The sequence below is a fragment of the Drosophila virilis genome, chromosome 4 (genome assembly GCF_030788295.1).
Source record: "Drosophila virilis strain 15010-1051.87 chromosome 4, Dvir_AGI_RSII-ME, whole genome shotgun sequence".
Taxonomy (NCBI): Eukaryota; Metazoa; Arthropoda; class Insecta; order Diptera; family Drosophilidae; genus Drosophila; species Drosophila virilis.
This window is the reverse complement of record NC_091546.1, coordinates 7,645,835-7,902,229: the sequence shown is the minus strand read 5'-3', so window position 1 is coordinate 7,902,229 and position 256,395 is coordinate 7,645,835. Positions and strand designations below refer to the sequence as shown.

The 256,395-nt window shown below is 40.5% G+C and overlaps 25 protein-coding genes and 3 long non-coding RNA genes across 52 annotated transcripts; 15 read left to right on the top strand and 13 right to left on the bottom strand.

Annotated features, from left to right (window-relative positions):
• Positions 1–24,281: 24,281 nt before the first annotated feature.
• On the bottom strand, positions 24,282–25,033 carry LOC6627957 (uncharacterized). Its single transcript, XM_002052497.4, has 2 exons — positions 24,928–25,033; positions 24,282–24,847 (listed from the first exon to the last, which is right to left on the bottom strand). The coding sequence occupies exon 2, from the start codon at positions 24,823–24,825 to the stop codon at positions 24,310–24,312; it is 516 nt and encodes a 171-aa protein (XP_002052533.1). The 5' UTR covers positions 24,826–24,847; positions 24,928–25,033; the 3' UTR covers positions 24,282–24,309.
• A 480-nt stretch (positions 25,034–25,513) lies between these two features.
• On the top strand, positions 25,514–25,977 carry LOC116651567 (uncharacterized). The gene is made up of 2 exons (XR_004304577.2): positions 25,514–25,591; positions 25,661–25,977. It is a non-coding gene; the product is annotated as an uncharacterized lncRNA (long non-coding RNA).
• A 3,462-nt stretch (positions 25,978–29,439) lies between these two features.
• sob (sister of odd and bowl) lies at positions 29,440–33,010 on the top strand. The gene is made up of 2 exons (XM_002052498.4): positions 29,440–31,797; positions 32,286–33,010. Exons 1-2 carry the CDS (start codon positions 30,263–30,265, stop codon positions 32,713–32,715), a joined length of 1,965 nt encoding a protein of 654 aa, XP_002052534.3. The 5' UTR covers positions 29,440–30,262; the 3' UTR covers positions 32,716–33,010.
• A 32,918-nt stretch (positions 33,011–65,928) lies between these two features.
• drm (odd-skipped family member drumstick) lies at positions 65,929–75,375 on the bottom strand. Of its 3 annotated transcripts, none has more exons than XM_015173161.3 (3): positions 75,107–75,375; positions 68,588–69,516; positions 65,929–66,953 (listed from the first exon to the last, which is right to left on the bottom strand). In XM_015173161.3, exons 2-3 carry the CDS (start codon positions 68,806–68,808, stop codon positions 66,911–66,913), a joined length of 264 nt encoding a protein of 87 aa, XP_015028647.1. In that variant the 5' UTR covers positions 68,809–69,516; positions 75,107–75,375; the 3' UTR covers positions 65,929–66,910. The 3 variants fall into 3 exon arrangements, with proteins under 3 accessions (XP_015028647.1, XP_015028646.1, XP_002052536.1); XM_015173160.3 differs by lacking the exon at positions 75,107–75,375 and adding an exon at positions 74,196–74,480; XM_002052500.4 differs by lacking the exon at positions 75,107–75,375 and adding an exon at positions 74,196–74,477 and having other exon boundaries at positions 66,468–67,657.
• On the top strand, positions 71,810–73,648 carry LOC116651588 (uncharacterized). The gene is made up of 3 exons (XR_011416614.1): positions 71,810–71,942; positions 72,050–73,243; positions 73,299–73,648. It is a non-coding gene; the product is annotated as an uncharacterized lncRNA (long non-coding RNA).
• A 7,629-nt stretch (positions 75,376–83,004) lies between the features above and the next one.
• IFT57 (intraflagellar transport 57) lies at positions 83,005–85,957 on the bottom strand. Its single transcript, XM_002052501.4, has 4 exons — positions 85,762–85,957; positions 85,317–85,633; positions 84,496–85,264; positions 83,005–84,189 (listed from the first exon to the last, which is right to left on the bottom strand). Exons 2-4 carry the CDS (start codon positions 85,608–85,610, stop codon positions 84,044–84,046), a joined length of 1,209 nt encoding a protein of 402 aa, XP_002052537.1. The 5' UTR covers positions 85,611–85,633; positions 85,762–85,957; the 3' UTR covers positions 83,005–84,043.
• A 196-nt stretch (positions 85,958–86,153) lies between these two features.
• On the top strand, positions 86,154–88,935 carry Spindly (spindle apparatus coiled-coil protein 1 spindly). The gene is made up of 6 exons (XM_002052502.4): positions 86,154–86,787; positions 86,840–87,005; positions 87,070–87,285; positions 87,344–87,485; positions 87,635–87,733; positions 87,790–88,935. The coding sequence occupies exons 1-6, from the start codon at positions 86,239–86,241 to the stop codon at positions 88,847–88,849; spliced, it is 2,232 nt and encodes a 743-aa protein (XP_002052538.1). The 5' UTR covers positions 86,154–86,238; the 3' UTR covers positions 88,850–88,935.
• On the bottom strand, positions 88,897–92,203 carry LOC6628259 (nyctalopin). Its single transcript, XM_002052503.4, has 2 exons — positions 90,159–92,203; positions 88,897–89,032 (listed from the first exon to the last, which is right to left on the bottom strand). Exon 1 carries the CDS (start codon positions 92,155–92,157, stop codon positions 90,172–90,174), a length of 1,986 nt encoding a protein of 661 aa, XP_002052539.1. The 5' UTR covers positions 92,158–92,203; the 3' UTR covers positions 88,897–89,032; positions 90,159–90,171.
• Positions 92,204–93,353: 1,150 nt separating this feature from the next.
• Positions 93,354–97,641, bottom strand: LOC138911251 (uncharacterized). 2 transcript variants are annotated; one of them, XR_011416699.1, is made up of 3 exons: positions 97,627–97,641; positions 93,691–93,826; positions 93,354–93,637 (listed from the first exon to the last, which is right to left on the bottom strand). It is a non-coding gene; the product is annotated as an uncharacterized lncRNA (long non-coding RNA). The 2 variants fall into 2 exon arrangements; XR_011416700.1 differs by lacking the exon at positions 97,627–97,641 and adding an exon at positions 94,379–94,393.
• On the bottom strand, positions 94,840–97,287 carry LOC6628260 (cingulin). Its single transcript, XM_002052504.4, has one exon. The coding sequence runs from the start codon at positions 97,073–97,075 to the stop codon at positions 95,108–95,110; it is 1,968 nt and encodes a 655-aa protein (XP_002052540.1). The 5' UTR covers positions 97,076–97,287; the 3' UTR covers positions 94,840–95,107.
• An 824-nt stretch (positions 97,642–98,465) lies between the features above and the next one.
• LOC6628261 (kinesin-1 heavy chain) lies at positions 98,466–101,057 on the top strand. Its single transcript, XM_002052505.4, has 2 exons — positions 98,466–99,847; positions 99,914–101,057. Exons 1-2 carry the CDS (start codon positions 98,676–98,678, stop codon positions 100,773–100,775), a joined length of 2,034 nt encoding a protein of 677 aa, XP_002052541.1. The 5' UTR covers positions 98,466–98,675; the 3' UTR covers positions 100,776–101,057.
• A 440-nt stretch (positions 101,058–101,497) lies between these two features.
• On the bottom strand, positions 101,498–103,294 carry LOC6628262 (PAT complex subunit CCDC47). The gene is made up of 3 exons (XM_002052506.4): positions 102,348–103,294; positions 101,938–102,285; positions 101,498–101,866 (listed from the first exon to the last, which is right to left on the bottom strand). The coding sequence occupies exons 1-3, from the start codon at positions 103,191–103,193 to the stop codon at positions 101,627–101,629; spliced, it is 1,434 nt and encodes a 477-aa protein (XP_002052542.1). The 5' UTR covers positions 103,194–103,294; the 3' UTR covers positions 101,498–101,626.
• Positions 103,295–103,581: 287 nt separating this feature from the next.
• Positions 103,582–108,075, top strand: LeuRS (Leucyl-tRNA synthetase). The gene is made up of 6 exons (XM_002052507.4): positions 103,582–103,741; positions 103,905–104,740; positions 104,796–105,367; positions 105,682–106,140; positions 106,207–107,453; positions 107,514–108,075. The coding sequence occupies exons 1-6, from the start codon at positions 103,739–103,741 to the stop codon at positions 107,949–107,951; spliced, it is 3,555 nt and encodes a 1,184-aa protein (XP_002052543.1). The 5' UTR covers positions 103,582–103,738; the 3' UTR covers positions 107,952–108,075.
• Positions 108,076–108,784: 709 nt separating this feature from the next.
• On the top strand, positions 108,785–109,763 carry LOC6628264 (trypsin-1). Its single transcript, XM_002052508.4, has 2 exons — positions 108,785–109,076; positions 109,143–109,763. The coding sequence occupies exons 1-2, from the start codon at positions 108,802–108,804 to the stop codon at positions 109,696–109,698; spliced, it is 831 nt and encodes a 276-aa protein (XP_002052544.1). The 5' UTR covers positions 108,785–108,801; the 3' UTR covers positions 109,699–109,763.
• Positions 109,764–113,679: 3,916 nt separating this feature from the next.
• Positions 113,680–130,110, top strand: tim (timeless). Of its 3 annotated transcripts, none has more exons than XM_032438069.2 (15): positions 113,680–114,544; positions 114,988–115,082; positions 118,316–118,563; positions 118,624–120,121; positions 120,193–120,334; positions 120,397–120,902; positions 120,968–121,166; positions 121,231–121,358; positions 121,601–121,754; positions 121,810–121,962; positions 122,030–122,390; positions 122,681–122,921; positions 122,981–123,082; positions 128,306–128,659; positions 129,166–130,110. In XM_032438069.2, the coding sequence occupies exons 3-15, from the start codon at positions 118,467–118,469 to the stop codon at positions 129,257–129,259; spliced, it is 4,029 nt and encodes a 1,342-aa protein (XP_032293960.1). In that variant the 5' UTR covers positions 113,680–114,544; positions 114,988–115,082; positions 118,316–118,466; the 3' UTR covers positions 129,260–130,110. The 3 variants fall into 3 exon arrangements, with proteins under 3 accessions (XP_032293960.1, XP_002052545.2, XP_015028466.1); XM_002052509.4 differs by having other exon boundaries at positions 113,681–114,404; positions 120,394–120,902; XM_015172980.3 differs by having other exon boundaries at positions 113,681–114,544; positions 120,394–120,902.
• Positions 130,111–133,390: 3,280 nt separating this feature from the next.
• LOC6628266 (uncharacterized) lies at positions 133,391–169,302 on the top strand. The gene is made up of 3 exons (XM_002052510.4): positions 133,391–134,010; positions 134,245–134,317; positions 168,185–169,302. The coding sequence occupies exon 3, from the start codon at positions 168,185–168,187 to the stop codon at positions 169,142–169,144; it is 960 nt and encodes a 319-aa protein (XP_002052546.1). The 5' UTR covers positions 133,391–134,010; positions 134,245–134,317; the 3' UTR covers positions 169,145–169,302.
• Positions 169,303–169,703: 401 nt separating this feature from the next.
• Ziz (dedicator of cytokinesis protein Ziz) lies at positions 169,704–199,765 on the top strand. 17 transcript variants are annotated; one of them, XR_004304758.2, is made up of 15 exons: positions 169,705–170,524; positions 175,477–175,518; positions 185,956–186,072; positions 187,162–187,682; positions 187,735–188,038; positions 188,101–189,555; positions 189,661–189,996; positions 190,220–191,695; positions 192,059–193,660; positions 193,726–193,872; positions 197,526–197,736; positions 197,802–198,090; positions 198,147–198,379; positions 198,641–198,724; positions 198,875–199,765. XR_004304758.2 is itself a non-coding variant. In XM_032438714.2 (14 exons), the coding sequence occupies exons 1-14, from the start codon at positions 170,429–170,431 to the stop codon at positions 198,895–198,897; spliced, it is 6,843 nt and encodes a 2,280-aa protein (XP_032294605.1). In that variant the 5' UTR covers positions 169,704–170,428; the 3' UTR covers positions 198,898–199,765. The 17 variants fall into 17 exon arrangements, 14 of the variants coding, with proteins under 14 accessions (XP_032294605.1, XP_015028469.1, XP_015028474.1 ...); XM_032438714.2 differs by lacking the exon at positions 198,641–198,724 and having other exon boundaries at positions 169,704–170,524; positions 192,068–193,660; XR_011416802.1 differs by lacking the exon at positions 198,641–198,724 and having other exon boundaries at positions 198,147–198,640.
• On the bottom strand, positions 194,410–196,901 carry LOC6628359 (uncharacterized). Its single transcript, XM_032438718.2, has 3 exons — positions 195,127–196,901; positions 194,914–195,064; positions 194,410–194,847 (listed from the first exon to the last, which is right to left on the bottom strand). Exons 1-3 carry the CDS (start codon positions 196,662–196,664, stop codon positions 194,782–194,784), a joined length of 1,755 nt encoding a protein of 584 aa, XP_032294609.1. The 5' UTR covers positions 196,665–196,901; the 3' UTR covers positions 194,410–194,781.
• Positions 199,752–201,678, bottom strand: LOC6628361 (uncharacterized). 2 transcript variants are annotated; one of them, XM_032438719.2, is made up of 3 exons: positions 200,547–201,678; positions 200,089–200,236; positions 199,752–200,027 (listed from the first exon to the last, which is right to left on the bottom strand). In XM_032438719.2, the coding sequence occupies exons 1-3, from the start codon at positions 201,476–201,478 to the stop codon at positions 199,995–199,997; spliced, it is 1,113 nt and encodes a 370-aa protein (XP_032294610.1). In that variant the 5' UTR covers positions 201,479–201,678; the 3' UTR covers positions 199,752–199,994. The 2 variants fall into 2 exon arrangements, with proteins under 2 accessions (XP_032294610.1, XP_002052550.2); XM_002052514.4 differs by having other exon boundaries at positions 200,098–200,236; positions 200,547–201,670.
• A 439-nt stretch (positions 201,679–202,117) lies between these two features.
• LOC6628362 (uncharacterized) lies at positions 202,118–209,836 on the bottom strand. The gene is made up of 2 exons (XM_002052515.4): positions 209,692–209,836; positions 202,118–203,108 (listed from the first exon to the last, which is right to left on the bottom strand). The coding sequence occupies exon 2, from the start codon at positions 203,068–203,070 to the stop codon at positions 202,411–202,413; it is 660 nt and encodes a 219-aa protein (XP_002052551.1). The 5' UTR covers positions 203,071–203,108; positions 209,692–209,836; the 3' UTR covers positions 202,118–202,410.
• A 4,194-nt stretch (positions 209,837–214,030) lies between these two features.
• On the bottom strand, positions 214,031–216,911 carry Sardh (Sarcosine dehydrogenase). The gene is made up of 3 exons (XM_002052517.4): positions 215,266–216,911; positions 215,062–215,204; positions 214,031–215,006 (listed from the first exon to the last, which is right to left on the bottom strand). Exons 1-3 carry the CDS (start codon positions 216,841–216,843, stop codon positions 214,046–214,048), a joined length of 2,682 nt encoding a protein of 893 aa, XP_002052553.1. The 5' UTR covers positions 216,844–216,911; the 3' UTR covers positions 214,031–214,045.
• A 2,248-nt stretch (positions 216,912–219,159) lies between these two features.
• LOC116651663 (putative gustatory receptor 28b) lies at positions 219,160–220,188 on the top strand. The gene is made up of 2 exons (XM_032438488.1): positions 219,160–219,831; positions 220,144–220,188. The coding sequence occupies exons 1-2, from the start codon at positions 219,160–219,162 to the stop codon at positions 220,186–220,188; spliced, it is 717 nt and encodes a 238-aa protein (XP_032294379.1).
• A 1,995-nt stretch (positions 220,189–222,183) lies between these two features.
• On the top strand, positions 222,184–229,726 carry LOC6628365 (Gustatory receptor 28b). 2 transcript variants are annotated; one of them, XM_032438590.2, is made up of 3 exons: positions 222,184–222,877; positions 228,596–229,153; positions 229,316–229,726. In XM_032438590.2, exons 1-3 carry the CDS (start codon positions 222,233–222,235, stop codon positions 229,442–229,444), a joined length of 1,332 nt encoding a protein of 443 aa, XP_032294481.1. In that variant the 5' UTR covers positions 222,184–222,232; the 3' UTR covers positions 229,445–229,726. The 2 variants fall into 2 exon arrangements, with proteins under 2 accessions (XP_032294481.1, XP_032294482.1); XM_032438591.2 differs by lacking the exon at positions 222,184–222,877 and adding an exon at positions 225,080–225,900.
• On the top strand, positions 226,883–227,575 carry LOC138911292 (putative gustatory receptor 28a). The gene has a single exon (XM_070209395.1). It carries the CDS (start codon positions 226,883–226,885, stop codon positions 227,573–227,575), a length of 693 nt encoding a protein of 230 aa, XP_070065496.1.
• A 1,338-nt stretch (positions 229,727–231,064) lies between the features above and the next one.
• Positions 231,065–234,985, top strand: Gr28a (Gustatory receptor 28a). The gene is made up of 3 exons (XM_032438428.2): positions 231,065–231,709; positions 234,146–234,748; positions 234,810–234,985. Exons 1-3 carry the CDS (start codon positions 231,080–231,082, stop codon positions 234,909–234,911), a joined length of 1,335 nt encoding a protein of 444 aa, XP_032294319.1. The 5' UTR covers positions 231,065–231,079; the 3' UTR covers positions 234,912–234,985.
• Positions 232,360–232,825, bottom strand: LOC26530768 (hemolymph trypsin inhibitor B). The gene is made up of 2 exons (XM_015173370.3): positions 232,711–232,825; positions 232,360–232,651 (listed from the first exon to the last, which is right to left on the bottom strand). The coding sequence occupies exons 1-2, from the start codon at positions 232,778–232,780 to the stop codon at positions 232,482–232,484; spliced, it is 240 nt and encodes a 79-aa protein (XP_015028856.1). The 5' UTR covers positions 232,781–232,825; the 3' UTR covers positions 232,360–232,481.
• A 1,428-nt stretch (positions 234,986–236,413) lies between the features above and the next one.
• On the top strand, positions 236,414–243,342 carry santa-maria (scavenger receptor acting in neural tissue and majority of rhodopsin is absent). Its single transcript, XM_002052520.4, has 5 exons — positions 236,414–236,630; positions 240,795–240,956; positions 241,111–241,416; positions 241,473–241,992; positions 242,196–243,342. Exons 2-5 carry the CDS (start codon positions 240,816–240,818, stop codon positions 242,933–242,935), a joined length of 1,707 nt encoding a protein of 568 aa, XP_002052556.1. The 5' UTR covers positions 236,414–236,630; positions 240,795–240,815; the 3' UTR covers positions 242,936–243,342.
• Positions 243,343–244,806: 1,464 nt separating this feature from the next.
• Positions 244,807–255,099, bottom strand: LOC6628474 (alpha-tocopherol transfer protein-like). 2 transcript variants are annotated; one of them, XM_002052521.4, is made up of 8 exons: positions 254,722–255,099; positions 246,325–246,526; positions 246,164–246,255; positions 245,933–246,086; positions 245,743–245,868; positions 245,454–245,632; positions 245,241–245,391; positions 244,807–245,179 (listed from the first exon to the last, which is right to left on the bottom strand). In XM_002052521.4, exons 2-8 carry the CDS (start codon positions 246,509–246,511, stop codon positions 245,130–245,132), a joined length of 939 nt encoding a protein of 312 aa, XP_002052557.2. In that variant the 5' UTR covers positions 246,512–246,526; positions 254,722–255,099; the 3' UTR covers positions 244,807–245,129. The 2 variants fall into 2 exon arrangements, with proteins under 2 accessions (XP_002052557.2, XP_032294115.1); XM_032438224.2 differs by lacking the exon at positions 254,722–255,099 and adding an exon at positions 249,406–249,476.
• Positions 255,100–256,395: the final 1,296 nt, after the last annotated feature.

The window sequence follows — 256,395 nt, the reverse complement described above, 5'->3', positions numbered from 1 at the left end:
TTTGCAAGATAAAATAAAATCAACTATAATATTACAACTTTGCTTAATTTAAAATCATTTTTTTTTCTCTTTTTAAACTAATTGAAAATGAGTAAAATGGCTGTTATATATTTTCTTATACATTTTGTTATACTAATAATTTCTAAATATAGCCAGCATTTTATTTACAATTCCTGGTAAGCATATTATCGCAACTTTCTATATATAGTTGTGTTATCGTACAATAAAATTCCCCAAGCCAAAACGTATTTCTACACAGTCAAAAAATGTTACATTATTAGTATTATTATTATTATTATTTCTTAGTTTTTGTATCTGGTCTCACCCACCTGAAATAAGCTGGCATTTTTGACGTTGTCAAAAATGCTGTCAAGTTGAGTTTTTAGGCAAATGCATAACTCAAATCGTTTCATATTTTAAGCATCTATTAATTAACAAGCTTCCAATTAAGCCACAGACTAGCTCCATAAGGCAACTGGTTTAGTTTAAAAGTGTCACAGATCTTAATTTATGATAGCTCTTGAATTTGATGTTCGCATTTTGTTGATCTTTATTCGGGTATATTTGTTTATATATTTCGGGGTGTGGTCGCTCGCTCGTTGTTCCCAGTTCTATAGAAGTCTATTGAAATTGGCACAGTGGTTAGGAACGTGCCAAATGCCAAGATCTCGACAATTGCCCATTGTGCTGGCGAGCGTGGGTTGCATTTCTGGATCTGGAACTGTTCGCATCGCATTGCCATTAGCACGCGCAGTACCAGGAACTGTTCTGTAGCTAAGCTATAGATAGTTATCTGGCATTGGTCTTTAATTGAGATTAAGGTTCGATCTTTCTTCGAGGGGTTGCTAATGGCACCCGTTGCGTGTGTTGCCCCGCATGCCACAAGATTCAGACATGGGTTTCCATGACAATGTTCCCTCTGCTCGATTGGTCCAGCTGCTGCTGGGCTCATTTGCTGCCTCAATTTTCATTACTGTTTTTCCTTTTGATGACACTGCCATTATGGCCATGTACAATTGATTTTGGGCCAACTAACCGACTCTCTACCTTGCCAATTGTCAGATGTGGCATGCAAAATGGAATGGTATAGACTGCAGAAGGCACTATTGATGTCTACATTGCGTCTCTCAGCTGTGGCGTCCTAGGTGGCAACGGGCAGCGGACAGCGGGCAACCGGACAAGTATATGGGATGTGCCCTCCTGCCACGCCTAGCAGACTCTGAGATATTTCAATATATTGGCCCTGTGGACAGCCTGCGGCTCTGTTGGCCAGTGGGTTGGCCAGCAAACGCAGCGAGGCGCTGTTGATTTTTATTTATTTTTTGGGTCTAGTGTCTAGTCTTATCTTCTGGTCAACCGTAGAACTTGTTGCTATGCTGTAGGCTCTATGGTTCTGGCTGTGTTTTGGCAATAGCGCGCCGCAGGATACGTGGTGGCCAGGATACGAGCCTGTGGCCCGGTTCATGTCGCAGCATTCGACACACATTGTCCACAAACAGGCCCATAATTGCACGAATCCGCACTGCGTACAACCAAAATATTTTGTGAAAGTCACAGCGGGCGGCCAGGCCAGAGAGAGGACAACCGCTACGGCCAGACAAGGATAGCAAGCCTGTTATCCTGTGAGCCCAGATTGATGGATATATTGTCGCCTTCACTCAGTCAGCCAACGGGGTTTTGTGTGCGTATTTGTGCATTTGTGCATGTTTGTGTCTCTGTGTCATTTTTAGGCCACAATTAAACGTATCGGTTCCGCAACTAGGGTGGCATCTTCGTATGGCCCTGCCCCTGCCCCTGCCCCTGACAAGGGCTGATTAAGCAGCAGGCAGTGGACAGCGTCTGCCAAAAGTGAGCCATTTGCTGCCCAGCAGCCAGCAGCTAGCAGCACCCCTCCGGGCAGCTAGTGCTACCCCTGCCCAACGGGGGTTGCTGTTTAATGACATGACCATAGACTGGACTGGCCCAGCTACATACAAGGCTGGCACAATTGGCCGGAGATTGGCCGGGCACGTTCGCACTCCAAGTGGCCTTGTGACCACCCAGAATAGCACGGAGCACGCATACGGGCCGTGGCCGTGGACAAATGAAGTTGCCTCTTGGCTCAATTTGAGCGGCAATTAAAACGTTGCAAATCGATTTGCCGCCATTCAATAATGCCACAGCCAGCGGCCACATTAGAAATGGACGCCATTTTTCTCGCCGTTGACAGCCACCGCACAAAGGCGGCGGCAAGCGGCCATCGTCGAGTGGTGCTTCGCGTCAAGTTGTTGCCCATGATCACAATCACGATGGGCCCAGCGATAGATGATTGCAGATGATGATGACAGCATCATAGACAGCCACGCTGGTTCAAGCTGTTGCTCAAGTGGGCCAAGCCCAAAACTTGTCTCCGGTAATTGTACATTGTCTACGCTGTCAGCTCGTACCATTTGATATGCCGACGCACGCCTTTTGCAATGACAAACGCCGCCGATGCCACTTGGCTTCATAATAAAAAAATAAAACACAAGGGTATAAAATTAATTTAAAAAAAAAATCCGTGACTCCATCACATAATGTGATTTAATTCAATATTAATAACTCCACAGCTGGTTTTGTGAGCTTGGAACTTGCCACCTTCTTAGATACTTAGCGGATTTTTAAGCAGGTCTGCAATCAAATATATGCATGGGTTTTTTTTTGAGTTGCGATTTTAATTTTGCTCATTTTTTAGCTCGTGCTTTGCTGTAATTGTTGGTTTGTTATATATTTTTTAAATTGGAATACATTTAAATTGAAATTTACAATTGCATTTAGTAGTAAAAATATTGTAAGCCGTTTGTGCACAACTTAAGGGGCTTATTTGATTTACACCCAACGAAGGTACTTTGTCGTCCTGGGTTCCCCTGGTCTCTCTGAAACTATTTTTTGTTGGTTGGTTCTTTGTAAGGATAATTGAACTTATGGGCTCGAACCAGTTGGATTTCACACCTTCTTGCAGACTTTCTTTAGTTAGTCAATTCTTAGAAAAAGTGTATTTTTATTTGTAGTTTTATTTGAGTAGAATATAATCATCAAAGTTTCACTTACGTGTTTATAAAAATAAAATAAAGTAAATGCAGCAATATTGTTATTAAAGATTTAAGCCAACTCTTTGAGATACTTTGAGATACCTTAGTTAATCGTACCTATTTTGCTATGTAGGGTATCTTTATAAGGGTTTTCAATTATCTGTTATAAAATGATTTCTGTATTTGTTGTTTTTGAACTCGTCTGAGGGCCAATATTTGTGCAATCGTCAAATTGTTCGTGTAGTGTAAGATTTCTCAATGTTGTTGGCCCCACCTCTGTTGATGCACTTAACACTTTTCCGCACAGTAGTTGCACATGTCACAACTTGACATTGTTGTCGTTCCCTAATTGCATTACAAGCGTTGTTACTTAGCAGACAAGCCCCACAGCACGCACACACGTGCACACGAGAGAGGAGATACGTACTTTGAGATACTTGAAGTATCTGTAACTCACTTGACTACGAAGCATGTCACAGTTACTGTTACTGTTTAGGTTTCCAACTCTGTAAACGACTCGCTGGGTGTTCTCCTGACTGTGATTTTATTGCCTCGGTCTTGGCCTGGGTCCCTATCCCGATCGCCCGGTCAGCTGCGCTATCTATCTGCTTATTTGACACTTTTGTTTTGCCTAAAAAGGTGTCTTAACTATACTATCACTTACTTAGAGAGGAAGGGGGGGGAGAGAGACTTTACCCCGAATAATACGAATTGCTCTAACAATTTAATCGGTATGCGTGCTGGCTTATCGGCAGGGCTCAATCGGGACGCTGGGCATTAATTGACACCTTAGCATGGAGCTAGGCCTGAAACCGAACCCTGTGACAGGGGACTGTCAATTAGTTGCTGAATTTATCGCCAGGCACAAATCAGTTTTGGAAAATTTGTAACCCGAAAACGCCGCAGCTAAAAGAGCGATCAATTTTATTGTAAACTAACTAGGGAGGTCTGCTCAGCCCGCTTCCCCCGCTCCACCTCTAATACAGTGTGGTCGTATCGTGTGTGTAAGCCAAGCACTTATTGAGAACTTAATTGAATTACCCAGCGAGAACGAGGGACCCGCACCTTGTCCCCAAGGCGTTCTATTCCGCTGTCCAACTGCCTGTCTCTCTGTCCGTCTGTCTTCTGGTCTGTTGATTGTCTGCCCGTCTGTTGTTGTGGCCAGCAAGAGACAAAAACAACAAGCGGCGATAAAGATGAAACGTCCAATAGTCGCAGTCTCGAGCCCAGTCCCAGACTTAGTCCATGGTGCGCGAGAGCCTGGGAGTCGGTATGAATCGCGTCTTGAGGCAACAACTCTTTTGTTTGTATCGCTTTTCACTAGCGTGTTTGTAGTCTGTTGTTTCTTTTTATACATATACCCATTCCCATTCCCAATCCCATTCCCATTCTCTGGCTCTCTGTTCTTTGACATTTTAATGCGCCCGTTGGCGTTGACGCCTGACGCTGATGGTGGTCACTTTTGAGCTGGGCACACTTGAAAATGGTGTGATAGCAATAATCCGATATAAATAAGACATTATAAGCGACTTGTCTGACTGCAGCAACAGCAACAGCAACAATAACAACAGAGACAATAAACACAAAATTTATTTGTTTGGATTACAAGGAACTGAATCCATGGCGACGACATGTGGCGCTTGCCCAAAAGCTTGGCAAAGCTGAATACAAAAAAGGAATCAGAAAGCCTGAACACGAATGATTCATATGGACCCACCGCAGACGCATCCTCTCATCAGTCAAATGGTTAAGAAAAAAAGTGAAAACTATGGAAATGGCAATGGCAATGGATCTACGTCTCAAGTTAAGCCATTTGATCGATTGATTTCATCGATTATCGTATAACACAGTCCAGCGGAGAGTTGCAGACGTCTTCTGAGTCTTCAAGTCTGCGTGTTTGTTTGTTTGTTTGCCGTCTCCTACACACACAAACAAGAACAACAGGAACAGACACGGCAACAGCAACAACACATGATCAATTACAAGCTGTGCCGCTTTCCCAAGCTCCCCCCGGCGGTTCGGCCCCCACGCTTCTTGTCTGCGGCACAGCTTCTTTCACTTATTATTAAAAGTAACAAATTATTTTCAATTGATTTACACGCTGGCAGCTCAACAGTTCAAAAGCCCAACACCCGCGCACCGAAACTGACCCTGAAAACAGTCATCCCCCCTTGCGAGCCACCTCCGCTCGCACAGTGCCTCGCTTGGCTCAGTCGGCTGTTGATTAACCACTCACTGGGAACATTTAATGTGTAATAACGATTTGTATCTGAGCACAAAGTAGTTATGTTGAAATTCCTTGGGCAGCCAGCGATGCCAGCACTGGTGATCATTAATCATAAGAATGTGAATCTTTCTTTTCAGCTCTCGCACACCTACAACAACGCATACCCCGGCGTGTTCACATGCTCCGAGCGGGAGATGCACTACTCTCGGCTCGGCTTGGCTTGGCTCGGGCTTGACTCGGGCATCGTGAGGCTTGCCGAACAATGATCATGCGCTATGCCAAACGATATTTCATGCCCATAAACGGTTAGCTGTGTGTTGGGTGTAGTACGTCAGGTTCCCGAACCACTCGCATACACTGCGAACAATATTTGGTTTATTTTAAAATGTATTTATTTCATTCCCATTATCATTTTCTTATTATTATTAACAATACTTGAAAATTAATTGTAACAGGGAGGACTAACTTCACATATATTTACATTGTTCAATAACACTTCTACTCTATGAGGTCAAATCAAAAATATCTTGTAATAATGAAATTTATTTTATAGCTAACTTTTCATTTATCCTAGCGAAATATTAAAATCCTATTTTGTTTATGTCGCAAAAACAACATATTCTTCACCCTCTTTACAATACAGTTTTTCGATTTGATATTCTCTAGTTTTCTGAGCTCTGAAAATATTAGGATTGCATAGATTTTAAAATTTTTTAATTCTTAAGTGTAGATTTTTATTGTGTTTTCTTTCTGCTTAATTTAAAGTCGGAAATTCTACAATCATTTCGCACAGTGTAGTTATGGCACAGCATCATCTTCTATGCACCGATTTAACGCCCCGACATTTACATATGTCTGTGGTGTGTGCCCCAGCCCCCAACTCCGCCTCCGACCTACGATCCCCGTCACCGTCCCCGTCCCCGATTTCGAACTGCATCCCGCCTCCCACTCCGTGCCAATGCTCATTGGCGTTGGCGTTTGGTGCAGTACGTGCCTACAAATTATGTTTATTCACGTTTACAAGCCTCTGACATGCACTCTAAGACGAACCTGGAACCGGGAACTGAGCTCTAAGAACTGAGAACTGGGCATGGGGTCTGGTCTTGGTCTCTGTCTTGGTCTGGGTCTTGGCCAAGTGGTTCTGGGTACGGGGTTCTGGTTCTGCGCACCAGGGTGTCCCCCGGCATCAACGTCAGCGTCATCATCGCATCGACAGAGTTTGGCATTTTGGCTTTTTGGGTGGGTGACGGTGCCGACGTCATTCCCGCTGCGTCTTTAGGTTCGGTTTCGGGTTGGTGGTTCAAACAGGGGGTTGAGGTTCGGAGCTTGGGTTCGATGCGCTCTCTACGTTAATTTGTTAACAACCAATTTTTGGCATTTGTCCGTGCACTTCTGTGTGTCGCCATCGGTTCCAGATTGATCATGCACCCGCGACCACTGATCACTGATCAACGATCAACGATCATTATCATATGCTAATTATCGTTGATCACTTTATGGGGATTTGTAAAAGCGTTGAAAATTTGGCAAATTAAGTGTAAAATTGAGTTTTAGATTGAATTCGGTAATGAATTAGCAGAAAAAATGAGCAGTAAGGACAAAATTTATGATGTATACAATTTCCAATGAAACGAACACTTTTGTTTTTCTCCGACTCAAATGCATATGAATTCGATCACACAATCGTGATGTGAAATGATTATATTATTGAGGAATTTCGGTTTATCAATTTGGTTAGGCTTATGCCAAAACTGTGTTTTATTGATTTATGATCGAATTTCTTAGCGCACAAAAGGCATATCTGATTCCTTAGAGGATGTGATGTGTACTCTTTGCAGGAGTTTATGTTTAAAGAATGTTTTCGATTTTCCAAAAGCTGAAAAAATGTGTGCATATCACATTTTCAGCAACTTATTATCAAGGCCTGCTCTTTTGTTAAATTTCTATACGAAATGCAAATATATGTCAGCATTGCGATAATTGTTCTTTCTATGGGTCTATCGAAATCCTTAAAAAATGTATTTATTAAAAATCTGCATAAATTCAAGATATCTAGCCCTAAACTTGGCTTAACTTCACAATTTATCTAAACTGAGATTCTGCTTAAAAACAGATTTAAGGTTGATATCTCTTAAAAGTCTAGTTTTTACAGTTAATATATTTTGTATAGTTATTTTTTAAAAAAGTTTATAAGAAATTTAAGTAAAATATAGCTTTTTATTTATGTTTAATCAACAGTAAACTCCAATACAAGTTATTATGTATTTCAATACTATCATGGAAAGTATAAATACATTTTGCTGTATGTCCTATATGTTGATCTAAGTATATTTCTTACAATTACTTTCACCACGATCTTGTAAGAGTTTCACTTAAGAAACGTAGAAAAAATTTTAGCAAATCTCTGGGTAGTTCCCTATGGCCCGAGGCCTTACACACCATGCGATTTAAATCATAAATTAGTTAGAGACCGCATCAAAACTAGGGGGGAGGCTTTAAAGTTATCCCCAGCAGATCCCCCAGCTGCATCTACATATGAGCTGCATACAGCCGAGAATCGTTGTTGTTCATTTTCACATGATTTGGGGAACAGCAACAACAACAACAGAGCGGGGCAATAAAAACTTGGAACTCAAACATGAAGCTCTTCCAACGTCTAGTTGCATATGCACAGCGCGTAGCAGGAACTACAACCGGCCCCCGGTTCCCCGCCCCCGTCGCTAGTTGGCTCCATCGAGTGGCATCTACTGAAGCGGGCAACTAATTTCAAGAAAACAGCGAATCCATATTGCATGATGCAGTGCAGCATGAGGCGATTTTTATGTTAAGCACAAGGAATTCGGGCTATTAGCGCCAAAGGATTTTCTCATGGTTTAAAAATACTCAACGTGCGACAAATTTGGCCGCCGGCCATGTGCAGCACGAAAGCTGCACGCGGAGCTCGCCCGCCACTCCGAACGCGTGGAGGGCGGGGTTCAGGCATGGCGGAACGGCTGGACAGGCAACCACAGCAACAACAGCAACTGGCAACAACACATCTGATTGCCGGCAATTGCGGGCGGTGCGGTTGGCAGCCAGCTGAGCCTTGTCCGAATGGGGGAGGGTGGCGGGGGACAGCTCCGACCGGTCAGAGAGCTGCGCCTGCCTGGCATACAATTTAATATTAAAGTTGATAAACATTTTGACCACGGCAGTTAGTAAGCAAACGTACGATCCACCTACTCGCCTTCTTTAACAGCAGCAGCAACAGCAACTGTGGCAGCAACTGTGGCAGCAACCGCCATCATCATCATCAGCAGCCGCAGCAGCAGCAGCCGCAGCCCCGGCAGACAGTGGACGTGACCCGACCAGTCGGTCGGTCAGTTGCTCTGACGTGCAGTCCGAGAGGCTGGTGAAATAAATTCAGAAACTATGCCAGTCGCCGTCGCCATCGTCGTCGGCGTCGTCGTCGCTGTCGAAACTTGCCAACTGATTGCGCCACAGATTCGCACTTAGTCAGTGGCTGTGGGTTAAAGGGTGGACGCGGCGGGGGCAGCGGAGTATGGTGCAGTGGCAAGCGGGAGACAGGGGGCGTACTGTTTCGGGACATAAACGGGGGCGTGTTGAGCGCGGCCTCGCAATAAGCTTTAGCATTTTGGTAGTCGAGTCAAGTGGGGCAAAAGCTCTGGGCCACGTTTCAGAAGCAGGGACCATGATGAAATTAAAAATTAACCTTAAAAACCAAATATAAATTAATAAAATTGTAAAACTGTATAAAAAAAAAAACAACTGAAAAAAGGTAAAAACTATACACTTTAAAAAATAATACATTTCACACAATCCATTTAGACAGAAAAAACTCAAATTATTAAAAAAAATCTACATAATAATGGAAAATAATTTATTATAAGACTTCATAAATTGACAATAGATTAAAAATAATTTCCAACGTTGACTACATATGTAAACAATCTAAAAAAAATGTTTAAATTTTTGGTAGAAATATTAAAAAAATAAATTAGCCGAATGCTCTAATTATGTATTATACTTAGTATCCTCCAATGTAATATAAAGCAAAGCTTTGAATAACTAGGGAAAAAATTATCATATTTTTAAAATTAATTAATACAGCAATTTTAGTTTTATCATATTTGAATTATTTAATACGTTCTTTAATACGGAATCGTAGGTAAGCACCCGGAACTTTGAGATTGTTACTCATTCTCTCTCAGTCAATTGCTGGGTAAAGGGAAAATGCAGCATTTGCCCACGCCCCAAGAAGCTGACTCCACCTTCGATCCGTGCTTGCTGCTGATGCAGCCCTGGCTCGATAAAATGAGCAGCCACTTCATACACACACACACACACACACACACACACTCGAACGCATACAGGTACAAATTCATGTCCAGAGCGAGTCTTACATGGAGTTGGAGTTGGACTCGCTTTGGCTGGCTTTGGCTGGAGCCGAACGCTTTTCGAGAAATCAACGTCCAACGCGATTGTTCCCATGCAAGTTTCTACAAATATTTTTTTGTGAATTATTACCTTCGTATTTTTCCAGTTCGCGAGGAGTCAAATTGGTCGGCACACGCTCGAGGGCACACGCCATTTCCCACGGAGCGAGCATTTATGGCGGGCACTGAGGCCGAGAGACTTGGAGTCTTGGACAATGAGGCAGCGGCTGCTGCTGCGGCTGGTGCCTGGCATGCTGTCTGCCCTGCCCTGCCCTGCCCTGCCCTGCCACGACGACCCATCGCTGATCGAGGACGCGCCATGAACCGTAGCAGCCGACTCGGCTGCTGCTGGGGCTATGACATGGCCAGGCAGGTGGTAGGTAGTTCAATTAGGCCCATAGGTTGATATCAATGGCCAAGACGCAGTCACAAAACTGTCAACCGGGCACGTAATGCAGCATAATTGCCAACTGCAGCAAGTGTCCAACTGTCCAGCAATTCAAATAGCGAACGCATCCTGCTGGGAATTTGATGCCCAGCACACACACACACACACACACACACACACACACACACACACGGGGACACAACAACCTACACCTTTTGGCTAATGGGCCAGGCTTCCATTGGGAAACCGAAACCGAACCCGATCACGATCCAAGTTCAAACCCACGCATTTCGATGCGGTTTCTTCTTGGTGCTGTTTTTTTTCTCTCTTTCTTATGCCTTTTAATTGGCTTGTCGCACACCGAGAATTCGTGGTTGTGCGAGAGAGAAAGAGAGAGAGAATGAGAGAGGGAGGAATGAGGCGAGGGTTAGCTGTTAAGGAGCGTCATGTAACCGTGTCTGGACTTGGGCTGGGTTGTCACTGGCATTGCCATCGGCATCTTCCTTGGCCTGGGCTAATAGAAGTGATGTCGATAGCACTTAAACACGATATCCGTTTCAATTTGTTTGGATTCTTCAATTTAAAAGGTGATAATTTTCTACTTTATGGCCCTCGACATGTGGGCCACCCATAAAACTGATATCGGAGTACTCTCCTCTCACTCTGTGCTGGTGTGTGTTCCCTGTGTGCTGTGCTCTGCTGTGCTGTGGTTCCTGTCCATATACATTCAATACATTCGCCAGCTGAACTTCGAGTCGTAGTCGGAGTTGGAGTTGGAGCTGAAGTTCTTGACGGTCGTATCACTCGCTTAATTTGTTATTCGCTGGTTTTCACACTTGATAATTGTGGCTGTGGTCTGTGGCGGGTCCCAGGCAGTTGGCATCATCCTCATCATCATCATCATCATCAGCAGCAGCATCAGCATCATCATCATCATCATTGCCACTTTGTGTCGTCTGTGTGGGCAGTTTCATTGCTAGCGAACGACTCCGACTCCGGTTTATCGGCTCTGACCGGAGCGACAGAATGTCTAAATTTTTTTTGATTACTGAATCTCAGCGATTTTTATGCGTTTGTATCACATAAAATACGAAGCGCAGAGCTTAGCCCGGAGGCGTTTTCAATGATCAACTAAATCAACACAACAATTAATTAAAACACTGAGCGAAATTTTGTGTCACCCCAGTTGGAATTTGAATTCAAATCATGTCGTTCCATTGTCTGGTGCCAGTTGATCTTTAATGATCGACAATGCAAATGCAAATTGCTTTTAGCTCTTATTTCAATTTCGGGTGGTCTCCAATTTAATGCCTGATTTGCATAGTTGATCCCAACTTTTGTTTTAGCCCCCGATAAACGTGGCCCTATTTAAAGCTTTATATTTTGTATTTATTTTATGGCTAAATGGCTTTCACAATGATGTGTCGACGATTAGTTGACAAATTAAACACGTTTTAAGATCCAACTGATTAGGGGAACAACTGCACAAGATTTTGTGTGAGAGCGTGTATTGCCAATCAGAAATTAAATACACTCTCATATGGTTCCCAGCTTTCAATTATTGACCAGGTTTGGAATTCTTTTTTATTTTTATTGCAAAAGTGAAAATATCTGTCTAAGTAATTAATGGCAGAACACATTTTTATTTGTATTTGATTAACAAGTTGTCATTAAAATTAAATGTAATTTGAGTAAATTGTCTTAAATATTTGTTTATAATAAAGTGAATTGAAGCAATAAAATCATCGCAGCATTTGAGCGGATTACTGTCAATATTGTTACCTTTTTGCCATTAAACAGTTCTTGTTCTTAAATTTGTTATTTTTGGTAGTTATTTAATATAGGTGCTTATGTCAGAATATTTAAGGCCATTTCTATCTATACCTGGCGCAAAGTCTTTAATGATAAAGTAATATCTTTTATTTGTATAATTTAATTTAAATTTATATTTAATACATAATTGGGGAAAATGACAATCTTAAATTGTTGTGCCGCTGAGAAATTGATTTAAGTTTGCAAAAGTTGGCATAAAAAAACATTTGCATGAACCCAATTATATTTTGATACAAATCAAAGCTGAAAAACATTTATAATTCCTTCATATATTTATTCCTTTATTTCCCTCTTTAAGTAACATTACTTTTTAAGACGATTTCAATTATTTTCCCATTGCCTGTGAGCTGCGACCCCGCGGACCTAAAGCCCAGAGCGAGACCCAGGTCTGCACTTGGGCGACTTCTACATTGATTCCGCATCGCAATGCAGGGCTCGGGCAACTGGCAACTGGCAACGTTGGCGGCGGCGTCGTCGTCGTCGGCGTCGGCGGCCTCCTCTGAAAGTCTGAAAAAGCTGCAAAGCACAATATGAAATCATATCACTAGACATGGCTTACAATAACAATCGGGGCCCAGACACAGGCACAGACACAGAGTCAGAGTCCAAGTATGACTGAGTGTTGTATGTTGATGTTGATGTTGTATGAGTTTTACAGTGAATGCTCTCAACGGCAACAGAAACAGCAACAGCAACAGCAAAAGCAACAGCAACGGTAACAACAGCAACAGCAACAGCTACAACAGCAATGTGCCAACAATGATATTAAAAATAACAATTGTCTTCAGTGGTCTTTAACACCCGCACCGCTGATAGACAACAACAACAACAACAACAACAACAACAGCAGCAACAACAACGCTTGAGTGGCATATAAAAGTCACATCGACAACTTCGATTGACTAAAGAAAATATTGTGTAGATGGTGCGGATCGAGCGCGTTCGAGCGGAGTTCATAAAGCACCGAGAGCATTTTGAATACCTGAACAATCATAAAAATAATGACGCTGCACATTCCAAGCAGCAGCCGCAGTAACAGCAGCAACTCCCAGCCAAAAAAAAAAAAAAAAATCTCAAACCGTTCCCGACTCGAGCACACAGATGGACTCAGAGTCAGAGTCGGAGTCGGAGTAGGAGTCGCAGTTGCTGCTGCTCTGATGAGCTTTTGCAGCCGCAGCAACACACAGCATGGCATGGAATCAGTCCCAGCTACATAAATTAGTGATATGGCACATTATGTGGCCGCCGTAGAGGACTCTACGCGAGGTCAATGCGGCGTATGCGCAATTTGATCATGTAAATTGTGGCGCTGGTGCTGATGCTGCTGCGGCTGCTTCTTCCAAAGAAATTTGCATCATGTTGTGATTAATGAAGCGACTGCCAGCGCACGGATCACGGATCACTGACCAGCCAATGGCTTGCCACTGACAGCTTATCAGTGAAGCAAGCCCCCCTCGTCGGACCTAAGCGGCCCCACGACCAGAGCCAATTGTTGCCTTGCGTGTTCCGCTGACTAAAGACTTCAATTCAGCTTCAATCATTTCATTTAACTGATGATGACGATGCGGCTGCTGCTGCTCTTGCTCCTGCTGCAGATGGTCGTCATTTTGCGCCGAGTCCAAGTCCCAATTTCAGGCGCTCAACACGCAACTTCCATTTCGAGCGTTTTGGCTACCAGAGCCAAGGCACTTAACTACTTTATTGGTTGCACTGTAGCTGCGACTCCTTCGCACACACCTGTGAAATGACAACAACAACTATCAGATATCAATGCAGAAGTTTTTCAGCTTCTTTTATAGTTTAATGAGCCACAACACACATTAGAATCGAAAGGTTTATATGTCTCGTAAAAGAACGGTATTTTATTGAGTACAGAAAAGTAAAAAAAAAAAAAAACAAAACAAAAAGAGATTTCTAAACGCCATAGTTATATATTGACATATATCGCACCTCACCCAACCCATAATAACCCATTTTAATTGACCATCAAAACCATCAAACGAATAAAAAGAGGAGTATAAAGAATATACAAAACTTAAATGTAGATGAGATTGTCGATGAGAGGGGGGCAGAGGCAGCGACAACCTTCGTATCATTTCAATGGGTCCATGTCCGCGCGCTGTCGTTGTCTATGGCCGGGTGGGCTATAAATTTTGTATCGGCATTTGCCATTGTGTGGCCGACGATATTATCGGGCGTGGAATTTATCGTGCCATGTGGGGGAGCCATCAAAAGAGCGACAGAGACAGCGACAAATGTGTGGAAAGACAGAGGAAGAACGCTAGGAGCCGCAATATTTCATGGCTGATGGATACGGATGTGATATATCGTAGTACAAACGGGCCGTGATATATAGGCTCATGTGGAGGTGCGCATAAATCAAACAATGGTTGAAAAACCACTAATACAACAACAACAAAACATCCCAAAAAATCGTATGATGTCGTTGTTTTCCGGGCGGGCCGCCCATGTTAAGGAAACAAGTGCACGGGGAATAATATGGTGCGAGAATAGAATCAAATCTAGACAAAACAGTGTGGAAAGCCGAGAAGAATAGTTAACGCAGATACTAATCTAAACAAGATCAAAGCGGCGGCTTCTTAGTTAAGGGAATTGAGTCTTTACAAAGAAAATCAAAATGAACCAAGGTAAAGAAATCCTTAACCAGCAAGCTAATATATAAGGTGATAGATAAAACTGAAACGGACAAAGACGGGTAATACCCGACAAACATTTTAAAAGATATTAGACAACAAAATTTATTGGAATATTCGAAAGAAGATACTTGAAAAAAATTCGGTCATTTGTACTGCGATATTAAGAAATATAGTGCTCAATCCAATGCGAATTAATTATATTTTCATATTATCAACAACAATCATTTCAATTATGAAGCAAAGAAAAACTTTGAACTGAGAAAGTTGCCAATGGCTTCTGTCAATCCTTAATCAAAAGCCAAACTAAAACTTCTCACATTGCGACCGCTGCACGCGCGTGAACTGTGACCTTTTAATGGCTCTTCGTTCGGACCATAAATACAAAAGAAAAGAGAAAAAAAAGTGGAAAATTAAGTATTCAAATTCACAGGCCGATGTGAACAGACGAAAGAACAACAAACGATGAGGGCTGATAATGCCGGCAATAAAACGAATGGCAACTGAAATCGCACAGAACTTCGAACTGGTAGTTGGCTGCGCTTTTAAGCCTTTTAAACTTCAATCAAATTTCTCAGGATTTGGCAGGCAGCAAGCGGGACAATAACAACAACAACAACAACAACAACAACAACAACAACAGAAACTGGTGCCATAGCCACGCTTTGGATCGAATACAACAACGAGAACAGAAAAGATTCCTCTAGTCGGAAGTGCGCGAATATGAGCTACCCTGTAGCCAGCGGCAAGCAGTTGCATTAAATCAAATTTTCCTCTTTTATATGAAAAATTATTGGTGAAACATAGACACACATAATCACATACACTTTCCAGTTAGCACTTTATTTAGCGAAGCATTAAGCCGCTCAGATAGGAAAATGCGATCTTTAATTACTTCGGTGTTTATTATCCGATCTTCATGATATTTTTAAGGCTCTAAAATGGCATCTAAAAGTGGGTCCAAGAATGGGTTAGATAGACAAACAAATCGACTAAAATATTATTTTTATTATTATATTATATACCTTAAGGGGCCAGAGATACCAACTTCTTTCTCTTACATACTTTTGCAGTACGCCAGAATAACCTTTCCTTGGTCATTTTAAATGGTTCCAGGGTATATGAACAACAACAATAATAATAATGTTGTAATTTGAAGGAAAAGAATGCGTATAGCGAGAGTTGCGGGCACCTTTCTTTGAGCCGAGACGGCAACTTTGGGGTTTTTGAATGGGATGAGGGGACTGTGATCGTTGGGGATTTGCAATGTCGATGATCCTGTGCGCGTGTGTGTGTGTGTGTGCAATGAACAGACAGCTGGGTAGATGCCAGCACGTAAACGTTTCACATGCAGAGAATAACCAGCATTTGGATTTGGATGCCTGATGCTACCAAAATTACCAGACAGCCGACAAACCGTTGAACAACAATATGTTTATGGCTATGCGAAGCACCGAAAATACTTTGATAAAAGTTCACCGTAGCGGTAGAAGACCGTATACAAATTGGCTCCAGCCATTAGTCTCGAGAGTCAAGTTAAACGTTTTAGTGGCTGCGCTTAAGAGCGCTAAAGGTAATTTTTCACTTTGCTGCAGATTCAGTTCTTCTGTTTTTGTTTTTGTTTTTTTTTTTTCTTATACGGCATCATAAAGCAGATCTCTCTAGCAGTCTCATTCGTGCACGGATTCCCACAATTTATGGCCAACTATTGAATGCGTTTCCATGGAATAAGTTTCCTTCCATCTATTTAGAAAACAATTCGATTAGAATTGACTTCTGTCGAGTGTTTCTTGTCTTTTCCTCCCCTTAGCTCAGCTCAATAAAAATACTTTCACATCATATCTACGCAGAGTTGGTTGGAAAATTGAGAGCACTTCGATAACAACAATAAGCAGCATTAATTGTTTGGCATTGTGATCATCCAGCTGTCTAACAATGGGCAAGGGACAATGGTCTTGAGTTTCCATGCGATTTCGACTCCTCCACAAGTGCCTGCGCTTTGTCAGTATTTTCACGCACTTTGTAGAGTGGTTAGATAATCCATTGTTTATGGCATCGAGAAGAAAAATAACTAAAATAAAATAAAACGAAACCCCGAAAATGGGAAAAATGTTTCGTCATTTTGCCAGCCAGTTTGAAATCGAGTAAAGGGGCATTCGGTTCGGTTCGCTTTGGTTCGACACACAATTTGTTGTTACTTGGCAGACAGTCGGGCAACAGCAGACCATCTCAAGGTGCCCAAAAGTATGAGTTTTGTGTATGGAACATGATTTGCTTATGTATTGTTCCAGTTTGGAACAAATTAATTGCACAGTTATTGAAGAAACCGAACTAATGCAGCTACTGCGGCTGAAAAAGATTGTGTAGAAAATTGAAGTTTATTGAACCAATTGTAGAAATAGTTTTATTTCTTATTACTGCTTAAGTCTTTTTAAATATTTTTTTTTTTATGAAAGTCACAGAGAAATTTCTTATTGAAACATTTTTAAAAATATGTACTGTGTGTCTTTCAATACGAAGAGCCTATATTTCTGCATATTTATTAATTAAAGGTCAGATTAAGTAATTGCAAATATATATTTATAGAATAGAATGTAATAGAATTACTAAGATAAATCAAACATCTGAATGTATTAGGTCTAGTCGCTTTAACAGAATTCGGTGAATCTGGGTTCAGCTGCTTGGTGTATTAATTAAATTTCATAAAAATTCTATTTATAAATTGATATGTTTCAATCATTTGCAACACTTCAGGCTATAAATAATATCCTAAGTGAGAGCTGTGATGATATATGAACATATCGTTATTCAACTTCTCTAATTGATTGAATTTAATTTGATCGATCTCATTTCATGCCCATAGCCCGGCAACCCTCTCTTCCTTACCACCCCAACCTCATCAATTTAGTTTGACAATCGCTTCGAATGCTTGTAAACCGAACCCATTAAGGCCCATCCACAAGACTGAACACAATTCAAACTGAATGGATGCGCAACAATTGCACTTTGAGGCGTTTTAAAGAATAACAACAATAACTAAGCGAAACCCAACAGCAACAGCAACAGCAACAGCAACGACAACGGCAGCAGTCGAGAAATGAAATGAAATCAAATGATGTGTATAAAAATGAAAATAATACAAAGATAAATAACAACAGCAACGACAACAACAAAACTGGAAACAAAACCATATAATAATAAAAATCAAGAAAAATAACTACAAAAGCGCAAAGTATACGCTGTATTTGTATCTGTATCTGTCGATGAGGCTGCCCGCTCGAGGGCGGGGGTGAGGGCGAGCTCGTATATGGCCCGGCTCTGTTGCTGGCGGCGCTGCTGTTGCTGCTGCTGCTGTTGCTGTTGCTGAGGTGCTGCTGCAGACAAGCGGGAACGATGGCGACAGCCATGGACAACAACATGCGAGACTCTTAACCTTTGACGCCCGAACAATGAAGTGGTTAAAAGCAAGACATTAACACACAGACTTACAGGCAGCAAACATTGCCAGCAACAACAGCAACAACAACAACAATAGAAAGACTCAGACTCGGGCCGCTGACGAGGTCTGGGCCTGGACCTGGGCTTGGGCCTGTGGCTGTGTCTGTGGCTGTGCCTGTGCCTCATAGAGCAGCTCGAGCTGTGCTGTTGGCTTGTAGCACTTGAGTGGAATGACAGAAATTAGTGAAATTTATTATTGATATCCACTTGAATTTATAGAGCAGCGAACAAAAGGCGTTGTTCGTAGTCGTCTGAGTCGGAGACGGAGTCAGTTTTGGACTCCCCGCTCTACCTTTTTTCTCGTGACTTATATAAAGGTGCATCTTTGTGGCGTCTCCGTCTGAGTAGCAGCAGCAGCTGCTGCAGCTGAAAAAAAAAAAGAATTGATGGCATTGCGTTGCGATCTAATGCGTGTGATAAACAGGTTCAGGTTCTGTTGCACCTAAGCGAGCAGAAGGTGTCGCTGCGTATAAATTATGAGTGGAGGAACAATAAAATGCACAACAGGCAGCAGCGCTAATAGTCGATAGATAGAAGAAGTTACCGCTGCGCTTTCTACTGCAGAGACGGAGACGAAGAGAAAGAGAGAGAGGGGGAATAGAGATCAGGCAGAAGAGCTGTCTCAGCTTTATTGTGAAGCCACCCAGAATGGTGGCGGCGGTTGCTGTGGACAGCGACGACGACACCCGCAGCATCGATCCGATCGATCCAATCGATCGAATCGATCGATCGATCGATCGCATTTTTATAAAGTGTATTTTCCAGCAGTTCCGAGAAAACTTGAGCGCCGCACAATAGAGTTATTTAGAGGCCCAAAGTTATGGTTATTGATTTGAAATATCACACGATATGAGTAAGGAGTGCGTGTATGCGTTAAAATAACAGAGCCAGAATCATCTACTTCATGGCAGAGAGAGGGACCCCCGAACAGACTGGCAGGTTCTTGAGCGCACAAAAGCCGCCGTTGCACACACACAATACACACACGCTCGCACACACACACACACACTTCAGACTGGAGGCTTCAGCTCCATTTGTTGCAGCCGCAGCGTCTTGAGTCTTCAACCTTCGAGAGCTGAAGTGTTATGGGCGAGTCGCGAGCTCTTGACAGACCCTCGTGCTCGTGCCCTGTTTCAAATGTTCAGAAATTGTGGAACCTTTAATTAAACGGTGGCCTAAAATATGCAAACGAGTCGAGGCCGACGCTCGGCCGTATGCCAAGTCCAAGTCATAACTCATTTTCATTTTAAACAGCGGGTAGTGAAGGGGTGGGGGGGGACTCTGGCAAGCGGGGGCAACGCAGGAGGCACCGTCGGGTACCGTCGGGGTACAGCCCATGGGCCACTTTGCATACTAAACGGCGCACGCCCCACTTTCAACGCATGCCGAAGACGCGTCTCAGCTCGGCTACAGCAGCGTCTCCGTCGTCGTCCTTCGGGCGCTTTTTCGGCAGTCAGGTGGGAGTGACCATGGAGTTTTTTTTTTTTTATTTTCTTTGTGGTGCGCTACCGAAAACAGAAACCGGCAGAGTTCTCCAGTTTTTTTCGCTTCAGCAGATTTGCATGCGCCAGTAGAATTTTGATTATGGCTTCGAACCGCAAGAAACTCATTTAAAATCGATTTATGCAAGGATTAAGATTCAGTTACTACGCCAAGAATGGAGGAGAGAAAAGACTGAACTCTACCGCCTCTCGCCCCTTGCCCCTTGCCGCTTGCCTCTTGCCGCTGTGGCATGTCCATCATGCAGCAGTTGGCTGCAAGTTAAGAAATTAGTAAAACTCATTTTTGCATTTTTAGCCTCCGGGCTTAAACTTAATTCGGAAGCACAGCAGGAGGTTCTAAGTAAATAAATGTGCCTACCCGGCCTCCATTCGTTTAATTTGCATTTTATTGCACCGGGCCCTGGCCTGGACTCTTGGAGTTGGGAAGTCCCGGGACACAGCCAATTAAGCGTATATTTGCCACGCTTTACAGCTTTGGACTGGACTCTTCCTGCCGTGCGCTGCTCTACTTTGGCCAAGGCGCAGCTTAAAATGATTAAAGGCCTTCCCGGTCCAGACAGCCTCCTATATTAATTTGTGTATTCGCTTTGTGCTCCAAGTGCCATCGTATCTCGTATCTCACAACAGCCCTGAGAAATTGAAAGTGAATGCCAGGCAGCAGGAAATGAGTTGCCAATAGAATAATCATAATGCACCATAGGGGGTGGATGATCCCACGACATTCGGTCTTAAAGCTAATCGCAGAGTTTATCGATAGTGTAGACCATATAGTACATATTTTACATTCCATATCCGGCTAGTAATGGCATGGATATGGATCCTGCGAGAGTGCGAGCAAATTCTGGGAAAGCCAGAGTAACATAGGATCTGTCTCACTAAATAGAGGATAGACTCAAGATTAAAACAGATGCAATTCGGGTAAGTTGTCAAAAATCAGTTGTTGTCTAAGTGAATTTTTTATTCAGACAAATAAACAAGGAGCTTTTAGATTTCAAACAATGGGTGTAGTATTGTCTTAGACGACGACCTATTTGCTAAACAAAAAAGGTGGGTTGCTGGTTTAAGAATATTTATAAGAATATAAGTACTTTAGTATATAAGATCACTAATCAAGTGATAGCTAATCAAAAATCATATCTAAAAATCTTCTGGGAGATTAAAGAATGGAGAGAAGCTCCTCCAAATTTGTTTTGCTACTAATTCTGCTTTAATTCCAAAGCAATTTTTTAATTAATGCCTAAATTAGCAACTGCTGCTACAACCGGCAGCCGATGGCCTTTCTCTTTCTTGCTCTCTATCTTACTTGAAGCCTATGTATGTCATTTAGGGCAGTCCGATTACGATACGATATCTTATCCGAGTTGTGTGTAAATGCAATTTGAGGTGTTGTTGGTGTCGTTGTTGACCCAATGCGAATGCGAAATTGAAATTTATTTCTTTCTCACGTAGTCGCCTCTGTCATTAGCTCAATCAGAGAGACGTTAAATCGCGTGCATCAATTTGGCCATTTAGGGGCTTGGCCAACAAACGACTCAAGCATTTGCCCAGTGAGCACGAATGGCGCCCCATTCGGCAAGCCAATACCAATACCAATATCAATACCGAGTCCGATTCCGATTCCGCTGCCGATGCCGATGCCAATTCCGAGCACATGTCCACAGCGGCTGATGCCCATTCCAAACGGTCAGCGATGCACAACGAAATGCTGCGGCTGTCACTCAGTTTCGAGTAGGGGGCTGAGTACACTCACATCAGTCAGTCCGTCAGTCAGTCCGTCAGACAGTCCATCAGTCAGTCCGTCAGTCAGTGACTGCAGCCACTCAATAATTCGGCAGTCGTCATTCACTTCCTTCTACCTTCTGAGCAGCGAGAAAATTGCAAACAATTTTCCATTGATGTTGTTTTTTTTTTTTTTGTTTTTTTTTTTGTATTCTTAAAGTTGTTTCATTACAATTTTTTACCCGGTTTGTTTGCAATTAATTGAGATTCGCAATCCCCAGAATCGCAATCGACTCCGAACCACTCTCTCAGCTCTTATTTGCCCATGCAAATTATATTGAACTGATTCCCACGACGCTCTTGGCCAGATGGCTTCGATTTGAATTCGGGCCGTCCTTAGTTGATTGTTGTTGTTATTTTAGTTGCTGTTGTTGTTGCTGTTATTTCTGGTTGAAGGCATCCAAATCATTCAGGGAATGTTTGAGCAGGGGCGGCAGAAATGTTTCACATTCACACTGTTCGACTTCGGTTAGTTGATTGTTCGGTTTTCCTTGGCAGATAATCACTTTCGACCGGGGCAAAAACATTTCAAAATTGGCAACTGAAATGAGTTAAACATTTTAATTTGATTGGCATTTAGAGAATTTCTTTTAATTGGCCAGGCATTAGAAATCTAGAGAAAGCAGTTAAAGAGAAAATGGAATGGGAACATGCAATGAATAATAAAATAAAGAAGATGCAACTTATATAAACTACCTAAAATAATAATAATCTAATAAGCTAAACCAGCATAATTTAGATAAGCACATTACAAAAATGTTGATCTTTATATTAGTAAATTCGACTAACAGTTAGTTTAATGGAAGTAAAGCTTAATAGCTTATAAAAAAAAATTAATTAATAGCTATACAAAAAATCTGCTCTCTCTTAGAGCTTATACCTTGTTGTAGTTAGATCACCAAACAAATTAACGAAACAAGATTTGTAACTATTTCTCTTAACGAGATTTATAACTCTATTTTTTGGAGCTTTTCATACATAAACGAGCTCGAAAAAACCTAGTAGATATTTACATAAAGGAAGAATAGTATCAGTCTTTTCACTCTTTCTAATAGCAATTCCCCACTTCAAAATCTTTCAATTCGTCAACACTTTTATTTGCTTAAGATCTTTGTCCATGCGCCAACTCATTTGTTGTTTGCTCACTCGCCTCGAGAACCATGTCAATACACAACAACAATAATATCAGAAACAACAACGGGAGATCTCAAGTATCCGAGCCCAAAAGTTGAGGAACGGCGCAGATCAAAGAGCAAAATATTAATATTTCTTAATCCATTGTAATTATGATTTCTCCCCCATTGTTTGTCACACAGAAATGTAACCTTCAAAACAGCCGGCACAAGGTCCGAGCTCTTTTTCAATAGATCATATTACCAAGTGAATATGTCAATTCCTCACGAAAAACGATAAGAGATCTGCGTCACAGCTCCGAGAGAAACACAAAAATTGTAAGGCAAAATGCCCGAGAACTAATTGTAACCACAAAATCGACTACCAGGCCGTCGATTTCAACAGAAAACTGAACTGACAAAAAATAAAAATAAAAATTAAACATAAGAATAATAATGATAATAACGCGAAGAAGTAGACAAAGAAGTGAGGCAGCGCCTAATCTTGACGGCAGCGTCTGGGACAGGCAGAGGGATTAGTTGGTCCAATCAGCGGCAACGCCTGCGGCTAATGAACAGCGGCTGCTGCCACTGCCACTGCCCGGCCGGCTGTTACCGGGAATTGGGAATTGGGAACCGGGAACTCAGGGGCGTTCGCCCCTGGTAATTACTCGTACCAATAAAAAGTCACGCCAAACAATGGCAACGGGTCGGCCGGGACCAGGGCCAAGATCGTCGATAGTCGATCTTATCGCTGCCGTACATGTGTGTTATGACTTTTACTTTTCTTTGGCTGCCCCGCGCCGTGCCAAATCAAAGTAGATTAAAGCCTCGATCGGAAAGATGACAAGCGGTCCAAACAATCAAAATCAAATTACGAGACAGCAATCAATAATTTGACGCGACAAATCACATGCACAAAGGTAAGGGGCATTTACAGGGATCCCACACTGAAAACAAAGCAAATCAGAATTCTCAGAGTCGCATGTTAAATAGACAGCCATTAAAATGAAAGTTTAGTTTTATTGGACCAGATACGCGAATTAACGAGTACTCGCCCACTTAGCTTTCCACTTTTTAGTAAGGCACTCCAGATTTTCGACTGGAAACTTGGGACATCCACCCCCATGGAACCTCATGCACTCGTCGTATTTGTAAGTCCACCTGTACTCTGGAACCATGCAAAGCTGTTACCTTTCACTTGGGCGATCACAACGTTCTAGGAGGCATATATCCTATCTATTAATACAAGCCATGCCTTCCTTCGTTCAGCTTTGTTCTGATTTGTGGCCTCATTTGGATAGAATACGCGACTTTAATGTCTTTTCTCCATCGATATTATTGTGAAAGTGCAGAGAGACTTGGAATGTCTGCAATTTGGAATATATATTCAAAGCAATCGAAGCAAATTGCACGTTAGTTCCAGATTTCATGCAAATATATAACCGATCGGTCACAAGTACCTCAGTAGTTCCCGATAAAACCTTATTGTCAAATAACGTAAGACGTGCAACTCCCAACTTCTGAGCTAGCCTCATTTGAAATATAAATATACTTTAAATGAAGACAACAGAAGACGAAAATCTTGCATCGACAACTCATTATTCTCAGCATATCATATAGGAAAATGTAGTTGACCGACCCACAGATGGAAATGACTAGATTGAATCAGCTTTTTGTTCTGATCAAGTACATGTCCTATTCTAAAATTAATTAATAATATTTTTGGTAATTAACATTTATATCAAGGCTATTTGTCTACTGGCGCTTAAGTACTATTTTTCAACTAATCAATTTATGTAGGTCGTTTGATCGTCTTATTACGTTTGGCTAAGCTGTCCCAGTTTTCTTGGCGGCTTCCTCCTGCTCGAATTCCTCGATGCGACGCTCTAGGACATCCACATCCAGCCACATAATCGAGGCCTTGTGCCAACTGGGCGGCGGATCGCTGTTAATCTCATCTAAAAGCTTCTTGAGGCGAGCTCTATCCACGTCAATGGCCATTTTTCGCCTTTTGAGCATTGTGGCCTTTTGGGGATCTATCGATGTATCTGGCTTGGCGCGCTTTAGCGAAGCTTTTTGGGTCTGACATGCCTTATTCTTGGTGAGTCGCTTTTCTGCATCGCCGGCAGGCGAGTCCTCCTTGACCGCCGGCCCCTTCTCCTGCTGAGCCAACTTGGCCTTGGGTCGAAATGCATCTTCTGAACCATTTGCTTTTATCGCCTCTGTTTGTGTGTAGATAGATCTCGTTTTCGGCACTTTTACGGGGATTACCTTTGCAGGGTTAGCACGTAAAAGATTTGTTATAACCGCGTTCTTATGAGCCTTACGCTTCGGAGGCTCCATCGTAAGGACTGTGCAATTATTTCTATAAAAAATTCGTGTACAAAGTCCGTATCCTTTTACTTAAACGAATATATTTTCATATGTATCACATGGAATATTTACCAGAATCCTTCTTGATTTTTATAAACTTTAAACTTTTCAATGTACTTCTCACAATCGAGTCACAGCAATGATTGCGAATGGCTTTCCATTGTCGCCCTGCATGAAATTCACAACAGGAATATCAAGGCTACCCTGATGCAGTAATTTCTATTTAATTTTAGGAGTACGCACTGTACGACCCGGCTGTGTCCGGGCCAAGTTTTCGTTTCTTAAAATTTTAGACATCGCTTGTCTATCCATCACAACTATCCTCTATGTTCCACCCAGGTGCAATGAGTTTGAAGCTGATTGGATGTAATTTCGGGCAGTTTCCTTGGATCAAGAGCCTGGCTTTATTACTTGACGCTAACTTTGTGAGGGCTGCAATCAAAATTAGGCCAAGATATATATTCATGACTGCCGATCTCAAACAAGATGATTGAGATATGTGTCATTTTAGTACTAGTTGTTTACGGATAGTGAATGTAGCTTATTTAGTGGTCTAAATACATTAGTTCCACCATCGAGCGAACAAATTACAACTTAGTTCTAGTTAAATGTTGGTAAATATAAGTGGCAGAAATATGCGATCAATTTTAAGTATCTTATTTATCGTCGAATATCATGAATCTTGTTGCACTAATTTTCATTTTCATTTACTTTGTTGGCATTGTGCAGGCTGTTGGTAAAACTACATAAAATAGCTCTTCAATCGCGTGAAACTATGAAACTATATTATTAACAATTATACCAGATCGATGTCTTCAGAAACCTGGAGTAGCAGGGAGTTGCTATGCCTACCATATGAGGTATTCCTACTATCCAAATAGAGGAAAGTGTAAAATGTTCATCTATGGTGGATGCCCAGGAGAGAGCGATAATCGTTTTCGATCACGTAGCCAATGCGAAAGTCGCTGCCACGGAATGTGAATTTAATTTGTGAACCGGCCATTTAAGAAGAGATCTATTGAAAAATATTACGCACTTCTAACTTTACACACAGCAAACTCTATAAAAAAGAAAAAACAGCAGGCGTAAACAATCGATTAAAAATATTTATTTTATTTGATATTTGTAAAAATTGTTATTTACATGATTGTTAATAAGTTTTGCTCCAAAAAGCACATCATGGAGAAATAATATTTATCATTATGAGTCTTTAGCTGTTATTGGCCTTATATTTCTGCAAGTTGTTAAGTAATTTGTTTAATCTAAAGCTCTGATTGAAAACTTCAAATTTCAGCTTATTTTAAATGTGTGAGAAATGATTTTGTTGTTATTTAATCTTTAAAATGAAATGCAGATATATCTCAATTTTTATCTTAAGTCGTAGAAATTTGCGATCGATTGAGTGCGTGTCCCGTTACTTTCGACCTGATCCTCAACCTGCGTTTCGGAGCTGGGTATTTGTAGGGCTTTGCGACATTTTGTTTGGTTCATGATCTTGAGTGAAGTTTCTGTCTGCTCTGCTGTCCTTGCCCCTTGTGGCAGGTAATGTCCCTGTCCCTGTCCCTGTATATGTTCATGTCCCTGTGCCCGCTGCCGCGCATGTTGCTTGCTATGTACAACATCAAGTTTTATCGCTGATCGTGATCATGTAATTCCAGCCCACGCATGCGCGCACAGCGTTAAGGAATCAAGTTTAGCGCATTCTTATTGCCGATCCGAATGCGCGCCTTTCCCTGTGACAGATGGTGTAAGGCTGCAAGGCATTCCCGTGCCCAGACCCAGACCCAGACCCTGGCCCAAGCCCAGACTCAGCATCAGCATCAGACTCAGACTCAGACGTAGTCCGAAGAGTTTTGCGGATTGACTGGTTTTCGCTAGAGCCGAGCGTTCTATATGTAAACTGGTACTTGATATTTGAAATCATGTACCATTTGCCTTGAGACGCAGCGCCCGAGTCGCAGCCTCAACCTCAGCCTGGATGTGGATCTGATCGTCGATCGTGTCCCTGACAAAGCGGCACAGGAAACGCGCATTTAAAAGCGCGACTATCGAAATATAACGACATTAAGCTGCCCCAGAGCGAGACTGAGCAAGAGAGAGAGAGGGCGAGAGAAAGGGAAAGAGGAAACAGTAGAGCCATTTAAAGGAAGCTTGTGTCAATACGAAAACCCCATGGAGTTTACCTTGGAATGCAGTCGCTGCGATCGCTAATCTTTTGAAGGCGCCGACGCCGCAATGATCATCATAAGCGAACGTTTGGGCGCACTAAGCGACATAATTGCTACCGTGGGACGAGCCCGGACTCTGTGGACGCTAATCCACAATCCGCAAAGCTCCTTGCTGGAGTGGAGGCCCCAGCCGTTTGGTGCTTGGTGATCCCTGCTGCTCTGTGGCCGATCATTACGAGACGCGCTCCTAATGCGCTCCAATCAAACACACACGAAACGAGCATATGACATGTTTGTGCATTATTAATCATGATAATATCTGTATAAATGGTAGAAAACTGTGCATTGCTTCTCTGCTTCACCCGCTGCCGCAAATCTGCGGCCAAATTGCAATTTAATGCAAAAATAAATTGCAGCGCCGACTGCAAACGTGAAGCTGGAGCTGGAGCCGCAGTCAGAGCTGATGCTGGAGTTGTAGCTGACCAACCGGCAGCCGGAGCAGGCAGCTCCCATGATTATTGGTCATTTACTTGCGCCGTTTAGCGCATTAAAATTCAAGCGGCCTCTGCGCACATCTGTGCATCCGTGCAGCTCCGAGTCAGCTGAGTCCCACAGTCAAGCTTTATGCATACAGATATAATTGACAGTTGAAAACCTGGACGTAAAGTGTAGCTCCAATCCGAAGTTCGCGTCTCGGTCGTGCTCAATTCTGGGCGTAGGACTTGCAGCTGTGACTGTGTCTCTCTCTCTCTCTCTCTCTCTCTCTGTCCTTGTCCCTGTCCCTTATCCAGCAACGGCAACTGCAACTGCAACAGCATCTGCATCTGCATCTGTGGGGCGTGTGTTTTGCTATGGCGTGCGAGCAAAATTATTCCAATGAGTTCTTGCTGCAGCTGCCAAGGGGGGGGGCCAGCTGCTGGTGTGCAACACACATTCGTTGGGGGTAGCGCCTGGGGACCAAGAAATCAACGCGTTCGCTAATGGGCACTAGCTAGCAGGTAAATACACTGTTCGAAATATTTGCTTAGTACATTTCTATACCCTTCAAATAATTGATCCTTGCGGGACTGACTCCTGAGTAAAGGAACATAGTTTTTTTGGGGGATGCAATACTATATTTACTGTGAAAAAGGAAAACATATCAAAGCTGCTAAACAATTCAGTATCATCTTTCGTTAGCTTGCAAACCAGATTTGTGGAGCTCTTGGTTTTTTGAAGAAAAACAATTTTTTGCAATGTAATTATTTTGCTATACCCTATACCCATCGAAAATGGTCCGTAGTTTCGGATGATCGATAACATCTCATCGATAACTTCGAAATCCCGTTTATTGGGCTTAAAGGTCACGTTTTTACATATATCATTGCTAATAAGATTACAAATATTTCTATTTAGTATTTAAATAAACTTACCAATCCAAGTTAATAACTATATGAGTTATTAAATGAATGTAGCAATTACATAAATAAATTCGAAATGATTTTTATTCGGATTCACCAGCAAACCCCAATTCAACTCCCTGACTACGAACGTCAAGTGCAAGCAACGACTTTAACTATCGCTCAAGGCTATCAACGATTTGTCTGAGTTCTCAAGCAAGTTCTCGAAAGGTGCAGTCGAACAGGCTGTATGTCTGAATATGGGCAAACAAATAAAGTAATACTACATAATTGCTAGCAAAAAAATAAAATAAAATAATATGTAGAGAAAGATGACAATCAGAAAGAAATGAGAAAAGTGAAACTCATAAACAAATGCAACAACAAAACTGCAAAGCTAAGTTAATAATCAAATAAGAAATGGCAAATAATGTGCGCCGCAACAACAACAGCAACAGCAGCAACAACAACAACAACAACAATCGCAGCGATTACTTCTAAAGCAATTGCGAAAGAACACCCACTCAAAAATAAGCGTTTGCCATATTAACAATAACTGCGAGCGCCAATAACCGGTTAACATGTTCTCTCTCTCTCTCTCTCTGTGTGTGTGCGTGAGTGATCGCGCTCTCTGCAGCTATGTGCGTGTGTGTGTGTATGTGTGTGTGTGTGGGTGATCGCCCAAGAGATGGGCACACTAAGCACACAAGCACAAAACGTGTTTCGTTTGCACCTACTAACCACCTTGCTGCGCTCACGCGTGCTCTCACTCTCTGCGCTCTCGTGTTCACTCTCTCTCGCTCTCTCCATCTCTGTCGCTCACTTGTGATCATGTGTCTGTTGCGCTCTTGCACTCGCGCCTGCTCTCACTCAGCTGGCTTGAGTGCGAGTGCACTGTGAAAGTGTGCGTGGCAATGTGTGTGTGTGTGTGTGTGTGTTGGTGAGAGCCGCTTTGGTCAGGCGAAACGGCAACAAGTGAGCGCAGGTCCAGGTCCGCGCGCCGCTCGCAGAGCAATGGACTTTTAGTTATTCCGTGATCTTTTACCAATATTGTGCAGCGCACACGGCACGACGGCTGATCGCAGAGCAGCAGCAGCAGCAGCAGCAGCAGCAACAGCAGCTACAGCAGCAACAAATCCGCCCCTGGTTTTAAGAAACACAAATTATACGCATATTTATTTACGGAAGTGTCAAAACGGAAACGCCGAACTTAACCTCAATAGCACGCCCCCTTCCAAGCCGCGTACCGTTCGCTGATCGAGCATATATTGCAATAATTCTAACAGTGCTTTGTCAACTTTCCAATTGAAACGGTTTGTGACAATAACGCCCACAAAAACATTTCTGTTTTCTTTTGTTGGGCCAAGCTCTTCAAAGCTGTGCGCGTGTGCGACGTCATTTGATCTACCCGCTGGAAGTGTGCCCCCCTCCCCCAAACCCCCGTCCACTAACAGCGCCAGTGCTGCCAATTGGTTTTGTTGTTGTTGTTTGTGTTTTTTGTTTTCATTTTGCCCGTGTTGCTGTTTGCCGTTTGCCGTTTGGAACGTCAAATTCGATTTTTATGACTTTTGAAAGCGTGACTAAGGCGTGATTTATGATGGCGTGTGGTTTTTAATATTCATGTGCAAAGTCAAAAGCCAAAAAGCAGCCACGAACCAAACGCAGCAGCCACTGGCCACAAGAGGCGCGCGCACTCAACCTGCGTAGGTGCGCCAAACAATAAAAAAAATCAAAGCCAGCCCCAATAGCCGGACAACAACAGCAACAACAGGCGTTGCATCTTTGTGCCCACGGGCCAAGTGCTGGCTCGATATCCTGCTGTGTGTGCGTGGATCAGTGGATCAGTGTTTTGGGCTTTTTATGGACGCAGTGAAGCAATTGACTGCCGCTGCTGCAGCTGGCAAGCACGACAACAACAGCACAAGCAGTAACAACAACAACGACAACAACAACACTATGCAAACGGTGCAACAACAAAGCAATATAACAGCAACAGCAACAACAACAACAGCAACAGCAACAGCAGTAACAGCGACTGCAGCCGAGAGCTGCAGTAAGTCACATTCGCTAGAAGCGACAGCAACAATTGCAGCCAGCAACAAGAACAGCAGCAGCAGCAGCAACAACAACAACAAGCAACAAACAGATATGACTACAACAACTACAACAAATATCGAGCAGCAGCTCAAAAAAACAGAAGTGCAACCGCAATCAGCGGCAACAGGCAAAGCAGCAACAAGCTCAACAGCAGCAGCAACAAGCGCATCAGCAACTGTTGCTGCTGCAGCCACTAAATCAAGCGCAGCAGCAATGGCCGCTGCCACAGCAACAGCAGCAGCTGCCACCAATGATCTGGCAGCAGCAGCTGCTGTGGTGCTCTCGCTGCAGGGCACCATGGTCAGCAGCCTGCAGCAGGCGGCATTGCTGCCGGCCAATTCGGCAGCAGCAGCAGCGCTCAACTTGCAGGCACTCGAATCCTATTTGGCGCTGCAGCGTCTCACCGGCAAATCGGATGTTTTTCGCTTTAGCAGCAGCAGCAACAACAACAACAACACTAGCAATGGCAACAGCAACGGCAACGGCGGCAGCAGCAACAACAACAGCAGCAGCACCAGCAACAACAACAACAGCGATGCTGAGCAGAATGCAACATTGCCAACGCTAATAGATATAGCCAGCATTGAGCTAAAGTCGAGCTGCTCCTCGAGCGCCTCAAGTATCTCCACAGCTGTGGCCACTTCGCCAAACGGCAGCAGCAGCAACAACATCCACAACACTAGCAGCAACAGCAGCTGCAGCAACAACAACAACAGCAGCAACACTAACAACCACAACAACAACAACAACAACAGCTCCTCAAGCACAGCCAAGTGCATTCCACCGCTGCCCTCAATTAGCACCGTGAGCGCCGCCGTGGCCGCTGCTGCTGCCGCTGCCGCCGCTGCGGCCAATCAGCAGGCGGCACTGGACTGTGCCACAGCCGCCGAATTGGCAGCCGAATGCGATTTGCCGCTGCTCGACGGCGAGGATGCCCTGTCCTTTGAGGCTGGCGACCTGGACAGCAGCTACGGCAGCTTCATCTTCAATCCGAGCAGCTTCGGCGCCACGGACACGGACACCACGCTGCACTCGCTGCAGGCGACCATGTACCAGGACAAGCTGAGCGTCATGGCGGCCGCTGGCAGCAGCAGCAGTGCGGAGGATGCGACAAATGGCTCCACGGCAGCGGCAGCCCAGCGCTCCAAGAAGCAGTTCATTTGCAAGTTCTGCAATCGCCAGTTCACCAAGTCCTACAATCTGCTCATCCACGAACGCACCCACACGGACGAACGTCCCTATTCCTGTGACATATGCGGCAAGGCCTTCAGGCGTCAGGATCATCTGAGGGATCACAGGTAAGAAAGGCACAAGCAAAGGCCAAGGCCAAAGCAAGTAGCCAGACGATTGTAGAAATAAATCTGACGAAACCTTTTCAAAACTTAGCGAAACGTTGCAATACCAATCGAATCTACTCGAAAAAAAAGGGAAGGATTCATAAATTAAAAATGATTAAAATAACAAACAATTTGTAGAACTTAAACCTTTTATCATAAACTCAGCCCTGTTACCTTATAGATTATCTATATGGCATATTCGGGCATTATCTCTACTAACTTTCGGCTTTTTTTCAATCAAAAGTCGCTTAGCTTTTTGACTTATGAATTGTCAGAAAAAACGAATTGCGGAACTTGGCTTAAATATGTAAATTAAGATTATATTTGACTGATCGTTGAATTGTTTTTATATTATTTGTGCTCCAGTTTCCTACAGTTTCCGAAAATTTTAAGAAGCCAAATAACTAATCTTTATATTTTATTAATACTTTTATTCTCTTCCGCCACAGATACATTCACTCCAAGGAGAAGCCCTTCAAGTGCGCCGAATGTGGCAAGGGCTTCTGCCAGTCGCGCACTCTAGCCGTGCACAAGATTCTGCATATGGAGGAGTCGCCGCACAAGTGTCCCGTTTGCAATCGCTCCTTTAATCAGCGCTCGAACCTGAAGACGCACCTACTCACACATACGGACATCAAGCCCTACAATTGTGCCTCATGTGGCAAAGTGTTTCGGCGCAACTGTGATCTGAGGCGCCACAGTCTGACGCACAATCTATCGGCCACGGGTGGCATGGGCGGTGGCTTGGGTGATATATTTGGCAGCAGCAGCAACGGTTCCAGCTCCGATCTGGGTCTATCGATGGTGCTGCCCAGCCCAACAGGCTCCGGAGCAACTGCCTCAGCCACCTCCAGAGATCTGGTTGCCGTCAGCGATTGAGCTCCTTTCAAGAAAGGAAGCGCTCTCAAAATCTCATTTGCAGCTCTCAACAATTCGAATCCCTCCACAATGTGTCTGATCTGTGTTGCTCGTACTCGTGGCCTTTAAGTTGCTTACAGCTTACAGCATTTAATTTAGTTTTAGCTTGTGACTAATTATGGTTAAGCTACTGATATTTCTAGCTGGTAATCTATTGGATATTTGAAACATAGAAATATATCGAAAGTTTGACTTTATTTGGATATACTTATTATATATAGAGTATTAAGTAAATTGTGGACTTTTATCGTAAAATCGAATAAATGATATAGTTTAATAGAAATACTTATACTTATTTATTCTTAAGACTTGGATCACAATGGACTCGTCAGCAAGTCTATAAATCTACTCAAAAGGATAGGGAGAGTAAAACTCCAAAAGTTTCATCCCTATTTAAGGACTGCGACAACAAATCATTACCCAATGATCATTAATAACAAGGCTGACCTCTAACAAGCACCATCTCTGATGAGAAAGAGGAAGAATAATCCTCAAATTAACCCTCTTGACATAAAATGGACAAATGGACATGGAAGATGTCTCCAGAAAGAGTTGATCGTACACAAAAATGGAAGACGGAAAATGACGACGAAAGTTTTTCCAGAAAAACTCTATAGCTTCAAAAAAGGAATCGAGTTACAAAATTTAATTTCCGAATTCCTTTAATTAAATTAGTTCTTCGGGTCGATTTCCAGTGTATTCTCGAGTGTTCCCAGTGCTTCCTGTTGCGCACCTTTTGTACTCCGTTCTGACCCCGTTTACATGCCTCCCACCCAGCCTGGTCTGGTTTCTCACATGTTGTTACACTGTTTGCCCACTTGTAGCAAACGAGAAATCAAATATTTGTAGCGATGTTTATCGCTCGAGTGCCAACAAGGGCAATTAATGTACCATTAAGGTGTGCACACTCATTCCACCAGGCCAAACAAGCCTTTGACAACTGGAAGAACACGCGGGCCTGAGACAAAGCGACTACTCACACTTTCCCACCAGCCTTTCTGCAGAGGCATTGATCGCTCGCCCGCCTTATCGCCTAGCCAAACAATGTAGAACAAGCCAACGACACGAATTGTGGAGCAGGCGCTATCACCTGGACGCCCACCCAGGTGACGACTAGAGCCCTTGGAGCCTTTGGGCTCTAACTCTGCCAAATGGCTGACAGCTGGCTGGCTGGTTGGCCTCAAAGTTAACACAATATTTTTATGATCGACTACAAAACAGAGATGCGACCAACTTGGCCAAGTTCAAAAGCGCATGCCGACCTCAGCCCCTAACGACCAGGTCGGCAGCGCTCCATCTCTGTTTCGCGGGCCAGGTTGCCGTCTCTTTCGGCATTTGGTTAAACGGATCAATGTGAAGCCGCCTGTGACGACGTAGTTGCATTTCCTGCGCCAGCTTCAACAAACCAATTACAACGATCAAACAACAATTATGGGTGCCACAGCTCTTGACCAGCCCGGCTCCAAGCCCCGCACCAGCCCTTCCATTCCCAATACAGACTGTGGCAACAGTTAAACACGAACTGCGCGCGCTGCTCTCTGCAAATATTTGCGCGGATATTGTTCTATTCAATGGAACAAGCACCGAACGAGACATGTCCCAGCAACAGCAACGACAACGACAGCGACAACGTTTGGGCCATTAGCCAAAGAGCTCTGCAGACTCCAGCTGGAGCTGGAGCTCGAGCTGGAGTTGGTCTTCCCTCTGCCTGGTTACAGTTTGAAGCAGCGTCTCTGCGAATTGCCGGCAATTTCACACTTTATGCGCGACGGCTTCATTTCCACTCCAGCTACAGCTACAGCTCCAACTCCAGCTTCTCATGCGGGCGGGCGGGGGAGCTAGCGGGCGGATGTTTAAACATTTAACGCTGGGCCCCCTGGGCCTGGGCCTGGGCCTGGGCATCGGGCCTGTGCCGCGGGCCGGCCTGTTGCCGTATATTGATGGGAAAATTATGAAATTCATTGTTTGTGTTTGACTAATAATTATGACAGCAAACGCATTGTCGTCATAAAGCCACCAAGTGCTGCGGCAAGGAACATGCCAGTGACTGGACGGGGTGGGGGGTAGACTAGGAGTGAGCGCACTAAATTTCGCTTTGAGGTTTCCGCAACGCCCCATTGACAAAGTCAGTCTCTGCTCGGACGCCAAACGCTCGCACACCGGCTAAACTCTAATAAGACCATCACCAAGAAGCAACAACAACAACAACAACAACAACAACAACAACAACAACAACCGGCGGCAGCAACAGCAGTTCGATCTGCAACGGAAACAACAACAACAGCAACAACTATAACTACAACAACAATGTTGTCTAGTGTTGAGGCGTGGCAAGTTTTTTGGCTTGGTTTGGTTTAGTTTGGTTTCTTTGAAGTTGCTCGCAAGAGTTGAAAATATTTTCGTTGTGCTTGTGAAATTTTGTTGCGTTTCCCGGAACCAACGCAAAAAGCGGAACGTTCTTGTTGTTGCTATTGTTGTTGCTGTTGTATTTGGGTTTTGGGTGAATGGGAATGTAAATGTCATGAGGCTGGCTATATGCCCGTCTGGCCAGTTAGTTGTCGGCACCATTTGCTTTATGATTTGATGTATGTGTGTCTCTGGCCAGAGGAGGAGGCCCCACCAAACCCGTCAACAACTGACGGCACCTCAATAGGGAACGAATCCATGTTTGCACAGCGCTGATGTACACCTTGGCCTCCCTCTCTCTCTCTCCCCCTCTCTCTCTCTCTTCCTCTCTCTCTCTCCCACTCAGTCTGTCTCGCTTTCGGTTGACGCTCGGACCTCGAGTCCAGCCGCAGTCCGTTTTCCCCGACTTTGAGTTTGACGCGTTACTGCGCCAACGTTTGACGAAACGTAAATTATGCGGCGTTCTTGTGCCTAATTAGGTGTCGTATCGTAAACGTTTTTTATATATTGGAGGCACACACACCAAGCTGGGGGCCAGACCGAGGCAGACGCGCCCCAGTGACAACACGTTAGCGTCTTGTTCTGGCCACGAAGAAGATGTGAAAAGTGGCTGGGCCAAAGACTTAGACATGACTGTAGCATGCCGCATAATTCTCAACAAGGAGTCTATTTGGGGTGTTTTCAACTGTAGCCGAAGGTTTTGCGAGGCTTATCATAAGTTTAAAAATGGGTTTTAAAACTGAGCTCTGAATTAACCAAATGCAATACAAAGTTTTTCATGATCGTTTATTCTATAACGAAGGAATAAAGGACAAATGTATTGCTAGAACTATTGTTATTTTGATCGAAAACTAATCTGATTTATGGACTTTTTTTCGAACATTTCACTAGACCCCAGGAATAGACCAGTATCAGCAAATATGAATGCTGGGTTTTCTTGGAATTATAATAAGTTTACACAAATTTATTTAGTACAATGGGCGTTAAAAAGTCCCCTCTAAGTTATTAGGTGCCTACTCTTTAACTTAGCATATCTCTAAGATAAAGATTCGACAAAAACACATTGCGAAATTCATTATAACAACATCATCTCCTAGGAATATTATTAAGGCTACTCTCTTTAAGAATGATTATTATTATATATTGAATTTTTATAGTTTCCTATTTATAAAGGTAAATAGATATCAGGCAAATCTCGAGGAAACACAAGATAGCATTAGCCTTCAACACAATCTGTTGTCTTCCCCTTCTTATACTCTATTTACACCGTTGAGGAGGACCTCACTTCGAACAAACTCTTTTTCATTTCCCTAACTACAACTTTGCATACATTTCTTCAAATTGCCGCCGCCAAACGACCATAAAGAATGGGAAGCACAATTTCTGGAACTGGCAACCTATGGCTTGGAGTCCCTGGAAACCAATGGGTACGGCGCGGTACGGGCCAGAGAAGAAAAGCTGCCGAAACTCGTGCAAGTGAATAGATACCCAGTGCTTATAGCATTGCCTCGAAGAGGTAATTAGATTTTATTGGATGGTGTGCGTTATGCCGACGCTTCAACTGGGCTGGGGGGGTAACTGGAAGGCCAGGCGGGTGTGTCACAGTCTCGTCAGAATGGTAATACCAAGGCATGCATACTCATGCTCGACAAATATATATAAATATATATATATAAGTGTATAACTCTTAAATATGTATATACCCTATAACTGTTGCGCCTTGATGCAGCCGACTCGGTCGTTGAGTCGCGCTTTTTATGGCGCAAATGCAAACAAATGCGACAAATTTTAAAGCGAGCTGAGAGTAGTACAATATAATTGACAGGCAATGAGCTCTGCACTTTTTGGATACTCTGCCCGGGTAGAGTCTCTCCCTCTCCCTCTCTCTTTCTCTGTCTCTCTCTTGCTTGCTTGTCAGTATTTGCCCGGGGCTTGTTTGACAAGTTCGCGGCACGTAGCACGGATCAGTCGCCGCAACGAGTTGTGTACTACACATAATCATCAAACATGCCAGAACACAGAACACAGACCCTGGCAGAATAGAGCTCAACGGAGAAACCACACGGCAGATAGTGCAGGGGCTTATCTCACACACACGCACACTCTGACAGAGAGAGTCAACTATATCTACATATATATATATATATATATATATACATATATATATATATATATATATATAGATATATATATATATATATGCTGGGTTATATGACTTTTGGGTGCTGATAAGAGGCGTTCAGCTCAGTGCCAGAGCCCAGCGGCTAATTGACAGCCCCACGGGCCATGCGGTTAAATTAAAACGAAAAATCATTTGCCAGCAGCAACAGCAGCAGCAGCAGCGGCAGCAGCAGCACCTCCCAGCAGTGACAACCACCCAACCACCCACCCAAGCCCCCTTGTAGGCACCGCATGGTGCTCTGCCCTGAACTACCGCGGCGGCAGTCGGCATGATTAGAGCCAAAAACAATCAAACAACACACACATCAAAGGCATTTCGCCGTCAATTTGTCATTAACGTCATAATATAGTGACAAGATTGCTTTGCACGGATATCGTTGGGTCGAGCCCGTTCAGCCCGCCCTGCCCGCTCTCTGCCCGTGCTGTGGGTGCCCCCCTTTACCCACTCTTGGAGTATTTGTCAACAAATATAGTGTTAAGCGTCCGTCTCTCTGGCCAAGGTGTTGTAATAGCCGCCAGTTGTTTTTTGTTCTTGTTGTTGTCGCTGTTGTAAATTTCCGTTTAGGTCTCTCTCCCTCTCTCTCTCTCTCTCTCTCGCTCTCTCGCTCTCTCGCTCTCTCTGCAATGCAATCTTCAAGTGAAAATGTGACATTTAAGAAATATTTTTGTTTTTGGCTTAGCACTGGTCTACAAACTGAACTGTGTGCTTAAGGATTAACAATGTGTGGGATTTTTCTCTTATTTTGTTCGTGCGTTTTCCATGTGAATAGTCGGCCAGGTTCTTTGGTGCTAGGCGCATATTTAGACAAGTGATTAATGGGCCATTAGTGAAATCTTTTTGGCTATTTACATACCAACTTCGCTGTCTAAAGAGCGGGCATTTTTCTTTACATGTAAAGTACCCAAGTTAACTGGGACATTTGTGGAATAGTTATAGAAAGGATTTGTTGACATCAGTTAAAAGAGTATACAATTTTTGTTGCCCCAAAAAATAAGATTCGTTCTTAAGGTTCAAGCCGGCTGCCTCTGAAAAACGTTCGTGAAACCGATTTGAACTTTTCAAGCCATTGTTAAAACAAATTTGGTTCGCTTTAAGTTTCAGCTTAGCTGCTCCGTAGGAAAGTGTTTTGACTTAAGACTTAGTTGATTAATTGTATTTGAATTTACACTTGATAATTGCCATTAAATACTTTATTTTTGTTTTACATATAAGATCTTCAATTAAATTGACAGTTTGCCGTCGGAGTTGCTTTTTGCAGTTACCCTCGTCTATTTCAAATTTATCTCAGATTCTCTGGCGATTTGAAAAAAAGGAGCTCTAGTTCAAAGCAGAAGTCAGATTTCCATTTAAGATATGCAAAAATGTGTTGTTTATTTTTGAGAGCTGTCAACGCCCACCAGAGTGAGATAAGAGCGAAAGCACCAGCCCTCAGCATAGGAGATCATAAGACAGTTAGAAACAATTCGCCATAAGCGATACACGAAACAATGAACGCTGCACGATAAACGATGAATGGCAATCAAAACGAACTTCAAACATTTAACGCGCTTTGCCCGCCCCAATGTTGATTTAATTATCACAGCATGGTTGCCACTGCCCCGGGCTGGGAAACAACCCCCGGACGAACTGGACTTACCCCTGTGCTCGCGCTCAGCAGGCCCATTAGCAGCAACTGTTTCTGCATGTAATCTACACCATGCCACGCCTACCGATTGTACAACCACCAGCGCTCTTTGAGTGGTAGATACCCTCCAAAGTGGGCACAAATTATTAAGCTAATAAACAACAAAAACAAGGCGAGGATAAACGACGGCGTCAGGCAGCAATTTGTGATCCGGAGAAGAGGGTGCCGTTTCCCGTTTGCCGGTTGTTCGTGTACCGGGTGCTGATAAGCGTGAAATACATATATCTATGTTGGCATTGTCCTGGGCCACTCGAAATGGGCCCGTTAACTGTCAACGGCAGCGGCCACAAGGCTGCTTAGGCACCGGATATATTGGTCGGGTTATATGCATCGCTGATTTTTCGCACACTCAACGGGGCTTACACAACAGTAATTGAGTCGAGAGAAATGGGCCCCGTCGTCCAGTTGTTCCGTTTCGTTGAGTGCATCTGTTTGGGTTTTAGGCAACTGGCAACTGGCCTCGGCCTAAAAAAAAATGCCATTACTTAGCTCGGATCGGTATTGGTCGGCTTATCGCTCGTCTACATCGGCTTAGCTGCGTTTGATTTCGATGTGTCTCTGCTATCCGAGTGTATCTGTATCTGTGTATCTGTATCTGCATCTGAATGTGCTTTGTTATTAGGTGTCGTAATCGTTGACATAGCTCAACCTAATTAGGCATAAATTGAGCGCCATAATGTCACAACTGTCGGCTTAGCTGTGCCCAGAGCCGGAGCTGGTTGAGGAGAAGCAGCAGCAGGCGGCAGCCATCAGATGAAGCTGGAGAATGGGATCGAATCAACTGACAAACGAGCATGTGATGTGTCACAGCGAATATAAAAGAAGAGTTAGCTAAGTGATTGTGATGGAAGCATAAAAAATAATGTATAGAGACTGTAAGAGGAGAATGCTGTGAGAGCTGTCCGATGAAAATAGAATTCAGAGTAACGGACAGTTGAGTAAAATGGAAATTACAAGTTCTTGGGAAAGCATGAAAGCCTCTATTTTTTGTACAAAAATGTTACTTGAGAAAACATACGTTGGCAAATAAGTAAAGGGTAAGGAAAAAAAAAATATTATAACAATTAAAAAATTTACCAAGTTGAATACCATGTTAAATATCTTAAGGAACAAAAACTCCTTTGGTCTCTTCATTTACTGCTTGCATCAGAAATTTACAATTTTCTTTTGTAATTCAATAATTTAAGCTACACAAATTTATCAGAGTCTGACTGACAGCTACAAGAGGAACTGACAAGTAAATGATATGCCAAGATAAGTCTTAAAGACGGTTTTTAATTTGCGATAAGAATATTTTAAGCAAATATTTATTTATCATCTTTCGCTGCTTTTGCGTTTAATTTTACTTTTTGCAATATATTTTGATTGTAGCAAATTGAATTCCATAGATCCACGGCAAGACTAAGCGACTATCCTTAGCCCGATTATGTCATCAGCTACCTACAAATAAAAGCCAAGGCTCGACAAAATTAATTTGTTAGGCGCGCGAAGCGTAAAAGATGTTGTTGAGTGGTGTGAAAGGGTTGGTCGGAAGCGTGGTGTGTGTGGGGAGGGTGGCTACCTCTATAAGTCGAGGGCATCGACTAAGCACTACGGCAACAGTTTTTGTTCCAACTGATTGATGATGCCAACACGCGCCTTCTTTGTACCAATAAATTCTGAGCAAATTCAGACAAATTCAAGAGGCGAACAAAATGAAAGAAATTCCTGAACAGGCGATAAGAGCACAGACCAAAAAAAAAAGAATAAAAGAAGTTCAGAAAAGATGTGTGGAAAAGAATAATTATCAATGTATTAGTGTTTGTGTGCGTGGAGGGGGGGAGGGAGGACTCTTCCGGTTGGTCAGTTAGTAAAGAGGGTAGAATCAGTTGAGAATTGCAGCCATAAATAAGCAAGTAGTATAATCATTTTGTTGCTTCTACTTCGTGATGAGCGTAAACAAATTAGAATTCAAAAATTGACCACAGCGAGTGACAGCATTTTGACTGTGTTTACTTAAGGTTGATAACAATGTTGAAACAATAAACATTTTTCTCGCACCACCGAACACACAAATCCACTTAGCCACGCGCTTCACCGAAAGAAAGGCCGGCCGGCCGACCACCCGATACGTTCGAGATGGAAATGGAGATGGTTGCTGCGACTTGGTAGATCGCGGGGACATATCATCAAGTGCGTTGGTGGTGTCTCTCACTCTCTCCCTCGCTGCCTCGCTGCCTCGCTGCCTCGCTCCTCCGTCTTGTGGCGTCATATAACCAATGCGAGAACCGCAACAGAGGGCAATTTATTGATGAGTTTATTGCAACAACTCGGCGGCAGCCGCTGGCCCTGAGCTCCAGCTTCAGCCGCCGTCTGATGATGTCGATGATGTCTATGTCGTCGCAAGTCGCGGGCACCATATGAGCTGAATCTTTGTGAGCTTTGGGCTCTTTTTTTTTTTTTTTTTGTTTTTTTGGTGGGTTGGGGGGACAATTTGTAAATTTGGTTTTATGACACCGCGCGCGCGCGCTCCACCACCACGTAAAATAAAACCGATCGTCTGTTGGCAGCGCTCAGATCTTGAAAAAGTAAGAGAATGAAAAAAAAAATGCTAATTTAAAAAATTACGAGTTTCGTTCGCTTTTGGTCACACCTTAAAAATGCGCGCAACGTGGTTCAGTTTTTTCTTTCTCGTTTCGATCGCACTCTCCGCTCCGATCTTCTGGGGATCGGAGGGATCCGCTGGCTGCTTGGCATCTGTCGCCGGCGTATACGGTAGGTACAGCTCTAACTGTAATTTATCGTTAGACAAGACAAGCGGCAAGCTGCTCAAGCTGAGGAGGTAGCTCCTCCATGCTGCTGCTGCTCATCCGATATGATACTATTTATAACGACGATTATTTACGACATGCCAAAAACTTTGAATGCTTTGTTTTCGTGTATTTGTGTTTTTATTTTTTTTTTTCTTTGGTTATAAAAGCAGCAGGAACAATAACAAAGACAGAAATTATGATTATATCTTAGACTTGTAGGTGCTATGAGCAGTGCTGAGCGACTCGGCAGATGAGACTCGTTTGACTTATGAAGTTGTTGCCGTTAGTTGGCATTAAATATTTGGCTATATTTATAGCTTGTCTCGGCTAGCTGAATTTAATGTTTCGAAAATTGGTTTGAATTGGCAATGAATGTTAATCATTGAACACGAAAACACCATGCTCAAAATTCGAATATCGTATACCGAAATTCAGAGCACGAGCGACCTCTAAAACTCACTTAATTTATCGCTTAAGTGATGTTCTACACGATATTCTACTGGATGTTCATTTAGAACAGGTTGAGAACAGTTTTAAGCTAAATATCAAGTGTTTTCCGCCGGCTCATTATTAAAAATAATATGATCGCGGATAGAAGAGTGTAAGACTTCGATTATATTCAACTCGAGTTAGTTCAGTTCCTTACGAAATTCCTTACGGAATTTACTTAGCTTTAGTTTCAACTGTAAGCAAAAGAAAGAATTATAAGCGCAATAGAACATCTGAAGTTGATTAAAATGTTATGTATACCCCAACTTAATGCCAGACTGATGACTTAGCTTATAAATAAGTAGATTGAATTTCTATTCTGTACAAAAACTCAAGTAACTTTCTATGAAATATTTTGGACTTAAATCGCATCCCTTGATGTTGATATATACTTCAAATTGATACGGGCTTGAGAAATTTAAATGTTAAATAATAATATATTACTAAATTATACCTAGTTTTATTCTGAACATTTCAAACTGTTCCCCTTTCCATCTATTAATTGACACAACATTCCCTAATGTGTTTTTAAACCCGTTCTTTAAAAAATGTTGATTATTTTCTGCTTGGAAAATATCGCGCGATAAACACATCAACTTTGCTCAATAAATTGTAGCCAATGGGTTGGACGTGTCATTGTTGCTTTTATTTAAATTCTAAATTAAAGCTCTTTTAAACATAAAATGTAAACATTAATATAAATGCTAATGTATATAATAATATAGTCTTAAACATAATGATCAGCTTAAATAAATGTTATTGCTGACAATCGCTTCTTAAGCTAAAGCTTCATAATATATTATAATAGCCTTCAAGTAGCTAGAAATACATTCAATCATATGAAAGTAAAAAATTTCATAAGAAAAAAAATTAGCACGGCAGTCAAAAAAAAAATGCTAATAGGTACATTTAGGTTCTATACTTCCCCGAAATGTAAGAAATTATATGTCCTATATATTTTTCTTGATCCTCGGTTCTTAACTTTATTACTTTTGAATCCATCCATTTTACAAAAACTTCAAACTAACATTAATAGAGCTTCTCCCAGTTGTGGCTTGTACCAGAAGTTTTAACAGACTCTTTAATTCTGGTGCTCCATCAGTCGGTCATCAAAAATGAAGCCATTATGCATAGAAGTCTTGTACTAAACGTCAAACGTCATAAACTGTTCTCAAATATGATTTGATGTCGTTCTCAGCATAGTTCCAAGTATGTAGGTATATGTGTGTGGTTGTGCTGGGCTTAACAATGTTGCGCCATTCATGGAGTTGAAGCTGGAGGCCCCCATCCGAGTCCGAGTCAAGACCCCGTCGGATAGGCGGCGCTGAGTAGGTGAGTGAGTGTTAAAGGCAAATAATTTTAACTGCACTGCAAAGCGGACGCTTGTCGTCTCTACTGATGTTGTTGTTGTTGTTGTTGTTGTTTTGTCTTTTGCCGAAAATATGATTTAACTAAATTATTACCTGGAGCACACCTTAAAGTAATACAAAGGCAACGAACGGCAACAACAACAATAAAGGAAACGCTTAATTTTGCATTGTCTTTTGGGCCCGAAAAACCAGAAAGAAAAAAAATGAAGCGAAGCAACTCTTAAAATGAATGCATGGGGCGCTTGCTCGAGAGTTAACTTCATGGATGCACCTTAAGCAACATTAACTTGAGGCTAAGGCTGAGGGACAGAGCAGGGCAGAGCCCAGCATGGCACACACACACACACACACACATGAACACACACAAACACACACTCAGTGAGCCGCAGTCATCATCATAGTTGGAGCTTTGGCTTTGGCTACAGCTGTGGATATGCTCGTGGGTGGGTATCATACATTTGAGTAGAACGCCTCTATTCGACGTGCTCATGAGTAAAGTGCGACGGCGGGGGAGCGGGACAGGGGGAGGGAGCGGGTGCTGGCAGCGCTCGCTGGGTCGTCGTCGGGTCTTGAAGTTGTGGAGCGAACGCATCACCATCACAATGTGCCATCAATAAGTGGTAACAGCGTGTGTTGTTGTTGCTGTTGTTGTTGTTGTTGTTGTTGTAGCCAAGTTCGTTCGTGAGCGAACGTCCATCAATGTGGGCACTGTGGTTGTTGTTGTTGTTGTTGTTGTTGTCGTTGCGACGACGATCATAACTTGAAGTTCAATCGCAATGCCGCGGGCCATTTGCCGAGCCTTAGTGGCAAAGCCAAAGCCCAAAAGCAGCCACAGCCACAGCCGCAGCCGCAGCTGAAGTTGAAGCTGAAGCCACAGCCCCGGCAATGAGGATGAGGCCATGAGGTACGAGAATCAATCGCCCACGTTTATGAATTGCTGCGGCGCCGCTTCAGTCCAAGTCCAACTTGAAGCCAAAGTCGTAGCGGCCGCCGACGCCGCCACCAGCAACGTGCAACATTTTAGCCAACGTCTGCCTCGCAACCACAAAACGTCGCCACTTGCGCCTCATAAAATCAAAAGAAACGAAACCAAAGCCAAAATAAGGGCTAGGCACACGCGCCGCCTGAAACTGTAGTAAAAAGACTTGCGCCAAGTTTTCCCTTCGACTGCGCCTGCAGCCCATGCAGCTGCAGCCTTATGCACCCAGCCCCAGACCCAGTCCCATTCCCAGTCCCAGTCCCAGTCCCAGTAACTGCCGCAGCCCAATGCACATTTGCCCTGCGCCACCTACGCCGTTTGGCTGCGCCAGTGCAGCGAGCGAGCGTCCGTTTGGCGGCATCTTCTTCGTGTGCTCCGTCGCCATTGCATGCGACAAATATTTCAACACAGTCTTCGACGATTCTAATAGACCGATTTGTCAGGGATCAGATTACATGCCTGCTAACGCCCACATCCGGTGGAAAACTTGCCCGTTCCAAGATCGAGGCCGAGGCCAACACTTTACGCTTCAGCGCGAGTCCAATGAATGAATCTCAAGAACGTTGAATGAGCATATTTTAAAAAATATTTTATGAAAATCAAGATGGAACAGGTGTACAAATATTCGATTGCATATTTATAGTTACGAGCTGGAGGTTAATGGAATATACAAAAAATCTCTTTAAAATGTAGGTGTATATTAATTATGTGTGCTTAGTATAATATCTGAGAGAAAAATATGATTTTATTAGTATTATTGCTATGTTGGCCTTATGATTATTATGGTCTTATTGTATTTATTAAATATAGGTCATGCGACAAAGACATCAAGTAAAATGGGACTTGAGCTCGGAACTTTGTTATGCTTTGAAGAAACACTTATATTTTTTACAGACTTTCTTTTCAAATTTAAACGTGTTCTATTTTCAGCTTTGGAGGTATATGCTTATAAGATATATTCTTACCGTCTTCCTTTAAGACTTAAACGATTTTATCTTCCGTATTGGAAATATATACTCAAGGGCCTTCTTTCATCTTATCATTAAGTATAATTTCCTCTTTCATTTTCTATAAGACAACCACTTGCCGCAGATCGGAGCTCGGAGCTCGGAGCTGGAAGCTTGTCGCTCTGTTGCATGCCTCATTGTTTATGGTTAATCTTTATCAATTTAAAGAAATATCTTTGTTTCGACATTTGCACATAAACAGCGTTAAGCTTTGATTTCAGATTTCCACCGAGTCGTTTGGGTGGGGCGGGCCGGATCGGGTCGGGACGGGACGCACTGAACACGCCACAGTGGCGTCTCCAACGGAAGCAAAACCACGGGGGGTGGGCGTGGTGGCTGGCCGATAGTCTCGAATTCGGCGCCCGAGCAGGGACACCTTGAGTGCCCCCGACGACAAGAAGCACCAAAAAGCACAATTTTAATGAGAATATATTTTGTGAGGCAGGCAAATGACAGGCCAAGGGCCAAGGCCCCAACATGGACACATTGTTCGGCAGCTGAAATAATATTCCGTGAATTATGAAATGTAGGAGGAGAAATCCTTAACGAAGAGCCCCCATACCAATATACGAACTTTACGAATATACGAAAATGTCGTTCACACAGCGTGAAATGCTCCGCTGCCATAGCTTGTATAGCTGTAGCTTTGTAGCTGGGAACTCTGAGAGAGACTCCCCCCCGCTGGTGTGCGATGACTACTACCAGGCAACTACTACTGTGCCCGGGCCGGGCCGCGTCCCAGAGCCCCAATCGTGGCCAGCTTTTATATGCTCATCAATAAAAATAAATCAAAGCGCATTTTTAGAAACGAAAACCTAAGGTCATAACATTTTTGTCTTGTGTGGGTTCCACGCACACACTGAAATCTATAGAGGAGAAAGAAATTGCTTTGGTATGTGTTTGTATATGGAAATTAAAAGATGACTGGCCAGGCAGGCGCTACACACAGTCACACTTGGCACTTGGATGAGGCTTGTTATCCTTGGCGCATTGGCAAAAACAAACATTCATTCACATATGCCAAACATCGCTACCGGATTAAGGTATATATAATGCCAACTGTGACAGTGACTGAGTCCCAGTTGCAGACTTCGAGTCAATGCTGATGATCATCGTCATGCAGCCGGATTGCTGGCAGGCGGGGTCGGGGCACAGAGCTTAGCTCACACACCACTTGGCACTCTCGGGTGTCTTGTTAACATATCAACATCATGTCGCACTCGCACAACAACTGCCCACAGTTGTGCGTTTGGGTTTGGGTTTGGGTTTGGGATTGGATTTTCGGTTCGGTTCGGTTAGGTTCGGTTTCCATCTTGAGTTTTGGGCATCTCGGCTCTCTCGCCATGGCACGTCGCCTTTTTACGATTATTATTATCTTTTTTTTACCGCTGTGGCATTTTAACGCCACAATCCACAAGGCGCCTGCCTGCCTGCCTGCCTCTTTACTTTTCGGGGCCTTATGGGGCCTACAGCTAATTGGGAATTATTTTTATGCATGAATTGTGTGAAGAAATTGGTAATCATTTGTTCAAGTCCACTCCACACACTCTACAGCGTCGGGCACTTTTTTTCTCGTTTGCGTTCTGCTGCCGGATTAATTACCTTTGGAATGATCGCTTCCATTGAAAAGTGGCGAAAGTGCCAACAGCAGATGTTACGTAGCTTGGCATAGATAATCCGGAGATTCATTTATTTTTTAGTTTTTAATTATAATTTAAATGATGACATTATATTGCATATAGGTGCTTTAATATATATAACTATCTATCTATATAAAGAAGTTGACATTTTAACAGATTTTTTAGCTTTGGCCTGAAAGTGGGCAAGTTAGTCCGAATTTTTTTAAGTCCGATGTGCAAAAGGGCGCTGGTTCAAATCTAGAAAGCTATAAGCAATATTTTATCAAAGACTGTAGCAATTTCTGAGAGTCTTGTATTCTCACCGAAAATCTGTGCTAAGACATCTTTATATATATTCTATATTCTCAAAATAGTACACATTTGCATAGTTATTTGAATAGTTTGTATGTACTTTAAGTGCGCATGGATAAACAATGAATTGTCAGCTCCTCAAAAGTTCACATATCGATCAGTAAGATCATTAGTCATAGCTGGCGGCCCTCATCATTAGCCAATATCCGCTTCCGCGATCTCGACCGCAATTCTCACACATGCCAAACCACAAGTGGAAAAAGAATAAGAGTAGAAAAAATCACCGGAACTACGATCTATTCGAAATTCAATAAGCTCACGGCAGACATTGTTGTAAAGTACAAATTGATATTTCGCATTAGCGGCGCAGCCAGTGAGCCAGAGTGAAACCCAAACAACAATGACAATGAATAAAGGTGACAAAGTCCGAGCCAGTCAGGGCCAATGTATAGCGACGAGTTGCGTGGGATTGCAGCAGCCAGTTGCAGCCAGAAAAAGGCTGGGAAGCTGACTGGCCGAGTGGCTGAGAAGCTGAGCTGGGAAACTGGGAAACCCGGCGACTGCATTGAGCCATTAAGACAAATGGCCAAGCATTCAAAGCAAAGCAAAGCAAAGCAAATGGCTAAAGGCAAACAAAGCAAAGCTTCGGCAGCTGACAAATGAGCCAGCCGGCTGGCAGGGCAGAGGCGCGCAGACAATGTGTTGACACGCTTTTGGCCAGATCAGGCACAGTCGCGTATCTTACGGATACAGATACCAATTTGTCAGCAGAACAAATAGTGCGCGTACGTGAGCGAGCTGAGCGCGTACGTGAACTGGGGTGACACCAGCCACAAAGCTGATAATGTTAATGCTAATGATAATGATAATGATAATGATGATGATGAAGATAATGCGGTTGCTGCTGCCGCTGCTGCTGCAGTTGCTGGTATCTATTGATCTCGCATTTGTCTAGCTGAAATCTTTGGCAAGCTGATGCGACACATCGCTTCGATTTCAATCTTGATCTTGATATACAGTTCGGCGCCTCTTTGATGGCACTGCCAACAAACGAATTCCTGGCTGGCCAAGAGCTACACGAAGACACCACAGGCACACCAGCAAACACACACGACCCCAATGTGCGCTGAATTGTGTAAACAAGCTGACTCCAAACATACCCAGCATCATCAATTTCACAAGCCGTGCAGCCGACTCTCGCACTGTCTCGCTCTTATTGGAAATTATCATAGCAGAGCATCTGAGTTATGCCCTATGCCAACGACGTGGTCTGCTGTGATTGTTGTTGTTAGTGTTGTTGTTGCTGTTGTTGTTGTTGTTGTTTTTGTCCTGCCGATAATCAGACGCGCTTGGTGGCTCCTGGCCAAGTTGAGCAGTGACCAGGCTGCCAGTTGGAAGTTCCATTCCCCCCGCGGCGGCAACGCAGTTGGAATATTTCAAGCGAAAATCGCCCGGATTCGAATCGCGCGGTATCGATTGACTCTCCTCCGCTCACAGCCGAATGGGTGCAAAATCTCCTTGCCTTGTGGCGGCTGAATATGCTGCGGCCTTTCAACAAATTGACTCGACGATAATTGAAACTGACATGTGACTAATCTGCACAGAGACCCAGCTTCAACTGCCCAACTGGCCAACTGAGCACTGAGCATTATTCAAACTGGTTGGCCACCAATTCCCTCTCTCTACCTTCCCACACCCCTCTCCCCCTGGTTAATGCCACACCGTGGCACGGGTGACAATCGGGCACTGTACTTTGCGCCATAAATTTCGACTGTTTCTCAAGTGGCCGGCCGGCTACTTTGTTGTACATATAAATATATATATATATACATATATACACGCACATTGATATAGTTATGCATGGTCTTGGTCTTGCCTAACATGCGGGCCTGCGTCTGTGGCACTCAGTCGTGTGTGGGTGGCTGGCTCAGCGGCGGCGTTATAGAAAATGTTACTTTTGATTATTATTTATGCGACATGATGAAGCCCGGCGGATCGATGGCAATGCGTGCGTGTGCCCACAAATATTGCCACAACAACAGCAACAACAAATCGAATAATAACAAAAAACTATGCCAAATTATAGAGCTATGATTGTGTATTACCACAGCAGATGTGGGTGGCAGCACGGCGAGAAAGTGTTGCTCAGTGAGCGGAAAGAGACAGAGAGTGACAACTTTATAGAGAAATGCGAGAGAGTTTTGTCTTCGACAAAATGGTTACTAAATTTATTTACTAAATTTTCTTTAAATTTCTTACTAACTTTATTTGAATTATTATTATTACTGTTAGATTTACAACATTAATAATTATTATTATTATCAGAGAAATATGAATCCGGATTGATGTTGTCTAAATGAGTGGAATTACTTATTCACTTATGTTAAACATTTACTTAATCCAAGAATTAGACCAAGACTATCTCATTTATTTGTTAAGTATGTCTATAATCTTAATACTTTAATATGTTAGACAAGAGATTAATGAGTAGAGTCTGGCCTTTTCATATCAATAAGACAGTTAAGACAGTTAATATTTCTTTCATTCATTTCATATCTAGTTTGCAATTATTCTGTTTACCTAACCCAGACCTAGTTCCACACGTGTGTCGCAATAAAATTTAAAGTACGCGTCGCTGGCCAGCCCCAACACTTTCCACAGTATCGGGTTATCGGTCAACATAAAATGCGTTTAATGCTCTTATTATAATTTGAATGGGTTCTATAAAGCGTTAGCGATAGGCAAACAGTAAAACAAAGGCAGAAGAACAGAAAATAAAAGTAAGTTGCTCGACTTGACGGTACCCTGTACGTCATGATCGTGGTCCTCTTCTTCATCTGAACTCTATTGGATTGAAAAAAGGATAGCTCTTTTGATATATACCGAAAAGGATTGCGTACTCCCCCGCCAAATTATTTTAATGAATAATTTCAGTTGTTAGTAAACTTTATCTGGATTTGCAGGTATACTTCCCATTATTTTATCTCTAACAAAAAAGATATATATTTCCTTTTACGAATAAGATTTTATTGATGCGTTTTACTTTCTCTGAAATTTCGTTAAATATGTGTATTTCGTAGAATTGGTCAAATTTTCGTATGCCAGCTAATTTATACCCCGTTTAATTGTTCAGCTTTGAATATACAAAGTATATATATGAGTATCGTGAAAGTTCCAATTCCAGTAGTTTACACTTGTGCCGATAAACCGATAATAAAGTGGGAAAATTTAGATTTGATAAAGGCCCAAAGCTACGGCGCCGCCCACAAGCTGCACAGGTGATAAGGCAGCTTCGAATCTAAACGATATCGACAGCCGCTCGATAGCACGTCACACATTTGGCACACTTATCGAATGGCAACGGTGACTTTGACATTCTCTGCCCGATAATGGGCAGTTAATTAGCGACGCCTAATTGCAGGCCGAATAGGAGAGACAGTCGAGACAAGCTTGGGAACGTGGCGACAATTTCATTTTTATTTTATTTCACAATGTTTATTAATTTTGTGTGTGTGTTTTTTTTTTCTTTTCGTTTATTTTTTGATAGCATCGAGCGCCATAAATTCAAAACGTACTGCATGGAGACAAATTTTCAAAATATTTGACTTGTTGTTGTTGTTGTTTTGTTAATTTTTATTTTATTTTATTTTTATTTTTTTTTTTGCAAAGGAACGCCACCATAAAGATAAACTCTAACATGCTTTATACATCATTAAACATTCCTGCACAGCCGCCAGGCAGTTGGCCAATTTCAGTTTTTATTGGTGCCCCAGACGCAGGTCTCTCCCCCCGGGAACGGGCCGAAAAGGAATGAGACGGCCTGATGATGTTCGGCTAGGGGACGCGAGCTTTCGGTGATTTATATTTGACAGAGCTGCGGTATTTGATTCTGATTCGAGTTTGAGTTCGTGTTCGTGCCATGGTGGGGTTCGTGGTGCTTGGGCTTTTTAATATGCACCCACTTTTATCGTTAAAGTGGCGTGCCAAAGCTACACGAGACTCGATAAATGTCACTGATATTTAATTAAGTCTGGTCCGCACATGTGGAAGGCGCTCAAACAAATGATATAGCCGGCGGGCTAATACCCGCACCTGACAAAACAAAAGGGTATATTAAGTTTATATACTGCAGGTCAGGTTTATATACTACAGATTCAGTTTCACAAATTACTTTGATTTTCAGATACTTCTAAAATCAAACCCTAATTTTTTACTTATTTAAATAAAAGAAAGGAGCATATACCACCTATGATATCATAGTTTGTCAAATTTACTTCACGTCCCCCAAGTACAGCTGTTATTTAGCAGACCTTACAAATTTTCAACTGACAGACAAATGAAGTGGAAACGTGGAAGTTAAGTACATTACGTAGATGAGTTGGTTCGGAACGCCAGAGGGCGCCACACATTTGTATTGTTGTTAAGGCCATCAATTGGCTGCCATTTGGCGAATATAAAAAGGTGGCTGCCCGCATTCCAGGCGCTGACTCAGCGCCCATAAAGCCCGTAATTTACAACATTTGGAGCAGCTCGCGAAATGTGGTGCAGGGCATATGCCAAATGAAGAGTATCTGAAAAATCTGAGCTACCGCTGCACGCGCCATAAATATGTGTTAAGTAGGGGCAACCGCATAACTTATATCGAAAACTTGTGTTCATAACAATTTAATTTTGCTTTTGTTTCAACTGGTCTGGAAAACGAGGCAAGAACGAATCGTCGCTTATCCCCCAAAGATTGTCGCGTGTCCGAGACAAGTCGAACTGAGGATCGAACAACGCGCTCGACCAAGACGACAACGACAACAACGACAACAACTGCAACAACAACGACAACATGGTGGACAGACAAGGCGTCGCAAAACTCAGACAAGAGCACTGCTAATGGGAATACTATGTAAACGGATGTTTTAATGTCCAAAAAGTAAACTGCGAAAATGCGCAACGGCAACTTTTAAAATCGCTCCGCACTCAACGCCGCTCGGTTCGACGGGGCTCGACTTGGTGCGATGCGATGCGATTCGATCGATCGCCAACAACAAGAAAGTGTACATTATAAACACCTACGAGTATGTTGTTGCTGTTGTTGTTGTTGTTTGTGGCCAAGATACACAAGTTTCGATATGCCGCCACCATTGAAAATGCGTACAAATTGCCCAGGAAAGTGGTGACAAGCTCGCAAAGCTGTAAAACGATCAAAAACAAAAAACCAAACACAACAAAAATGAAACACAGTAAATGGATGAATGAAGTTCCACACTGAAACTGTGCGGGAGAATGGTGATCAGAGTGATCGATATATGAGCTACAGAACGAAATGTCATCAATTTATCGATACATTGTGGCAAAGTTCTTGAAATAGAACAACTGAAATGGCACTCGAATATATTACAATATGGTAATTATATATTATCATGATAGTCATGTAAGATTAGATTACTAAATTTCTATGCTACAAACTTTTAACTATTTCTGCTTCAGATCGGAAGTTAATTAAATCTTCTTTTATTTTATTGAATTAATTTGCAGCTCGCACATTGCTCACATTCTTCGAGTTTGCTGTTTCCACCAGCAAAATCCCAAGCAGCCATCTAATCTAATATGATCCCATTTTGATCTTTCGCCTCTACATGCCGGTTTTGTGTAGCGCAGAGCTTAGCCAAGAAACTAAAACTGATCACCCTCATCAGCATTAAGGACAACAGGGGCAGCCAAAATGTCGTCCTACAAATTAACAAAAATTCCAAAAATTTCTGCCTGTTCCATTCGACATGCCTCCTTTGGCCTTTTGTGTGTGTGTTCATGAAAGTTTTCTGCCACATTGATTCAATCATTTTGGTCTGCTATCAACAATACTCTGTCTCGCTCTTTCTCGAACGCATTGTTCGTCTTCCCTCACGCACTTTGTTTCACATTTGACAATCGAAAAGGTTTCGGCTAGAGAAACAGTTGCAATGCGCTACATTATAATATATTTACTTAACAATCAAAGTTCTGAAAACTTGATATAACAAAAACACAATTGAAATCTTTACAATAATTCCAATTATTAAATTAGCGCATGGTTAAATAAAAATAAAATATCTATCAATACCTTAAAAGTCGTTCTTAAGTTTTTATTTGATTTCTAACCTACATTTAAAATATGCTCAAAAAGAAATGTAAACCAATTTAGATTGCCTAGATCATAAATAATACGAAATATTTTTGTAATGCCAACTTTTTGTTGAGTTCATTGAATATTATCGAATCCAATCGTTATTAGATAAATAAAATATTCTCTTATCATAGAGCGCACACGCACTTTAACCTACTCAGAGATCCCTAAAGCCCATCTTCACTTTTGCAACAACTAAATCAATTTAAGATATCAATAGTTATTTCACAATATTTGTAAATGCCAAGGGACTAGAGAACCAAACGACCAACGAACCGAACAGCCGAGTGATATGGGAGAGCGAGCCAACAGGGAAGCAAAATGGAGCTGCATGTCTGGATTGTGTGGACTGTTGTCTGGGCCCGCGCCCATTCATGTCATCAAGCGTGGTAAAACATGCAACGTGCCATTAGCCCGACGGGCGGATGGACTGAGGAACAGATGGACGGTGGGGACGGTGAGACGGACACAACTGACCGACAGAGTGACCAGCCAGAGCGCAACTGGAACGCCTGGCAAAATCGAATTCCTTGTTAGATGCATTCCGACAAGTTGTTTCCTGACACCTCTGGAAAATACACTCATAAGCAGCGAGCTGCTTGCTTTCTAGGTGTTGCCAGCGACTTTACGACAACGAACTGAACGTGGATGTGGCCGGGGATGTGGTTGCTGCCTCGTGGACGAGCAGCTGGCGATAGCTTGACAAGAGTTTATGAAACGAGCCACAACCGCTGCCTTTTTATATATAAGTATTTTATATGGGCGACAAGAGTTGACAAGCAGGCGAAACTTTAGGGAAGCGGGGCAGCGGTGCAGCGGGAGCAATCTGGGGGCCGGTTAGTGAATCACAGTGCAGACTGGGCGCTGCTCTCCAGGTTAATGTTGTTGTTGTTGTCGGCCGTTGTCGTCGGGACTGCTGAATTAATTATGAAACTTAAGCGCAGCGCAGGGTTTTATTTATTTTAATCGCACTTTGCTAGGCACATTTATAATCGATTAGTTGGCCCAGCCTTATTGTACTAGCACCCCCCTCTCTCTCTCTCACGAACTCCCTCTATGTGGTCGCTATGAAATGTGTGTCAATTGGCATCGTAAATTGTCAAGCTGTTTACCATTTTGTTAGGCCTTATGTTAATTTCGTTTAAGTTAGTCAATTGGCCGGTTAGTCAGTCAGCTGCCGACTTAGTCAGCATTGGGGGGAAAGATCGCTTTGAGTCGCGGTTTGTTGTCGCCTGCTGATCACATTTTAATTGCAGCCTTTGGAGAATTATCAGATCAGCTGCCTGACAACGGCTACCGTCTGCCTGGGAACTGGTACGCAGCCCGGGGGCTTGGCCCGACTGCCAGACCGACTGCCCGCCTAATTAGCCATTGATTTGTTCATTTAAATATGGAAATTTCATAAAGCGGCATGACTAATCGAATTCTATTATAAATGGGTCAAATATAGCTGCTGCTTTGAGGTTCGAATTAACTAACATTGGAGTGGAGAGACCAATCGAATAGATAAACAATAGCCGAGCAAATGGTTTAGTTGCTGTATCCAATGAAATGAATTATATTTAGTTTTCTTCAATACAAATTAATATTGATATTGAAATCTAGAGTGGATAAGCAATGTTTGATCTAGATAAAAATGGGGGGGTTATAAAAAACTCATTAGACATAATGCCACACATAAAATTGATTAATAAGTGATAAATAATTGAACTGATAGCACATTGTTCTGATAAACGACGACTTACATTGATTAAAATTGCAAAAATTATATATAATTAATAATAAATAAATAAATAACTTATTTGCTAGCCAAAATACTCTTCTTATAGTTTATAAATGTAATATACGAATATAATCTTCAAAATATTATCAATGCATAATTTAATCAACCACAGATACTCCCATGTTAATTATTTGCTATTTATTATATGCAATAACTATTGGTTTGGAATATGTGTGCATACAAACGCAGCCACGTTAGCTTGGGTCAAGTTTTCAGCTCTAGCCAAGTGCATCGTATTTTACAATTTCAAAGCTATCTAGTTCCCAGCCATTACTCACAACAGCCTTTGGGATTGCTAGAACCGAGCCAAAGCAATTTCCCAATTGCTGCTAATTAATAATAGAGCTGACCAAAATAATGATAACACTTGCCACCGCGCATAGCTCAGCAACAATATTGCTGCCTTTGTTCTTGTTGTTGTTGTTGTTGCGGTTGACCCACCCAACACACATTTAATCATAACTTTGTTGTGAACGAACTCTGAATATTTTGCTGTGTGGCACTGTGCGGAGATCTGTGTCCAATTCCCAGAAATCAATCAGACAGCAGGCGACGGCGGCAGAGTCCGCGCTTTCGGTAGCTTACCGAACGGTTGGTTCGCTCCCCTAGTCAGCCCTACCCCCAGCCCCTGCCCGACCCTGCCGCGGCGACCGTTGGCCAGTCATAAGCTGTCTGGCATTTCGGGGCGCTGCCTGAATAAACGCATAAATCCGAAAGCCACAAATTGTAACATTGGCTGTAATAAATGCCGCGATACGCCCACCATTTGCTCAGCGGCGGCAACGGCAGCAGAAGCGGCGGCAGACGACGCTAATCGAGAGCGCGAGAGACCGTCCACCGCAACCCGTACCCTCAACTGAGCCGAGGCGCAGACCTCTTTTGGAATTTCGACAGTTGTTTTTTTTTTGTTTTTCATTTTAGCCCTGAGCCTTTGAAAATTCACACGGCCTAAACACAAAATAAACAAAATGTTCTTGCGGGCAGGATCGTCGTACCCGGGCTCCAGACCATATTGTCTTAATGTGCAGCAACCATCGCCCCTGTCCCCGATCCCGTCCCCGACCCCGAGCACCTATCGCTGCCTGGGCAGCACGTAAATGTTGCCCCGTTGCCCCAATTAGCTCGATTTGCTTCTGATACGCGCGTCGCGTCGTAGACGAACCGTGGAGGTGGAGTTGCATTTTGGGAGATGGCAGACGATGCCAGGGCCTGACCCTGGCAAGGGTTCACAAATCGGTAGGCTACACACACACACACACACACACACACACACACACACAGCCATACTACATATATATCTCGACCTTTTGACAATTTAATAATAGGCTGCACTCGAGCTGACCAAATGACGGACTCTGGACTCGCACAATGCGCCCACCACATTTCGTAGAAATGAAGAGTTTCGAGCCGGGAGTTGGAGTTGAGGTTGGAGTCTGTCCGAATGTTTGGCCGACTCCTTTGGTAGCATCGTCAGTTTTGGATGGGCGTTAAAATTGGGCCGATCACGTTCCAGCATGCCGTTCACTTAGGTAGCCGTTTATCTGCGTGCTGGTGGTAATCCAAGTTTTCAATCCCACAAACGATGCTTCAGTTTCAGATTCGGTTTCGGTATTCTGACTCGTCATCGTCATCGTCGTCATCGTTGTTAGACGCTCGCATATCTCCCCCACAGACAGTCCTTTCTTGACTTTCTATGGCTCTTGATTTTGATAAACGCTGCTAAATTGTGGCAAATTAAATTATTAAACAACATTATGCGTTCGCCTTTTGTGCTCTACTCTGCTTTTCGGGCGACGTTGCAAATTGTTGCAAATTATCTTTGGCCTTGTCCAGATTTGGTAATGTTCCGCCGACATGATCTCTGTCGATCTGTTAAATCTGTTGTGGGCGCATTTCAGTTCGATCTAAGGCTATAGTTAGTTTAATATGCTCTCGCAAGGGTGGCTGTAAACCAATCATTAGCAACTAGTTCCATTCAGCTGACTGCCAAGATGATGGAAGTAATAAAATAAAATAATCCCTTTTAAAAATAAATCTTTTTAAATTAATTTATCTATTAACAACTAGTTCAATTGAAAAATTCCTAACTATATCAACTGCATTAGATGCTATTAGCACATAAATTAATATATTCAATTTATTTATGGCTGTATTAATGCAGAGAGCTAGAAGTTTGTTTTGTTAGCTAGGTGATTTCTTTAAATGTGTATATATATATATATATATATATATATATATATATATATATGTATATATACCTATTGCTATTCGCTTGTTAAATCTGCTCCCTAAATCAGTTAATGACTAATGTCCAAAGGTTCGTTGTTGATTACAATATATGTACATTGTTTCCAATAAAATTATAACGAATTCTCTTCTCTTGAACTTAGGAAGTATTTTTTTTTTCAACATGAACTAGTTCACTCAGTTTTTCTGAGTATTTTGTATAGAAATATTTGTTTAGCCTTAAGTTTATGCTAGCTGAACTAGTTCCAATTTATTGAAATCTAAGCTATAGTATAATTATATAAGCCTATATGTAAGAGCCTATGATTGCTCTCATGAACTAGTTTTGCTGTGCTTTTACTGCAGTGAACTAGTTAAAGCTGAAGTATGACACATATTTTAAATAGGGCTTTATTTTTATTTAAAAAAAATTCCATTTAAATTGGATTTCATACACCAACTAGTTACAAGAACTTTTTCAGCATGAATCATTTCCTCGCGCAGTTCTAATGGCCGAATTTCCCAGCGAGTTAGGAAAACTTTCCACTTGATTTACAAGTCGTCAACTCACTTTCGCCGCATTCCTCGAAAATGCTTTGGCCAGTGATTCAGTTAGCCTTTAAAAATAAAAAATACCCAAGTTGATGCGGGTTCCCAAAAGTAAAAAAGAAAACCAGTTAGCGCTGTGTCAAAATTTTGCGTGGCGTCCCCCCGTGGCTGACAAATTTGCTGACAAATTCAAGGCAGCAAGATCAACAAAACTGCCAGCCATCAATCAAACCATTAAAAAGAATGCACCGCAAAAATGACTCAAGAAAAGAATGCCACCTACAAGCGGGCCAGAGGGAGAAGGAGCTCTCGGAGCTGGCACAGGAGGGACTGTCGACTGTCGTCTGGGCGAAATTATCAGCAAACATGTTGATTGTTATTGATCAGCGCTGTTGATTAAAGCGACAGAGAATCAGGGACCAGGACAGGGCTCCAGTTCGGGTTCGGGATTGAACTCAGAATCGGAATCGGGAACGGGAACGGGAACGCTGACATCGGATATGCATGGCCTGGGTGGCCATCAAAGCGACACTATGTCGCCTGTCAAAATTCTTAATCAAATACGCGGCGGAATGTCATCATTATGCAAAGAGGCCTCCTGGCTCAGCCTCTGGTCCTCGTTCTCCGAGCAGCAAGCGCGCACAACATGCAAGGCTTGCCGCCCAGACATTTACAATTTACACTGCTGCGAGGGGTTTGTGAAGCCGTTGGGGCGGGAGGAGTGCGGGGGGGCAGTGGCATAACATGCCTAGAGTCTGTTGCCTTCAAGGCCCCGTTGACAGACGGCCAACAACATTTGCGCCACATTTGCTTCACACGCAGCCGTCGCCAAAGTCTCTCTGACATTTTAATCGCATTTGCTAAAACTCACTGAACAATTCCCCACAAGACGGCAACAGCGGAAAACAAGCAAGAAAATTCCAATTTTCTCACTACGAAACATCTATACACTTTTCAGGCGCGATTAATAGAAGAGCGAGAAGGACATAATACAATTTTGATATCTCGCTCACAAAGGAATAAATCAGAATGCATTTGTTATACATTTTCATAAGCTTTATTGAAGATTAACTAAATATAAGTATGAACAATTAAAGTCAACGTTCTTAGGGTCCAAATTAATTATCGACTTTAATTGCATCAGTCAAGTCCTAACATAATGCCGAATAATATAGTTCTGTTGCACTTTCCCTGAACTTCTGTGCTGCTACAAACATGATAATATAGTTGCATGGACCGCAGCTAGGGCAAAGTTAAAGAAACTGCTGAGTTGACCGCAACTTCAAACTGTCATTAAAAGGCGCGCGCGGCGCGCACACGCATTTTACGAGGCATCAGCAGTGGCAGCAGCAGCAGCAGCCGAGAGAAGATCTGTTGGCTGGCCAGGTCCAAGAGCAGGCTGACACTGCTGGCCCACTGTGACAGAGAGTCGCCAGGTCGGGAACGGACGTAGAACGCGCAGAGCCTGATGATAGCTTACTTAGCGATTGCGACGGCGGCGTGTAATGTATGAAGCGGATTTCAGGCCGCATCGCCTTATTTAGGAGATCGTGATAAAAGTTGGAAGTCGCTTGATTTATGTCAACGCACACGGCGCAAAGACCAGCAGACCACAGTTGACCAAAAGACACAAAACAACCAAAAACACAAGCAAAAAGGAGAAAAAAAAAAAAAATAAATAAGATACTCATTCGGCATATCCCATTGCAGATGCGATGCACCCGCCTTCTCCCGGCCCGCCCCTCCACGGCATCGACGCACTTAAGTGCCAAATTAGGAATAATATTGAAGCAATTGCCCAGAGACGACTCTGGCCCTAAGTAGAAAGCCCCCAAAACTGTCACCTGGGTGAAGTGAGCTGTCACGTTTGCGGTCCGCTTATGTCAGCTTCGGCTGCAACCGACGGCGACAACAACAACAACAACAACGAAGAGGATGACGACGACGCCTCGTCGACCGCCGCCTCTTAAGCCCTTTAAAATGTGTTGTTATGATCGGGCAGCAGCGATAAGTTCTCGCTGAGGATCTGTGCAGCTGGGTAGCTGAAACTGCAGCTGGAACAGACCGGGCACAATCCCCGTTCCGGTCCATGTCTCAGCGTCAGCCTTGCGACAGGCTCTAAGGTTACGCGGCATTGGGCCCGCGGTTTGCGACTTGGACCTCACTTCGATGCAAATCATTTTACGTGTTGGCGACATTAAGCGCGAAATGACCCCGTTATCCCACTTGTCATCATCACTTCATAAATTAATGCAAACTCGGAAGGCAGATCAGCACGGACAGTCGAACAGCCGGACAGCCGGACAGCCGGACAGCCGGACACTGCCGGGCGGCTTAGCTTACTGGGCTAGCACAGAGCTGGGTCAGGGACAGGCCCTGGAGGACACTGGCCAACAGCGAAAATCAAATTTCAGCATAAAAGAAAACTTTAAGAAACATATGAGATCGTTTATTGATGAGCAATGCTCAAGTTAATTTTACTGGACTCACAGTTTTTTCTAATACTATATTAATTAAACGTGAAAATTGAATAACAAAATTCTTCAAATATATGTTATAATAATTTTATAAATAGATAATACATATGCAGATTAGTAATATGCGAATTGAAAAATTAGCATTAACTTGTTTTCTCAATGAGGCTCAAAAACCGTTGGCAGTTCAATAAAACGTTCACGTATGCGACACAAAGGGGAAAAAAACCTTGTCAAAATAAATATTACGAATTATGTAAGCCGAAATTCGTATTATTACCTGGCTTTTAAGACCAGCTACTTAAATTAAGCAAAAATCATTTAAATACACGTTTTTGTAAATACATACTTCAAATATTTAATTTGACTTACTTTAATTCAAATATCAAATAAGCCGGTTTCGAAATTTTGCTCTCATTTTGAATAAAGTTATAGGAATAATAATTTTAAATAAATTCATTTTAATTAAATTCTCTTTTAGCAAGATTAAGGTTTACCATTTTTGTTTTTATAATTCACTCTGGCCAATTCATAAAGAATGGAAATACACTTTAATTAATTTTATGATATATACATATTATTATGATTATTTATATATTTCGTTATATTTTGTTTATTTAACTATTAACATTGATTATATACTGATATTTCGTGGACCATGGTTGGTTGAACCAGCCTTGAGGGAAAATTCGTTTGCATCTTCCAGTTTAGCCACAATATGTAAGTTTGTGAAATTCCATTGATAGGTTCTTTAAAAATCGATAAAAATGCCATTGAAATTCCTTGGAAAATGCTCCTCAATTTCCATGTAGCTGCCTAGTGTCATGTGCATTCCACGGTGCAGCGCGATGCAGTCGCGATCATGTTGAAATTTGTGATAGCCGCCGTCGAGGACAAATTGGTCCCTTAACTGTTGGCCAAACACACACAGGCAGACTCGCCAGAGTCAAGAATCAGAATTGGAGCTGGAGCTGAGTCTGTGGCTGTGGCTGAGACTGAGAGATTCAGAGCTGGCACCGACAGTTGGTCTGGGGTCCTGGGCTTGCTCCGCTTTGCGATTACGATCACTTTTAGATCCAATATATCAGAGGCGCGTTGACGTCGTACATTGGACGACAATTGATATAAGTTGTGGTGAAAAGTTTAGTGGCATTCAACGATTGCTTTGCTAGATTAAAAGCGACAGGCAGCGGGCATGCAGCACCGTTCCCCAAACCCAATCCCAACCCCAGCCGAACCGTTCGTTGCCTGGTGTTTTATTTTGTTTTTGGCTTTGGCCCACAAATCTTTGGCCAGTCACAATGCCAGCAACAACAAACACGAGTAACAACAAAGCAGACAAATAGCCGCACGTTGTACGTGCCGCACTCTCGGCTCTCGACTCTGGAGCTGGTGCCAGTTGCCAGTTGCCAGTTGCCAGTTGCCAGTTGCCGGTTGCCGGTTGCCCACTGCCTGGTGTCTCTCGCATCTGTTTGGAGTTGGCTTTGTACATTTTGTGGTAGTTGAGCTTTTTTAATTGCAGCCCACAGCGGCACAGGAGCGGCTCCCAGTCCAACAATGACGGCCGACAGGCAGACAGGCAGACAGGCAGACAGACGGAGAGACAGACGAACGCGTCGTCTCTTAACAGTAAAAGTAAAATTATGCGATGCTACGTGTTGACAACAAGGTGGAGCATTCCAATACGTCGCCCAGATGCTATCTCATCATCCACTATGGGCCATGGCCCAGGCTATGACTGCCAGCCGCCAGTCCGGACGTGTCTCAGCCTCCGAGTTTGCCTCTGTCAGATATTACGTATAAATTAAATGGAATTAATGAGCGTCGAGCCAACAACGAATGCTCAATGCTCTACAAATGAGACAGCAATAGGGATGTTACCTTAAATTGTTTAGAGTGGAAGCTCGGTGTGTTTTATTGAGTTTCAAAAAATATATTACTTAAGAAACTAGTAGAATATTTATCATAATTACTAGTTAATTAGTTAGCTTATTTAATTTAATAATTATGTAAGCTAAAATCTGCTTTCAATTGGACAACTCTGCATATTTATTTGGAGGCTTTGATCTACTATTCACACTCCCAAGTATTATAGATAAATGAAGAAATCTCTTATCTCAGATGTCTTTTGCTTTATCAAACGGTCCCACACAGTTGAGAGACTCGACTGGGTTAGGGTATTTAGCAGTATTTATCAGCAAATGACATCTAATGAGTTAGACTTGGTTGCTTCAGGTGTGAGTCGCAGTCGCAATCGAGCTCTGCGACTGCGACGCACCTTTAAGCGGGGCAATTGAAACCTGTTAAACTGTTGCCAAATTTTGTCGTCGCGCCGCCAAGAGATGAGATTTATGCGAAGGCCGCTGCTTAGAAAGTCGCTGGGATGAGTCAAAGCGGAGGAGACTGAGCGGGAGAAATAACTTATAACAAAACTCTTGAGCCGGAGTGACGACTATTTAACGCGTTTATGATGTGGCTGCAGCACTTGGCCAAAGTGGCGCATGAATCACATGGCCAATGGAAATGCCATTAACAAAATGTGCAGCTGAGCCAAAGGCGGAAATGAAGATTGCGCTACCGAAGTGTTGAATCAGCAGCAGCAGCAGCAACAATTCCAGCTCAGATGGCCGCAATTGATAAGTCGGAGGCCGGAGGCCGGAGGATGGGCACAGATCACACGGCGAGTGGGTGGGCAGGGCAGAGCAGGGCGAGTCAGAGTTGCAGAGATTGAGAGCTGCGTCTAAGCCAACAAAAGCCGCGGGTGGTGGCCAAAAACGCAGCACGCAGCGCGTCCCAGTGCAGCCAGGCAAAAGATTTGGCCAGTTGTTGTGCGTGTGTGCGAGTGAGTATGTGTGTGTGTGTGACTGCAGAAGTCAAACTGCGCCAGTTGTCGTCCTTTTTGCGGGTAGGTGGAAACAGTTTAGTTTTAATACCAAAAGCAGCAGCAGGAGGAAACGGGCCAAGGGGCTCAGTGGCTCAGCAGCTCAGCGGCTCAGCGGCTAGCGGAACGCGGTTAGCTGGAAAACCACACGTGCCTCCAGAGTGGACCACATGCGGCTGCATCCTGGACACACCATGGACACACACTCGCCACAGTAGCCAAGCTGGCATTCGTTTCGCATTTGGAAACGCTTTCATTATCGGCTGCCAGTTGGCATTGACTTGAGCGCAAGTGGCGCATCCTGCCGTGCTCTCTGGCAAACGGGCAACAGTGCAACTGGGAAGTGTGCAACATTTAAATTTGGTCGGCTCATTGGAAAATTGGATGCGGCAATGTTACGGCTTATCAAAACATAGTCAATATTTAATTAACACGAAGCGCAGCGTGTGGCACACTCATGATTTATGGCCCGCCGCCCGCTTGCAATGTGAAATTTCTTCTTCGTTCTTACTAATTTGTTAAAGGGTCGCTGCACGCGCGAGGGTCAATTGACGCCGACAAAGGTAACCATTTTCCATTTCACACGAGCGGCAAGGGGGGCGCTGCATTTGATGGGGCCAGCCGGATGGGGATGGGGGTGTGTGCACGGGCCCTTAATGGTGCATTTAATGATGTGTGTCTAGGGGCAAATGCTTGCAAGTTAACTATGATAATGATAGCAAATACGGCACTCCACAAGATATAACACACACACACACACACACACACACACACGCTCACAGCTGTTTGCATGCGAACAGTGTCCCGGTTAAATGCTTTCGACATCTGGCAACATTTTATGTTGCAGAACAAAAATTTATATTAAAGAAAATGAAATGACATTTTGTTTTGAGAAAATATAATATATAATATTAATTAAATTTTTGTGACAATTGTTTTAGTGCGTTCGTTATGATACAGTAGAAAGAAAGAAAGAAAAAAATATTTTTCTTTCAGTTTAAGCCCATGCAAGTTTTTACTATTTACAGATTTTTTAAACGAGCCAACAAAGTTTTTTAAGTAGAATTTTGTTGTTAACAACAAACAGCACATGTTGATAAATTCTTTATATATAGTTTATATATTATATATATAAGTATATTAACTAAGCTCAGAAACTGACAGACCAACCAGACTATATATATTTTATGAAGTTGGAGATGCCTTGTAAAATTTCATCAAATATGCAATATATATAGACAAAGCTATTTATTCGGACATTGCTTTACACCTCACGTCACATCGTCTTAATCAATATTATAAGAATAAAATTATTAAATAGTTTAATTTGCACTTGCAGCTTGTGGCAAAGGCAATTTGCATTTGCTGGCGAGCAGGCCTCAGCTCCCACCCACGCTGCTCGCTGATCGTTTTTATTTAAATATCGTATATATGTTCGATCTAAGCGTTAATTATATAAAAATACAACTAAAGCTTTGCTAACGATGACCTTAGATGGACTTGTGCATTGCAGTTAGTTCACAGAAGCTCAAGCACGTCATGTACATCGATGAATGCATTAAGTAATCAGTCAATCGTTTAGGAAATATTAATTAAATATAATCCTACGGCACGTTCGGTCGTTTAACAAATCGTTTAGCTAAATAGCTGTTTTACCCAACAGCTGGCACACAAATATCATGTGGGTATACGCAAGGCTGTGTCTACAATAGCCTAACCTTAGGAAAGTCAAGTAGGCATGCATTGAGTCAAGATTAAAGTACAAACTGCTTACAACTGTTTACCAACACTTCCCAGTAAAAGTGTTAAAAAGTTGTTTGAAAATGAACAAAAATAGATCAAAGCAAGTTTAAAGTATATACTTCTCCCAATGGCCACTTTTTCGTTGCTTTCCAACGCAGGACCTCTAGCCAGCTAACTAAATCAATTGAATCAATTGAATTCTTAGAAACAAATCAAATACCGAGTTGATCCACGTCTGCTAATGCGAACTTCAGCTCATATATCAGGCAACGATTATAACTGATATATCTCTGCTGACATACATTTTTAAATAGTATACATCTTATTTATTGCATCTTTTTAAATACTTACATAGCAACAACCCAATTTCAATGGGTTCGGATAGAATTAAGTATATCAATATAAGAATGTTGCCTCAACAATATTTCTCTTTGATGTTGCGCAAAATGTTTATCGCATGGCCAGATATTGCTATGCAAACAAAAATAATAATAATAAGAAGAAGAAGAAGACACTTGAAGGGATTACATTGTATAAATATGTTTATTTATTTACTTATTGTTTTGTCTTTACCACAAAAATGCCAAAATAAAAACAAAAAAGTCATCATACATATTAAAAACATTAAAATAAAATATTATTATTTTTATTATTATTATTATTATTATTATTATTATTATTATTATTATTATTATTATTATTATTATTATTCATCTCTATTCAGATGTGCATGCAGGCGATGCCCACTAGCCCGCCCCCTCAAACCGTTTGTGGGCATGGCAAGCTGCACGTAATACATATTGCGTATGATATATCATTTTCCATTCTCATATTTTCTCGTTTTTCTTCTTTTTTTTTATAAATAGCAAAACATTTACAATCTTATTGCAGCGCTCTAAAGGAAAACTTTTTATTATTATTATTTTAAGGCTTTTAGGTGAAAATTATTTTTTTTGTTTTCTTTTGTTTTTCAATTTTTTCCAAAAAGGTTTTTTGCGTTCACATTTTTAATTGGTAAACTTAAACAAAACAATGCATATATAGTTATTTATATAGTTTAATAGTTTTTGTTTTTATTATTATAAATTTTAGGTAATACATTTTCAACGTGTTTGCTTTTTGTTTTTGTTTTTGTTGTTGTTGTTGTGATTTTAATATAAAAATACTTAAGATTTATTTTTGTTTTATTATTAAATTGTAATTAATTGTATTATTAATAAGATAGCGAGAGAATCGCACAAGTTCCGAGTTATAAGGCAAGAGAATTGCAGCTGTCTATTGAATATTGATTGATTGATGATTGATTGATTGATTGATTGATTGATTGAATGGTGTTGCCAAGCTCGTAATGTTGCAAAAGTTGTTGCTTTGTTGTTGGCCGAGGAAAGCACAAGAAGCTTGAGCTTAATTGTGCTTTACATAAACAAAGCTAACTTTTCAATGTTGCTGAGGCATGTGGCATGTTGCATGCTGCATGTTGCATGTGCCATGCTGCTGGTTGCTGGCTTATTTGTTGTAGGCACGCCCACAGGTGTTCATGTGTAAATTTCTGCAAAGATTATTTTGAATTCTGATTGTTGTTGTTGTTGTTGTTGTTGTTGCTGATGCTGCTGCTGCGCCTGCGCAACATGTGGTGGGCGTGGCAAGTGCACGTTTTCGAAAAACCATTAATTAATATTTTGAGAGAGAAAAAAAAAAACAAAAAGAACAACCAAACCGTGTAATAAACATAAGCGAATTATCGAATACCAACACCCGATTGCATTCCGATGTTTATCGTTGCAGTTGCACTTGTTGCAGCTGTTGTTGCAGCAGCTGCTGCTGCTGATGCTGCTGTCGCTGACGATTGCATCAAAAGGAAGAAGCTTGTGTGTGTGTGGTGCATGAGGGTGGGCGGTGGGCGTGGTGGTGCTGGTGCTGGTGGTATAATGCTGTGCTGTGCTGTGCTGTACTCGCTGCTGCGATCGATTACCGATAACCAACAAATATCGATAACTCTATCTATATGACATTTGCCCATTTTCCATTGCTTTAATATAAAATATTTGTGATATTGCGTGCGGTTGTTGTTTTTGCTGTTGGTGCTGCGGTGCTTAGATATCTGATGGTGTTCTTTTTTTCTTGTTTTTTTTTTTTTTTTTTTTTATATTTTATATTGCTGTGTGTTGCTATTTTGTTTTTTTATTTTTATTTTTTTTGCGTATATATTGTATTTATGATAATTTAGCTTATCGCCAAACACACTGACTACATCTACAAATAGAAGAGAAAATAGAGAAACAAAAAAGTGATGTAGTAGAACCGTGTTGTGATAAAAAGTCTTCAATAGTAAACATATGTAAAAAATCAAGCATTACATATTCTTCTCCATATGACAATTGATGTGCTTAAATGTATTGGTGCTTGTGCTTATATAATGTGTGTGTGTGTGAGTGTGAGTGTGAGACAGATATGTGCAGAAACTAATCGTTTATTTCAGAGCTTTGATAATACTTAGATATTTCAGATCTGAAGCTAGCTGTAGGGAATTTGTCTTTCTTCTAAGTAGTTCTTGAGACTTACATGTGTACAACTTTTTATATATAAGTTTACAGTTAACTCTTGCTTGATTTCTTAATCGGGAAGTATATAGAGTTTTCCAATTCCTATATCCTGATTCTTTGATGCACCACCTTTAAATTTTTTTTATTATTTCCATTCTATTCAAACGATAATTTCCTTGCGGCTTGTTCAAACATTTTCACAGAAGCTTCTATCCAGCAACTACATTCAATTAATCTGCGGCTTCTCTTTTATTTCTCACAAATAAATTAACTTACGCTAAATAAATCAACACTCGAATTGTGCCTTATCAAATTCCATAATAAATAATTGCGTTCTAATTTTAATTTCGTGCAATGACTACAAATTCGAAAGACTGGAAGACTTATCAAATTGCTTTCGGCTTAAACGATTTACTAACAAGTCATAATTTATACAAAACAATCTTTGAATTTACACAGATATATTGACAAAATGTTGCATATATCTCACCAAAACCAACACCAAAAATATATTTTATAGCTTTTCATGCACATTTTATAAAAAACAAAAAAAAAATAAAAAAAAGTTATACAAAATGTAGATCTTGACAATTTGTGGCAAATTTAATAGGATCGATGTGCTTGTTGTTGCGGAACTCACCTGTGCTGACGCAGATTATCACGTTGCTTGAAATATTTGCCGCAGACCTCACAGGAATATGTTATCTCTGGGGATTTGTGCGTGCGCTCGTGTATCATCAGATTGTATGGCTTGGTGAAACGCCGCTGGCAATACTTGCAAATGAACTCACACTTCGGACGCATCTTGCGACGGAAATCCGACCGGCAGTCATCGTTGTCGATTCGCATTACAGCAAACATTTTGACAGACGATAATATTTTCCCTCTTTTTTTTTACTTGACTTCTTTTATTTGTTGTTGTTGTTGTTGTTTTTTTTTTTTTTGTTTTGCCTACGTGCGACAGACGCGCGCGCGCTCAGTACTCGCACAATCAGTGGGTGAAGTTTTTCGTTGAGTTGGCGTCGGTTTCGCTGCTGCTGCTGCTGCTCCCGACGACACACACTCTCTTCGCTCAGACACACACACGCTCTCTCTCTCTCTCTCTCTCTCTCTCAGTGTGTGGCTGTCAATGTGGTGTGCTCGATCTGTTGCACTCAGTTGCCGAGTGGGGTTGCTGTTGTTGAGCTTTGCTCTGTGCAATGAGCGCAATGCCTGACGTTGTTAACGGTACTCAAAGCGTAATCGCTATCTCTATTGCTATTGCTGGCTGGCAGATAACAAATACACACGCCGCTTTTTTCTCTATGGCTGCTGCTGCTGAAATGTGGCAACGTTGCGGGCCTTTTCTTTTTTTACTCTTTTTATTATTATTTTTTTGTCAACTGTCACACGCTCGCTGCCCGTTGGCTGTTGGCTGTTGGCGTTGTGATTTCTCCGTTTGCTAGTATTTTTATTTTTTTTTTTTTTTTTTGGTTGTTATTGTTGTTGTAGGCGTTTTGGGTGGGCCGTCTCTCCAGCTGCTGCTGCTGCCGCTGCCTTTTAGTTTATGGCGCACTTTAAGGCAAACACCTAAAAATACAGAAAGAGAGACAAGAAACAAAGTTAAATAAAGTTAGCAACGCCTGCGACATCTTTTATGTGCCAATAAATTTGAGCGAAAATACCACGACAACAACATCTCGACAACAACAAGTTGTCAACTTAAATCACGCAACATGAAATTGAAAATGACTCATTAAAGCCCGAAGCGAACTGCTGGCCCATACGCAACACGAACTTGGTGTTGACATTTACAAATCACCAGCCGCCCAGTTTCAGTTGCTAACCTTCGCTTATAATTTGTCTTAAACGACATCTTTTAACTGTGTTTTTTCTGCGACTTTTTTTTTTCTTTTTTTTTTTTGCTGTAGCGGTAATTCCAAACCTGGCTCATTGTTGCCAGATTTCAACCGTCACCAGCTGCCGTATTTTGTTGTCAACTGTACTTCCGCAACACAATTGTTCCATTAACGCGAGGCTGGCAAAAAAACTGGCATGCCCCAGAGCTTTAAAGCTCAAGGATGCAATTTTTGGGTTAAGCTGTAAAGTATCAGCTATCTAAATCTATTAGATATACTTTTACTCCATATTTGTAGGAATTTTAAGAGGTGAACGCTTTGGATATAAGTTAGGAACTAAGCTGGAGAACTCATACGATATAATATTCGAATTGTAAAGATTCATCTTCGTCTTTACCATGAATATGTTAAGTACATGTTTACCACATGGTTAACCTTCAATAATCATATATTAGTTATTAACAAATTAGTTCTGATATAACCTTAAATATCTGACTCTTTTCTCAGGCTAAAAAAGGAAGTACTTCAGTTGCGAGTAGCACGTGATTTAGTGTTGCGATTGTTGAGATTTCTGTATTATAACGCATCTACTGCTATAATCAGATCATATACCAAGTTTAATGATCGTAGCTGCACTAACAGCCGAGTTCCCATAGGCCAGACAACTATAAAGAGACTGAAAAAGGCGTCACAAATTCACTCGGAGAGTGTTTATGCATTTACGACAGCCCCCGGGCGCATACAGTTGCCATATTTTAGTCGCTTCATTAAAGTGGCGCTGTAACAAGTTTATTTTTAATTGGCGCCTGGGTTGAGGCTGGACTTTTAAATTTATGCCAGATGATTTTTGGGTTATCGAGGTGCCGTTGCCGTTGCCGCTGGGTCCTGTGCGGTAGTTAACAACTGTTATTTTTTATGTAATTTTATTTTTGTCATTTCGGCGCCGCTGGATTGCGTTTTTTTTTTTTTTTGTTAGCATATATATGCATATGAATATGTATATAAATACGCGTCAGTCGCTTAATGTTATGCCATATATTCTTGGGGCTTGGAGAGCATTCGTATACGGATTCGGATTCGGAGATTTCTGCGCAAACAAAAGCCTGCGCCGACTGGTAGCGACAACGTCTCTCGGCAAGCCCCGATTTCGATATTTATTTATATGTTTTTGGTTGATTTTTTTTTTTGGTATGAACGCTCGCAGCTGGAGTTGGACTGGGTCTCGGTTTTTGACTGGGGGCAAACGTTGACAACAAAAGGCAAACGTCACAGCGGGTGCTGCACCAGCCGCAGACGCTACGTAGTTATTGTCATTATAACATTAATGCCCACTAAACATATTCAAATTATAACACTGACTTTGCGTCCAGGTCGCCGATCGCCAACTGTAGACGGAGCTGGAGACGGAGCCAAAGTCGTAGTCTTAGTCCAACTCCAGCTCTCCAGCTCGATGTTAATTTGTGTACACAATGTGGCGTCACATTGGCATTTTAACGCCGTTAATCATGCGACACAGGGCGCCTGCATAAGGCCATGGATTCGATATGGTTTCGGAGATGCATCAGCATCAGCATCAGCATCTCCAGGCCAAGGCATGGCCTTTGGCTATGCTTTGGCTTTGCTTTTGGCCATGCTTTTCCGTCATTTGGCTTGGGCCTAAGTGGAGCAGCATTTGCCATGGCTTACGACTGCGTCTAAGCACTTTATTTAGCCTGCCAGCGGAGAGTTGAATGCGTTTTACACAAAAAGTGCTTTATGCATTAAGTGAGGTCTAATAGCTCGATGGCATCTACTTAAGCAAACGTTTGAACTTGAGTTCAACTTTGTCAACTGCTCAATTTTCTAGTTCAAATTTTAATTATATAGAGAACTTTCTTTGATATGATAATATATATTAGATAATAAAAGCTTGATTTAAGGCGTGTTCGCTAATGATAGAAAATATTATAAATACTTCTCTGATATGGTAGAAAAGGATCTATACTCAGCAATTTACGAATTTCATGTCATTGTCATATATGATAAACATTTTCCATTTGACTTTTGCAAACGTTATTCATAATCCGTTTGCCAACTGTTGCTGACATTTGGCCAAAATCCGCTTAGCGTTAGCCCAAGTCAACAGCAACACCCACAGAGTTGGCTGGCAGACCACACGTATGTACTTACGAGAGCTGGCCAAATATTGTATAATAAACTGTTGTACAACATGCAGCTAATCCCATTAATCCGCAGTGAAAATAATTAGTGTTTTGTACACACAGCGCAACGAGAGGTCTGCTCCAAGGGACTGAGAACCGCAGCGAGAAAGATGCTGCATATAAAGGCTGATACATATATATGTCCATAGTGAAAGATCAAGACACAGCGTGAAACTCAGACTTTAGACGGTGAAGTGAAGTGAAGTGAAGATGCAGCAGCTTGTGAAGGGCATGCGAAAGGCGTTAATGCTGCGTGAAATTAGATTTGCACCAAAAATGGCAACACACACACACACGCTGAAGAGAGACAGATACGCATCGTATCTGAATCTGTATCTAAGTCGGGTGGCAAGTGTGTCTGTGTGTGTGTGTGCAAGTGTTAGTGCGCCAGCGCCTTCCACGAAGCCAAAAACCGAAAAGTTACATTTTAACACCCCGGCCCAGCGATAATGTGTAGCGGTACACAGCGATAAGGCAGCAAGGACCTAAAAAACCAGAACAAAACAAAAAGGGAAGACGGACGGACAGTCGGACAGAAGAGTGACACACACGTCGCGTTGTTAAGGGCCCATTGCGGAGAAGACATGGTCAAAAGCGATTACCACACTTGCCAATGGCCTTTTTCTTTTGGAGGCGGACAGTGAGTTGGCAAGGTGTCATTAAAAATTACAGCCGAAATGTGGAAAAAATGACAATAAGCCGACCCAGTCGGTCCACGGCCATATAAAATGAAAAGGACAAAGGCACCGAAACGATTTGATACGAATCTAATTGTGCTAATGGCGCAGAATTCTCAAGAAATGCCCAACAACAATTAGGCACTGTGCCACAGCGCTTCAAGTAGTCAAAGAATGGGAACAATGCGGCCAAGGAGCCGGGCGCGCCAAACTGGACACAGTCGAGCCAAGGAGCCAAACACCTAACCACAAAAGGTCCTCGCTCAAATGCCCATCTTTTTACAGCTTGTGGGAAAACACGCACTTTGTTCGCCGCGGCAAATGTTAACTCGATGCGATCAAATGTTGCGTGATCGGTTATGACAGACAGTTCGGGAACGGGATCCTGCAGGAATCCTACATGTATGCAACCAAAAGGTGCCAAATGTCTGCTAGACTGTTCGCTTAACTAATATGTGCCTAATTGATGGCACGCAGCGTGTGGTCTTAGGTGCACAAATAGGACAAGGACGAGGCCAGAGTGTCCTGCCGAGGGCAATTCTTGCACAGTATTTAAAATCTCGCCATGCTCGGAACAATGGTAAAAGTGTAAATATATATTTTTAGCTGCTTGTTAAATTTGGCGACTCATTCAGCTAAACTTTATAAATTAAAGTCACAGGCGTGAGTCAGAGCTTAGTCTAAGCCGCATTCATTTTGACGATCTGTGGCAGCTGATTTGCGGTTGTGAGTGTTATTGTCTATGCGATACGTTTTGTGCGTTTGGCAAGTTTTATTAACCTCGCACAGGCCTTGATCGTTCACAAGAAGTTGGCCAAGTAGTGCTTACTCATGGGCTTACAACTGAAAGAGCTAAGCCCGTAAGCTCATGTTGAAAAAATGCCGTCGGCAAAAGATGAATATGATGATAACTTTTACAAGTGCCAAAATTAAATTAAGTATATACTTTTTAATTAATTTCCATATTTAAATCAAGCTGAAATAAATATAAATTTTAGCTCGCTTTTCTTACTACGGAATGTTGGATATTAAGCTTAAGTTCAAGTAAAAATATGCCTTGGCTGTAATTAGAGCGCAGATCTGGCAACTCTGTTGCCTATTCGATGTGTCGGCCTCAAGGCAGCGTGTCCAATAGGCTAGATAGATATTCCGTTATGGTCGCCATTTTGCGACACTTTTACAAGCAGGCAAAAAAAAGCTCAACGAACGCCATTGACAAATCATTTCTTTAAACTCTCACGCTCTTGCATACGCGCACACACTCACACACACACACACACACACACACACACACGCAACGAGAGGCGCTCACGCACATTTGGCTTGGGCCAATGAAAGCGCGTAAAACTGGTAGCCAAACAAACACAAAGAAGAGAACGGAAAAAGAACAAGAACATAAGCGCCAAGCGCTGCCTACTGGCTACTGTGCGACGCCGCCGCCTAGCTGCAGCCGACCGACGCTGACTGCGCAGTCAGGTCCCACAGCAATGGCGACGTTTGCGTAACTGCGCAGTCGCATAGGCAAAACTTACCCAATGGGAAAAGTGCGACAAAATGTTGGTAGCTGCTGCTGCTGCTTCTGTTGCTTCTGTTGCTAATCACTGGAATTAACGCGACGACAACAACGACTGGCGACGAATGAATTAAAGTCACGTAGCGCAATATCTTGGTATGTGTGTAGCGTAATTATTATTATGATAATTATTTTATTTTTATACTCTATTTTTTTATTCTTCTTTCTATTTTGCTTGGGTAGGTACACGCGAAGGAACTGAGGAACTACGCACGCTTGCGCGGCACAAAGTTGAATGAATGAATGCTACTAATAACTGAAAGAAATAGTAGTCAACTCTGCTGCTGCCGAGAGCTGCTGCTGCTGCTCGCGTCGCTGCTGCCAACTTGAGGAAGCGGCGACGACGCAGTCAAGACCAAAAGACCGAGGCGTTTCGGTGTGTGTATGTGTGCCTTGAGTGCGGCTCAATACAGTAGTGGAAGTGTGTGTCTGTGTGTGTGTGTGTGTGTGTATGTAAATGTGTGTGTGTGAGTCATCGGACTACTGTAGTGCCACAGCAACAGCAGCAGCAGCAGCAGCAGCAGCGGCAGCAGCAGCTCTGCTCTGCCTAGCTCTTCTTTCTAACTGGTCAAGCACGAGCGCTAAAGCCGAACCCGAAGACGCATTCGTGACACGAAGTGGAAGCTCAAGACCAGAAGCCGAAGCAAGTTCTTATAAGCTTCGGCTACTGCGCATGCGCAAGACGAGTAGCACCCAAGCTGCGCACTTGCTCGCTCACTCTCTCTCTCTCTCTCTCTTTCTCTCTCTCCTTCACTCAGCCCCAAACTCTATGCAAGCTGTTGTTGTTGTTGTTGCTGCTGCTGCGTAACTGCGGCAGCTTTCAACAGTAGCCACAAAATGGCAACGTCTAACAAAATGGCGTCTGCTTACCTTTTTTCTTGTGTGCCGCAAATCGCAAATGTATATTTGCATCCGCAGTAACGAAAATTAATTACAGTTAGTTTGGTTTTGGCCTTTTCATAAATTCGTTCACTTTTGTTAATTTTTGCGTGCTGCTGGTGCTGCTAACAGACGGCGACGGCGCTTGCACGAGTCAAAGTTTATAAGCACAAAAATGCTGGCACAGCTCGACTGCTAATATTATTAATAAAATATATTTCACTTCCGAACGCTTCTGTGCGCGAGAGTCAACTGCAAAGTTACGATCGAAACTTCAGCTTGATGGGTTTAACAGCTGCCTGTGTTGAAACAGTTGAGCGGCGCAACAACAACAACAAGAGCATAAAACAGCTTCTGCTGCTGCTGCTGTTGCTGTTCGCTGTTCGCTGTTCGCCGCTCGCTGCTTGCATTCAATTGTCTCTGCACTGTCTCGCTCTAGCACAATTGAGCGCAAAACGAGTTTGAGTGAGCGCAACGTGCGCTGATTGGATGAGTGCGGCGAGTGTGTTTATGTGTGTGCGAGAGCGAAGCAGGTGAGTCAAGTTCCTCTTTACTTTTTTCTGTTTCTTGAGCGCTGCTGCGCTGGGGCGTTACGTGCGTGCGTGCGCTGGCCTGTTAATTAAGCCTAAATGCGCCTACGCCCGCCAAAAAGGTTTACATTTTAATTAAGAGCGTGCGCAACACACACAAATTATATGCCAAAGAGCAGTAGCTGCCCGCAAAAGCTCTCTGTCTGGCACACAAGCTTATGTATTGCTATCCCTCTCTGGCTCTCGACTAGCTGCTGTGCAACGCAGCCAACTTTCTTTTACACACACACACACACACACATACATAGGTACACGCAAACATATACTCAGTTGTTAAGTGGGCGTTGCCTTGTGGCGCTTTTGGGCGGCCAATGGCAGCAACGTTTGCGTCGCTGCTGGCGCTCAACTGTCAGTTGCCTGCCCTTAACCCGTTTCTCGTGTGTCTCTCACTCGCTTGCGTCAGTGTGCGTGCTTGTGTGTGTGTGCGACTCTTTCTGTCTGTGTGTGTGTGTGTGTGAGTGCTGAAAACCAGTGGCAGCGCGCCAGGCAGCCGTATTACGCATACGCCGCATTGACTGCGCTGCCAACTTTGTTAACTGTCGCGGCTCCATTTTGTGTATGCGTGTGTGAATGCTTGTGTTCATGTGTGTGCGTGTGTGCGTGTGTGCCGCCATGGGAAACTCTGAAATGCCTTTTTCTTTAGCCGCTGCGGCATTTGTTGTCGCTGTGTGGCCTCTTTGTGCACAGCAAACAACAAATAACATGTAGAAATATACGAAGAAGAAAAAAATACAAAAATAAACGAGAAAAATACCGAAATACATTTTGTAATGCGCCGCAAAAGGGCCGACCTCATATTTATTGTCTGTTTATCTCTTGCGTTCGGCCTGCTCTAACTGATTGCCTTTCATTTTCTTCGTCTCATCTTCTGCTGAATGAAACAAACGCTTCATTCACAAAGATTCACAAAAACATAAAATAAAAGCAAAATGATCAAAATTTCGTTAATTTTACACAACTCTGCGCCTTTTGTTATTTTAATTAAGTGGCCCCAAAAAGGATTGCCTCTTGTTATTGTTTTGTTTTTGGTGCCTGCTGTTGGATTTTTTAATTAAGTTTTCGCTTTGCGGAGCTGGCGAATTGACATGAAGCATCAATAAAGTTTAACAAAAAAAATGCTCAAATTGTTTCTCCTTGTGGGGCTGAGCGCAGTTTCTTTCCATAAAAAAAAGGCAACTTCTTTATTTTTGTAAATAATAACAACTGTTTCAATTCGTTTTTGATGGCTTTATTCCGTATTTTGTGCCCAACATTTGCATATATCCAATCAGCAGATCCGCAAATTGATTTTTTACAGACAGACATGCGGCAATGCCTTATTCAGCATGCACAACTACATATAGTGACATCTGCTGAAATTTTAAGAGCATTTATAAACAATTAAATCGAATCAACATATAAATAAATATACTTTATAAGCACTTGCCAAAAGCTGCATCAAAACAAAATATTAAACATGTATTTTACTTATCGAAAATGTTCAACATGTGAATTAACAATGCCAAAATTTAAATTTATCCACAAATAATATTTTATATGCATATACATCATACTTAATTATAGACAATTTCATCCTTTCTTTGCCTTGGGATTGTTTTAAGTGAGACTCTTTGACTCAACACAGTAAATTTTTAAGATCATAAATAATTTTCACAAATGCTTGAATAGAACATTTTCCGGAGAGCATACAATCCAAATTCAAGCTATCTTAATTGAAGTACAAAATATTTGTGGTACTCAGTTTTATATTTTAAGTGCATATTTGCTTAATTTAAGCATATTGTGGCTTAGCTTAAGAGCACTATGTGCATATGTTCACAACTTTAGAATTAACATACATTTTAGAACAAACTAGTTTGAAAAAAAGTTCGTTTGATTACTAAACTTTTTCTTAAATCAAGTTTGATTAATGTTAAGTATGAGTAATAATTGTATGCAGACAAATTAATGGAAGTGCATTAAGAATGATAACATATCAATTATTATTAGCTAATATAGCTAACTTATTTGATCCACTGAAAACTGGTTTCAAGTTAACAACATAAATATTCTTAGATCATTTAGTATAACGCCAGTCGGCAACATTCTTCAAATGTTACCTGTCCCGAAAAGAAACCTAAACAAACGCAAACAAACCAAAGTAACTCAGCTCTGTTCGCAGCGAAACAAACTGTGATTCACCTTAAAATAGGCCTCTAAATAACTATGTGAGTGTGCGTGTGCTTGCATGTGTCTGTATGTGTGTCAAATGTTTCGCTTTCTCGCCGTGTATGTGCCACCGATTGCCACTTAACTTTGCCACACACTTTGCCCACCAGCTTTATGGCAAATTAATAAGCCACGAAAATTCCAAATAAACCATAAATTTTATTAATTTTCTATCCGTCTGACTAAAAGAGCTGCCACACACACACGCATGTAAATATTCAGAAAAGTATCTTTTTTATATTTTTATTGAATGGCCGCTACAATGACAGCGATTCAGATGTTATTCTGAAGAAATCAAAAAATGAAAAAAAGTAGATATATGCTTATATAGAGAGACAGCAAAATACTACCGCACCGCACCCAATTATAATAAAAAACAAATGAAATCGATTTCGAATTTGGTAATTTTGTTGTTGTTGTATTTTTTTTATTGTTTCGATTCAGAACAATGGAAAAACCTTTTGCGCTCCTACAGAAGTGACAACAAATTTAAAATTTACGAAATAAAAATTAAAATTAAATAAAACACAATGGAAACTGGAAACCATAGAAACCGCGCAGAAGTAGAAAAAATAATATTAATAAAAAATAAATAAAATTAACATACTAACTAAATTGCATACGAAATGAGCAGAGAAGCGGGCAGAGAGGCTGCTCAATGTTCGATCGATAGCGCTTCTTTTTGATTTTGAATTTTTGGTTTTTTTATGGTCATAGTACGAGTTCATTGAGTTCCGAATTCATTGATGGATCGTGTCGCTATAACGGCAGCTAACTGTTCAACATGAACAACAGACAACGCAGCCATATTGGAAGTCTGGTCTGGTCTGGTCAAAAGCTAACACGCTCGTACATAATTCAAATTTATGCAGATGGATGTCGCAGCTTAGCCATGTGAAATAAATCACGCTTTTTAGGAGCCAGCGCATCACAAATTTGGCCGACACCTTGAATGAAACCTGGCAGCGCTGTCGCTGTCGCTGCCGCCGTCGCTGCCGCCGTCGCTGCCGCTGTCGCTGTCGCCGTCGCTGCTGTGAGGCAATCAGCACCCCCGAAAAGTTTGTCATCAGCTGTTGACAATGCCGCCTCGCACCTCGCTGCGGTCCAGTTTCGTCTTATTTATATAGCGACAATGCGCAGCTCAGATCTCGCCCACGTCTGCGCCTGTCTCCTCCTGAACCCAACCCTTGGCCCAGCTCCCGCTTCAGCTGCTTCTCTTCGTGAAATTTATGCGACCGCATCGCTGCCGTATGAATTTTTAATTTTTCACAAAATACCTTTTATTTTATGGTATTCTTTCATTTGTTGTTGCGGCTCTTGCTTGTTTCTTTTTTGTTTGTTTAATTTTGGCAATTAATGAAACTTAATACTTTTTGTGCACAGTGCACAATAAACAAAAAGCAAACAGTTGCGAGCAGCTTTTGTCAAGTCATCGTGAGTTAATGTTCAGGCGGAGCAGTCGATTATACAAATTAATCAAAAATTTCAAATGGAAATGGAAATTCGTAATTAAGTTAGCTATCCATTAATTATGTAGAGCAGTTTATTGTAGAATTTTAACAAAAACATAAATTGAACATATAAAGAAAACGTTTATTATAGAAACTAAACAAACGTATAGTAATAAGAAATTTTAATCAATATAAACTTAGCTATACAACTTTTACTTAAAGGAAGAGATGAGAAACTCAAGATGTTATAAGTGTCCAGACTTAATTCACATAGAATCTTAAAGTATAATTTATAGATTAAGCTAAAAACAAAATAAAACAAGAGTTTATATAATTTAACAACTTTACTACACATACAGGTTCATTGCATAATGACAATAATAGAATAATAATAATAATAATGACAATACTAATAAATTATTAATAATAATAGATAATAGACCAAGGATTATAAAGGAAAGCATTCAACAACATTTCCGAAAGAAAAGGCCAGCAAAGCCTTGTTAAAGTCAGGTCATCCGATGACACACACACACACACACGCACACACACGTACTCGCACACACCCAGAAGACCAAGACTTGAATGGCAATACATAAAATACCTTTTGTGGGTTATACGAATAATAGGGTTTGTTGGCCACAAAAGTCAATGGTCAGGCGTTTTATTATTGGCTGAACCAAAATGCAATCCCCCGCATTACTCACGTCTCCGTTTGTTTAGAAAGCTGCCAAGCTGTGAAATAAGATTTACGATCGATTTTCATGTGCTAAGCGCCACATGAACTTCCGTTGATTTAGAGCCAACAAAAATCAAAGTTCCCAAAAACTGGCAGCTGAGCTGAGGTGTTGCCCGACTCGCTGGCTGACTGCCAGGCGTAGGTGTCACCAGCTGCAGTCCCAAACCCAGTCCCAGTTCCAGTTCCAGCTCCAGCTTCATTTCGTTGCCGCTTAAACAAATTGAATTTAAAATTAATCGTGGATGGTATCGCTAACAAAAGAAAACAAAACAAACAGACAGAGAGAAAATATGTTTTATTACATTGATTTGCATTTAAATCGATGTTCCGACTGAGACGACTATATATAGTATATATATACATATTTATGGACGGGGTCTGGAAATGCGCGAGCGGGCAGAGGACAAAAATGTTGACAAGCTGACAACGAGAACCCGAAACCGAATCCGAAACCAAAAACCAAACTCAAACAAACAAAAAGAATCTTGAATGAATTTTCAAAAAAAAAAAAAAGAAAACAAAATATGAATGAATCTTTCGATTCGGATATTGTATTAGATCATAAATAAGTCAATAATGTGTTGGGCTTTGATGCAATGAAATATTAACGAATGCAACTTGTGGCTTTGTAGGTGGCGTCTGAGCATAAGGCGCGGGGCGTAGAGGGGCGGGGGGGCGCTGTACTTTATTTTTTGGTTTTTTCTTGCCACTATCTTTGGCTCTCTCCGGCCAACTGTGGGCAAATCACGATTTATGCTCAGCAAATGCTTTTTAGCCAGCGGCCAAAAAGCTGAACACAAATTTGTTCATTCAACGTAAAGTTGAAACTGGGCAACAGGTTTCTCGTCTTCCCTCTTGTTGTTGTTGTTGTTGTATTTTGGGGCAGCTTGCAAGTTGGTCGTGCCAAACAATGAGAAAATGAAACTCATCTGCGTACTCGCTCTTATCCAGCTGCTCCCAGCTCCAAACTTCAAGCTCCAAGCCCCAGCTGCCGCCTCCCACCGCACTCGGCAGCAGCAACAATGAGAGACGCGGCCGAGCGAGACTCGGAGACTCTCAAGTCTGAGCAACTGCGGCCAAAAACCAGCCCCAGAGCGAGTTGGCGAGTTGGCGAGTCGCAAGTCGCGAGTCGCGAGTCGCGAGTTGCCTGCCACTCACTCAGTGGAATGGCATCCGAATCCTACCGTGGGAAATGAACAGTAGTTGCTTTTGGCTTTTGGAGCAACAACAAGTTTAATGCTACAGTCAGTTGTTGTTGTTGTTGTTGTTGTTGCTGTTGTTGCTGCTGCTGTTGTTGTTGTTGTGGGCTTTGCAATTTCACTGCAGCTTTTCGGTCGTCGGCGCATATCAAATAAGCCTAATAATAATGCAATTTATGCCAAGCAAGCAAGAAAAGAGCCACAAAATGACTTTTGACTTGCTCTATTTTGCATGCCACAGACAGAGATGAGGCAAAACAGGCAAGGGCTAGCAGGGTAAGAGAGAAAGAGAGAGAGATAGAGATAGAGAGAGAGAGAGAGAGAGAGAGATAGAGAGAGATTTATGTATATGAAATTAATTGCTTATTTTTATTGTTTAATTTTCGACCTAAATTAAACGCAAAAATATTTCTTATTCAAATTTTATTTTTATTATAAACATTTCATCATCATCTTTCTCGGCCAAGAAAATGGAATTCAAGCCCATATTCTTTCAAAAATAGATCTTATTTTATTATTTACTTATTTATATATTATATATTTATATAAATTTATTTATATTTTGGGCCATCTCAATTAAACCTAATTGAATTTGCAGCAAATATAAGAAAGATGACATTAAAAATAAACAAATTGGATATTTGCGCAAATAAAATATATAAAAATATATATTTTAATCAAATAAATAAGTGCACCAATCCATCAGAAGCTATAATTAATCGACTCAAGCGAAGGGATATAAGTATTATATATGAGTGTGTGCGTTTGTGTGTGTGTGTGTATGTGTGTGTGTGTGTGTGTGTGTGTGTGTATGCATGTATGTATGTATGCATTCATGTATGTATGTATGTATGCATGCATGTTTGTTTTCTAATTATTTGTCGCTTTGCTGAAAATTTAAAAAAACGAATTTCTACCAAGTGCCCTCCTCCTCGATTCTCAAAAAGTCAAGTAGGCTCTGCAGTTTTTCATGCTTAGCTAGTAGTGCAGTGTTTTTTTTTTTTTGGTATTTTGTTGTTGTTTTTTTTGTGCATTTTTATGTATGAATATGCATGTATGTATAATGTATGTATGATGTATGTATGTATGATGTATGATGTATGTATGTATGTTGATGTATGTATGTATGATGTATGTATGTATGATGTATGTATGTATGATGTATGTATGTATGATGTATGTATGTATGATGTATGTATGTATATTGATGTATGTATGTATGATGTATGAATGTGTATTGATGTATGTATGTATGATGTATGTAGGTATGATGTATGTATGTATGATTTATGTATGTATGTATGTGTGTATGTATGTATGTATGTATGTGTGTATGTATGTATGTATGTATGTATGTATGTATGTATGTATGTATGTATGTATGTAAGTATGTATGTATGTATGTATGTATGTATGTATGTATGTATGTATGTAAGAACATACGTATGTACCTAAAACGTTGCCCACAAAATCATTGATTCGCTTTTCCATCGAGGAAGCTTGGATTCTGCGAAGTGTGAAACACGTCTCAAATGATTTTTTCAAAATATCATCGAAGCCTGTCCTTTTTAGTTTTAGTACCAACGCCGAAATGGACTATATCCCTTTTGAAAAGTTCAACCAATGAAAATCTAAATTGAATATTTTTCCTTGAAAACCCTCTTGAATAAAACGCATTGAGCTTGAGTTTCTATACCATAATTCATTATTTTAATTGATTATATTATATATTTAATTCTTTTAACAAACTTATAAATGATTTACATAAGCTGTATACTATACTCCGATTCATATATATATATGTATATTTATATATAAGTGTGTGCAGTATTTAACATTGGGTTTATTTGACGGTCTATTGGCTCACATACGGTTATTTCAAGGATGGAAAAACCTGCACGCGTGCAAAGAATATTCGTTGGCTGTTTCCACGCTGTTTTGTTTTGCTTCCTTTTGGTTTTTGGGAAAACCTTTTAGCACCTTTGGCCAGCCGCAGCGAAAATCACAACAAGTTGCGCATCGGGATCACAGCCTGGACCTGGCAATTGGGCATTGGGCATTGGGCTGATAAGCCGGGCCAAGTGGGCAAACAAAGCGTTTGCGCGTGCGCGGCAGGCAGCGTAGAGGGAGAAGCAGCGGGTAGCGTGTCGCAGTTAGAGGGAGAGGGAGCGACAGGGTCAGGGGTAGCAACACCTACAAGCCAGTCCGGGGTTTCGCGGTTGCGTCTTAGGTTTGCTTTGGTTTTGGTTTCGGATCGGTTTGGTTAGGTTCAGTTAGGTTGGGTTGGATTGGATTGGGTTGGGTTGGGTTCGGTTCGGTTATGTGGTAGTCGCGGCCGAGGCGGCTTCTTCTCATCTACGCGGACGATAGTGCGACGTGGCTGCTTATCTGATCAGCGCGCAGGACACGCGTGTCCATGTGCCTGTGTGCGTGTGTGTGTGTGCGTGTGAAGTGGAGATAACAAAGAGGTGATAATTGACCGCCCTATTGGCTTAGCAACCAATTACGAAGCTTATCAGCAGCGCGGCAATCAAATCAAACGCTCGTCGACGGGGCGGAGCAACGCCGGTGGTCCTTCCCCCTCCGCTCCGCTCACCTGAACTGATTGTGATACGCATCGATCGGTGTAAACAAGGCCAACAACAACAACAACTCGCACCCATGGCCAAGTGTGAAATATGACCGGGCACAGATCGCATTCATATGCTAAGTATACATTTTTATAGACTCCTGCCGTCCTATCAGTTGTTTGCCTGATCAGCAGCGCCGAGCGTTTGACGCACTGTGTCCTGGTCGTGGGCATGCACCAGCAGTGCCACCTCCAGATTCAGTTGCGCAATGTCGTCCTTGAGCTTGACAATCGCCTTCTTTATCTGCTGAACGGAGCCTGCAAAGGTAACAGTTTTAAGAGGATGACTCCAATATCAGGGATCAGGCAGAGCTTGGTCTAAACTTTCGTTTTAAGAGGGTAAAGGGTATCGTCTAGTCGGCCACAGTCGACTAGATCTTTCTTCTCTATGGGAAAAACAATTCCCAGAAGTTAAAATTATTATTATGGACTCTCAGATAAAAGTCAAAAATGTTTGATTAAATTTTAAGTAGAATGAACTTGCCTTTCTACATAGGAATTCATATCCTTCTATATAGCTGATTATCAGAAATGTATTACAATTATATTGCATTGCATACTTACTTCCATCTGACATAACCTGACCGCGTCGCTCCATTTCCTGTTTCTTGAGCTCCTGCTCGGCCATCACCTCGCTGAGCTGGGCCATTTGCTGCTCGGAGTCCGTTTGGAGCTGCGTCTGCGCGTACTGCACGGTGGATAGCTCAATGGAGAGCTCCTTGTATTGCTGGATGAGCTGCTGGAGCTCGTTGTTCAAATGTTTTTCACGGCTCTCGATCTTCTCCAGGCTGAAGGTGAACTCGCTGTGCAGTTTCTTGAGCTGCGTCTGCGTGGTCTCGGCCACATTGGCGATGCCCGTGTTGAGTGTCTCCATTTGGGTGATGTGTGTGCGCCAGTCGCGGGCATCCGCCTTGACAAACACCTTGAGCTGTGGCAGCACGCGCTCCAGCTCCAGACGCCACTCCTGATGATCGCTGAGACGGGCGTTCAGCTCGCGGCTTTGCTCGTCCGTGCCGCTGGCTGGCATATCGCCCATGGCACGCTTCTGGCGATTGAGCCAATTGAGCTGCTTGAAATTGTGCGCCTCCAGCTCGAGATCGCTGTCATCGCTGAGAGCGGCGGCGTTTTGCTCATCCTCCAGCTTCTCCAGTATGATTTCGGCATTGTCTTCCAAATAGTCGCCCACGAACTCCTCCTCCTGAACAATGTGCAGGCGCTGATAGTTCACCTTGGTCACCTTCAGGGCCTGGGTGGCCAGAACGTCGAGCACCATGAGGCAAATGGGTCCGGCGCCACGTATGAGCTTGTTGGGCGCAAATTCCACGGGCACGTCCTGCCATGATGAGGATGAGCTGGCTGTGCGCCGAAGAGAATCACATACTCACAATTTCCTCTAGTATTTGTATGATCTTGGCTATAACCGTATTGGGATCATCGTGCTCCTGTGGCCGTTCCATGTCCTTGCCCAGTTTCTTGCACAGCCACCAGCAAATCAGCGTAAACATGAAGAACTGCTCGCCCGGATTTGTGGCCTTGACAAAATAGAAACGCGACAAGGGCTTTAATTTGTACTCCCTCAGCAGATGCTTTTCATAGTTTAGCAATTTTAGTTTTTCCAGCAAATCATCCGATTGAAAATTTTGCAATTGTTGCGTTTTGGCCTCAACGTCTTCCTGCATTTTGTCGGCGCTGAGTTAAATGTCTGAAAAAATTAAAAATGTTTGTTAGTTCACTTTTTTTATCTCCATGACAACCGCAAAGGGCAAACGCAATGCAACGCGTGCGCTTAAAATGCATTTACTAATTGTTTCACTTAGAAGTAAAACTTACTATATAAGTTGTTTTGTTTTTTCATTTATGCATATTGAAGAATTTACAATTTACATTTTTACTTCATTCAAATAATGAACTATTTAGCGCGCAATAATTACTCAACAGATGGCGGTATACAAACTTGCCGTTCGCATGCATTAAATAACATGTTACAAGTATCGATAAGTATCGGAACGACACAGAAAGGCTGCTGAGTACTTGTTAGATCTACGATAACGCTGCAGTACTTAGCGTCTGCACAGTTAAAAATATCTGCAATTTTTGGCATATTATAAATAAAATAAAAAATAGTATTATGAAATAATTTAATTTCAGATCTGTACAGTCTAAACGCAGCTCTATCGATATCGATATGCTAGCAAATACTATCGATATAAATTGGCTTGCATCTGTGCGTAAGCGTCACTTTTGCACAATTAATTCAAAAATTCGACGCCCTATGAAAGAAAAAACGCTTTGAGAACTGCATCAAAAATGTACAACAACTTAGATTTAAGCGCTTTGAGCATCGAAGACATTGTCGAAGAGTACAAAATACTGCATGGACGCCATGAGCAGCTAAAGGAGCTCCACCAACAGTTGAAGGAGCACAGCGAGGAGGATGCCCAGCGTCTACACGAGCTGAAGCGCAGCCTAGATACCTCCTTGGCAGCTGAGCGTTATCTAACGCAGGAGCTGGAGCATCTCAGCGCACAGGCGCAAGCTGCCTGCCCAAGCGACGAGCCACGCATACAGCAGGAATTGGAGGAACTGCGCCGGAAATACAGGAATCTACAACTGGAGCACGAAACCTTGCAGCAGAATTACGATGCCAAGGTCGAGGAAACTGGCAACCTTCAGGCAAAGCTGGAGAGTGCAGCACGCGACTTGGAAGCGAATGCCTTGCTGCAAGCCAACAGCGCAGACGAAGAATTTGTCGCTCGTTTAAATGCGTTGGAGCTGGAAAATGCTGAGCTAATGCAAAAGTTGGCCGAATACGACGATGCCAAAGTGAAAAATACCTTTGCCGTAGCAGAGCAGGAGGTATGTCTGAAAACTATATCAAGCTGTTGCTATAAGTTTATTCCACACACAGAAAACCATTGAGATATTCAAGGATAAAATTGACTGCCTGGAGCAGAATCTGCGCGGCAAGCGTGATGAGCTGGAGGAGAAGGTCCAGCTGCTGGAGAGCGCACAGGAGCAGCTGGTGGAAGCCAATGCTAAAATCGCTCTGCTCACGAGCGCACCAGAACACAATGGTTGATATACAACTTCCACATTGATTTTTAAACCTTGACCCAATCAATTTATCGACACTTGCAGATCGCAAAGGTAATTCTCTGTTTGCCGAGGTGGACGATCAGCGGCAGGCCATGAAGCAATTGCTGGCTAGCCAAAAGAAGAGCTACTTGGACATGAAAAAGATATTCAATGAAAGCAAATATGAAATACACCGACTCAAGCGGGAGAACATTGCCATGCACACCGAGCTGCAAGCGTGCAGCACGATCTTCTGCAGCGCCGACAAGACTTATCAGAGTGAGCAACATTTCATGATCGCTTTTAAACTCAAACTTATGCTTGATTCGCTTTGCAGATAAACTCAATGAACGCATTCGACAGTTGATGCAGCAGAACGCCAAACTGGAGCGCAATCTAAATGTATCGCAGGAGCGACTGCGCGAGTTGGCCAGCGAGAAGTCGGTCACTTGGCTTGATTCCATATTGGACTTTTGCAAGTATGAGTTAGCCGAACGCTTGGGCCATGTAGTAGCAAAACTTGGCAATCAATTGCTCAGCTTTACAAGCTACAGATTGTTTTTGCTGTGATTGCCCTTTAGGTTAGGATGCGTTTAGATTTAGTTCACTTCATTCCCATCCCATTTAGACGCGAAACGGACGAGCTGAAGGCCCAACTGCATACCATGCACATCCAAAAGGCCACACTTGAGGAGCAGATGCGCAATGTGCAGCAGGAAATGGCACGGTAAGTGCAAACAGTTTCAATTTCGAGCTGATTTTATATTTGATTTTGTTTAACAGCTGGCGCTTTGAGTCCCTGAAGTCGCGCTGCGTGCTCATTGATCGCGAGAGCCTGCTGACGGAGCACAAGATTACCTTCAAGCCCATGCAGGCCATGGAGTTTGATATTAAGGAGGCCCAGCTACAAGCAGCCTTGCCGCGCATTGTCAGCGTCACCACCGCACCAACAGCTGTTGACAGTCCAGCTAATGTGACCACTCAATCCGAAATCATAGTCCTGGATACGCCGCTAAAACCGACCGCGGTGTGCACCAATCTGCAAACTGAAGTCATCGTTTTGGACACTCCACTTAAGATTGATCAGCAAGGGGAATCTCAGGCCGTCGTTAAAATTGAGCCGAAATCCGAGAAGCAACCAGCTTACAGCCCGGATGCACAGCAGTGGGATGAGCAGTTGCTAGTCAAAACTGAAACAGATGAGGCTGATATAAACGAGCCGCTAATTGCTGCTGCCAACCCCATTAGGAAGGGCACGCCAGTCAAGCCACATTTTGGACATATTAAAGTTAAAAGTGAACAGCAGCTGATGTCGCCTAAAGTAGAGCCTGAGGAACTAGACCAAGCAGCTGACCAACTGGTGCCTGCAAAGCCCCAGCGCAAGGGCACTCCCGTCAAATTAAGCCAAATTAAAGCCGAGCGCGAGCAGCAAGATGTGCCCACGCCTGTCAAACCACAGCGCAAGGGCACGCCAGTAAAGCCCAAAGAAGAACACACTGAAATGGACGAAATTTGTGAGGCCAAACCTCTGCGCAAGGGCACGCCAGTTAGAGTTAAGACTAGTGCAGTGGACGTTGTGCTCCAACAGCAAGCACCTGCCCTCTGTCCTGTCCGCTCCATACTAACTAAAAGACGTGAATTGTTTGCCGAGGAAACACACAAGTATGTGCAATTTAGCAGCAACGAGCCCATCGTACACAACCTGAGCCAGGACGAATACAGTCCGACCCAGCGCAACAAGGAGAACGCACAGCCTGTTGTCCAGGACATAAAGCCACCCAAAAAGTCGCAAAACATTATACGCCGTATTGTTGTTGCATCCAAAAAGCCAGCTAGCTCCTAAAGTATAAAACTGATGCATGTATAGATAAAGAGACTTTAATTAAATTTAAGACTTTGCGATAAATTACACACCAAACAACAACGAGACATACAAACTTAATAATTCTTGCCAGTGTCAAGCAAGCGAAGAGATTTTCATGTGGACACTTTTTTCATCAGCTGTCACGATAGATAATTTGTATACCTGAAACGATAATTTTTTATATAGTAATTGAGTGACCGCGAAAATAATATTAAACTCAAATTTAATTCACATAAAAGACAAGTCCGAAGAAGATTAAATAGCCTTTAAGATTTCAGCTCATATATTTTGTTTATTGCTGATCAATCTTTGATACTGAAGATAGATATTAGTCAACTGTAAAACAGTCTTGCAGACAGGCTAATTGTTCAGTTTGAAAAATGTATCTCACAAAACAAAGAAGCGCATTCTTCCAAGAGAAGTACCATACTGATAAAATGTTCCCCATATGCTAGCAGTATTAGCACATTAAATATTTTTGATATTCTTGGTTCTATAAGAAATATATTTTAATATATGCTTCAATAGCTGAGACCAAGAATCAATACTTAACAGAGGTTACCAAAAAAAGGCTCATCCTTCATATTCTAAATTCTTTTAATTATATTTAAATCATAGCTTTTATAGTATCTGAGATTGACCTGTTTAAAGCCCTGGTCAAGAGTTTATATGCCTTACAGAGAAGATGCCTTCCACTATCTGTTACATACATTTATGACAAACTCATGAAACTCCTTTAACATTTTCTATATTCATAGAAGGTTACTGAACCTTGGCAATTAAAACGCACAAGAGATATAAAGCAGCAATTTTGTAAATGTGAATCACATGCGATTAGATCATCTAGCTGTTTGAACAGACGCCAATATTGTACTGATAGCAATCATACAAGTTCTTTGTATAAATCTCTTCATACCCTGTGTACATTGGAAGTTGTTCAAAAATGGGTATTATGGTCTTGTGCAAATGCGCGTAACAGGCAGTAGAAGGCATCCATAAGGTAAACATGTTTATATTTTTAAAATATCTTTGGACTTATTCAACCTAGTTTTTGGTATGCAGATGCTGCTACTGTTAATACATACTCAGTTTCTTTCACTTTTTGGTAACACTTTCCCTCTTTCTATCAAAAACCCAAATAAGGTAATTCTTTAAGGACTTTGGTAGTTATCTAAGAATGCATTTCCTCTGTGTGGTTTTAAGAAAAGTAGCAGAGTATGTACAGGTTAAGGTAGCTTAGAGCTAGGTACAGGGTATCTGCTAGTCTTCATTTATATTTTTTGCTTACCTGATGACAACTGCTAGACCTCCAGTGGCTTCTCGTCCAAGGGTTCATAGATGGGCGCCGTGGCGGCGGGAATTTCTTCGAGCGTTTTATCCATTTCTTCGCCTTCGGCCAGCTCCTTGATCTCTGTGTACAGCTGGTAGGGCAGCTCGGTGGGCATTACCTCATAGGTGACGTGATGGGTGCGGGAGCATGCGAACTGCCTGTGCCCGGCGCAGTTGCAAATGGAGGCGGCGCCACTTAGCGGCGTCTCATAGCCATCGGCCTGCGGTTCCAGCTCCAGAGCCATGCTGGCAGAGCTATTGCCATTGGCAATGGGATAGCGCACTATGTCTATGTGATCCACAAAGCGATGGCTGCGCGCAGACTTGCTGCCACCAAAGCAGGGCAGTCCGCTTGCGTAGTAGGACCAGTGGAACAGGCGCTCGCAGTGCAGGTAGAGGTACAGCAGCAGGAAGAGCAGCGCAATGCCCAGAGGCAGCATGAAGACTATGATGAGCGCCTCCGCGCGTTGACTGCGCGACTGCTGGATGGGATTGCCATAGAGCACCGTATGGCTGGACACATTCAGATAGGCATTACGCGTGGACCAATTGTTCTGGGCCAATTGTGGACTGCTGTCAAGCGAGCTGGTGGTAACTGGTGGCTCCATCGCTGGATGCTCCTGCTTTGGCCTGCAGCTCAGGCCATTCACATTTATCTGGGATATATATTTGGCGTAGCGGAACAGGCGAAACAACTGCGGCTGGGCATGTGAAAAGTTGAGCAGCCACTGACAGCTCCAGGGATTGTCATCGATTTGTATGCGCAGCTGTTGCGCCTGGTCCCAGGCAGCATGCTCCGTGTCCTCGAGGCGCAGCAGCTGATTGGAACTCAAGTCCAGCTGAACCACCTGGAGCGTGGCCAGCTGCAGCAGCTGCTGCCAGGAGACCCTGTGCAATTGATTGGCCTGCAGATGCAGCGCTTGCAGCTGGCTTAGCTGGGCGAACCAGCTGCTGTTCAAGCTACTCAAATGATTCCCGCTCAGATCCAAGCTGACCAGCGAGCTGTTCGACAGTTGCAACTGCCGCAAGGCATTGCCGCTTAAATTGAGATGCAGCAGCCGGATCGCCATCGACGACTCCAGGGAAAAGCCACTCAGCTCGCACTGCACCAGGCTGAGTTTGACCAGCTGATCGGTGCCATTGAGCAGCCGCAGCTGGCGCGGCTCTATGGGCGTTTCTTGCACCAGCAGCTCGGTGAGCAGCCCGGGCAGCGCCGCCAGGAAGGCGCCCGAGACGAGCTTCAGCCGTGTCAGCTCCAGCCGCTGCAACTGCCCCAGCTGGCCCAGAACGTGCGCCTGCCGCAGCGCCAGCTGCCGCTCCCGCCGTATTACCAACTGCTGCAGCTCGCCGCAGCCCCGGAGCGTTTCCAGCAGCCGCAGCGCATTGTCCTCCAGCAACAGCTGCTGCAGGTGCGGCACCAGCTCAAAACTGTGGCCACTGAGCGTGCCCAGCTCGTTGTGGCGCAGCGCAACCGAACGCACATGCTTCAGCGGAACGCCGGCGCGGCAGCACAGAACCAGGCTGGCGTCGGTAACAAAACGCTCGATCTGAATGCTCTGCAGCTGCGCACAGTTGTCCAGATACTCGAGACCGTAGCTGGCTACGCCCAGCGGCGGCGTTTGGCTGCCATTGAGCCGCACGTGCAACTTGCCCGCCACGCGCTGCGGGAGCAGGTCGAAGGCTGCAGTCGAGCTACTGCCATTGTCGGCGCAATCGATGTCCAGCGGCAGACCAAAGTCCTGCTCGCTGCGCTGCTCCGGCGCTGTGATATAGAGTGTGGCGCGTACCAGGCACAGACCGTCGGCATCCGCATCGCCAACGGCAGCTGGATGAACGTGCGTCAGCAGCAGAAGCGGCAGCAGCAGCAGCAACACGTAGCTGCCTCTAAAGCTGTTGCTGCTGGTGCAGTGCGTCATCGGGCTGGTGGCATGCCAGCGGATCAGTGAAGCGTGGCGCATCTTTGTTGTTTGGCAGCCGCTCGCGACGCGTGCGAAAACTCAACTGTGCTGGTAAAAACGGGAAAAGCGGAAAAGCTTCGGCGTCGCACCTTTGGCTCTGCTCAGTAAGAGCGCGCCAGGTCAGCGGCAATGCCCCCCCCCCCCCTCCGCGACGTCGCCGTTGCCCCCGGCTGTGCTCATGTTAATATTGAAAACATGCTGATTTCTCAGTTGTTCAGTTTCGGGTATATATTTAGCCATTCCGTTGACGCTCTCCGACAGCGCTTCCTATATAAGTTCCACACACACACACACACACACACACTGCGCACTTCTTACACAGCTGTCAACATTGTGCCTCGCCCCGCCCCCCAACCACTCTCCCACCGTACAGCCCATCGCACTTTTCGCACAGAGCCCACTCAGAATCATGCGTCCAAAGTGGCTGTGGAAATTGTTTATATATACATATATATATACCTTCTCTATATATATACGGATCTGTGGGAGCGTGTGTATCTGAAGAATCGTATGCGATTTCTGTCCAGCAACAATCAGCTGAGTGGCGAGAGTTTTTGAGAATCTGTGAATTGTTTACACACAGCATTTGAGTTTATATATTTACAAATTTAATTTTGATTACGAATCATCGGTCGGGCACTTGGCATCTGGCATGAGATCAGAGTTGGAACCCTTGAAAATGTTGTGAGAAGGACAAGGATTTCTACACAAATCGTTTGAAGGGATTTTTTTATTACTTGAAACTCTTAAACTGATTCAAGAGTTTTCCAGTTTAGTATGGCGTAGCTGTTTAGTTCCTTTCTTATATAAATAACAAATGAAACGAAAATATATTTTAATCGCTTTATTTGTGAGACAATTCGAATTCACAGTTCCGCTTGGTTATAATTTAATATTTATAGTTATACTTTCAGTTCTCCGCGCTAAATAGTTTTCAGACATAAATATTTGTTATTATTCCCTTTCATGAACCGATTTATATAAATGTATAAATAAGTGTTTTTACAAATTCGCGGAAATCGGCCTTTATCATTTCAGCCAAAATCATTTCGAAATATCTCAGTGATACTTAATTTGAGAATTTTGTGAAGAACTTAGAACATTTTTTGGATATCATCATTGTGTATATTTATTTGATACGCTTTTCGCAAAGTCCAGCACAAAACTAAAAACTAAACTAAAACTAAAGACATTGATTCAAACTTTTTGTTCTTTATTCTATGAATTCAATATACTTTTGAACTTTATTATACATCTTTTACCGCATTCAAATCAAAAACTCAACTCTTCCATTTTGTATTTTTAATCCACGTACGGCACAAACTACACTCTTCCGGCGAATCGAAGCGATTTTCGATCTTAGCTGACCTACAACCGCCCCAAACAAACGGATGGCAGGCATTTAATTTAGAATGGAAGCTGTATTTAATGCGATACTTGTTGCACTTGCCCTTCACCGCATTCGGAAAATAACAACGTTCTTGAAGTAAGGGAGAAAGTTACGAAATTGATTAGCTAGCTAATATCACTTACCATCTAAATGTAGTATCTCGGCAAGGCAAATATTGCAGCAGGCTAGAAAAATAAATGCAGCGAATTTCATGTTATTCCTTTATAATATTGCTTCAATAACTGCCCAGATCTCGCAATTGATCGTGTGTATCGAATACTGAAATAGACATGACTTAATCAATTTTTTTTTATAATGAGCTAAACGTCAAAACATTAGTTTTGCACGCTTCCAGACTTAATAGCCCTGAAATCGTATTACCCTAAAGATATAGTATACTATGCCGTATGTATATATATAAATACGATTTGCTAATAAGAAAACTCGTTTAGACCCGACCTTAACCTTCTTTTATTAAAGGACTCTCGAGTGAAACTAATGTAGAAATTTACCAAAAAAAAAAAAATGATTTCTTATCCGATATGGCTTTCCAGAGTATATAATGTCAGATATATTGGGCTGGAAAATTGTGCTTTACATTCACTTTTCAAGATTTGTATTATAAAAGTGCGCTCGAATTGAAAATAATTTCTACCGATACTCTGCACTCTGTGGAATACAATACTATGGATTTTTAATTTTTATGGACTTTAAATTTGAATTCTACAAATCATTAATGTTGAATATCTTCGCCTCTTGTCCGATCTATGTGAAATTTGAAGGACATAAATATGGCAGTTCATGCGTGGATACGAGGTCGCACGGCTCTACCTTTTCTATCCTTCCAAATCGAGTGTGTCTAGTTCTTAATATTTTTAAGTTATGATTAAATAACTAGTCTTAAAATAAATTGTTATAGATATTTTTTTAATGTGTTGCGATATTGACAAAAACTATTACAAACTCGATTTCCATAGGAGAATATGTAATTTAAATTTGAAGTTTCTTCAACACTTAGAAACAGACGGACCAGGCTAAGTCGATTCAGCTCGTCGTACCGATCAAAAATATATATAGACTGAGTTCGGAAGTGCCTCCATTTGTCGTAAAATGAGTTGAAGTAGCAAACTATTGAAAACCATTTAAATCGCACTGTTTGCCATGAGCCCCATATATCACTCTGGCTAGAAACTACGCTGAGATTTGGAACAGAATCCAATCTTTTCCCACATAGCCAACATTAATTAACAAGAGCTGCAACTAGCTAACAATTGAAGTGAATAATAAAAATATTAGATTTGTAAAAATAAAATCATGATTAATTTGCAACACAATTTATAAACGAAAATTTGATTAAAATCAATAGAAACAACACAGATGAAAATCAATGGGATGGACAAACAGATGCCGCGACAGTCTGCAAATGTAGCGTGCAAGCAACTTGATGATATGGCCCAGAAATCAGTGAACTATACAGATCACGTTTAGCTGACCCTGGCCATATCCTCAAGTTGCTTGAACCGCTTAATAGAGACGGTGCCTGACGGTGACTGATCCTTCTTAGGCTCTGCTCTTAAGCGTGCGTGGAGTACTCAGCCGTGTCACGCAAGGGCTGGACGGCTGGCTCTGTTGGCTGGCCCGCATTACGTTCTGTTCGCTGCTGGGACAGGAGCGCTGAGGGCTAGAGCTGCTGCTGCCCGGTGCACAGCCAGAGCCGAGTGCGGTGCCGCCAGAGCTTCCCGAGGTCATGGTGTAAATGTGGCGGCGCAGCACACGTATGTGCTTCTGGGAGACCTCGAAGTTGTGGACCAGCGTGTGCAGCTGGGTCTGCAGCTCGGCAATGAGGCTGTCGCGCTCTTGGATGAGGCTCGATGTGGAGTTTTGGCTGCGGCTTAGCTTCAGCTCCAGATCAAAGATGCGCTTCTGCAGCTCCCGGCGCTGTTTCTCCGTTTGCTCGCGATGCCGCGACAGCTGCCGCTTGCCGACTGCCTGCAGCGAGTCCAGCTGCAGTTTCGAGGTGGACAACTCCTCGGCAAGGCGGCGCTTTTCCGTTTTAAGCGCCGCATTATAGTTTTTAAATATCTTTAGATCCCGCTCCGCCGCCTTGAGGCGATTGACCGTGATCAGTTTGCGTTTGCCCAGCTCATCGATCTTGCACTTCAGCTGGGCGGCCTCCTTCTGGAGGGCGTGCAGCTTCTCGGCCATGAGACAGTTCTCGCGCAGCACCTTCTCATATTTGGTGTGCTCCTCGCGCATCAGATGCGGCAGCTGGGCGACGCTCTTCAGCTTGCTGTCGATCTTGGAGCGTAAAGTATCGATGTCGTGATAGATGCTCGACTCCAGCTGCTTGTTGTTCACCTGCAGCTTATCGATCTCGTGCTTTTGCGTCTTCATGATCTCCTGCGCCTTTACGCAGCGCGTGTGATAGTCGGTGATGCGATCCTGCTGATGGCGTATGATGTTACGGAACTGCACCTGCTCGGTCTTCAGATCCTTTATGGTCGTGTACAGCTGATTGAACTCGCCGCTGTCGCGCTCGTAGCCGTACTTTGGCTTGTGATCCTGTTGCTGCAGCTGCTGCAGCTGCTGCTGTTGCTGTTGCGTGTTCATCACATCCTTGAGCACATGGTACATTTGCTTGAACGAGTTCGGCTCATTCTCCTGCTCCTCCAGATGGTCGGAGGGTGCCCGCAGAGCACGTCGCGCATGCCGACTGGACACGATATGCTGGCCATATCCACCAACCTCCACCTGGGCGGTCAGATTATGCCTGATCTTGGGCTGCCTCAGCTCCTGGCGCTTCTGCCGCGTCGTCAGCTCCTCGCAGGAACTTGGTGCAGCCAGCACCGTCATGAAGCTCGTATTGCTGCGAAATACCTTGGTGCTCTTTCGCTTGACCGTCAGCTCCGATCCGATGCTGCTGTCCGAGGGGCAATAGCTATCGAGTACGTTACCATCGGCATCCGCATCCGCTTCGCTGGGCAGCTCCGAATCGGGACTCTGGCTGCGTCGGCCCACAAAATGATCGTGCTTCTGTTGCATTTCGCTCAGCTCATAGTTGATCTTCATGTACTTTTTCTCCAGATCCTTGGTGGTCTCGTTGTACTCCTTGAGCTCCTGCTTGTACTTGGAGAGCTCATGCTTCAGCTTGGCACCCATCTCATCGCCCTGCGAGGTGATCCGTCTTTTCGGCGTACACGCCTGCTGCTCCTCCTCCTCGTCGTCAACGGAGCCGAACTGTTCGCCATCGCTGAGTGTCAGCTCGTCATCCTCTTCGGTACAGTTGTTGCTGATGCTGTTGCTGTTGGCGTCGCTTGAAGGTGGACCTTTGGAGATAACGGCCAGCGGCAAGGATGACCGCTGGTGAATGCTTATATAGCTGTTCTGCGCCAAAGTCTTGACACTGTTTCCGCTCGCGTTATCCCCCTCCGATTGCTTCCCCATTGACGCGGCCCGCTCTTGGCCGTCTGGGGACACTTCTCTGGACGTGGGTTCGGTATTCGATTTGTAGGCGGCCGGAATTAACATTTACAAAAATTTTGCGTATAGTTCTAATGCACTTCCGTAATTTTTGTCCTGTTTTTTTTACCAACAGATAATTTTAAAAGGAAAGTTTCACATTCGTTTACCAAAAGTAATAATTAGTTCGACATGGAACAATTCGAAATTATCATCAACAAAATTTCGTTTAATGCCTACTAAACTATAGAATTCGGAAGATATTCCAAAAATTTTACCAAGAAAATCGTACATAATTGCGCTTAACATTACAGCTGAAATGTTATGCCATGTTATGTTATGCCATGTTATGTTATGCCATTATGTTAAGTCTTACCTACTGACCTTGTCTTTCCACAACTTAGCATTCGCCCAGCACACTGCTATATCTAGTCACAAAAATTATATTTCATATTCTTCTATTATATAGTTTTGCTCTATATATTATTTATATCATATCATCGGCTCGGTTCTTAAACCTTTCTACGGACCATTATGTAATGCATCGAAGAAAAGATCTTTTAAACACTTATTATATATAATATTATATCTGAATTTTTTTAGCCTTTCTGAGCACTTACCCTAAGATCTTAACTGTCGACACTTTTCTAGAATAGCTATACATACATACATATTCTGCAGGTGGCACATAATTCGGAGACAGTCGCATCAAACAACATATCTCAAATAATTTGAAAATGAAGTACTTGTTAAGCCAACGAATGATTTTTTTGCTGGTTCTGTTCACTGTTTGAACCATCGTCTTTTCGTCAAGCCTTGGTTCGCTGAAAATTCGTTTTTAAATCAATTTTTGCTAAATTTCGTTCAAGGCCTGCTCGGTTCAAACTTCTTGCATGAAAAACTCTTTTGGATTTAAAAGTATTCGAATAAACAAAGCAAACACGAGCTTGACCATCATAAAATCTTTTCAATATCGGGTTAATAAATACTTAAGCTCCCATAAGGACAAATAGTCAAATAGTCTTCCTCGATTCACTTAGACCACAACGGGTCCATTGATGGACGACTGATTCACGTCTGGCTTCACCAGCGATCAGAGACCAAAAATAAATAAACGATATGGCGAGATCTAACAGATCTAAAAGAAAATAGCTACCAAAACAGGGGCAGAGCTGGGTTTTTGTATAGCATTTTTTTGCATTTAAGATTTAACAAGAAATGGGAGATATGGGCGAATTATTTCTAAAATTTCATGCTTCATTGGCAACGAACAATTTTGATTGATGTGAACAGGCTCTTTTATCAGAGGATTATTGCTGTGATGGTGTCAGTCAGAGATTTCCAAAGTGGGAAACGTCAAAATGCCTTCTATGTTGTCTTCGGGCAGAAGGCGTATCGAAGCAGGCCATGGCCCATAGATTTGGAAGAGCAGAAAACTTGACGGAAATGTTTCAGTTCATTTTAGTTGTTAAAAACAACACAACAACCTTAAAATTTTATAGTAATCACTTCCAGAATATATTGACAAAATTTTGAGATTATGCTTTAAAATTACAAGTGATTGGAGTTAATATAAAAAAGAAACCGTCCAAAAACCATTAAACGTTGCCACACAAGAGAGGGGGAACATCTTTCTCCTTATTTTTAGACTTGTAAATTAATAATCAATATGGCTGAAAACGAGGGAGGTGCGGAGGAGCAGGATTATGAGGAGGAGGATGCTGCGATGGCCGCCATGGATGAGGGCGGCATGGAGGAGGGCATTGAGGATGATTTATTCTCGCGCCTGGGGGAATCCTCCGATGATCCGGAACAGAAGCGTATGTATATGGAGTATTTAGCATTGATCAAGGAGATCGACTGCCAAAACAGGATAATACAGGACATTAAGACACAGGTAATGGACATGTGCGGCAAGCCGTGCAAGACACGTAACGAGCTGCGCGAAATCAAGCGCCTGCGCATCTGCATGGAGCAGGAGAACATCAAGCTGCACACCATGATGAACCGGGCGGTGCAGCTGCAGAACTTTGGATCGCATCGCCATTATCGCGAATTGAATTTGACCACCACCGTCGACGAGGATAACATATCGCCATATTGTGTGGGACCCTGTGGCACTACTCTAGGCAGTGGCGCCACCGCCACAGATTGCAGCGAGGAGGCTCCCTCCAGCTGCTGCCAAGTGGAGGGCCAGGAGGATCGCCTCATTAAGGCGCTAAACAAGGCCATGCAGAAAATGAAGGGCGCCTGCCCGGAGGACATGAAAATGATGCAGGAAATCGCCTGCGCCATTATGGCCTCCAAGTCCAAGCCAAAGCAAATCTGCAATCCGGGACCGTGCGCGAAAACGCCTTCGCCGTGCGCCGAGAGCAGCAGCAGCATTGCTGGACCTTGTCCGCCGTGTCCGCCGCCCTCGTGTCGGCCATCGAAACGATCGCGTCCACATCCGGAGCCATGCTGCCCACCGCCATGCCCGCCGCCCTGCTCGCCGCCTTGTCCGCCGCCATGCAGTAAAAGCGAATCGCTGGACAAGCTGAAGCGTCGCATTGTGGGCATGCAGTGCTCCGTGAAGAAGCTGCTCAACGAGGTTAGTCGGCGCGAGACGCAGGAGCCCGCTTCGTGCCCCTATGACGATGATGATGATGATGACGACGATGATGATCAATGCGGTTCACCCTGCCCCTCGCGGCCATGTCCCGAGGATCCCGATCCGCTGGTCATTTGCGGCGGCAAACGCAACACCAAAGCAGATATGTACGAGAAAATGAAGGAAAACTACGCCCGACTACTCACCCAGTTCCAGCGCAAGGATTGCCAGATGAAGGAGCTGGAGAAAAGGTATTGGAGTCTGATCCTTAACTCAAAAACTCTTCAATTAACTTTCCTCTCCTTTCCTTAACTTAGAATGAAGGGCTTCATTGGCGGCTGTGGCCCGTCCAAAGGGACTTCGGATGCAGATGCTGCGGAACTGAATCTGCTGCGCGCACGCGTCAACGAACTGAAGGAGGAGCAGCTGGAGTTCAAGTGCATTATGAAGGAGCAGTCGCAGCAGTTGGAGGATTATCGCAACAAGTACATGCTGGCGCAGCAGAAGGTCGAGGAGCAGTGCGTGTCCCTGGACAAGTTGAACATGAACAACAAGCGCATCGAGCAGCAGATCAACACGGAGGTGAAGGAGATACGCTCCAAGTTCCAGGAGAAGCTCAACGAGCTGCTCCACTTTCCCAAGCTGCTTGAGAACGAGCAGCTGAAGCTGGCGCAGGTGTGCAAGGAGAAGGATGATCTGCAGAGCAAGCTGGTGGTCGTCTGCAAAGAGCTCAAGTCCTGCAAGGTACAGCTGGAGAATCCCACACCAGATCTAAGTCCACAGCTGGCCCAGTGCCAGCTTGATCTAACACAAGCGCGCAATGAGATCGAAGAGCTGCTGCGCCAGCGAGATCTCTTCTGCGAACAGCTGAAGACCACACAGGACGATCTGGACACGCTGCGCACCGAGTCTGCCAAGATTATAGCTGGTACCAAGGAGCGCGCCGAAATGATCAAAGCCCAGCAGCAGGAACAAATTAATCGCCTTGAAAAGGAGCTCGCCCAATGCCGTGCCACAGCCTCTCTGTCGGTCAACGATCGCGAGGCTGTCATTCGCGAGATGCAGGGCCAGCTCAACACGCTCTCCTACAGCTTCGATGCGGCCCAGAAACAAATCAAAACGCTCCGCAATCACATTGCCTACGTCTCCAATGAGAACTGCTTCCCTGTCAAGTGTTAGCCGGCCCCAAGCCAAACAGTGTCCAAAATCCAAGCCAACAGTTGCCCCATCGTGGTTCAAGTTTTGTGTGTGTCAATGATCGCTGCCAGATGTCCAAATGGAATCCAATGTTTGTCTCTGAAATGTACAAAACGCAAGGATGTTGCTTCGGTTGCTTATTTTATCAAAATTTCTTACACCCACTTTCGGTTCACTATGAATCTTTTGTGGTTGTACAGGATTTAGTCGATTTCCTAAATTTTTCATACTTTTCTCAATAATAAAAAATCGGTGCAAACACAATTTCTTTTCACATTTCCCAATTGACGCGGTCGTCTTAATAGACCTACAGTATGAAAAGTATCTAAATATTTAAATCCTTGCACAATTAACGAGAAACAAGAATATTATTGGCACACCTGATTACCGTTGAACATTCACCTTACTATTTTTCAAATATTTTAGAATAGTTAGGGTCAAGCTCTAAAATGCTAAGTACGATAAAAATATCTTGGACAACAAATGAATCTCATTTTCCACCGATTGATCCTATAAGCTTTATGATATAGTTCTCTGATCCAGTTCATATGCTGATATAGATACTTTTTCGACTGCAATCTGAGCTCAGCTTTTGTAAAATTTGATTTGCTGCCGGCAGTACAAAGTTCAAACACAACCAGATCAGTAAACCATATCATATGACAAAGCTACACATAAACCGGTTAAAAAGGTTAAAAGCAAACTTTCTTTTTTTGGCGCTCAATAGGAAACACAAATACTTTATTGCTTTGATGTGGCATTTGAGGAATAACCGCTAATAGTTGTGAGGACGAGCGAGCACAAGTAGATGGCACAACAGGGCGCAATAATTTTTACAGCGATTTGACTGCCAGGCGCTTCATTTTGGGCGCATTCTTTTTGGCCTGACGCTTCTGTTCCTTGAGTTCCCAGCGGCGTTGCTTCTCGGGATCTTCCTCGGCGAGCACGCGCTCCTTCTCCTGTTTGCGCTTATCCTCGCGACGCTGAGCGGCTGCCTCGGCACGTGCGGCATGAGTGCTCTTCAGGAACTCCTCCTCGACGCGCAGACGATTCTTGTCCGCCTTAGCTTTGGCCTGCAAAAAAAGATAAAATGGTTAACAGGTTTCTTTCGACAAGATGGGGGTTAGATTATGGGATAGTTTACCTCCTTGGACATGCGATAGGTCTTCAAGCGTTCCATTAGATAAAAGATCAACAATAACAAGGGTTTAATGGTCTCCATTTCGGCATGTTTTGGCAGATTAAAACCGGCCAGCAACACGGGCCTTGTCTCCGGCTGCTTCAGCGTGCTGCCCTCCTCCTGCTGGACCTGGCCGCTGAATTGATCCGAGATGTGCAGGTAATCGATATAGCTTTGGTATTTGTTAAGTGCGGTAATAACACGTGACTCGAGTATGGCGGATGTGGCTTCCGGTATTTCCGAAAGGACGCCAAAGCCGCTGGGCACATTGTAGCGATCCTCCGGCTTGGCAACTAAACTACAAAACTTGGTCTGCAAAAGAAGTCAAAACTTAAAACTTCTAGCGCTCTTTGTAAGGCGAGCTAATCCCTTACCAAATCTGTGTACTCCTTGAACACCTTGGATATGGTCTTTTTGCTACCGACTGCAAATACGAATGAATCCATTAGGCCACGTGTCAATTCGATTTTGATGTGCGCCTGATCCAACTGGGGTCGCATCAGGCCAGCGACAAGCGACACCAAATCCTGTCGCTTTATCATTTTCAGCTCCACCAACATGCCCTCGCAGCAGGTGCGACCGGAGCACCAGAGGGTGTACAGGCTCTCGCTCTCCTTGATCAGACCCGGATTCTCGTTCTCAACCTTGCCATCGTCGCCGACCAGGGCAAAGTTCTCGTCGAGCAGTGCTTTGTGTGTGCTAAACCATAGCTGCGCCAAACGAGCGTTCTTTGTCTTGCCTGCGAAGAAGTTGGCAAAGTAGGCCAAGAGGCCGGCCACCATAAGCATTTCCATCCAATAGGAGTCCCAGTGAGTGCGGAAATGTAATGGTATATTCGGTATCTTCAGCTTGGGCTCGGTCTTCTGATCAATGGGCGGTTCCATGGTGTCGCCAGCGTCGTAGCCCTCAAACTCCTCTTCGTCCTGGAAATGCTCAAACTCGTCATCATTCTCAACGAGCCCGTCCTCCTCCTCGTCGCTGTTGACTGCGTATTTCTTGGGCACTTCTAAGCGTTCCCTGCTAAAGCTGTCTCCGCCCGCACCCCTGGATGAGTCGGCATTCTCAGCGGTCTCTGTGTCGTAACTAGCTTCCACAAAGTCATCGTCGAACTCCGCAAAATCATTGTCAGTTTCATCTTCGGCGTCGGGGCTAACGTTCGCGTTGTTCAGTTGACAGGCGCATAGAAGCGACAGCAACAGAAATGCAAACACTGGTCGCATTTTATGATATAAATATTCCAAAAAAAATAACGTAATTCAGCTAATATTAACCTAAATCTAAAACTTTTCACCTAATAAAAAAAGTAGGTTAAGTGGACAGAAAATATCGATATGACAATTTAATCGCGACTCGATAGTTAAAAAAACTATCAATTTAGAAATTACGGAATCGTTGAAGAACTGTTGGCAAACAGTTGAGTGTGTTGAACATAGAGTGAGAGCGCGTTATTTTAATTTTGAATAATGGCACAAATATATTTGTAAAATTGTTCAAATTAAATACGACGTGGCATATCGAATAGAACAAGGTACATAAAATTTTCCGTTCTGGCATTTTTGTAATGTGCTTTCCGTTTTTGTTTTCGTATTCACCTCTAAATATCGATAACAGTTGCCCGTAAATTCCGATAGCCCGAACGATAACCAACCTTTTAGCCGCCGCTACGAGGTAAACACGTTGCAAATTGCAATTTGTTGACTGTTAAAATTTATTTAGCTGAATATTAAGTTAACTTAAAGTCAGTTGGACAGGCGAACAGTGCAAAATGGTGAGTGACAAAATTTGAAATAATAACCGGCATAGCAAGTTTGCGGTATGTTGATTAAACAAACTCTGCAATTGCTAAAACCGCAAAACTGATGCAATATTTACTTAGAATGAGAATCAGAAACGAAATAATGCAAATTTTTATTCATGCATGACGCAAACAGGCGAATGTGGAGCGTAAAGGCACCTTCAAGGTGGAATACCTGCAGAAAATCGAGCTCGAAGTGCAACAGCGCTGGGAGGCGGAGCGCGTGCACGAAACGGATGCCCCGACGGCGCCCAAAAAGCGGCAGGCGGAAAAGTTCTTTGTCACATTTCCGTATCCGTATATGAATGGACGTTTGCACTTGGGCCACACATTCTCATTGTCGAAGGCAGAGTTTGCGGTACGATACCAGCGTCTTAAGGGCCGCCGTGTGCTGTGGCCCTTCGGATTCCATTGCACGGGTATGCCAATTAAGGCGTGCGCAGATAAGCTGGCCCGCGAGCTGGAAATGTTTGGTTATCCGCCCAATTTTCCGGACACGCAGGAAGCAGCGCCAGTCGTTGAGGAGACCCAGTCTGAGGTGCCCAAGGACAAGTCCAAGGGTAAGAAGAGCAAAGCCGTGGCTAAAACGGGTACTGCCAAATACCAATGGCAGATCATGCAAAGCCTGGGCCTGCAGGATGAGGAAATCAAGCAGTTTGCCAATGCTGAGCACTGGCTCAACTACTTTCCACCGCTGGCGGTGCAGGATCTGAAGCGCATCGGTGCCCATATCGACTGGCGTCGCACGTTCCTAACCACAGATGCCAATCCCTACTACGACTCATTTGTACGCTGGCAATTCAACCACTTGAAGCAGCGCGGCAAGATTATGTATGGCAAGCGCTATACAATCTATTCGCCCAAGGACGGTCAACCCTGCATGGATCATGATCGTTCCACCGGCGAAGGCGTCGGTCCGCAAGAATACACGCTTATCAAGATGAAGGTGCTGCAGACGCCCAAGGCTTTAAGGTATGAATCTATCTTCGACCATGAAAGCACGCAAGACAATAACTTTCATCCACAGTGCCATCAAGCAGCCCATTTACTTAGTGGCAGCGACTCTGCGTCCGGAGACCATGTACGGCCAAACCAATTGCTGGCTACATCCAGACATTAAGTATATTGCATGGCAGACAACGCGCAATAACGAGGTGTGGATAAGCACACATCGTGCCGCACGCAACATGGCCTATCAGGGATTTACCGCCGAAGAGGGCAATATCGTTGTGCTGGCCGAAGTGTCGGGCCTGGAGCTGTTGGGTGTGCCGCTGTCGGCACCGCTGACCAAGCACAAGACCATTTACACACTGCCCATGCTGAGCATCAAGGCCGACAAGGGAACGGGGGTGGTTACCTCCGTGCCATCGGATTCGCCCGATGACTATGCCGCGTTGGTGGACTTGCAGAAAAAAGAGGCGTTCCGTCAAAAGTACGGACTGAAGGATGAGATGGTGTTGCCCTATGAGCCCATACCCATCATCGAAGTGCCCACGCTGGGCAAGCTCGCTGCTGTGCATGCCTACGACACGCTGAAGATTCAGTCGCAGAATGACAAGGAAAAACTAGCCGAGGCCAAGGAGCTTTGCTATCTGAAGAGTAAGTATTCTTATTAAATGTTGATCAAAATCAATTGAAATAACAAAGATATAATATATAATAATAGATATAACCAATCTGTCATATATAGTTGCAAAAAAAATAGTCCACTTTATTTTTAATTTTTTACATATGTTTCAAAATATATAAAAATCGATCAATAATTAAAAACAAAAGGTATCAAGCTCTCGTATCCTACATATAACTAACATTGATACCCATATATTTCCCAAATAGTATTATATTAAAAATATATATTGTAATTATAATTATAATACAATATAAATCTCATCTATTGCATCTTATCTCAACAGGTTTCTATGATGGCGTTATGCTGGTAGGCGAGTTTGCGGGTCGTAAAATCCAGGATATAAAGAAAGATTTGCAAAAACGCATGATTGATGCCAAAGAGGCGGATATTTACTACGAACCTGAGAAGACCATCATGTCGCGCTCAGCGGATGAGTGCGTGGTGGCCCTATGCAACCAATGGTACCTCAACTATGGCGAACCCGTATGGCAGGCGCAGGCAACAAAGATACTGCAGGACATGGAAACGTTTCACGAGGAGGCACGCAACAACTTTGAGGGCTGCCTGAACTGGCTGCACGAGTACGCCTGCTCGCGCACCTACGGTCTGGGTACCAAGTTGCCCTGGGATGAGCAGTGGCTCATTGAATCCCTGTCGGACTCAACCATTTACATGGCCTTCTATACGGTCTGTCACTTGCTTCAAGGCGGCACATTCCGTGGGGAGAAACCAGGCCCATTCGGTAAGTGCGATTCTTAGAAACTTTAAGCCAATTTGATTACATTATTTGTGCGCTTTCCCTCCATAGGCATCACACCTGCCGACATGACTGCCGAGATCTGGGACTATATATTCTTCAAGGAGACGCCACTGCCTAAGAAAACAACCATCAAAAAGGAACACTTGGCTGTGCTGCGACGTGAGTTCGAGTACTGGTATCCAATGGATTTACGTGTGTCTGGCAAGGATTTGATACAGAACCATTTGACCTTCTGCCTGTACAATCATGCAGCCATATGGCCCAACGACGAGACCAAGTGGCCCAAGGGTATGCGCGTCAACGGTCACTTGCTGCTCAACTCGGCAAAAATGTCCAAGTCAGATGGCAATTTCCTGACGCTGCACGAGGCGATTGACAAGTTCTCGGCGGACGGCATGCGCCTGTGCCTTGCCGACGCTGGCGACAGCGTGGAGGATGCCAACTTTGTAGAGAGCACCGCGGATGCGGGCATTCTGCGTCTGTACACCTTCATTGAATGGGTCAAGGAGATGTTGGCCACGCGCACTAGCCTGCGTCACGATGCGACCAAAACCTTTAATGATCAGGTCTTCTTGAGCGAGCTCAACTTGAAGACACAGCAGACGGATGAGAACTATCGCCGTATGCTGTTCAAGGAGGCGCTGCGCAGTGGCTTCTATGAGCTGCAGCTTGCGCGTGACAAGTACCGCGAGCTGTGCGGCGCCCAGGGTATGCATGAGGATCTGGTCATGGAGTTTATACGACGACAGGCGCTGCTTGTGGCGCCAATTTGCCCGCATATGGCTGAGCATGTGTGGGGCCTGATGGGCAACAAGGAGTCCATTGTGCACGCCCGTTGGCCCGAGGTGGGCGCAATTAATGAGCTGGATATCATGTGCTCAGAGTATTTAATGGAGTCGGCGCACTCCTTCCGCCTTAACCTGAAAAATCTGCTGCAGGTCAGGGGCAAGGGCGGCAAAGAGAAGGCTCTGGATGCACAAACTGCAAAACCCAATCGCGGTCTGGTTTGGGTAGCGAAAACTTATCCACCTTGGCAATGTTGCGTGCTGGACACCATGCGTGAGCTATACAACAAGGAGACTAAAACGCTGCCCGATAACAAGATCATTGCGGCCACACTGCAGCAGAAGCCCGAGTTGAAAAAGTTCATGAAGCGCGTGATGCCCTTTGCACAAATGATACGCGAGAAGGTAGAAACGGGCGGTAAGGGCGTAGCTGCACTAGCTGTCACCCTGGAGTTCGATGAGCGACAGGTGCTGCTCAGCAATCTGGATTACCTTAAGAATACCTTGGATGTGAGTAGCTAAGCAGTTTCACTAGATTATTCTATTTATCTATCAATGCTTCTTATTCAGCTGGACAGCCTGGAAATAAAGTACACTGATGATCCCTCAGCACCGGAGAAGACGCGCGAGGAAGTGCGTCCCGGCTCGCCTTTCATTTTGTTCAGCGCTGCGCCGCATATCAGTGTTGAACTGGTCAATCCCACGGAACGCTCATCTCTGTTTCAGGTGAACACCATCATATCCGAGGGTGACACGGTGCAGTCACTGCGTGAGAAACTTGCCAAAATTATTGGCCTGAAAACAGACATTTCCGCGCTCCAAATTTGGCGCTATGAGGATCCTCTGTTGGGTCCGCGCAAGCTGCCCAGTTTCCAGGACTACAAGACTGGCAAGACACAGCTGAGCGAGGGCAACTTTGTGCTGGATGTGGCAGCAAAACGAGTGAGCGTTGATCAAGCTGGCAAACTGGCCGAGGTCGGACGCAATCTAATCTACGTGGTCGAGTAGAGAACATCTACGTTCTGGTCACGCGTCTTAATTTATAAATGATTTTGGAATTGGAACATTGTAAAACAGTTGTTGGCTATAAATGAATACCTTACTATACTATGTGCTTTAGTATACACCAAAATGCATTATGCGTAAATACTCTTGACCTAGTTAAATATATTTTAGGTCTATTGGGCATTAAATGTACTGCTGAATTAGAGTACATTGCCTGGCTTATAAGCCTTGAAAGAAATAGTAGATACTGATAAATATACTGCTTCACAGGATATTAAAATATAATCAATATATATACTTCTCCTGTTAGGCAGAGCTAGCCTTACGCTTAGTTAAAGCACGTCCCATAATAATTTTTTAGGCGCCATTTGTTTCTCAAAAAAACTTTAGTTTATTCCAAATCAATTTGACAACTGAAAAGAAATTAACCTAAAGTTTATTTAACTAAAGTTTATAAAGCATTTAATTATTGACAAAAATATACTTGAGTAAAAAAAGGTTAGACATAATGAAAAAGAGTGGAATAAAAATATTGTGTGCAGTGTGTAAGAATTCAAGAAAATAATTGCTTTGTTGACTAGACGTGAATTAAATTTCTATTAATATTTATTTACTTATTTATAAACTAATTTAAAATTTGTTTTGATATATCTGTGCGTGTGAGTGTATCTACACTTCGTTAGGTTAAGGCGCGCCTTCTTCCCCAACTATTAGTATGCTGTTTGTGGGGCGTGTGAGATAGCGTCTCAGTGGGTTGTTTGGGCTCAGTGGGTGGGTATCGGCTAATGCAGCCCATTCAGGGTCTGGGCCGGGCCTATAAAAGCCGAGGGTTTTTTTCAAAGCCACACTTACAATGTTGTTGGCAAAATTTGTGATTCTTCTAGTGCTGCAGGCTGCCGTGGTAGTTGTGGTCGGCGTCTGCCTAATACCCGAGCCTGTGAAGCGGCAACGGTCGCTGGTGGATGAGCTCTGGAGCAGGCGACCGCGGCTTGATGGCCGCATTGTGGGCGGCCGACGCATAAACATAACGGATGCACCCCATCAAATTTCGTTGCAAACATCGGCTCACATCTGCGGCGGCTCGTTGATCTCCGAACAGTGGATACTAACGGCGGCGCATTGCACCGAGTGAGTAGCACAGACAGCTTTTCGCCGGTGGGAGCTCTTGATTAAGTCTCATTCTGACATTTACAGGGGCAAAACTGCGGATCGGCTGCGCGTGCGATTGGGCAGCTCGGAATTCTCGCGGCATGGGCAGCTGTTGCACGTGCAGAAGATTGTGCAACACGAAAAGTTCAATTTCACGAATGTGGACTACGATTTCTCGCTGCTGCAGCTGCGGGAACCGATCGAATTTGATGATACCAAAAAGGCCATCAAGCTGCCGGAACCGGAGCAAATGTTTGCGGACGGTGATCCGTGCTTTGTCAGCGGCTGGGGCAACACACAGAATCTGCTGGAGCCACGTGAGTGGCTGCGCCAGGTGCAGGTGCCGCTGGTCAATCAGCAGCTCTGCAGCGACAAGTACAAGCAATACGGCGGCATTACGGAGCGCATGATCTGTGCGGGCTACATGGCGGGCGGCAAGGATGCTTGCCAGGGCGACTCCGGTGGTCCCATGGTCAACGAGGCGGGCGTTCTTGTGGGCGTCGTATCCTGGGGCTATGGCTGCGCCAAGCCCGACTATCCCGGCGTCTACTCCAGAGTGGCCCAGGCGCGTAACTGGATCAAGGAGCACACTGGCATCTAGCTAGCGCATTATCTTAATAAATAAGCAACAACAACAGCAACCATACCAAATCCTCCTCACTCATGTTTTCGTTTCAGCATCGGCACGCGCTCTCGAATTGCCAAACACGCGACCTTATTGCGTTGCTCACATTATGGCCACGCATGTCAACAGCTTGACATGAGTTTTCTTTATTTTTTTCTTTTTTATATGCCACATAAATACCACCCACTCTTCGCGACCCACGTGTAGCACTCATGTGCAGAGGTCTTTAGAATCTGTTGAGAAGTTTTCGAGTCTGGGGGATGTCTGGTAGGTCCCTCAATATAAGAGGCCGCCTAGTCTCCCGCTGTTTTGGTAAGCCCTTTCCCCACCACATGGACGTTTAGACAATCAATATTACGCATACGACAGCGCGAACAGCTTTAAGTTGTCTGTTGTTCGTTGTTGTGTTCGACTCTTGCAGCAATTTTTTTATGGAAATATAAAAATTTGATTGCTGTTTATTGCTTTATTTTTCGTTTGCTTCCTGTCAACCATAATCATATTTTGTGTTTTATGCATTTATATAAGAAATTTCATTTAAAAATATCCCATCAAGTTTCCTTTCTGTATTTCCATAACCAACCTTAACATTATAAGCAAAATTCTAGCAATCAAATTAAAGTTTATATAAATACTTTATGTATTGATGGCTCTGGCGACCTTTCCATATTTCAATATTTATTTGTTGGCTGGCTCGAGGTCCGTGTTTGTTAAAACAAACAATGAAAAACAATTTTATTCAATTCTCTTCCGATATATTTCGGTTGCACATCGGCAAACCGTCTTCAGAGCCATCAATAAATATCAACGGAAGGCACGCCGTATGCACAGCAACCAACATGAGCTACGCAAAAATAAAAACTAAATACAAGGATTCGAAAAGAACAATTAATAAATTCCAACTAACACTGGTAAAATTAACTAAACTTAAATCTAGTTTAAAATTTTTGTTAAAATGTAGAAAATCAAATTTAATACCTAACTTCATCAAAAACTTGACACAGCATTTGACCATACTGACCACTGACAATAAAACCCACCCTGACATAACAAGAACATTGACTAGACACACACATTTTTACCATACCAAAATATTAAACTTACTTATAAAACACAAACACAACCTATTACAAGAACAAACAAAACATATGGAAAAAGCAAAAACAAACATAGAACAACTGATGACCACAGATGACGCAAAAGCGTTTTTTGAGAGCGAGAGAAATATAGAAAACAAAATAACAACAACACTCAAGAAAAGACAAGAAACGAAACACGATAAGTTACGAGATCAACGGAACCTAGCCTTAGCGGATAACAACACGCAAAGAGAGTGGTTTGTAAACAAAACAAAAATAGAATTCCCGCCAAACGTCGTAGCGTTACTCGCAAAAGGGCCGAAGTTCGCTCTCCCAATCAGCAAGAGAGATTTTCCTCTCTTGAAATACATCGCAGACGGTGAGGAGCTAGTGCAAACAATAAAAGAAAAGGAAACACAAGAGTCGGCGCGCACAAAATTCTCTTTGTTAGTCAAAGAGCATAAAACCAAGAACAACCAAAACAGTAGGGATCGAGCAATACTGGACACAGTGGAACAGACACGAAAATTACTGAAAGAAAATATAAATATTAAAATTCTATCGTCGGATAAGGGCAACAAAACCGTAGCAATGGATGAGGATGAATATAAAAATAAAATGACAAATATTTTAGACGACTTATGCGCGTATAGAACATTGAGACTGGATCCGACATCAAGACTACAGACAAAGAATAACACCTTCGTAGCACAATTATTCAAGATGGGTCTTATTTCAAAGGACGAAAGAAATAAGATGACTACAACAACAGCGGTACCTCCGAGGATATATGGACTACCAAAAATACACAAGGAAGGAACTCCACTGAGACCAATATGTTCTTCCATAGGATCTCCATCTTACGGGCTGTGCAAATATATAATACAAATATTAAAAAATCTGACAATGGACTCTAGGTACAACATCAAGAACGCGGTAGATTTTAAAGACAGAGTCAACAACTCCCAGATTAGAGAAGAGGAAACATTAGTATCTTTTGACGTAGTATCCTTATTTCCCAGCATACCAATAGAATTAGCACTTGACACAATAAGACAAAAATGGACCAAATTAGAAGAGCACACGAATATACCGAAACAACTATTTATGGACATAGTTAGATTTTGCATACAGGAAAACAGATATTTCAAATACGAAGACAAAATATACACACAACTTAAGGGAATGCCAATGGGATCACCGGCTTCCCCAGTAATCGCAGATATATTAATGGAGGAACTGTTGGACAAGATTACAGATAAATTAAAAATAAAACCAAGACTCTTGACCAAATATGTAGATGACCTTTTTGCCATAACGAACAAAATAGACGTGGAAAATATTCTAAAAGAATTGAATTCCTTCCACAAACAGATAAAATTTACAATGGAATTAGAAAAGGACGGGAAATTACCATTTTTAGACTCTATTGTAAGCAGAATGGACAACACACTCAAAATAAAGTGGTATAGGAAACCCATAGCCTCCGGACGAATACTCAACTTCAATTCAAACCACCCAAAGAGTATGATAATCAATACAGCACTAGGCTGTATGAATAGAATGATGAAAATATCGGACACAATATACCACAAAGAAATTGAACATGAAATCAAAGAACTTTTGACCAAAAATGACTTCCCCCCAAATATAATCAAAACATTATTAAAAAGACGACAAATCGAAAGAAAAAAGCCAACAGAACCTGCTAAAATATACAAATCACTAATATATGTACCACGACTATCAGAACGCCTCACAAACTCAGACTGTTATAACAAACAAGATATAAAAGTAGCACACAAACCGACGAATACATTACAAAAATTCTTCAACAAGATAAAGTCGAAAATCCCGATGATCGAAAAAAGCAACGTCGTTTACCAAATACCATGTGGCGGGGATAACAACAACAAGTGCAATAGTGTCTACATAGGTACAACAAAATCGAAGCTAAAAACAAGGATTAGTCAACATAAATCGGACTTCAAACTAAGACATCAAAATAATATACAGAAAACAGCACTTATGACCCATTGTATAAGAAGCAACCACACACCAAATTTTGATGAAACAACAATCTTACAACAAGAACAACACTATAACAAGCGACACACATTGGAAATGCTACACATAATTAACACACCAACCTACAAACGACTAAACTACAAGACAGACACAGAAAATTGCGCTCACTTGTACAGACACCTCTTAAACAGTCAAACAACCTCAGTAACAATCTCCACGTCAAAAAGCGCAGACGTGTAAAATAATGTATGTAAAATGTTCGAAATAATGTTTAATTTATTGTATTATAATTGTTAATTGTTTTTTGTATCTTGGTGTTAGTGCCCTGAAGACGGTTTGCCGATGTGCAACCGAAATATATCGGAAGAGAATTGAATAAAATTGTTTTTCATTGTTTGTTTTAACAAACACGGACCTCGAGCCAGCCAACAAATAAATATTTAAATACTTTATGGATAATTGTATAAATTATTATTATAAATGCTTCATAATAAGTCCTGTCACACGTTGATCTATTCGCGAATAACACTTTTAGCTGCTATTTGAATGATATTGAAAGCTTTACGTGTTTACGATATCTCGCGCCCTGAACTTGATAATGATCACACAAACACACGCACACACACACACACCGACACACACTCCTGCACGTATAGAGATATATACATGTAAGCTAAAGTCGTTAGGTAACGATTCTATGCAAACAAATCGCATTGTAAGTATTTTTTGCATGCAACCGGAGATGCACATACATATGTACATATATGTTACATATACAAACGTCGATCGTTTGTCTGTGCTGTTTGCGATTGCGATTATGTGTCCGATCTGGGCTTGTCATTAGTTCTATTGCAGTCGCGTAGAGCTGACGTGCTCGGAGCTCGCGATAGCTCGCTGATCAGCCGGACGACGTGATCTAAGTTTTCTACATTTGCACATTGCGCATACGCCGCGTTAATTGACCAACTGTTGACTGGATGTTGTGTAAAAGTAGCCCAAAGGCAATAGTGTTAGGCAACAAGTGACAATAGGCAATGTTGTTGTGTGCGTGGGTGCAACCACGAACAGCCTCACCAACACCAAGAATCAATAGAGAGAGCATAGCAGACAGCAAATACAGCGTAGGCACTTTAATTGTTTAACGGTTTGCTATTTTATTGATTGCGGTTGCTGTGCACTCACACACATACACACAAGCAGAGAGACACAAGCAGACACACACATATACACACACGCGCAGACAGTGCCACACAGACACACAAACGTGCCGCACGTTGCTGCTACACGTGAGCGGCTCGAGCCCCCAAGCAGAGCGTGAGCGCGAGTGAGAAGCAAACATTTAGAACAGCAAAGCTTTGGCGCACACAGACACACGAACACACGCACACAGCCAGCGGCCGGCACAACGGCAACTTGTGGCCGCAGCTTTTACGTCTCATGCGAGTGCAATGTGAATGCGAACGGGCGCGTGGCCGTGTGTGTGTGTGGAAGCTTCGGTTCGCTGCATTTGGAGACGACAACTGGAGCCCAATGCAAATACTTTGAGCATTCAACATTGTTCGCTTCAGGCAAACGGTTCGTGTTCTCGCGTCTTGCTAAAATTTCTAGAATAAATACAAACACTTGAGACTTAACAAAAAACAAAATATATATGAAATATATTAAACATAATTTGATATATTATTGTTTAATATATTCAACCAATTGAGCTTGTGGTATGTGTAACTCTTGAATAATCATTAAAATTAAATATTTGCGGCAACTAAATACAGTTGTTGTTGTAAATATTTTTGTGCTTGTTTTGATGCCAGTGAAAAATTAGTTTTTTTTTTTTTTTTATTTCACTTAACAATCAATGTGCAATTGTTTTGTAGTTTATTGTTGTTGTTCTTTTTGCATTTTACGTAAGTTCAACTTGAAATACGTAGATTACATAAATCATGCGAAATAGCTTACAAGAATACTATAATTAAAATACAAAGATTGAAAAAAACTAACAACAAATACGTTGAGCTTAAGTAGATTTACTATTTAAATTGTTTTTGGCAGTGTTTGAAGTGATATGAAACAAAGTGAAATTCGTTGATGAAACATTTAATATTAGCACAAAACTAAAAACTAAAACTATTAACAGTCTCATTCTTTTTTCTTAACGCAGCTCAACAAAAAACCGAAAAACCGCTTTCAAAACAAATCACAGTTGAACCACTGTGAAATAAATTGCAGCTGCAAAAAAACACAAAAGGAAATCGGGTAAGTTAATCTATTAGTTAGTTAATATATGCATCCGGCAAGTACACGACCTATCACAGTGTGCTACGGCGTAGCCCACTACGCAGAGCTTTTGACGAAAGCTGACAGCACTTAAAGCTTTTGGGTTTAAACGCGCCAAATTTAAATATTTAGCGAAGCGACTGCTCTTTTGCAGTCAGCGAAACTTCGAGTTCTGACGCGGAAATATGTTAATCATTATATAACCCGCATACTCACACAGAAATTCAAATAGACTTTTTCTAAAAATTCAAACAGCTCAGCGAAATAAGGCCTCTGAGCTGCAGTCGTTGAACCAGCTTGACAGAGTGGCATATGATACTTTTCGAGGGATACTTCTTCATATATTTTATTATTCATTATTAAGATTAATTTAATACCTTTTTCTTGAGTAATTTTATTTGTTATTAATCCTTTGTTCCAAAAACATTCACTAAGTTAATCTTGTTCTTGGTTTTCCTTTTTTTTTCAAGCAAATCTCAAGAGTAAAGCCAAGACACCCTCATTTTGCAACTGTATTATAGGGTATACAATCGTCTGCCATCGAGGCTAGCAAGTCTTGTGGGAATAAATCTGCCTTCGACAGCCATCTAGATAAATATCTATTTTTATTTTGACAGCTAGAAAATATTTTTTCTTTCCCTGCCATCAAATTGTGTCCATTTGCATTGTACCAATATGAGTTTAAAAGGGTAGCTTGAGCAACGTATCAAATGTAAAATAAGCGTTAGGTTTTTTGAATGAATTTTCCCTTGCGAAAGAATGAAAACGCATTTTGATTAGCTGTGCCAATACAAATACAATGCGCATATCATTTGTTATCTTTATTTTATTTGTTATCTTTTGCTGTTTGTGAAACAAATTTTATGTAAGCCTTCTTTGAAAGTGTTTTTGGTTTCATAACTGCTAGCGGATATGGTATCGGGGTTGTACTTCCACAGCATTAGAGAATGGGTACAGATGTATTGGGATACATTAATGAATATGAGTCACGTATTTAAGGTATTTAATAATTCGAGTTCTGCAAGAGACTCGAAAATAATTAAATAATATAATATCTTCAATTCTCTGTTCCGGCTAGACCAACCAGAAATTATCGCCCCTTATTACTATCTACGTGCACAACAGATTACGCTATGCACAACGTTTGAAACGACATATCTTCTTGAATCCCGGAGATCATGGAGATATGTCGTTTTGAAACGACATATCTTCTTGAATCCCGGAAATCATGGAGATATGTATGAGATATGTCCATGATCTCCGGGATTCAAGAAGATATGTCGTTTCAAAACGACATATCTCCATGATCTCCGGGATTCAAGAAGATATGTCGTTTCAAAACAACAACAACTTATAAATTATATAATAGAATTAAAACAAATTTTAAATATCGAAATAGAAGAAGATATCCATCATCATCTTCGCCGTCAAATTAATTTTTTTACAATTCACGAAGTCTTTGACAATATGCAAACTTACAATAATTTCCATTTGCTGTTTTCAGTGCTGCTACATTTGAACCAGCGACATCTCGCGTGCTAGCGTGACGCTCAGATATCGCTGTGTTGTTTTTAATGTGTTTCATGCGCACTTAGACCACAGCTCTCCATCACATGATTACTTTCTTGCTTAATTACCTACCAATACCAAGTCTTAATGCTCCCTAGCGAGCCAAAAGGAAGCTTCAGCAAAAATTTAGCTTCCTAGCTCTTTCTGTTCAGTCAATCAATCATTCAGTCGGGTGAACTTTCCTTTATATATTAATATACAGAGCTACTAATATAAAATTTTTTCATTTTGGTTAAGTTCAAAATGCACTTAATAGATTTGACAATTTTATATTTGTTGCATTTTAAGCGACAGTTCAAAAGTATGCAACACTTTTTATTGCTTCATTAGCATTGATATAGACCCAAACACTCTCAATTAGCCACATTATATTGGATTCGAGAGTAGAGTAATAATTAACAATCGATGGCATTTAATTCTTAAGTTCATGCTCCGTCCACTCTGCATGGTCATAAAAGCTGTCCCATTTCTCGCAGTGTCTTTCAAGGGTATGTAAAGACAGCATTGGGACTTGAGGGTGTCCATGGCATAGGGTAAAAAAAATCAATTTTGTAGATTTCTATGCTCCCGCTGCGAAGCTTACACAATCATGGGTTATTGTACGTGTGAGTGTGTGTGTAAGTCACATGCGGCCTGCGGATGCCTGCAAATGCTTATGCGTCGAATAGTTACGTGTGCTACTGAGAAGGGTTAGGGTTAACGTTGAACTCGATTCAGTTCGTTTCGATTGAGCTTACTTTGTTGTTTTTTTTTTCTCTCTTTCTTCTTTTTATTGGTAATCCATTGTAAAACGCTGCTGCTTACAATTTGTTGAGTTGGTCGATTGTAAGGGGAAGGCGGCTGAGTGTCGTTATGTGACATAGTCACAACAATTAAAAATTGTATTGTTTGCGCAGTTTCCGTTGTAATAAAACACGCTGCCTGGGCACGTGTTGCCTTGGCGCCTGTGTCGCATTATCCTGCAGGCCGCGATTGCACATTGCACCGTTTGACAGTGAGTGGGCCGAAGAGGAATGGGGTGGGGCACAGCGCTGTTGCCAGCGCAGCACTTGACGTATTGGTCACATGCAGCGCACTGTGGCCAGCTCTGGTTTCTATTTATGGCCAGTTTTTGTGCTGCGAACTGAAAAAGCTTCGACAATTGTTGATTGTGCAATGGAACGGCAAATGCAGTGCTTGTTGGCTTTTCAGTGATAATAATATATATATAGGTATTAAATCATTAAATACTTTTAATTAATACTAAAATACCATTTAGTTGTTTTTAACTGAGCCATCTAAGAACGTCTTTTATATTATCTTCATTAATTATTTTAATTAAGAAATTATAAAAAAATTTTGAAAAGTTTATTAAGAAGTGTAAAGAAACTTGTTATAGAATAGAAAGAAATGGGAATGCAAAAAATTATTATATTTATTATTATATTATTTATTATTTTTAAAATCTGTCAAAATTTAAACATATACATCTTTTCACTAACATTTCAACCAACCTACAGAAGGATAACAAGAATTGTATATATTAATTAAATAAATTAAAATGTAGAAAATAAATATTGAACTATACCTAAGAGATAAATTAATACATTCAAGTGTGAAGTTTATTTTTTTAAGGACTCTTTCATTTTCCTGACTATTTGCAGCACATTGGCCCAAAGAATTGCTGATTGAAATCCATTGTTAAAATATATTAATATATGTCAGAATTGAGCAATGTGCCAATCTTGGCAGTTTAAGAACAACCAGGTTAAGTATAGCATCCACATACCAGACTATATATAAAGAGGACCTGTTATGGACTGGTTACTCGCAACACCTCAGCTTCAGAGCGTCTTCTCCTCGTTGGGCTCCCTTGTTGGCGGCACCTACGTGGTCAGTCCCAATGCATTGGGTAAGTGAAGAGCCTAAAATACTTAACCTGCATAAGCTAACTGATTCTTGTCCATCCTAGCAATTTTGGAGGAGATTAACCATAAACTTACCTATGAGGATCAAACGCTGCGCACTTTCCGTCGCGCCATCGGCTTTGGCCAGAATGTGCGAGTCGATCTAATACCATTGCTCGAGAATGCCAAGGATGATGCGGTGCTCGAGTCAGTCATACGGATATTGGTTAATCTTACCGTGCCGGTGGAGTGCCTGTTCTCGGTGGATCTCATGTACCGCACCGAGGTAGGGCGTCACACAATTTTCGAGCTGAACAAGCTGCTCTACAACAGCAAGGAGGCCTTCACCGATCCGAAGAGCACCAAGAGCGTCGTCGAGTATATGAAACACATTCTGGAATCGGATCCAAAGCTATCGCCGCACAAATGCGATCAGATCAACAATTGTCTCCTGTTGTTGCGCAACATTTTGCACATACCGGAGACGCATGCACATTTCCTGATGCCCAGGCTGCAGCCGGGCAGCGGCCATCAGGTGTCCATGCAGAACACCATATTATGGAACCTATTCATACAGAGCATTGATAAGTTGCTCCTATATCTGATGACCTGTCCGCAGCGTTCGCTCTGGGGCGTGACCATGGTGCAGCTGATTGCACTGATCTACAAGGATCAGCATGTGAGCACCTTGCAGAAGCTGCTGAACTTGTGGTTTGAGGCCTCACTGTCGGAGAGTTCGGATGACAATGAGAGTAACACAACGCCACCCAAACAGGCCAGCGGCGACTCCAGTCCCATGCTCACCTCAGATCCCACATCGGACTCTTCGGACAATGGCAGCGGCGGCAAGAAGGAAAGCTGCGAGGAGCGACGTCAGGCTCTGCGCGAGGGCACCGATGCCACGCTACATGAGGTCAGTCGCAAAGGGCATGAATATCAGAATGCCATGGCCAGCTCGAATGCGGCCAACTATATACTCGAGGGACCCTGCTCGGCCCAACAGCCGTGGTCCGACTGTGAAATGCAGGAGTACAAACAGATGACTGCCGTCATCAGCGAACCATTAAATCTTTCACAACCAGCTGACAATGTCAACTACACTACCAATGCGAATTACGCTCGCACCACAAGCGCAGATATCTTGACCAAAACGACTAGCCTAAAACATGAGGGCTTTAAGCCGCCCGCACCACGTCGAAACACGCTCTCGGCCATATTGTCGGACAATTACGCACCACTCTCTTTTATTTCGGCCGTCAAGCTGGGCCAGAAGTCACCGCACGCGGGTCAACTGCAGCTAATCAAGGGCAAATGCTGTCCGCAGAAGCGTGAGTGCCCATCCTCACAGTCGGAGCACTCCGACTGCGGCTATGGCACCCAGATGGAGAATCCAGAGTCCATATCCACATCCAGCAATGATGATGATGGTCCCCAGGGCAAGCCGCAACATCAGAAGCCGCCGTGCAGTAGTAAGCATCGCAGCAAACAACGCATCTTTGCAGTGCCGCAGGATACAAAGGATCTGAGACGCAAGAAGCTGGTCAAGCGTAGCAAGAGCAGCCTGTGAGTACTAAATGGGAATTCACCTAACTAGAAATATCCGCTAAATTGCAATCTCTTAACCCATTGAATAGCATCAACATGAAGGGCCTGGTGCTGCACACGCCCAACGACGATGACATATCCAATTTGCTTAAAGAATTCACAGTCGACTTTTTACTCAAAGGCTACAACTATTTGGTAGAGGAGCTGCACTCCCAGCTGTTGTCCAATGCGGTAGGTTGCCCTTGGAGTCTTGGTCTAGAGATATTTGCTTAAAGTTTCCTTTTTCACAGAAGATGCCCATTGATACATCGCATTTCTTCTGGCTTGTCACGTTCTTTCTCAAGTTTGCCGCCCAGCTGGAGCTGGACATGGAACACATCGATACAATACTCACCTTCGATGTGCTGAGCTTTCTAACCTACGAGGGTGTCAGCCTGTGCGAGCAGCTAGAGCTCAATGCACGACAGGAGGGTGCTGATCTGAGACCCTATTTGCGTCGCATGCATCTGGTGGTCACGGCCATACGTGAGTTCCTGCAGGCCATCGAAGCCTACAACAAGGTCACCCATCTCAGCGAGGATGATCGCTATCGTCTACGCCAGCTCCAGCTACAGATAAGCGCTACCACAGATCTGCGCTGCTTGTTTGTTCTGTTGCTGCGACGATTTAATCCCAGCATCCATTCCAAGCAGTATTTACAAGATCTGGTCGTGACTAATCACATTCTTTTGCTGATTTTGGACAATGCTGCCAAATTGGAAGGCGGCCAGACCATTGGACTCTCGGAGCACATCTCACAGTAGGTTACCCAATGAATATCTAATGTTTTCTTTGACTTACCCTTCCTTTTGTTAACCCTAACAGATTTGCCACCTTGGAGGTGATGCACTACTATGGCATTCTCTTGGAGGACTTCAGCAACAATGGCGAATATGTCAACGACTGCATCTTTACCATGATGCATCACATTGGCGGCGATCTGGACCAGGTTGGCGTTCTCTATCAGCCTATTATATTGAAGGCCTACTCTCGCATTTGGGAGGCCGACTATGATATATGCGATGTAAGCTTCCATTAATATACTTCGTAGAGCTATTCTCTAACAATTTTCTTCCTCTAATCTACAGGACTGGAGCGATCTAATTGAGTATGTTATTCACAAGTTTCTGAACACGCCACCCAAATCACCGATGGCTATACCAACCGCTTCGTTGACCGAGCTGACTAAGGAGCATAATCAGGAACACACTGCTTGGTGAGTTGAAATTTTAAGAGATCTTTACTGTGAAGATGGGGTCTCGATCAGATCGATATTGTTTAATCGAACTGTCTGCTTAAATGAACTCTAGTTTCAAAATTTTCAAGACTTTGACAAAATATCTTGTATACTAATAGCTCTCATTTTGGCATCCACACAATCTTAATATAATATCACATAGGTGCCATGTATATATATATATATATATATTTATCTTAAAATTTTCATTTTATTTGCAGTCCCTGGTCACAGGAGGACATGGACTCGCTCTGTTGGTATTTTGTACAGAGCAAGAGGCAAAACGATGTGATTGGCAATATTGCGAAGCTGTTTAGCAACAATGGCAACAAGATAAAGACACGTATTTCTATCATTCAACAGCTGCTGCAACAGGTGAGTCCGCAGAACATATTGCTTGAGCTTTTCTAATCTATTGATTCCCAATCAGGATATCATTACGTTGCTGGAGTACGATGATCTGATGAAGTTCGAGGATGCCGAATATCAGAGAACTCTCCTGGCCACGCCGACATCGCTGACCACCGATTCGGGCATTGAGTTGAAAGAAAGCGCCTATGGCAAACCCTCGGATGATGTGCAGGTGTGTTGGGAAGGGATTTAGGCTTAGCTTTTACTTCATACTAAATGGCAATTCATTTGTTTTCTAGGTTCTGCTGGATCTAATTAGAAAGGAGAATAAGTCGCAGCATTTGGTGTGGCTACAGAAATTGTTGCTCGAGTGCTGCTACGTCAAGATGATGATCAAGTGCGGCAGCTGCCAGACGGATGTGGAACCCATCATGGAGCCGGTGGTCTATCATTGCATGTTCAAGCAAAAGCCCATACCGGTGGTCCAGTGGAACAATGAACAGTCGTCGACGATGCTCTATCAGCCCTTCATGCTGCTGCTGCACAAGCTTGGCATACAGCTGCCCGCGGATGCGGGCTTAATATTTGCGAGAATACCAGATTTTTGGACTCCGGAAACGATGTATGGGCTGGCAAAGAAGCTGGGACCGTTGGATAAACGTGAGTTGAACTCATACCAATCTAAGATTAAAGGTGATGTATATACCGTTATCAATAATTTTGGCTCTCTATGTTGATGACACAAATTTTGATTATGGGAATCTCGCCCGTCCCTCGCTCCTCGCATCGTCAATACGCACAAAATATCAAACAATTCCATTTGCATGAACCCCATTTCATACCCACCCCGCCCCCTAAAAATTTCTCTGACTGTGGCTGAATGTGTGTGTCAATCGGTGTATTTCGATATGCTCTGTGCCTCTCTTTCTCCTCATTTTCGGCTCTTATAGTGACGCTCAAGTTTGATCCTCGCGATCTGGAGGATGCTCCCCCGTCGCGCCATCACACCGGCGCCCGCAACTCGCTCAGCTCGATTAGCAGCCTGGAGGCTGATTTCGGCGATTCTGAGGGCCTGGCACTCATACCCGAAGTGGATCCAGCTGTGGAGAAGGCAGCAGCAGCGGCTTCTGCTATACCAAACAATGAAATATTTGCCTTGCCCAGGGTAAAGCACTGCAACTCCATCATCAGGTGTGTATTAGGTTTCACCTCTGTGTTTAACTGATTTAATTGGTTTGCTTTTTTGGCAGATACACGCCGGATCCGACACCGCCCGTGCCCAGTTGGCTGCAGTTGGTCATGCGCAGCAAATGCAGCAAGCGACGCAGTCCAGCCACAGACGCCAGCGATTGGTAAGTGCCACAAGAGTGCCCCAAAAGCCATCAGATTTATGGCATGCGGCCGCCGTTAAGACGCTCGTACTGCAGCATATTGTTTACATGGCGCCCTCAATGCAATTTATGAACTTTAAGACCCGGCTCCACATACTCCGCACAACTCAACATTTACTTTCGTGTGTTGACAGTTGTTTGCAACGCGCCACTCGCAGATTGCAGCTTGCCGCTTGCAACGTGCAACCTGCGATTGGCGACTCTCACAGCTCGCACTAAATGTCAGGCTCCGTTGGCCATTGTCTTGTGTCTTGAGCCGCTGCTCTAGCCTAGAACGGGCCTCCCTGCCGTTCGCGCCATATGTATTCATCCGTTTTCGGTATGTTCCATATGTGTGTGTGTACCTGTGTGTGTGTGTGTGTGGTTGTCTATCTAACTGCTTGCATCTCTGGGGCTTTTGGACCTCACACGATCGCCCGCTGCTCATGTTGAACTGCATTTTGCGTACTGTTTATGATAGCCTTTTTTTTTTGGTGTTGTCTGTCTTATGATATTTGTTGTTGTACACAACTCTAAGATCAACGATAAATGCACCCTGAACTCTGGCTATAGTATAACTTGGCCTAAGCCTGGCTCGACCAGGCTAAAGTTTGCCCAGCAACCTTTTGATGTCCTACAAGATGTCTTCTAGATTTCAATTAGGGGTTTAGTTTGCTTGTTTAAAGATGAGATCCACTTTTAACCAAGGCTTTCATATTTCATATTATTCTTCACTATCAGGGGAACCCTAAATCAAACCGATTGTTCAAAAAAGAACTAAACAAAGCATAGACGGTTTGGTTGAAGATAGACTTTTCAGTAGAACGGGCGATTATAAATAATAAATTGAGATCTTTAGTCGATATTTTGGTCTGTGCTCATGGTTGCGGTAAATCAGGCTTGCGCATCGAACCTAAAAGCAGGAAGTGAAATAAAATACCTTTTTTGATATGTTATTATTTATTTTCCAAACATAGTTTCCGTATACTAATCACAATACAAGAAATATTGCAGTTGGCGCAGCAAATAAATAGCTCTATAGCTTTCAGATATTATATTTCGCATATCATTTCCATTAATGTTAAAGAACTCAGAGACTCGCAGATACAACCTATCCATATCTAACAAAATTAAACTTAATTTACATATTTCAAAGATTCGCTTAAGTAATAGAAATAGTATATTTAAAATTCGCTACATTTTGTATGAATTTTGAAATCCCCAACGTTTTATTTTTTATTTATCAGACTATAATTTGGATTTATGAGACTTAAGCCAGAGCATGATGACGCAAGCTGACCAAAATTCATTTTTGTTTCACAGTTCATTTGGTTCCCAATTTCAGATGAAAGATTTTTTTGGGTTATATCATAATTTACGCAAAATTTTTTTTAAACTGAATATTGTTAAGATATATTTGTGTTTTATTAGAAGATATTTTAAGGAACATACATTTCCGAGCATTGTTCGATCTACTTTCTTCCACAAGCAATTTGATTCAAAGTTTGATTTAGTTGTCTATTATAAAACCCAAATCGCTGGCAGCGCATTTTCAAGTCGCCTTTTCTCAGTATGCCCTAGTTTTGTATTTTGGTGAATTATTTTGTCGCTTGACACCTTTTAAGTTTTTGCATCAGTTTTGCGAATCTAAAACCGAATTTAAATCAACGCTGTCCATGAGATACATTGCCTGACCTCTGTCTGCAGCGCACCCGGCGAAACATGAATTAAAATCATCGCGATTAGCACGCGCAGCAGCTGTATCTTGTATCTGATGGATATGGTTAAGTGCAGCGATGTGGACGGTAGCAGAAATATCAATATTAATATTAATTCATTAAGCTCGTGTTGTGCAACATATTTGCAACCTCGTTATTAACTTGAGCATTTTAATCAAATAAATCACTTTTGCACTGTGCAAAATAATTCCAAACACTGCTCAAGTTGGAAAGTAAATTAATTTTGTTGAACTGAAATTTTAAACAAAAATCCAAATATTCATCACAAGCTTTAACAATATATACAAAATATTTAAATTAGTTAATATATTATTAGAAGTTAGAAGCTCAAAAATTAACAGTGACAGCCAAATAATTGGAAAGACCTTAACAAGATTGATTTATATTATCAATATATTTAGGTGAATTAAATGTTGTTCAAGCTGAGATTTGTTTTCAGACCGGCGATTTCTTTTCTCTCAGCGTAAATTATTCTAATCTCGGATGTTAACTGCCAATTGCCAATTAACAATTACCCATTATTGTTAAAAAGCAATTAAAATTGGGCTGTGAATAGACAATAAATTAGCTAAAATAAAAAATAACCGAAGCTCAAAGCCAACGACTTTGGGGAAACAATGCCAAATGACATTTAGCAGATGTTACAACTGCATTCTCATCTCAATGGCACGCAGCCGGTTCAATATCTCCAGGCTCCCGTGAGAAATACTTGTAGACAGAGAGAGAGAGAGAGAGAGAAAGAGAGAGAGAGAGAGAGAGAGAGAGAGAGAGAGAGAGAGAGAGAGATATCTGAACCAGTTTATTTTGTTGTGTGTTCCCCGAAAATTTCAATAGACTTTTGCGTTCTACACTTTGACGGCATGTGAAATATTTTTGTGCGGATTTTTATTTATTGTTCAGATACTCTGCTGCATTTTGGGCAAATGTGAAACGAGTTTAGCTCTTGTGGGGTTTCAGCACGCGGAAAGTAAAAGTCAAAAGTTGTCCGACGACGGTCAAAGGCCCGCCAATCGCCAGCAACTGGAGATCGCACCCAAAGATATATCGCATGCGTGCACGGATCGCCTCTCGATACGCGAAATGGCAAACAAGTTCTTTAATGCTCGATTAGACCAAAGTCTAAAGGCAAGTCGTTTTATAACAGAAGGTTTTCAGCTAATCAATTGCGTCAGTTCTTGGCTAGACTCTAGGTGTGGAGCTATTAAGACTGCAGACTGAGGACAGACAGGTTTCAATTAAAATCAATGAACAATTTGACAAGCAGACTGTTTAAAAAAAATGAAAAAAGAAATGAATACAAAAACCACCTCGACACTTTTGCCTAACAACTAACTTATGCGCTGGAACTTGATAGAACAAGACAGCTAACCAGTCTTATATTATGACAATGTGTTAAAAGTTACTCGAAATCAAATCACATATGCAGTTTATAAACAAAAGTCTTAATTTGAAAAACAAACAATGTGATTAGTAATCATTTTGGCATAACAATTTAATATATAAAAAATGTCCACAAATGTCAGCTGCGTTCAAATCTATTAACATATAAAATTCATAGATGAGTGCTGCCATATCTGCTGTGCATTGCAAGCTGGCAACGCTGCAATTTGTTCATCTTATCTAGACTTAATCGAACAGAGAAATTAATAGCCTGATTGATGTCGATTGACAGTTCTGTCAAAAAGAACATGAAAATGCGAAATGTTTGACAATGTATTTATTACGATAGTTAACTTTAACAGAAACATGAGAAATACTCTGCAGAACCATAGATTGACGACTAACGAAAAGATTTAAGTTTAAAAGGAATGAACAGCTGTTTGTCAGTTTTAGTGAGAAAGTCAGATTGAGCCATACATTTTTCTATTTGACAACTTCTGGTATTTAACTGCATGCTGGCTCAGTAAGCAAATTTGCATATAATTCCCAACTTGTGCAGGCATGCTCTACTTCAAGACACTGCGCTTTGAGTTTTTTGCTTTTATTTAATAACTTTTAAACAAATTAACACAATGGCGTTACCAAGTGGGCACGAGACACAGTCATTTTTTGTTGATTTTACGCTTGCGGCGCGTGGGCGTTGACAAAAGGCAATTTTCCAAAGTAATTTAATTTGACGCCTGGCGAAAATGGAAATTGACATTTGTGTTGTGTGCGGCCCACAAGGAAGCCAAACCGAACCGAAAGCCGAACTGCCTTCACTTACGAGCAGTGTTATTCGAGTGGACCGTGTGGGCCGTCTCTCTGTCCAAATTGTCTGTCTGAAATGTCCCGTCGAGTGTCTGTCAGTTGGCAAACAAATAAGAGCATGAATTGCATTCTATTGTGCTCGGTTCTTGGCCCAACGGCAGCAGGCAGAAGACTTGGTCAAATGGGAGCCAAAGCCAAAGCCAAAGCCTAAGCTAAATCTGAAACCAATTCGCGGGGACTGTGGGTTCAACTGTCGACCTTCTATGGGGCGCGTTGTTTTTGGGTTTGGCCCAATGTTGTTAACATTTTGCTTTATGGCTGTTGCAATTTATGCGCCAACAACAGACGAGGCATTAAGCGCAACATGCAGACAAACATGGACACCAATTGCTCTCCATGGTGTGGATTGCAGTGCAGTGCACCTCAGCAGCAGCAGCAGCAGCAGCAGCAGCAGCAACAGCGCCACATCAATCAGTCGCATAAATCATTTTAATTATTAAATAAACAAGTTTTGAGCCGCTGACTCATTGTGCTTCGCTGACGGCCTGCAAAATGCAATTGCCACTGGGCCAGGCTCTGGGTGTGAGCCAAACTATCAAAGGGTTAATTGAGCAACGATTTATGTTGCATTCGGTTCTGTTCTGCAAAAGATGGGCGAGAATAGCTGTGTGTCTGTGTGTCTGTGTATTTTTGGGGCTACCGTGACTGAGATACACAAAATAATTGAGTGTCTAATATTTATATGGATAGTTAAAGTTGAATATATAGAATTCAATATGCTGATTGGTTAACGGGCATGTGATAGTAGATTTCGTTTTCCATTTTTATTTAAAGAGCTTAAAATGATTAAAAGAAACATTTATTATAAAAATATATGTGCTCTGTCAACATTTCAATACAGAAGTTTTTCATCGATTCCAAGAAATACAAAATATTATTACTAAAGAAAGAATAATTGGGCCAGTAATTACAATTTTTTAAAATTTATTTTGAACTCAATGGTCAATTTAATTGCTAGTGATTTAATCCACAAACATCATCTAATGAAATAACTTTTACCATTAAAAGAGCATTAATATGATGAGACTTATTTTGGAATTGCAAGTCATTAATATATTATATCAATTAAAATTGCATTAATTAATGAGAACATAAATCAACAAACTATCTTCATAGATACATTTTCTATGGTAGCTCTATCTAGAATTGAAGCATCCTTTCCTATTGTTTCTCTCGATTTTAAAAGTCTATAATAGAAACTCTCTCTTATTTGCAGCACCAGTACCAGCACAATGATTGCCGATGACGAGATCAAGTCATATGCCTCCATGGCTCAGGCTTCACATACAAAGCTGAACGCCGGCTATCCGACTAGTACGTTGGTCTGTATGAACAAGTTGAGCAACTGCAGCTTCGCGGCGCCACCGAATGAGAACAGCAGCAGCTCCGGCTGTGGCGGCACTGCATCTTCGATGTCAATGCCAAATATGCCGGATGGAAATTCGGATGCGTTGATGAAGACGTCGTTTGAGCGGCTGGCGGTGACGGGCGCACGCTACTTGCGGCCCAGCAATACGGATCAGGATTACAGCGCCTTGGTGGCATCGGTCTACGAAAACGAGTTTGCCAAGTGAGTGAGTTAGTGATTGGCTCTGAGATTGAGACTGAGCCATGCCAAGAGCAGGCCAGCTAATTGACAATTAGACACATTGCGCAAATGCCAAAACCGAATGAAACGAATCTCGAGCCACACAACTGACAGAATGTCAACCTGTCAATATCCAATAGTCAATGGTCACCCGATCGCCCGATCGCCCTGAAGCACGGCGGAAGCATGCCAAGCATTTTTATACAGTGTCTCACATAAATTTATGGCGGGCAATTATTCAATTTAAGGCGAATTCGAATCCAACCAAAATTGGAGGCGGTTGCATGTCCAACTCTAATATTATTTATTTCCATTAGGCTACCTTTAAAGGCGCGACTATTTGAAATGCAAAATACTTATCGGGCGGTATTTTGCTTGTTTTTCTTTTTCATTTTGAACAAATCGATTTTCATTCAATTTCGTCGGGTTTCTACCAAGTTAATGCTTATGTTTGCCGATGACTTTAACATCTTCAATTTTAATCGCAGCAGCGACAATGTGTCAGTGGCCTCGGACTTGACCCGCATGTATGTCAGCGATGAGGATGAGAAACATGAGCTCCAATTACAACAGGTGGAGTGACAGACAGAAAGGCAGAGTGAAAGAGAGGGAGAGAGACACTAAGGTGCGATTGAAGTGGTTCGAATTAGTTGAATGATTCGAGCCATTCGAGTCATGCAACTGATTCGAGTCATTCGAATGAGGCAGACAAAGGCAGACAATGAACCGACCCAAGCCAGCTTTATGGCAGTTAATTTTAGTACCTTAACATTGAAAATCTATTACCTTAACCTATAATACCTATAACGTATATACATATATCAAATATCATATTAAATGTTGCATTTTCTTAAGCAACAAAGATTTACATTGTTGTCGGTGCATATGCAAATGCAAGGAAAATATATATTTAAGAAATTGAGATATGAATGAAAATTAATTACCAAAAAATTATTTAAAAAAAAAAATATGAAGACAAAGAAAAAATTGCAAATTGCATTTCAAATTAGTTTTTATTAAATTCATAAATATTTATTCGCAGGGCTATAAGAAGTGCATTATACAGTTTATTAAACAAATATATCAAAAATGTACACTTTTGGTACATACACTTATATAAATATACATATATATATACACATATTGGAACTTTATAGAGACATATGTAGACTAGTTAAGCGAGCCTTATAATCATGTACTTGGTTTAAATGGATAAATGGGCAGTTCCTGGATGAAATAGTGCAAATATACACATACCATGAAAATATTTTTACAATATCCATGAAATATTCGTATGTTAGATTAAATTTTATTTTAAGAAACAATTTTTGTGCATATATGCATTACAAACATATTACAAACAACAAATCTCTTTGTTAAGCTATTAAAAATATCCTTAGATATTGTAACTAATAAAGCTTTCCGTGTAGTAATCAATGTTTTACGATTTACTCTGTATTGCATTGGCCTCGCTGAGAAACCCAGATCCGCCATGGGCCCACACGCTGTGCGACTAAACAAATGACAAAATCAAACAACATTTGAACCCTGTTGGTTGCCCGAATGATCTAAGCCGAATGTGAAATATGTGCTGCAAATTGGCGGAGCCAGAAGAAAAACGAGCTACGTATGACCATTGCGAATTAAGGTCATTGGCGTAACCGATGGCTAAAGCGGAATCTGTTGCTAAAATCTGTGACTGTGCGCTCCACGCATGTGCACCCAAACGGTAGCCGAGCAAAAAGTATATCTTATAGGTAGACATATGCTTAATATGGCCCAAGTGCACATGAATAGATAAATGTGCGGGCCAAAGCCCAGCCAACCAAAATGGTAAACATGCCAAAAACAATTACCAAATGCTGCAAACAACAACAGCCAACAGCAGCGGCAACAACAACTGCAAAAGTCGAGAGCAAACACAAAAAACATTGCAAAAATAGCCGTACCAAAATAATAATAATAATAATAATTGTGGCCAATTGCTGTTTAGTTGGCAGTTAATTGCAACATGGCCAAGACAGCAAAGCTGCACGAGTTGGTCCGCCAAAAAGTTCTCCGGTTGGTTGTTCTTTTCCGCAAATGCAAAGCCACTCGAATTTTTGGCAAAGGCCAATGAACCAGTTCGAAACGTCAATTCGTTAATTTTTTACAGAAGAACAAAAAATCATGTATTTATGTTTAATGCATGATTTTTTGATCGAGCATGAATTTACGGCTAAGTAGTTCACGAAATAGTTTCAAACGCCAATTTTCAATGACAATTTCGTATATTTTTATATTGGAAAATTAAATAATCTTAGCGAGTTCCAAGAATAATATGAAATTGGCATATTTTGAAAACACATGCAATATGTTCTGCTTTCATAAATAATGTTTCAATAATGAACTCGTTCAGTTTTCTCATTAAGCCTTAGCCAAAGCATTGCAAAATATAAAAAAATATAAAATATATATAAGAAGTTTTAAAAATATTTTTAATAAAGGATGTTCTCTTAAATTCTCCATATATAATGCAACTGCTTATTATTATGTAATTATGTAAAGAATATTTAAAGAATTGAGATTTCTATTATTATGGAATTGGAAATAAACCTGTTTTATTTTTATTATTCTATAATTTACAATCGAAGATTATAAAAATAGATATATTTGAATTTTATGTATTGTTGGTTTTGGTGACCTTGCCATTTTGTAATTATTTTACTGGCTGCAGATTAAAACTTTGAATTTTATATATATAACCTATATCACAATGCTGAGTTCGCGCTTACTTCTGAATTAAAAATAAAGTTGTCTAAAATAATTAAAAAAACAAATACATAATAAAATTTATAAGTTTATTTTGATTGCTTATTAAGTCTGTTGCTGTAGCAAATTCTTATTAAGTTGTTGTTTCTTTTTAAAATGTTATATAATTTTTGATATAGAATTAATTTGAAGACGACAAAGTGCCTCAACTTGTTTAAATTTCCTGACATAGAGATATCTCAGCCAAAGATTTGATGTATTTTGTTTTTGGCTTAAAGTTGAGCCAAAAATCAAGTTGTTTAGTCATAGGGTTTTGTCAATTCTGTATGTAGTCTCATATTTTCTACTTATATTTAAATGCAGAACTATGACACTTTGGCGAAATAATGAAAATCTTGTTTTCCAACCCTCGTTCTTCTTGCCAAATGCAGAATGCAGTCTCTGGGCTCACGTCCACATCGTCATCGTCGTGGCTGGTGACTGGAACTTGGTTGGCTTTTGGCTTTGGCCGTGCCGCAATTACCAAGACAGGCAGCTAATTTTATTTGCTGTAAACGTGCGCCTCAGTCTGTTGCTGCTGTTATTAGAGCTGATTTTTTCGGTGGGAATTAGTTGACGATGACTTTTCAGGCGTTGCGTGTCTGGAGCGCATTAGCCACCAGCAGCCAGTCGGGGCAAACAAAAAGCGTCAGCGTCAATTGAGTTGTCAGCCAAGTGACAAGCCATTACTCAGGGTGGTCTTTGGGTATAGAAGTAGTATGATATCTAAGCCGGACTCGTAGTCTGTTATTTTCGGGGTGTTAATGGAAGGCGTTGAAATGTTCAAAATTTAATTTATTTTTGTCTTTTTTTTTGCGGCCATAATATGCAAATTGAACAGGAAATCGCCGCAACAGCCGATTGTCAACATTTGATTTAAAAGTGATACAAAGGCTTTAATAGACACAAAAGAATCCGTCAAATATTGCCAAAAACTGGTTCGCTTGAAAGTAAAACTAAAGTTCCGTAAAAGCAACAACAAGTTTCATTGATTACAAAGCACATTATTATTAAACTGAAGATTTGCTGACAATAAGAAACAGTATTAATGAAAGCAGCGTTGCGTTTAGATATACGAAGCCTTAATACTCTTCTCAGATAACTCAACGTATTTAAAGCTGACCAGATGTTCCAAATATACATATTAGAAGTCAATAAGGTCAATATTCTTAATATTGTAGCTAAATTCTTTATTTTATGGTGAATCTTTATGGCATACTTTGAGAAGACGGCTAATTACATTTTACTTATTTAATCTCTTGCCTCACGTTATTTGGCAAGAATTTTGAGGTTTTCGCTAAAAGCTAATTTTATTCTTAGATATATTTAATGATCCACAAGCCGCATAACATATTTAAGAAGCTCAGCTTTTAATTAGTGATTGCCATCTTTTTGGGCAGTTCGCGGTCGACTGAGTTGCATAACCTTTTTGCAGAGGCTTGTCAGAGTTTATGTAAGAGTGAAATGAATGCCATTTAGATAGCATTTAGCTTGGCGTGGCTTACAATTTGCCTGACCATATTCCGGCTGTACATACTTAGACGTGTACTAGTTCCATATTTGGTGCATATTTTGTCAATGGCTCTGGCCGCGGTCTTGTGGCCGGCCCAGTGAAGTGAAGTCGTGTTGAGACAAAGTGCAATAATTCACACTCACTTTGGTGCGACCCATTGGGCTTGTATATGGGCTGGCACAACACAACGCGAATCGACATGCCGCATGCCGCATGCCGCATGGTGCACGGTGCATGCAATCCATGCAGATGCCGAGCAAAAATTATGCTTGAACTGAGGTGATTATGAAATTTTACATGCACACGCTGCCACTTTGTATAGTTTATGAGTTGATAAAGCAGGCGAGGCGTGTCTATCGGGCAGCATCGAGAATTCCGTCTGAATTGTTCGAATAAAGTTATTAAATTGAATTTATGATTTCTATAATCAAAACACGAGCGTGCAGTTGAAAAATGAATTGTTTGCCAATTTCAAAGTGCCACCGGCGATACGTGTATTTTCAGTTAACAATTTATGACTAATTTGGGCATGATTTATCCAAATGTACATAAAACAATATGCAAAATTGCGGCCATCTAGCCGGCAACTTATTGTGAGGCCACAAGAGCTGAGCGCTAGCCAAAAATAAAATATGTTTGCGAATTTAATTAAGTTAAACAAAGGCCATGGACAGCAGCTCGCATCAAAACGATAATCAAATGTATTCGATTCTATATTTTTTTGAATATATTGCGGGCACGCCTTACCCAAGACACAAACCGTATACGTATATTCGCCTGGATCTGAACAGCTTCGGCAGCTTCGCTTGCAATTCGGCTGCAACTGCGGATTTCGCTTCGGCTGTGCCTAAAGCCTCGGCTTTCCGGCTGAGACAGATCGAAGCTGTTCGAGTCGCTAGCTACTTCAACTTGGCGTTGCATAAAAAGTGGTTCAGTGGAGCAAACGGCTTCAGACTGAAAGCATCGCGTGCGCGGCTAAAAGTATCTCAAAGATATTTAAACTTAAAGTTAAGCGGCGCGGAAGTGAGGTGTAGGTGTTTAGTAAATGAATAAACTTTATAATATAAATATAAATCTATTGTGATCATCCAGATTCTTTTTGAATTTATAAAGAAATTAAACGAGCTTCTTAATTTATCTGTGTGTTATGCAAATTAAAACAATTGTTGCAAATTCAAATAAATAAGATTAATATGAATTTCTAGAGAATTTTGTTCTTCCTATATGTTAATTAACATTTATAAATATAAATTTGCATTTGCAGCTACGACGTATACGTAATATTTGGATACATATATATTTATAGGCAGTTGCACACGGTTATAAATTAATCCAAGGTGAGTTTTATGTGCGTTTTGGAGGCTATTTTGTTCAAGAATACGACTAAAAAAATGGTTGCAAATAAAATGGTGCATTTATATATTTTTAAATTAATACATAGTACTAATTGTACAACAAAAATATTATTTTTTTAAGAACTAAGTCAAATTAAATTTCTATATTACTTTAAATTTCATAAAATAAATATTTTAATTATTTGTTCGGAACAAACACTAATTTCCCAGTAACGTATTTTAATACAATATAACTTCAAGTATTTAAAAAATCTGTTCAATTAAACTGTTTCGCAATTTATTTTTGTGACATAAAATATTTAAACATTTGAAATTTTTGTTGCTGAACAAAACGTTTATATACATATGCAAATAATATGCAAACAATGAATAATGCTCCTCTTTAAATATTAAAAAAAAAACGTTGATTAGATAAAAAAGTCAGTTCAGCTGGGAAACATATAGAATACTAGAATATTATATAACTTGGTGCTGCCTGAGTTAAACAGCTTGACAATAGAATAAAAAACAAGACAGTCGCGAAATGTCGCCAATATAAATACACAATTAGATGTGTTAAAATATAAAATTTATTGCAACTCATTGTACGATATTCTAGATCAGGTTTCTCCTTTGTCAAGACAGCAGCAACGACAAGTCGGTCGCACGAACAGCAAATTCCAGATTTCACCATAAAATATATAAGTAAAAGTTAGCAATTACAATAACAATATTCGATCTGAATACTTTGAATTAGCTTTAATCAATCGGACAGATGTCAGTCGCTGCAAGAGAGCCAAGATAACTGGACAAATTTGCATATTAATTTTAATTGAGCGCACAACATTCAAGACACTAAAAATTACGAGAGTATGAGACGACGATGAAGTGCAGTCAGTTAATTGAAATTGAAAATGTCAAATTCGAGTACCAATTCCAGATTCAAATGAAATCGAGCTGAATAAGCCATTGGAGACATTAGAGCAGCTGCGGTAGGTCTAACAACCGTTTGCTTGTAATGAACACAAATTAACATACAATACGAGCTGCCAGCGACAGATTGTCAAACACCAAGGCGAACAAATGCTCAGAAAGTGTGGACTCCAATGTGGACTCCAGTGTCCCAAATATCTGCAGAGTCTGTGCTCTGCTCTGGATCTGAACTCCTGTCTAATGAATAATTCATGTACTGCAGTCGATAGACATTTGTTGGCTCTTACGTGCAGCGTGTTAACTGCTTAACGCATTTCATTTTCATTTGGCATTTCAAATATGTGCGAAAATCTATTGAGTTGAGCCAGTTTGTTGCCTAAGTCTTTTGATTGCCAATTGATGGTCATCGAATTTGTATGGCCACGCATATGGTTGGTTATATATTCTGTATAAGCTATTCAGACTCCTTCACTTCCGGCTTGAAAGTAAATGTTTGTCCCATGTTTGATTACATGATGGCATTGGCCAAGCTTAGTTAAATAAAACTTGACTAAAATTCGCCAAAAAAAAAAAAGACGAATATCTGATTTGCATATGCAAATTTGATTCCCACGACTTTAAATTGTGTGCGAAAAACACAAAATCAAACAAAAGGCCATTGAGCTTGGACTTGAGGATCTGCGATACAATTCTGATTACTTGATTGACATTTAATGCTCTAGTCAGGGGCTACAAAAACAGAAGTCAACACGTATTATATATAATCAGATATATCAGACACTATACAAAAACTTTGTTTAATCTTTGTGTGCATCTTTTTCTTACTTGGCTTAAATATATATTTTGACAACTTAAATTAACACCCGGGCTAAGGCCATTAATGCGTTAAGGTTGCAAATTAACGAACCGCATTGAATTCACATTTTGTATACTCTAGCACACAGCACAACCAAATGGTCTATTTGACTATATAAGGTAGAGAATTATTCAAATATGCATATATTGATGTAATATATACATATATGGAAAAGCGTAGTATTCATATGCGTTTCCTTATAGCAAATTTATATTGTTTACAACATGTTGTGATAGGAAAGTCTCAAAAATATATATAAATAAATATAATGTATTTTGTTTTGCTTATGAAAGTATTTTCAGATTGGATAATATTTTGAATACTTTTGAATATTTAGAAATTATTTTAAAATATTTTATATTTTTTAGGTTTAAAGTATCTAGAAATACTTAATCTTTAGTTGGATTGCTATGCCAATGTACGGTAAAAAACCTAGCTAGATATTTAAAATAAAATATTTTTAGTCATGTAAGAGTATAAAAGTTTCTGTGAAATTTGAATAATTTTGATCGTACACCGTTTTGTAGTTTGGATAACGCAGGTAATAAATAAGCAGAGCTATGACAGCCGCTTGACTAATAGAACAGGGAACACAGATATTTATCTTAATGAAGTCGACGCATTGCCAGTCAAATTGGACTTGGTTCTAACCACGACAGGCAGCCGCTTGCGGCAGGGCGAGCCACATGCCAGACTGCGCCCAGAAATGCGTACGGCCTGATTGACATTTGCTAGGCTCACAAAAAATAAAACAAAAAATAAATAAAGTGCATTACCAGACGGACTCAAGTGAAACTAACGACATTAATTGAGTTTCCACCAGAGCGGCTCAAGTGATTGCCCAGTCGATCTCACCTACCAGACTTGCATTTGGAGCGGCCCGATGTGGAGCAGGCATCTCTGTCATAACTTAAGTGCATTCAAGGCCTCTTTGCTGGTTGGGTGTACCCTGTTCTGCTTTTGGTTGTATAACAAATGAATTCAATTTAGTAAGGCTAGCAAATTAACCAAAATATTTGGTTCAAAGTTCAATTAGATGAGTTAAGCGTTAACAGCAACAATAACTGCAACGTCAGCACCCAAGAGAGAAGCATTACGTAATGAATTGTAATCAAAACAAACACAAGCTACAACTATAACAAGGGCAAGCACACGAATCTATTGAATGCATTCGTCTAAAAATCAACAGGCATTCGATACGCGAATCACAATCGTAAATCAAAAAGAAGCCCATGCCTGCAGAGGCCCAACTGATTGAGCCCAGGGGACAATCTGCAGGTAAAGACTGCAAATAGAAATCAAAACGAACTTTAAGACTATCAAAAGATCATGAGTCTATTGACATCTTAAATTACATAAGAATGTTGGTTAATTAATTGTAGTAGCCGGATTGAACTAAGGTGACCTTCAGCTCGAGACAAGAGTCAGTTGCTTTGATATTTGCTAATGACGTTGCAATGAGTTGCGAATGAAGGAAGTATTGGGAATGGTCTTTATAATTAGGTCAGTTGTGAAATGTTCCCTAAACTTCAATTAAAATATCATTGTCACGTTCTTTTAGCCATGTTGAGGGTATTATAATCTTGTCATGAAGTAGTAGAATACTTCGCCGAACCCATAAAGTATATATATTCTAGACCAACAGCCGATTTGATACGCCAACATCCGTCCGTCCATCTATCCGCCTATCTGTCTGCCTGTTTCTTTGTAGGCTCTAATATGAAATACTTTTTTGAAGAAATAATTTGACTGTAGAGCACGCCTCAAACAAAAACTACAAGTTTATATAACAATAAGAGTTTTTTATTTATCTATATTTTTCCTTGATACAATTCAAATATTTAAAATATAACTGAAATAATGAAAAGAAACATAATTAAGGCGAAAAATAATGAAGTCTCGTAGGTTATACAAAAGAAGCGCCTCAATATCTCCACGGGCTATCCTGTTGTGACTCGTATTACACTCACAATTTTGTTAATAATGATTTGTGTTGAATGACACAGAAGTCGTCTATCGAAATTTGATTTGGAAACATTAATGCAGAAATCAAAGCATATCTATTTATCGCGCATTATTACAAAAAGGTTTTTGTTTACAATGCCCTGCGGCGTCGGTCAGTCAAAAGTTCAAGCGTTTTGTTATTATGAGTTTCTTATTTTTGGCCAGGGTTCAAAGACGGGTTCAATTGGGCAGTAAGTCAATCAGTTTTTAGGAGTGTGGGTGAATCGAGAGGGGGGTGGTGGATTTGGGCTTTGGGGTTTGTCAGTTATTTGGCCAGTCACGCATGCCTTTCGATTTCTACGAATCTCTGCGGTGATTACTCAATTCAAATGCGAGCGCAATGCAAATTTATCTTTTGCCTGAATTTGCATTTCTCAAAACAAAGTTCGTGATATGTCACAGGCGTTAGAATGTGCCCCACCAAAAAATAAAGGAGGACAACCTCGGCACCACCAACAACAAAAGCAGCAGCAGCAACAACAACAACAACAACAACTGTGACAGCATTAACAGCAGTTAGTTGACACTTTGTGGCAATTAGCAGAGACTCAAATTTGACATTCGAATTGGCAGCGCGTCGTATGCCAATTGTCTTCTCCAAAAATTTGTCGGCTAGTTTAATTGCAAGTACGTTTATATATATTTGTTTATTCATGTTTTTATTTTAATATGATAAATTTATTGCGGCTTTCTTAAATGAACTTCGTTAAAACAAATGACTTAGGCAGCGAACTTCAATTTCTTAGAAATTTTATAGCATGTGCTTAAAAGCTTGTCAAAATTTGTGTAACGAATGTGCGTGGGGACCAGACACGACCTTTTAAAAAATATATATAATATATACGATGCATATGTAGTGATTCATGATTAATAGAATGAATAAAAAACGCTTGATTAAGTTTTAATGCAAAATAAATAATGCTTTATTGAACACAAAGAACTGATCTAATTGTATATTATATTATTATAATTTTTAATTATTTATATATATTTAATTATATTATATAATTTTTCAATATATTATATAATTATGTAAATAGATGATTTAAATAACTAAGCATATTGAACATAATATATGTATTATATTCTATTATATTAAGTAGGTCAATTAGTTGGAGAATATGTTTGTCTTGTCTCTAATGGGTCTGTTATTCTCTATGCTATCTATCACATGTCAGAGTCTCTCCAAAGTATATAATCTACTTTATCATTATTATTATATCATAATCTTATCCGAAATCTATTTTAAAATTCACATTTTATAATTAGTTAATGAAACTAATGCTAACTTAAAACACATGAATAACAAACAAAAATTGATTTATTATATTGTTGTATGAATTCCAATGTAATGGATGTATACAGCATATCTCCTAGTCGAGCATGGCCAGCTAAATTATTTTCGCTTGATTAATTATCAAGTTGTCGAAAGATTACAGTTTTTTTTCTTATCTGAATTTTTTGGTTTTTCGAGTCGGCAATTTCGTCGATTAAAGCATTTTAATTACTTTATTGGCTCTTCGTTTTTTTTTTTGAGAAGTATTGGCCAATTGGCATCGATTGGTGGCAATAGTTAACACCTGTTGTGGGCATTGGCTACATGTTTATTATCAGGTATCCAGGTCAAGTCGGCATGTCTATGGCTGTCATTTAATGCAAATTATTGCGCAATGTTTTAGCTTGTTCCATTACAAATTGGGGCTTGTGCAAGTGGCTAACGCATGTGGGCGTGGCCGCGCTGTAGGCTATTGAGCACAAGGCGTTACTTTAATTTCAAATTCTTACAAAAGAGCACAGAAAAATGTTTTAAGCAAATGCTTCGGGCTGTTTGCCATGAACTGCAAGGAAGTCGGCGTAGCCATCGAAATCGAGGTTCTGTTTCCTTAGCGCAATTTAAAATTACATTTTGACTTAGCTAAATGAACGAAAAACAAATGTAAGGCGCAGAAATGAGTTAGAGCTCAGTACATTAAATATTTACAAATATTTTTAACAATGTTTAATCTTCTGAATTTATATATTATAATAAGGTACTTGGTATGATAAAGTCCGTTCAGTGCCGGCAAATTATGGGCACTGAATATATTTTTTATGTAGCGTTCTTAATTGTTTATATACTTTTTGGGGTTGTTGAACGCGCAAATTCTCTAATTCAGTTCTCTCGGCAAGTACAAATACCAGATTTCAATACACTTTCCTAGAGTATTACAAATGTACAGCAAGAAGTAATGGCAATGCCAAAGGTTTTTTGCATTAAGTCTTAAGTACAGCTTCTATTTGATTAGGCCCAGTTTAGTGAAAAAAAATCCGCCTATGCCAAATTTATTAATTTAAGTCCCTTTTATAATATTATATTAATTTTTAAATAATTATAATTATCTCGTCCTACATTCAATAAATTTAATCTTATAAATATTTTTTGTGTTAGGGTATTTCCATATTATGTTAGCAAACATTTGTGTTTTTCTTGTTCAGTCATTTTGTTAGCATGAGCCGTAAACCGCTTTTTAATTACATTCCCAAAAACAAAGTCATTTTGTATAATCTGGCAATTTGGAACACACAAAAACATCATACAAGCATTTTTTGGCTTATATATAACAGTTGTATTAATAAAAACAATTGTTTATTATTTGTTTATAGCACTTGGTAAGGCTAAGGTAATTTTTAAAATGTTCCAAAAATGAAATATAGGAAATTATACATTTTGAACAACAACAAGGGAATTTCTCAATGATTTTGTATTCTTTATAACAAGAATGCGTGACCAACAGGTTGCCTTAAACTTATTTTGTTGAACGACAGTAAAATAAATTTTTATATTTTTCAAATTAACTGGAAACTGGCAAAGAGCTAAAATCAATTCTGAAAGCCAATAAACTGATGAATGAAATTAAAATAACAAGCTAATAGTTATTATAGTTAATTGGATATACAAAAATGTATAGGTATACTCAATATAACTAATATTTATTTTATTTTTACCCTAAACAAAAAATAAATATAAATAAAATCTAATATATTATTATCGCTCATAAGTGCCTAAAAATATTTTTAGAAAAATAAGAATTGACTTACAAACATTTGAAAATATATAATTTGTAAAAAAGTTCTACGATTTTCAAAAATTGTGATTTTATTTTATAAATTACAAAATGCTTGCTGTTGTTGTGCGAGAAGCGTTCCTAATTGGAATTTAAATGCCGGCACCCCTCGGGCAATTAACATTGCCCAAATGCTGTGTCTCGAATGGGGACCACGGTGACAAATGATCAGCTGTTGCAACGAGCAGCATGCAACTTGTTGCAACGTGCAACCGGCGAGGCTTGTGAACGACATCAATTAGCAAAGTTTTTAATGCGGTCGCATTTGGCGTGAAACTGCAAAAGAGCCAAGCCAGCCAGGCAGAAATGCCAAGTAAAATGCGTAGAAAAACGCCTCGAGTCAATCAATATTGTTGTGTGTGTCGAGCGACGCGTATTACAAGCCACTCGCAACGTGTCCAAGAGCCGGGACCACGATCAGTTTAACTAGCCTCAAAGTGTTGGCCATGCAGCCTTGGACGCAATGGGTCTGGCAGATTGCGATGCCGATGCCGAAGTCAACGTCGATGCCGATGTCGATGCCGATGTTAGATTGGAAGCCATTTGGAAAGGCGGCACTCGAATTACGCGGCAACTTACGCAAATTTTTTGTAAACGCCGCCAGGCTCAAAGCAGATGGAGACCAGGCAGCAACAACTACAACTCCAACGCCGGCACACCCTAATGCTATCTGCTTTCTCGGTCTCCGATAGCGCTCGGGAGTTTAATTGAAATCTGCGTTGCCCGTCCAACTAGTTTACGCATTCGAAAGGCCTGCGTTGTGCGGGTAATTAAAAACATGTCGTTCGTTTTTGATACTCTTGAGATTGAGAAAGGTTCAGTAACTCAGTCACGAACATTGCATAATCCATGCTGATTGCATATAAGACAGAAAAGATTTCATATTATGATGGCGATCAAAACTCATTTAAGGAGGATAGCAATTAGGTTTGTGAGGATATAAAATTGACTGTCTGTGAAGATATGAAATAAAGTAAGATACAACAAGACTTAACAGGATTTAGTTCCTATGAGTTCAAACAATATATATTATATTAGAAGTAGTTTGTTTATTTTGGCTTAAGAAGAAGATCGTTGCGGAGTATAACCAGCAAGTATAATCTTTTTAAGCGTTGTGTGTCTCTACTAGGATACTCTTGTATCTACTTTTCTTGTCTTTTTTTTAAATCTTAAAATCTTAAAATATAAAATTAAGTTTCTAATAATATAATATATATATATACTTGTAGTTGTTTACCTTTTGCAACTCAGCTCATCTGGAGTAGAGTATTTAGACTTCTTTATGCTAAATTGAATGTTACATTGAATTTATTTTTTCTATGCTGCTTGCGGGCGCACATTGCGTATACGCAACAGTTGTCAAAAGGCAGTTTTTTTTTTTTCGAACCATTTATTATTTATTTGCGTGTTGTTGGTTTGGCCGGCTGCATTGGCATTTTGGAGGATGTGCAGCCGACTGATTAATGGTGAATGATTAGGCATTTTGGAGGATGTGCAGCCGACTGATTAATGGCGAATGATTAATGGCAGGCGGTCAGATGAGTGGGAATTCGGGGTACTTTACGACACCCTCCTGACCGACTGGGCAGCTAAACTTGCCAAATTATACCAGTTTATTAAACTGGTTTCATTAGGAGTAATGCCCCGCGGCAGTGCACAAAAACGAAAAAAAACATGTAGAGGCATTTAATTTAAAATAAATGTGACGCACTTTCAAGTCCCGCCCCGACAGCATCTAACGAGATCTATGAACATTGCCCAATTGCAGGGTATGACGTGACATCCTGGTAATCGGCCACTGCCCGTAATGGTGGGGTCTATTGGCTACTGGGTAACTTAATATGCGCACATTGATTGCATTTTATGGCCCAATCTTGGCCAGATTTGTGCCCCTAGCCTCGCCAGCAAAGTGAGCGGCAATCGCATTGGACACGCAGACCCAAAAGCAACAAAATCCAAGGATTTTAATTATTTGCACAAAAATCTAATTTCCGTCCTGAACATAACTGGGACTCTGCTGCTGCACGCCTGATGCAATCGCACCTAAAAAATTGATATATATATTGAGTGCCACGCAAAAGTTTACAACAAATCAAACGCCGACGTCGCGTTTGACACAGTTTTTTTTTTGGAGCTCAGGAGCAGCCTGTAGAAAATCAAACCACAAACGAAATTTATAGAGCGCGTTGAGAGACGCAAAGCATTTAAATGGATGTGGACGTACTTGTTATTGTTGTTGTTGTTGTTGTTGCTTTTGTGGACCAGTTCCAGGTTCGCAGCGTGGTGCGTGCGATGTCGCTCAATCAATGCAATTCATTCATTGAGTTTGAAATGGACAACGGCACGCGGGACAACGAATTGAGACCTGAGAGTCGGAGACTGAGACTGGAACTGGAACTGGAATGGGAACTGGGACTGCGCTGCCTTTGGCCAAGTGACTTTCAAGTCTCTGCCACACAGTGGCATTCAGTTATAGACAGCAAGTGGTGGGAGAGGGCAGCAGCTTCTGATGCAACAGCAGTTGATAGCACAAGCTTTAAGTATTCACTTAGCACACACATAAATGTCATAAATGTTGACTCACGCGCATGAATTTTATTAATTCACGGATCCCTTTTTTCAAATAAAACACTTATACCTAAGATTGCAAAAATTTATTTAATTTTAATTGAAAAGCAAATGTATCGAATTTTTAAATATATTTATATTTATGCGTTACTTGTGGGTAAACAGAAACGTGGGCTTAACGTTTCGTAATTTGCCTTGTTGGCGATTTGTACGATTTTGTATTTAAAAAATGAAGACCTTTGCTTTTGTTAATAAATTTAAAAAATATTTTAAATGTTTAATAATTAAAATTACAAATAATTTGAATAAAATGTATAAATTTGATTTAGAAAGAATCTTTGGTAAGATCCCCAACTTGTAAAGTATTTATAATATCAGGAAGTTTCAGTTAAATCGATTTTTATTGAAATTTAAAATTTGATAATAAGAATATCGAGTATATTCTGAATTCTGAACTCTACGTTCAATTTATCTGTTACCCGATATCACATCTTGTGGCATGGGTATTTTTCGGCGACAGCCGCACTGCAAGCGCTTTGCCAGCCTCTCTGGCCAGGCTCTAGTTAGTTGTTCTTTCGGTTGTTTCCACATGAATGCACTTACATTTTTTGTTCAAGTTTGGCACACGCTGCTGCACAAAAAATGCGTTGGGTGCGTATGCAAAAAAAAAAAAAACGCAGAGCCTAAAAAAAGCCACAGAAAATGGGTCGCACAAAAAGTTGCGTATGGCCGCATTTATTGATTTATTGTGGAGTATGGAGCGCATAATTTATTACAAATCTATTTGTGTTGGACTTGCAGTTGGATTATACCCACGGCTGTACGAATCTTGGGGACATGTGTGCGTTTTTGTGCGTGCCAGCTGATTTATAGACCAGGCCAAACAAAAGACTTGGGCAACAAACTTGGTATAAAAAACCATTTCAACAAAATGGGCACTTAAGTTGAACAACGAAAAACGTACCAAGAAGTCTGGCTTGAAAACATTTTGAGACTTAAGTCAAATATACAAGGATACTGTTTTAAAGGAGCCCTGCCTAAACTGGGTTGACAAATGCTTTGCCAAGAGGCTTTCTTCCAGTCCAACTGTGTGTATGTATCCAATGGGTGTAAATACATAGAGAATGTGCCTTGTTGTTCCTCTTTCTGCATATCGTATTTACACCGGCATTCCAAAGTTGTATAACCTGTCTACAAAGCCCGAGCCCACTTCTTTCATCATATCAGCAATCACTTTGAAGAGTAGCTGTCACCTCTAAGTGGTGTTGAGAACATGGTTATAAATTACAGCTGTCACCCCTCGACTGGGGGCCCTTTTGTTTTCCTCATAAATATACTTGCATTACATATTCATGTAGTAGTAGGACTTGAAGATCTGAAGTTATGTAAAATATGTGTGTATTTAAAAGAACCAAACCGATACATTTATTACACACTTTAAAAATTCTGTGTGTGTGTATTTTCAGACTGGTCTTAAGTTAACATTGCATGAACCAAGGCAACTTTATTTGTATCCGGGTTTCCAATTATTTTCTTAGTCAGAACCGAACCTCGCTTCCAAGTATCGATATCAAACGCCTGTTATTTGAGCAACTCTCGTCAGTTATAAGAGCTATAATACTTAGTATACATATCGGGATCGGTACGAAAATCAAAACTTTTTTGATGATTTTTTTGAATAACTCGGCTAAATAATGTCCGATATAGCTGTGGGCCCATAAACGATTCATTTGTGAAGTCAACCTTTCTTGATGTTATTATGAATATCTCGGCGCGGAGATATGACGTTCCAAAACGACATAACTCCGCGCGAGGCTATGACCTTCCAAATCATAAGGTTTTTTTTATCAAAATCGGGATCGGTTTGAAAATCAAAACTTTTTTGATGATTTTTTTTGAGTAACTCGGCTATATAATGTCCGATTTTTAAATATTATACCTTCTTGAATTCGTGCGGATCCCTATTATCAATAGACATTCAAACAAATTTAAAATCAATGGGTTGCATATAGTTGTGGGCCCATAATCGATTCATTTGTAAAGTCACCCTTTCTTGATGATTTTTTTGAATATCAGGGCGCGGAGATATGACGTTCCAAAACGACATAACTCCGCGCGAAGCTATGACCTTCTAAATCATCACTTTTTTTTATCAAAATCAAAACTTTTTTGATGATTTTTTTTGAATAACTCGGCTATATAAAGTCCTATTTTTAAATATTATAACTTTTTGAATTCGTACGAATCCCTATTATCAATTGGCATTCAACCAAATTAAAAATCGATGGGTTGAATATAGTTGTTTGCCCATAAACCTTTCATTTGTAAAGTCAACCTTTCTTGATGATTTTTTTGAATATCTGGGCGCGGAGATATGACGTTCCAAAACGACATATCTCCGCGCGAAGCTATGACCTTCTAAATCATCACGTTTTTTATCAAAATCGGGATCGGTTCGAAAATCAAAACTTTTTTGATGATTTTTTTTGAATAACTCGGCTATATAAAGTCCGATTTTTAAATATTATACCTTTTTGAATTCGTACGGATCCCTATTATTAATTGGCGTTCAAACAAATTAAAAATAAATGGGTTGAATATAGTTGTTGGCCCATAAACCTTTCATTTGTAAAGTCAACCTTTCTTGATGATTTTTTTGAATATCTCGACGGGGAGATATGACGTTCCAAAACGACATAACTCCGCGCGAAGCCAAACTCAAAATCACCACGTTTTTTTATCAAAATCAAAACTTTTTGATGATTTTTTTTGAATAACTCGGCTATATAAAGTCAGATTTTTAAATATTATACCTTTTTGAATTCGTACGGATCCCTATTATCAATTGGCATTCAAACAAATTAAAAAAAAATGGGTTGAATATAGTTGTTGGCCCATAATCCTTTCATTTGTAAAGTCAACCTTTCTTGATGATTTTTTTGAATATCTGGGCGCGGAGATATGACGTTTCAAAACGACATAACTCCGCGCGAAGCTATGACCTTCCAAATCATCACGTTTTTTTATCAAAACCAAAACTTTATTGATGATTTTTTTTTAATAACTCGGCTATATAAAGTCCGATTTTTAAATATTATACCTTTTTGAATTCGTACGGATCCCTATTATCAATTGGTATTCAAATAAATTAAAAATCAATGGGTTGAATATAGTTGTTGGCCTATACACCTTAAATTTGTAAAGTCAGCCTTTCTTGATGATTTTTTTGAATATCTGGGCGCGGAGATATGACGTTCCAAAACGACATAACTCCGCGCGAAGCTATGAACCTCTCATTTGTAAAGTCAACCTTTCTTGATGATTTTTTTGAATATCTGGGCGCGGAGATATGACGTTCCAAAACGACATAACTCCGCGCGAAGCCAAACTCCAACTCACCACGTTTTTTTATCAAAATCAAAACTTTTTGATGATTTTTTTTGAATAACTCGGCTATATAAAGTCAGATTTTTAAATATTATACCTTTTTGAATTCGTACGGATGCCTATTACTAATTGGCATTCAAACAAATTTAAAAAAAATGGGTTGAATATAGTTGTTGGCCTATAAACCTTAAATTTGTAAAGTCAGCCTTTCTTGATGATTTTTTTGAATATCTGGGCGCGGAGATATGACGTTCCAAAACGACATAACTCCGCGCGAAGCTATGAACCTCTCATTTGTAAAGTCAACCTTTCTTGATGATTTTTTTTAATATCTCGGCGGGGAGATATGACGTTCCAAAACGACATAACTCCACGCGAAGCTATGACCTTCCAAATCATCACGTTTTTTTTTTATCAAAATCAAAACTTTTTTGATGATTTTTTTTGAATAACTCGGCTAAATAAAGTCCGATTTTTAAATATTATACCTTTTTGAATTCGTACGGATCCCTATTATTGATTGGCATTCAAACAAATTAAAAATCTATGGGTTGAATATAGTTGTTTGCCCATAAACCTTTCATTTGTAAAGTCAACCTTTCTTGATGATTTTTTTGAATACCTGGGCGCGGAGATATGACGTTCCAAAACGACATAACTCCGCGCGAAGCTATGACCTTCCAAATCATCACGTTTTTTTTTTATCAAAATCAAAACTTTTTTGATGATTTTTTTTGAATAACTCGGCTAAATAATGTCCGACTTTTAAATATTATACCTTTTTTAATTCGTACGGATCCCTATTATCAATTGGCATTCAAACAAATTAAAAATCAATGGGTTGAATATAGTTGTTGGCCCATAAACCTTTCATTTATAAAGTCAACCTTTCTTGATGATTTTTTTGAATACCTGGGCGCGGAGATATGACGTTCCAAAACGACATAACTCCGCGCGAAGCCAAACTCCAAATCATCACGTTTTTTTATCAAAATCAAAACTTTTGATGATTTTTTTGAATAACTCGGCTATATAAAGTCCGATTTTTAAATATTATACCTTTTTGAATTCGTACGGATCCCTATCAATTGGCATTCAAACAAATTAAAATTCAATGGGTTGAATATAGTTGTTTGCCCATAATCCTTTCATTTGTAAAGTCAACTTGATGATTTTTTTGAATATCTGGCCGCGGAGATATGACGTTCCAAAACGACATAACTCCGCGCGAAGCTTTGGCCTTCCAAATCATCACGTTTTTTTTTATCAAAATCGGGATCAGTTCGAAAATCAAAACTTTTTTGATGATTTTCTTTAAATAACTCGGCTAAATAATGTCCGACTTTTAAATATTATACCTTTTTTAATTCGTACGGATCCCTATTATCAATTGGCATTCAAACAAATTAAAAATCAATGGGTTGAATTTAGTTGTGGGCCCATAATCCTTTCATTTGTAAAGTCAACTTGATGATTTTTTTGAATATCTGGGCGGGGAGATATGACGTTCTAAAACGACATAACTCCGCACGAAGCTATGGCCTTCTAAATCATCACGTTTTTTTTATCAAAATCAAAACTTTATTGATGATTTTTTTTGAATAACTCGGCTATATAAAGTCCGATTTTTAAATATTATACCTTTTTGAATTCGTACGGATCCCTATTATTAATTGGCATTCAAACAAATGAAAAAAATGGGTTGAATTTAGTTTTGGGCCCATAATCCTTTCATTTGTAAAGTCAACCTTTCTTGATGATTTTTTTGAATACCTGGGCGCGGAGATATGACGTTCCAAAACGACATAACTCCGCGCGAAGCTATGACCTTCTAAATCATCACGTTTTTTTTTATCAAAATCGGTATCGGTTCGAAAATCAAAACTTTTTTGATGATTTTCTTTGAATAACTCGGCTAAATAATGTCCGACTTTTAAATATTATACCTTTTTTAATTCGTACGGATCCTTATTATCAATTAGCATTCAAACAAATTAAAAATCAATGGGTTGAATATAGTTGTTTGCCCATAAACCTTTCATTTGTAAAGTCAACCTTTCTTGATGATTTTTTTGAATATCTCGGCGGGGAGATATGACGTTCTAAAACGACATAACTCCGCGCGAAGCTATGACCTTCTAAATCATCACGTTTTTTATTATCAAAATCGGGATCGGTTCGAAAATCAAAACTTTTTTGATGATTTTCTTTGAATAACTCGGCTAAATAATGTCCGACTTTTAAATATTATACCTTTTTTAATTCGTACGGATCCCTATTATCAATTGGCATTCAAACAAATTAAAAATCAATGGGTTGAATTTAGTTGTGGGCCCATAATCCTTTCATTTGTAAAGTCAACTTGATGATTTTTTTGAATATCTGGGCGGGGAGATATGACGTTCTGAAACGACGTAACTCCGCGCGAAGCTATGACCTTCCAAATCATCACGTTTTTTTATCAAAATCAAAACTTTATTGATGATTTTTTTTGAATAACTCGGCTATATAAAGTCCGATTTTTAAATATTATACCTTTTTGAATTCGTACGGATCCCTATTATCAATTGGCATTCAAACAAATTAAAAATCAATGGGTTGAATATAGTTGTTTGCCCTTAAACCTTTCATTTGTAAAGTCAACCTTTCTTGATGATTTTTTTGAATATCTCGGCGGGGAGATATGACGTTCCAAAACGACATAACTCCACGCGAAGCTATGACCTTCCAAATCATCACATTTTTTTTTTATCAAAATCAAAACTTTTTTGATGATCTTTTTTGAATAACTCGGCAATATAAAGTCCGATTTTTAAATATTATACCCTTTTGAATTCGTACGGATCCCTATTATCAATTGGCATTCAAACAAATTAAAAATCAATGGGTTGAATATATTTGTTTGCCCATAAACCTTTCATTTGTAAAGTCAACTTTCTTGATGATTTTTTTGAATATCTGGGCGCGGAGATATGACGTTCCAAAACGACATAACTCCGCGCGAAGCCAAACTCCAAATCACCACGCTTTTTTTATCAAAATCAAACCTTTTTGATGATTTTTTTTGAATAACTCGGCTCTATAAAGTCCGATTTTTAAATATTATACCTTTTTGAATTCGTACGGATCCCTATTATCAATTGGCATTCAAACAAAATAAAAATCAATGGGTTGAATATAGTTGTTGGCCCATAAACCTTTCATTTGTAAAGTCAACTTTTCTTGATGATTTTTTTGAATACCTGGGCGCGGAGATATGACGTTCTAAAACGACATAACTCCGCGCGAAGCTATGTCCTTCGAAATCCTCACGTTTTTTTTATCAAAATCTTGATGATTTTTTTGAATATCTCGGCGGGAGATATGACGTTCTAAAACGACAACTCCACGCGAAGCTATGACCTTCCAAATCATCACGTTTTTTTTTATCAAAATCAAAACTTTATTGATGATTTTTTTTGAATAACTCGGCTAAATAATGTCCGACTTTTAAATATTATACCTTTTTGAATTCGTACGGATCCCTATTATCAATTGGCATTCAAACAAATTAAAAATCAATGGGTTGAATATAGTTGTGGGCCCATAATCCTTTCATTTGTTAAGGCAACTTGAAGATTTATTTGAATATCTTGGCGCGGAGATATGACGTTCCAAAACGACATAACTCCGCGCGACGGTATGACCTTCGAAATCCTCACGTTTTTTTTTTATCAAAATCGGGATCAGTTCGAAAATCAAAACTTTTTTGATGATTTTTTTTTAATAACTCGGCTATATAAAGTCCGATTTTTAAATATTATACCTTTTTGAATTCGTACGGATCCCTATTATCAATTGGCATTCAAACAAATAAAATATCAATGGGTTGAATGTAGTTGTGGGGACATAAACCTTTCATTTGTAAAGTCAACCTTTCTTGATGATTTTTTTGAATATCTGGGCGCGGAGATATGACGTTCCAAAACGACATAACTCCGCGAGAAGCTATGACCTTCCAAATCATCACGTTTTTTTTATCAAAATCGGGATCGGTTTGAAAATCAAAACTTTTTTGATGATTTTTTTTGAATAACTCGGCTATATAAAGTCCGATTTTTAAATATTATACCTTTTTGAATTCGTACGGATCCCTATTATCAATTGGCATTCAAACAGATTAAAAATCAATGGGTTGAATATAGTTGTTTGCCCATAAACCTTTCATTTGTAAAGTCAACCTTTCTTGATGATTTTTTTGAATATCTGGGCGCGGAGATATGACGTTCCAAAACGACATAACTCCGCGCGACGCTATGACCTTCGAAATCCTCACGTTTTTTTTTATCAAAATCGGGATCAGTTCGAAAATCAAAACTTTTTTGATGATTTTTTTTAATAACTCGGCTATATAATGTCCGACTTTTAAATATTATACCTTTTTTAATTCGTACTGATCCCTATTATCAATTGGCATTCAAACAAATTAAAAATCAATGGGTTGAATATAGTTGTTGGCCCATAAACCTTTCATTTATAAAGTCAACCTTTCTTGATGATTTTTTTGAATATCTGGGCGCGGAGATATGACGTTCCAAAACGACATAACTCCGCGCGAAGCCAAACTCCAAATCACCACGCTTTTTTTTATCAAAATCAAACCTTTTTGATGATTTTTTTTGAATAACTCAGCTATATAAAGTCCGATTTTTAAATATTATACCTTTTTGAATTCGTACGGATCCCTATTATCAATTGGCATTCAAACAAATTAAAAGTCAATGGGTTGAATTTAGTTGTGGACCCATAATCCTTTCATTTGTAAAGTCAACTTGATGATTTTTTTGAATATCTCGGCGGGAGATATGACGTTCTAAAACGACATAGCTCCACGCGAAGCTATGACCTTCCAAATCATCACGTTTTTTTTTTTTCAAAATCAAAACTTTTTTGATGATTTTTTTTGAATAACTCGGCTAAATAATGTCCGACTTTTAAATATTATACCTTTTTGAATTCGTACGGATCCCTATTATCAATTGGCATTCAAACAAATTAAAAATCAATGGGTTGAATATAGTTGTTTGCCCATAAACCTTTCATTTGTAAAGTCAACCTTTCTTGATGATTTTTTTGAATACCTGGGCGCGGAGATATGACGTTCCAAAACGACATAACTCCGCGCGAAGCCAAACTCCAAATCACCACGTTTTTTTTTATCAAAATCAAAACTTTTTGATGATTTTTTTTGAATAACTCGGCTATATAAAGTCCGATTTTTCGTACGGATCCCTATTATCAATTGGCATTCAAACAAATTAAAAGTCAATGGGTTGAATTTAGTTGTGGGCCCATAATCCTTTCATTTGTAAAGTCAACCTTTCTCGATGATTTTTTTGAATACCTGGGCGCGGAGATATGACGTTCCAAAACGACATAACTCCGCGCGAAGCTATGACCTTCTAAATCATCACGTTTTTTTTATCAAAATCGGTATCGGTTCGAAAATCAAAACTTTTTTGATGATTTTCTTTGAATAACTCGGCTATATAAAGTCCGACTTTTAAATATTATACCTTTTTGAATTCGTACGGATCCCTATTATCAATTGGCATTCAAACAAATTAAAAATCAATGGGTTGAATATAGTTGTTTGCCCATAAACCTTTCATTTGTAAAGTCAACCTTTCTTGATGATTTTTTTGAATACCTGGGCGCGGAGATATGACGTTCCAAAACGACATAACTCCGCGCGAAGCCAAACTCCAAATCACCAGGTTTTTTTTATCAAAATCAAAACTTTTTGATGATTTTTTTTGAATAACTCGGCTATATAAAGTCCGATTTTTCGTACGGATCCCTATTATCAATTGGCATTCAAACAAATTAAAAGTCAATGGGTTGAATTTAGTTGTGGGCCCATAATCCTTTCATTTGTAAAGTCAACCTTTCTCGATGATTTTTTTGAATACCTGGGCGCGGAGATATGACGTTCCAAAACGACATAACTCCGCGCGAAGCTATGACCTTCTAAATCATCACGTTTTTTTTATCAAAATCGGTATCGGTTCGAAAATCAAAACTTTTTTGATGATTTTCTTTGAATAACTCGGCTATATAAAGTCCGACTTTTAAATATTATACCTTTTTGAATTCGTACGGATCCCTATTATCAATTGGCATTCAAACAAATTAAAAGTCAATGGGTTGAATTTAGTTGTGGGCCCATAATCCTTTCATTTGTAAAGTCAACCTTTCTTGATGATTTTTTTGAATATCTGGGCGCGGAGATATGACGTTTCAAAACGACATAACTCCGCGCGAAGCTATGACCTTCCAAATCATCACGTTTTTTTATCAAAACCAAAACTTTATTGATGATTTTTTTTTAATAACTCGGCTATATAAAGTCCGATTTTTAAATATTATACCTTTTTGAATTCGTACGGATCCCTATTATCAATTGGTATTCAAATAAATTAAAAATCAATGGGTTGAATACAGTTGTTGGCCCATAATCCTTTCGTTTGTAAAGTCAACCTTTCTTGATGATTTTTTGAATACCTGGGCGCGGAGATATGACGTTCTAAAACGACATAACTATGACCTTCCAAATCATCACGTTTTTTTTATCAAAATCAAAACTTTATTGATGATTTTTTTTGAATAACTCGGCTATATAAAGTCCGATTTTTAAATATTATACCTTTTTGAATTCGTACTGATCCCTATTATCAATTGGCATTCAAACAAATTAAAAATCAATGGGTTGAATATAGTTGTGGGCCCATAATCCTTTCATTTGTTAAGGCAACTTGAAGATTTATTTGAATATCTGGGCGCGGAGATATGACGTTCCAAAACGACATAACTCCGCGCGACGCTATGACCTTCGAAATCCTCACGTTTTTTTTTATCAAAATTGGGATCAGTTCGAAAATCAAAACTTTTTTGATGATTTTTTTTTAATAACTCGGCTATATAAAGTCCGATTTTTAAATATTATACCTTTTTGAATTCGTACGGATCCCTATTATCAATTGGCATTCAAACAAATAAAATATCAATGGGTTGAATGTAGTTGTGGGGACATAAACCTTTCATTTGTAAAGTCAACCTTTCTTGATGATTTTTTTGAATATCTGGGCGCGGAGATATGACGTTCCAAAACGACATAACTCCGCGAGAAGCTATGACCTTCCAAATCATCACGTTTTTTTTATCAAAATCGGGATCGGTTTGAAAATCAAAACTTTTTTGATGATTTTTTTTGAATAACTCGGCTATATAAAGTCCGATTTTTAAATATTATACCTTTTTGAATTCGTACTGATCCCTATTATCAATTGGCATTCAAACAAATAAAATATCAATGGGTTGAATGTAGTTGTGGGGACATAAACCTTTCATTTGTAAAGTCAACCTTTCTTGATGATTTTTTTGAATATCTGGGCGCGGAGATATGACGTTCCAAAACGACATAACTCCGCGAGAAGCTATGACCTTCCAAATCATCACGTTTTTTTTATCAAAATCGGGATCGGTTTGAAAATCAAAACTTTTTTGATGATTTTTTTTGAATAACTCGGCTATATAAAGTCCGATTTTTAAATATTATACCTTTTTGAATTCGTACGGATCCCTATTATCAATTGGCATTCAAACAGATTAAAAATCAATGGGTTGAATATAGTTGTTGGCCCATAAACCTTTCATTTATAAAGTCAACCTTTCTTGATGATTTTTTTGAATATCTGGGCGCGGAGATATGACGTTCCAAAACGACATAACTCCGCGCGAAGCCAAACTCCAAATCACCACGTTTTTTTTATCAAAATCAAAACTTTTTGATGAAATTTTTTGAATAACTCGGCTATATAAAGTCCGATTTATAAATATTATACCTTTTTGAATTCGTACGGATCCCTATTATCAATTGGCATTCAAACAAATTAAAAATCAATGGGTTGAATATAGTTGTTTGCCCATAAGCCTTTCATTTGTAAAGTCAACCTTTTTTTGATGATTTTTTTGAATACCTGGGCGCGGAGATATGACGTTCCAAAACGACATAACTCCGCGCGAAGCTAAACTCCAAATCACCACGTTTTTTTATCAAAATCAAAACTTTTTGATGATTTTTTTTGAATAACTCGGCTATATAAAGTCCGATTTTTAAATATTATACCTTTTTGAATTCGTACGGATCCTTATTATCAATTAGCATTCAAACAAATTAAAAATCAATGGGTTGAATATAGTTGTTTGCCCCCTTCGAAATCCTCAAGTTTTTTTTTATCAAAATCTTGATGATTTTTTTGAATATCTCGGCGGGAGATATGACGTTCCAAAACGACATAGCTCCACGCGAAGCTATGACCTTCCAAATCATCACGTTTTTTTATCAAAATCAAAACTTTATTGCTGATTTTTTTTGAATAACTCGGCTATATACAGTCCGATTTTTAAATATTATACCTTTTTGAATTCGTACTGATCCGTATTATCAATTGGCATTCAAACAAATTAAAAATCAATGGGTTGAATATAGTTGTGGGCCCATAATCCTTTCATTTGTTAAGGCAACTTGAAGATTTATTTGAATATCTGGGCGCGGAGATATGAGGTTCCAAAACGACATAACTCCGCGCGAAGCTATGACCTTCGAAATCCTCACGTTTTTTTTATCAAAATCGGGATCAGTTCGAAAATCAAAACTTTTTTGATGATTTTTTTTTAATAACTCGGCTATATAAAGTCCGATTTTTAAATATTATACCTTTTTTAATTCGTACGGATCCCTATTATCAATTGGCATTCAAACAAATTAAAAATCAATTGGTTGAATATAGTTGTTGGCCCATAAACCTTTCATTTATAAAGTCAACCTTTCTTGATGATTTTTTTGAATATCTGGGCGCGGAAATATGACGTTCCAAAACGACATAACTCCGCGCGAAGCCAAACTCCAAATCCCCACGTTTTTTTATCAAAATCAAAACTTTTTGATGATTTTTTTTGAATAACTCGGCTATATAAAGTCCGATTTTTAAATATTATACCTTTTTGAATTCGTACGGATCCCTATTATCAATTGGCATTCAAACAAATTAAAAGTCAATGGGTTGAATATAGTTGTTTGCCCATAAACCATTCATTTGTAAAGTCAACCTTTCTTGATGATTTTTTTGAATATCTCGGCGGGGAGATATGACGTTCTAAAACGACATAACTCCGCGCGAAGCTATGACCTTCTAAATCATCACGTTTTTTATTATCAAAATCGGGATCGGTTCGAAAATCAAAACTTTTTTGATGATTTTCTTTGAATAACTCGGCTAACTAATGTCCGACTTTTAAATATTATACCTTTTTTAATTCGTACGGATCCCTATTATCAATTGGCATTCAAACAAATTAAAAATCAATGGGTTGAATTTAGTTGTGGGCCCATAAACCTTTCATTTGTAAAGTCAACCTTTCTTGATGATTTTTTTGAATATCTGGGCGCGGAGATATGACTTTCCAAAACGACATAACTCCGCGCGAAGCTATGACCTTCTAAATCATCACGTTTTTTTTTATCAAAATCTGTATCGGTTCGAAAATCAAAACTTTTTTGATGATTTTCTTTGAATAACTCGGCTAAATAATGTCCGACTTTTAAATATTATACCTTTTTTAATTCGTACGGATCCTTATTATCAATTGGCATTCAAACAAATTAAAAATCAATGGGTTGAATATAGTTGTTTGCCCATAAACCTTTCATTTGTAAAGTCAACCTTTCTTGATGATTTTTTTGAATATCTCGGCGGGGAGATATGACGTTCTAAAACGACATAACTCCGCGCGAAGCTATGACCTTCTAAATCATCACGTTTTTTATTATCAAAATCGGGATCGGTTCGAAAATCAAAACTTTTTTGATGATTTTCTTTGAATAACTCGGCTAAATAATGTCCGACTTTTAAATATTATACATTTTTTAATTCGTACGGATCCCTATTATCAATTGGCATTCAAACAAATTAAAAATCAATGGGTTGAATTTAGTTGTGGGCCCATAATCCTTTCATTTGTAAAGTCAACTTGATGATTTTTTTGAATATCTGGGCGGGGAGATATGACGTTCTGAAACGACGTAACTCCGCGCGAAGCTATGACCTTCCAAATCATCACGTTTTTTTTTTTTTCAAAATCAAAACTTTTTTGATGATTTTTTTTGAATAACTCGGCTAAATAATGTCCGACTTTTAAATATTATACCTTTTTTAATTCGTACGGATCCCTATTATCAATTGGCATTCAAACAAATTAAAAATCAATGGGTTGAATATAGTTGTTGGCCCATAAACCTTTCATTTATAAAGTCAACCTTTCTTGATGATTTTTTTGAATATCTGGGCGCGGAGATATGACGTTCTAAAACGACATAACTCCGCACGAAGCTATGGCCTTCTAAATCATCACGTTTTTTTATCAGAATCAAAACTTTATTGATGATTTTTTTTGAATAACTCGGCTAAATAATGTCCGACTTTTAAATATTATACCTTTTTGAATTCGTACGGATCCCTATTATCAATTGGCATTAAAACAAATTAAAAATCAATGGGTTGAATAAAGTTGTTGGCCCATAAACCTTTCATTTATAAAGTCAACCTTTCTTGATGTTTTTTTTTGAATATCTGGGCGCGGAGATATGACGTTCCAAAACGACATAACTCCGCGCGAAGCCAAACTCCAAATCACCACGTTTTTTTTATCAAAATCAAAACTTTTTGATGATTTTTTTTGAATAACTCGGCTAAATAATGTCCGACTTTTAAATATTATACCTTTTTGAATTCGTAGGGATCCCTATTATCAATTGGCATTCAAACAAATTAAAAATCAATGGGTTGAATATAGTTGTTTGCCCATAAACCTTTCATTTGTAAAGTCAACCTTTCTTGATGATTTTTTTGAATACCTGGGCGCGGAGATATGACGTTCCAAAACGACATAACTCCGCGCGAAGCCAAACTCCAAATCACCACGTTTTTTTTATCAAAATCAAAACTTTTTGATGATTTTTTTTGAATAACTCGGCTATATAAAGTCCGATTTTTCGTACGGATCCCTATTATCAATTGGCATTCAAACAAATTAAAAGTCAATGGGTTGAATATAGTTGTTTGCCCATAAACCATTCATTTGTAAAGTCAACCTTTCTTGATGATTTTTTTGAATATCTCGGCGGGGAGATATGACGTTCTAAAACGACATAACTCCGCGCGAAGCTATGACCTTCTAAATCATCACGTTTTTTATTATCAAAATCGGGATCGGTTCGAAAATCAAAACTTTTTTGATGATTTTCTTTGAATAACTCGGCTAAATAATGTCCGACTTTTAAATATTATACCTTTTTTAATTCGTACGGATCCTTATTATCAATTGGCATTCAAACAAATTAAAAATCAATGGGTTGAATATAGTTGTTTGCCCATAAACCTTTCATTTGTAAAGTCAACCTTTCTTGATGATTTTTTTGAATATCTCGGCGGGGAGATATGACGTTCTAAAACGACATAACTCCGCGCGAAGCTATGACCTTCTAAATCATCACGTTTTTTATTATCAAAATCGGGATCGGTTCGAAAATCAAAACTTTTTTGATGATTTTCTTTGAATAACTCGGCTAAATAATGTCCGACTTTTAAATATTATACCTTTTTTAATTCGTACGGATCCCTATTATCAATTGGCATTCAAACAAATTAAAAATCAATGGGTTGAATTTAGTTGTGGGCCCATAATCCTTTCATTTGTAAAGTCAACTTGATGATTTTTTTGAATATCTGGGCGGGGAGATATGACGTTCTGAAACGACGTAACTCCGCGCGAAGCTATGACCTTCCAAATCATCACATTTTTTTTTATCAAAATCGGGATCAGTTCGAAAATCAAAACTTTTTTGATGATTTTCTTTGAATAACTCGGCTAAATAATGTCCGACTTTTAAATATTATACATTTTTGAATTCGTACTGATCCCTATTATCAATTGGCATTCAAACAAATTAAAAATCAATGGGTTGAATATAGTTGTGGGCCCATAATCCTTTCATTTGTTAAGGCAACTTGAAGATTTATTTGAATATCTGGGCGCGGAGATATGACGTTCCAAAACGACATAACTCCGCGCGACGCTATGACCTTCGAAATCCTCACGTTTTTTTTTATCAAAATCGGGATCAGTTCGAAAATCAAAACTTTTTTGATGATTTTTTTTTAATAACTCGGCTATATAAAGTCCGATTTTTAAATATTATACCTTTTTGAATTCGTACGGATCCCTATTATCAATTGGCATTCAAACAAATAAAATATCAATGGGTTGAATGTAGTTGTGGGGACATAATCCTTTCATTTGTAAAGTCTCTTGATGATTTTTTTGAATATCTGGGCGCGGAGATATGACGTTCCAAAACGACATAACTCCGCGAGAAGCTATGACCTTCCAAATCATCACGTTTTTTTTATCAAAATCGGGATCGGTTTGAAAATCAAAACTTTTTTGATGATTTTTTTTGAATAACTCGGCTATATAAAGTCCGATTTTTAAATATTATACCTTTTTGAATTCGTACTGATCCCTATTATCAATTGGCATTCAAACAAATAAAATATCAATGGGTTGAATGTAGTTGTGGGGACATAAACCTTTCATTTATAAAGTCAACCTTTCTTGATGATTTTTTTGAATATCTGGGCGCGGAGATATGACGTTCCAAAACGACATAACTCCGCGCGAAGCCAAACTCCAAATCACCACGTTTTTTTATCAAAATCAAAACTTTTTGATGATTTTTTTTGAATAACTCGGCTATATAAAGTCCGATTTTTAAATATTATACCTTTTTGAATTCGTACGGATCCTTATTATCAATTAGCATTCAAACAAATTAAAAATCAATGGGTTGAATATAGTTGTTTGCCCAAAAACCTTTCATTAGTAAAGTCAACCTTTCTTGATGATTTTTTTGAATATCTCGGCGGGGAGATATGACGTTCTAAAACGACATAACTCCGCGCGAAGCTATGACCTTCTTAATCATCACGTTTTTTTTTATCAAAATCGGGATCGGTTCGAAAATCAAAACTTTTTTGATGATTTTCTTTGAATAACTCGGCTAAATAATGTCTGACTTTTAAATATTATACCTTTTTTAATTCGTACGGATCCCTATTATCAATTGGCATTCAAACAAATTAAAATTCAATTGGTTGAATATAGTTGTTGGCCCATAAACCTTTCATTTATAAAGTCAACCTTTCTTGATGATTTTTTTGAATATCTGGGCGCGGAGATATGACGTTCCAAAACGACATAACTCCGCGCGAAGCCAAACTCCAAATCACCACGTTTTTTTATCAAAATCAAAACTTTTTGATGATTTTTTTTTAATAACTCGGCTATATAAAGTCCGATTTTTAAATATTATACCTTTTTGAATTCGTACGGATCCCTATTATCAATTGGCATTCAAACAAATTAAAAGTCAATGGGTTGAATTTAGTTGTGGGCCCATAATCCTTTCATTTGTAAAGTCAACTTGATGATTTTTTTGAATATCTCGGCGGGAGATATGACGTTCTAAAACGACATAGCTCCACGCGAAGCTATGACCTTCCAAATCATCACGTTTTTTTATCAAAATCAAAACTTTATTGATGATTTTTTTTGAATAACTCGGCTATATAAAGTCCGATTTTTAAATATTATACCTTTTTGAATTCGTACGGATCCCTATTATCAATTGGCATTCAAACAAATTAAAAATCAATGGGTTGAATTTAGTTGTGGACCCATAATCCTTTCATTTGTAAAGTCAACCTTTCTTGATGATTTTTTTGAATACCTGGGCGCGGAGATATGACGTTCCAAAACGACATAACTCCGCGCGAAGCTATGACCTTCTAAATCATCACGTTTTTTTTTATCAAAATCGGGATCGGTTCGAAAATCAAAGCTTTTTTGATGATTTTCTTTGAATAACTCGGCTAAATAATGTCCGACTTTTAAATATTATACCTTATTTAATTCGTACGGATCCTTATTATCAATTAGCATTCAAACAAATTAAAAATCAATGGGTTGAATATAGTTGTTTGCCCATAATCCTTTCATTTGTAAAGTCAACCTTTCTTGATGATTTTTTTGAATATCTCGGCGGGGAGATATGACGTTCTAAAACGACATAACTCCGCGCGAAGCTATGACCTTCTTAATCATCACGTTTTTTTTTATCAAAATCGGGATCGGTTCGAAAATCAAAACTTTTTTGATGATTTTCTTTGAATAACTCGGCTAAATAATGTCCGACTTTTAAATATTATACCTTTTTTAATTCGTACGGATCCCTATTATCAATTGGCATTCAAACAAATTAAAAATCAATGGGATGAATTTAGTTGTGGGCCCATAATCCTTTCATTTGTAAAGTCAACTTGATGATTTTCTTGAATATCTGGGCGGGGAGATATGACGTTCTAAAACGACATAACTCCGCGCGAAGCTATGACCTTCCAAATCATCACGTTTTTTTATCAAAATCAAAACTTTATTGATGATTTTTTTTGAATAACTCGGCTATATAAAGTCCGATTTTTAAATATTATACCTTTTTGAATTCGTACGGATCCCTATTATCAATTGGCATTCAAACAAATTAAAAATCAATGGGTTGAATATAGTTGTTTGCCCATAAACCTTTCATTTGTAAAGTCAACCTTTCTTGATGATTTTTTTGAATACCTGGGCGCGGAGATATGACGTTCCAAAACGACATAACTCCGCGCGAAGCTATGACCTTCTAAATCATCACGTTTTTTTTTTATCAAAATCTTGATGATTATTTTGAATATCTCGGCGGGAGATATGACGTTCTAAAACGACATAACTCCACGCGAAGCTATGACCTTCGAAATCCTCACGTTTTTTTTATCAAAATCGGGATCAGTTCGAAAATCAAAACTTTTTTGATGATTTTTTTTGAATAACTCGGGTATTTAAAGTCCGATTTTTAAATATTATACCTTTTTGAATTCGTACTGATCCCTATTATCAATTGGCATTCAAACAAATTAAAAATCAATGGGTTCAATATAGTTGTGGGCCCATAATCCTTTCATTTGTTAAGGCAACTTGAAGATTTTTTAGAATATCTAGGCGCGGAGATATGACGTTCCAAAACGACATAACTCCGCGAGAAGCTATGACCTTCCAAATCATCACGTTTTTTTTATCAAAATCGGGATCGGTTTCAAAATCAAAACTTTTTTGATGATTTTTTATGAATAACTCGGCTATATAAAGTCCGATTTTTAAATACTATACCTTTTTGAATTCGTACGGGTCCCTATTATCAATTGGCATTCAAACAGATTAAAAATCAATGGGTTGTATATAGTTGTTTGCCCATAAACCTTTCATTTGTAAAGTCAACCTTTCTTGATGATTTTTTTGAATATCTCGGCGGGGAGATATGACGTTCTAAAACGACATAACTCCGCGCGAAGCTATGACCTTCTAAATCATCACGTTTTTTTTATCAAAATCTTGATGATTTTTTTGAATATCTCGGCGGGAGATATGACGTTCTAAAACGACATAACTCCACGCGAAGCTATGACTTTCCAAATCATCACGTTTTTTTTTTTTCAAAATCAAAACTTTTTTGATGATTTTTTTTGAATAACTCGGCTAAATAATGTCCGACTTTTAAATATTATACCTTTTTTAATTCGTACGGATCCCTATTATCAATTGGCATTAAAACAAATTAAAAATCAATGGGTTGAATATAGTTGTTGGCCCATAAACCTTTCATTTATAAAGTCAACCTTTCTTGATGATTTTTTTGAATACCTGGGCGCGGAGATATGACGTTCCAAAACGACATAACTCCGCGCGAAGCCAAACTCCAAATCATCACGTTTTTTTATCAAAATCAAAACTTTTGATGATTTTTTTGAATAACTCGGCTATATAAAGTCCGATTTTTAAATATTATACCTTTTTGAATTCGTACGGATCCCTATCAATTGGCATTCAAACAAATTAAAATTCAATGGGTTGAATATAGTTGTTTGCCCATAATCCTTTCATTTGTAAAGTCAACTTGATGATTTTTTTGAATATCTGGGCGCGGAGATATGACGTTCCAAAACGACATAACTCCGCGCGAAGCCAAACTCCAAATCACCACGTTTTTTTATCAAAATCAAAACTTTTTGATGATTTTCTTTGAATAACTCGGCTATATAAAGTCCGATTTTTAAATATTATACCTTTTTTAATTCGTACGGATCCCTATTATCAAATGGGATTCAAACAAATTAAAAATCAATGGGTCGAAAATAGTTGTTTGCCCATAAACCTTTCATTTATAAAGTCAACCTTTCTTGATGATTTTTTTGAATATCTGGGCGCGGAGATATGACGTTCCAAAACGACATAACTCCGCGCGAAGCCAAACTCCAAATCACCACGTTTTTTTTATCAAAATCAAAAATTTTTTGATGATTTTCTTTGAATAACTCGGCTATATAAAGTCCGATTTTGAAATATTATACCTTTTTGAATTCGTACGGATCCCTATTATTAATTGGCATGCAAACAAATTAAAAAAAAATGGGTTGAATATAGTTGTTTGCCCACAAACCTTTCATTTGTAAAGTCAACCTTTCTTGATGATTTTTTGAATATCTCGGCGGGGAGAAATGACGTTCTAAAATGACATACCTCCGCACGAAGCTATGGCCTTCTAAATCATCACGTTTTTTTTATCAAAATCTTGATGATTTTTTTGAATATCTCGGCGGGAGATATGTCGTTCCAAAACGACATAACTCCACGCGAAGCTATGGCCTTCCAAATCATCACGTTTTTTTTATCAAAATCGGGATCAGTTCGAAAATCAAAACTTTTTTGATGATTTTTTTTTAATAACTCGGCTATATAAAGTCCGATTCTTAAATATTATACATTTTTTTAATTCGTACGGATCCCTATTATCAATTGGCATTCAAACAAATTAAATATCAATGGGTTGAATGTAGTTGTGGGGACATAAACCTTTCATTTGTAAAGTGGTCCTTTCTTGATGATTTTTTTGAATATCTGGGCGCGGAGATATGACGTTCCAAAACGACATAACTCCGCGCGAAGCTATGACCTCCCAAATCATCACGTTTTTTAATCAAAATCGGGATCGGTTCGAAAATCAAAACTTTTTTGATGACTTTTTTTGAATAACTCGGCTAAATAAAGTCCGATTTTTAAATTTTATACCTTTTTGAATTCGTACGGATCCCTATTATCAATTGGCATTCAAACAAATTAAAAATCTATGGGTTGAATATAGTTGTTTGCCCATAAACCTTTCATTTGTAAAGTCAACCTTTCTTGATGATTATTTTGAATATCTCGGCGGGGAGATATGACGTTCTAAAACGACATAACTCCGCGCGAAGCTATGACCTTCCAAATCATCACGTTTTTTTTATCATAATCTGGATCGGTTAGAAAATCAAAACTTTTTTGATGATTTTCTTTGAATATCTCGGCTATGACCTTCCAAATCATCACGTTTTTTTTTATCAAAATCGGGATCGGTTCGAAAATCAAAACTTTTTTGATGATTTTCTTTGAATAACTCGGCTAAATAATGTCCGATTTTTAAATATTATACCTTTTTGAATTCGTACGGATCTCTATTATTAATTGGCATTCAAACAAATAAAAAATAAATGGGTTGAATATAGTTGTTTGCCCATAAACCTTTCATTTGTAAAGTCAACCTTTCTTGATGATTATTTTGAATATCTCGGCGGGGAGATATGACGTTCTAAAACGACATAACTCCGCGCGAAGCTATGACCTTCCAAATCATCACGTTTTTTTTATCATAATCTGGATCGGTTCGAAAATCAAAACTTTTTTGATGATTTTCTTTGAATAACTCGGCTAAATAATGTCCGACTTTTAAATATTATACCTTTTTTAATTCGTACGGATCCCTATTATCAATTGGCATTCAAACAAATTAAAAATCAATGGGTTGAATATAGTTGTTTGCCCATAAACCTTTCATTTGTAAAGTCAACCTTTCTTGATGATTTTTTTGAATATCTCGGCGGGGAGATATGACGTTCCAAAACGACATAACTCCGCGCGAAGCTATGACCTTCCAAATCATCACGTTTTTTTATCAAAATCAAAACTTTATTGATGATTTTTTTTTAATAACTCGGCTATATAAAGTCAGATTTTTAAATATAATACCTTTTTGAATTCGTACGGATCCCTATTATTAATTGGCATTCAAACAAATTAAAAATCAATGGCTTGAATATAGTTGTTTGCCCATAAACCTTTCATTTGAAAAGTCAAACTCTCTTGATGATTTTTTTGAATATCTCGGCGCGGAGATATGACGTTCTAAAACGACATAACTCCGCGCGAAGCTATGACCTTCCAATCAAATCAAAACTTTTTTGATGATTTTTTTTGAATAACTCGGGTATATAAAGTCTGATTTTTAAATATTATACCTTTTTGAATTTGTACGGATCCCTATTATCAATTGGCATTCAAACAAATTAAAAATCAATGGGTTGAATATAGTTGTGGGCCCATAAACGATTCATTTGTAAAGTCAACCTTTCTTGATGATTTTTTTGAATATCTCGGCGGGGAGATATGACGTTCCAAAACGACATAACTCCACGCGAAGTTATGACCTTCCAAATCAGCGCCTTTTTTATCAAAATCGGGATTGGTTCGAAAATCAACACTTTTTCGATGTTTTTTTTTTAATAACTCGTCTAAATAATTTCCGATTTTTAAATATTATACCTTTTTGAATTCGTACGGATCCCTATTATTAATTAGCATTCAAACAAATTAAAAATCAATGGCTTGAATATAGTTGTGGGCCCATAAACGATTCATTTGTAAAGTCAACCTTACTTGATGTTTTTTTTGAATATCTCGACCAAATAATGTCACATTTTGGAATTGTATACCATTTTCGACTCGTAAGGATCAGTACTATCGATTGGCATCAAAATAATAACATCGTAAATTTTGACCCAAATCTGCCAAAATAGCAAGGAGTTACATAACGTTTATTATCAAAATCGGGATCGGTTCAAAAATCAAAACTTTTTGATGATTTTTTTTAAATAACTCGGCTAAATAAAGTCAGATATTATTATACCTTTTTAAATTCGATAAATATTATACCTTTTTAAATCCGTACGGATCCCTACTATTTAATGGCTTTTAATTTAATTAAAAATTCCCAATTTTTAGGTATTATTTCTCGAATAATATACAGAGATCCACTATTTCTTATTTGATAGCAATCTCAATGTTAAATTAAATAACATTAAATTAAATTTAACAGATAGTTTATTTTGACAAGCACTTAAGTTTGTTATCAAGGGATGTGACACGTTCGCAGAATTAGTTAAAACTAAAAATTAAACTTGGGCTCACAATTGTGACCCTTAACCAGAAATATCACGTCTCGTTCGATTTACTACTTTGTTATTGTTGTTGTTGCTTAATTAAGCGGCGTTTATGTAAACATGGCGCCTAGCTTGAATTATGTTCCCATGAACTGCGCTGACTTGACGCCCACGCGCAACCTTAGACTAAAACAACAACAACAACGAGAACAACAAAAACAACAACAGCAGAGGCAATTGCTGCCACACGCCACAAGTCTTGAGTTTTGGCTGCTGTTGCAACTAGTCCAGCCAGTGGCAGCACATTTGAACCTGCCGCCAGTTGTGGCAGCTCCAAGTTGATTAATATCATCAGTCGCCGGCTTTGGCTGCGGGTGGAGCTGTTAATGCTGCCACAGTCCGCCCCGCCCGCTCAGTCCAAGGAGAGTTATTGTTAATGTTCATGACAGCTCGTGAATATGCTATTTAACGCCCGATTAACGACCGCCCAGCGTTTACTTTTGCATGCGGCGATGCTCCTCTCGCCTTTGTTTGTTTACTTAACTCTGCCGGCTAATTAGTTGCACTCCATTATGTCGATTGGCTCTGGCTCTGACTGTGGCTGTGGCTGTGGCTGCGGTGCCTTGGGCAACATGCGAGACTCAATCCATGCATGAAATATCACGCCAATTACGGGCCACAGCTCGAGTTAAGCTGAGAGCTTGGTCGGAGTCCGGTCCACAGACTCGACAGCTCGCACAGTGGCTGCTGTAAGCGTGCGCCGCAAATTGAATCAATTAAATAACAAAAAGCAATACACCCAAATTGATTAACTCGCTCCGCCACAAACTATAAATACTCTAACAAAACAAATAGTTTATAACGAACCGACAAACGATTAATAATTGCAATTTTATTTTGAGCAAACTTGAGATACATTCAATCGCAGATATGGATATATGAGATATTCAAAAAGTAAACATTAAGTGTAGTATACTAAGGTATAAAAAGAAAGATGTAGAAACAAGCTAAGAAAAACTCAGAAAAATAAAAATGGAAAGTAAATAAAATCCCATTTAAAACAAATAGTTTTGAAATTATATATTATGATATGAAATGATATATTATGATATATGAAATGATATATTATTTCTTCAGTTTAATTTCCACTCTTATTACTTAATAGCTCTATTATAAGAAAAACTCTATAAGCATAAAGAGGCAGACTGCATTATCTAAGTAGATAAACATAGTTTAGCTACTAAACAAAAAGTTGTCCAACTGAACGACTCAGTCGATATGCTGTAAAGCTCAGGTAGGGTATTAACAACCCAGAGAGCAAAAACTGTAAACCGTCAACGTTAAGTGATTTTCGTCAATTATGTTTTACGTCTGTGCGTCTCATTAAACATTTATAAAATTGATTGGGTCGAAGGAGGGGGGGACTATTATTATTATTATGATGTCATAAACGTGTGTGTGATGTTATGTGCAATGCTAATCTCTCTCTCTCTCTCCGTCTCTCTCCTTATAGATGTCCCATTATCGCTTGCTGACACAGCTGGCCAGGCTCCTGTTCCTGCTGGTCGCACTGCAGCCAATCCAAGCTGAGCCGGCGGGCTACCTCTACGATCGCCCGGGCACGGCTCCATCGGCGCCCGACTCGTCCATCTATACGGGCCATCATTTTGCGCCGCTGCCCACGGTGCAGCCGCTGCCACCGGTGCCGGCGCTGCCGCCGCTGCCCACAGCGCATGTGCCTATTCCCAGGAGTCGTCCGCAGCCCACGGGCAGTATCTTGAGCCGTTATCTGCCGGCACAGCCAGCTACTCCGGCTGTGAGCAGCTACTCGTCACCGTCCTTTAGCTCGCCGCAATCCTCCATCAGCTACCATGGCCAGGCGGGACATTTTGCACAGCAGTCGGCGCCGCAATTGCTGCAGCAGCCCATCCATGTGCCGAGTGCTCCGGCTGCTGCACAGCCGCTGCGCATTCCGTATGGCAAGCAGGCGCTGTTCGCGCCGGGCGAGTCGTATGTGGCCAATGGACGCCAGCTGAAGCAGTACGCGGTCATCGAGATCATTGACAACGACATCAACGAGAATCCGGCGCCGTTTCTCAGCTCCGGCTTTTTCGATAGGTATCGGGCGCATTTGGGTGCCACCGGTACTGGCGCCACGGGCAGCGGCCTCCAGCTGGACTCGCGTGCCAACGCCTTGTTACTGGAGCAGCAGGCGCTGAGCCTGCAGCCGCGTTTGCAGAGCCAGAATCAGGGTCAGAGCGATGCCATTGCCTTGGGCTCCGGTGGCCTGGGCTACATCCGTCTACCCAATGGCAATGTGTACCTGGGCTCCGGCTCTCTGGGCTATATCAGTGGCCAGCAGCGTGTCGCCTCCGTTCTGGATGCACGCACACGTTCCGAGTCCACCTCGGATGCGTTGCACTTCGGTCACGGACCGTTGGGTGGTGCGGATAACTTTTTGAGATTTAAATAAGCATTTTAAAATTGTTTATTGTAAATATTTAAATAAAACAAAACAGTTTTATTGTGTAGTTTTTAAGCATCTTTTAATATCATTTTACACATAATTGCAAGAATTTTGTATGATTTCCTATGCGCACCGCTGAATATTCACAAAATAAATGCATTGAAAATGGATAAAAATATGTGTTTTTTTTTTTTTAATTTACTGCTTGGGATTATTTTTATTTTGCAGCTGCTACTAAATCAATTAATCTTCAAATAACAAACAACAAATTGCTTTGAACAGATTCAAATATTCATCTTGCGCGCCTTAAAGCTTTACAGTATTAATCACTGGCTAATCGATAAATCTGCACAGTTAAGCAACAGTACCATTTTGAGTCGCACATCACATTTAATTCAGTGGTAACAGCTGTTATTTGAGCCCGCGTTCGAAACAGCTGATGTACAGACCTGCCAACCTATTATTTACACAGCATGCTGCTAGAGTGCCTGTAATACACATGTTGCTTGGCAACATTTTCAGTCGATATACTCGATACCCACATACTATCGACTTTGGCTAGCTGGAAGTATTCTTCTTTGAAATTCGTGCGGTGCGGTTGTGCGCGTCGGACAAAAATGAGCCAAATGAGCGTTTTCCCAATAGTTTAAAACACCAAACACGCGCAAAACACTGCAGACTTCGCGAAACACGCTAAAAGCAAAAGTTAACAGCAAAACACGGTTAATCAAATTTCGACAAGACGCCCAAGGCTGCTCACCAGTTTTTTGTAAAACAGCTGCAAATAAGTTCAACTGAGTGAAACAAATTGTTTCGAAAAAAAAAACACAGTTGGATGCTGTGCAAAAAGCAACAACTCGACGACAAAAATATCGTATATGCGTCTTATGCTGTGCCTGTGTGCGCCCTAAAAGTGTGCGATTGTATGTGTGTGCGTGTGTGGTCCAGTTTTGTGTATAACAAAAAGATTTTTGCGCTGAGTATCCTTTGAAGGTGCTACTAAGGTTGTATGTGTATTGTGCAAAAGCTGAGCTGCAGCGCAGGATAACGCATTAGTCATCAGCGAAAACAGCAGCAGAGCAGCGGGCAGCGCAGCCAGCGCATCCTGTCTGTTGGTGCCGGTTCACACACAAATAAAAAAAGCAATAAAAACAACAAAAAAAGCTACAGCACTAACAGCAACAACAACAACAACGACAACAACTTGTTCTCCATGCATCGTTTAACCCCTGCGTGCGTGTAACAACAATAACAACAACCAAAAGAACGCAGGCAAAAAGGAAATTGAGAATGGAGCGTAAATTCACGCGCGGCTTGAATAAGCCGGGCATGGCCGCACAGCTGAGAGAGAGCGTCTCTCAGGTGGTGCGTGAGAGCGCAGTTTTGGTAAGTTGACTTTTTTCAGTTGTTTTTGTTTTTGCCGTTTGTTGTTATTGCATTTGCATTTGTTTCTCTTCGTGTTTTGTTCCCTATTTTCTAGCCTTGCTGCGTCTATGCTGTGGGTGTGTCCCGTTGCATGTCAGCCTATTGCCGTTGTAGTTGTTGTGTGCAGTAAAAAAAATAGCTGTAAATTTATATGATTATTTTGTATACAGTTTTCGAGCAGTCTTCAATGTTTTATTTGTTCCTTCACATTCCATGTTCGCTTTCCGCTCGTGTTGCAATGCATCGCATTTTTGTCAGTTTTGGCCAGTGTTGCCAACTTTTCAGCTGCAAAAAAGCTAATTTCAAGTTGAAATGGTTTACAGCAAAAAACTAAATCGTATATTAAATTATTTAAAAATATGTTTAAATTTTTTACTTTTGTTACAATCTCATATAATTTTGTAAATAGTTAAGGTTCATAATTATTGATAGATTTACTTTGAAAGCACTGGCAACACTGGTTTTGGCAAACATCCAAAATGTTTGACTTCTGCGTTGTCTAATCATATTTCTCATTCTCTCGCTCTGTGTGTCTCGCAGCTAAACAAATCTTTTGGCACATTTTTAATTTTATTCGATGACGTTTGTGAAATGCTTTGCAAGGCAAATTAAGCTGAAACTTAATGTTGCATAAGCAACAACAACTGAAAAAGCAACAAATGACAAGGGAGGGGGCCCTACAGACACGTTGACTTCTCAACTTGTTCTTGTCATCGCAAGTTTACTCAGTTGTTGTTATTGTTCTCTCTCTCTCTGTCCCTCTCTCTCTCTCTCTTTAATAATAATCTTAGGGGGCTAGCAGCTGCCAAGGCCGTGAGATTTGAAATACCGCAACTTCCAGTTTTGTTTACATACATGATTAAAAAAAAAAAAAAATGATAATGAAGTGTTTGCCTTAAACAGCACAGTCAAGCATGCCTACAGAGAGAGAACACTCAGCAAGAACTAAAAAAAAAAAATTTTTATAATAAATTATATTAAAAGCAACTCTATGATTATGGCTATAATATGTTATACCATAATGCATATTGAGCTCAACTCTGATTAGCTTACTTTTATGACTGGGAATTATGTTCTTATTGCCAGTTGGAATCGGTTTTAAAGAAATCAACTTGAACAAATCACATTTTCTTTCATTTCTGTACTTTAATTAGTTTTACAAAAGGGTTTGCTTGGACTATTGTAAATTTAATTAATCACCTTCCAATTCTTTAGTTAAATTTTGTTAATTAAATGACTGATTAGCTCGTTGACACATACAAATCATATATATTTGCCTATTCAGTCTTGCCCCTCGCAGCGAGGGTTTTAAGAAATGACGCTTTAAATTATAACAAGACAAACCCTAATACAAATAGGTTCATTTGTTATCTACAAGACGCGCCTTTAACAAGTTTCAATGTTTAAACAAAGCGAAACATTGGGTACTTCACAGGCCGAACTTCGTGTCATCCCCATTTTATTAATAGACAAAAGAAATGCCGTAGCTGAAAATATGTCAGAGTTTAAGCCAATGAACTGTTGTCTAACTACACTGACCCCAAAAATTAATAAAAGGTTAAATACGCTGCGAGTGTCAACATATTTAATTAATACGATTATGAGCATGGACCTGGATGGGGTTGGAGAATGGGCCTTGGGCAGCAGATAAGGTAATGATAACTAAGGCAAATGCTCGTTTTTGTTTTGCCAAATTCAAATTTGGGCCAACAGCAAGCCGAACGAGTGGCTACAGTGAAATTTGCAAAAAAAAAAAGCGGATACTATTTGTGCAAGACCCGTAACAAGCAGCTATTATTAAATTTATATATTTAATATGCCCTGTTTTCAAACAGATAATGAGTATATTAGCCAAGTGTCAGGTTCGACCTTAGCTTAGCCAATTCCAAAATGTAAAAACCTTTTTTTTAAGTTTTGGAGCCAGTTTCAATAGTATCTGACTATCCATATAACTGATTTCGAGAAACTTCCCTGGTTGAGCTGCCTTATGCCACGCTCATTTTCGAAGCATCTAAGTATCCTTTAATTTTCCACTTGCATTTTGAAGCACAGTTCCGTCAAGTCACATAAACGCAGTCAAACGATTCCCACTTCAACGATTTTCAATTATTTTCCTATTTTTTTTTATTTAATTTTTACTGTGGCCTGATTGACTGGAAATTGATTTATAAGTACGTACGATATTTGTGCTGTGGTATCTCTAGGCACTCTCACTTGCCGCATTATTACACACTAATTCAATTAGTTAGAGGAAAGAGAGAGAGAGAGAGAGAGTGGTAAAGGAAGAGGGGGCAGAGGTGTGTGCCCGCCCACAACATGGATCGCTTGGAGCACACTCTAATTGGCATTGAAGCACGCCCAATGTTGCCTCCCATAATAATAATATGATTTTGTGTGCTGCGGGCCAAGTAATGTAATTAGTGGAACAGTTAGCAGCCGTCACACGTGGAGCATGATGCAGCAGCATTCAAATCCGAAATGAAGTCACGCCCCAAACCCGCAGATACGCCACATATTTGCTTTTATTATTCACACCCACTGACACAGCTTCACAACTAATGATATCGGTGCACATTGGCATCAAGCGAACATTGCACATTACTCATAACTAAAAATATTTATGCATTGCCCAATTTACATCATATTGCCTTAAGAATATGTATTTTTAATAAACTCAATCCTTAAAAATAAAACGTCGAGTAATGCTTAAAAGTAAAGCACTCGAAATCGATATTTAGTGCTATAATAGTAGGTATTAAAGAAAGCCGATAATTCGTTCTGCGTGATATACGAGGATATATATTTTGATTTTCAAATCTATAGCTTCTTTAGGTTTTGAGAGCTAGGAGCTCATACAGACCGACATGTCTTAGCTCGAAACTTGAATTCCATTCCAACAATTTGTATGCAGAAACTCTTAACAGCATGAACATATATATCATAGAGTACTAAGTGCATTGTACAGAGTCCCATTGCACTTACGAGCCATGAGTTCCTACTTCAGATGCCTGTTTTTCATTAAAATACTTGCGCTTTGCTGCTTATTGTTCACATGTGTGCACACACACACACACACACACACATTGAGAGATTAACTTAAGTGAAAAGCAAAATCTTGTAAGCCGCCAGTTCGTCTAAGCTTTTAAATAAGTCACGACTCGGGATCTAGAATTTGCTTAGCAAGCATGCGATAATGCTGAGAACTTGTAATTTTGTAGATTAAAATAAGCAAACATTTGTGATAACGCGACAGCTGTAGAGTTTTGTTTAAACTGTTTAGTTGAACAGAGAATTTAGCAATTTGAAAACTACTCAGATATTGCTCTAATGTGCGCCAATCATTATTTCAGTATTTACACAATCAATTTTTAAAACTAATCAAGTACATATATCATTTTCGGATACTTCATTGCCTTTATAAATCACATATATATCTTAAAACCTTGCAACATTGATTTATGATAAGCTGTGCTTCGTGTTCCTTGTTTGTTTTGCCCACCTTTGGGCATGACTTCATTCATCTCTTATGTTGAGCACAAACAACATGCATTATAAGCAGGGTTCCATAAAAGCACAATAACAAAATGAGAAGAAAAAAAAAACATCACCTGGCCCCAAAATATCGCGTCAGATACTTGAGTGTGAAACGAGTATTCGTTAAGTTCTGCACATACATATGAATATGTATATGTATGTATACATTTGTACTTAAGTACGCAAATCGAATTAACATCTAGACCATATACACATAATTTTGTATGTAGAACTTTTATTGGCGGCATTTGTTATGAGTTAATTTTGATTTATATTATATTTCTCTGTTAATTCGCATGCTACAGTTTCTATTTTTGCTCTGCTCAAATACATATTTGCTTATGTACATGTATTTGCCTAAGTGCTTCCTCTATTTAATTGTTTCATACTTGCGCTCGCACTCGCATTACCCATTCTGTCTGATTATTTTCGAAAGTGACGCTTCACGTGTTGAGCGCTTTTGTCACGGCTCAACTGCCAGGGGTCTGTTTGCCTATACCCTGTGTTTAGTTACTGCAAAGGGTGGATTCTATTTGGCAACTATTATTGTACTAATTTAAATTAAGTTTTTTATATTTGTATCTGTTCATTTGAAATGTATCTATATGTTTCTTGCAGCATAGTAAAAAAAAATTATCATATTTTTAGTTTTTGCCATTCAATTGGCACTAATAAATATGAATTTATATATCTTGTGATTCTATATGGATATATTAAATACATTTTACTATACTTTTATTTTTTAGAACTCTTGCTAAAATAATTTAGACTAAACTCTAGGCAAATATGTATGGCACTTTACAAGCATTATTTCTTAGCTTAGTAAAATGTTTTCCCTTTGCCAAGTATCGAAAGCATTAAATTTATAAAATTTAAACTATTTTTAATAGAGCAACAAAGCGTCGATGCCTTATGAAAAATTATGCTTATTTGTTTTCCTCTCCATATTTGATTGCCTTAAAGGTATACACGTCTACCTCTTTGTTATTTGTTTGTTGTATTTATCATGCTTTTCAGTTGTTCGGCTTAGTTTACCCGAGCGGAAGCATCGCCTCTGAACTTTTCACGTTTACCTGTATGCATGTGTGTGTGTGTGTGTGTGCTTGTGCTTTAATAAGCGCTACATATACCTGATTTTGTTTACCTGCCTGATATATGCAAACTAAGTATTAACATCAGCCAATTGTGTATATTTTTTAGATTTATATCTCATATTTCATGCAATCCTTTGTACATTTTCATGTGTATATCCCAGGCTCATCTCGTTTGTATGAATACATATTGTTACTGAAACTATTTAATCATTGTTCAAGCAGTTGCTGCCATACTAACAGCTTGTACTGATCCAAGCCTATCGTTACTTTTCTCTATCATTTTAGATATACTGCCCTGGAAGCTATCAGCGCAGTCTCTCCATTTTGGTAAACCACATTAATATAACAATTGCCCATCCTTTAGCCCACATAAAACTCAACATAATAGATGCACTGAATTTGTATAGAAACTAACCACACGAAAGGTTGACCTGAATTTGTTGCACATGATGTCAAAGGTTTTATCGATTCTCTTGAGTACGACCTTCACTTGTCTAACTGAGAAGCACAACTCATCCAAGAGCTGAGTGCCTGAATGATTAATTCAGGCATGTCATGCATAATTTAAGTGTAATTTAATGTGCTTGTGATAATCTCAGCTCATAACTTTCAGGCACTTTCCATGCACACATAAGTCATGCGATTAATATTTACCTAACTTTCCATACTCGAAACCGTTTAAAGCCATATTCATGATGTTTTTGTATCTATGTAAATGCACAAGATGCAGCTTTATCTGAATTCATTTTGCCGCCCGCCTTTTAAGGCGAACCGACTGACAGTCGTGCTAATATTGACATTGAAAATGGTGTCTAGTGGAAAAACTCGAAACCCAAGACCGAACCCGAAGCCGAGACCCGTTCCTACGCTGAGAATGAGTCAAGGTTTTAGCTTTTCTATTTCTGTTTCTATTTTGATGGAAGAGGAAAAGTGAAAAAAGCTAATAACTGCAGGTGCAATCAGTTTTATGGTTTGTGAGTTTTCTTTTTGTTGACTCATGGCCATCGAATGCTCCATTTGGGCCGCAAATTGCCGTGGCGAGAGACCTTCACACAATTGATGCTAATCAAATAAATTGTTTATAATACACACTCTTACTATAGTTGCGAAATTTGCCGGAATTGACACAATTGTCGGCACCGGCAACCAAAAGTAAAAGGCAAACAAACAAAAATAAATAAATTAAATGTATTCCACATTTTATGTTTCTATAGCAAAAAAGTTGTGCGCGAAAAGCCAAGAAAAATGAACTTCTCACACATTGTTTTTTTTTTTTGCAGTTGTCTTGTTTAGATTTTGGGAATTTTTGTTCGCGCTTCCACACAAAGGAAAAAATATTCTACAAAAATAAAACAATATTTTTGCGGCTTTGTGTTGGCCGCCTCACTTGACCCACAATAAAAACTTTTCTGCGAATTCGACGCGCTGCGAATTTTTAAAAATTAATGGCATCTTAATTTATGATCTTGCCACGGATTTTCTGCACTGATAAATAATGCGAGGAACGATAAACAAACAATTCTCTAGATCTTATTTAAATTGTGTGCACCCACAAGTGAAAGAACAACAGCAGGCAGCGCGAAAGGTGTTAAAACCGAATGTTTAACTCGTGTCTGCAAAATGTAACTTTGTAAATATGTAAGAGAAACGCCAGATACGATCGAATGTACGATCAGGTGAAAGGTGTGACTATTGCAGCTGTTATATGCCTAATAATCGAAGAGTTGTTTGGGGCTTTTTAAAAGGCCCGTTTGCCGTGCTCTATTACAAATTAAAAATTTACAATGATGATTCTTTCTGCACAAGACTTGGACAGACAGAAATAGAGCAGCGCTTTTGGCGATACTTTTTCATAATATTTATAAAATAATAATCAATTTACAGACTTTATTTAGGTTTGAAAAAAATTGAACGAGTAAATAAATATAGTTTTCACTCAAAATATAAAGCACAAGTAATATACACAAACTCTTTTCTACATCTATGTTATTATTAAAGAATAATATCTTCTATAATTATCCACAATATTTTAGACGTCTTAAACTACCAGAATGTTAACCCTTATTTGTATAGATAATATATATGCATATATTGTTGAACTTAAAAATAATTAAAAATTTTGTTGTTGCTTACAAACTATTTGAAGGTTTTCCCAATAAGTCAAGTAATTTAATGGCACAATAATATATCTTAAGCAAAGATCTTGCTCTGATGAGTTTATTAAAAGTGCTTAAATTTTGTTTTAAGTAGGCTGCGTAATTCGTGTAATTGGGGCAGTAGGGCCTTCAACTTTCTATAAGAGCCCTAAAAACGCACACAGACAGAGATGATTCTGTGATAAATCAGACGAGTAAAGGTCGCTGACATGTCGCATTGTGAGTCGTGTGTCCACATACCCTTTGAAAGCATATGAGACAATAACAAAAATACAAAAAAACAGAATGCGAATGAAATCCACGACAAATCCAAACTCTGACTTCGGCACAGAGAGACAAAGCTTGAATTGTATGAAGCTCCATACGGAAGCGAGTTAACTATTTTTTGTTTTTTATTTTTCAGTTTTTTAGTTTAGCTTAGTAAGTGTGTCAACTCGAGACTCGAGACACACAACAAACGATGTCGATTCTAATGTGCCATACCGAATACTGAATATTTGCCAAACAACTTTGCAGATATATGCATATGTATATATAGATATTTGTGTACACAGGCTGGTGTACAAATTTCTATAGAAAATGCAAATAGTTTGTCTGACACACGCACCGACTAGTCGCACACCCTGCCCCTGGCCTATCCACCGCCTGTAAATGTGAATGACATTTGCACAAATATTGGCAATTGGGGAAAATGTTGACGGTAGTCGTAAAAATGATTGTTGCGCATCTGAGAAAATGCATTTCAATTTTACGATGCGACATTATTTCTCTGCACATGTTTTTTAATGATAGATGCGCAAATAGAGGGCTGTCCCAGGCAGTTGGTTGTGGGAGGGGGTTGTTAGTTTGCTTAGAGAGCCAGTAAACAAGTTAAATGAGAAAAAGTTAAATTGATGTTGGAGTTGCTGCTGTTGAGGGATGGTAGGGGAAGGTGGGTGGGAGGCTGCTGGTTGGAAGCTGGGCGACTGCAGCTTGTTTGCGTATTATGCAATAGAGTAAAGTGCAAGAGTAACAACAACAATTACGCTGAGAGACAGTTGTCAACAAGAAAATACAACTACAACTTCTGTCAACATAGTAAAACAAAAAAAAAGTCGCAGACGTTTGCAAATAACAAAAGTGCGAGATGCGCAAAGCGAAAGGGTAGTTGCCGTGGAGGAGGATGAGGGAGAGCTCTGTGTACAGAGGGCGATGGCACCTAAACAGTTTATAGATTGGTTTATGGGGCGTGGCTCTGTGTGTGTACGTGTGTAGATACAATTTACACATTGTTCATATGAAAGTTTAATAGAGGCAGTTCTTTAAGTTAGGCCAAGAAAAAACATTGTATTTGTGAATATGTGAATTCTGTAGTTATAGTGTCAGGATCTTTCCTTGCAATGTAAAATAAGAGAAGTTTCCCTTCCCTCTCTCTCTCTTTTTCTTAACTTGATTACAACGATCGCTCAGAGATTAGAACTTTCCTTGGAAATCTTCTCATAATATGTAATGTAAATGAACGAGCACAAACTAAGAGTTTCGACTTTGTTAACGCTCCGATCTTCAAGAATTTAAAATCATTCAATTATAATATTTGTGTCTACAAATGCTATATACTAAATCAGAACATTTTGCTGTTTGAGTTTCAACATACAACTCCGCCGATTAAATACTGAAACTTAACATTGTAGCAGATATTGCGAATTGAAATATAATTTGCAAACCGAAACCTGTAAAACCTGTTTAATTTATTAACAGTGAATGTGCTTATTCAGCCGTAAGTACAAGTACATCCATACTTAGATTGCAAGAAAATACTTACACGATTCGTCGTGTTCAATTGTGAGCATCAGAGAAAGCTATTCAAATATTTGTTACTCTTTACCTGCAATCGTACTATATCAAAAGAATTTAAACAAACGTGTAAAGTTGTATTGGATATAAAAACAATTACAAATGTTCCCATTTTCTGCACAAAGTGAACATTTAAACAGCTGCCTTTAAGGCCTTAAGTATCTAGTACTTCACAAATATTAACAGTTGAATACCTTCTAAGTAGCCTAATGAGAAAAGTCACCTGTCAGTCTCACCTTTCAAGGTCAAATGCTATACTTTACTCATTAACTTTGTACTTCCCGCCTGCCCAGCTTGGCAACTTTTGCTACTTATTTTTTATGCCCTGCGGCAGTTGCCCAACCGCTTTTGCTGACCAGCTAAAAGACAACAACTGATAGCAACAACAGCAATCCATTTAAGAGCTGCACTCAGAGACGGGGGGTCAGCCTTGAGGACAACTTCAAAGCGGGCAAAAATAAACAACGCATGGCAGAGCAAGTGCAGTGCAGAGGAAAACGCGCACAAAATGTGGAAAAAAGTTCCCACGCGACAAAAGTGCAAAAGCTAAGCGTATAAAAAAAAAGCAACTAAGACAACAATAATAGCACGTAAAGTTTTTCAATTCTTGGTCATGTGCAACAACAAAAATTAACTTTAAGAAACCAGTAGGAAAGCTCTAGTTAAGAAAACACGACTCGAAAATACCCTGTGTCCAAATCTGAAGTAGGTCAAAGCAAAAATAAGCTGCACACGACTGGAATCATTGTTTAGCACGGAAGTTACAAGTGCGGTACTTCTGGCCAATTGCCGGCAATATCGCTTTATTATCGCTTTCTTAACACCTAGGTGGAAAAGTGCCTCTTGCCAGTTGGCAAGATGCACACATTTTCGCACATTCTAGAGGGTATAGAAAAATAATAAAGCACATTTCAAAGCACTTGAAACCGTTTCAAAGAAAGTAAAAGAAAAGCAAACACAACGATATAAGAAAAAAAAAAAAAACATTTTTGGAGTAAAAAGCGTATATGACAAACATTGTTAAAAGAATATTGCAACGTCTTCAGTCCTCACTCGTAATTGCCCCCATCTACAATTTAATGAACGTTGTGCTTGGCGTCTGCTTGGGAAAGTTGACAGTTTCAGTGCAGGAAAATTGGGTGTGGATGTATGTGTGTGCGTGTGTGTTTAGACACACACAGGCACGTGTATAAATACAGAGATGTGGCTACTTTCTAAAAAGTACTTAGCACTTTCAATTGTATAAGCTCAGCCATAAATAGTTGTAAGACAACAGGCAAGAACCTGTCAGCGCCTGTCGACTATACTAATTATGGTCAAGACAGCAAAAGCCGCTTTTCCTTTGCAGAGTGTGAAATAAGCGTTAATTAAGCAGATGGCCAAAATTAAATGTCTCCCATTAATTGCTCAATTGTCGACAGTCGTTCGAGAGTTGAATAAACCTCTTAAGCTCCTGCAGCTTGAACTTTTCCGACTGCCGCAGACATAGACGTCGATGTCGACGTCGACACACCCACCCATAATCTGCTGAAGTTGCCATTTTGGTGGCCCCAAAAACAAGTTTTAAGAACCCAAATGCCGCTCAAGACTCTCAAGCTGATCTTTAAGTCTACACCAGGCTACAAAATATAGTTAAGTGCATGATCTTATAGATACTGTTTATAGAAATTGAACTTTTTATACAAATAGAGTTTTTATAAAACATTCGATTCTTAACCTTGTAAATCTGTTTGATATGATAGATTACCTATAAAATCACGTACAACATAAATGTGATTTTCCATCAATTTAGACTATTTGTATGCAAAAATATAATTATTTCGAAGATTCTTTGATTTATTAATATCAGAATTATTATTAAAAGCATTAATAGCTTAGGGTCAAATACGCTAACAGATCTGTTATTAGGAACATTTTGTTTCTTCTCAAAAATAATTTTAAAGTAAATATTTTTAAGCTAACAAGAATTAATCCTTAATCAATACGATTTGTCTGATTAAGATATTAGTACAGTATCTTGTTAGCTAGTGCCATCATAATAGCATATTATGCAATCAAATGAAAGTCTTGCGGCACTTTTACCCACTTGAGTATTGCGTCATGTGATGCGATTAGTGCATTATAATATGTGTGTATATAATGCCATGGTTATTGGCATTATACGAAATGATTTAAATGAGCTGCAGTTGCTCGACATCAGCGGATCGCATTGTGCGCAAATGGACAAATCGACAAAAAGCCGTCTAATGAATGCCTCGAAAATGTCGAACGTGTTTGGCGCTTAAATTGAGCGCCTAATGATAAACTTCCTGATTTGTGGAAGCGCGCATGTAAATTTACTAACAAATCATCAAGCAATTTGTATTGAGATATCAGACTTAAGACTGGGTGAAATTTTTTGCCAAGTTACAAAAGACTAAAAATCAATAGAATTGTTGAGCAGCTTAGAAAGTCCAAGCTTCGTCAAAGTTATGCGTGAGACATTCAAAGGCACAGCTGAAATTTGCCGCTTTTGATTACGATATCACATGGTCAACAACAGCACGGCAGCAACAAGTGGTCAAATTCCAGGGCAATATTTTTGCTGACTCGACGTCACATTTGAAATTACGGCCAAAGCTAAAGTCCACTTTAGACGTTTTCAGTTACACTTACATATCTGACGATTCGGAGTTGCGGGTTCATTGAACCAAAACCTGCCCTGATGATGACCAAAACGAAGCCGACGCGCCTTTTGCGGCCTTTTCCGTTGCTGCGTCACTTGGGAAACCGGCCCCAGTGACAGCCACATAAAAAATGAAACTTAACAAAAAAAAAAAAAAAATGTATATATACAAAAATAACCAAGTACACACGCAGACAAACCCAATCGCTTGATATGATGACATTGCTATGCAAAGCATTTTTTATCAGCGCAAAATTGCGCCCTTTTTACGGCTCAAGTTCACATGCAAATTCTCAGCTCTTGCTGGAAATATTTCTTTATATTTATATAAATAATTCTACAATAATATGAATGAGAACAGCTGCAGCAGGAAATGGCGCGTGCATTGCTTTCAAGAATTTGCACATTTACCCAGCGGATACAGCTAAAAAGCTATAGAAAAACATGTATGTACATATTTATGAGGAATAATAATATACATTCCTAATCAGCTAAAAGAACTTAGTCATGTTTGGTTTAGTCACACATTTCAAGATCTTTCTTGATGCAACTCAAAATGTTGAATACTTAGACTTCTGGATAATTATGCATATTTGCTTTTTATAGGATTTATGCTTTGGGTAATTAACCGTTTGCTCCATTTATCGCATCGACAAACCGCGCCAGTCAAATAATTTCAAAACTCAATGTCTGGTTAACATGACGACCAGTTAATTGTGGAATGGTAAAACAAAACTGAGCTTGTTTGTCAACACCGGTTAGTAATAATGACCTGATTTGCTTTTGTTGATGTGTTTTGCTTAAACTGAACATGTTTTTACCGCAAGTGTCGGCAAATAAATGTCCAAATAATTATCGCAAACTGAAAGAAACCTATTTATCTCTCTCTCTATAGATTGTCATAATATTACATACAAATTATATCAAACACAAGCACATGTAGTTTAATATTTTGTATACCCTCAGAAAAAATAGTAATCATACAATTTAATTGTTAAAAAATATTTACAAAAAATATTTATTAATATTATGCAACAGATAATCCATCAATACCATTGCTCATTTTTCAAACTAACCCCTATTAGTATATTTTATTAGATCTATAAAAAAATCTGAAAAACGAAAGGTCTTAAAGGGAAGCACTTAGTGGTTTTATAGTGGACCCATTCAATGAAAACTTTCGCATAAATAAAAACATTTGGTTTTTGTTTTTTGTAAACTATATGCTTTTTGTTTATATCGGGCAATATGGGAGAGCTGGACAACATTTGGTTGTTTCAGTGTGGGTCAAAAGTTCGCCAGACGCAGAAAACTAAATTTAGTCAAAACTTTTCCATAGACCCGTAATGCAAATCACTTTCGTGGGGATGGCTGAAGCAGACCACTTCAATGGTTTCCAATTCACTTCAAAGCGAAACAAAAAATAATACAATTTCCCTCCGCCCACATAATCGCCCGCTCTTTTGTGCTGCTCATTTAAGCGGCTCAAGATATTTTTATATGAAAAGGCGGCTGCATTGTTGCAATTTAAATTGATTGGCGGCTGCGGGAGTTGGGGAAAAGCAACCCAGAAATGGAGGGTTGCTCTACTACTCAAGTGACATTGTGGGGCTGCACTCATAGACATCGACATGGCCAGGGCTGGCAACTTGCTACGCTTGCCATATCAAAATCAAGGGGCGCCCCCCCTTCCGGCCCGGTCATTGCCATTACCATTACCATAGCCATCGAACATTAACCATAACCAGCGACAAGTAGCCCGCCGCATGCCACTTGGCTGCTGCTGCTGCTGCTGCTGCAATAGCATGGCCAGGCATACAAAATCATCACGTTTCGTGGTGGCGCCTCAAACCCAGCCCAAACGCTGATGATAGCGTTTGCTTTCTGTTGATGATAATGATGGTGATGATAATGATGCCTTCTGCTCAGGTTTCACGCCTTGCCAGGCAGCTGGACCAGTGACTGTTGCTGTTGTGGTTGGCCGTTGCGGTTTTTATTGCCTGCAAGTTTCTTATTTTACAACAAATTTGCGTGTTGGGCTGTGTATTTAGATCCACCGATAGATTGCGCCCATATTGACTGATATGAACAAGTTTCTTGGCTCGTTGGCATTTGAGCAACGCCCATGGCATTTTGCCATCCTCTGCTCAACTGTAGCTGTCTTCGACAAATTTCTCTGAGAAATCTTCCAGGACAGTTTTCGTAAATTAACGTACAAGAAATAATGCTTGAGCTACATGCAAGTAAAGTTGTTATTATACTACTTCGTGATAAATAAATAGATAAATTGTACATTTCATATACAAATGTTGTTCGTCTATAAGGTGTGCTAACTACTTATATTAACCGTCTAGTTAATAATAATAACAAGTAAGAGGTGCTAGTCGGGAGCTCCCGACTAGGGCATACCCTGAACCCTCTTCTTCCAACATCAAATGCATATATATATTCTATTTTAGAAGCTATATGTCAAGTTTGGCGACTCTATCAATAAATTAATTGGTAGGCCAATCTGTACCTAGTACCCCTAAATCAAATACACCCATGCTTCTGCATGTTTAATTACAGGGTATATACGATATTTAGTCGCGGGCAATCTGTTGTTCAACTTGTGCGTTTAAGTTTGGCTGCCCAATTGATTTGGTAATTGCTTTGCGTAACGCGCGATGCACTTGTCGCCGCCGCTGGCTCAGGCATTTGCGAGGGGGCTTAATTACGCAAGTGACGACGTGGCCGAAGACAATTTGCATGCAGTGTGTGTACAAGAAGATAAGGAGAGGGGCAAGTGTTCGAGTGAAGGAGAGAGCAGATGCGACTTGAGCCTATGAAGTAAATGCTTTCCACATGTGACAGGCAATCAGCGCGACCAGGCGACAAGTGCATTGACATTGAGACGTACAGGCTGCGCTGCCTATAAGCAACACGATCCAATGGGCTGGCTTATAGGCTTGTCGCCAGCTAAAGTTCGCCAATAAACGAGTTGTTAAAAATGCGAAATTAAAAGCACAAAATGAATTTTATCATATGCAAATTTTTAAAATTTATGCTAGCTTCATAAAGCTGTTAATAGCTAAAAGTCTGGCATTTAGTTTTTGTTAATTTTGAATTGTATAAAATTTAAATACTTTTTGCTGATTTCACTAAACTCTGGCCATAAATTTGGTTTACTACTGGGAACAAAAATAGATAACGATTTCTTTCCTATTGAATATTTTCGTCTTATGAATAACACAATAAAAACATGCATTCGTATGACTTAATAATAAAACTTAGTTTCACTCATAGCAAAAGCTATCTTCTGACCTAAGACAATCGCTATTAGGTATATGGCCTGTGCGCAGTCCAACCCCTTTTAATGTTTGCTACAACCTTTGACAAACCTTTCCTTATTGTTGCACATCTACGCAGTTATCACAGGTTGCTCCCATTACCCTCATTAAATGAAAAACGAGCCAAGCCCAGGCTCAGGGTTCACGTAAAATGAGAAGCGACACCGGAAATGACACTTTAACCTTTCAGCCTGGCGCCATGTCATAAAGGGTTGGGTCACTTAATATCCCCTGCTGCCTGCCCACTTGTCCACCGTCTGAAGGCGCACCTTCATGGTGTCATCGTGGCCACAATCTAAAACTCAAGAGCGCAAAAAAAAATCTGTTCAATTAGCTGCGGGGCATTGCAAAATGGCAAATGCCTGAACAAAATAGATTTGTTTATGCCAATGGCTCAGCCCACGCCGACATCGATGGAACATGGAACAAACACATCATGAGAAGTTGCACCCGCGGCCAGACACAACAATATCAAACAGTGGACGGCAAACGGAGACGTCGACATCCGCTGTGTAATGCGGTCAAGGTCTAAACATTTCATGTGTGGGGGCGAGGGGGTTGACTTTAGGAAAAGTATCCAAAAATTTATGCCGTGCCCAAATTCAATAAGCTCGTCGGGCGCTGCATGAAACTGGAAATGGAAATGGGGCTGGGGTATGGACATGGGTATTTGGTTATTGGGGGAGAAATGTATTTATAAACGCGCTTTTGCTTTTACAAGTGGCACACATAAATTAGCAAATATCTAACCAAAATATCGTCTCACCCTCTCTACTTGCAGAGCAAGCCACTCGTCGTGGAGCCGGTCGACTTTGAAGCCTTTATAGCCAAAAATAAAACACTCATACAAAATGATCCGCAGCGGGAGCTGCTTATCTATCCAGCGGACGATGTCTCGGTAAGTTTCGTGGTAAAAAGCCTAAAAGCCAGAACAAATAATTTATTCATTTCAATTGCTATTCATAAAACTCTTACTCTCAATCGACCCGGAATCAAATGCGGCGTCATAAATCACAGAGTAGCACAACTGAGCTGTATAATACTCACATATGTGCATTATGGCGGTATAGCTTCTCTTTTTCAGGAAAGAGCATTAGGTAGAACTCAAACATTTACATTATTATTTTCATTCCTGATTAGAAAAAGGTTGCAATATTAAGAAAGTGTGCTCATTATTGTAATTAATACAGCTTACTTAAAGCAGAATAACATAGCCGAAGGCCATATAAGCATATAGGCAAATAGGTCAGGCTTATATATTTATACTCTACATGCTGTAATATTATCACAATACCCATTGAACATGGGTAAACAAGGGATTATTCATTTTGTGCATATCTGTGTAACAGTAGAAGAAGGAGGTAGAAGGAGGCCCCATTAAGTATAAATTATTTAACATTAAATTTCCAATAATGTGGCGCACTTAGAAGAAACAACTAAATCTGTGTACAATGATCTATCTATAAATAGGACTTCCTTTTTTGTTTTTTAAGAATTTAAGGCGTAGAGGGGATTATGCAGTCGGGCACGATCGACTACATTGCTCTTACGTATTTTGTCTTGATATGAGTAATGCAAGAAGGCGACATCTCCGACAATATAAAGTATATATATTATATTTACTTTTCAATATGCAATATTGACAAATGAAAGCTTCTTTATTCTACGCACACATCGACAAAAATCGTAAGCTAATATTCTAAAAGGGTATTAAATATTCGACGTGCCGAAGATAGTGCGTTTTCTTGTTTAGAATAAAAATTGTTTTGCATTTGTTATGACGTATAATATGGTAATGCGATATTTCCATTTGCGACTTAATTACTATAAACCAATTCTGCTTTGATATTAATAGACTAGTTTTGTTTGTTTCTGATGGGGAATAGGTTAGACTGGTGTCAAGGTTACCTTGACAAGGTCTTCTTTATTACCTGACAGTTTTTGTGATGTATTCATTTATTGCAACTGAGTGACACATTTATTGCAGGAGATTGTCATGCCGCGTAAGCAGCGCACAAATGTCAAATCGGTGGCGGATCGCTTTGAGCCACCCAATGAGGCAATCGTGTGTCCACTGCATGGCTCCGTGGTGCTGGGCAGCAATGGTCACAGTCAGGTGAGCCGGCAGAGCAGCCTGCAGTCGAATGGCAGTCTCCATAATGGGCACAGCAGCAATACCAGCCTGTCCAACGGCAATGGTCAATTGTCGCGCAAGAGTTCGCAGTGTTCCAATGGCTCGGCGAGTCGAAAGACATCGCAGGAGTCCTCTTATGAATCGGCGTTGTCCTCCAGCACATTGCGTTCGCATTTGGCACAGCCCGAGGAGGTAGATGAATATGCGGAGGAGGAGACAGCAGCTGGCGAGGATGCAACAGACGCAACTACGCTGGGTACGCGTGCCGAGTGCACGCGCTTCACACGCCAAGCGCTGTACACGTATCGTGCCAAGAATCATCTTATCCACTACAAATACAGTGCGTATGGTGGCAACTGTCACGATCTGCCCAGGTGAGTGTCTTTGTAATTTAATGGAATTTCCCTGCTGACGTTATGTCCATAGCACATCACCCGCCGAGGAATTGCTGGAGGAGCTGTACGAAATCGATGCCGATCAGGATCGCATTGATGAGCAAATGACGCGCTCCCAGGCGGATACGATTACCAAGCAGGGTTATCTGTTGAAGGGGCCCGATTCGGCCTCGGATCGCATGTTCGCCAACATTGGCAACAAGTCTTTTAAGCGTCGCTATTGCTATCTGCGCCAGGAGATCGATGGCACCTACATGCTCGAATTGCACAAGGATGAGAAACAGGGCGAGGCCAAGGCCACCATTGTCATGGATTTTTGCACGGAAGTAGTGCAGGTGAGTTCCATATATCAACTCCAGTCAAACTGATCTCAACTAATACAAATTTTTCTGCACAGAATCCCAAACGTGGTCGCTTCTGTTTTGAGCTGCGCATGACAGCTGGCCACAAATCCTTTACCCTGGCCGCTGAGAACGAGCAGGACTTTAAGGATTGGCTAACCAAACTGTCCTCAGTGCTGGCACAGAACAAGGCGCAGGAAGAGAAGCGCAATGCATCGCTGGAACGTCAGCCGGCTGCCAATGCGACGCCCACGCCGCAGCTGCAGCCGCCGGCCATGGAGCCGCCCACGTTTGGTACACTCAAAGGCCTGGATCAGTCACTTCATCCACAGCTGATGAAATACGGACGCGAGACGGATCACTCTATTGCGCAGGCGCGTCGCGAGCAGCGTCGCCGCCTCTTCGCCTGCTATCAGAGCCACGGCAAGGCTGTGACCAATGACAATGTGGAGCAATATCGCGAACACTTTGGCACACGCGTCCTGCTCACCTGTCAATCCTTGCGCTTTCGACTACAGTGCCAGCCAGTTGATTTGGCGGATGGTGCAGGCGGTGAACAGTTGTGTCAGGTGGAGCCCTACATTACAAGTTTAGCGCTGTACGATGCGAAGGCCGGGCGCAAACTTAGCGAGAGCTTCTACTTCAACATCAACGAGCCGGCGGCAGCTCAGATGCTGCCCAACACCCCAGTGCCCGCCTCTGTGGCGGGCTGTGGCATACCCAGGCGCGCGGAGAGCGATGAGCGCAATGCTGCCCAGGCGCCACATTCACTATTTGATGGCGTCTCCTCAGAGCTGTTGCGCTGTCCGCGCCAGCAGTTCCAGCAGCTGCGCCAGTGCATGTTGTCGGTGAGTGCGCCGCATGCGGACATCTATCTGGTGCTGCGCATCGAGAAAGTGCTGCAGAGCAGCATTGCACAGGCGGCCGAGCCGTATCTAAAGGCCGCACGTGATGCCAAGTTGGGACAGAAGGTGCACAAGGCGGCCAAGAGCTGTGCCCAGCACATTGGACACTATCGCCAGCCATTTGCGTGGGCCGCCCGACCTCTGTTCAAGGCCTACAGCCATGAACTGGACGTAGAGTCGCAGTGCATATTCGAGTTTAATACCATCTATCGTCAGGAGCTGGCCAAGCTGCGTGATGAGGAGCTGCTCAAGCTGCTGGCCGACTATCGCAAGCCAGAGAAGCTTAGCAAGTTGAACATCATACCGGGCTATATGAGGCTGCAGGTGCAGCTGCTGGACCAGACGGCCCCGTGCGGCTTGAGTAAATCCCTGGCGCCTTTGTCCACTTTCAGTGCCTCCGCCAAGCAGCCGCTCACCTTGGAACTCTCAGAGTTTCAGAGCCAAACTGAGCGCGATGCGTATCCCTATACTAATTTCTGTAATCATCTTTATGTGTATCCCCTGAGCCTGCAGTTCGATAGCCAAAAGTTGTTCTCACGGGCTCGGAACATTACGGTCGTCGTTGAGCTAAGAGATGGCGATGGCGAGTACAGTAAACCCCTGAAGGTAATCTAATCTTTACTAATACTACATTATCAGAAATAAAATAGTGCTCCTCTTCTAAACTTTCCTTTACAAGCTTTTGCTAATACCATTTTCTCTGGCTTGCAGTGCATCTATGGTCGTCCAGGTCAGGATTTGTTGGTCTCGCAGATTGCCTGCCCGGTGCTGCATCATAATGTGACGCCCACTTGGTACGAGGAAATTAAACTGCGCCTGCCGCTGGGCCTCTTTCCGGAGCATCACTTGCTCTTCTCCTTCTATCACGTGTCGTGTAATCTGAGCAAGAAACGTGATGCACATGCATCGTTCGAGACGCCCATTGGCTATGCCTGGCTACCATTGCTGCAGAAGAATCGCATCTGCTTGGAGGAGCAGATGTTGCCCGTAGCTGCAACGTTGCCCGTGGGCTATCTGTCGATCCAGCCGCTGGGCTGGGGCAAGGGGGTAAGTTTTTGCTGCTGCTGTTGTCGCTGCCTGCTGCCAATCATCGACTCATGCAACGTTTTGTGTTTTTTTGATCCATATCCATACCTTGCTGCTTGCCTAACCGAAAACCCGCTCTCTGTGTTCTCTTTTCCACACATTCTCTTTATGCACCGCATCCGCCAAACGCATCCGTCACTCCATCCCTTCCCATGGCCGCCTACAAACCCTTTCAATTTCTCAGCAGAACTGCGGCCCGGACATTCAATGGATCGACAATCAGCGTGCTCTCTATAGCGTTGGCCTGCGTCTGGACTCCACGGTGCTAACGTCGGATCAGCATCTGCATAACTTTTTCGCCCACTGCGAACGGCTGCTGGAGGGCGGCAAGACTGGCGCCCTGCCCGCCGAGACGGAGACATGCAAAATCCTGAAGGCGGCGCATGCCATCGACATGCGTTCCCTGATCAACTTTCTGCCCACGCTGCTCAACGAGTTGTTCACGCTGCTGGTGCACACCCAGTCCGAGGAGATTGGCCTGAATGTCATCCGACTGCTGACGAACATCATTCATCAGATCAGCGATGAGGCGAAGCGCACAGAGCTGTTGGCCGCCTATGTCAAATACGTGTTCCATGCTCCTTACTACAGTCAGCAGACGGCACGATTGCGCACGGTTCACGGCGAACTGTGCCGCCATCTGCCCTACCTGCTCAATCCCAACAACACGGACTTTCTCATAGTGAACAAGTTCATGCGCTACTCCGCGATATTCTTCGATCTGATTGTGAAGAGCATGGCTCAGCACCTGTTGGCCACGGGTCGCATACGCATGCTGCGCAACGAACGCTTTCCCAAGGAGTATGCGGATCGTGTTGAGCAATTGATCAAGGCGCTGGTGCCGTATATAACCACCCGCTACGAGGATCTCGGCGAAGAAACGCAGCTGCTGAACCGTTCGCTGGCGCGTTTTGTACGTCAATGTCTCAGCTACATGGATCGTGGATTTGTGTTCAAGCTGATTCGCTTCTACATGGAGCAGTTTGCGCCTGGCAATCCGCGCGTGCTGCACGAGTATAAGTTCAATTTTCTGCAAGAGATTTGCCAGCACGAGCACTATGTGCCGCTCAATCTGCCGTTTGTGCTGAACCCCAAGAATCGGCCGCCGGAGCTGTTGCAGCATTTCACGCTCTCGGAGCAGTTTTGTCGCCAGCATTTCCTCTCCGGTCTGCTGCTGCAGGAGCTGAAGAGCAGCCTGAACGAGATCGGTCATGTGCGTCGCCATGCGCTGTCCATCTTCAAGGATCTGCTAGCCAAGCATGAGCTGGATGCACGCTATCAGCAGCGCGGCCAACTGTGCCGCATCGCGCTTCTGTATGTGCCCTGGCTGGGCATTGTCATGGACAACCTGCATCGCATCGATGATCTCTCCGACTCCGGCGGCTGCACGCCCAACGGGCATGTCTATGCGGACTCCGCGTCCTATACGAAGCGTCTCAGCTGTTCCAGCAGCTATGTTTTCAGCAAGGACTCGTCAACCTTTAGCTCGCTGACCTCGACGCCCAGATCTAAAAACCGGCTCACCCTTCACACCGATCAGGCGAGTCCCTGTCGCACCTCCATGCACATTAAGGATCATAACTACTTGGCTGCGATTGCTGGCACAGCCATTGGCAATGGCATCTCCAATCTGTCGCTCAACTCGAATTCCGATTCTGGCGTAAGTAACATCTTTATTTATTTTTGGCGCAATTGGCTCCTAAGTGGAAAAAAATGCTCATGTTTGTAGTTTAAGTAAGGCAATCACGCTCTAATGTCTAGAAAAGTCGCAGAAAGAGATTATTGTAATCACTATCCTAAACTCCTTGTTCAAAAGTTCACTGAGAGCCTGTGTAGCAGGCCAAAAAACATCCAGGGTTGAGCTGATTCTACTATTCTTTGTCTCTTAGGTTAATACGATCTCTCACCGAAGACATAAAATAGTTTTTAGTGCACTTTTGATTTGATTGCTTCACATTATGTGAACACAAGCCCCTTATTTCAGAGAACGATTGACCTAAATTTTCATTTTCCTTCGCACTAGCACTCGCAGGACACGACAACAATTGGAGCTTACACGAATGGCGAAACGGATGTGGCGTTGCGAAATGGCCACAATCGGTCGGTGAGCGTGACGCATGCACAAGTCCTGGCACGCTGCGATAAGTTCAGTGCGGCGGAGAGCAAGGACCTGCTGCTTGGCTTCCTGTTCATTGTGAAGCATCTGTCGCAGGATCAAATGGTCGCCTGGTGGCAGAACTGCAACGAGACGGAGACACTGCAGTTCCTGTCAATTTTGGATCTGTGCCTGCTGCAGTTCCGCTATGTGGGTAAGAAGAATGTTGTGCTAGCCAGTGATGCACGCCTCCAGAGGCCTACCAAGGCACACACACTGCCCGCACGCAGCACACCGCCTGTGCTGGAGAACGGCAGCCAAGAACCAAACACTGGCACTCTCACCCAGACGCGAGAGCATCTGCTGGAGGATATGGACCTGTCGGCCAGATCCCAGCAGGCGCTTTACGAGTCCAATCTAGCCACGGAGGTGGGCATGATAATACTGGACTGCCTGGGACTCTATGTGCTGCAGTTCCGACAGCTGCTGGCGGAGAGTCTTGTGCTGCCCAAGCTGGCGCGTGTCTATTTGCGCTTCCTGCAGCTGGGCCAGTCGGAGCGTCTGTCCAAGCACGTGTTCGCCGCCCTGCGCGCCTTCATCAACAACTATTCGATGGCCCTGTTCAAGGGCAATGCCATGCTCTGTGGCCAGATGGTCTATGAGCTGCTCAAGGCCTGCGACAGCCGGCTGGTGGACATACGCCATGAATCCTGCGCCGTTCTGTATCTACTGATGCGCAGCAACTTTGAGTTTAGCGGCCGCAAGGCACTCACCCGCGTCCATCTGCAGGTCATCATCTCGGTGTCGCAGATGATTGGCAATGTGATTGGCCTGAACAATGCCCGTTTCCAGGAGAGCTTGTCTATTATCAACAGCTATGCCAACAGCGACAAGGCCATGAAGGGCACGGGCTTTCCCCTGGAAGTCAAGGATCTGACGCGACGCGTGCGCACAGTGCTGATGGCGACGGCGCAAATGCAGGCCCATCACATGGACCCGGAACGGCTGCTCGAACTGCAATACTCGCTGGCCAACTCGTATGCCTCGACACCGGAGCTGCGACACACTTGGCTGGTGACCATGGCGCGCAATCACGAGCAGAATGGCAATCTCTCGGAGGCCGCCTGCTGTCATCTCCATATTGCGGCGCTCATGTGCGAATATCTGCGCCTGCGCGGCGGCTGCACGCTCAGCTGGTCGTCAACAGCATTTGGCAAGATATCGCGCAACATTCCACTGGACGAGCAGGGCCTGAAGCTGGATGCGGGCGCCCAGGACTCACAGTACACAGAGCAAATGCTGCTGGAGCAGCTCAAGCAATGTGCCGACTTCCTCGATCGTGCCGAGCGTTTCGAGTGCCTCGGCGAACTCTACAAGCTCATCCTGCCCATCTACGAGCGTGCGCGCAACTTTATTGAACTGGCCCAAAGCTATGAGCATCTCACCCAGGCCTACAATAAAATTGTCGAGGTGAATCGTTCCGGCAAGCGCATGTTGGGCCGCTTCTATCGGGTTGTCTTCTATGGCATGGTAAGTGGACGTCATCCAAAGGACCAGTTAAAAGCCTTTAACCTATTTAAATAATATGTTTTCAGATGTACTTTGAGGAGGATCACGCCATTGAGTTTGTGTACAAGGAGCCAAAGTTGACATCGCTTAGCGAAATCTCGGATCGTTTGGCCAAACAATATAAGGAAAAGTTTGGTGCCGATGTCGTCAAACTCATCATGGATTCATCGCCGGTATGTAGGAATTCAAAATTATTTAAATCTCTATAATTATTGACAACCGGATTCGAAGTGTTGTTTAAAGATGTTGTTCTTGACTTGGTTTAAAATATTTAACTACGTTCAGGCATATTTTTTGTGTACTAGAAAAGATCCATTAAGTAAGATATTTTTGATCAGCATTTGCATTCAGGATTGGCGATATTGGAATTGTCGTTTTTCTCAAGAAATTTAATACGGTTTTAGAGAACGGAAATCACCCAATACATTTTTGTTGAACTTGAATTTGACATGATACATATTTCCACCTATGGAAATCTATAAAAGCTGTAAGTTTAAATGAAAAAAACAATTTTTTACTCAAGTTCCGCCAATGGAAATGGAACTTCCTTTACATCTTGGGGTTGGGCTTACTTTAGATTCGTTTAGTTACTTTTGTTTATAATATAATAATTAATTTCCGGAATTCTTGATTTTTAAATGAAAGATCAAAAAGTTAAATAGAAGGATCCTGGTTTAAATGCCAGGCCAACAAAATAATATAATATTGAATACAATATAAAATATAGGCTTCATTTGCTACATATTTATTGGGCTTACAGAAATAAAAAACGAAAATTTGATTTTTTATAACAACACAATCATTGCCTGTTGAATGCTTAACAATCTTATTGAATTCGCAGCTTAAGCTCAGCTAAGTAAAAAATATATAGTGGGTGCTTGATATATACATATAAATGAATATATATATGTATATATAGGGAGAGAACTAGTTCGGCAGGACTAACAAACTAACTGGTTGATAGAAATTAAGCTGCTTCTGCAGATTCGCAACATATTTGATAAGTAGAAGAAGAAGACTGTTATGCCAGTGACATATGCTGTTAAAAACAACACAATTATGTAACAATTTTTACGACTAGCTCATTTGAACAGATACTCATTGAACTGGACATCGGTATCGTTGTCACCTCGCATCAGGTTCAGACGCTGAAATGGGATTTTAATATTCATATAGATGTATTAATTTGGGAGTATATGCGACGATGCACTTACGCGCTTCACCTCGGACTGTCGCATTTGGGATGCATGGGTGCTACGTGGCGCCACAATTCGCTGAGCTCCTCCTGCAGGACTATGCTTGGTGCCCTGGCCTGACCCTATGCCGGCTGCGCGGCTCAAGGTAGCTGCCTTATTTAACTTGTTACTGAAAGACGACAGACAGTTTATTAACGTGGCAATACGCACAGCTGCATCATTGAGACTTACACATGGACCTGGTCTAGCTGCTGCTTGGGCATGACGATGTGTGAACGCGGCTCCTGCTTGTAGTTTGAGCTTGGCTTGGCTATTTGACTGGCCGTCACCTCGGGCAAGTTGCCCGCATTACCAGTTTTTGGCTGCATTGTGCACTGATATGCACGCTTGATCCTATTGCCGTTTAGATGGCCACGCTCCGGCGACTTCTTAGCCGCCGATCCTATGGCACTTCCTGCTGAATTAACTATTGCTACGGCATTTGTTGCTGCTGCTGATGCTGCTGTTACTGTTGTTGATGTAGCGCTTACTGATGGTGTTGCTGCTGATGTTGGTGTTGTTGCTGTTGCTACTGCTGCTGGTGAACTGTAGCGCCATCGCTGTATTTTGCTCTCCTTCTCCTTGTGGGTGCCGGTTTTGCGCGGCCCTGGCCCCGGCGAACTGGTCCATTTTACCTGATTCACCTTGTACAGCTTTGGATAGACTGTGGACACAGGAGCTGTGGTTGTTGACATAGCTGGTGTTGGCGCATCCAGCCCATAATCTTCTTTCAGCGATAGCTGCTCTTGGTGCACCTTTTGATGATCTCCCTGATCGTTCGCGTGCACATCGGTGGCACTCGGAGCCGAGTATCCATAAACCTTCATTGTCGTTAATTCCGGGATATACGGATCCCATTCCAAAGTGGACAGCTCATCTTCATTAAATGGCACTTCACTGTCGTCAAGTTCCTCATTATTGATCTCGTTAATCGCCAGCGGAGTAGTTTCTGTGGACTCAAAATCCAACGCCTGGCCGCCGTTTGTGCTTAGGCCCAGTTTCTGGCAGAGCTGTTTAAATGCGTCCTGATAGCGTGCGCCGGCATCCTCATTAATCAACTTCTCGAACGCCTTAATGTCCTCGATCTGACGGTCTATCTCCAGTTCGGTGAAGCTGCGCTTTTTCGGCAAGGCCGTGCACTTGGGACATATCGACGGCAACTTGTCGCTCTTGTCGTTCAGAACGTTGCCCATGCGACTCAGGAACTGTGCAGCCAGGGAATGGCCAGGTCGATTGCTTTGCTCTGCAACATCACCGACCTCCAGGCGAAAAGCGGCCGAATTACAAAGATGCTTATTCAACGTTTGTCGCTTGCCGCTGTCCAGCGCCATGAATTGCACATTGATGCCCTGTCCATTGGGTGCCAGAGTGAATCGAATTTGTGTTAGCGGCAAGTTCTGGTTACCCAGCTGATTCATCAGATTATAAAGCTGGCGCTGGATGCGGTTCAGTGTATTTTCCACCAGAGTTGTTGAAGAACTGGCCGATGGCTTTTGTTCCTGCCGCTGATACTGATGTGGCTCCTCATCATCGTCAGCATCGCTGCTCTTCATGTAGGATGGCACAAACTCAGCCGCATTGGGATTCAGTGAAGAGTCGCTCAGGCTCCGGCTGTTGCTCTGCATGCAAATGTTGCTGTTGCTATTGCTGTTGCTGTCCTCGCTGCCCGCCTGCAGAGACTGGATAAAGTCCTTTATGAACTGTTGGTGCATCTCATTGCCAATGTCCATGTTAACCGCTAACTGCTTGACTGATGGCTATACTAAAATGTTAACTCTAAATGTAATTTGGTACTGGTGCACTCCGTTGGGTTACAAACAATTTACTATTTGTACGGTGCTATTTAGTTATAACAAGGGTATTTTAGTGATATATACATTTGAAACGATTGAATATATAGTGATGCTGAAGTAAGCCGAAACACAAATGCTGCTATGATGCCCAAACGCCATCTGTAGCTCCAACATTCCAAGCAACTATGATCGAGACTGTTCAATTCGTTTCCATTTCGTCTAGGAATTAACTTTCGAGTAGTACTTCGTTGCGTACTATTCGAGTCATTTTTAATTCCAATGCCGTACTACTGTTTAACAATGCTAATATAATTTTCAGAAGCATCTTTTTATTCGTATAATTAAATTACGTAAGAAAATCTCGTCTGGAGAAACATTAACTAGGAAATACTCAAATTTATTTTATTAAAAATCTGTATAACATATATTATTTACTATTAATTTATAGTACATGCAAAACACTTTCTGTTTTCTTGCAAGTTATCATATTCATATAAAGTTAAATATTTGTTTTCTGTGTGCAACAATATTAATCTATTAGCTTGATAATAAAATTGTGAACATTAACAGTAATATAAATTTATATTTAGCAGAACTACATACTTCTTCATAATTTTCATACCTGGCATTCTGATGTGCGCCATCTGTTGCTCATATTTTTTGATATTTGTTAGCAAGATCGTAAAGAAAGAGATGAACGCCATCTGTCCCTCGTTTTCACGGACAGTTTCAGTTTCTATTGCTCGACTATATAAATTATTAAGAGATTTAAATAATGCTCTTTTTCATCGCTTCCAGGTAAAAGTTGACGAATTGGATGCGAAACTAGCCTACATACAAGTCACCCATGTGATACCCTTCTTCACCAAAGACGAGCTCGATCAGCGTCTGAATGAGTTCGAACAGAATCATGATGTGGACACATTCATGTATGAAACGCCCTTTACCAAATCCGGCGCAGCGCGTGGCAGCGTTGAGGAGCAATGGAAACGCAAAACGGTCATTAAGAGTGAGTCGAAACGAAGCATTTACTTAGATCAACGATCAGTTAATTGAGCTTTTTTCTGTTTGCAGCTCAATATTCGTTTCCGTACGTGCTCAAACGTATACCCGTCAAATCGCGTGAGATTATCGAGCTGAGTCCCATAGAGGTGGCCATCGATGAGATGCAATCAAAGGTTTCAGAGCTGGAGGAAATTATTTTGCCCCCGGCGGATGTCAAGAAGTTGCAGCTGCGCCTGCAGGGCAGCGTGGCAGTTACCGTGAACGCAGGTCCATTGGCCTATGCGCACGCCTTCCTGGACGCTAAGGTGATCAAAAACTTTTCGCTGGATCGCGTTGAGGATCTGAAGGATGTGTTCCGGTAGGCAACAGCTTAATGAAAAGTAACCATTGATCCAAATACAATTTCTCATACAGAGACTTTATTGGTGTCTGTCACAAGGCACTGTGTGTAAACGAGCGCATGATCAGTGCCGATCAGAAGGAGTATCATCATGTGCTCAAGGAGAACTACGAGAAGCTTTGTCAAGCGCTCAGTGAGTTACTCCAAGATGAGTCATTCCAGCCGCTTAGCGATGATGCCGACACAGCCGCCCAGCGCAATAGCATGGCTTTATTCAATGCGATCAGTGGGGCCTCACATAACTCAAGTACAGCTTAAGTTCAAAACCAAACAAAAACAAAAACAGTTAAAACAAATACCAACCAATACCAATACCAATACCAATACCAATACCAATACCAATACCAAAATACACACATACTACGCACAGCTACTAAAAACGGTTTTAACAAAAGCAACGTAGAAGCATAAATTGTAGCTTTTAACTTGTTTGGTGTTCCTTTGTAATGATGTTTGATCTTTGATCTTTGACCTTTGATGTTTGATGTTGTCGTTGTTGTTGTGGCAGGTAAACTCTGAAATTCGCCCCATACCTTGGTTTGTGTCTCTCATCTAACGGCTAAACGCACGCATACATATGACTAACGCCCAGGTATTTGGCCATCACTAAACAAAACTAATCTTATTAAGCAATTGATATACTTAAAAAAAAAAAACGTAATTAGCTGTACTAATTGCTTAAACCCTACCGAAAAGCCAGCCAATTCACGCATTTAATTCAAATTTTTGTTTTCTGTTTTAGGTTTTGGTTTTGCCGTTTATTAAAGTCCATGCAAACACCAGCAAATGCCACATATAAATCCCACACAAACAATACAGCATATAGCAGTATACTATATATACGATATACAATATATACGAACACGCACACATCCACCACACGATAAACGAAATTGTAACTAATGTTTCCACCAGTTGACCAAGTTCCAGTACACATGAGAAACACTTGTTAATTCATAAACCCGATTAGCATAACGAATTATTTAATTGTTGTTAAATTTTAAGTAAATTCATATTTGTATATACATCTAAGAACTTAATTTTGAATGTACATTATTTTTATTGATTTTTTATTTCATTTTTATTTTATTTTATTTTTTTTTTTTTTTTTTGTGTATTTTACGCATAATTTATTGTTACACGTACGATATTTCCAGTGTGAAGCATGACTAAAAAAAACCTGATATAAATTTAAATTCCTAAACTTACTTCCTGTTTAACACTCAATGCGTCCCTTATTAGATAAAATCTGCTAGCTTTGTGTCTTCAACTTACAAATTGTTTGATAATGAAATTATAAAAAACACTTTACCTAACAGAGCTGCAAAACTATTTATAGCATGTGCGCATGTGAATTAAATATTTAAATCTAAATCAAATTTTGTCCCAAAAGAGAATATGCACGTTTAGATTGGACATATTTCTCAATTGCAACATTATCGATGGTTATGTAGCTCTTATACCTAAAGCAATTATTTGTAAACTTACGATATGCCTAGATTTAAGTTCCAGAAGCAACAGAACTTACCAAAGTATTTAAACAACTATGATACAATTAAACATGAATATATATTTACATGCATTTTCTAGTGAAATCCAATAATGTACTAAATAAAATATTTGTTAAACAAAATGAGTATAATTTGTTCTCCCTTTATTTGTCCTGTTTTAGTGTTAAGCAGAATTGGCAAATTAAAATTTTAATTCTTCTACGCTGCGATATTTCATTAGTTTAAAGAACTAAACATCGCAAAGACTGTTCTGTAAAATTAAAAGAATTATTTTACTGGTCCTTAGTTCCCTTAGTCTCCCTTAGCTATGTGCATATATTGTACATAGTTATATTAAATTTCAGTCAAGTTCTAATTGTTAGTCGCTTTCAAGAGACTCATACGCTGCAAATATTGAGAATGATTAATGATTGTTCTCATCGGCAGCAATATTTATCATATTAACCTGGCTTACCTTTTGCACCTGTGACTGGCGCATTTGGGAAGTGTACGTGCTCCGTGGGGCGAATTTCTGGGCACCAGTCGTCAGGCCTTTCTTTATGATCTGTCCTAGGCTTTGTCGGGGCGTGTGGATACCCTTATTCGATTTTTTTCTGAGTGCAGGAAAATGGTATGATTGGTTTGTGATTGGAAAAATAAATTAGAAAAATCAATTTATATAAAGTCTTAATATTGAAGATTAAAAAAAATATTATTTTTTAATTAACCAAAAGTAGGATTTTTAGATCCGAGTCTTTTTCAGTAGAATGCCAGACATCTACGGATAACTAGGATCCGGGCTTGATCCCTGGCTAGTGTTGATATAACTACTTATATCCAATATGCTATGCATTAAATAATAATTATACTATTTCTCGAGCTCAAAACGAATTGTTTAAAGAAATATAGTCGCAGAGCACATACTCGTATTTGGGTTCTTGCTTAATGTTCACTATTTTTTGACGCGTCTCCGTTTTGGAACGGCCTGTCGGCAAACTGTTCCAATTGCCAGTGTTGACACAATGGTGCACTTTGCTAACAATGCTTGGTCTAGCAAGCGTGGTACGAACGCCATTCAGATGGAGAGGTTCTGGCTGCTGCTTCTTTGGCAATGTTTCCCTTGCCGCTGTTGTGGTGGCAATTATTTGATGAACATTATGCATGTCCTTGCTGGCAGAAACTGAGCAGGACTTGCGCTTGATCTCCGGCATGGGTTTGCTCTCTATTAAAGGCTTGGTCTCAATTAATTGCTTGCTAGCTGACTGTTGGTCGAATGCCGGACGGCTTGAACACTCTTCATTCCACTCCATTTTATCGTTGAGAACATCGCCCATGCGGACCATAAAATTGGCGGCCAACACATTGGGCAGCCTTCTTGGCATGAAGGAGCGGTCGCTTATTTCCAAATGAAGCGCCGAGTTCTGGCAAAGACTTTCGTCCAGCATCTGCTTACCAGTCACACCATGCTCTCCCTTAAACTGAACATTGATACCCTGGCCATCCGGGGCCAGACTCAACTTGATCGCCTTTAATGGCATAAACTTGTCTCCCAGTTGATGCAATAGCTCGAATAGCTGCCTCTGGGCCTGCAAATAGGATGCATCGCCCACAAATTCACGCTGAGCCAGCGTGGTCGTAGATGTTGCCTCTGTTTTCAACTGTTTCTTTTGGCAACTCAAATTCTTTTTATTATTATCATTTTTACCGCCCTTTAGATACGATGGAATAAACTCCAAGGCGTACGGGTTAAGCGAAGATTCGCCCTCACCGTCGGGCTCTATATAAAGATTTGGCATAGATTTGCACGGTAGTTCCTGCTTCCTTTCGCTTCTGTTTCCCATTTTATTGGACTGCATGACTAGGCCCGAAACGTAACTGAAAATGGGTTTGAATAGCTGTAATTGTATCTAGGTGGTAAACAATCTAATAATTTATTATTTGTACTTTAATGTGTAAAACTGTATGAGTGTTAAGAAATAATGTATTTGTTTCAAATGATCAAAAATTCAAAAGTTGCTATGGAAACTGTTCGATTTAAAAACTAAGGCATCCTAGTGTTCCGGCTGTGGCTCAACTGAACAATCCCAACAACAGAGCTGAAATGTGAAAAGATATTTGAAAATTTATTAAAAAGAGCAGCCCCACCATTGTGGCGCCATCTATGTGACAGCTTTTCATTTTACTTCGAAAGCTCAGCTTGGATGGATCGACTTTCGGGTTTTTTCTGGGAAGATTATCAATAAAACTGCACTTCAGAGGCATCAGAATAGTTCATATACAAAATATTTTACTTACAAATCTACAATTATTAACATTTTTATGTCAAAACATATTTATGAAATTCTCTCTAAAGACGAAGAGAGAGAAATAGTAAAGAGATTTATTTGCAAATGAATGTACACAATTCTCTAGCCAAAGTAGCCACCGGATTGCAGGATGAAACTGAAATCGTCGATTATGCTCCGAAACAGGATACTTTGTAAAATCGCTTCAAGTTGTATTTTTATTAACAATTTTTTAAAATTATTTAACAATTTTGTTTTTGTTTTTTTTTTTGTTGCGCGAATCGTCGTTGGATGTGTTATTCAAATTTTTGCTTTTAGAATTTGTAGTAAACAAAACCATAAAAAAAAAACATGAACGGAATTGGCCAAAAGCGCTGGGCAAGCATCTGATCAATCAGTCAATCAGACAATCAATCAGGCTGCCCCGTTTAATGCTAGATAAATATTTCTTGTGTTTCCTGTTTATCATTTTTTATAAGCTTATTTTAAGTTTTATTTTAGATTTACAAGCGCACATTGGGATTTCGGGAGCGCACAAAATTGAGCAGCTCATCGGAATCCTCGCAGACGAAGGGCTTGATGTGATGGCAGGCGACGTCGTGCCACTTGATGCCATCGTTGTAGAAGTTGTTCAGAATGGAAAGGCAGCTCTCGTCGTTGCCCTGGGCAGCCTCGCGGTTATCCGGCTGCGGTTGGTTGTAGCCGCCCGTGTGCGACCAGTCGCCGGTATTGCGCTGCGATGTGGGTCCAATCTTGCCGCCAGAGCCGGACCAGAACCAGCCGTTCTCATTGGGCGGCTGCAGATCGGGCCGATCGCAGCCAGCGAAATTGCACTTTCTGCCCGACGTCCAGATGTAACGCACATTGCCACGCGCGATGCGCTGCTTCACAAAGTCATTCTCCTGGGGCGTCTCCAGCGAGACGGCATCCATGCAGTGCCGCCGGCAAATGTTGCGCGCATCCAACCAGTCCACCTCCAGGCTGCGCGTCGGCGCATGCTCCCAGCTGAAGAAGTATGAATGCGAGACGCCTCGGGCATCCCGGTAGGTGGCATGCCGCACACGATTGGCGCAGCTGCGCGGATCCGGCAGCGCCAGACGACGCTGGGCCAGAGCCACGGTGGCGCTCACCGCCAGCAGCAGCAATGTGCGCAGCACAAACATTTTCAAGTGGGCGTGGTTCGGTTTAAATCTAAAAATTGCTGCAAGTGTAAAAAAAAATCAAAAGTTGTTTCGATTAAGCGCAAATTGAAACTGTTTTGCTGTTCAGATATGCTAGTTGTCTTTTTTTTTTTTTTTGAGAATTGCCGATTGACCCATCGCCCAAAAGGTGCCCAACCCATTTCCGCTCGGATGAGTCGACATCTTTTTATGCAAAATCAGTGATTGGAAATATTCGATCGGTCACTCGGCTCGATTCTATCGATTTTGAGCGATTTTGACTGTGCGCTTTGTTCGGTTTGTATATGGAATTTGTCGCTGACAATTGTCAATTCGCACAGTTTGATTTCCATTCGCCTAATTGAGTAGTTTTTCTTTTTTCTATTTCAATTCGTAATAGGTTCGGCAACGGCCTTGCTCAGCGACCCCCTCAATCAGCCCTGTTTCGTAATCATGAGAATTCCCCGAGCATATTCAGCTTGACAACAATCTCTAAGCTGGATTAACGCTTTAATAACTGTGCATGCAAATTAGTTTATTGTTTTATGCTTTTATCTATTATAAGTTATGGCTAAAACCCAGCAAATTAATATGCAAATTTTATGGTCTATTGATGGCAGCTGTGGCTCAGACTCAAACAAAATTGCAGCTGTCGATGGGCTTATATAAATATGTTTATTGCAATTAAATCCGGAAAGATAAGTTTTTGCATTTATTAATGGGTTAAAGAAGATGCAATGATTTAAAGCCTGGCTTAAAGCTATGCAATAAGTCAAATGCACCTCGAAAGTTCAAAGTTTTAATAGTTTCTCAAGAAAGCATGGATCACAATGCCAGAGTTTAAATATGGCTATAAATAAATATAAAGCATGCTGTGAATAATTACAAATAGTCAAAACTAAAGTAAACTTGGGAAAACTTTAATAGTTCTTAGATTTTTCATGTTTCTACATTTTTAGTAACTTTTCACTGCCTCGCAAATAACATAAATAAATTTTAAAAATATATATATACAGTTTTTTATTTATTTTTATATTTCACTGAGAGATGAGGCTACTTTTATAAATGGGAGCGCAGAATCTAGCAGTCGGGCATTTCCAGTCTAAAGAAAAGTTTAAATTAAAAAATCGTATAGTAATCCATAAATCAAAGTGCTCTTCACTTAAATAAACATTTAAAGCAAAGCAAGAGCGTTATTAAGTTTTGTCTGTTGCCAACAATTTCAACAATTTGTGCCCGCATAAACTCTTGACCTTTACCCAATTGCCTGGTTGCCAAGCCCAAGCTTCAAAGAAGAAAATAACTGACCTAAGCCAACAGCAAACACTGTGCTACAAGAGAACTGAGACCAGGGCTAACTCTGGGGCAGGGCACATGCCATACCCGATACCCGACAGTTTCTAGCTCTTCACTCAGAGTCTGGCGTTGCATACCAAACAATTTGTTTTCTTGGAGAAAGTTGTATTGCTCTATACTTGTTGTTGTTGTTGTTTTTGTTGTTAATTGTTGTTGGGCCATATATAACACACACACACACAGTTGGCTGAATATTCAACTGTCCAACTTGACTCTTCCGTCTGATAACAGCGCTAACGACTTTGGTTTTGTTTTGCTTTTTGGTTTTTTTTTTTTAATTTTTTACCAATTTGTGCCACGCGCAATTGTCAGATATTTTGTTGTGCATGTTTTTATTATATCTCACTTTTTCACGGCTTGTAAATTTTGTAATTTAAATTTCCGTTGCCTCATTTGCTCTTCCTATGTGCATTGTCTATTTCTTGTCGAGCTAATTGTCGTGGGTAAGACGAAAGGCCTAAAGCAACACAAAAAAAAAAAAAAAAAAAAAACACAAATCGAATAAACAAAAACCAAATTCGAATACAATTGCGGGCTCTTTACTGGTATTTGAAGTGGCCAATTGTTTTTTTGAATTTTGTTAACGCTGATGAATTGTTATGCAATTACTGTTCAAAGCATTTCGTTGAATATTTTAATTTTTGTATTTTGAGGCACTTGTTAATTGCGTGGATCAGTTTTTGGGAGAAAGGCATTTGATATAGCTAACACCATGTGTATAAACATTATGACTAATAAGCGAGGAGCTCTACAACTTAAATGCCACTTAATACCTTATAAAAATGGCAAGAAAACAAAGCATAAAACAATTCAACCTTCAAAGCGTGCTCAATAGCCAAATAAAATTAAAAGACAACAAATTAAATGTTTACAAATTTTGCCTATTTTTCGCTATTAACGTGCACATCTGTGCAGCATTCCAATATTTGTCTGCGGCTTTGTGTACGTTTAATAATTTATTCCATGCCTGGCCATGTGGCATCTGCCTTAACATTTGGCCTGTCCATGCAGCTGCATTCCTAGCTGCATTCCCCCCTCCTTCCATTACCAGCATACCCCCTTTCTGCATACGACAATTAATCTCCGGCTTATGCACTTTTTGCAGTCAAATCTTTAATATCATCTAATCGCAACTGGTTTTCACACTTGTGTAATTTTACGTATTTCCTTTTTTATATTTGACTACAATTTTTATTTATGTATCACGAGTTTTTAATGCGTCAATAAACCAGAAATTTTTGATTTTATCTTGTTTATACATTTTACACAATTTTAGCTGTCGAATCATGAAATGCCATAAAACACAAGAGTGTGTGAAAATCTTGAAAATTTTAACAATTTGCAGCGGTCTTCAAATGTTTTCCTATAATTGAATTTTCAGCTAATACTTTAAGCCAATGTGCACATTAAAGATCTTGGTACACAGAAAATTAATTATTTCCATGGCTGTCAAGAGAATTCAATTAATAAGAGCTTAAGGCTAAGGATTTTAATTATGTATTACTTAATTTTTAATAAAAAGTTCGCGATTACAGTGCAATACTTTAGATGCGAACTAAAACATTTAAAAGTTAAAGATACACTTTGATATTTGATACTGATTAGATATGAATGATAATATTTCTGATTCCACATATTGTATCAATAATTAATTATCAATAATATATAATTGGAATAGGCAGATATTGAAAATATTAAGTTGAAGGACAAAGTTTATATAAATCGGAAGAAAATATTGTTGGATATGCCAGAAATTGCATTGGGACTCATACGAACGTTAATGTAATATACAATTTTATCTGATTTTGCAAGAACCTGAAATATATGGGATTTCAAAAGCCAACAAAGTTGCCAACAACCAAAACTAAATTAATAAGTTATACGTTAGATTCTGTATGAACGCTTTCTGTCAATTGGAAATCAATAGAAAAGCAGATAATTTCAACTCATTTAATTTGCCAGAGAAATCAGTTGGCTATAAGGCAGTTGGTTTTGTTTTGTTGTTTAGCTCGTTCGTTTTGTTTGGCTAATGCTCGTATGTAGAACGCAGCGTTGAGACGAGTTTTTCTAAACATGATGCACCGATGACAGCAATTATAAAGAAGACGGATTTGCCAACCACAAACAACTGGCAACAACTTCTACACTAACTAAAGCGACTGGCAACAACAACTAGTTGCTTGCGGAGGCAACAACTGGGCGGCTCTTGGCCAAAAGTAGGTCTGCGACAAGCCTTTGTGTGTCTAGTTAAGTATGTTGGTTTGTTCTGTTTGCGTTTGTTAATGTCAATTAGAAGCATGCTTCGAGAGAACGGACTGTGGCAATGTTGCAACAATTGTAATGGGGTTCAAGAGTTCGAGGCGTTGGAGCGTCTAAAGGGCTGCTGTTAAGCAAAGCAGGATGCGCTGTTAACTGTTAAGAAAGTTGCACGCGGATGCAACGGCTGCGGCATTTAATTGCCTCAACAGGTATCAGGTACCTGGTACGCGGTACGAGGTATGTGGTAGAAGCGTAAGAGGTTTTCTGGTAAACAAAGTCGCGCAAATAATATGTAGAAAAACTGGACAGACTGTGGAAGAAAGTCTGCCAGTTGCGAGCAAGTTTGCGATCGTCCCAGACAAGCAGACACCTGGACAGCACCACAGTGGGACAGTGGGACAGATGAAGCAGCAGCCAGCAAAGGAGCTGTCGGGTTGGTCAGCAAGGTGCGTTACTTTTACTGCTCAACGGGCACAGCTACAGCTACAGCTACAGCTACAGGTTCAGGTTTTTTATTTTTGTAGGCCTGTAACTGGCAAAAAGTACAACAACAACAAAAAAAATAAATAACAATAACAATGCGACGAAATGATAGTGAAAATATTTTCAGTTTTTGGTCATGACATAAAGATGTGTGTGCACATCTATAAAAAGATACGAACGATGTGAAGATGCGTCTCCTGAACGCCAGTACTTAATCTTTTGGCTACCCATTTTTGGCCGCAAATGACAAACTACGAAACTTGACGCAACGCTAATGAATTGAATAAATGTTTTTTTTTTTTTTGTTGGCTTGTGGGCGAGTACTGTCTGAGCTGTGCTTAGAGAAAGGTAGACACGAAAAATGGTACAAAAATCAAGTAAACCAAAGAGCGAACAATTTAAAGTCATAGCTGCAATCTTTGAGCTGATGATGATGATGACTGGTACAAGTTAACTGGCCAAGTTAATGATCATGACTGGCTTTTGCATTTGAGCCAAATTGTTAAATGCAATTTGTCAGCGTCTGCACAGGGTCTTAACACATTTGTCACAGTCCCAATTGTATATATACCGCTTAAATTACATACAGAATTCCAAGCGGGGGCTTTAGTTAACTTTCCTCTGGGTGTCTGTTGGCAGATCAATGCGGATTGTTTTGCGACTTTCGCGCTGAATCAAAAATAAATTATTTGTTGTCAATTCGGCAGCCTTGAATTTGCAGTTGCCAGTTGCCAGTTGCCAGTTGCCAGTTGCCAGTTGCTGGAGACGTGACTTGCGATTTCTTCAGAGGAATTTTATTGCAGTTGTCTTTGGCAGACAGCTCTTCTGGAGATTGCCTGCATTTATATGGTCACGATGCCCAAAACTTGCTCATCAGCTGTGTAATTTGCTGATCAGCAGCTGCTTTGGCACAATAAAAACAAGACCCAAAAGAATGTTAAATGCATTTTTGTTATCTGGTTGCCGTTCATATGCCTCAACCCCATAAAGCATTATGAGCATGTTTTATGTTTACGACCTCCAAGCTGCAGTAGCAGTTAGCTCATGACCGTAGCCTGACATTTTGGCATATTGCAAAAAACATACGAAAAACTAATAAAAAAAAAATAAAACAAAAATAAAACAAAATTTGCATGCGGCTGGAAAATTAGATTTTCCGCTCATTTGCACTGAGGCGGCCAAATACAAAACATATTGCGCAATCTTCTGCTTGAATGCATGTAATTTGGTAGCCACACACACACACACACACACACACACACACACATACACACGCGCAGTCGGGGGTGTGCATGTATGTGAGTGAATGGGTGTGGGCTGTTCTCGCACAGAAGCGTTTTAACAAAAACTAGGGCATGCTTAATTGCAACTAGATAAGCACCTCGGCAAATATGGAACCTCAAGTATCTGCTTAAATGCATCTGTATTTATACTGCACCTATCTGATGAAAAACTAAAGCTCTGAGTTCTAATAGAAGGGCCACTGAAACAAGGCTAAAATTGACTACTTATATTGTTTTTGGTTTGAATAAGAAAACAATCCCTTTTTATCTTAACATTTTGATACGTGTAACTGTTAAGATGCATTTCATAAGTCAATATTTTTTTTATGCAGAGAATCAAAGAATTTTGGAACAAGTTCAGGATCGAGAAATATTATATACGACTAATTGTGTTTTATTTTCATAGAAATAAAATCGAATATATCTGTACTTTATATACTGCACATATTTTGCATTCGAATGCATGGCTGAGTGTTTATTTTGAAACATTCATAATGATTTCTTTTGGGCTAAAATTCTATTTAACAAGAATAAACGCCATAAAATACCTTTGCATTTATTGTCATTTAGGAATTTTATCTACTCAGATTATATGTATTTATCCAGAAGAATCAGAATGACGAGTTATTAGGGAAATTTCTCACACCTCATCTATCAGTTTCAACACAAGCTAGTCTCTCAGTTCTAAAACTACATTTATAGCCTAGATCCGTATTACGCGGAATCGGATCACTATTCTATATAGATGCTATGTGACTAATCGGATTTAGTATTGAAAACTTATATTGTTGTTCCACCCAGCACGTACAAATCCTCGAAAATCGATCTCTAAAATGTGTGCGGAATCTTCAGCTATATTTCAGCTTGGGGTTTTATTTGGAAGTTCCAGACTTTTATATATTTGAAAATTTAATTATTCATATGCACACAGAAAAGAATTTCTACATTAAAACAGGTCTAATACTGTTTTTAACACTTAAATCTATTTATTTTTTAAAAAGACCTAATATATCTTTATTTTTTTGAGGAAATCAGCGAAGCATTCCAATTTGACACCGAGTAGCGAAGGTTTTACATTTCTTAACTAAGCCTATTTGGCAACCATCTACAGAGAGCTTCAGTTTTCAAAATTTGCACTCAAAAATCCACTACACAAAGTTGGGTAAGACACAATTCTGGCTGGTTTCTTTAAAATTTCAACAGTTTTTTAGTTTATCCCTAAAGGATGTGCGTAGATAATCACCTTGTACAATATGTATTTACGATGTTAACACCACAAACGAGTCAGCGATGTTTGCTTGCTGAACGAGAATGAAAAATGATGTACTTGTAATTGTTTTATGGTGTGTGGAGAGAGACAACCGCACGCAACGCTTCACTTTTACCAACTGAACGCAACGACGATCTTGCCACGGTTTATAGCTTGTCCCCAAAACCAAAAACAAAAAGCAAAAAACAAACAAAACAAAAGCAAACGGAAAAGCAAAAACAAAAAAATAAGGTGCACAACTAGCCAAAGACAACAACAAAACGAACAGCATTGGCGCTGCGGTTGCCGCTCGAACACGGCTCAAACCGCGCTTGTCGCGCATTTATGCCAGTGTGTGTGTGTGTGTGTGTGTGTAAGCCGATGGCCAAAACAAACAGCCCAAGCGAGTCAAGTGCTCGAAACCAAAGCGATTTCCACTCAAACTTCAGTTGGACATCTCATTGTTAATTGAGTTATGGCCCAGTAAATCGCCAGTAAATTACACCTCACACACACACACACACACACATACTCACGCACACTCGCTTAACTGTGTCAGTATGTTAGGTTTGAGCTGCAGTTGCCTGATGGTTCGAACAACATGTGTGCAGGCGCGTCGCTCCTCGAAACAAGTTTGTCGCCTGAGTCTTTTGTTAAGCCTGTTGCTTTGCGAATTTTTTGCTTTTTGGTGAAAAATAATAGTAATATATAAGGAAAAATGCAAAATATTTGATGCCGTTACGCGTTTTGTTTAAACAAATGATTAGCGATTTATTTATTTATTTTCTTATTTATATATTTCTTCGCTTTTGTTGTGCCCCCTGGCGGCACAAAAAAAAAAAAAAAACACTTTCGTGACTTATCAACATTTTATTTACATTTCACTTATGTAACTCAACAAGGCGCCTGATCAGTCAGGGGGCTATAAAACTGTGTCAATAATGTCAGTAAAATCAATGAAGCGCTGTTGCTTCCGGCACAATTTGTTCATCATTAGCCAAAAGTGGGGAGAAAAAAACAATATATAAACAAAATAAAAAGCAACAAAAACCAAAATTAATAAAAGGCACAAAATAAACGAAAACATTTTAAAATATTAATTGTTTTTGTTGGCTTTAATTGTAGCATTATTGTAGGGTCAGTTTCATGCTCAGCCAGCCCCTAAATTATTATTATATTTTGATTAATGTTGTGTTGATGTGCTTGTGCTCAAGCACATCAAACATTTTAATTAATTTTTCATGTTAAGCCTACCCGCAGATGTTTTATGCTTAGCTCATTGCAAGCGCAATATATCGAGTATTGAATTCATTTGAGTTTTACAACTTTTCAGGTGCGCACTTTCAAAATTCAAGTTCACGACAAGGCAAAAGCGCATCCTCACACGCACTTTGCCATTCACAGATTGTGCATCTTCAAATGCATCGCAAATGATTGGAGCAGCAGCCGCAAGGTCATTGAGTAAATTAATTTTAATTGCAACTCATAATGTTTGCTCGAAGCTACTTCAATCGAAACCGAATTCCATATCATATATAATAGACCATAATGTTGCCGTGCATCTTGACTTTGAGCGCATTCGTTCAACTGATTTATGCAGCAAAAGCAAAACCAACCAGCAGCCCATTTTGGCAGATGTGTGAATAAATTTAAGTGTGAACATTGCCAAATTGCAGTTTGTCGATTGATAAAATGAACGGAGCCTGAACTTGAACTTGAAGTGGCGTCGACGTCGAGTGCCGCAACAAGCTGCTGCTGACTTGCAAACTGAGATCCGAATAAAAGATTCGTAGCGCCCTAGCCATAACTGTGGCTGCAATTAGATTTGGGGCCCAAATGACCCCCGCCAGGCAGTGCTGGCAATGAAGGCAATTTCAAATTGAGAGCCAACCAAGTTGTCTGATATTAAAGCGGCTTACCATGAAGCTAACCGCTCGAGGCTACATGCATATTTATACATATATATATATATATATATATATATATATATATATATATATATAAACATGTACATGTTCATGTACACAGATGGATGTGGTTCACTGTGTAGGCTGCTTTTCACTTTTCTCTCTGCCGCAACCCACGCCTCACCCGGCTGGCGCTTAATCAGCCATTTGACATCTTGCGTCATTAAGCACGACAATTTTTAATTGCGTTTTAGGTTTTTGGCTCATTGCAGCGTTGAGTTTATGTAACATTTTTGAAAATTGGGCTTTGTCTAAGAAATGTGTTGTCATTTAATTGAGCATTACGACTGCCTCTGGGCGCTGATATGCCAAACCCCCCACCCCTCCTTGGCGATTCCAAAAACCCGCCATATCCATACACAAAGTCAGGCAAGGCCGTTTAGCGGCAGAATCTTCAAGAAGTGCGCGCACAAAGCGTAAACAATGATAAATTACAATAACAACATATTATATGGCCATAATTAACCCGGTCTGTGGTGTCTGCTGCTGCTTTTCAGAGAGCTAATTAACTTGTCTCTATGCAGATGTGGTGGCTCTGGCTATGGCTGTGGTTGTGGCTGTGACTGTGGCAACATCATAGCCATAACCCAGTGACTGACTTTGACTTGCCATCACGTGGCAAAGTTGAAGATTCTTGAACAGAAACCGAAACTCAAACCATTATCATTAGCCATTAATGCCACAAATATGCGTATTTCGCAACGGTAAAAGATTTAATTGTTGCGTAGCTCAAGTTTATCTAAACATTTTCCATTGGCCTCGAGTTAAATTCAAAAATAAAATAAATAAAAAACCTCAGCTTGGAACAATTCGCGTAATAAATAAAAATAGAATTCATAATTTTTCAAGGAAATATTTTATATATATAAAGCAAACTCCGCCAAATTGTCAATACCGTCAATGGCTCATGAAACTATTCAAACAAACCTAAGAGCAATCTGTGCAGTTTTTCGCTTTATTATTTGAAGAACCTTCATCTGGCCATTATTTTGATAGTAAATAAATATAAATAAATATAAATTATAGTTACGTACTCACCTGCATATCAACACCCATAATTATTTTATTGTCATCTATCAGCAGGCGGGAAACGATTCTTTTATACAAACATATCACTGAAAGAACAGAAAATCAGAGATAATGTTTATTAGCTTAGAGCAATTATTAGTTAATTTTAAGCTCATACATACTTGTATACATACAAATATGCATACATGCGATTGTAATAAATATTACATATGATGAGACATAGTAAAATACGTACCAGGTTTTTTCAATGGCATCCAATATGAAAAGCGTAGTATTCTCACTTTCTCCAGCCACCGCCTCCTCTTTTGCTCAATCTGTCGCCTCCTCCACAGTTGATGCTGCCATCTCTTCTATAGCCCCCTCCTCGACAGTAGAAGCCATCTCCTCCACAGTAGAAGCCATCTCCTCCACAGTAGAAGCCATCTCCTCCACAGTAGAAGCTATCTCCTCCACAGTAGAAGCCATCTCCTCCACAGTAGAAGCCATCTCCTCCACAGAAGAAGCCATCTCCTCCACAGTTGAAGCTGCCTCCACTTCTCGAAGTGAAGTCTATGAGGCCTATTTGAATTTATGAGAATCGAGTAGAAGAGCCTTAGTTATAATACTTTTTTTTTTTTATTTTCAGCGCAGCTAGGGTAAACTTGGTCTTGCATGCAAGCATATAAAATATACGCATACATTCGGTTACACACATAATGCATAGAAATATATACGTAGAGACATGCATTCACACATGCATATTTATACAAGCATACTTACATACTACAAATATACTTACTCACATCAATAAAAACCCGCATTTTGTACACAATCATATGTACATACATACACACATATATGCATACGTATACTTAAAAACGTATGTGCGCACACGCGTACACAGCCTAAGGTTATCTTCTAATCCACGTCTTAAAATAAATTTTTAATGGGATATTTGAAAATAAGTTTCCAATCAATGGAATAAGAACCAGAAGTTGTTTTTATTGTAGTTAGATATTTGTAGCTGAAAATTAAACTTTCGTTAAACCTTTAACCCGCGAGTTCCTAAAATTGCGGTGGATTTTCACAAAATATATAAAAAAAGGTTTGAAGGCTATCGGCTGTAGTCAAGGCTGCTGCTGGAATTTGCAAAATTGCCGAATCACGTATTCATTAAGTTTTTATGCTGTGCTATGAAAATAAGTTTGAGTCCGATCGGAAGAAACTTAGAGCTTCATTTAACCAATCAATGAAGCTTCGCCCAAAAAGATCTTAATTTCATCATTTAGCAAAAATTGTGAAACACTTTCACTATGAAAAATGCTTTTGCAAATTCAACAACTATAAAGTATAATAGATTTGGTAGCACACAATTAAGATTTATTTGTCATGATTGATTCGTAATTCCCGAGGACACGTTGTCCAGTGGGATCAAAGGGGCTGCGCAGATGGCAATCCGCCTTGTAGCGCTTGCCCAGAATATCCACTTCATAGTCACCCGCTTTCAGATAGTCCACATCCACCGTTTGGCCGTCAGTGCGTGATATATAAGCCTGACCCAGAGATTTTCCCAGCGTATATGCGTACTCAGCTCGGCGCAGCACGCCAACAGGCTCGCCATTTCGGTAAACCCCTTCGAGGCCCCAAATGGGCACCCGCTGTTGCAGAGTGAGGTAAACCAAACGCTTCTTGATGCCCTCCGCGCGTTGTTTTGCCACTGCGGCACGACCGCGAAAATCACCCGTCTTGCGGCAGGTGAAGCCCAGGCCAGCCTCCAACGGGGTATCATCCGAACGCAGATCGTAGCTCCATAGATGATAGCCCTTCTCGCTGCTGAGGGAATACAACGCTCGGTAGCCTGCGTTACGGAGATCCTGTGCCTTGCCAGCAGCCATCAACGCCTTGTAGACGGCCACACAATCCTGCTTGGGCACATGAAGCTCATAGCCCAGCTCACCCACAAAGCTGACGCGCAGCAGGCGCAATCCTATTCCCTTGAAGGTGGCCAAGCGAGTGCTATTTGGCGGCACATGCTCATCGGAGAGATCGCAGTCGAGCAGCGGCTGCAGAATCTGCCGACTATTTGGTCCCTGTATAGAAATGACGCCCAGATCGGCTGTGATATCAGCCAACTTGGCATCAAAGCCCTTGCGTCGCATCTCGCTGAGCAGCATGCTGTACGTGTAATAAGCCGATGCACCGCCGGCCACAATATAGTATCCCTGACCCTCGAACTTGGGATCGTGCACCTGCCCAGAGCCCGATGCCAAACGGCTTATGGTTACGTCCGCCTCCACGCCACCAGCATCGTTCAGCGCACAGGTGTAGACAGTTCTGTGATTCAGAAATAGACGATTAATATTTGATTATGGTTTATTCATATACTCACTTGGTGGGATCGCGGTTGGTGTTCGCAGAGAAGAGCCAGTCGGCGGCCAGCTGAGCCTGTGGTCCCTCCAGCAACAGCTTAGAGAAGTAGCTCATGTTGAAGACCACCGCATTGTTGCGACAGGCATGTGCCTCAGCTCCAATCTGAAAAAGGAAGCGTACTATAATCAAATAGGCTTTAGAGAATGTTGCTATATGAACTTACCAGATCGTGATACTCCGAAAAGCTGCTGTACTTTAGATCGCCCTCCAGGACACGCTCGTAGTTGCTGTCCTTATGTCGTGGGTGGTCATAGCTGCCGTACCAGTCATAGGGTAGCACTGGTGCAGAGTCCACACTAGATTTCAGAAAGAAACCGGGTCGCTCCCAGCCCTGCTTCTCCTCCATGAAGGCATTGCACTGCAGCATCTCTTCGTGCAGCGGATCCTTTTGGAAGTCACGCCCGGCCAGCGGTTGATCGTACTTGAAGACCATGCTGTAGTTCTTCACATAGCTCTCGTGTGACTTCTCCTGTATCCACTTGGTGGCGCGGCCTTGTTCCTGTGTGAAGCGTCGCAGATCAAAGCTAAACATGGGCACATCCGGCTGGCCATTGATGATCCACAGAGCCGTTTGCTCGCCACAGCCACCACCGAACATCATGCCAGCCGAGTTGAAGCCACAGTTGTGCATGAGGCCAGACACCACTGGATCCGGACCCATAAGTGGCTTGTGGTCCGGCGTAAAGGACTCCGGTCCGCAAACGGTGCTCTTAACACCGTATTTAGCATAGGCAGGACATAGTTTCTGCGCGCCCTCCACATGCGTCTCAAAGACCGACCAGTCCAGCTCGTAGAGGCCAAAGTGAAAGTCCTTCGCCACGGGCTCCAGCAGTATGGGATTCGGCTCGTAACCGCCCATGCAGATGGCATCGCCTTGTATGCGGAAGTATGTGGAATAATCGTGATCCCGTATATTGGGGAGACCGCGAACACCCGGTATCGACTCGGAGACAATGTATGCATGCTTCATGGGCAGCAGCGGCAGGTGTGTACCATGTCGAGCCACCAGATCGCGACCCCAGACGCCAGTGGCATTCACCACAGTATCGGTGCGTATGTTGCCATAGGGCGTGGCCACGCCCACAACCTTTTTACCACGTGTGCCCTGCTCGACAAGAATCTCCTGTACATCACAGTTCTCGATCACCTGGGCGCCGTTGTTGGTTGCCGCCCGTCTCAAAGCAGTGCAGAGCATTGCCGGATCCATGACGCCATCGCCGGGAGAGTAGAGTGCGCCAATAAATGCCTTGGGATCGAGCAGGGGAAACAGTTTCTGTGTCTCCTCGGGCGAGAGTATCTCGTTCTCAATGCCCAGAGCTGCGCCGACAGTTGCCAGGCGACGGTACTCATCCAGGCGTGTCTCATTGTGCGCTATGAAGATGCCACCGTTCTGTATCCAGCCAGGGTCTAGGCCCGTCTCGGCCTCCAGCTGACGCAACATATTCCGCGAGTTGGCCAGCAGCTGTATGTCCACATCGCTGGGTCGCAGACGCCAGAGCAGTCCCGCCGTGTGCCAGGTTGTGCCCGCCGTCAGCTGTGCTCGCTCCAGCAGCACCGCCCTTACGCCCCGCTTGGCCAGATGGTAGAGCGTGTGACAGCCAGCCGAGCCGCCGCCAATCACCACCACATCCGCCGACTGGGGCAGCGTTGGCGCTGGGGCCAAGCTCCTGCTCTTGTTGCGCCCCAAAACGCGCCACAAATCCTGGCGAGCTGCTTGCTGTGCGATGCCTGTGCGCCACATCTTGATTAGCAGCCGCGCGCTACAAATCCAAAGTGAAAACTAAACCACAGCAGCGCTCAGCAGCTGGCGTGAAAGCCTAGGATTCAATACGATTAGCATTAACAATCAAAATTCGTGTGACTTCCCTGAACCGGTGGGTCAACTGTGGCGATAAGCCTTCAAACTAGAACTGGAACCATGGCTACTTATCACGAGCAATGCCCTGCCCACTTTCGTTTTGTTATCAACAACAAGTGACAATCACAAAACCAGGGTATGCAAAAAACAAATACCCTAATTTTTCTATGCCACAAAAAATTAAAGAAATAGAATAAACTAAAAGGAACGAGATCAACTTAAAAATTAAATAATTTATCATATATGACTAAATAGTTTCTGAAGGAGCACATCTGCCAGGAAAAATGGAGTTACAATTTTACCATTTTAATTAAAGAAATAGTTCAGCTGATACTTGAATTGTAGGGTAACTCATAGTATTCTCTAACATCTACCATTTAATTTTAAGATGATCAAAATAAATAGCAAATGAAACGAAAATAATCAGCAAGCGTCGTGTCCCATTAATAAAAAACCGAATAACGAAATACGCTGCACGTGTGAAAAAAACATAAAATATATGCCACATGCCTCATTGGGTTGACTGGGGGACTTGCTTGGCATTGTCGGCGCCATTGTCATGCGTTGCCAGCACAGACCAGACCGGGTCGCCACTAGTCAGACCAGACCCAAACCAGACCCAGCCAGACACAGACGAGATGCAGACCTTCCAGTGCGGTTGCATATGTTGTTGTCGTTATTGTTATTCTTATAGTTGGCACTTGGTTAATGTATTATTGTTGTTGTTGTTATTTTTGTTGCTTACGTTATTGTTATTGTTAGCAAATTGTGCGACAAAAATTCTAAGCCAGGCGCATGATTTGTTGCGTTTTTCTTATATGCACGACGCTGTCAGCTCATTAAGCTGGTCTCATTATGCAATCTCGCTTGCATTGTTAAAGATGCAGCCCGTTTGGAGAGGAAGATGGAGACGATGACGAGTACTTGTTGGATTTGCTTGGCTGGCTCCGAATCGAGTGTGGCCCTGCAACAAAATAGAGCGCTTTCAACTAGCTATGAACTTACTCAGAAAAAAAAAAAAAAACAAAATGTAAGCTTAAGCAGCTAAATGTAATTTTGATTACTTCTTCAGGTAATCAGTGCATAAATTATTCAAAATATGCATTGAACTGAATACACGAACCTGACCCTGAAAACTTAGTATAGCCCAAAACAGTTTTGTTTAAAAGTTTTTAGCAAATATAGATAAAGGGAAATCATTTTTGAGTCAATATTTTTAGTAGATAATTTTTAATAATTTTCATACTATAATAAGAATAGAGCTATTCTTAGGGCAACATCAAATATATACTTTCCATTTAATAATAAATATTTAACAACCATATCAACGGCTTGACAAATACGACTATAAGCAATTTTTCATATATTTATATATATTTGTATGTGCACTTAGCTTCCACAAACATATTGAGTATCTCTTTAATCAAATTCAATGCGCACCAAAAAGTATGCAAAAACGAGCAATAGCAAAGGTGAAAATACATAGGGACATAAACACCGAGTTTGAATTTCACAACCTGCTCAATTGTCGAGCAATTATGAACTGAAGTAGAATTCAATGCTACAATAAAACACTGAGTTGTCGCTAGTCATTAGTAATACAGCTAAGCAGATGATAACAACACAAACGATGATGGATTCCATCCACCCAAGCAATACAAACAAATTAGAAAACTCTCGTCGAAAGTGCTCAACTGAAAGTTACCCTGTATTCGGGTCTGCCACGCTAAGAAAAAAGTTCGCTGGGAACACGACCTATGAAAATAATAACAAAATAATAAATAATTATTTCATTAAAACAATAATTTTTCAACTTTTAGAACACACAGGAAAACTATAAATTTAAGTAAATTTTAAAATGTTATTTTATTATTTTATCAACATATTTTCTTCAACCAATTTTAACCTCCTATGCATAGCATGCCGCATCAACACCGTATCGAACAGCCTAAATCATTATTACAGGGTATACAAATTTAATTCATTACACTGCTCAATTGCCTGACAACAACAAGCTGATGTCTAGAGTTGGAGGATTTGCCTACCGTGGCACTTCAGTGCGATTACGATACACGATATTTAATCTCTGATAACAGGCGAAACCCACACTGTCAGCGATTAGACGTGAGCTCCCTAAAGTATGCAGCAATTAGGCGGCACGTCAGTTTTCATTTAGTGCTCCGTTGGCCGCATCGCGAAATGCTACGCCACAATTCAGGGTCGCCGGGCTGCTGGCAGCTCGCCTTGCGACGCATCTTCAGAGCTCAGGATTTCTATGGCAGCATAAGGCTAATTATTGGGCTGGCTCTGGTGCTGGGCATAACGCCGTATTATGTGTCCCGCGACGGTTGCCACGGCGAGCGAGTGGTGCGTGAGTCATGGTACGGATTCGCCAATTCCATCAGCCGCTGGCTGCTTTTCGCCTATTGCTATGCGCACATACATTTGCACAGAGAATCGCTGATTGGCTACTTTATGCGCAACGACATCTCGCAGGTGAGCACCCGTTTGCACGATGTGGCCGGCATCTGTGCCGCCGTGGTCATCTTTATAATGCCGCTTTTCCTGCGCCGCCATCTGAGGCACGCCATTGAAAATCTGGTCCGCATCGATCGGCGCCTGGCGCGTTTACACTTGCCCGTGGACTACAAAGAGGTTAAGTACCAGGCTCTATTGGTGCTGCTGCTGGTCACCGCCTTGGATGTTAGCATCATAATTGCCTGTCTCGTCTGTCTAGCCAAGGTGGACGTGCGTCCCAGCTATCAGCTGATCTTCATCATGATCTATGAACTGATCACCATATCGATAACAATTTGTATGTTCTGCCTGCTGGCGCGATCGGTTCAACGCCGTTTAATTCAATTGCATAAGGTGAGTGGCACTTGGGTGCAATTATTTTTTTTATATGTTTAAGAATTAGTTTGATTTATAAACTAATTTCGAGCGAATTAATTTGTGTTGTGCATGGTAAGTACATTTTAAAAGTGTTTTTTATATCAGCAGAATATTTACTTAACTTAAAGTCTAAGAAACGGATGTCATACATATAATTATATGACACCCAAACAATAATACAAAGTCACACATAATTATTCAGATTTTCGAAGTGCATCTTTTCCTAACATCATATAGAAATATGAATTGATTTCTTCTACCATTGTCCCTATTGAATCTTGATTTTAGGTTTATCAGGATGTCCTGATCAAACTACTTTTGATGCTTATGTAATATGAGCCAAATATTCTGTTTTCAAAGATATTTTCAGAATTTTCAGCTCTAAAAGAATATTAAATCTTTGGCATGCCGAAGATCATCGTACTTTTGAATTGAATGTTTAGGAAACCCTTTTTTTTCCATACTGAAAGTAAATGGAATTCCAGAATCCTCGTGTCAAAAGTGTCTGAAATCAGAAAACAATTAATTCAAGCTGAAGTTCCTGAAGCACTTAATGATAATTCCATATGTGCATAGACACTGTAAGAGAGGAGTTCTGAAAAATATGCTAAATCATTTTCAGTGTTCCAAGCGAGGCCTCTTTAAATTTGTCTATCAAAACTAATGCAGTACTAAATCTTAGGCGCGCCCAAAAAAATGCTTCATTATTTTATTTGATAACCACCCAAAGTGGTTTTTGGAAACTGAAGTGAATACCAGAAGGCACATTAGGTCTAAATGCGAAATAGGTCAATAGCCTTTGCACAATTACACCTGGGGACACATGTGTGGTTACATACCTGACATAATTAAATTGAGTTTCCGAGTTTGCGCAAAGTCCAAATGATGGCCTTTAGTATTCTGCTGCTCGTATATCTCGCGTCATGCAAATGTCATCGAAAATAAACTATTCACTTATTTTGCATGCCACGCTCCATAAATGCGATACATTATGCATGCGCACAAGGCAGCAGACCAACAAAAACTGATCAGCATATGGCCAGGAATTTGCCCCCGCCTCAGCCCCAGCGCCATATTGCGCATACGCCTATTAAGCGGCGCAGCTGAGTGTGACTGTGTGCATGCCATTGCGACTGTGTGCTGTGTACTCATGAGTGTCAGGGATATGTCCTGATAATGAATTGCCAGCCATGAAACTGCCAAGCTGGTGCTGCCCTCGTGCCAGCATTGCTCACCTTATTAGAGATGAGTCGATTAACAGGCATTAAAATAATATATCCTTAAGTGAAATACATAATTTTACATAATTATGTCTTATCATATTTTGTTTTTGCTGTATTTGCTGACAATGCATACGGCAGCAATATTGAACCGATAATTGTTATATTTTCGTATCAAGAAAAGCCCTTGTCTAGAAACTTTATATACAACAATATTTTAAATATTCTGCAACATTTCTTTTAACCAGAAGTGGGATTAAAAAATATTATATGATGCATAAAAAATATTATATTATATAACATATTGTTGTATATGTTAAAGAACCAAGGAATAATTATGTTATAATATTTATTTTTCATTCACATTTATTATCCAGTGCTGGTTTTGTCAACCTTCCCATTTTTAAACTTATTGCTTTTATTCTCGAACCAAACCCTCCTTAAGAAGTTGCTGAATCTCTTGAAGTATTTTGGATATGATAATAATATTGAGCGCGTACTTTAAGATCGTAATATACTTAGTATTAAATTACTGACCGAGCTAGATGCTGATAAAACCCTTTCATTAGGTTTATTGTGGGACAATTGTATGCCTAACTAGCAGGTTGTTGTGCGTGAAAAGAGAGGACAAAGGTCCTCTCTGACGCGATACGTCATCGTAGCACTTTCCATGTGCCAGTTGCCGCCCTCTCCATGTATGAACGTCATCAGATCTGAGGGCAGACGAACTTAGTTATGCTAACAACTAAATTAAACACAGACAGCGGCGTCTGCTTGACTATGCGTTGCCTCCTTGTCAAGGACACACACTTTTTGGACTTGGCTGCGGCTGCGGATGCGGCTGCTGCTGTAATCCCTGCGATGTGAGTTCCTCTCACGTCCTGCCGACCGACTGAGAAAGCGAATAAAAGCTGGCTGCATGATGAACATCATAATGAAATTCTCGCACGCGCTGTCGCTTCGGTTCCACTTCCGCTGCCGGTAACTGATGCTTTCTCTCTTTTTCGCCCATTTATATTTTTGCGACATATTTTTGTTTTCGCCAGCGAACGACGCGGTTGCTGGCGGTACGCAGCGTCGTCCTGGCTGCAGTTCGAGTTGTCTCTTTGAAGCAAACGGTCGTGCGTGTTCGTCAATTGTCGTTTGTCACTGGCAAAATGTGCACTGCGTTGCGTCGGGTGCGAAAGTATTTCATATCGTCGCAGGTCTATGAGGCACTGCGTCCGCTTTTTTTTCTCACCTTCCTTTACGGTCTGACGCCATTTCATGTGGTCCGCCGCAAGATGGGCGAATCGTATCTGAAGATGTCCTGCTTTGGCATCTTCAACATTTTTGTTTACATCGTGCTGTGCGGCTTCTGCTACATCTCATCGCTGCGCCAGGGCGAGTCAATTGTCGGTTACTTTTTTCGCACAGAGATTTCAACAATTGGCGATCGTTTGCAGATCTTCAATGGACTCATAGCAGGCGCTGTCATCTACGCATCGGCAATATTGAAACGCTGCAAGCTGCTGGGCACATTAACAATTCTCCATAGCCTCGATACGAACTTCTCGAACATTGGGATACGCGTGAAATACTCAAGGATCTTTCGATACTCGATTCTATTGCTCGTCTTTAAGCTGCTCATTCTGGGCGTTTATTTTGTGGGCGTGTTCCAACTGCTCGTCTCACTAGGCGTTACGCCTTCCTTTTGCGTCTGCATGACCTTCTTCTTGCAACATTCGGTGGTCTCCATTGCGATTTGTTTGTTCTGTATTATTGCCTTCAGTTTCGAGCGACGTTTGAGTATCGTAAATCAGGTAAGTTTCCTCAAGGTGATTGACCGGCGCTATGTCGATTGGGTTGAAGGGTCTAGGCAAATAGTGAAACCAGCGCGGACTATCTGTCTGTCAAATTGCACCCCAAGGGTGGAAATTTTATTGCTCAACCACAAATCAAGTGTGAAATTAATTTATGTTAATCCAAATATTTGTTGACGCCACTTTAGTTAACTGGTTTTTTTTGCTTCGCTTATATGTGCTTACCGAAATAAATGCAATTATATACAAATTGGGGATGGGAATTGTTGCCTTGACACGTATTGGGAGAAAACAATAATAAATGTTCATGTTAAAATCAAATGTGTAAATCTTTATAAAATACTATGAACCGGAACTTAAGGCAAACAATATTTGTTTATTTACGTTTTTTATCTTTAACATTATTTTGCATTTATATTATAGGTATATACTATTTTAAGGTACAGCTAAAATGTATGCCTGCATCTTGTATATGAAAATATGTATGGCTTGCAATATTTTCAGTACAACGGGCAACTGTGTGTAAAAAGTTTATTTGGTGGGGTAAAATTTTGAAAATTTAGGAAAAAGCTGGATTTGAGATTATGTAGATGTAGATTGTGGATTAAGTAGATGCATTCGATGATTCACACTTTTCTTACAAAATTATGCTCTCTGATAGGGTATGCAAATTTAACTTACTCTAAAAAAAAAGTTTATGAAAATATTATGGAAAACGTTTCAGTATCTGAGTTGTTATGATGAAACCAAAAAGGTAAACAAACTCATTTACTGGCCGTAAATGGGTGTTTCCATGTAACTGGAAAGCCCTTCCAATTAAGATCGTCATAAACATTCTGTTTAGTTTTACAAGCATTATATGCTGCTTCTTCGTACTATACCAGGCATTATTTACACCATTCCCATAATTTTTACTGCAATCATAATTGACACGGAAGCTAGAACTATTCTATACTTTTCGCTGCCTTTTATTGTACCCCCATAATAGTATCCCATAAACTGAATACCCTTTTTCGCTGTTCAGCCATTGTCCTCTCAAAGCTCTCAAAGGCCGTCAAGCAAATCATTCCCGTCGTTTGCAGCCTTTTATAGATGTCATTTTGCTAATTTCCCGCTGAGCAATCAACATAAATTCATGCGTACATATTGGAGCTCATTGAGGGTAACCATAAACATCATTCGGCTTTGGCAATAAGTATTTATGAGAATGGAATACAATAACTTAGACAAATGATGCTAAAAAGCCGCTTCGAAATTTTAATGTGGGATGAGACCATTTGCTAATTTAACAAATATTTCAAAAAATTTACCGGATCATATAAATATACTTATAATCAGGTAACCTTATTATCGATTATTAACTCAAATTCATATATTTAATAAGTTTTTTTATTATCTGCGGGTCTGACTGGGGTAAAAGGGAGAATTTATATAATGTATATAACCACACATATTTACATATATACCTACACATGCATACATATTTAGATAAGTACATAAATAAATACATACTGACTTTTCAAACGCTTAACCGCCCTCTTCTACTTTCAATACCCATTTGTATAAATTGAAGTGGGTGGAGTCAGTGGCTCATGTTACAAATACCATTTTACATAAGATGTAGATGGTGTTTTAATATGAGATGGAAATCGATTGGGTGGAAAACAAATAGTGGCCAGCAAAGCTCAATCGCACAATTTTTGACAAGTGGAAAATGTAACTTTCGTCCAATCAGTGGGGCGGTCATTGAATCAGTCTGGACAAGCGTTGTAAGAGTACTCAGAGCACAATGCATTTGCACCTCATCATTTTGCCTATTATATTATTATGTTCTTTGGAAATATTCCAATATCTTATTAGTCATTCATTGAGTCCAAGTCCCCAAGGAGCTTAGCGCAGACAGACACTGAGAACAAAAAATGTGACCTATTGAAATGTGGGTAAATCGCACAACTAATTAGAGTTCTGTGGTAAGTGAGTCCCCCAGGGAGGAGCCGGCAGTCACCTGTAAACGGGCATTAATTAAAATGCAGCAGTTTAAGCTAATAGCTAAATGGTCGACACACTCATACACATGCTCACATTCGTATTCGGTTTCGTATTCGTTTTGGTATTCGTACTCGTTGACAAGCGGCATAAAAATGCTGAAATTATTTACTTAAAGCCAACGGGAATGAAATGAATGAATTGTGGCCCCGCCTCATTAAACACGGAGACGGCGCCGGCGCCGACGCCGGCAACATGCAAATTTTTTGCGTTTCTTGTGTTCAGTTGCCGCTCAAGGCTCCAGCTGTACAGACCACGAGAATAACAAGGACAGCATGGACACGGATAAGGATATCGGTGTAGAAATCGAGCTAAATACCGTGCTGCAACATCCGTTGCGCCGTCGCGTTCGCCGTTTGCTGTCCGCCAAACAGCTGTACGAGTGTCTGCGTCCGCTCTTCCGTGTCACCTATTTGTATGGACTGACATCGTTTTACATCAGCTGCCAGGATGCTTCTGGGCAGAGGGACATCAAGAAGTCGTGGTTCGCATACTTTAATGGCATTGTACATATCGTTTTATATTCCGTCTGCTACATTCTGACCATTAACAACAATTGCGAGTCCGTGGCCAGCTATTTCTTTCGCTCCCGGATCACCTATTTTGGCGACTTGATGCAGATCGTGAGTGGCTTCATTGGCGTCACTGTCATCTATCTGACGGCCATCATACCCAAACACCGTTTGGAGCAGTGCCTGCAAAAGTTCCATACCATGGACGTTCAGCTGCACAGCGTTGGCATCAAGATTATGTATAGCAAGGTGCTACGGTATAGCTATGCGGTCATGATTTCCATGTTTGTTGTGAACTTTGGCTTCTCGTGGGGCACTTTCGGCGTGTTGTACTCATCCGATGTCACTCCGACTCTGGCATTGCATTTTACATTTATGATCCAGCATACAGTCATTGCAATGGCCATTGCCATGTTCTCTTGCTTCACATATCTGGTGGAGATGCGCCTCGTCATGGTTAACAAGGTAAGGTAACAGGGGTTAAAATAATTAAGCATTGTGCCGCTCTATGAGGGGTTATGTAATAACCAAGGGTTTTCTAGGAGCTACTTAGTTGAACAATAGTCAAATAATTTTAATACGAGGAGAACGAAACATTTTTTTACATATTTTGCCTTTTTTATTTAATGTTAAGATGAATAATATTTTAATAATATAATTAATTTTCTATTTATTGGTTTAATTTTTGTGAAAAACCTGCATTGGTTTGTGTATTTGATTAATCCTTGAACTAGCTTCGATCATATTGACATATCCAGTTCTGTGCTCCTTAAATGAAGTGAAACTCCAGTAAACTCTGAAACAAACATTTACCACAATGAGTTTGTCATAAACAATACGTTATTTGTCAGTATTTAGTTCTAGAAAATACCTTTTGGGTCTTGGGAATAGCTTTGTTTAGATTAAAGCTGGCCGATTTTTCCATTGTTTATCCGTATTAATGTCTCGTTTCACGACAATTTTGATACCACCCAAGGGAGCAGTTAGAAAAAACATAATAGCATTGCATGTTCCAGTAAGTCCTTAAAGTTCTATACTCTAGTTATGTTTGACTGGCGCACAGACAAATATAGTCCTTAGTGCCCCACTCTAGTTAGTGTCAGAGCCAATTATTGGCGCAGAACCGAATTCAATTAAATTAATTAACTCAACCCACAATGTGCAAGCCATAAACGTTTATTTTAGCCACCGCTCGCACTTTATAATTTCATAACGAAAACAAACAACAAAATTAAAGTGCCATGAAATAATATGAAAGCTACGTGTCTGAGAGGACAGGCAAGTTTCCCATTACGCGGCACCTGACAGCACCTCAAAATGAGCGGACGAAGTTCAAGGCTTTAAACTCTATCAATTAGTCATGAAGAAAGCCATCAGGTATACACAGTATAAAGGTATAAAAGGTGCCACACTTCCGATGTTCAAATCAGTTTTTATTTTTTGCGTCATGTGGCCAATTTGGAGGCAGCTGTTCAGTCCACGCGATGCTTATGGCGCTGAGCAAACGCTGTTCCTCTTCACCTATCTGCTGGGTCTGACGCCCTTCCGGCTGAAGGGCCAGGCGGCCGGACGTCATTTTCAGCTGAGTCGCATCGGCTATCTGAATGCTCTGCTACAGTTGAGCTTCTTTGGCTATTGCTTTCTCGATGCTCTCGTCCAGCAGCAAAGCATTGTGGGATATTTCTTTAATTCGCCCATCTCCCAGGTGGGAGACTCACTGCAAAAATTCATTGGCATGACCGGCATGTTCACACTCTTCCTGTGCTGTGGGCTGCGTGTGCGTCTTCTGATTCGACTCTGTGATCTGATCGCCCACATTGATGACCATCTGCTCAATGTGGGCATCTGTTTTAATTATGGCAAGATTATGAGTCTGCGGCACACACAACTATTCCTTATCTGTGTCGTCCAGTTGGCTTATTTGGCCAGCTCCATTTGCATGCTGCTCTATAATGATGTGAGGCCCAGTTACCCGGTCGCCGTTGCGTTCTATGTGCCTCAAGTATTTCTGCTCAGTATTGTTCTGCTCTTTGGAGCTATTCTGCATCGCTGCTGGCAACATTTTGACGCACTGAACCAGGTAAGCGCGCACGGAGGACTTAAGCCCCTTTCAGCCCCTTACAAACTTGAACTTATATAAATTGTTTCGAATTTCCGACATATGTGCATTTCTGCAAGTATATTTAATTTGAGGATAATTGTTTCTCAATAATAAAAGCAGTTAGTATTTATTTCGAAATTGTTTTTCATCCGCAATTTGTTTTCCCACATCAGGCTGGCGTTTTATTGTTGATGTTGTTTTTACAAAAAGCAAGTTATCTTCACTAGATCCAACGTGACAACCATGTCAAGATATTTCGTCCCGGCGCTCTAATTAATTAATTACCCACAATCTTAATCTAGAGACTATAATGTAAAACACATTGGGTTTAGAGCACAATTGAATATGTTTTTATACGCCATGAGGCTTCCGGTCTGTTTGGATAGACTAGTGCACCCGGTCAATGTCTACGGCTGCTATCGTCTGACTTTTGGTCTGGCTCGGCTATTTGGTATTGTGCCGTATCATGTGGACAATTCAGCGGGACAACTGAGGCTTTCTTGGTTCGGTTTGGCCAACGTCATTGTGCGCATGATTTTCTATCCGCTGAATTTCATCTACAGCTGCTTGGAACGGCGCACTCTGATGGTCAGCCTGGCATTGACAAATGTGTCCAAGTTCACCGCAGATCTGGAGATGTTCAATGGCATGGCTGGGATAATGGCAGTGCTGATCGCCTCGCTGCTGCGACGCCAGGAGCTGGTGCAGCTGCTGGCCCTGTTCGATGGCCTGGAGCGCGAGGCATTTCCGCGTGTAGGCATTAGCTTTGGACAGATGCAAGCGGCCAGGGAAATCGCCGCGTCGACTGCCTTTCAGTTCTGCACATTGCTCGGCTTTGTTGGCTATAGCTTTAGCTCGATTTTCCCGATTGCAAATACCTATGCGCCTACTCGGCGCGTGTTAGCTACTTCTCGCCCAATTTCATAGTTTGCACAATTAGCATTCTCGCGAGTGGGCTATTTATCAAGCTACGCATTTACCTAAGTGCACTAAATGAGGTTACATTGTTTTTATGTCTTAGCTATGCCCTAGTTAACGAATACTTTTATATGCTTGCAGGTCCTTAAGAATCTCGCTCATCAGTGGGACACACGCAGCATTAAGGCCGTCCAGAAGCAGCGCTCGCTGCAGTGCTTGGACTCCTTTTCGATGTACACAATTGTCACCAAGGATCCGGTCGAGATAATACAGGAATCCATGGAGATACATCAGTTGATCTGTGAGGCAGCTGCCACGGCAAACAAATACTTTACCTATCAGCTGCTCACGATCATTTCAATTGCATTCTTGATCATCGTCTTCGATGCTTACTATGTGCTTGAGACCCTGCTGGGCAAATCGAAGCGGGAGAGCAAATTCAAGACCGTGGAGTTTGTTACGTTCTTCTCATGCCAAATGATATTGTATTTGATTGCGATCATTTCAATTGTCGAGGGCAGCAATCGGGCCATCAAGAAGAGTGAAAAAACTGGCGGCATTGTGCACTCGCTGCTCAACAAGACGAAGAGCCCGGAGGTCAGAGACAAGCTGCAGCAGTTCTCCATGCAATTGATGCATCTGAAGATCAATTTTACAGCGGCAGGACTCTTTAACATTGATCGCACACTCTACTTTACGGTGAGTCCTTGCAGTTGGTCGATCTCAAGCTGTAACCAGTTAATGGAAGACAGTTTAAGTCCTATTAAGAAGCCTAACTACTCTGTCGTACCTTACTGCAAGTCCCATGCTCCATTTCTTTCGGCTACATCATTTAATTAATATGCCATTTAATCTTTCCAGATTAGCGGTGCTTTGACCACCTATCTCATCATTTTGCTGCAGTTCACATCGAATTCACCGAGCAACGAGAGTGGAAATGGATTCGACTGTTGTGAAGCGTATCATAATATGACGAACCGTACAATTTAGTTGGTTATCGAGATGTGCTTGGAGCTGAATCTGGAGCTGGTGAAAATACATGTATATTTAACGTCCAAAGGTGTGCGGCAAATAATATTAAGTGGTTTTCTTAGATGTTGTTGCTTTTGCATGCATTGTCAATGTATTTTTCATAGAATTATTATTAGCAATAAAATGATAAGCATCAGAGAAATTAGTAAGTTGATTGTGAAAATGAGAAATGGCAAAATGGGAATATTACAATTTTATTATGTCCAAAAAGTTTGTTGTACTTCACGAAGCGAAACCGACGCAAACTTTTGTCAGGAGTTTGGCACCGAATATTAAAATAATATATATAAAGAGAAGAAATCCATGAATTAAAAAGTGAATTTGTGCCGTGCCAAAGGTAAAATACCCTTGCTGACATATGGCTGAATTCTCATATCGATTTATATGCAGCCGATTGTTCTATATGATACAGTAATTAAATATTTATAAGATTTTACTCAAGCTGTTAAACACACTGTGAAGCGCGTAATTGCTTAGCTTAGTCAATATATATTTTTAAAAAGAAGAATGCTTATAAATTGTTTTCGGATGATAATTCTTATGTCCACCTAGGATAATATTGAGTTCCGATCCAGCTGATATATAAATGATATGTAAATGCATTATTTAATGAACATTTGAACATTTTGAGCAAGGAAGATTGAAGATGTTTGGGTACTGCTTAATAATTCACGAGAAAAAATATATGTAAGGCAATAATTTAACAATTCATATTGGAAATATTTGTCAAAATTTAAATAGATGCAGAATATATAAGCTATATAATCCTGTAGGACTATACATCCGTGACGTAAAATAAATATATATAATTCTTTTATTCGCATAGCCTAGGTAGAATTTTGGCTTCTCATCAAACAAATAAAATAAATAATAATATAATAAGCTTGAGTTGTAGTATCCGCGCTAGAATCCTTGACTAATGTGTTGTCCGAAGGCTAATGTATTGCCGAGGGTTATAATAATAATAAAATATTATACATTTTATAAAGACAATACCTTTCAGGATATAAAGACAATAATAATAATAATAATAAAAGGAAAAATAATAATAACAATAAAAATAATAAAAAATATCAATAATAATAATTATAACAATATTACCAATATTAATATTATTGTTAATCACAATAATAACATTAAAATGTATAGTAAAAATATAAAATAAAGGCATACATAAAGGCCAAGGACCGCTTTTAATCCTCGTAAAGCACTTGAACCACCCACATTAGTTACTCTAATTGTTTACCCCATTTCAGTCATGAAATTCGGTATGTGTAGCCGGTTAGGGGCGTTAAAATATCTCGTAAATAACTTGTTGCACTTGCGCCCCGGTCTGCGCCTAGCGTTATGCTACACATTGAAGCTTAATTAAATATTTACCGCTATTGGTAAGTATTAGCTTATTATGCCGTCCAGCCGTCCAGCCGTCCAAACGACTTCTGCCCCAGGTGCGCTAACGATTCTGACACATGAGCTGCGAGCCGTAGATGACTGGGGCCAACATTTGCGCAGTCAGTTGTCGGCGAACGTGCGAGACGAACAAACGTGAATTTCCGTCTACGGATTCCGGACTAAAACGTCGCTGGGTTGGATATGGCTTTGAAGCTTTTGGAGCGCATGTCGCAGGCGGACAATGTGTTTCAATCGCTGCGCCCGCTCACTTATATATCGCTGGTGGGGCTGGCGCCGTTTCGATTGAACCTAAATGCGGACAAGGAAGTGCACACCTCAACGTACTCCTTTATCGCCGGAATTGTACACTATTTGTTCTTCGTGGTGTGCTTCGTGGCATCTATATCCGAGGGGGATTCCATCATTGGCTACTTTTTTCAGACGAACATAACCAAACTTGGCGATGGCACCTTGCGATTAACAGGTATTATTGCCATGTCCACAATCTTTGGATTCGCCATGTTCAAGCGCCGGCGACTGGTCAGCATCATACAAAACAACATCATTGTGGACGAGATCTTTGTGCGGCTCGGCATGAAGCTGGACTATCGAAGAATTCTTCTATTCACCTTTCTCATCTCCCTGGGCATTGTCATCTTTAACGTTATTTATCTGTGTGTCAGCTATGGATTGTTGGTCAGTGCCACCATCTCACCATCCTTTGTCACCTTTACGGCGTTTGCCCTGCCCCACATCAACATCAGTCTCATGGTCTTCAAGTTTCTGTGCACCACCCACTTGGCCCAGAGCCGTTTTAGTATGGTAAATGAGGTAAGTAGGCGAACCAACTAAAAAACAAAACAAGCTAGTTATTTACGCAACTACCTTTTGTGGAATATGCAACCAATTCTGTTCTAGATTATCTCCATCTTTCAAGACAATTTAATTACACATTCAATTGAATTTTATAAACTATTCTACCCGATTTCATACAGAATGACAGTGAGAGACTAAGACTTGCCAGTCTTAAGATAGCTTACAATATTTCTCGCAATTTCGAAGGGTTGGGAACCTATTATTGTTTCCCTTGCATCCATTATAAGTGAAGATCTTGCACTGATTTATTCGGAAATAGTAGGTCCAACTTTCTCTGCCATCGAAACATTGTCCATGGTCTGAAGGTTTTTCGAAACAGCGAGCTAAAAGAAAAAAATTAACAGATTTACAGAGAGTAAAACGTAGACAATACTCAAAATCTTACCGGGCCGCTCCTGACCCAATATAATTTTTAAAAGACCACAAATCAAAAAAATTGCTATTGAAAATTTCATCTTATGCCGTTAAGTAGTATACGTTCCCTTCACAGTTCATTTGAATATACGATCCATAAAGAGTTGAATCGACCTTAACTAGTAACAATTGACAAGCTACATTAATAAACCAATTTTAATTTACAGCAATTGCTTCAGGGCTTGAAACTGTTTTAATGAAATAATGTTACGCTTTATTACGAAGAATGTTAGTAAGAGACTACGATTTGCCATTCTTAGAATACAACATTTATCTGTATCTTTATAAATGCGAACACATTATTTTTTGGGTTCTATCGTTTACAATATCTCTCGCAGTCCGAACGGGATTCGAACCTATTACCGTTTCCCTGGCATCCATTATAGGTGAAGATCTTGCACTGATTAATTTGCGGATAGTAGGTCCACTTGTCATGGCCCTCGTAGCAAAGTCCATGTTCTGAAGGTCTCTCCAAACAGCGAGCTGAAAGAAGAAGAACAGATTTACAGAGAGTAAAACGTAGACAATACTCCAATTCTTACGGTCCTGCCGCTGACCCAAGACAATTTCTAAGAGGGCACACGCAAAAAAAACTGCAATCGTGAATTTCATTTTATGAAGTTAAGAAGTTCCCCTTGCAGCTGCTTTAAATACAAGATATTTTAAGAGTTATAACAGGCGTTACTAAACTGCATAAATAAACCATTAGCAATACCTGACAAGCTACATTAATAAACCAATTTTGATTTACAGCAATTCCAACCGTAACCCCGAATCCCTATTTATAAAACTGCTTGTACTGACTGACTGACTTATTGACTGACTGATTGATGATCAATTCACAACCCATCTTGTTAAAGCTAGGAAGCTGTGAACTGACTTATTGACTTATTGGGTTCGGCAAATTCCACCCGCACGTGTGGAAAAATCGGAAAAAAAGTGTTTGATTGAAACTTTTCTGCTATCATCCGATCGATCTGAACAACATTTTAAAGGATCTTTGCATTTTTGGAAAATCCATAGGCCACGAAATTTAATTTAGATCAGACTATGAATAAGACGATTTCATAAGAAAAAACTATATTACTCGATTTCTTGAGGAAATAATCAAGTCAGCGAGTACAAAAGAAGGGCTTAAAATTGTTTTACTGAAATAATGTTAAGCTTTATTATGAAGAATAATAGTTAGAGACTACGACCTGCCAGTCTTAGGATACAAAAGTTATCAGGATCTATATAAATGCGAACACCTTATTTTTTGAGTTCTATATCTTACAAAATCTCTCGCAGATTTGACGGGTTTGGAACCTATTACCGTTTCCCTGACATCCATTATAAGTGAAGATCCTGCACTGATTTATTCGGGGATAGTAGGACCACCTATCATAGCCCTCGTAACATAGTCCATGCTGTGAAGGTTTCTTGAAACATCGAGCTAAACGGAAGAAAGAACAGATTTACAGAGAGTAAAACGTAAACAATACTCCAATTCTTACGGTGCTGCCGCTGACCCAAGACAATTTCTAAGAGGCCACAAGCCAAAAGAACTGCAATCGTATATTTCATTTTATAAAGCTAAGAAGTTACCATTGCAGCTGCTTTAAATACAAGATCTTTTATGAATTATAACATGCGTTACTAAACTGCATAAATAAACCATTAGCAACATCTGACAAGCTTGCATTACGTAACATATATTCTAATCTCTATATATAAAATTGTTTGTCTTGGCTGACTGAAAAGTTTATTAAGGCACAGATTACATCGTAGAGCTAAGAAGCTTAAGTTATGTGAAGATGCACTAATTTATATATTTTATAAGCAAACTCATAAGCCTTCCCGGGCTATGAACCTATTGACAAAACCAGCGTAGACTTTACAAGTGAAAGCCCTACATATCAGAGCCTTGGTAGCATAGAACATGCTCTGCAGGTTTCAGGCCACAAATCACATCAGCTGATTAAAAATTGTTTATAGATTCTACAGGATATTCTGGATGCCCATATTGAACTGAACAGCGCCTTGGAGCTCTCGCCAATGCACTCGGTGGTGAATCATCAGCGATATCCGCACCGGCTACGCAATTTGATCAGCACACCAATGCAGCGATACAGTGTTACCTCGATTATACGCCAGAATCCAGAGTACGCCATCAAGCAGGTGGCCAACATACACAATCTGCTGTGCGACATTTGCCACACTATCGAGGAGTATTTTACGTATCCGCTGCTCGGCATTATAGCTATATCATTTTTGTTCATACTCTTTGACGACTTTTATATACTGGAGGCACTGTTGAATCCGAAACGGTTGGATTACTTTGAGGCAGACGAGTTCTTTGCCTTCTTTCTGACCCAAATGATGTGGTACATTGTGATCATATTTCTGATCGTGGAGGCCAGCAGCAGCACCATACGACATAGCAGCTTCAGCGCAGCCATTGTTCACAAGATACTCAACATAACCGATGAAACGGAGCTGCGGGATCGCCTATTTCGCCTGTCCCTGCAGCTGTCCCACAGGAAGGTGAGATTCACTGCCGCAGGATTGTTTCGATTGGATCGCACACTGATATTTACGGTTCGTATTGGAGTAACGCTCAATATTTCCTCACTAATTGAGTTTTCGCTTCTCTCTTCAGATAACTGGCGCTGCCACCTGCTACCTCATTATACTTATACAGTTTCGTTCCACTCATCACGTTGAAGATTCTGAATCTAACAATATTACGGACTATATGTAACTCGACTACAATTGTAAAATCAATATTATTAAAAGAACTTGTTATCAGAATTGTTCAATAAAATAAAAATGCCATGCAAATAATGCTCTTTCCGTTGAACAGCATTTAAATATAACGGGCACATTGCCAGACCCGTTGCATGACATTGCCAGCTCACACCAAAGATAAGCACAGACTGCTGGGAGCAAGCAGTGCTAGCAAGCAGTCCCCTAAAACGCTGCACAGCAGCTAGCAGCGCAGCAAAAATTCAAAACGCCAACCGTTAAGTGTGAAAGAGACAAACTCTGTTGTCCTACTTTGACTTGTTTGTAGTTTGCATTTCGCTTGAAAGGCGCACGCTACTTGCTAATTGCCACAGTGAAGCATAATCGTAGACAGGCGCCATCCACCACTAATATGTGGCACTAGTAATCCATATAGACACGACATTTGGTCACCACGTACTCTCGCATAATCCAATAAGAGAAGCCGAATACGTCGCTTAGTGCAACGACATTTGATTGTTTTATTGCCTCAGCTGGTGCCAATCTCATTTCCAGCGTCGTGGGTGGTGATTGCCATTTCATATATGTATGTACACATGTGGATAACTTGTCTCAATTGTCGAGCAATATGCAAAATTGCTGAATACCAGCGGACTAGTTACATTCAAACATATAAATAAATTGAACTAGAACGTATGTACGCGTGTAAGTATTTGTTCACTTAGCGCTAATCACTTCGATTAGCCGCATTGATATGGCCTGGACAATTTGTTATCAACATCGTTCGTTTTTATGATTTGTTTACTTTTCCACATACACCTTTCAAATACAAAATGCACTCAAAATTATGGGAATGGAGCTTATATACAAAGCGAACCAAATACATGCTATATACTTGGGTGTGTGTAATAAGCGTCGGATCGGACGTTCAGTTGATAAGGCGCTGTAAAATTGCTCTAGATTGCCGAACAACAACGATTACAAATGCGAATTTTGCTTTTCGATATAAAGCCAAGCTAAATACAAATTTTAAACTTATATTGCGTGCATCTGTTCTACAGTTTGGGTTGGGGCTGATCAGAGGTTAAACTGCTTTGAAGCTCTGATATATGTATACAGTTTGAGTATGACAGGACCTTGCATGTTAACTCAGCTTTGAGCTACAGTTTGAGTAGCTTTACACTGTAAACTGCTTTGTGCGCTAAAGCTGTGCTTTTTGTGAACAGCTTGTGGGCCGCAGTTGTGCATGCACTGACTTGAAATTTAATGCAGTTTAATTCAAATTTCAATGACAAATAACTGAAGCGCAAATTAACGCTGGCACACACACACACACACACACACATACGCGCACAAATACTCATTGAGCGCATATTCATGTGCATACATACATACACACATAAATATGTACATATGTAGGTACAGGCGCACGTCAAACATTCATCAGCAGCAGCAGCCCGCCCGAACAGCTCATAGTAGGAACACAAACGCCGTAGTCGAAGTCGGGGCAGCGGCATCGGCAGCCCTGTTAGTTGCCCGTCCGCCAGAGAGGGCCGCGCACAGTCGTAATCAAGCGTTGGCGAGTAACGGTACACAAGCGCATTTTTTTTTAGTATTTAGATCGTATTCGCATCCATCCACAGTTTCGCATCAACGTGCCGCGTGTCGTATCCGTGGCCTGCACAGCTCGTACAGCCCGTATCCTTACAGCCACGCGTCAGGAAATACTGCAAGAGTGAGTTATTGTTGGGCAAACAACAAGTCAAATTGACACAAGGATTTAATACAATTGCCAGCTGTTTTCCAGCTTTCCAATTAAAGAAAGAAAAGAAATAAAAATAAAAGTCATTGCTTAATCGCGCGCAGACTTATTAAGATTACAAACGATGGACAATGGCACAAGTACAAGTAGTATATATTCAATATGTAGGCAGTAAGTACTCGAACTGTTAATCTAGCTGTCGATAGGGTACTCAACTTGAGCCAAAAGTCGGCAGACGAACAATGGCAACAGTAAAAATACATATACTCTAAAGATTTTCTCAGCTATTGAGCAATAGTTGCCATAGTTTGAGCAGCACCTGTTGCTGCAGACCTTTTTCTCTCAATTAGCGTGCCAATTAGAAACCGATTTAAATAAATTTGTCAACGCAAACACCTAATTGTTGCGGCTAACTACTCGAGTTTGTTAAATCGCTTCTTTTTTTTTTTTTTTAACTTAAAGTAGTCTACGCTCTGAACTGTTTGTCACACGTGCCAAGCAAAAAACTCGACAGTGTAAACAAATGTTAAGAGGGCACTCAGAACATTCGTACTGTTTGAGTTTGAGATGCATTTAATGAGAATTAACGGGCCGCTAAATATATACAAATTCAATTGCATAGGTCAGGAAGCAACGTACGGCTAAATCTCACCGAGCACTGCAAGTGCAAAGATATAGTAAATATAAGTACTCACTGCGAATGCGGCGACAACAAATGCAAATTGCGTTGTTGCCTCGAAATCTTTCGAGTCAAGTCTATGCCGTTGCGGTTGCCACAATGCCACAATGCCATATTGCATATATGTATTTGTTTGTGGTCAGCCGTATCTGAATCTCAGTCTGGATATCAATTTGAGTGTTGAATGGCGCATCAATTCAATTTGAATAGAGCCTATTGTAAATAAGCTGCACTTGTAACTCTTCCAAGCATTTGTATTTCGATTGTAGGCATCGGGTTCCGCTCGGTAACTGATATGTATATTAAAAACACGTGTTAATCAGTTCCTATATCATGTTCAGCTCGGTTTGATCAATGGAAACAAAAATAATTGCTACTGACTCATTTGCTCAATTATGAATTGAATCGATGAATTTTTAATTTCTAATACGTATACGTACGTTAACCAACTCTTCTAGCTCTTCTTTACGCAATATTCTACTCTCTAACTACTTAAATTCCATTCGAATCGAGTGTCTATTATAAAAGAGTATTAAATAATGCTGGTCAGCTAAATTATTGTGTATTTCAAAGTTTCAAAAATGTTTATTTAATAAGAAATCCCTCTTAACTGTTTATTTTTATTATCTGTTTCATTTTCTGGCTCTTGCTTGAATCGATTAATAATATTTTTCTCTTCTTTGTTTACATTTTCACTTAGATTTTTATTAATTTTTCGCTATAATAATTTGCTGTAACAATTTTACGATACGATATATACGAACTTATGATGTGCTCACAGTTCACTTAAAATAACTTCAAATGAAACTCAAAACATCTCAAATATTGACAAAGTTTCTCGCCTCTCAGCTACCATTTCTTACATAGTTAATAAACGAATTTCATAGAATTTAAAGCAAAAGTAAAACTCAAACCTAGTTTGATAGATCACTTTTTAAAGCGTTCCCAACTTTGACTCAGCAACTGCAAACTATTTCAGTTAAGTTTGTGTGTTAATATAAATATATATATCTAGTTATATATATGATAAAGTGACATTAGCTAATGTCACTTGATCAGAAGAACCTGCCCCAACCTTGGCACTGCGTACTCAGTTGAGCACAAATAAAAATATACAAGCTGACTCGCTGCAGATACTTTAGTATCTATCACTTTGCATTATATTTGTAAAGTGATGTCGGCGTAGTTATATAGTATGATAAGGGGTGTCTATCAATTTGTAGAATTTTGTAAAATTTATAAAATTTTGATGCGCATGCAAAGCGCACAGAGGTTAATTCGAGCGCTTTGTTGTCAATTTTTGCGTTTACAACTCGATTCGCGATCGCCCCTTAAAAAGGCATCTGTGCTCGTATTGCATTGTCGTTTAATGATTGGATTTATTATTAAAGTGGAATATCACATGCTTAATTTAATAACGAAAAATAGTTTATGTTTGCCGCAGCGCGAGAATTGCCTCCCAGCAAAAAAAAAAAAGAAGAAACGAGCCTAATTGAAAGCAATTATTCTTTGCGAAAGCTTCGACTTTAGTCAAAATACGTTCTCTTATATCTGTATATTTATATAGTATATTTGTGTTTTGTGTCTCGTGCGTGGGCATTGATCTTGATTTCAATTAAGTTAAATACACATTAAAAATAAAAATTAACAGAAGAGTCGAGAGTAGATTGGAATTCTAATTTAATGAGCATTCAGAAGAGACTCTACCAATATAATTCAACAAGTGTCAATCAAATTTTGTAGAACCCACAAAAAAATGAAGAAGAGAATGCCCAAATGCCGGCAAACTTTTTTTGTTCATCTTTATTCATGACAAAACGAATGCATTCATCAACTGATGCTCCCTATATATATATTTTTGTACGGGCATTTGGTGCGGGAGAACCGTAGGTGTCAAAGACCCAACCATAGCTCACATCGGGGTCAATTGATAGACTCAATTATGGCAATATATCACAGAGCACAGCGCCCAGACAAATACAGACATGGTTGTATATATATATATACATGCATATTTACATGATGCGATCTGAACAATTTGTATTGTTGATAATTGTTGAGGGCACGTTACGTGAGAATTTTTAAGGAAACAATTACGTTGAATATTTTGTGACCCGGCGACCCATTGATAAGATTGCAGTGAAATGCATTTCGCAGCATTTCCTTGATTTTCGTGCTATCTATGGGTGCACTGTTGCGCCATGGGTCTCTTCAGCTGTTGCTTATCGGGTTCAAAGTACGCTTATCAATAACAGCTGGCAATTGATTCACACCGACTGATGACGCTCTGGTCTGCAATTCAATTGGTTTCTGCACAGACAGCCCGACTCGGATATCGTTTGGGGTAGCTGTACTGCAAAACAGCAACAATACCAATTCTAATTCAAAGAGTTTACAGCTATATTACGTATACGTATATAGCGTATACGTATCAGGTTGCATTGATTATAAAAATATAAAGTAAAAACGCCGGCTTGCATGTGCGCCGCACATAGTCGGCTTCGTAATTATCAACACTGATATGACATACACTCTATCAATAGAAATAAATATGCATGCAAATGTATGACTATTTACTTAACACGAGTGTGAACAAGTCACGTGTTACAATTATTGTCGCAAAACTATCGGAAATGTACTTAATTTATGCCTACTTATACAGCTCTCCAGCTATCTATTAGCCCGCATGCACGCCTACAATACGTTTGCATATAATTTAGATCCATTTGCTGAACTTGAATAAGACACAACGTATTAGGCAGAGGGCAGATCTTCCATAAAGTATGCTACAATTTATTTTCACTGAGCAAATTAAATGAGTTGTTTTTCATTAATAAATAATTGTTAATCATTATTTAAAAAATAACGTCACTTTATCACGCCGAACACTAAATACTCTAGTAGGCATATGGCTTACAAGAGCTTTCTATCCAGCCAATTTACCCATAGAAGCCATATAATATAGTATTCCGATTTCATACGGCATTGCTGACTTTAAAATTGGTACATTCAGAAACTCATTTTGCGAAATATTCTTTCTCTGAATATAACATAGTTTTCTGCTGTTGACTAAATTAATAAATGACAACTCGGTCAGATATAGTGATCGATAATATATACCCTTGTGCTTCTATTATTGTATTATTATATTAAGCAAAGGCAAAAAGGCCAGTTAATGCAAATGATTTTACAAATCGAGCTCTGTTCAGTTGTTTCTATAGCAACTATGCAATATAGGTCAGTGTTGATTAGTTAAATACACATTTTAAGTGTTGATTATTTCACGTTTGTTGAGTTAGGTCCAGATATCAGTTTGTATGAACTAACAGCTCGTCGTCTTCTGTTGCTGTTGCATAAGCACTATTTTTTTCCAGGTCAACCAAGAAGTTTTCATATTTGACAAGCTCAAATTTCATGCTCTATGGCTTCCTTTTTTTTATTTTTGTATTCACCTTAAGACACCTTGGAGCTGCACAGCCATGCCCACACAGAACAGCGGCCAGTGGCGGCGTAAAAGCAATCGGGGTTTGATTATTGGCCTATTTGGGTTTTGCCTTGGACTATTTGGCATAGTGTACGGCATGTTCTGGGAGGATATCTTCAATTGGATCAAGCATAAGGTAATTCAAGTTTACGGCTGCAGCTGCATTCGCTTAACGCCAATTAAAAGCAAGCGGAGTCGAGTCGAGCCGTTGGCTCAAACGAGCCGCCTCAATTGATGCACACTTGTTGAGATTTTCAATTAATGGCAATTGGGATTTGATCTTTGTACAGGAAATGGCGCTCGCGCCCGACACACGCGTCTATCAGAATTGGAAGACGCCGCCAATGGAACTGCACTTGGATATATACTTGTACAACTGGACAAATCCCGAAGAGTTTGGCAATCTAAGCAGCAAGCCCATCTTACAGCAGCTGGGCCCCTATCGTTTCATAGACAGGCCCGATAAGGTAAACATTAGCTGGCATCCATCGAACAACTCGGTCACCTATCGCCGCCGCAGCTTGTACTATTTTGATGCCGCCGGAAGTGCGGGCAGCCTGGACGATGAGATCACCACGCTCAATGCTGTGGCCCTGGTTCGTATTCCCAGTCCAGCAGCAATTTAACCCGGGCTAACTGTCCGCTCTTGCAGTCGGCGGCAGCCACGGCCAAGTATTGGAGTCCCGTCAAGCGGAGCATGGTCGATGTGGGCCTCAAGCTTTATGGTCAGGAGATGTATGTCACGAAAACGGTCGACGAAATGCTCTTCACTGGCTACAGTGATCCCATGATCGATGTGGCCATGGCCATGCCCATTTTTGGGGACGATGTTAAGGTGCCCTTCGACAAGTTCGGCTGGTTCTACACGCGCAATGGCAGTGCCGATCTAACTGGTGTCTTTAATGTCTTCACTGGCGTCGACGATCTGGCCAAGCTGGGTCAAATGCATTCCTGGAACTATCAGACGCACACGGGCTTCTTTGACTCGTACTGCGGCCTGGCCAATGGCTCGGCCGGCGAATTTCAGCCGCAACAGCCACAACCGGGCGGCAGTGTCGGTCTCTTCACGCCGGACATGTGCCGTACTCTGCCATTGGACTACGCGGAGACACAGGAAATCGAAGGATTGCAGGCCTACAAGTTCGCAGGCGGTGCGCGTTCCGTTGACAATGGTAAGCGCCAGCCAAATAATACTCTTTTAATAGCCTTGTAGACAGTATTACAATTTTGCTATCAGGTGTATATCCGTCTGTCTGTTTTTATGCGTACCTGTCTTACAAAGCTGTCGCCTTGAAAGCAAGCAAGAGTCCGTCCTTTTGTTGCAGGGAGCATCGTTATTTATTTGCGCCTTATCGAAAAATAATCTGTCTTGCAGGCACAATATATCCGGAGAATCTGTGCTTCTGCGGTGGCGAATGCGTGCCCTCCGGCGTAATGAATATCAGTTCCTGCCGCTTCGGCTCACCCGTGTTTATGTCGTATCCGCATTTCTACAATGCCGATCCGTTCTATGTGGATCAGGTGGAGGGTCTGCAGCCCAATAAGGAGCAGCACGAGTTCTATATGGTCGTAGAGCCAAGCACAGGCATCCCGCTTGAGGTGGCAGCACGTTTCCAGGTTAACATGCTGGTGGAGCCCATTGAGGGCATCGCATTGTATCAGGACATTCCACGAATTTTCTTTCCGTTGATCTGGTTTGAGCAGAAGGTGAGAATCACGCCCGATTTGGCCGATCAGCTAAAGCTCTTGCCATTGGTCCTGCTGTCTGGCCATATCTTTGCGGGTGTGTGCCTGGCCGTGGGTCTCATTATGCTGCTCTGGATGCCCGTTCATCAACTGCTCGCCTGGTGCCAGACACGTGAATACGACGTGAAGATGCAGCACAAAAGCAATGGACACTACAAAAGTCGCTCGCAGTTCTCCAGTGCCGAAGAGCTGAAGTCCAAGGCCTCGACGCTGGTGTGCGAGAAGAGCGCTGGCGCCACGCCGGACAGTTCGCCGCTGCTGGAACGGAATCGCAAGGCCACTGTGCTGATGTCCAAGTCGCAGACAGGTGATAGTATGGCCACTGCCTCAACAGCCCTCAGCGAGACGGCGGACGGCAAACAGGACTAACGGAGTTAACAGGATCAACTAGCCGTCCTAGTGCTTTATCATAGTTAATAGTCAGTTAGTGTAGGAAAAACATGCATATTATATAAATATATGTATAAGCATATATATAAATATGTCCCTCATCCTGTTTGGATACAGCTCCTCATTCCGGAGTACATACATGCATAGGTGGCAATGCCAAAGATTATATAGCTGCGGGGAGAGTTGTATGAATGCCATGGCATGGCATATTGCATAGCTAACGAATACTCTTTCTACATCTTAATAAATATATATAGTTTTAGAATTGTATTTGAAATGTTAAGACACTAGAACACAGAGAATTTTGATAAAATTATTTTCTAAAAATCATAGGAATGTTTTTATATGTAAAAGCTCAATATCGAATTAAACATTTTATATACAAACATGTGTGGTTTAATTCCACTTAGCTTTGTTTAAGTGGTTTGCTAATTGCATTTTTTCTTCTAATCATTGACAGTTGTCGAAAAAGTTGTGATATTTGTTAGTTACCTTATATGATCAAGGTGCAAGTTTAGACGGGCAATCGGGAAATTCCATCCAACATTTTCATACATGCATACATACATACATACATATATACATACATACATACACACATACATACATACATACATACATACATACATACATACATACATACATACATACATACATACATACATACATACATACATACATACATACATACATACATACATACATACATACATACATACATACATACATACATACATTCATACATACATACATATATACATACATACATACATACATACATACATACATACATACATACATACAAACATACATACGTACATACATACATACATACATACATACATACGTACATACATACGTACATACGTACATACGTACATACGTACATACGTACATACATACATATATACTTATTATGTACATACATATATTCATATTATGTAAATACATATATACATATTATGTACATACATACATACATATTATGTACATACTAACACAATAAAACACTAAAAAAAACACAAAAAAAATACCAAAAAAAAATACTACACTACTAGCTTTGCATGAAAAACTGCCGAGCCTACATGAATTCTTGAGAATCGAGGAGGAGAGCACTTGGTAGAAATTCGTTTTATTTAAATTTGCAACATAGCGACAAGTAAGCTTGACTTGCTTTTGGTATTAAAAGGGAACCATATATGTTTATACATATGTATATATTTATAAATGCACACACACATGCATGCATACACTAACACACACACTCCAAAATATACACAACATTATTCGTGGTAAAAATTAATGTAAAAATATTTTATATGGACATAGGACGAAATTTCCTACCACCAAAACTTGGCCAAATCTCATCCGATTTTCACGAGGCTAGGCTTCTAAATCTGGCAACATTATTGTTGTTTTAAGGTTTAGTCCGATTGGTTTTAAACTTACTTTCAAAGCTACATAAGAACTAAATGATTATGTGTTTCAGCGATTTGGAAAATTTCGCCCTCAACGGCTTTAAATTACCGTCAGGTCGGTTTTAAAACTAATTATCAAAGATCTTTAAGAGAATTTGTTATATATCTACCACGAGCGACTGCTTACACACACTGCTTAGCCAGAGTGCTTGTGTGCGCTGCTTGTCAATTTGTGCTTAATGAACTGCTTGGGAACTATTCAGTGACTCTTAAACTGTATTGGCTGTTCTATTTAAGTTAGCAATAATTTAAGATTTCTATTTCTGTCTAGGGATATAACTACAGCTTACACACTGACTGCTTGCTTTGCATTCAATAGCCTACATATATTACATATATTTGCTTGCCTTATTTCAAAGTTTAAAAGATGTATTTATCAGTATAAAAGGTAACAAAATTTACATTTTATTGCTACACATAGAAACATATGTACATAACATAGTTACTTATAATATATAGTACAATATACCTTACGAAAAAAAACCCTAGTAAAGTCTTTGCTCTATGTAGCGTGTTGTGTGCGTTTCGTATCGCAGATCATACTTGAACTTAATAACACTTTAGCTTTAAACAATTTTGGAGCAAATAACTACAAATTACAATGGTACAACAATATTAGCAATATCACAAATGACCCAACTTACAGACTTAAGATAGAAATCAAACAAAAATGAGGTATGGAAGACTTATCCAAATTATTTCTTTGACTTTTTGTAGTCCTCAGTGTAGCCATAGCTGTCGGCCTCTGTAAAATCAAAAAAACAATATTATTTCAAAGAGCTAATGAGTATATTTAAGCTACTTACGTTCGTAATCCTTGGAGTAGCACTCAAAGAACTCGCCCAACAGCTTGCCAGGCGGCAGCTCCCAAGTGGCCGTGCCGCCATATTTGGGCGGCAGGGCGCCGGCATCAATGTGCGTGGTTAAGGACTTCCAGTCCTTGCCGTGGAAAAAGATCTGCGCCAAATAAGTCAATTAAGTATTAAGTACTGTTGCAGGCTTATTATTATTTAACTTACGCGCTTGCGCAGCTTCTCGCGAATGAAGGGCTTGAATATGGCAAACAGCATATTGAATATGTACGAGTTATTCACAATGTGAACACCCTTCAGGCGCATGCAGATGCACTCCTGCACATAATCCAACAGCATGGCGGCAAACGATGGTGTGAACTGTGTTATGTGGCTCAAAGGTAGACCTGTAACAATAGACACGACGTTATTGTTAATGCTTCGTCCGGTCGTAAAGCAAAGTGCACATCATATTAAACTTGACCAACGCACTTTATGGCCGGCTTTGCTTTATTACCTTCCATATCAATTATGACAACGGCGCCACAGATTTGTGAAAATGGCTCCACCATGGAGCCCAGCACGGTCAGCTGTATGCCACGAAACAGATCCGGCAGCGGCACCTTTGATGGCTTCCATTTCTCTATTAAGGTCGAGAGATTAGGCACACGCTTGCACATATTTTTAAGGGTCGTTTTGTTACTTACTGCCCGCTTCGAGGACGAGTAGACGACGACCATGCTGATCCCTGTTGGGCAGCAGGTTCAAGATTTCACCCTCAAACACATTGCGCAGCTTGGCGGGCACAATGTTCTCACAGGCAATGCCATACTTCAGTTTCATGTTGTAGAAATTCTTGAGCTGTAAAATAAAGCAAGCGAAATTAACTATATCAGTCAGTCCAGATTTCTTTAATCTAGAAAATGCTTAAAACTTACGCGCTTGAGAGCACTCTCGGGATAATAGTGGCAAGGGCGCAGAAACATCATCATGTACTCATCATCCAGTGGCAAGTGTAGGTACTTTTCATCTATTAGAAGTGAGAAAATATTCAAAGTAAATAAACAATAGCTTGGCCTGGGCAACAGCGGCTACTCACTTTGTATGAGCTCCCTGAGCTCCTTAATGGCCTGCTCCTTGATGCCGGGCAGCTCGCGCAGCTCATCTTGTGCCTTCTTCAGGGCCCAGTCGGGCGCCTGCTCCTTTTCCATGCGTATCTGGGCGCTGCCCAGGTCAATATATGGCAGCTGATTGTCATCGTAGCTAATGCACTCCGCTTTGCCCATCTTGACTACTTGGAGCTGCGATCGAGAATGAAAGTATATTCAATAAGCTCAAAAGTTTTTGTAGCCAAAGTGCTTGACACAACTGGGTTATTTCCGCCCTAGCGCAGTGGTTCAATGCCTTGGCCCAATGCTCAAACATGACTCAATGCTGAACTTCATTAACAAGCCCGCAGCGGAAGACGAAGCCGACAAAACACGCACACACGAATACAGACAGTGGCCAAGAGCGGCAGACTGAGAGCCGAGAGAGGGTGCTAGGGCGAGATGTAGACAATGTTACCAAAACTGGTCACACAACGTCACAAGCCGCACGCCGCATGCCGCACGCCGAAAACCGCTAAGGTTTATGTAAATACCCTAACTAAGAGTAAGTTGATTTTATAACAAAGTTTGTCAGTCTAAAAAAACTTATAATAGCCCTTCTCATATATATATAATCTTTATATATATAATCTACGTATACAACAAAGTACGTATGCAAACTTGACCTTGTGCTTAACATACTGTTAACATTCGCATTTAACAGAGTGAAAATTGATAATGTTGTTTAACAGACAGCACTCGAAAACCGTAAAGGAAAAGAGACCCCTCAAGACAATGGTTAAAAGCACTACAAAGTAAACTCGGATAAATTATAATTCAATAATTCTATTATATTTTAGACACTTCTTAAGTCAAAATGGAGTTCTTATGCACATGTACAAAATTCTAAATTTTCCATATATTATAAATTGGATGTATAACTCTTTAATTATAGAGTGTTTAATGAAGTAAAGTCTAAAAATACCAATCTCTACTTTGATATTTCTACTATGCTCTTAATATGTTTGCAATTTATATTAATTGCTGACTGCCTTAGTTTAATTTTTTCCATTATATTTTAAGAGTATTTAAGCTGCGGCTTGTGTATATAATTTTTTTTATGCTTATTGTTGCGGCTATTTTTGACTATTCGTAGACGACTTGGCAACGACTTGGCTAATAAAACCAGGCCCAACTTGACTAAGCATGACGTAGCGAAACATGCTCCACACTTGACCCAAAGCAGAGAGAGGGGTACAACGAGAGATAGAGAGAGAGACTGAGAGAGCGAGAGGGAGATCTAGCTAGCCGCCACGAAGCACCCATCAAACGTATGTTAACTGTTCCAAAAGCCGTTTTACGACTCGGCCAAAGAGCAATTAGTTAGTCTATTTGTGTGCGACATTTTCAAGGTAAAAGTCAAGGCCAGAGCAGAGCTAAAACCGACTCAATATTAAATTTTAAATACTCATTGAAATCGTCAATAGAAACCATTAGATATAAACTGATTTCTGCTTTACTATTCAGGCAACGTGCATGTCGGGCTTTCAGTTTGTTCGGCACACAAAAACTCCAGATATTTTCGAATAAAAAACCTTTTGCAACTTGGCTTTGGTTGTTTGCAGGTTTTTTTTTCTCCTTTTCTCTTTTTGTTTTTTTTTTTTTTTTGGGCATTATATTTGGGTTTACTTTGTCCCGAGTTCAACAGCCCATAATGTTATGCGCATACATTTTGTTTTGGACCTTCTGTTAAGTAAAGTAAAGTACTCGAATCGAGCAGCGTAAAAAGAGTATAAATAAATAATATAGTAAAGCAGCGTGCAGCTAATATGAATTGTGGATCGTGGCAGCAAAATGATTCCCAATTAGCCACATGCAAAGTGTCACGTCAATTACAAAATGTTGGCACAAAAATTAAGATAATGATACCCCGTTATAGAAAACAAAACTAAATTGATCAAGGCATTACATAAGGGTGAGCCTATTTTAAGGAATTAAGCTGTCAACTCTTTGAAAATATAATCAGCCAATTTAAATCTTTAAACAATCTGTTGTGATCTTGAAGAAAAGTACAATAAGAAAAAGTTACTTCAAATAGGGTTCAAAAAACAGCTACAAAATAAATATCATAAAAAACTTAAACCGAACCCTTGTCAAAAGTTATGTTCAATAAATCTGATAAATCTATTGGAATATATAACTACAGCAAAATAATATAGTGGATCCATTCGTCTCCCTTACGAATGTGAGACTGTTTTTGTATCGATCATATGAAACAAAACTATAATGCCATCTATGTGTCACATAATAAAATCTGATTAGCTTAGCAAAGATCTTGAATATTGCAACAATCGATAATAAAAACAAAGGAAAAACAACAAAACGAAATCAACAAGTAAATGGAGACAAAGTCAAACAAAACCAAACTTGAAAACATTTTATAGATTTGCTAATCATTGATGAAAAGAAGCCGCCTAAAACAAAGAATGAATTATGAAAAGATTTTGAAGCATTCTATCAAAACAAATAAGGAATATAAATATTTAAAATAGAATATCCACAAAAAAACATAGTATAATAATATAGTGAAAAAATTGAATATACTAATATATCTAAAGAAGGGAACTTTGTTATTGACTCAAAGAAAGGATTTGAATTTAGACGTTCTGCTATTATTGTAAATAAGAAAAGTGTAAATCATTCACTAAATTATTTCCTATATTTTAAAACAAATGAAATATATAATGCTGAACGCCCTTCTTTGCGCTTCTCACTATTCAAAGTTCATTAGCCAAAACTCCCATTAGCATTGAACTAAAACCTGTGTCATCTTTATCAAGGTTATATCCACTTAAGGTGCAGTCTTCATTTCGCTATATACGTAAGAAAATAAACAATGACCAACCAGACCCAATCAAGGTCCACAGGAAATCAGATCACTTTATTTATTTATGAGCTTTAATTGGGCAATTTACCCTACTCGATATATACGTACGTTACATATGCGACTTATTGCACAGCTCCACAATGAATAATAATAAAGTGTATATAGCAATAAATATGTATATATTCTGTTGTCACATACAACTGACCTCACTTAGGATAATTTGTTGTTAAATTGCAACTCAAATGAGGCGAGTCGTTCTCGACTGGCTGCCGGGAACTTTCTAGCTCAACTGCAATTAAGTAGCTGCCCATCAATAAACAGTCGTTTAATCAACAGTAGTCGCTGGCTAACTGGCAAATATGAAATATTATTTTAATGCTGATAACTGGTATCGCAAGTCGCAATAGAAATTAGGGATGTGTGTGTATACATAAATATCGAGCAGAAACAAATTTAACTTTTATACTAACTTTATTTTTATTAAATTTATATATTATATCAAAAAATTCTAAAAAAAATTTATTACCATTTATAGAATCCATAAAATGGAATATAGATACTTTTTTAATTTCTTGTAGGAAAACCCATTTTCAGACCAGATCAACTTTGAATACATTTGGAATGAACATGTTTAAAAACTATGTGAGGACGGTATCACAAATATACAAGTTTCCCATGGAGTCAATTAAAATATATGTATTTAATAATAAAGATACAAATTTTAAAACAAATTTGACCCACATTCAGCATCTGCAAAATAGTTAAGACGCACGAGGTCGATTTTAAATTAAATGCATAATAAATATTGTATAATAATAAGCTGAGAGAAGAATCTCAACTTCTGCCCACCTTTCCTTAACAGCAATCTTAACGACCTTCCACATTCATTTTTCGGTTCGCTTTTGAATGTGATTGTTCGTTTTTGTAAGGTTTACCCGAAAATGTGTGGCCTTGAATAAGCTTAAAACAACTGCCAATTCTTACAATTTCTGTTTACGCCAACATAAAAGAAAGGTTCGCATATGAGACGAAAGTTAATATAACAAAAGGTCTAAGAAAATTTCAAAATGTGTGTAAATTTCTATAGCAATGGGGATAAGTAATTATAGAAGACTATTTTATAGGGACTCTGGCTCACACACAAAAAGCGAATCATCGCTCACGAGCCCATCTCTAATCAACCATATTGCATTTAAGAGTCTTTATATAGAGTCAGTCGTATTGCATGTATTTCAGTTTGAGGGCGACCCTTTGTACATATAGGAGAAATGTTTAATCGGTCTATATATATATATGTATTGAAATATCGTTAAAGTATAAATACATTTGCACAAGCGATTATCGTCTAAGTACAATAGCTTTAAAGTACCCGCCAGATAATTGGCTATTCTTGTTGCTTAAGCCTGATTAGCGCTCCGAAAACAAAACAAAATAAATAAAACTTGAGAAAATAAAGCAAACTGAATTCGTACATAAAGCAAACTTGACAATATCAAAGCTGCTTGGTAATGCACTTAATAAAAAAACTCATAAAATTCAAACTGCACTCGATATCTATTAAAAATCATAAAGAAATGGAAATACACATAGCGTGATCCGCATAAATGAACAAGCTCTAAAATTGATCAGGCAGTCGTCCATTAAATGCAAATTACTGTTTTTACAGAATCTTATAGACCCCAGACCAGATGACACAGCACTTGTTGTCTGAAATGTATGAAAAAACAAGAGTGCTTTATTCGGGAATGTTTGACTAGGGGATACCCTGTATCTGCTTCTGCATACACAATAACTGTGAGTTAGATTTCGATATCGATTCCTTATTGGTTATCGGTTATCGGAAACAAACTCATGCTACAAAGAGAACCCTAATTTAAAGTTTCTGAAAGCAACGTGGACAGACTGATGGATGCACAGACGAGCATGGCTTGTTTTATCCATTTCCAATGGGTACAGGGTATAAGCAGAGAAAAAATAGCACATGCATTTGGCGATGATGACTTGAAAATGTGCATAAATTCTATAAGCATACAACACAGTCGTGGTTGTGGTTGTAGTCGTAGTCGTAGTTTTAGTTGTAGTTATAATCGTAAACCATGTGCGAACTGCACGCGCCCCGCCCCACCGATGATCATTCATAAGATCGTAACGAGCTAATTGAAATAACAATAACAATGTGTTAGAAACGTGTTAGAACAGCAAGTATTACTGTGAACAGAACTGAAGATTCTGGATATGCCAAACAGCAAGACTGATGATGAGTAATGCTCATAACGGAGGTGTATATTATAACCTGTCTATATACAAATAATATATACACATTAATAATATAACACACATTTCATGCAAATCATGAAAGTGGCTTTTCTATTATAATAATAATATTATTAGCACCTGGCTATTATTCATAATTACAATTAATTTGAAATGACAACACAAAATGCAAATTGTGGCAATTATATGTCGGGCCTAACGATAACAGACCTTTGAACGCGATTGCAGTATCCGATATTACAAAGGCCAGAAATCAATGGAAATTATATTGACTCTAAGCCTTAAGTGTGGAAAATATTATTATTTAATTCAATATTGTTACGTAAATCGCTTCGAAAGTTGACTCTTTCAATATTGTAAGAACTTTGTCAACTGTTAATTTTAGCATTATTGTTTATTTAAAATTTCAAAACTATAAAAACTGTTGATTTTTAAGTGCTTTATTTGAAAGTATGCATGATATCATCAAATACACAAGACAAATGCAACAAATGATTAGCAACATTTTTCTAATTGATTATAGCCTAAGACTAAAGGCGTTGATTTGACAACTAACTAGGCAAGTTTCTGTCCATAAAAATTTCCATTCGAATGAAAGGCAAAAAATTTCATCCCTGAAAACATCACGTACGTAAATTTAAAAAATAATAAGCGAAGGCTGATGCGGTCACAAGAGAAGTGACCATGGCGGGAAGAAGAAGAGAGAATGAAAATTTCGGAGAAAATGCAAGTGCGAAAAACTGAGTTATTTGAGTTAAACACCAAATCCACTATAAATGCTCTTTATAGAAGTGCAAGTGCCGGAACTCTATTTGTTTATTTAACGTTTCAATAAAATTGAATAGACAAATTTTTAGCTAATCTTGAAGAATTCATTTTCAGCCTATTTTTAGATGGCAAAAATGCGTGAATAAAGTTTAAAATCAGGGACCCTCAAGAAATATAGAGGGAGTCATTTTCGATGTAAATAAAGTTTTTATATTCTAGAAGAGCATCAACAGTCGCGTTGTTAAGGCCATATTCCTCTGTTCTTGTACGAACAACTTAATTGTTTATTATGCTATCTTATATCTTGAACCGAATCTGGCAATAATTAGTTGAACTATGCTGCCTTCCTTATCAATATCGCACTTCTATATTACATATATAGCATAATAGCAATAGCTGGTCGAAAAAGAGTTGTTGAATGGCAAAATTTTCTGTTTCTGGGAAACAAGAAACTGACCACTTTGAACCCGCCACCTTTTGAAATGTTGGACTTGCAAACACTTCCCATAAGTGTTTACCACTTGAAATTGCTGAGGAATTTGCATATGTAAAAAAATGTAATTGCATATATCAAACGTTGTGTCGGCCTAGAAATCGTGCTCTAGAATCAAGCAGAGCCGGTTTTGATATTCAAACTGCCAAACGTTGGCATCGATATACTATATATATTTATATATATATTGGCAAAACAACTTGCCATCGGCTCAAGTACAGATTGGCACACGCATCTGATTTTTCGCCTAGGCAAATGCCAAAATTCAAAAGCGGCTTTTGTTCGCTTTTTATGCTCTTTTATTTTTTTTCTATTTTTTTATATTTTTCGCTATATATCAGCCCACACCTGACAAATTAACTTTTTGGCCAAATACACGAACAGTAACAAGAAACTATGTATGCATACATAACTGAAGTATAGCGGCTGTTAAAGATGTTTAACTGGTTTCCAGTTGGACTGTTCAGTTTTTGGCGCTTTTTTTTTTATAGTACTCAGATGTTGACTGCATGTTGGCCTATTCAATACGCAGTCGTCAGCAAGGTCGCAGTTTTTCAGCAGTTGATAGTGTATAAAGAGTCTAAAATTGGTTAGACAAACACAAATTGAGGCACAAGCCTATCAAGCATGCCTTTCGTCTATCGGCATGTGTTTTGGTGTCATTAGCACAATGCTCGATCGCTGGCCACTGTCTGTAATATTTATAAGGCCAGCGTACGTAAATCCCATGAATCAGCATTAACACAACACATAAGGTAAACAAGTGCGAGTCTCACTGAGTACTTCGCACAACTGCAAATTGTATGCAATCAAAATCAGTGCGTGTCAAGCTCAACAACCTTCAGACACTTTGACAAAGGGACAACACACAGTTAATGTACATTTAAATTATGCTACAAATACCAAATAAAGTCCAACTTCACACACGATATCTGACGATCACAACATATGTTGCTATATATAGTTGCTATTCTTGGTGTATCTTTGAGAAATATAGATTCTGTCTATAAAAAATAAAAAGTATGGGAAATGAGTTTCTTAAGCAGTTGAGTCAATAAGGGACACCGGTTCAAACCCTAGATGTTAAAACTCGAGATTCTACATAACTTTATTCTATTGCAGCTTTTAAATTGAAGCACTTCATGCAAAACTTTCTCAGACTAATGCGAATAACAATTTTGACGTGATAAATTGCAAGCATTAAAAATCTTTTAAAGTGCTTTTAAGAAATACAGAAAAGATTAGAACGATATTTAATAGGGCTTTACAGAAATATGAACAAGGAATATAGAAGACAACGAAATTGGCTCGCCTAATAAATTAAATGAATACATTTTTGTTATTTAAAATAATTTCTAAAGCACTTAAAATTAATTAAAATTGTCAGTAGATAAAAAAAATTTAATTATTTTAAATAATGAAATAAAAGCGAGCCAATTAAATCGTCGTAAAAAACCGGATCATTGCAGTTAATATATTCGATTTAAAGTAGGAAATAAAATGCCATAATAAAAATTAAGGTTTGTAATTAAGTTTGCACTCCAAATTTCTAACTTTTTCCTACTTTTGTTGGAGTAGAAAGTGAAACTGATTATAAAAGTATTTTCGAGCTTTAATTTTAAAGGCCTTTTAACAATTCTCACTGTAATTATCGACGGCTCCGCAGATATGGATAAGAAGAAGCGGCAATCAATTTATATCCAACTACATTGTAAATGACTGGAAGCTGAAAGTTGTAGCAGCAGCTGATCGGGCCGATTATGAATGGGCAGCTAGATGGAATCGCTGACGAAATGCTGCAGGCGGCAAGTGGTAATTGTTTTTATTGCCAATCCGCTGGAGCGGCACTTGAATGCCAGGCAAGACTTATGGCTGCCCGTTGTGGCAGGCAAAGGCAGAAAGTGTGTCAACGCTGCCGCGCATGCGCATAACTAACAACAACAACAACAACAGCAACAACAACAAAAAGCAGCTACTGGCACTTACCGTAACAATTGCTTAAAATTCACACTGTTTCACTTGAATATTAAAAATAAATGCACAAAATTTGGCAATGGGCCAAAAAAAAGAGTTTTCACGTTTCACTTTACACAGATTTTGCAAGCTCAACACACACACACACACATGCGCGCACACACACACAGTGCAGACTCACACAAATAGAGCAATTGTGTGTACAAAGGCTGCGGCTTTTGGCTTTTGGGCAGGACGCGGCGTGGCGTGGCAAGGCGGCGACTTATCGCAAATGCTAACAATGAAGATATCTATGTGGATATGCTGTGTAGATGCGAGCGCGACAAACGACGTCCAATTGGCAGCGCGGCTAAAACGTCTCTGAGTTGGAAGCTCACGAGCGCGAGCTTATGAAATTAATTAACTGGCCAAGTCAGGCTTGACAAACTAAGTAAAAGCAGCAAACGGCAGCAGCACAAATGCAAAAAGAGATACATACAATAACAACAACAACAACAACAAATGCCAGCACAACTACACTTCAATAATGACAGTAAAAGCTTTTGCTTGCTGAAGCGCTCTTTGCGCTGGGCGCTGCCAACTTGTGCAAGGCAAAGCTTTGCTTCAAAATGCAAGCTTTCAAAGTTCTGCCAAGCGCTTTTTGTTTATGTGCTTGATTTGTCTTTGCTTCAGCTTCGCTTGGCAGCTTTTTGAATTTGTAACGCGGGCAATAGGCGAGATTCAATGCGCTTATCATTATAATTATCATTTTTATGTTAATAAGTATGTAATTAATAGAAAATACGTTTACCATTTACTATGGCAGACTAAAAAGTAGTGAAATATAATTATTAATAATAATTTGATAATTTATTTACAAGCATTTACCAAATTTGCTTGGTTAGAGTAATTGAAAGCCGCTGTGTCCGTAACGAGCTTTTTATTTGTTTTCTTTCTTTTTGTTTGACTTTTTCAGCTTTTGCTTTTGTTTCAAGTTTTGCTTTGGTTTCTGCAATAAACTAGCAATTATATGTTTCATTAGCAATGCGATAGGAAGCTATCAGCCGTGTTTAATCAATCAATAAAGTGCAGCTACTGGGGGGGCTTTTCTACTGTGGACTTTGGCGAGCTGGAACAGGTTTGCCACCCACTGATAAGGGGGCGTTAACGGTTTTGGTATGCTAAGACAATGTTGCTGATTATGAAATTCTTAGCTATCTTTCACTTCATTAACTTGCCCCAAGGGCATTTGGCTGAAGTTCAACGCTTTTGCTCTTGACTCAAAGCAATTCTGCACAATTTCGCATTTGTGCAACAATGCAAGAAGCTAGATACATTTGGTGTTGCTTATTTTTAAACGTCTTTATCAGCCAATGTCGCCTTGTCACTTATCTAAATTATTGCTACCATAAAAAAACCGAAACGAATGCCTCGCAAAAATTGACCGAAACGTGTACCATAAAGATAGCCTAATAGCTTGTTGATTGATAACTAACCATATTATGTAAGCGATTGTCCAAGCGGTGTATATACATACATTATAATATAATATATATATTATAATTTCATGTCCAAGGAGTATTTGCATTGCGTATACGTAATTATAATATATCATTTCAAACAGATCTCTGCGACAATTATTTGCCAAAATAAACTTGAGCTACTTATCATTGAACTATATATGCATACAATTTATTCATGATGTAA

Bases quoted from the DNA above. Each gene is read 5' to 3' on its own strand.
- LOC6628259 (XM_002052503.4), bottom strand. From the start codon at position 92,157: ATGCGCCACGCTTCACTGATCCGCTGGCATGCCACCAGCCCGATGACG.
- LOC6628362 (XM_002052515.4), bottom strand. From the start codon at position 203,070: ATGTTTGTGCTGCGCACATTGCTGCTGCTGGCGGTGAGCGCCACCGTG.
- LOC6627957 (XM_002052497.4), bottom strand. From the start codon at position 24,825: ATGGAGCCTCCGAAGCGTAAGGCTCATAAGAACGCGGTTATAACAAAT.
- LOC6628474 (XM_002052521.4), bottom strand. From the start codon at position 246,511: ATGGGCAAAGCGGAGTGCATTAGCTACGATGACAATCAGCTGCCATAT. The intron at 246,256-246,324 runs GTGAGTAGCCGC...CACTTCTAATAG, and splicing joins GCTCAGGGAGCTCATACAAA to ATGAAAAGTACCTACACTTG. The intron at 245,869-245,932 runs GTAAGTAACAAA...CGACCTTAATAG, and splicing joins ACTCGTCCTCGAAGCGGGCA to AGAAATGGAAGCCATCAAAG.
- LOC6628262 (XM_002052506.4), bottom strand. From the start codon at position 103,193: ATGCGACCAGTGTTTGCATTTCTGTTGCTGTCGCTTCTATGCGCCTGT. The intron at 102,286-102,347 runs GTAAGGGATTAG...CTTCTTTTGCAG, and splicing joins TCAAGGAGTACACAGATTTG to ACCAAGTTTTGTAGTTTAGT. The intron at 101,867-101,937 runs GTAAACTATCCC...CTTTTTTTGCAG, and splicing joins CCTATCGCATGTCCAAGGAG to GCCAAAGCTAAGGCGGACAA.
- LOC6628266 (XM_002052510.4), top strand. From the start codon at position 168,185: ATGTCCCATTATCGCTTGCTGACACAGCTGGCCAGGCTCCTGTTCCTG.
- tim (XM_002052509.4), top strand. From the start codon at position 118,467: ATGGACTGGTTACTCGCAACACCTCAGCTTCAGAGCGTCTTCTCCTCG. The intron at 120,335-120,393 runs GTAGGTTGCCCT...CCTTTTTCACAG, and splicing joins CCCAGCTGTTGTCCAATGCG to AAGATGCCCATTGATACATC. The intron at 120,903-120,967 runs GTAGGTTACCCA...TAACCCTAACAG, and splicing joins CTCTCGGAGCACATCTCACA to ATTTGCCACCTTGGAGGTGA.
- LOC116651663 (XM_032438488.1), top strand. From the start codon at position 219,160: ATGCTACGCCACAATTCAGGGTCGCCGGGCTGCTGGCAGCTCGCCTTG. The intron at 219,832-220,143 runs GTGAGTGGCACT...TCTTGATTTTAG, and splicing joins GTTTAATTCAATTGCATAAG to GTTTATCAGGATGTCCTGAT.
- santa-maria (XM_002052520.4), top strand. From the start codon at position 240,816: ATGCCCACACAGAACAGCGGCCAGTGGCGGCGTAAAAGCAATCGGGGT. The intron at 240,957-241,110 runs GTAATTCAAGTT...ATCTTTGTACAG, and splicing joins TCAATTGGATCAAGCATAAG to GAAATGGCGCTCGCGCCCGA. The intron at 241,993-242,195 runs GTAAGCGCCAGC...TCTGTCTTGCAG, and splicing joins TGCGCGTTCCGTTGACAATG to GCACAATATATCCGGAGAAT.
- LeuRS (XM_002052507.4), top strand. The intron at 104,741-104,795 runs GTATGAATCTAT...TTTCATCCACAG, and splicing joins CAGACGCCCAAGGCTTTAAG to TGCCATCAAGCAGCCCATTT. The intron at 106,141-106,206 runs GTAAGTGCGATT...TTCCCTCCATAG, and splicing joins GGAGAAACCAGGCCCATTCG to GCATCACACCTGCCGACATG.
- LOC138911292 (XM_070209395.1), top strand. From the start codon at position 226,883: ATGTGGCCAATTTGGAGGCAGCTGTTCAGTCCACGCGATGCTTATGGC.
- Ziz (XM_032438712.2), top strand. From the start codon at position 170,429: ATGGAGCGTAAATTCACGCGCGGCTTGAATAAGCCGGGCATGGCCGCA. The intron at 187,683-187,734 runs GTGAGTGTCTTT...TTATGTCCATAG, and splicing joins AACTGTCACGATCTGCCCAG to CACATCACCCGCCGAGGAAT. The intron at 193,661-193,725 runs GTAAGTGGACGT...ATATGTTTTCAG, and splicing joins GGGTTGTCTTCTATGGCATG to ATGTACTTTGAGGAGGATCA.
- LOC6628264 (XM_002052508.4), top strand. From the start codon at position 108,802: ATGTTGTTGGCAAAATTTGTGATTCTTCTAGTGCTGCAGGCTGCCGTG. The intron at 109,077-109,142 runs GTGAGTAGCACA...TGACATTTACAG, and splicing joins ACGGCGGCGCATTGCACCGA to GGGCAAAACTGCGGATCGGC.
- LOC26530768 (XM_015173370.3), bottom strand. From the start codon at position 232,780: ATGAAATTCACGATTGCAGTTTTTTTTGCGTGTGCCCTCTTAGAAATT. The intron at 232,652-232,710 runs GTAAGAATTGGA...TTCTTCTTTCAG, and splicing joins CTTGGGTCAGCGGCAGGACC to CTCGCTGTTTGGAGAGACCT.
- Sardh (XM_002052517.4), bottom strand. From the start codon at position 216,843: ATGTGGCGCACAGGCATCGCACAGCAAGCAGCTCGCCAGGATTTGTGG. The intron at 215,205-215,265 runs GTAAGTTCATAT...TTCCTTTTTCAG, and splicing joins TTTCGGAGTATCACGATCTG to ATTGGAGCTGAGGCACATGC. The intron at 215,007-215,061 runs GTGAGTATATGA...TCTGAATCACAG, and splicing joins ACCAACCGCGATCCCACCAA to AACTGTCTACACCTGTGCGC.
- LOC6628361 (XM_032438719.2), bottom strand. From the start codon at position 201,478: ATGCAGTCCAATAAAATGGGAAACAGAAGCGAAAGGAAGCAGGAACTA. The intron at 200,237-200,546 runs GTATGTGCTCTG...TCCTGCACTCAG, and splicing joins AAGCAAGAACCCAAATACGA to AAAAAAATCGAATAAGGGTA. The intron at 200,028-200,088 runs GTTAATATGATA...CAATATTTGCAG, and splicing joins AGGTGCAAAAGGTAAGCCAG to CGTATGAGTCTCTTGAAAGC.
- sob (XM_002052498.4), top strand. From the start codon at position 30,263: ATGGACGCAGTGAAGCAATTGACTGCCGCTGCTGCAGCTGGCAAGCAC. The intron at 31,798-32,285 runs GTAAGAAAGGCA...CTTCCGCCACAG, and splicing joins GATCATCTGAGGGATCACAG to ATACATTCACTCCAAGGAGA.
- LOC6628261 (XM_002052505.4), top strand. From the start codon at position 98,676: ATGGCTGAAAACGAGGGAGGTGCGGAGGAGCAGGATTATGAGGAGGAG. The intron at 99,848-99,913 runs GTATTGGAGTCT...TCCTTAACTTAG, and splicing joins ATGAAGGAGCTGGAGAAAAG to AATGAAGGGCTTCATTGGCG.
- LOC6628365 (XM_032438591.2), top strand. From the start codon at position 225,199: ATGGACACGGATAAGGATATCGGTGTAGAAATCGAGCTAAATACCGTG. The intron at 225,901-228,595 runs GTAAGGTAACAG...ATATGCTTGCAG, and splicing joins GCCTCGTCATGGTTAACAAG to GTCCTTAAGAATCTCGCTCA. The intron at 229,154-229,315 runs GTGAGTCCTTGC...TAATCTTTCCAG, and splicing joins ATCGCACACTCTACTTTACG to ATTAGCGGTGCTTTGACCAC.
- Spindly (XM_002052502.4), top strand. From the start codon at position 86,239: ATGTACAACAACTTAGATTTAAGCGCTTTGAGCATCGAAGACATTGTC. The intron at 87,006-87,069 runs GTTGATATACAA...CGACACTTGCAG, and splicing joins GAGCGCACCAGAACACAATG to ATCGCAAAGGTAATTCTCTG. The intron at 87,734-87,789 runs GTAAGTGCAAAC...TTTGTTTAACAG, and splicing joins GTGCAGCAGGAAATGGCACG to CTGGCGCTTTGAGTCCCTGA.
- LOC6628359 (XM_032438718.2), bottom strand. From the start codon at position 196,664: ATGGACATTGGCAATGAGATGCACCAACAGTTCATAAAGGACTTTATC. The intron at 195,065-195,126 runs GTAAGTCTCAAT...GTCGTCTTTCAG, and splicing joins CAGCTAGACCAGGTCCATGT to TAACAAGTTAAATAAGGCAG. The intron at 194,848-194,913 runs GTAAGTGCATCG...ATCCCATTTCAG, and splicing joins GACAGTCCGAGGTGAAGCGC to CGTCTGAACCTGATGCGAGG.
- LOC6628260 (XM_002052504.4), bottom strand. From the start codon at position 97,075: ATGTTAATTCCGGCCGCCTACAAATCGAATACCGAACCCACGTCCAGA.
- drm (XM_015173161.3), bottom strand. From the start codon at position 68,808: ATGTTTGCTGTAATGCGAATCGACAACGATGACTGCCGGTCGGATTTC. The intron at 66,954-68,587 runs GTGAGTTCCGCA...TAATCTTTGCAG, and splicing joins GATAATCTGCGTCAGCACAG to AAATTTACACATGAACACCT.
- IFT57 (XM_002052501.4), bottom strand. From the start codon at position 85,610: ATGCAGGAAGACGTTGAGGCCAAAACGCAACAATTGCAAAATTTTCAA. The intron at 85,265-85,316 runs GTGAGTATGTGA...TCATCATGGCAG, and splicing joins TACAAATACTAGAGGAAATT to GACGTGCCCGTGGAATTTGC. The intron at 84,190-84,495 runs GTAAGTATGCAA...TTACCTTTGCAG, and splicing joins TCAGGTTATGTCAGATGGAA to GCTCCGTTCAGCAGATAAAG.
- Gr28a (XM_032438428.2), top strand. From the start codon at position 231,080: ATGGCTTTGAAGCTTTTGGAGCGCATGTCGCAGGCGGACAATGTGTTT. The intron at 231,710-234,145 runs GTAAGTAGGCGA...AATTGTTTATAG, and splicing joins GTTTTAGTATGGTAAATGAG to ATTCTACAGGATATTCTGGA. The intron at 234,749-234,809 runs GTTCGTATTGGA...TTCTCTCTTCAG, and splicing joins ATCGCACACTGATATTTACG to ATAACTGGCGCTGCCACCTG.